This window comes from Athene noctua, chromosome 1 (genome assembly GCF_965140245.1).
Source record: "Athene noctua chromosome 1, bAthNoc1.hap1.1, whole genome shotgun sequence".
NCBI lineage: Eukaryota > Metazoa > Chordata > Aves > Strigiformes > Strigidae > Athene > Athene noctua.
Window position 1 is genome coordinate 52928154 of NC_134037.1, and position 288358 is coordinate 53216511.

The window sequence follows — 288358 nt, forward strand, 5'->3', positions numbered from 1 at the left end:
TCCCGCTCGGCCCGGGGGCCCCGCTCCGCGGCTGCGCCCTGGCCAGGCTCGGGGGGGCACCTCAGGCTTTGGGGTTCACCACCGCCCATAGCCAGCACGGCCTGAAGTGGCTAATGGTTAGCCCTGGGGGCAGCCAGCCCAATGATAAAGCAAAGCCGCGCACACCGTCTCCAGGCTCCAGCGGCACAGAAATTATATATATTCTGCATTCTGCTCATTTGTGGCTGTTGATCAAATGTTATCTGATGCGGGGTGTGCGTGAAGCGACAGGGGCAGGCAGGAGGAAGCAGCCTTCCCACAGCAACCGACCAAAAGGAAAGCAACTCTGTTTCGTTATGATTACATTTTAATTATTATTCTTGCACTGATGGAAGGCAAAGAAATAAGGTGGTAAACGTGGGGATAAATAGCTCTTACTGGTCAGTGTCAAGTGGGGTATATTGTTCTTCTAAAGTTTTATGACCAGCAAAGGGAGAAGGAAAAGTTCAAAAATCCGAAGGGTGCCCATCCTGCACAGGCAGATAAAATGCTGGTGGGTCCACCTGCCCACCTTCAGCTCCCCCTGTGCAAAACACAAAGGCTAAAACCTCCCTGTTGACATTATGGCAGGAATGGGGAACACATCTGAAGAGACCATCCCACAAGTGGGGCTGCTCATTGCAGCGAGTGGGGCACAGAGTCAAGGCCGTTTGGCTGCTGGGGCACTTAGGAACAGCTGAAGATGCAGTTTTGCATCCGGGAGGGGGATCTCCACTAGCGAGGGTGATACCGTGGACTGAAGGAACAGCATCACCCTATGGTCAGGCTGGGGAAGCCATCATGGCTGGTACTGACCAAGGGGATGGGGTGCTCCTGGGGGGAGTGCCAGTGGTGCCAATCCTCCATTCCAGAGCCTGGATCTGGCCTGCACCATGTCATGACAGGGACAGTGCTCACATGGGCTGCAAGTGCCACTCCAGGCCATCCTTGATGGGTTCGGTGGGTGCTGCTTGCCCATGCTCCTCTGCACTGCCTTCCCCAGGGGCACAGGCAGGCAGGGCTAGCCCAGAGGACTATCGTTTGTGCTGGTAATTCCAGTGCTTCCCTCCCTCTCCCTTTCATCTCTTAGAGAAAGCGCTGGCAGCTGGAAGATCCCAGCCAGCATGCGCAGGAGTGGCTGCAGACAAGCACACCAAGCGGCTTCAGAGCCTGCTCCAACACTGGGTGATATTTTTGGATGCAAAACCCCAGCGACCCACTTTTCACTTAAGAGGGTGTCGATATGTATTTTAAGAATAAATGCAACATGCAGTCAGCAAGCTGCCCAGGCACAACAGGAATGGCCACACTCCCCAGCCAGGCAGGGAGGCAGACAGGCAGCAGGAGCATGGCCCTGCTTCCTATCTCTCCCTCACAGAGAGAGCAGGGGCTGAAATTTCACTCCAGCTATGCTAAGAATAATATATATATATATGATCAAAAGCTGTGTTTCCTCTCTAGGGATTGTGAGTCTGCTGAAGGTTTGCTGCAGGAAATAAGAGAAGAGCTGTTTTGGAAAGGCTGGAGTGGCTGAGAAACAGTGGTGATGTGCCGCTCTATTTTTGGATAGCTTCCTGTCAAAGGCAGGCTGCTAACCAGCTTCTGACGTTTTAAAGCATGGTGCTAGTTAAAACTGAAGGTTTGCAAAGGCCTTTTGGTGTGCTAAACTGGAAAAAGAGTTTTTAGGGGCATTTTGAGTGCAAATTAATTGATACATCCTCTACCTGATGAATGGGGGCGAAAGCAGAAAAGGGATGGACTGGGGGGCTGTGAGCTGTAGAAGCAAGGAGCCACCTCCATACAGCCCTGCCCGTGCTTGTGGGTGTTTTATCAGGGCCAGGCCCTGTCATGGCCCCAGTAAAACCAGCTACATGCACAGGTGAGGGCTGCAATCTTGGGGATGTGAACCGGGTGCTCAAAGCCAGCACAGAAGTGACTGCAGCCAGCGACGGCTGCAGGCGCAGCTCACTGCTGGCTCCTTCCCGCTGCCGTCCCAGTCTGTGCAGAGCTCAGCTTCCTTTCATGTAATCAGCAAATTAGGTTCTGTAATTTACCTTACAAACAAGATGCTCATATGCTTGCTCCACCCCCCTCTTTTTTTTTTTAGAGGTTTAGCAAGCAAACAGTGGGAGACCAAAGGATTAAAGCCATAAAGTAATCTGCATATAATCAGTAATTACCATGAATCAAACCCTCCTTCATTTCAGCTGGTTATTATTTCCCTGTTAATGTAATTCTCTGCGTTGACAAAACTAGGAAATGCTCATTTTCACTAGAATAGCAAATAATTTCCCACTGTGAATATAATATCACTGTATCAAGTAGTTTAGTGACCACATAAATCCAGCTAATGAAATTTATGGGGAATATAAGGAGAAAAAACCCACAAAAGTAATTACATGTTCGGAGGAAACACCTTCAGCTGAACACCCCCTTACAGGTGTCACTGACAGTGCCAGCACCAGCAGTTGATGGGGATGATAGCAAGGTGCTCCAGCAGGATCTTTGTTTAGCCTGAACATGGGGTGACAGCCACTTGAGGGTGCAGCCACATGAGCCCCGTTGGTTTGCCCCTGTGGGACCTGCTCAGGCCTCATGGCAGAGGGCACCATGGCCACTGCTGAGGCAGGGCCTCGACCCTGATGCTCCCCAAAATGCCTCCTGTTGCAGGGGGTGTGAAGTCAGCATTGCTGTGGCTGTGGGGACCAGGCTGGCTGTACCCCGTGTTTGCAGGGTCCTCTGGAGACTCTCACATCCCAGGATTTTGCAAGCTACATAGATGTGGCAAGTCAGCAGAAGGTTTCAAAAACCAAACAGGCATCCTAAACTGAAACTGAAATCCTAAACAGGCATCCTGTCCTGAAAATCCCTGGGATTTAGGGTGATAACTTTTCCATGTGACCTTAGAGATCTCCATCAGAGAGATCTACAGAGCGTGACCTGCCAGAGCCGCCTGTGAAGCCCGGGTATGTTCAGTTGCTTCCAGAGCTGGGCTCTCCCTTGCAGGGGACACACACAAGGGCTGAGTCACTGCTTTCTGCTTCTGATTCATTCCAAGACGAATCATTGGCAACAAAACTCTTCCTGGCAGGCACTGGGACACAATGGCCTTGCAGAAAAGAAAGTATACAAAAGCAAAGGAATTATCCTAATATTTTCTTCTGATTAATCACTGCTGAATTACTACCAGGAATCCCGCTGGCCAGCAAACAGTGCTGGCCCACGAGCAACACCTGTCCCGTTTGGGAGCATTGCTAGCTTCTTTGTGCTTTTGAAACCCAGAAGACATATCCCTCTCAGGGGTGCAATGAGTGAGGGCAGAGCCCACACTGGGTTGCTTGATGGCCCCCACAACCCTGCATGGGGCCATGTTGGCCGCGAGTCCTGCTGGCGATGCTTACAAACTGCTTTGCCAAAATGCAGTTGGGAAAATTCAGCCTACGCTGTTTGCTTGGCACGAAGGGACAGCAGTAAAGTAACACTGGCATGCCGACACCCGGGCTGCACGCTGCTTTCTCATGAGGTTAGAAGTCTTGAGCAGTTTGCTGGAGTTATTACTGGCTGGTACTAAAGTGCAAAATTAAGCTGTGATAATACGACATTGAGGGTGGATGCTTGCTCCGTGGCAGAGATTGAGGGGCCCCAAGGCCTGTTCTAAGATTTTGAAAATGTGAAGAAAATGCCTCACAGAAGAGTGGAAGTGGCTAAAACACAGTATAAAATTGCGCAGAAGGGAGATAATTTTTGAAGCTTTTCTTGGAGTGATACTGCCATGAAGCTGTGTTAAAATTTCAATTTTTGCAATAACAAACACTGTCATTAAAGGCATTAAAGTCGGGGGGCGGGAGGGGGGGGGGGGGGGTGGAAAATGCCAACAACCTGCCTGTAGGGGGCCCTCAGCTATCTTGTGTCTGAAAGTGAAGCTATTGACTCATCAGAGAAGGAAACGTAAAGGAGGAGGGATATTCGGCCCTGTTTGGTGAGAAATGCTTGATATCTGCTCCAGTCCGTACCCAGATGATTCCAGCTGCCAAAAGGAAGGTAGTTGGAGCAACTTCCCAGAGCCTGCAAATACTCTAAAGATAAGAATTTTGAAGAAATGGGATAGATACAATTTTCTTTAGAGGCTTGTAGTGATACTGCTGTCAGGGGCTGCTGTCAGTTGGGGAATGCAAGCAGTGACTAAGGTGGCAGAACCCATTCTCCAGGCAAATGGGGTAGAAGGGGGGAAAGAACATCTGCTTGCAGCATGACAGGCATTGAAGAAAAAGCACAGGCTGCACAGTATTGAGTCTGTTGCTCCAACAGGAATGGGATGGGGTGTGCAGCTCCAGCCTCCTGAGGTCTGCTTCAGCCTCATGAGTCTGCTCCAGGACCCAGCACCCATTTCCCGGGGCTTGCCCATGTGTCCTCTTTTAGCAGGAGCTGGGATGTGGGTGAGGTTCCCATCCCCTGCCTGTTCCTCACAGCTGCCTGGTGGTATGCTGCCAGATGTTCATTAAAACCTTGGAGCTGACAGCCAACGAGCTCACAGGAGCAATGCCTTCACGTGTGCCATCAAAAAGCAGGTCCCTGAGTTGCCAGGAACCTGCTTTTTAAGCACTTAAACCTACCCCAGCTTATTATGGCTGGATCGGGTGAGGAAGAGTAGTCCCAAGCAGCTCAAGGGGCAGGTGGGGAGCACTAACATCTACCAAGGACTGGTGATATACCCAAGAAGCAGTTTGGGAATCAGTAAGGTCTGTCCCAGCTGTGGCCACAAAGGCTGTGTGAAAAGTCTCCCACTTTTCCTTCCCTGCCACTCGGGGCAGGCTACCTCCCCCACGAATTGTTCGAGTGGGAAAAGGAGTGGAAAGCAGAGGGAAGAAGCAGCTGAGTGACCTCAAAAAGGGAGACCACTATTGCTGCCTCTGGCCTCTGGTTGTGAGTCCTCTCCTGGTGTTTAATGTTGCCACCTGCAAAAGAGAATGAGAGGGAGTAAAACTCTTTCTAGCCTGTAGCTGAGGAGGCAGAGCAGACACCTGATGGAGCTCAAGTCAAATTTCTGTCAGATCTTTTGCTGATGCCAACCTCGACTGCAGAGGTTGTGCTGAGGCTTTGCCTCTGTGTCTCCTCTTGGAACTGCTCTGGTTTATACAAAGGCTGGGTTTCAGAGCTCTGACTGCTGCCATAATCCTGCACTGCTGTGGGTACGCTGCTTTGAGCTGGCAGTTTTGCAGAGAGCTGTACCTGGCTGTCGGGCAGGGGTTTCAGCACCATGCTCCGAAGATGGTGTTGGCACCCGCTCCCAGTGGTGGTCCACAGGCTGCGGAGACTGAGAGGTGGCAGCCCACTACAGCCCACTACAGAGTCTGTATCTCTGCATCCTCAGAGCAGGCCGAGGGCTTACGGCCACCACGTAAAGCAAGTGGGGATGAGCTTCAGCGGTGGCAGCTGCATCCAAGCCGAGATGGTCCCAGCATTGTGGAGAATGCCCATTGCGACAGATCTGGGGCCGTCGGTACCTGTTTGCACGGTCAGGTCCCACAGCACCTTTTGAAGCTGACTCTGAATTAGTCTGTGCATTCATCAGACTGGCAACCGTGTGTCAGTGTCCACCTGAATGCTGAGGAGTGCACCCCTGTGCCACATGAAAGGAAGGATGATTTTATCAACCAGAAGTCTTTTTAAAATGCTTCCTGCTTTTTAAATCCAATTTAACAGGAGATAACATAATCTCTTAATGTTAACTAGTATTTAATGGTTGCTGTTCACAGCACACCACTAAAAAACCCCCAGAATTATGTCTCTTCGCAATTTTTGCTTCTTCAGTACATGTTCTCTTCCATTTACCTATTTCTTTTTTGTCTTTCCATGATGGCTGAGTCATTATTACTACTTTATCTTCTGATAATAACCCCGAGTGACCAATTTTGCACCTCTCTAGTCATCTGCTCTGATTCTGCCACCAAGTGCCTTTTGTTTCTCCTTTCTACACTTATTTTGTTCTTTTTTTTCCCCATCTTGCAGTAGGAGAGGTAGATAATTTTTAACTGTCCCAGATTACAGTTTAAGAAAGGTGTGAAGTTGAATAAAGGTGTCTCTTCACTTATATTGAACATTACTGACGTGCTATTTTTGTGGCAGCCTTTGAGCCTTTGATTTTAACCAGCTGCTGTAAATGTACAGAAGTAAACAACAGACTCTGTAAACAGTTCAATACAGAAGACTTGATTTAGTACCTTACAAGACAAAGCAATCAATAATCTATTACACATCTAATCACAGGCATGAATAGCCCAGCAGCCCTCTGTGCAGCGTTCCACAAAATGAGAAGGGCAGTTGGAGACCACAGTAAGAGGGACACAAATCACTGAGATTGCAAATGCATTGCCTGGAGTAGATCTATAAATGCAAATATTCAAATTCAACAACCACCTCTCGCCACTATTGAATCACACTATTGCTATCTGGAGACTAGTTGCTATGGCAGAGAGCTGTAGCAGTGGCAGAAGGCCAAGAATCCGCCTTTGAAACGTTAACTGAATTTAACTCTTGACTTTTCTCAAGCAAGGTTCATTACTTCGCGTGACTGTGTCATATTAAATGAGTGCTTTGTCTGCCCTGGGTACTGGTTTGGAAAGGATATTATTAATCACCAGGACAGCGAAGTAGGTCAATAACAATCATTTGTCAATAAGGATTTTTTATACCTTTAAGTCCAATATGTGATAGCTACAGTCACATATGAGCCTTTGTGCTCTCATTTATTTTTTAATTGTTTTTTTATTTTCTTCTTTTTTTTTGTTTTGCTAACTTGTCTCCTTCCTTTAGGCAAGTTATACCCAGTTCACAGCGCCTGTACACACTCAGAACCTACACACAGTGCAGGCACGGTGCTGCAGTGAGGAGATCCTCTACTTGGAACAGTTACAGCCTGGGCACAGACATGCTGTTGCTCTGTTTAAGTAACAACCACAGAATGGTTTGGGTTGGAAGGGACCTTAAAGATCATCTAGTTCAACCCCGCTGCCATGGGCAGGGACATCTGCCACTAGACCAAGTTGCTCAAGGCCCCGTCTAACCTGGCCTTGAACACTGCCAGGAAGGGGACAGCCACCAATTCTTTGGGCAACTGTTCCACAGTCTCACCACCCTCACACTAAAGAATTTCTTCCTTACATCTAACCTACATCTACCCTCTTTCAGTTTAAAACTGTTGCCCCTCATCCTATCCCTACACTCCCTGATAAAGAGTCCCTCCCCAGCTTGCCTGTAGGCCCCCTTGAAGTATTGGAAGGCCGCTATAAGGGTCTCCATGGAGTCTTCTCTTCTCCAGGCTGAACAACCCCAAATCTCTCAGCCTGTCTTCATAAGGGAGATACTCCAGCCCCCTGATCATCTTTATGGCCTCCTCTGGACCAGCTTCAACAGGTTCATGGCCTTCTTATACTGAGGGCCCCAGAGCTGGACAAAGGACTCCAGGTGGGGTCTCACAAGGGTGCAATAGAGGAGAAGAATCACCTCCCTTGACCTGCTTCTCTTGATGCAGCCCAGGACACAGTTGGCTTCCTGGGCTGCGAGCGTACATTACTGGCTCATAGTCAGTTTTCCATCCACCCATTCCAAGTCCTTCTCCCCAGGGCTGCTCTCAATCCACTCATTGCCCAGCCTGTATTTGTGCTTGGGATTGCCCCGACCCATGTGCGGGACCTTGCACTTGACCTTGTTGAACTTCATGAGGTTTGCACAGGCCCACCTCTCCAGACTGTCCAGGTCCCTCTGGATGGCATCTCCCTTCCCTCCAGTGTGTTGACTACATGAGGCAGCTTGGTGGTGTTGGCAAAGTTGCTGAGGGTGCACCCAATCCCACTGTCCGTGTCTCCAACAAAGATGTTAAATAGCTCCGGTCCCAACAGCAACCCCTGAAGAACGGCACTTGTCACTGGTCTCCACTTGGACGTCAAGCCATTGACCACAACTCTTCAAGCCTATTCCTTAACCACCAAGTGGTACATCCATTAAATCCATGTGTCTCCAATTTAGAGACAAGGATGTCACGCAGGACAGTGTCAAGTGCTTTGCACAAGTCCAGGTAGATGACATCAGTTGCTCTTCCCTTATCCACTAATGCTGTAACCCTGTCATTGAAGGCCACCAAATTTGTCAGGCACGATTTCCCCTTTTCCAGTCAACGGAAACTTCACCAGCCTTCCATGGCTTCTCAGATATGATGGATAGTGGCTTGGCTACTTCATCTGCCAGTTCCCTCAGAACCCACGAATGCGTCTCATCAGGTCCCATGGACTTGTGCACCTTCAGGTTCCTTAGATGGTCTTGAACCTGACCTTCTCCTACAGTGGGTGGTTCTTCACTCTCCCAGTCCCCACCTTTACCTTCTGCGACTTGCCCGATACAAAAATGTCATTGAGTACCTCAGCCTTCTCAATACCCCAGGTGACCAGGTCTCCTTCTTCTTTCTGGAGAGGGGCCACATTTTCCCTAGTCTTCCTTTTATCACTAACGTACCTGTAAAAGGTACATAGGCTGCTGTCTAGAATAAACACCAGGAAAATCAGGAGTTTAGAGACTTCAGCAAGGAACAGGTATAAACATCAGTTGAAAAGTGATTTTGTGAATGGCAGAACTACCTACCCACAAACTTTATACACAAGCCCTTCACTCAGCTGCCTAAAGTGTAGATCTGTCTCCCTGCTTAAAGAGCACCTGCAGGTGCATGCACTTAGGCTTGAAGATCTTGATCCTTTTACAGCTGTGTAAATGAGATCTCTAAGATTGTTACCGGGCCAGATTTGGCAATTTAGGATTCAAAATCCAAGGAAACACCAGATTAAACACCATCAGATATTTATGCAGTGGTGCCTCTGACATCTCTTCTTCAATATTATGAACTATTAAGAAGGACACGCACTTTGAAAGTTAACTGAGAATGGCAGAATAAACCAGATGGCATTACTGTGAAGACAACTATCAAAGAGAATAATGTATAGAGAAGAATCACATCCACAGTTACAAAGATGCAGATTCACAAATTGCACCAACGATTCTTCTCCCACAAACACAACAAAGGCATTGCTGTTGTGGTGGAAAAAGTCTTGAATATAGTAGGTTATGTGCAAAATTACAGTGGAGGCCAAGATGGTGACAGTAAAGTTGGAAGGGCTGCTGTACAGTATTCCTACTCCAGTCTGTACACCTCCAGAGATTTGCCCTTTTCCAAGAGGTTAATGACCACATGCCCCTGTAAATTGTTCTGTAGCCTGTAAAAAATTGCAGGCTCCACCTTCAGAAATCTTGTTATGACTTTCAACACTTGTTTTCCTCCATTATACAATTCCATTTTTCAGGGACGAGCTCACAAGGTGAGAGTGCTCTTGCACTCTCTCATGCTTCCCTTCTCAATAGGCTTTTGACTATGCACTCAGACTTGAGGGAGTTATTCCAGAGAAGGGAAACACAGAAGTCCTGCGCAACACGCAACACTGCTAGACAGCACAAAAAACGGCTTTGCAATATCACCCCTGTTCTCTGTCATCTTTCATTAACCATGATTTTGACTGCTGCATCTCCCCTTCTCAAGATACATTGATGGTAAAGGTTTTTTTTAAAAAAACCCTAAATCATATAAACCACAAGCTCCCTTTTTCTTTTTCTTTTTTTTTAAAAAAAAACCCCAAAACTAATAGATCACAGTAAGATTCCAGCTTTTTTTTTTGGGTAGATATGCATATAGCTATCTTTTGATGATACATGTTTACTTGTTTAATATGTGTCCTTAGATTAAGTGCAGAATGTTTACTGTAACTTTGCAGACCAAAGATTAAATCTTTGAAATCCATGGATCCCTCAGGTATATAATGAAAAGGAGGCTTCACTGAAAAAGCAACAACCAGGAACACTTAAAATGAACCATTTATTAAATCAAACTGTTATTTTAACAGTTACATAAGTTACACAGCATGTTTAAGTCAAAAGATTTCACAAGGAAAAAAAAAATTAAACTTTTATTATGCAGGCAAAAATAGTACCACACAATATGTACCTGGGAGGGAAGAAGGGAAAGGGGAATCTCTAAACATTCAAATAAGGCCATAATTATTTAAAAACAACAATAAAACAATAATAAAACCCCCCAAAGATCCATTTTCCTTTCAGTGTGTTCAGTGCTGCTAACTATATGTACTTTTAGTGTACAGATGTAATCGAGGCAGTGATATCTTGATAGCTAGGTTTAATGTTTTAAAACACTATCAGAAGTGGAATAAGGCTCATTAGTACATACAGCTGCCCTTGGAATGTCAATTTCAGTTGCCTTCATTAACTTAAAATTCACAAAGTGCACAGTTAAGATATGCCAAAAAATTGAAACTGCTACTCTACCAACAGCTGCCCATGCTTAATACTTAGTGGTCTATTGGAACAAAGTATGTTCTTTCAAAAAAGATGTGTAAGAAAAGCCACTGTAAAACATTTAGTTTCAAAGATGCACTAGGAGCTTTTTGTAAACTGAAAAGTAGAAAAACATGGATTAATCATGTAAAGAAAAGAATACAAAAACACTAGAAATGACCATCAAACTTTCAAAGAACAAGCACCACAATGGACATTAGCATTCGATTTTGCAGTGTACAGCAATGTAATTTTACTCTAACCAATCCACTTCATCGAATTCTGAATCATCTTCTGAATCACTGTATTCCACAGCAATGCGACGAGAAAGTATAGTAGCAACATCATTCTCAATGCGCTCATGTTTAGCTTCTTGTTCACGTTGCTCTTCAACCTTGCGTAGCTGAATACCTGAAGAACATCAAAACACAAGCATGTTACTCTCCTCCTTTATCATTACACAAAGTATTTAGCTCATAATTCACAAAATGCTTTGCAAGCAAAAATGAAAGCTGAGGTCACTGTCCTCCTCAGACAGAAGTTTTCTGTCAAGTTTCTGAAGAGAGGACTGTCAGAATTACACTGGCAGATCATTAGTCCTTCTATTATAATATCCTGCTTCTGATTTCCCATTAAAAAAACACCCACATTTTTAGTACCACTGTAAGTGGTTAAGCCATTTTACTATTTGCATTTCCAGATACTTTCTATACCCTCTCTTCATGATTTCAATTAAAAGTTATAGCTATTTGGATTATCCTAATAAGACAGGACTTCTTGTAACCCAGTTTTAATCATGTAATGATCCGTTCTGGGATAAAGTACTACTTAAAGATCAAACACAAAGGAGAAATAAGACATACCAACAGTATGAGAAAGTTAAAAATCCAGTAACTTAAGTTAAAAACATGACAGAGATCATGTATTTTGGCTTTATACTCACGACACCAGAGACCAACACAGTCTAAATATGACCTACATGTTGTACATAATACTCTCTATAGTCAACTGACAGGCAACACAAGCACATGTCCTTAGGTGGAATTTTAGCTGTGGTAACAAGCCTTTGTTTCTTGTGCAAGAGTTCATCAAAAGCGTTTTTGAGAATCACCAAAATTAGACCAGCAGGTTCTCCTTTATCAGTATTTTTGCTGACATTCTCTACTAATGTTGATGCACCACTGTTGCACTCAACTGTTCTTGATACTTCTTTAGATTCAATTATGTTATCAATTCATGTGCATATACATGCATTAAAAATACTCTGAATTAGTATTATAGCCTATCTACTGATATTACAGTACTGTACAGACCCTGTACTGTGCTGTAGGTGCGGGGGAAAAATAGAAGAATGCAGTCCTCAAAACACTTGAGAAAGATTAACTATTCAAAGATACCACATAGTCAAGCAGCAGCGGTCACAGTGCAGTGGGGATTTTTCTGGCCGCAGGCACGTAAGCTGAAACCTGCAGCTTGTACATGCAGCTCCTTGCTAGATCATCAGGAAAACACTGCCCTGCACTGCACCTCTGCCATTCACCTGCACTCTGCCAGCAGGGCACCTTGCAGCATAAAGACTGCTCCACTATGGCGTTGAGACATCTCACGATTAGACACTTAACAGCTTAAGTCTTAAGCAATGATTTCTGAATGCCATTTTTATCTTGTTGTACTACACCGATGATCAAAATTCCAGTGCCAATTGATCTGTTCTGCTTTTACCCAACAGTCTGTGAAAAACAATGCTTTTGTCTTCTACAGAATCTGTAGGTTATCAGAAATACCTACTTTTTCAGGTATGCAGAAATGAAGAGATAAATCTCCACAGACCATCTATAAACACATGTACTTTTTTTTAAAAAAATCTAACTTCCACAGAGAACCAGTTTCGCCATCCAAACTAAACATCTGATAAATGCAATTACAAATTGAAAAAAAATCCACTTGGCTATGCATACACTGTAGAAAACAGAAAGCAGTAACAGACTGAAGATGCATTCCTCTGAAATAACTTACACATGTGAAATATTCCGTATTGCAAAGCTAACATGTATTTAGCAAGTTTTTGAGACCATTCTTTTTACACATTAATAGCCAAACATTACCTTTTCGTATTGCTTCAAGCAGAACGCTTCTAGCATCGCTGATGACAGGAAGAGTTGAAGGATGGCGTTTGGGTTCAGGAGCAGGGATCACTTGGGATGGTGGAGATGGAGGCATTAGGGGGGCATGAGGCCCAGGAACAATGGTTGTGGGAGGAGGGTGCAGAACAGGAGGAGGGTGAGAAAGGGCTGCAACTGTGACAGGAGAGGAGGGTCGAATGCCAGGAGGAGGCAAGGGAGGAGGCGGGGGTGGTGGAGGAAGTCCCTGTACTTCAGCTTGTGGAGGAACTGGGTGCACTGGTACAGCTTCGCACACCTGGGCAGCTCTAGTGACGGGAGGAGAGGGTTGTGCTAGGGGAGGAGCGATGGGAGGTGGAGCTGGATGTAGGACTCCAGGAGCTATCTGGAGAGGAGCTGGTGGTGGTGGCACAGCCGGGGCCTGCAGAGCAGCTGTGGGAGGGGGCGGGGGAGGTGGGACTGGGGGTGGAGGGGTGGAAGTCATTGCAGCTCTTAATGATGAAGTTGACAAAGCAGATGGAAGAGGTGGTGGCGGTGGTGGAGGAGGAGTCGGGCTCACAAACACTGGTGTTCTGCCTGTTGCTGGTGACTGAGGACGATTTTCTACCAAGCCAGTAGTAGAACTGAAACATCCAATAACAAGACAAAGTTATTAGAGCTGGAGAGTGGAAAAAATAGCAATAGATTCACTTCTGCAACTTAAGAATATTGAACACTGGGCATTAAAGAGCATTATGTACTGTGATGATTTCAAGGTATTCATACCTCATATACAAGGAAATCTAATACTCAGTATGGAGTATGCGTCAGTCTTCTCTGCTCAAATTCAGCCATTAACTGAGTTTGTGTTCTTAGACAAACCTGCATCTTTATCAAAGGTTTCCTATACAAGTATAATTCTCTCCTCCCATCCCTAAGTAAATCCAAAATAGTTTTCTGAAGTAAGGGAACTAGTGGTTGATTAACTGCTTCAATTCACAGAACTTAAAACCAAACCAAAACAGTACAAGCACTGAGGATGAGTTACATTTGAAATACGTATTTAAGGTTTGATGACAAGATGAGTGAGGCTAGTATCCAAGGTCATCAATTCTATGTACAGAGTGGTATATTTATATGCTAGATACTCTTTATAGCGCAATGAATAGGTGAATTGAAGAAAACAAAAGGGAATAGTAAAATTGTTTTCCTGAAAGATCACTAGAGGATTTCTTTCAGCTGTTGTAATCTAAAGAGTTATGCATTTCTGTGTATAATCTCCTGAACAGTAAAAAGACATTCTTTTCAAGAGACTAATGATGTAACAACTGTGTTTGACTTGACTGTCCTCTATTCCAAGTTGTATGTACCTGACCATAAAGTAAGATCTTGGGTATAAAACAACAGGGGATTGCCAACTGAAGCCTCACTTTAGAAAATATTCTAAGTATGTATCCAGTTCTGGAAAGGCATAGAGAAATAGAAAATAAAAACACTTGGGGAAGAAAAAAACCCCCAGCACTTGCAATTTAGCCCATGTGATGAATATATAGTTCTGACTGATGTCTTATTGTGATATATTCTTCCTTTCATGGAGGCTGAGACACAGCTCAGTTGTGCAAATTTCAGATTTCCAGATTTCAAAAAAATCCAAAGCTAAATCCTGAGATTCCAACATCTTTCACAGAAACATCTTCCATACAGCTATCTGCCTTGCCATTTAACTCGGAAGGTGACATAGTCGCAATACGAAAGGCAAAGTGAGGCCTGTCTCCACAATGGTCTCATAAACCCTACAGGGTTTAGATGCCGGCCTTTCTCTCCAACTCCCGTGTGGCCCTGCAGCTGCAGACGCCTCAGGGCTGTGGACTGACGCAGCCCCTAGGATGTGTGCAGTGCCTGGGCTGCATGGAAATAATACCAATGACTATTAGTGGGGTTGTGAAAAACCAAAACTCCCCAATAAATCTTCGTACCTAACACATGGAGGCACAGGTTTCACATCTCCTGCTCCATGCATTGGAGGTGGCGGTGGTGGTTCGTGTGGCCTGACCAACACTCGCTCTTCAGCTCTGTTCAGAAGTTCAGACATCTGGCTATAGGGTAATGCAGAAAGCGAGTATGATCCATCCATATGGTCCACATATGCTTGAGATCTGTCGGAAAACAGTAAAAAACGATCCAACGTAACCTTTAGCAAAAGCAAGTATTAGTGCCCTCAGCTACTGTTCTATACTTCAGTTTGACTTCTGAATTCAAGTTTCTTCTCTGCACCAATGTTGGCTTTTTAACATTTTATTCCACTTTCCATGCCATTTCTTCTAGCAGCAGAAGGGTTTAATGATTTTGACAGGTATATCAGACAATTTCTACAGTATGTGTGTAATCTTAGTGTTTATTAGTCACATTATTTTGAGATAAGTAAACAGAGCAATACAATCAGAAATACACATATACCAGAGTGTATTATGAAACAGACATTATACTCAATAATCATTCTGCTCCTCAATCCCTACAAACATGCAACCATATTCTTTCATAACATTCATGAACCATCCATCGATGTTAGAATGGTGGAACTTAACAACTGAATAATTTAGCTGAACTTCTGTCAGAGGATCTATATTCCAATAAATACAGAAAACTCACTATTTTAGAACTAATACTTTGTAGCTATACAATGGATATCAGGAAGATAATCTAAATATCTATTATTAAGTAATAGCAGTAAATAAAGATGATTCAACTTACTTGTTAATGACATCTTTAGACACACCTCAAGGACCTGATTGGTTAGGAAATTTTAATTAACTGCTCAAAGATTTTTAAAAAGATTCTCTATTAAATTCAGGGGAAATGTGTTTGCATAACACTTTCCAACAAGTAAAGCGCTACTCTACATTTCCACATACTGCCACCACTGTAGTATCTAAGCCTATTAGGTTCTTCAGGAGTGAAATTCTTGTGAAGTTCTTACTCTGTTATTCAAAAGCACGGTGCTGATCTGCATCTGAACAACATGCTCTGCACATGTAGTGCTCCCAAGCACTACAGCATTATTCATAATTGCATTAGTGGTACTGAGATACAGAGTCCTGGATGTAAAAGGAGTCCTGCAACAAGTGTGTCTAATGTGGAATCTGATGTACAACACAACGGAAGGACAGCAGGAAAGCAGATGTTTCTGCCAACAACTTGACACAGCAGTTTACAAAGATAAGATACTATAAAGTTGTTCCCAGAAAATGCTAATCACCATAACTTGAGTTGTACCTTACTGAGTGAAATGCACTGAGACCATTTTTACCTTCTGAATTGAGCTAAGTTTACTACAAGCAGGTTTCTCCATTTTTCAGACAGTAAACACTATCTCCTAAAGTTGTCATAATTACCCACTGTCACTATTAAGTTTGTTTGAAGGCCTTACAAAGCTAAACAGAATAGTCTTTTATGGTGCGCTTTAGCCAGCAAAGGATAGGGGAAAAATGTAACTTGTTTTTGGAGGACAATGAGTATGTTTTTTTAATTTAATTTAAAAATTTAATTTAATTTAAAAAACCCCAAGCCTCAGAAAACATACCACTAAAACTCCTAATATTACTTGTCAGCCCTCTTTCCTATCAGATGTTTCTTGGCTGGTAAAATGGACTTGGTTTTGCACAAACACCAGAAGTGTAAACACAGCAGGTGTTTACCATGTGAAATGCTCCTTTTAGCCACCAGCAAATACATGCTGTGAAATGAGAATCCAACCGGTTGGATTTTGTAATAGACTATAACCAGAAATGTCAATCAAATCTTGTATTTGCTCAAGAATAAAGAGAAGCTCATCTTTCTCATTCGAGTTCCAAGGGGACGTTTGTTCACATCACACCCACCATACAGTCTTGGCAGTGTCTGCTTAAGAAAAAAATCAAGAGACTAGAATAGGGATTTTTTAGGTCAAGACTGGAATGTAATAAAACACCTGGGTGCAAGCTTTCAACAGTGACACTACACCTTTTTCAAGTTGCAGACACCAACACATCCTCAAGGATAAAATAAATTCCAAGGATACACGCTGCTCTTAAAAATAACAAGCTAGTAACTACTCCTTTAAGGACACACTGACTTAAGTATTTCAAAACAGTTTTGATTGAGCTAAATCAATGTCTTCCAGTGCATTTCAAGAATAGCAGTAGCATCTCATCATTTACCATTTCTCAAGTGTGTTCACTATGTAGTATCAACATCTGTACTTATTAAAGGATAGAAAAAATAAAAAGAAACCTTGATTCAAAATGTGAAGCTGGGCCATTAGCAACTTCAATGTGCTTATGTAAGAGGTTAGCATCATCTTCTGCGAGCTCTGGACCTTGGGCTAACTTCTGCCATTCTCTCCGTCTGTCATGAGGTGCCCTTGGCACTTTTTCTGGTTCATGAGGGCGATCTAGATTTTTCTGCTGTAGGAGAGTTGTGCAAACAAAACTGACAACTAAGTGTTTTTTAATTAGTTGCATATAAACATCAGCCACAAAAGAATGGAAACCAACCCCAATTCAAGTGCAAGAAAAATTCACTTTCAGTCTAAATATGGTACATAAGCCAAAAAGGCTTGTAAGAGGCAGAAACTTTAGTCTAGTGGATAATTAGCTGAATAATACAGAGAAAAATAACCATGTAAGTAGCTTTTTATTCTACATCTGAATTTAAATTATAAATCTGACACTTGTATTTACTGTCTTTATGTATGAAATATACAGAATAATGGTGAAACAAAAAAGTAGCCTTGCCTTTGCAAAAGTGTTTAATTTTAAGAAAGTATTAACACAGTGCTATGTTCCTACTAATTTCTTTCTAATTTACATTAAACATACCCATTAGAACATCACACAAGCTTTTTTACCTGTAAGACTGTCAGAATTTCATATTATAAAAAAGTGTTCCAGTGAAATTCTTTACTCTTGCTGTACTCCTTTTTTTCTCCTTTTCAAGTCATTGCTACAAGACTTAGAAGTTCTGGCAAACCTGCTGTTAGTTATATTAAGACAGCATGAAAGCTCTAGGCCTTTCTATATTATTTTATTACTATTAAATATTTATTGTTAAAGTTGATGGAATTGAATGAATGCAAGTAGTTTTAGTTGACTGAAGATGCCTTTGTAAACTTTGGATTGTTATTAATTGCATAACCAGAAATAACCAGAAAAGTACCATATCTGCAGGTAAAGTCTTTTCAGGAAAAACCAACCAGAAGCTATATAAGGCTAACGTATATACCTTCTGCTTCCTCTTTTCTTTTCTTTTGTCCTCAGTGTCCTGCAACATTTTTTCCTTCCACAGATCAAAGAAGTATGAAGGATTGGTATAAAACTTCAAACCCTCTTTTCCATCGTCCCTGAAATACAATGACAAAAGGGCACGCTATTTATTTGACAATACATGAATCCAAACATTAATGCAAAGGAAAGGCATATTTAGGAATATCTAGTATCTCAGACCCTGAAATATTTTACTGAAGAACATCAGAAAGATGAACATTGACCTCCTGTGCCATCATTATTTACTGTCTTTCCTTGTATTCAAGGTCCTGAATTTAGAAAAGTAACTTTAACACAAGCTGTAGATAAAAAAAGAGTATCACAAATCAGAGAACTCCTATTCCAGTGACTCAAATCTTGCTCTTAAAATAAAGAGTGAATTTGTGTGGCTGCTCCTGCTCTACTACTGTTTCAAATTGACTTTGGAGCAGCAAACATTAATTTCCCATAAAGACCTTTCTTTCTACATACTTAACTGCTTATTTTCTTCACTTCACATCCAAGTGTGTCACACAGTTTAGTAAATGCAGATAATAAAAATGGCTTTTTCTTACCATTGTTACACTGGAGTAAAATTTGAGTAAAGAGGAGTGAAGTTTTAATGCTTATAATGTCTTCTGCTGCCTGTATTCCTCCAGCAGCTTCACAGTTTCTAGTGTGGCTCCTTAAATATTCAAGGGCTACTCAATATGAGCAAGGTGTCTGTATATAGCATCTCTGTTACATGAAATAAGCGAGAAATCGGTTTTGATTAATTTTATTTTACTAACCTGTAAGGGGTGAGAATGTTAAGTGGAGGAGGCTGTTCACAAATGTCATAAGTTTCTTGCAAAGGAATAGGCAGAGTTTTGCGGTCAAACAGCTGTTGATCTTGAATTGTAGAACTCCGGAAAGCTTTCCTCATTGTGATGTCCTGCAGTGACACTGAAAGGGGACATTGCCATTTAAAAACCCATCAAAGACAGTTTATCTGGATTAATACAGAATTGCTTAATACTGGTTAGAATAGATATATATTAAGCATTACTACTAGTATATGATGCATTTCACAGCAAATAGAAATTCATCTAGCACTAATGCTACAGCAAGATATTGTCAGATGATGTGATAAACATGCCTGTAATGTTCTAGCACATTACCCTCCACTTAGTTTCACAGGAAATTTTTGCTCACCTGGAGATATCAGAACTCCAAAGTAGTTCAACAAATTGCTTACTGTAGCTATAAAATATCATTCTGGAGTTCGGAAGTACCTAATGACATTTACCAACTCCATTTCACAATCTTTTTGGTACTAAAAAATTACTCTCTATCTTGAGGTATAGATTTTACCCTTATACTATGAGCTAGACAAACTTTGCATTCCTTGCATGTCAGTAGCAGTTCCACTGAAGGCCCACTGAGATGCCAAACCAGAGAATCACTTAAGCTTATGCTACTGATATCAGTGAGTTAATGGGAGGTGATACTATGTTCCAACACACCAAACTAGTCAAATGCTGTTTTTTAATCAGACTGTTTAATCAAGATGAGACTTCTCTGTTTAGTTCAGGTGAGAGACCTTGAGATTTTAAGTACAGGAATAATCAATTATCTTTACATTAAGATTCAAAAGAAAACAACACTAGGTGAACACAATAGATGAACCAGTGATTTGAAATATATTGACTTACTGCTGTTAAAGACTATATATCATTTTCTATTTCATAATCATTAAAAGTTAGGAAAAAAAAACATGGAAAAGTGACCGCAACTGATGAAGCTTGCACTTTTTATTCTGGAAACAGTCCACCTGTTCAGTCTTGTATTTCTCCCCTGATCTTCAGTTACTACATCTGTGAAGTCCAGTTGTGTCTCAAGATTAACTCTGCAGACAGTGTTAGACTAGGTAAAGAAGCAGCATCCATTTGCATTGGTTTGGACTTGATTTTTGTTTGTTTGTTTTTAAAATCACAATACTGAAAACAGTTTTAAGACATACTAGCAAAGATAAATAATCATGCTTATTTTACAAAACCAGGTTGATAGTAGTGCCCCTTTACTCAAGATGAGAGGACACCCCCCATATCACCAGGGCCTTCAGCAACAATTTTTTAAAAGACTTGCATCTGTTTAAGCTGAAAGGTGCATTTTACTCTGGTTCCTGTAACACATAAAAAGTGTACACACACATACACAGAGTGGGATTTCTATGGTATGAAAACAAAGGGGCAGAAGACAAGATTTCTTCCAGAGGGCTTGCAGTTCCTGGAACGTCCTATCTTCTTATCTAAGTCTATTGACAGCATCCTTTGTGAAGCTAAAGATGTGAGGCTAAAGATGGGATTTATTTGATTTTCAGTTTGGCTTTTGAGGTTTATTACAGATGGCAAGACTGTGAAACTTCCTGGAGAAGTTTCCTCCTTTTTACCCTTAGGTTCTATTTCATTACAGTGTCTTTTATTCTTTTTAATACCTTTAATTAGCTGCTCAGAAGCCTTTTTAAGTGTGTGAAAGAAGTACTATAACGTATAAATGTCAGCTAGAATTCTCAATTTCTGCAGATATTTTTGCACTCATAAATAACCATATATATTTTGTATCCATCATGAAGTACGGGTTAAAAGTTCACAATCAGAAGAACTGATGTTTACCTCATCTGAAAACCTAGTCTTAGATCCTTTTATACTTCTGCTGTTTTTCCTTCAGGTTGTTGGTTTTACAAATCCCACCAAATGTACTTGTTCAGAGTTCCTTGGCAATCCTGCAAGTCCTTAAACTCTCTGTCACTTATTGGAGACTATGCCAATAAAAATAAAAGTTAGTACTCTTCTCTTTGAGCCTGTGTACATTCTGAAGGCAATGAAGTAAATTAATTTATTCCAATAAATAAATACAGTTCTTTGTTTTAATATTAAAATGCTCGCAGAGTATGTGATACCATATTACTGAGACATACACTGTTCTGTAAACTCTTTATTAGCATTCCTTAATCTCTTCAGTGAGCAAATACAGCCAGTCTAATTCATAAGCTCTATTTTCTTGTTTAAATCTCCACTTTTTGTAAACATGTACAAGGGGATAACACACCTGAGGACAATCAATCAACCCCCAACAACAAGTGTATAGATTACTTTCTCTCTAAAATTAAGCTACATCAGAAAAGTCTTCGTAGAAAACATACACTGTGGGATTTTGAACAGCTAACAGGACTTACTGCGCTGATACCCGATGACCTGCATTCACTGAAAAGCATGCCATTATTCAAAACAACTGACTACATTAAGACAACATTATAAAGGAAATTAAAGGACGTGGCACACAAAATACCAAGACTCATGACACTGATATAACTCACCTACAGACAGGGACCAGGTAAACCCCATGTTGCAAGCACAGGGTAATCCTGGGCTGTGCACAGTTTGGCTTACAAAGCCATTTGTTTAGCTTGCCACCTGGCTAAGAAACAGAAGCTATGTGTGGCTTGCCACCTCAGGGGGAGAGAATAGGTGAAAACCTGGCTGGTCATCCAGCCACTTAGCTTTGGCTGATTGACAAAGTGGCACAGCAAGAGGACAGGTCAAACAAATTGGATGTATGAAATCAGGTGTGAGAAGAGATGAGACACAAGGAGAAGGTGGAAATGCTGCAGACATTTGATTTGATGCTGATAAATTTCAGCTTCCAGTTGCCTAATTCCTAACTTGCACCAGAACCTTCATGTAGCCCAGGAGCATAAATTTCATACAGATACATTTTCCTGAAAGTCTGCTACACCACTTCTGTTTACTGCACTGAACAAAATACGGGGTCTTAAATAATTTCCTTAAGTGTTGAGATGTTCACAATTTAAGTTAAACATTCATTAAACAAGCTGAACAAATGCCAGTTTATCTTTACTGTGTCTGTTGTTTGGACTGTACAAAAAGACCTATTATATCAACGAGTCTAACTTTTTGTACACAATATTTGCCACATAATTAAAATTTATCTCTGTCAGAAAGCTAAGCTACCAACCTTTTGTACATTTGATTTTGAAAAAGAGACGTAGGTCCATTTTTATTTGCAATCAACAACAAACTGGGGAAGAAAAGGTATTTAAATTGCACTCTACTAAGATACAGTAACTATGTTTCTTTTGGGCTGAACTACAAATTAAAGAACACATCAGTAATATATATACATAAGAACCTTTTACCTTCTGTTAAGCCTTTTAAACTGCAACACCCAATTTGTATTAAAAGTCAGGTATGAAGCACATCAGCGTACTGATAGAAAGTAGCTACTTTTACATTTCAAAGATATTAAATATTACAAAGGTATTAAATACCACCAGAAGAAAAAACTCTGTAACTAGATTTTTTAATTCTTTTAAATTGACTCCAATGTACAATTTATGATGAGGTTCTAGGTCAAAAAATACTGTTCTCCTAAAGGTGGTAAATTAATAAGTTATATATATTCCATTTTTAGTTTGCTCTCTCTCAACACTTCCTGCAGAATTTCATCATGACAACATTCATGACCGTGAACTCTTGAATGCCACAGCTATGACTCCTTGCAGAACTGAATGACTATGGAAAATTATAATCAAATCAATGAACTCTATTTCCCAGATTTCCATTTCTCTGTTCAAAATCCTACCCAGCAATTTGAAAAGTGCAGGGAAGAAAGAAAGACAGTATTGAATGAATTAAAGGTAATTAATTGGGGCTGTGTGTGTTTGAAAAACATCTTCAGATAAAGATTTGTGTGATTCAGTTCTTAAAGATGCTGCAATCTTGAAGTCTGATTTCTACTTTATATATTTTATTTTTTAAATTATTATCCACTTTAACAATGCCTAGAACTGCACACACATTCTGCCATCAGAATGATTCTGACTGGTCACTGCAGGTTTAATAGTTGCTAAGCAGAGAGACTACTTCTGCAGAACAGAAACTACCCTCCTTTGGGCTTGTCCCCAACATAAGAAATTCAAATTTTCTGAAATATTTTAAAAAATCAGTAACAGCTCAAGCACCCTTTGGATAGAGAAGGTATGTAGCTTAACTGCTACAGGTAAACGAAGAGAAGATGTAAATGTTAGAGCAATCATTTTAAGTGGACTCAAAAGCTGCTTTAAATGCAAGGTGTAGAACTAGGGAGCCCCGAGCAGCCCGTTAGGGAAGATGTAAATCACCCAGCTTCATCAAGAAGTGAACCTGCTGGTGAGTCTCAACAAAACCACCACGTTATTTAGCAAATGACATTTTGTCCAGATCCCTCTTTTTAGATACAAATTATGCAATATCATGGCTTTACCACTGAACATATTAAGCCTTGGACACACTAATTTAAAACTGATTTACTTACTAAATAACCTATAAACTGAATCAAGGGCTAAGAAATTTGGAGAAAAGCACAGACAGCAGTTGGAGCTCAGCCCATCCACACAGCTCTTTGAGAGAGAAATCCAACTTTCATTAAGTGGAGATGAGCCAGGAAAAGTGACCTGCTCTAAAATTCAATTTAACAGTCTTTTTCTTTATTTGACTTTGGGTGTAAAAATGATTATGTATGAATTGACAACAGTGTTATTCTCCACATTAGCATATTACACGTGGAGGTTATGACCCAATTTTCATGTGCTCCCTGTTCTTAACTTTGATTACGTTTATATTCAAGTCACCAAATGCCTCTTCAGAGGCTAGAGATGATAAGTGAGCTGCTCCTTAAAATGGGATTTACTACCCTTTCCTTCCAAGTCTCACAATGGGCTGAGTATCCTGATTTGAAAGTTGACTGAGTCTCCCATTTAATTTTCAGAAAGTATACAGACCACAATTAGCTGTCAAGCTTTTTAGGTTTCTCCCCACCAGATGACACCTTTTTTGATATAGCAAAACGTCAATCTCTCTTTAGCATTAATCCAGGAAAACTTCTGAACTGCTATCCTTTTTATGACAGTATTTCTACAATGCTTAGAAGAAAAAACAAGCACAGGAATTCAAAGCCAGAAATCTACTGAAGTACAACTCACAACACTGGTTCCTTTCCTGAAGTATGCCAGGCTGCTCACCCACAGCACTTCTGCATTAAAGTTTTTTAAGTTGCCTGCAACAGTTGTAACTGATATACTGTAAAAATAAAGAATTTGATACACTGCCTTTGAGACTAAAATCCTCTCCAGCTTGAGATTTAAATAAAATTAGGTAGTTCATATTAAAGAACCACTAAAACAATAACAAAATATGAAGATAAACTCTTAGTTTCTGAATTCTCCTTCTGCCATACCATTTATTTCTGAGTGATATATATCTATTTTCTAATACTTCATTGCACTGTACATCACAGTAGTACTGTGCATCAGCATTTCAAAAAAGAACAACATAAAAGCTAAAATGAATACTTTTAAAAACTGTCAGATTTCTACAGATATGAAATTATTTACTTGTAGTACTTCAAGTTTAGTGGCACAAATTCACAAAAACATGGTAAAGTAACAAAAATCTATTATGATACTCATAAAATATGCATATATATGGAGAGAGTAATGTTATTTATAAAGTAAATACTGAAATTACAAATAGTTACAAAGAAACTATACTCTTAGGGTTTATTTTCTGATCTATGAGGATCTTATATTGCAGGGCCACTCAAACCGTCAACCTTAGTTCACCTTCATAGCAAGAAAGTGTTTTCCCAGTCCTAAAAAGACCTCAGATATGGTTAAGTCTTGAACACATGTAGGCTAGTTTTGCATACAATTAAAATAAAGTTCAGTTTACCAAAGGAAAGCAGATTTCTTGTAGTCAGTATGCAAGTTTAGTATCTCCTCTGAGAGGAAAAAACCCACAAGTATGTTAAAACAAAAAGATTACAGTATGAAATTAATAATTCCGAGAGATCAATAATTTGAAAACTGTAATAATTCAAACCAAACCAAAGTTCATAGAGGTTCTTCTGTGACAGAAAGATTGTGCACCAGGAGTTAGTTCCTTCAGGATACAATCCTAACCTTCGTTTCATTTGGTTTTATTCTTTCACATGGATATTGTAATAATTGAAAATAAGACAACATACAGACTATTCAGAAAATTCAGAGCTTTTCATTACTTTGACTCTACCTGAAACATCTTGTCAAGTACCTGCACCTTATTCAATTAATCTGACTTGGGCTGGTTTTGTTCATGCTGCTTAGCTTTAAATGAATCTTAACTTCTTCCTCTTGTGTAATAGCATGGGCCCAAAGGAACACATTAAACCTTCCATTACTGCCTGCTGGCAAAGAACTAGCAAATGCGACGCATTTTACAAGTATAGCCTGTTTTACACATGCTGTTAGCTGTGCAGAAGTATGGAAATTTGCTTAATTCTTGCATAGAGGGTTAAGAAAGGAAATCCAAATGTTTTCCCCACACCTTCATGTATTAACATCCTCCAGCTATTTAGTCCTGATCTGGAAGATCAAAACTATTTGTGATTAATTTATAAATTTCAATCCCAAACGGGATGCTGAAGGAGAAACAGTTTTCTGGTCACAAATTGTAAAGGAAATACAACATCCAGTTTCCTCTCATCTCCTTTGTCCTCATCTGGTGATTCATTCTGGGCAGACATTTGTGAATAAGAAACACTGGGTATGGCTCAAGGACTGGATATTCTTAGGTTAAAAAAAATAGTCATTTAATAGTTCCTGACATTGAGGACTGCATGTGTTCCTCTGAAGTACTAGCAGTCACCACTATTCTACGGTATGAGAGACAAATCCAGGGTATTAGATTCAAGTCACACATAGCTGCTTTGGACTCGATTAAGTAGACCTCTTTTCAGCCCCATTTTCTTTAATTGCAGTGTCTGTCCCTTTCTTTAGCTATACAGTATAGCAAATGCTGCAGCATACGCAGTACTGTGAAAAGTTATTGATCTGGTGCATTTGGGACTATATACTATTTAAAAACATTTCTTGCAATTCTCTAACATCGAATAGTTATCATTATTTAGTACTGAGACCTACAGTCAAACTTGTCAAAGGCCATTTACACAGGGAAGTATAATCTTCCATCTTGCTATCCTGTAGCATCCTTAGATGTTTTAACTCAATTACTTAAAACGGTCTCTCCATTTTCCTGAAATGTGAATGTTTGCCATACTAGGTATGCCATATCAACATATAACCCACTCTGATTTAAACCAAAAACTAGGCTGTCAAGGGTGAAAGTAGAAATGACATTAACACTTTGGGGTATTACAGCTCTTACATGATTATAACTGTTGACAATTTATTACTGTACACAGAAAGGAGTTTTGTCATTATCCAATCACAATAAACACAGAATTTTATTGAAAAAATGAGGTGTATGTGCATGATTTATGCTCAGTTGTCAAGAGACTTGGAAAATCCTGTTAACGTAAAAATTCCCCTAGGCAAGTCACGATTTCATGGAAAATCTGCTAGCTGTGAACAGCTGTCTTTTGAAACCTGCTCTAAAATTAATGTCACACAAAAATACAGAATCAAAAATTCCTTAGTGTAATTTTGCTATAAGTGAAATTTCTACATCAGTAGCTAAAGGCAGCCTGAAGACCATGCTCCTGGTTTGACACTTCATTTTTCCTGAATGACACACAACTATTATACCTAGTCATTCAAAATGGAAGCAGCTTTCTATACCTTAAAATTCCATCCCACAAACAATCTGAAGTTATTTTTCATTATAGGATGTTGCTCTACTTTCTAGGTCTTAGCCGTATAGTCTAGAACACCCTAAACCTGTCTGGGGTTACAAGCCCTTTCACAGCTTCACCTGTAACCAAGAGGTATCCAGGAAGTTGAAAAAGCTTCATGGCATTTACATATTAGGTGGTCAATGTGTCTGTAGTCATCACAAAGCCTATGAGTCGTTTAAATCCCATACAAATTCTATCTTATAGGCATGAGCCATACTCTATTGACTTTTGGAAGTACTTTTTTTCTCTGATAACCAATATTTATAGTACTTAAAGCTATTTAGGAATAATCCAAGGGGATATATAGCATCAATAAATGGAGCTATACAACTACAACTTCGAACAAATGGCTACGTCCCATGGGAATTAGTAGGAAGGTTAAAATAAAGAGTAAAGACTTATCTCCAAGTATTCACATAGTATTACATAATATTATTAACACTAATACATAACATACTGAAGTGACACATAATCCTGCAGCAGTTTTAACATACTATCATTGGTAACAGTACTGTTTAGTAACCATGAAAATGCTGAACTCAGAAAGCTGTTTAAGACTACAAAAGAAACCTGTAACAGAAGTAGAAATGGACTTCGTTTTCATTATGCTTTGCTCTGTGTTCTTATAAATACATTTTAACCTATTATTATTTCTAGTTCACTTATCAGTGGTGTCTGGGCGACAAAATAAGAAATCTTCGATGCAGGAGTTAACTTACATTCCTCTTCCTTTGGATCAAGTTGTGTAACACTGACAGATAAGCGATCTACACGTTCTTGTAAGGAGTTGACTCTAAATGAGAAACTGTGTGCTTCGTTGAAAAGTTCACCAAATATATCTTCAGCATATTTACCTGAAAGACAAAAAAAGTAGTAACTCAACAAGACAGTCACATGAGTTTGCCTTGAAAAAGATTCATAACTATTATAAGTAAACCTAAGATAGAATATCACTTGAACAACCTGTACTTACTGAGTCCATTAAGAATTCCTCAGAAAAATAAATAAAAGTTTAATATTTAATTTGCAATTTATCAGAAAATATATTATTGAATACATTACAGGACAGATATTCAGCTGGTATAAACTGATTTAACTAAGCTGATATGCAGGGAACTACACTGATTAGTTTCTTGGATATGTATAAAAGGATGATTTCTAGCATCTGAAGCTGCTCCTGGTATGAGCAGTAACTAATCTTTCCAAGCAAAATTTATCTCAGCATTTCTCAAAATGAAACACGCCTTCCACTCCTACTGTACGGAGGATCTTTCAAAAACAGAAGGTCTGATACTTACATCTAGGTTAATTAGAACCAGCCTATTCAAAAATACACACTAAAATAATAAATCTGACCCTGAAGGATCAAAATTCTAGTAACTGACCAATTTATACTGAAGTAAAAGAAGAATCTCCTTTGTTCACTTCAATGGACATCACACATCTAGTGCAAAAGAGCAGGAGATTCAAGTATCATGAGAAAAGGATTGGTAACGAGTTTCTCTTCTACAGAGTATTACATATAGTGCTCCTAATGCTCCCTGGATTCAACTTGAGTAGTCTGCCAATGCCACTGAAAAAAGCCACCAGACTACCTAGCAAAATTTGTAGCCACATTTCTGAAACACCACATGACAGCTTTTAAAACTTTCTACCATACGCTGCATATGTTATTTGTGTACTGTTTGTGCACTTATGTTGGTTTTGGAAGTATAAATCACACAAATTTCTAAGTATCTGCTTTGTGCACAAATTCTGACAGGTATAGTAGGAAAGGATAGTCATAAAAAATTTGTGTTTGGTGAAAAATACATACGAAGTATACATAAAATGAGGACATTTTAAAATAAACACGTCAAAAGGACAAAAATGAAATCCCTACAGGTACTGTGGAAACTACTTAAAGATACTATGTAGTAAGCACAAGGCCAGTGCATACCTTTTATTAAGACTGAGGTAATAACAATAGAAAACCAGCATGACTATAAACAACAGAATATAAAAGGGGATATCAGAAGAAATGTACAGATGAAGAAAATAGAAAGGATCATAATTTCTGGCACATTAAACACAAAACCTAAATACTAGCCTGAGGAACAACTCGCAAACTAATAATAAATACTTCTTCAAAGACGTGAGGAGCAAGAAAGCCTGCCAGCAAATCTGTAGAGCCAACCGGGAATGAAGATACAAAGGAGTACTGAGAGAAGACAAGACCCCTGCAGACAAGCTAATTTAACACTTTCCACTGTGTTCATTGAAAGCAACTGCAAAGACCCTCATGCCAGAACTCTCTGTAGGAGGCTCAAAGAAACTGAAGGGACTATGTAAAAATTACAAAATTAAATCAACAAAATGACCAGTAAAATATTAGTAACCATTTGTAAATCTCCCTAAACCACACTAAAAGGTGGCAAGTACTACAATAAGGTTGTTAAAAATTTTTCATGGAACATCTTGAGAGCTATAGGCCTGTAAGCCTCACATCCAGACAAATTAGTACAGATCATTATGAAGAACACAATTAGCAGACACCTAGATGATTTGTTAGAGAAGTGACAACATGGGTCTTGTGAAGTCTCCGAAGAATTTATAAGCACTTGGATGGAGAGTTATGATTTAATTAGATTTCTAAGAGTTCTGAAAGTCCTTTGTCAAAGCTCTTTAGGAAAACTTAACAGACAGGCCATAAACCAAACAACACAGCACAGATAAATAATTTCTCAAAAGGTATAAAACAGAGGATAAGAGTAAATCACCCATCTTCACAGATGAGAAAGGTGAGTTTTCACAGGTTTCTGTATTGGCACCTATGCTATTCAAGATATCTTTAAATGACCTGAAAAAACATGAGATTAAAGTTCGCCAGTGATACTAAGTCATGGAAAAGAAACACACTGAGCATTAGTAAATACACAGAAACCGCATTAGTAAATACACAGAAACCCCGGCTGGTTGAGGAAGCTTCCATGCTGGAAAGAGTTGGAGGCTGGGAGATTAGCAGGAGGATCATACATGCTTGCCCTGCTCTCGCCGGAGCATCTGCTATCAGCCACAGTGAGCAGCAGATCAAAGGTGCAGCCATTTTTAGAACCTTTGTCTTTAATTACCAGTTGACAGTAAAATGGAGATGGAAAGTTAGTAAAGTCTACTTAGCTGGCAACTCACCTAACATAAGACTTTCTAATATATGTCTTGAAACTGTGAGAAGTTTATGTTCTTTAACCTATATCTGAAGCAAGAGAAATTACTTAAAAATGTGATCCACTAAGAGAAAGATTACTATACTTTTAATATATATTTACTACAAATTTAATGTATTTCAGATATATTACTAATTTTAATTAGACAACTCATATAATATTGACATGTAAATGAAAATTGAGTGTAAAATGTCATGTATAGAATAAAAAGTAAATTGCAGGGCTCTAAAATCCAATAACTTCCCTTTTATACGTGTATTTTAAGGCTACAGTTTATTTTATCTATCTCACTTCATCAGGCTTACAATTCATTGACCTCATTAATGGGCTCCAATTGCAAATGATCTGTCTCAAAAATCTTTTCATTACGTTGCATACGGCCACAAACATATCGCAAGGAATAATTTGCTTATGCTTATGAACACTAATCCTCAAATGGAAAATACATTAAAAACAACCTGTCATGTTTGAAGTGGTATGACAACCATGTCTCTACCTACATGCCTGTTGGCAGTCTCTTTATTTAGCCTGAAGTATATTTAACTAAATGCTTTTGCAAGCAAAACAAAATGTTTGCTTTTAGTGAAACGTACAACTTCCATTCAAAAGAATACTACACATGAATGTATATATGTATACAACATTTATAATCCAGTATTTGTTTATGTTGCCAACTCTGTGTGTATTCTAGATGGATATGTCTTTGATTTTGAATCATTACAAAAGATATGAATACAGGTGATAATACTTGAACAAACTGTCACAAATAAGTAAAAAAAATATGAGAAAAACATACATTAGTAAACAAAGCAGATCCCATTCCACTTAATTTATGGGTAATATGTTAGAAGAGTAAGGAATCAAAATGAATCCCATTATATAGAATGAATATTCCAAAGTATTATTAACACTTCAGAAGAGTCCCATCATTATGGGATTGCTTGATGAAAAACCCTACTTGTTTCATGCAATCCAATAAAGAGAATGACATCTGACGATGACAATTAAAACAGTAATGCCTTAGGATCTTGGTCACAGCTGGATATATAATACTGGATTAGAAAGACCAGTGATCTTGTTTGCCTATTAAATTAAATGACAATATAGACTTCTGCAAATAAATTATTTTAACATCTGTGAAAAGCTTACTTTACTGTATTTGCAAAAGTTGCTTAATTGACCAGAAGTACACAAAAAATCTGTCATTTTCAAAAGGCAAGTCATATTCCTTCCAGTATTACAGCTGTTCTGCTCAGTCTATCATACTGGCAATTATTTTTATTAACAGAGCACAAGCTTTTTTCATTTAAATAAGATTATTTATTTTTAATTAAGGAATGCATCATTCATCTTATTATTCTTCTCACAACTTTTTTCTTGTCTCAAAGGGCTCTACTCACAATTAACCCTTCAGTAAGAAAGGGATACAGGAATGCAGCTCCCTCTGGTGTCAGTCAGTATCCTTTGTTGTGACAGCCAAATAAAATGTCTTGGAAGCAATGTGTTCTTCCTAAGAACGTGCGTGTGTTTTGCTAGCCTTTTTTTAACAGTTATTTTCCTGACATTTGAAACAGACCTATGAGCTGAAAACAGAACACTAGCTAGCAGCTACTAGCTAAAACCAGAATAAAAATAGTATCGCTCACTGCCTTCCTCATGTTTTTAAAATTAAAACAACCAAAACATGTATCATCCACTCCTGTTCATTACCATGACAGTAAGTGTACAATGGCTTTTAAAATCTGAAAAAAAGACTGATCAGTTTTACCGTTCTCCTCTTTCACCATTTGTTTCCCTTAACTTGGTTTAGCGCCTAATTTTCCCTTCATAATTTCTTAAATGTTTGTCCAGCATTGGCTTCTGTGCACACATGAATAATTTCTAACTATCCAGTACACTAATATGAAAGGATACTAAGGTAAAGGCAATGTTTTCGTCTTGTTCTGGGAGACTGGGTATGTATCAAACCAACTGAAGTCAACTACAATCATCACATAAGGTTCTAAACCTTATTTCAGGCTAATTAAAGTGTGACAAATTGATGTCTTGTCAGTTGTATATATTGTGTTGCACGAATTTCCAGAACCACACTAACATGCTGCAAGATCAGGGCATAAATTAGCAGTCCCCTCTAAACACTAGTCCTTAAATTCACCTGAACTACGGCATTCTCTATGCTGTATCTGTTAGCAAACCCTAAGGAAACGGCATTTAAATTAATCATTTTACAACACTAGATCAGTTACCATCAGATTTAGTTACAGGCTCTCAGACAAGGCGCGGGACATGAGTCCTGAAGCAGGACTTGTGGAAGAAGCCACTTCTTTACTGTCCTTTTGCATTTTTAAAGAAAAAGAGTTCCAAATCCTTCAACTGCATCTAAACCTGAAACAGCATCCTGCAGATCAGTTGTGGCATCAGCAGCGTCTAGGAACCATGGTCTAAATTTTAAGTAGCTATCTGGATAAATACATTGAGCATGTGCTCAATGTCATAAAACAGCATCATTTTTGGAAATTCACGAGGATGACTGGTAAATCTCAGCCCAGTGCAAGATGCATCAAGCAGAACAATCAAAATGAGACAATTGTTTAATGCTGCTGGAAGTATTAATTAATTTAGCCTTAACTAATCTGTCAAACTTCTGGAGCTCAGCAGGTGTGTGTGTGGTGTGTTAACATGTACACAAACAAAATCTAATCCAATGTGTTTACCACTGGAATGAAATTAAATTATAAAAACATTTAATATATTAAATGTCATTAAATTATCAAATGCTATTTATAATGAGGTGTTATATAAATTACATTTAATGTTATTAAATGTTATTTTAATATGAAAATAGTAAATATGTTAATATATTGAAATATACAAAGCCCAAAATATTATTACAGTTTAAAAATACAGGTTTGGCAATTTTATTTTTTAAAAAGATGTAGAAATTGACAAACTATCAGAAAGACTAAGCTAAGAATTCAGTTTGTTACCCACATATATGCTATCATTCCTTGATTTCTATTATTTCAATCCCATTCACACACTAAACAATATTTTTGCCCAGTACATTTTCTAAAAAATAAAAAAGCATAGAACAAGAGCAGCTGTAAAACCTGTCTCATGTCCTTCCCAATATACTTACCCATGCAAAATTACATTATTCACTAGTGAATAGTTCCTTCCTACACAATATAGTGTATATACTAGAAAATATTCTTTCAGGATAATTAGTTACCATTATAATGAGCCGTTAACAATATATAACCACGGTACCTTCAGAAAGCAAAACAAGTAAGCTATTCTAAGTCTCTTAATATATTTTTCCTCCTCTGTTAATTCTGACACATAATTTAACACACCCATTGCCTGTTGATTCAGTTTCAGATCTTCACTACATTAGTTTTATTTACTTGAATGTTTTAGCAAAAATCAAGGTATATCTGAGTTTCACTTGAAACATTAGCGTGTTTCTCATCAGGATCATTTCAATCTCACAGTTCAGTGGCTAGGAGATGGACTAAAAACTAGGAGACTGAACTGTCTCTCAGGCTTGGAGATAAGAACCTTGGCAGATCCTTGAGAACTTCAGTGGCTAAGGCTGAGCGAGCTCTGAAAAATGATGTACTAAATATAGTTCAGCAGTGCTAATTAGGAACCTACCACTCTGAAGGTAGAAGGGCAGCCCACAAGGACTGGACTTAAGGATTGTAACAGGAATATCAGAGTGCTGAAGAGACAGCTTGGTTCCTTTAGCCAGCAAAATTGAACCAGGCATTTATAAGACAACCTGACCAGGGTATCAGAAGTACCAAATAAACTCTGTTAAAGGCCATCTCTCGAGCAGGTCTGTTGACATCCAAGAAGAAAAAGTCAGCCTTCAAAAATTTCCAGTCACAGATATCTGAGAAATCATTTCTTATCTCCCACTGAGGACACTACCAAGTAAACTGGCTGAGATTATCCATTACATATTCAGAAATCTGTGAAAGAGATTGCTGAGAGCTGAACCTGATGTTGAAGGCACCAGGCCTAAAGATCATTTCACAGGGAAGTCTTGCTCTTCCTTTCCTTTTTTAAGATCATCTGAATTCACTGCTCTATGTAGGCAAGGAATTAGCGACAGGTAGGATCATTTTCTGCTAACACACAGTTGTTTTCAATGAGAAATTACATTCCCTCATTGTCATTCAAGGTGGACACAAAACAGCATCACATTGCCAATACTGCTGGGGAGACATCGAGAAACTACACACAAGCCTTCAAGAGAATGGGGGTCTCTGAAAAGTTGAGTAAGCCTTTGGTTTTCAAGTTCATCAGTTCCCTTACCCCATGTGCATAAGCACATTTTCTCTAGTGTTCCCTGGCAATCACAGTAATAATGAAGAAAGAAGGGTGACTAATGAAGAAAATTCACAGAGAATATTGAATATGCTTCTAAGCACAGTGAGAATGAAGATTCCCAGGGCAAGACCTGACACAGAGATTCTGCTGGTTCTGGAATACTGACTGAAGCTCTAGCTGCAGATCTGTAGAGACCCTCACCTTGTGCAACATGCAGGGGCCTCACCATGAGCTGAAGAGGTTGTCCAGACAGGATGAAGAGAGCGATGCTTGTCTTTGAGCTGAAGAAGCCTCGTTCTAAAGATTAGTTGCAGTCCAGACACCTTGCTGCTAAGGTTTTCTGGAGAAACATTTCCTACTTACTGAACGTTAACACCTTAAGCCATGCCAAACTGGTTTTCCTGAGGTGAGAAAATGTCTCTCACAAGATAAGCAGTGTTTAAAACCCTCTTGGGGATGGCATGGTAAGCAAAAAACAAGGAAGAGAAGTTAAAAATGTCTGAGAAGGAAAAAAAAAAAGGGGGGGGGGGGGAAGAAATAATATGCTCGAAAGTCAGGGTTTTACTCCTAAAAATTAACAAGTAAGGGATGAAGAAAAGAATAAACTGGGAGAACATGGTAAAAATAGGAAATAGTACAAAGAAAAGATAGAAAGAGGCGAAAGGCTACTGAAGGTTCAATGTTAATTGAAAATTGGTTTTGCTAACATAAAAGGCACTCCAGCTTAGCAAAGAGAGTTATGCAGCATTTTGTTTCTTTATACAGAGGTAGAAGAAAAAAAGGGAAATGACATCTTACTATGATTGAATAAAGGTTCTGGTCTGAATGCCTGCTATATAAATATTCACTAAAGAAACATACTTAGAAGGAGAAATGTTCTCTCCTCCCCAGATGAAGGTGTCAGATATCAGGGCCAAGAACAAACCTCATCAGTTAGGTTTCTTACATGGTACTGAGATTCTGTGTACAGGGAACAGCTAAATAAAAGGAAAAACAAGATTGGTCAATAGCTGTGAACAAAATGAGGATGTTATATGCACACAAGAGAACTATTTATCCATCTTCTAACAATGGCACAGCTGCACAGTGCTATCAGTTGTGTTTCACGTACGCTGGAATGCTATAGCCTGACATACACCAACACATACTAAGTCAGGCAGTACTGGAGTACTAATGTATCTGCAATATTGCTGAAAATAATAGGTAAGCACTTTTCCGAAGCAGACACAACCAGAAAGCAAGAAATACAGGGAAGAATGGCTAGGAAACAAAACCAGCTGTTGCTGTTGTCCAGAGAGTTTCTGTCGCCACAATGCTAAGAAAAGCTGTCAGAAGACAGATCCTTTTATGAAGTTAGAGAAGACTGGGAATAGACAGAGGAAAAAAAAAATTACTTACTGGCATTTTTCTATGTTGTATCAAGACAGACTGATGTGTTTTCATGCTCCAGGGAGAAAGGCAAGGACTATCAGTCAAAGCAGAAATAAATATTTCATCCTTTCATCTCTACTTCTTTTAAAGGTCAAAAAATTTCTCAAACTGAACAATTAAAAGCAACACATCAAATAAACTATGAAAGAACTGAGGATTTGTATGGAGATACATAGCAGCTATTGCTGACATATTGATGTAAAGCTCTTTTCATTTTATACTAAACCACAGTAAAACTGAATTCCTGTCATTTAATAGATATTGTTTCTGCACGCATGTCCCACTTACAAATAGTATCCAAGACCATAGAAACACAGTCCTGTTCAGGTCGAAAAGACCTCCAGAAGTCATCTAGTCCAACATCCTGCTCAAAGCAGATCCAATTAGATCCAGTTGCTTGACTAATCCAGTCGAGTTATTAATATCTCCAAGAATGGAGATCTAACGACATACATAACAGACCTCTACACTTAGCTTTTCTAAATAATGTTTTTGGTATCACTTAAACTACTGGAGACTCTAATTCCATCACAGCTCTCTTTGTCCATATCATATCTGAAGAAAGGTTGGTCTTAAAAGTCATAATGGCAGGAGATTAATCCTCTATTTCAGGGCCAGTAACTGAAAAATCTTATAGGCAGAAATGACTAAGTGCTAATCAGGTCAAAGACCATTAATTTAAATTTGCGTAACTTTACCATCAAAAGCAAAAGCAGGTCTAAAGGAAATGCAACCCTACCAGAACTCTCAGTTTCCGCTCTCAGAGTGAAGACTCATTTCATCTACAACTTAAAGGCTGATTCTCAAACATACACATTATCCACAGAAAACAAAAAGGGAAGGACTGCGGAGAAGCTGGTTGCCAGGGCACTGCTGTGAAACCATGCCTGCCGGCTGTGACTCACAGGCAACTACTAAAATTTATCTGCATGTCAGCAGGCCTTGCTGTACACCAGTAACAGTCACACACCAAGTGAAGGCCGATTATTCGAGTTTAATCACATGAGAGAAAAAATTCCTACGCTAGAACCCCAAATCTTTTTGAATTTGTATTGCTACTAGCACAAACAGGCAGAAAAGCTAAAAGAATTCTGGAACAAAATACTTCCATGTGTACTCATACCTTTGTAACACTATTTCCATTTTTATAGAGCAATCCTTAATGTTGCTGAGAAATAAGGATTCTTTTGCAAAACATGTTCTATTTAATTGTAGGAAAAAATGTTTTTTTGTTGAAAACATACACAGTATAAACCAAAAACTTACTTCAGTCGGTATAAAACCTGTCTGCAGAAAATCTACAAACACCATGACGCCATTTGGAGGGAAGAACAAAAGACTGAAGTAACAGGTTCTGCTCATCAGTGTTTAACTTTCAAAAATTCTGCATGACCTATTCTGGGGTTGCTGTTGCAGAGTAAACAAGTGCATTTTCCCCTCCTCTTTTACCTTCCTTGTAATTTCCACCACTGCATGTCTTTTTGACCACTAGTGAGTCACAAGTTCATGACAGAAACTCCTCTCAAGTGAAAATAACTAATTTAGGGCTCATCCCTATGTATGAACACTTCATGTAGAACCACATTCCTTTTACAGAAAAGGAGTTTACATAATTGTGGTTACGTTCCATTGAAAGTGTCTCTCTAACTATGCTACACACTAGGCGAGCCATATAACAAATGTGGAAGCATTCAATTAATACTTTTCTTCTCCCTTAACTGAGGTCTCTCTGTTCTGGAATTGCTTCATCCTGAGCAGTTGTACTGCTTCATCCTGACCCCTCCTGAGCAGTTGTACACACAACGTCAGGTGTAAGCTCTGTATACCAAGAAAACATAGCAAAAGCAGCTATTCAGTAAGTACTGAGACCATGATGTTGAGTTAGAAGTTGGTGTTCTTTAAAATTGAGAAACCAAGTGATTTGTGGGGTTTTTTTAAGGTCAAATGAAACTTCCAAATGAAAATATCAAATGTAAATTTGGTATGCCACCTATGAAAGGAAATTCCCCTAGATGGAGTATAAAATCAAATGAGAATTTTTAAAACAAGAAAACTAAAATAAACGAATACACTATTAATAAGAGTGACTCTGAACGGGAGGCTAGTACATGAGCAGCTAGTTTGAGAAGGGCTTTTAGCAGAACGAAGCAAAACCACGGATGGTGATCATATACTGCATACTAATCTGATACACTCTTTGTTCGCTGGAAAGAATAGTTAAGTTACTTTCCTTGCTGTTGCAGCAGCTATACTAGTAATGTTCATATTTATATGCTGTAAGTATTCCTGTCTCAATTGCATAATTCAGTGTCCTCAATTAGACTTCAACCTAAGAGCACCCTAACAGCTTTGAAAGGCTGCCAAAACAGGGCCACTATACAGTATACCATCAAACCAATAACTAAATCAATCTAACAAATTAGGCTACATCACCTATGACCCTAAGATAATGATGAAGTTGAAAGGCTTTTCACATTGAAGATGTATATAACATGCACATTTTAATATTTAATGTGTTGGTAACTTTACTAATGTCCTAGTAGTTAAAAAGCTGTACTACTGGAAATTCAAAATGCTGTCATGCTGGTTCATCTGACAACTTTTTAAAGTTGCTGTAAGTTAGAGAAAAAACCAACCCAGAAACCATCCATTTCAGAAAAACTCCCGTCAGAGCTCTAGAGCTTGTAAAATATTCATTCCTCTCAAATACACCAAGGGAAAAATTGTTGACAGAGGGAGAAGGAAGAAATATCTTTAGCTGTTTAAAATACTATGTAATAATTACATTTCTAGGTTTTTATTTTAAAAGGCAACTAGGTTGTTTGGGTTTTTTTCTGAATGAGCAAATTAAGAGAATTAAGCAACCAGTGGTATATTCCTCATTATGTCATATTCCCTATGCAAGATCTGCTCCAAATTAGCAATTACTGACTTCATTAACTACCAGATACCATTTTCTGTCATGTTCCACTGGTAACAGAAACATATGGCTGAACAGTTTTAAGACATGTTGATGGAAAGATTTCTAGGTTGCTTTCACAGAATTCCATACTAGTCACTAGCCACAAAAGGAGTACAGTCAAGGCTCAGCCACAATTTTCTACTGAGAATTTGAAAAAGTGTTTCTACTTCAACAACAAAAACCGTGACGGTAAAATATATTAGTTCTAAATACAGCTATATCAGGACAATGTACTTACTTAGGCTACTGAGTTGTCTGATTATATTTGCCAAGGAGATATTGGTGACACATTCCAATTCATTCTTGATACCTCGGGGCAGAGCTGTGTGGCACAGGTGCCTGGGGTCTATGTTTCTTTTTACCAGGGGCATTCTGAAATGTATCAGAGGACCAGCAAACCTGTAAAGAAAGAAGACAAAATACTGTTATAAATTTAACTATATTTTAAATTCAGATTATGTCTAAAGTTAAATTGACTAATCCTAACAAGATAAAAATACCTCCATAGTACTGATGGAATTCATTGCTCTTTGAGTACATAAATCTTTTCTTCTTTGCCCAATGAAAGATTATTTCATTCTCTTTCTTTAAACCTTTACCTGACTCAGATGCCAGTGAAGTGACAAATAATTATTTACAGTTCATGCTTTTTTCTTTTTCCCCCTGAAAAAAAAGACAGTAAAATCTTTGTGGTACAAAAACATTAAAGAATTATTTCCTTCTTGAACTACTTCCTTATTCAGGCGAGGCAAAGTCCAACAACAAATTCCCTTTATTATGAGGTCAAAGTCAAACTAGTTGCTTATTCCACCTGAAAGGTAGACATGATCCATCCATTATGTAATGTCATGTTACTAGCAGGAGTCACCCTTCTAGTCTAAACATCACTTCTAAATCATATCTAATCTAGGTAAGAAAAGAGAAGATGTTTCCCTTCTACCTACACCGCTACTGACTATATATTCAGCTAAGAACGCATCTTCCAAATGCAAAAGTGTCCTCAGTAAACTTGCAGTGTGAAGTCCTCCACAATTTCAAAATCCTACCCCTCCACATCTTTTCATATCCACATATGTTAAATTAATTAAGAGTACAAGTTCTGCAGACAGCTTATGAATCTGTGAATCCCAGGCTGTAATTTTCTGTACCCATGACACTGATTGGAAGGAGTGTCCCAGGGGGCAAGTTATGCCTCTCATCTTATTAGTGCTGCTTATTAAGATCTGTCTACTAAAAATCTTCTTCATGAAAAATGGATTCCCTAAAATTCTGTAATTTTTCCATCACCTGCCATGTAAAACTCTGAATGACCAATGCAAAACTCTTATTTGATATACAGAGAATGGACACACTCGGTATTGGCATAACAGTCTCCTTTCCCACTGCAGAAGAGATCACACTTTCTAGAGACAGCAAGGCAGACAAGTTTTCCACAACACAACCTGCAGTCCTAATCCCTCAATAGACAGTCTGCCACACCTTCATCTGTCCTCTGCTTAGAAGCTTTATCCCAAAATGTTTCCAGGATGCAGCTAGGGCTTCATGTTGCACCACAGAATGCATCTTCCCTACAGTATATATTCTACCACTGTTATCCTTACTTGGTCGGAACAGAGAGACTTTTTGGGTAAGAATAATATAAGGTCATGGTGGTTGAGCTGAAATTTTGCTGACCTAGAATGGCATAGGGAATTAAAAGTCAAAGACAACTGTAATGGAGTATTTTCCTCTCGCAGACTGCTTAGATTTCTCCTTGCCACTTTTCCTGGGAGTATATTCTTTCACTGAAGCCAGGGCTCATAGCTGATGAACGCAGGCAGGATCCTTAAGTCTACCTGAGAAAAACCTGTTTCCAGGATCTGATTAGACTTCATTGTATTTTAACACCATGTCTACTGCCCTTATTTTCTTGAGAGAAGTATCAAAAATATTTTATGCTTTTGAGGGAGAAAAGCCAATGAAAATAAATCTTCTAGTCACTGGCTTAAGGGAAAGATTATACAATTCTTAAAATATTGCCATTTAGTTTCTCAGTATTAACAGTAAAAATTATGTAAGTGTGCATGGGGCAGGGGTAAATTACAAGAACAGTTTTTTATTTTCTAGGAATATCCCAAATCTTTCTAGTCCCTAAATACCTAAGGACTAAAAAGCTAGCTGCTACATACGAGCTAAATTAAATAAAAAGTGCATATCTGAACAATGTCTCAGATAGAAGCAATGACAAATGTTTATAACTAAAGTGAGACTTTATACCTGCTGGTGCAAGACACAAGTGTAGCATGAAGCAAGGGAGATCAAATAGACCCCACCAGCAGAGCTTCTGTCTTAGGAGTGCACAACCCCTATCCCCCCAGTGACAAGACCCTGAAGAAACCCTTAACTACAGGTTCGTTATCACGGTTCCCCAACAGAAAATAAAGGAACCATTCTGTCACTGTCAAAGAAACACAACGAATGATACATGAGCAGTGTTCTACTGAAGCAATTAAATATTAATTCCAGAGTTAAGTCCTTTCTTGATTACTGTTTTAATGATACTGTTGTATAAACAGCACAGTAGGCAAGTCTTTTAAAAAGAGATCCAAACAAGTTATGTAAAGAAACATTTTCACAGAAAAAGTACACATCTACATATAAAAGAAATGGAAATAGTCCTTATTTCTATCTAATATATATCTGAGTTATAAAGGTTAAAAAAAATTTCTGTGAATAAGAAACAAAAACTGTTGATGGCTAGTGCACTTTTTCTGTTGTTTTATGTAATCAAGATGTTAGGAAGTAAGGATATTGCTCTCCCTCTTTGAGTTTATATCATTCATGAAAAAACGCCCAATTTATAGCATGTACAGATCATAAAGCTTCAGATGCTCAAGTGACAGATTCTTTACAAAATTGTGTAATAGCAATAAGTGAAAAAAAAATCTTAAAAGTAATTCCAGCCAACTGTTAGCTAGATTTTAAGTAACAGCATTTGAGTGTGTACTGCCCTTTACTGGTCTAATTTGTTTCTATGATAAAATAGCTGAAAAGACGCAGTATTAGCCCAAACATTTTCTCCAACAGGCCTAAAAAGGTGCTGCACAAGTAGAGATTAAGCCAGAACTCCCTGGATGTCAAAATATAAAACTCTAAACCTGAAAAAAGTCCATTTAAGAAAGTGGAAATTTTCTCACTTTGACCTCTCTAGAATTTGCAGAAAATCTACTCTTTGACCTATTTTTCTCCCCAAACCCCCACAAATACCATTTTCTAATATCTGAATAATGCAGTTGTGGCTGTCCTACCCAAAGATACAGTATAACAAGAAAAGAGAACAGAGAAAGAAACCTAAGTATGATTAAAGGAAGAGTTTTAAAACAAGAATACCTTGAAGGGAAACAACGAAAGATATAACCAACACCTTCCAAATTACGCATCATGTTTCAAAACTATGCAAGCTTGAACAGAGGATATTTCCCCACTTCTCACAGAAAAAATAACAAGGAGGCAACAAGAAAAATATCACTCAAGCACTCTTAAAACAAAGGAAAAGGCATTTCATACAATGTTTATTAAATTGTGGAACTCAATGGCACTGGATGCTGTATAGAACAAAAGTACCTGCTGGTAATTTGTCCACTACGAACCACATATTCTTTGCAGTTTGTTGCAACCACTAGAAGGTCTTGATGATTTCTCCCCCATCGTATTTAGCCATCCTAGCACGGGGAGCAATAGCTGTGCAACAGCAAACAGAACTTTACTGTACCCAAACAATTTCTTCACTCCTATAAAAGATGTCTTTCCTAATGCAGTTCTTATCAAGAAAGATGAAAAATTTTGAAATCACTGTATTTATTATGCAGCTTTAGAGCTGTGAAAGAAGAAAAAAGGCATTGTTACAATCTAGTATATCCTTTAGGTGAAAAGCAAAAAAATACACACACCCCCAGCTCTGGCTCCCAAACCATACATTACCCAAGCTCCACTCAGGCAGCAAAGGAAAAATTCATTCCTAGATTGTAAAATCCTGTTACCACGTTGCTCCCGAGTAAGCCCTAGAAACTGTTCATAATCCAAACAGGCAGAAGAGAGAAGAGGCTTGTCAGTGCGTAAGAGGTTCCCTCGGCTGGCAGGTTACATGACACCTCCTCGGAGACTTACATTTCCTCCTCCCTTTGCACAGGTCTTGGAGCTCTCCCTCCCCTCAGCCCCACTGCTCCCCAGCTCCAAACTCAGGGAAGAGAAGGCAATCCTCAAACACAAGTACCTCCTCTTCCCTACTGTCCCATATAAATCTTTGAGGCAATTCTTAAGAAGCAGCACTAGTTTACACTTGAGTTAAATGGAAGTGCTTTACTTTACAGTGATCTTAAACTGAAACTCTTTACAAAGATATGCCGATCGCTCTTGCAGAGCCGCTATTGAAAACTCTCTCCCTCAGTTCCTATGCATCCTTTGAAGCGCCTGAATCCACTTGAGAAGCCAATTCTAATCTTCTTTACAAACCCCTCTGCTACTTCAGTTGCACAAAGGCTGGCACAACCTCATCCCCCACACATATGCTGAGGCTATGAGTACAGAATACAAGTATGTGTACATAATGACTGTCTAATGTTTTTATTAATCTATCATGCTTTGATATATCATTTTTTTTGGGAATTAGGTAAAATGCTCCAGTTAATTTTCAATTAATTCCTATTACTTAAAAGACTGCAGAACAACGGCACTAATGAAAGTTAATTAATATCTTTTCAGAAGAACAGCCTTAATGAGATCCGACCACACTTCTTTTCAGAAGACAAGTTGTTTAGTGTGTTGCACAGCCCTCCTCAGCTATTAGGGACTTTACCGGTGACAGTCTTCTATCTCTGTCTCATACTTCTCAAACGGTGCTGGCAGAAGCCGAGACACCTGTTCCCAGGGTGCCTGTCCCCAAGCCCAAGCACAGCCTTGGCGGGAGCCGCGCTGCTCTGCCCAGGATGGTTTCACCCTGCTGCTGCCACTGCCAAGCGAAGGCCCCGGGGAGCACCGGTGTAGGAAACAACTATCATTTTCCCTTCGACACGCTCCTGTAGAAATATTTCAGAATTGCAAGATGTGTGGAGAAATGTTACATTACTGGAAGCTTGTGAAAAATTTGAAATGTCAGTTGTCACAGTAATGATTCGGGTTTTCTAGCAAGTACAGTAATACAAGTACGAATGAAAGCACAACACTAAGGTGGGGAAAACTAGCTAACTTGCCCAACAGTTTAACTGGTAATTAAACTATACTTCAGTTTTACTTTCAGAAGACAAATGAAATTCCACAATCACGTCTTTTTTAATGAAAGTTTACGTCTGATTAGGTTACATTTCATCCTACTAAACGTGACATTATGTTTTTAGCATTAATGAAAGACATTCATCTGTAATTTTTATATAATATAGCAATAATGCAACACTAAATACCCTTGCTTTCACAGAGCTAAAATTCATTTCAAACACTTCTATAGCATATCTCTATGCCTTAATATTATCACACTTCTTGTAATTTTCCTTTAAGTATGTGCAACAGCAATGACTTTCATATGCCTCATTTAATTGATCACGTTCTAGCTGCTGGCAGAACAAACCACTATTTGAAACACAACAATCAATTTAACAGTTCCCCCACCCACCCTTAGAAGCAGAAATAGAATGTACAATAGTTTTTATATTTGCTTACGTAATAATGTACTAACTGCATCTACAATATACAGATTTTGGGACAGAATGAAAGTAGCTAATAAAAATCTTCAAATGTGTTAATCTGGAAAAATCAGAGTTGTATCAGTTAACAAAACAAGCTACTTCTCTTGTCAAATTTTCTCTTAATTATACTGTGAGACAACATGTTATACCAGTTGCAGAAAATTCAAAGATTATGATCTTATAATATAGACCTCTACTATGAAAAGGCAAATGTGCAGACTTCATGCAGCTTGTTTCTCTGCAGCTCTCACTGTAAGATCAAGATCCAGGTAAAAGCTTGTGAAGAAACAGACACCAACAGTATGGTGCCCTTCAAGAAAGTAGGCCACTACCACCTACTGCTGAGTCAACATAAGAATTTTAAAACTCTAAATGCAATTAACATCCCTTAGAGGATACATCTTGGAACTGACAAGATGACAACTGACATCTTAAATTGACAATTCAACAGAAATGTGTTAAAATTACAGTTTTGCAATCCGTTCTGTTATGAACCATGTTACAGAATGAAAGATCGTCTTGGAGCACTTCCCTCAAATCTCAGTCTTATGCAATTAAGAAACAAGTAACTTTCTAAGTGCAAGTGAGTAGGAAAAGATGATCTTATTGTAACTAAAAAGCAGTGTGAAAGAAAATAAATGCAAAATATATTACTAGAAAGCGATGCTGACATCACTGTTGTTTCAGAAAGAGTGTAAAATGAATTGTTTACATCTTAAGACCTCCTAGACTAGACTGTCTATTCAAAAAGTTGTTACACATTTGGTCAACATCAAGGATCAATGTCTATATAAGGTATATAAATGAAGTTAATAAATTAGTTTTTTATTAAACCACAGGCATTAATAAAATATTAATTTTGTTTGTAGTCACAAATATAAAAAATACAATTCCTCAAGTAATACCAATAACAGTATCTCAAACATTCTCTAAATATTCTGTTGCTGAACTGAAGATAAGATTATGCAGGGATGGATTAATATGTCAATGGGCCACTGAAGTCTCTATCTCAGTAACACTGTATAGGAAAATATCTGATTTGCAAGGTAATAATGAACAGATTGTAAAAAACAATCTAACTTATAAAATGTATTTAGAATGCATTTGCAATTTTTATTCTGTATATAATAATGACTGACTTCCATATTGTTTTAATTGTCTGTGACAATTACTATTTTCTTTCTGCAGAACAATCTGTAACCATCTTAGTACATCTGTCACATCAGATAAGCAGAAAACAGACAGCGCAGTCACAAAAATGGGTAGGACTTGAGTTCTACTCAATCTCTAAGGCATAATTACAGACAGTGCTACAAAATTACTTTTCAACCGCTACCATCCAGCCAATTTTCTCCCAGATGTGCATCCTAAGACTACAATATCTCCCCCACACAGGCATGCACACCTGCACACACACAGGCACACTCATCTTTAAAGAGCATGGAAGAAACAGTTGAAAACTATGTGGTTGATTATAGACACAAACTGCAGCTACATCTACCTCCTTGCCAAAATTTCAAAGTTTCATCTTCATTCAGCTAAAAAAATGAAAAAAGGGCAATAATTTTTACATTCAAAAAAATTTTTATATTCTCAGCCCTAAATTGGTTCTGACTATCATGAATTAATAGAGCAAAAATGAAGTAAATTTTGGCAAGTTGTGGGTGGGAAGAAATGGGGTGATTAATTATATGTATGCTAACTTTTAAGAGCTTTATCTGTGATATAATAGCTTTTCCAAAAAATCTTTAATAGTTCCTGACACTGAGTTGACTCTCGTGATGGCAGCAACAGCAGAATTTTCAGTATGGGTAACTCTGCAAAATATGCCCCCCTAGTATCAATGCAGCAAGTACAGCTTTATTAATAGAAAGAGCAGCAATATATCAGGGGAATAAGCTGACATGTCAATTCACAGCTACCTCAAGTTTTAGAGGAGCCAACAGCGTATTTTCAGTGAGTGAAACACTGCAATCTGGATTGAGTCAAGCAGCTACGTGTAACAAAATACAGCATCATAACCACTTCCTTCTGAGTGAGTCCAGCCCTCAGGGCTTCCATACCACTTCCAAATCTGTTGGGGAAGATCATTTGAAGTTTGACTCTGGCTACAACTCGCTGTATAGCTTTGGGCTTCCTCAGGGTCCTTACACACGTGCTGAAATTCCTCCCACCTCTGTTTTGTTTGTGTAGTCACTAGCCCCTCTTGTCCCAGTATGCAGATGACAGATGCTGTCACCATCATTTATACAGTCCTCTCTGCTCAAGCTTTAATGAAAGATTTCACTTCCATTATTCGTACAGAGCAAAAAACTAAGCTTTCTTAAATACAAGGAGAGAATATTCAGCTCCATATTGGTTTCTTTTTTCCAATACCGATGCGGTTAAATAAACAGTATGTGGGTTTTGCAAATCTCATCCTTTTTGTTACGTAGAATTCCTGTTAGTGAAGCGGAATTCAAATACAAATCATTCAGAGCACAGCTGCTTACAAACTGTGGCTTTTTTAGATAGTTTCTTTCTACAAGGCTAAGCTCTGCTTGATTTCACATAACTGAAGGTTTTTCCTTTGTTTTCACCTCTGATTTTCTGGAACATAAACAAGTACGTACTGATCTGTCAATTTGTTAGGCACTGATACTTTTAACTGTTTCAACCATTGCTTCCTTTATTTTTTCCCCACTACCAACAGCTTCTTAGTATCTTACTACAGCAAAAGAAAAAAACCAAAATCCAGCCACTATCACTGCAGTTATTTGATGTATCTTGCTAATAACTGTAAAAACATTTCTGTTTGTCTTAATAAAGAACTATTTAAATCAAATTGCTCTTGTGAAAAAAAAAAAAAAACAACACAAAAACAAAAAAACCACCAAAAAACCAAAAAACAGGTTCAACACTACCTACGCTGAACAGTAGGACTGCTGGAGGCTATAAGGTACCAAGCCACTTGCATTTCCGGCTCACAGACAAAATTCAGTGAACAAAGTTAGACATGACACTGTTTAGCATGTCCTCAGCAAGAAACATTTAGACTTACAAATTTCCTTCACATTAAATATTTTAAGCAAAAATGGAAATTAAAGATAGTGAATTTTATTTAGCATAACAACTTACTTCCAAAATATATAACATAAAAAAACACGGAACACAAGAAGAATAAATTTCTGATTTTAAAAAAAATCCCTAGGTATATTAAAACCAAACTAATAAATTAAGATTTCGAGATGTTAGATTAGAATTAATTGCTATTTGGTTTTTTTTTTCCTTACAACTCTACTTCTCAGTATCTTTAAACTAAAACTTTTGTTATATAAGTGATGATCCAATCCCTTCATGACCTGTGATAGTTTAAATTTACAAAACAGTAAACAGTGAGAAACTGAATAGCATATAATTGCATTCCTCAAATCCAAATGCAGATCTTAAAGACACACAATACTAATCATCAATTCTTTACCTTCTAACATTGAAACTACAGTATTAAACTACAGCTTTGTAAGTAAACTTACAAAACTAATCCTGTGAATAGTTCACAGAAAAATGAGAAACATTGTCCCCAAACAGGCACAATCTCTAATGATACCTTACTACAAAAAAAAAAATTAATGAAATGCATCGTATATGTCCATATATTAATGGAGAAATACATCATGTGGAACCACACTGCACTTTATTGTTAGGATATTAATCAAGAAAAAAAATAGTGACTCCTTCCACTTGTGTTTCTATTAATCTTTCTGAATAAATTAATTTTAAAAATATAAAACGTATGCACAATGCATTTGTATTATATACATGCACACACACTGCTACCTCTAAATATTTTAAATTATTACCCGTAAGACTTGAAAAAAAGAGATGCAAAATTTCTTATCAGAATTACTAAATATTATTCATATTACCCAGTACTCATTAGTTTTCTCCTAGTGAGCTCCTGTCAGGTCATTTGATTAAAAACAATTTTGGAAGTATCCTGGGTTCTAATTTAGGTACAGCTAAGAATGCTTAAATTAATTTTTGATTACAAGTTTTCCTCTGTTCCCCAAAGGCTAAAAATGTATCAATGCATAACATACTATGTGATTTGAAATTGCTGTTTGAGACCTATGTTTTATCTGATGACATTTTTTCTCTCAGCATTAATCTGGTCTTCCTATTAACAGTTTCTACGTACAGTGTATAACACAAAAGCCCTATGATGGATTGTAACAAAAGCTCTTTATTATAGTCTTGACAGAGACAGATAACTAATCCAGTGCTAATTTAAAATCAAAACCTTAGTACCAGAACTGAGGGTACAGGTTCCATGGTTTTAGCATATCTATCATAACATACTACCTTTGAAAATTTTCTACAATTTTTCTTGAAAACATGTATTCTATATATTGTTACCTTTGTTACATAGTCCTCCACCAGTCCAGGAAAAAACCTATTAAATGCACATGCCAATTTTATAACTTAATTTTATAAAATTTACCAAATTCATGCAAAACGAGTGCAAATATACTTCTATTGCACTGATAGAACAACCTGCTTTTGCATGGACAGTATATTGTGGCAGTACATTATAAATATTTAAAGAAAAGGTACCTGAACTTCCCAGCTGCTAAGAAAAGTAACGTGGCAGGTACTGGGAAGGTAAGGTGTTCCACCCTGGCTACGGCACTGAACTGCTACATTCTCCATCAGTGATGCACTGCCAACTTCCACATCTCCCCACGCCAAGGGAGCCCCTGGGGCTGTGGCACGATCAATCGCAGCCAACACCTCCCATGCTGGCCGGCTTCGAAGCAGGCTGGCCCTCGCACAAAGGCATTAGAATTCAACACACAGTGCCCTGCCTTAACAACAGAGCTGTCCTTACAAAGGAAACCAAGAAGCGCTCACCCCCAGTGACCGAAGCCTGCCCTTTTTTCCCCAGACACAACTGGAGAACCCCCTGAAGGCTGAGCGATTAAGAAATAATTATTCCTTTGGTTCCAAGCTACAACTGGTAAATATTAAATTACCATGTGCTAAAAATGAAAGAAATGGGTGGCTGCACATGGGCGAGGAAAGGAAGGAAGGGGGCCTTTCACTGTGTTGACCTTACTGCTGAATCCAAGAAGGAAATTGGATGCTAATGAAATAATAAATAATGTCAGGAATCTACAGTACCAATGTACAGAGGGCTGTTGACTAAGAAACCGTATACAATGCAGGGGCTACTTACGCAGTTCCCGTATATTAATCCACCAGTGATAAACACTATACTAACTAGTACTCACTTACTAAACTAAATAATAGGTGTCAACAATGATTACCAGAAGCTTTTTGTGCCTCAAAACATGTCTAGAGATTTTAAGTTATGTTCACACTGCAAGAGCCAGAGATAAGCCATGTATTTGAAAATGAAATTTTCACTGCACTTTATGCTACGATACTAAATTCTGAAATGCATTTTATGCTACGATACCAAAACCACAAATGACAGATTATTGGTTTTGATTTTCTTTTTCACAGTTTTAAAAGAAGAATTAAGATACACCAACTATCAAGTGGGATGTACAGATGTTTAATAATCACCGTATTATTACTAGCTAAGCTCCTCTGTAGATTAATTTTTCCGCCCTGTGAACAGTAAAATTCCACAGAAGAGGATTTGTTGCAAAAAATGTGAATGCTCATAAACAACATTTTGCCCTGTCTACTGCCATTTATGCTACTTAACATGTTTGAACAGACATGCTGCAGGAAAAAGGTATTAACATGCACAGAGAAGTTGTTTACTTTTGAACAGAATTATTATTAAATATTCAACAGTCCAAAACCACTTATGATTTACACGGTTGAAGGCTAGAAACTGGTTGTTTCATCCTTCACTCAGTCAAAACTCCCCACTGAAGTGAGTAACAGGTTTATTAAGTAAAGACAGAAGGACTCAGATGTGCCTGTTTCTTACCCAGTGCACTGTCATTTGGGACAATAATTTTTCAATTTTCATCATTTTAGGTAGAGGGTTTCCCATAATTTCTTGGGTAAACTCTTCTACAACCACCTACATCTCATACACAGGAAAACATGTCAATTCTCCCTCTTTCCCTCACAGTTTTGTTACCCTGTACTTTCAGATAACACATATTAGTTCTTCTTGTTGACTGTAACATTCAGCCATTTATAGGTATTGTACCCTTTCTTTGTTAGCAATTCTATGAAGTGATAAATTTCTGTTCTTATTTAGCTGGAAAAAAATTAAAGCATCACTAATTCCAATAATGTTTATTACTCTTACCCAAGTACCATCTAAATTATTGGTATTATTCTAGCAATGCAGTATCCAAAGTTGAGAAGAGCATTCTGGATGCATTTATATTACATGAACATACCTAAACAAGTCTAAACATCAGGATGGTGTTTAGCCAGTGATGTGTGCTCACAGCCCAGAAAGCAACCATATCCTGGTCTGCATCAAGAGAAGTGTGGTCAGCAGGTCGAGGGAGGTGATTCTCCCCTCTACATCGCTCTCATGAGACCCCCACTGGAGTCCTGTGTCCAGCTCTGGGGCCCCCAACACAAGACAGACACCAACCTGTTGGACCAGGTCCAGATGAGGGCCACAAAAATGGTCAGGGTGCTGGAGCACCTCTTCTATGAGGAAAGGCTGAGAGAGTTGGAGTTGTTCAGCCTGGAGAAAATGCGGCTCTGGGAAGACCTTACTGTGTCCTCTCAGTATGTAAAGAGGGCTTATAAGAAAGATGGAGAGAGACTTTTTACAAGGCCCTGTAGTGACAGGACAAGGGACAATGTTTTTAAACTGAAAGAGAGGACATTTAGATTGGACATACAGAAGAAATTCTTTCCTGTGAGGGTGGTGAGGCACTGGAACAGATTGCCCAGAGAACCTGTGGCTGCCCCCTCCCTGGAGTGTTCAAGGCCAGGTTGGACAGGGCTTTGAACAACCTGGTCTAGTGCAAGGTGTCCCTGCCACAAGGTTGGACTAGGTGATCTTTAGAAATCCCCTCCAACCCAAATAATTCTGTTTCTATGAATTCTTTCAGTTATACCATTATTTGTTGCTATCACCAACTCTAAATTCGCACCTGCATAAATTCAATTTTGCAAGTTAGGATTTTTTTTTCCCCAATAAGATTTCTAGTTTGGATGTCCTTTGAAGGTTGAGTTCCACAGTCCAGACTCTCAAACTCTTCATCCTTTAAGTAGTTATTCTGAAGTCAAATGAGATTCTTTGCACGACCACATTTACGACTTGCAATAAGAAGTTTTTTTCTATTAGCATAATTTATAGGACTTCCAAACAATAAATAAACTTCTACAGAAAACTGAAGAAACTACTCATGCCAATATTCATTAAGAAGAAATGTGACGCTATTTGCACTTCTGTTACAATACTCTGATGGAAGAGAAATAAGGCTCCATCCTTTGGCCTGTAAAGCAGTTTTCATTTAGCAAATTCATGTAGCAAGTAAGGATTACCTGCATGAAATTTTAAAAAATGGTTATATTTTAATAAATTAGTTCTAATATCTGATAATTTCTGCAAGCCATAATTTAAACACCTTAAAATATACCACGAAAAAAAAAATATTTTCCAGAAAAAAATTAGATTTCTTTGTAATTTCTTAAGCAGCGTTTAAAGAGCTCATATTTACCTAAGTATTTTAACCTAAATTTAAATACTAAAATTAATTCTAGCCAGCATTTACTTTCATTATCCATGTCTGAGTTTGAGAAATATTCTTGCCAGGAAAGGAATAAATATTGCAGAGAAAACTAATTTTTTTCATGAACACTGGAACTAATTAAAGCTAATCCTCTCAGGGCTTTTGTGTCATGGTTGATTGTGAGCTTTAACTAAAGCTATTCCCATAATTGAGATATCTGTAAGATGCCTTTCCTCTCTGGTTTCCTGTATCTATTTACATGTAAACTAACACGGTCACCTTTCCACTGCCCAAAACATTTGCAAAGACATACATTTTCATAATATGTGCAGGAGTTTAACAATGTTTCAAATATATGTTCCCCTATGAAATTTGTCTCAAATCAGGGAGCACTTTAGAAATGATTGGCATGAAACAGGAATCATAGACAGACAGACAAAGAATGACTGCATTCACCTTCTTTTCTTGACCCCAGGTTTGGAAACTAGATTTTTAAAATAACTAGGTTTTGTGCTATCCTTTGAATAATTATTTAAAGTTACTAGCTTAAATAACTGGAGGCACAAATATGAAATAAAAACATCTTTAAATTCACACATTCTTGTACTTTCTGATTTGGGCTTGGAAATACAAAATCTATGGGAATGAAAACTGAACTGGAGATATCACCTCAGTTTCAAGCCGAGACAAACAAGTCACATTTGGAAGCTCTGCGAGAGAACTTATCATCATGGGATCAGAAGACTGTTTTCAGTTGTGTGTTCCTCTTACATCAGACTTCTTCAGTAAGAGACAGTAAAGGTACGCATACAAGGCTTATGGCAGCAACTGTATTAAATCAGTATGACCAAAAAACATATGTATGTATGTACATATTTATGAGGGAAAAGAAGGTGTTCTCAGTCTGCAGGAAAAAACATCCATTGCCCTCAGGACTATTACATGTGACAATCATAGTATCTTCTGTGATAAGGGAAACACTGAGTAAACACAGATCTCTGCTGGCTCCTTTGAGGAAGTGGAGGGACCACACACATGAAAAGAAAAAGAAAAGATGGTGAATGTGTTTATTCTCTACAATACAGCAAAACGATTAGCCTAGCCAGCCAAGAGGAAGAGCAAACCTAGTAAGGGTGTTAATAAAGTTGACTCCTTCTCTCTTAACAAGTATTTAGACAAAGAGTAGATAGTGATTGAATAGGAATGGAGAAAATGAGATTATCTTTACCTGTCTCTACAGGGTGCTTTGAAAAGATAGCTTGGAATTGTTAGACTTTGAACTAGTACATATAATTATCAAGTAATAAAGATACCTGTTTGCCTCAGAGGTAGATAACATTAAGAACCAAGGAACACAATGATTTCAGTAATTTCTTCTGCATTTAAGATATGTTAACTGTAGATATTCAGAGAATTTAGGACACAGTATTGGAATAAAACTGTATAAAATTCTAATTATCAAACATTCGTGCTTTCATCAAAATGCTGGTTTCAAGCACAGAAAAAAGAAGGAAAAGGGCATGACTGGGAATACAGCAACATAGTCACTTCAGCGGTCTCTGTGGACAGCAGGGGGAGATCACCAGACCTAGGTAAACATCTGCATTTCCAGAGAATGCACAGAAATCAAAAGTGCGTATAAAGAGCAATCCAGTCCATTTACATTACTTTTTTTTTTTTTCTACCAAGGATGTATGGAACCAAGAAGAAACCTAAAAGGCCTCTGTGTACTTCATTTTAACTCTATCTGCCCTCTCTGAAGTACCAAGGAAGGATGGTTCTTGCCTTCTGAACACTAACTAGCCTGCTGTTTGGAGAACTCACTAGAGAAATGAAAAGACTGATTAAAGGATGGAAACCAGATTAAGAGGAATGAATACATGCCTCCCTTATTGCAGTAATCAAATGCATTAAGCCACAGAACATTTTGTGTGAAAGCACTTGAAACTGAGCAAGCAAATAAGGAAGCCAAATCTTATCCAGAAATTGGGATATTAGCTGCAAGCGGTAGAACTAAGTTTCCAGATCTTAATCCTGGAAAATAATTATGCATTTAAAAACCATACATTGTCATTGGATAAAACCATCTCCAGATTTATTGATTAGAAAATTAGATACGCATCCTTCCAATTTAATGTCCTGGTTACTCAAAAGGCATTTTTCTTCTACTGCCTTGTCCTTTCTCCCCTAGAAATTGGAAGATCTAAGTTTAAATCACTTAGCTTGAGAGTTGCACTCATATTTCTCAGTGCCCTAACATGGCATGACTAACTGAATGCTCTATCAGTCAGGGACAGTAATGACCACTCTTACATGAATCACAGAATCATCCAGGTTGGAAAAGACCTTGAAGATAACCTAGTCCAACCATTAACCTCACACTGACAGTTCTCAACTACACAATATCCCTATACTCATATATATATCAGTCACAGATCTAATCCCCAGCTCACCTTTTCAAGCTTCTCCTGTGACTGATAAGAGAATTTAGAAGGCTGTCCAGAGATCTACACAAATTAAGCACCTCTAGGTTTGTGTGGATGACTCGAGTTAAATGTCTCAGCTATGCAGGGAAGAGCCTAATGTATTTGTACATATAATGTTAAGCAGTCTTTGAAAATAAATAGATTTGACTATCGGAAATGCATATATTCTGAGTAGCTAAATTACAATTTGGGTAGGATATATCATCCTTAAACCACAAATCTAATCCTATGCAATGCAGCAGACACCACTGTATAATACCTTCCATGAACTAAACTAATCAAGATCCATCTTAAATCTAGTTAAATCCTTGCCTCTGATATTAACTTGAAGCACAATTCACTCCTGAGATGACTGGACACAATATCATATCATATCATATCATAGAATGGTTTGGGTTGCAAGGGACCTTAAAGATCATCTAGTTCCAACCCCACTGCCATGGGCAGGGACATCTGCCACTAGACCAAGTTGCTCAAAGCCCCGTCCAACCTGGCCTTGAACACTCCAGGGAGGGGGCATCCACCACTTCTCTGGGCAACCTGTTCAGTGTCTCACCACCCTCATAGTGAAGAATTTCTTCCTTACACCTAATCTAAATCTACCATCTTTCAGTTTAAAACCGTTGCCTCTCATCCTATCCCTTCACTCCCTGATGAAGAGTCCCTCCCCATCTTGCCTGTAGCCCCCCTTGAAGTACTGGAAGGCCATTAAAAGGTCTCCCTGGAACCTTCTCTTCTGCAAGCTGAACAACCCCAACTCTCTCAGCCTGTCTTCCTATGAGAGGTGCTCCAGACCCTTGATCATCTTTGTGGCCTCCTCTGGACTCACGAAAGCAGGTCCATGTCCTTCTTAATCTGTGGGCCCCAGAACACAGGACTCCAGGTGGGCTCTCATGAGAGTGGAGGGGGAGAATATGACAATTCCATTCTAGATTTATAATTAATAGTAGTATTTTCTGATTCTAAAAGTGTTCTTCATCGTCCACTTTCCTTAGAAAATTATCTCTCCAACTGTACTTCTGTCCTTTACTATATTCCCAGTTTTGCATTAAAAATATATAAAGCATATTATATATACATTTAAGATAATTAAAACCAGGCAACAACATGCCTTTCTGATGGAAGGGCAAGTTGAATTGTCAAGGGAGTTCAGAATACCTTATCACATGGACTTTGGTTCAAGTCAAGAGGTGTTATTCAGATTCTGATTCAGGTTACTTTATTAACTTACAGATGAGAAGACTGTCCAGGAGACTGTAACTAGTATGTTGATGAAACACCAGTCAGGAACCCACATAACCTGGAGACATGCCTGAAAAGGAGTGGATGTGTATTTAATAGCATGGGATTCAGCATAGGGGCAGGCTGTTACATGGCCCAGAATACCTAAGGAGCTCATCAGTGTATGGAAAGAAGATGTAGGGAGACACTAGGAAAAATCCATTGCACAGATCACAACTTGGAAAAGGTAAGCATAGGTGGAAACCGAGTCTGGAGTCGTTCTGCTGTTCTCCAGGGGTCTCCGTAGGGGTTAGTAGAACTTTTTATATATAATAATATCCCCAAAGCAGGGAACCTTTAACTAATAAAGAGAAAGGAGCTATTATTTTTACATCACAAAAGGGCTACTTTATGCATAAGAACGTTATCAGATCCAGTGGCACACAAGGTCAGATCACTACAGACTACAAGGTATTTTCTGCCAGACAGAGGATATGTAAGTGTCCTGAAAACCAAGAGATGTGGGCCAATATCTCTACTGAAGAGACAGTAGCATCATCATGTCTTGCACATTGTCTTGAACCAGCAAATACAGGCATCCAGACTTCACTGACGCAAAATCTCTTTCTCTTTGGCAAGAAGTTGGAGCTAAGGGGAAGCCTCTCCTAAGCAAAGATACAAGGTGATGCCTGAGGTGCAATGAACACCAAACAAAAATTGTCTGCTGTAGTGGAATTGTTATCTTCTCCACTGAGGGTTACAAAGTCTTAATATGCCTTTGAAACTCTGCAGGTTGAAGGAAAACATGGAAAAAATAATCTTAGAATCACAGAAAAGACTCCAAAAGGAATACCAAGGTAGCCATTGAATTCTTAAAAAAAAAAAGTTTAAACAGTACCCAACTAAATACCCTCTGGAGCGGGGGGGAAGACAACATCTTTTAGCAGCATATTTCTAGATGAACAGCCATGCCAGCATGTGCTCTGTGTTCATCACACTTTTGGTGACACAGAAAGGTGAAAGACAACAAGCAGACAAAAAACAGCAATTGAGAAGGAATCCCCTGAACTCCCAACTCAAGTATTGCTGAGAACTGAATGACTCTGAGTTATATGCAAAGCCAAATAATTTTAAGAAGGGTTAGTCTTTGCTTACAGCAGTTGTCATATCCCTGAAATAAGACAGTCCAATACCCATGCAAGAACAGAGGAAGAGCTGGCATTTGAGCTCACTCACTGGGTGGAATCACTCCTATGGTGCTGTAGTCTTACACTGTAAGATTTCCTTCACACTGTGGCAACTGTTTAGGCCAAAGCTTTCAAGAAGGTTGAGAACAAAAAACATCTGAGGAGCAGACTAGGGATTTGGGTAGCTACACAAGTTCTTCTAGTGTCCTTGCTTTAGTACCAGCAGGGAATGAAACATATGTCTCTGATTTACAGACATCTGAGACAACCAACCTGCAGCATTCTTCACAGTATGTCACTGGAGGCTTTGAAGTCCCAGCAGAAAAGCAACTCTCAACTCTGGGTAACTACTGAACTGGAAAAGTATGAGCGACCAAGAAAGTGACTCTAAATATGGCAAGTATATTACAGCACCAAGGTCTGTAAAGCACTGAGATGTAATACTAAGAACTGTAGAGCAAGTAACAGGGCTACCAAATCCATCACCTATATCCGTTGAGCAAGAGTAACCCAAAGTTTTTTCTTCTTTGGCTTGTTTATGAGAGTGTCCATCAAAATTTCTGGAAGTGAAGAAATTCCCTGCCATGCCTCTTTGACTCTCTGCAAGCTAACACATCTTAGAGCAGTTTTAAATGGAATGAGGAAAGCAAAGCCATCATACTTAGTAGAAAATAGCTAAAGTATTAACAGAAAGAGCTTGGTTGAGAAGTTGTCCCTAAAAGACACAGTGAGTGGTCTCACAATCAGAAGCAGTCTTATTTGTCCTTGATGAAAAGTCTGGCTGAAGTGAGAAAACTGAACAGTTAGGTCTAGGATCTAAGCCCAAAACAATCAATTCTGTCAGACGATTATATCTAGAGCTTCTCCTTAAACCCTTCTCTTGCATCTGGCTCAAAGCATCTGCAAATGCATTTGCCAAAGATGTGGTACAGACATGGAAATGTCTGTTCCAATAATGAAATGTAGCAGTCACTCAATGTCCAAACTTTAAAGCTCCCAGGCTTAGCTGAAGATTACTTCACAGCAATAAGAATAGAACTTCTTAAAGGAAGAGGGTGAACCCTGAAGAAAATCATACCCTGAATAGAAGGTCCAGAATCACATAGACTGGGGAGAGGAGCAGGAACCAACAAACAATAACAATTACATTACAAAGGAGAATGCAATAAGCAAAAGATAAAAAAGTAAGCAGGAACTCCAAAAAGCTAGAGTTCAGTGCCTACAAATTACTTTGGCATTGTAGATAAGCATGTGAAACTCTGACCTGGTCAGATAGTTGAAAGGAGTGAAGAGAAGCAGAGTAGTCTCTGCATGGTGTGTGCAAGGGCTGATACTACTCTCAAAAGTGCTACTGAAGATAAACACATCTTCAGTTTTGAGAACTTGGGCTTATCCGCAGCCTATTTTTGAAAGGGAAAGGTAAATGTCTATGCAAATATTACTTCATGTATTGGATCAGAGGTGGGAGAATTCTACTGATCAATGCTAGGAAACTAATAAAAACAAAAGTTTTCTTCCTCTTTAAAACAGAAATCCTACCTAAACAGTCTCTTGGAGACGCTGGAAGATGAGAGTATAAAGGCATCATCACTGTGACTAGCATCTCCAGGAAAGTTTCACAAACATTCACACATATTTGTAAACATTCATTGAGGTGCTGGAGCACATCCAAAGAAGGGCAACGAAGCTGGTGAAGGATCTAGAGCACAAGTCTAATTAATGAGACGCAGCTGAGGGAACTGGGGGTGTTTAGTCTGGAGAAGAGGAGGCTGAGGGGAGACCTCATCATCCTCAACAGCTACCTGAAAGGAGGCTGTAGTGAGGTGGGTGTTGGTCTCTTCTCCCAGGTAGCAAGTGATAAATGAGAGGAAACGGCCTCAAGATGTGCCAGGGGAGGTTTAGACTGGATATCAAGAAAAATTTCTTCACTGAAAGGGTTATCAAGCACTGGAACAGACTGCCCCGAGAAGTGATTGAGTCACCATCCCTGGAGGTATTTAAAAGACTGGTAGATGTGGGACATAGTCCAGTGGAGGACTTGGCAGTGTCAGGTTTACTGTTGGACTCGACGATCTTAAAGGTCTTTTCCAACCTAAATGATTCTATGATTCATACAAAGCTTAGTGGGAATATTCATACAGCTAATTTGGATAGTTGTCTTTTTATCAGTAAAAACTAACAAAACAAAATTAATTAAAATAATATTCCTCTGTAATAAATTCTTGATTACAATGAGATAGCACAGAATTTTATACCACTAAAATTCTTAGCAATAATCTAAAAAGAAGCTAAAGATAAACTTCTATCTTTCCCAGTAAATATAAGAAATACAAGCTGTAAATAAAAACCTTGTCTTACCCTGTATACCACAGTGACAGATGCAACTAAAAAACAACTGCTTGGCTCTTCTGCAAGAAGTTCAATCAAAACCTTTATCAAAAGGCCAGAAAATAACCAAGAATCAAAGTAAAAAGCTTGCTCAAAAAAATACTACCTTTAGTGCTATCTGAAATAAAATAATGCTGCTGACGACAAGTAAGAGCTAAAGCAGCCACCAAAGGCCATTTGTATTACTTCCAGATCAATACTACAAAAGGAAATAGACATGGTTATACACATAATAGAGTAGATAACAAGTTCCTACTAATAGTCTGGGGATACTTTGCAACCGTAAGCAGGAGAGAATAACACATTGGTGACAAAACTGATGCTGCTGTTTATTCACTAAACAAACACATATTTGTATATAGATACAATGAAAGGTCCCAGAGATGAGATCTGAAAGCACAGATTTAAAAATGAAAACTTAACTTGGTTTGGCATAATATGATTTATGCACATTCCTCAAAATGCATGCCAACTTTATCTATGTTTTTATAATCCATAACCTCAATTTAGTCATGTTCCCAAATGGCTATACTTTAACGTAAGGAAAAATACTATCAGAACTCATACATGAAGCAATGACTAGAAAGACTAACGGAATTACCTACTCTGAGCCAGTGCTGCTCACAGGTTGTAGAAATGCTCCTAAATTTTTTGCACCAACACCAGAACTTCTGCTTTGAACTATATGCATGCAAGAAGTCGAACAAGCAATGGAACACCTCAAATTACAGAATATATGCACATGCTAATTTTCCAGGGAAAAAAGCCATATGCAAACAATTATAAATAAACCTCTTGTGGTTATGTCACATCTACATTTGCTTTTCCAATTTAAGTTCCTGGCTATCACTGAAGACTAATACTCGCTTAGATAATTAATACTTAACTCACATGGCAACTCCTATGCGCTTGGAGTTACTCTATTAATGTTGAGACGATCCATTCCAATGTACATGAGTCAGGGGGAGGGAGGGACACAGTAATCTTAGTATTAAAGCAACAAGAGAAATTTCAAAATTTATATCCCAATCATACACTGAACACTAACTAAAAGGAAAACATTAGGAAGAAGAAAATCTTTCTGTTTTGCTATTAAGCTACATCACAAGTTCAATGCATCTTCTTCCAATACTCAGTTTATATCAGGCACCACTACAGGGAGAATATTTTGCTAATATAAGAGGAAAGGAAGAAAAAAATAACAAAAAGCAACTTTTTGTAATATCATTAGTTTATTATTGTGTAAATATTTAGACAATCTTATCCATAAATAAAAAAGGCTGAAAGTGATTGTCCAGCACTTGTAGTCATACAGTTATTCAGAATGAAGGCTACAAGTTTACCAAGCCATTAATTATTCCTCATAAAGAAATAATTCCCTACTTTTTTTGTAACTCAAAAATACTGCTACTTATTGAAGAAAAAGAAGCATCTTATCACATTATTAAAGAAAATAACCAAATTATTACACAACACTTAAAGCAAAACCGTTAACTTTGAGACCAAGAATAAGAATAGGAGGTTCTTGTTCTTTGCAGACCCAGTCAACATAACAACAGAGTAAAAATTAAACTGAAACAAAAAAGCTTTAGGGACTGGCTTTTCTCACAACGAAAGTAGTTAATTTCACTTTGAAGGTACTTGCTGAAAATGTTTCATTGAAATCTAAGTTTTCAATCACTAACATATTTTTTTAGTAATTTCTAATAGCCAATATTGACTGAGCAGAATGTGGAGAAAATAAGTTTCCACAGTTCTCAGAAGTTTTCATGAGACTGATATATTTTATCTCTTCAAGAGGTCCCAGTTCCCTACTGGCAACTTGCAACTTGCTTAAAGGTCACCTGTCCCTTCTAAACATAACTGTAGATGAGAACACTAAATTTCCCTTTCAGCCTCTACTCAGGATTGCTGAAACAGTACTGAAAATATCTATCAGGCACCCCTGGAAACAAGGCAGGTACAGAGAGCATGAACCCTGATGAAATGGTTCCACAGGTTAAATTCCCTGGCAAGAAAGTGCTCTTATGCAGAGACTCCATCTCCACTTCAGGAAGCCCTGACATCTCCTGTAAGATAAAGACACACCACTGAAGAAAGCAAGAGAAACTCTGCCAGGGCTTCCCAAATGAGACTTCCTTAGGGACAGCTGGCAGACTTTCCTGCTGCTTTGAGTCACTTTGGATAGACCCCCAACTCAGCAGCTGGACTCTAACCAGCCATGTTCAGCAGAGCACCTTTCATGTCTCTGCTTGCTTTCCTAACCCCTCCACACTTTCCAAGGGAGGGGGAAGCAGCAAAGGCACCTTCTGCCAAAGCACTCCTCTCCAGCCTACCACTCTGCTGAAGTGCTAAGGCTTGGACAACAGGCCCAAGCCAGAGTTGACTTATAGATGAATCCTGTATATTTTATAACTGATAACCATTGTACTAGTAGGTATTGTACTGAGTTATAATAACCCACTTATGCTGATGTAAAAAGTGCTAAAACATTGAAATACTGAAGCCTGAACAACAGGCCCCAAGCCGAAGCTGCTAACTTAGTCTGGAATCATTAACAAAGTAGGTGGGCTCACTAGCGAAAGATGTGGCTTAGAATATAATCAGTAGTGAGGACAAAATGCTGAGAGAATGTATCCAAGTTCCCTTGTTTAGCCTTGTTCAAGGCTGAGAACCCACGTATTTGGCCTTGTTAGAAACTCCCTTGGTTTCCCCCCCCAGAGCCCTGGCCAGACTTTGGGTGGAATCCAACAGGAGAATGAAAGCAGAAATTTTCTGCTGAAAACAAAAGTGCCAGCTATTCTGCCTTGCTGATCTCTAGTATATAAGGCTGGACCCGCTCACAGGGACTTTGGATGCCTCACCTACGGGTGGACGCACTGCGTAGGATTTCCCACTTGCTGGCACAGGCTCTCCAAACCCTTGCTGTAATCAGGGCTTCCTGGCATCTGCGGATCTGGATGATGGTAACATATGCAAGTGGTGATGGATCTTTCTTAATCACTATTCTCTCTCTCATGTAGTAATGATTTGATGCATTACCCTGTAGTTTCCTATTTGTTGCTCTGGGTGCATTATTCTGCCTTTTCTTACTGCATGTTTTCTGTATTACACTGTTACATTATTTGGTTATCACTAGTAAAATACGACTACTTTTTCACTCTGGTGTCTGAGTTTAATTGGTATCCTTAATCAGCAAAACACTTGCCGAGGTCACTCAGGAAGATCTGTGTTGAGCCCATCCAGGTGCTCAAGAGACTTTAGACTGCAGGAATACACAGAATTAATCCCAAGAGTGATCCTGGGGGAGTTTTAAAAGACTAAGAATCATCAAGCTGAGTATAAGAGCAGGGAAAGTTTTAGGTCATCTACAGTCCATTTTTCCATTCTAAGGAAATATCAATTTTATGCACGTTATTGCTAGCTAATAATTGGTTAACTTGTCCTTAAAAACATCCAGAGATACCTCAAAGTCTGGCAAGTTCCCAAAGAAAGTTGTTGCAATGTTTCACACAAACCACAGGTCACCTGCATACTCGAGAAAATTATCTTTCATTATACCTGGGAATAAATCTTATTTGTCCCAAATAAAAATACTGAGCAATACAGAAGATAAGAAAATAGCTCATCTAGGGGAACAATCTAACCCCCAGAAAAGTGTACCTCAGTTTTCTGCCTGTCTCTGAAGCTTCAACCACACAAGCTCTGGTAAATTTAGCTTAAGCTGCCAGTGGCATGTGCTGATTACTGAACCAAGAACAAGTGAAAGGCAGACAAATCTTCTCCCACCCTTGCAAAGGGGCATTAGATAGGTGGGACAGGCAGCAGAGAACAGCATCTTTAACCTCCATAGCACACTAACAGAATTCATTTGCCAAGAGTCTTAGTCATCCATGTCAGGAGCATAAATGTCAGTCATTCCAGGATTTGTACTGACTCCAGGTAACTGCCAAAATGACAGCAAATCTACAGTCCTTTATCCCTTTCTTACATAAGGAAGATAGCTTATATCAAAATATTATGGTTTTATTCAATAGCTTAACACCCCACACCCCCACCCCATCTCAGATATACCTAAATCCAAGCTAAATATGACAGAATTTGTGTAATTCTGCTGTTAACCAAAACCAAACTCATTTGTCAGTTAGATGGCTGGACAGCTCATGGAATGGATAAACCATTCCTGAGTCTTCTACCTCTCAGCTGAAATGCAGGCTAGACTGGGAGTGGCTTGCAATAACTACTGTGTAATTCTTTCCAGTGACCTGTGCAGAAACAGACAATTAACCAAGTGCATAGATGATAAAAGTTCATTGCTCCAACAATTTTACCCACAACTGCCTGTATCAGAGCAGCTACACAGGTGAAAAAGCCCAATGAAAACAACAGAATTATGTTTTCAGTCAGACTAAGGACATAATTTGAAACTCAGTTATGCTATGTTGGTGCAACAACCTTAGGGCTGCAAGGATGACTACTTATAAAAAATGTTTGCTTTCACCAACTCCTATACCTCTTAAGCATCTTTTACAAGGAAATACCAACCTTAGCCCAGAAAAGAAAACCTGCCTGAAAAGAAAGGCAACCAGAAGAATAAACTGAGCCTGCGTTTTTATGATGAGGATTTCTGAACTTTTAACAAAAGCTCTGGTTTTGAGACGGCCTTCTACATTCAAGGTTCCAGTGTTAGGATCAGTTTCTAGTTGTGTGCTGCCCTCAATTACCAGCATTCAGAGTATGAGCAGATGCTCTCTGATTTATCACTGAAGGGGAATGTTTTTACAGCAGCACTATAAAGAACTGCATATAATCGTCATACTCCATTACCAAGATGCATGTTATTTACCTATGTAAACTGAAACAGGGAGAGAAAGAGACTATTGTCAAGCATAATTATGAGCTGTGCAGTATCCTGTGAAGTTGGAACATGCTTGTTTCTGACTGAACACACTAACACTGTCTGGCACTGCTGTCCTGGCAGCAAGGTCCACAGTTCTCCTCCTGACATTGCAAGGAACAACCCTATCACTCAGCCGCTCTTCTGTCATTACTACAACAGCATCTTCAACTGTGGAAATGGGACTAGTCTGTAATAACCCTTGAAATGCACACAGAGAAAAAATATTCTTAATAATTTCCAAATAAAGAACCTCATGACAGAGGGCAGGAAGTAAGCAGAAGTGTATTATACTGCTAATCCACCTCTAGATTCTCCCTCCTAGAGAAGGCCCTGAGAGTTCCTGTATAACTGTGATGGGGCCAATTCAAAGTAATAAGAAATGGAGGTAAAAATATTGCAAGTATTTTTCAGGGATTAATTAAAATAATTCAAAGCAGAGAAATCAGCACATCATCAAAAAAATAAATTTTACATCTACTAAATGATTTCAAAAATAAACATATGCACTAACTGGGAGGCAAATTTCAATAGTTACAAATATTGTACACACACAAACTTCAACTGGTAGTATTACTGGATTCTTCACTTACATTTTCCTGCTGAAAAGAGCAAAGAATGGGCAAATTTCACAGTAAAACTCAGAGCAAGTGTTAAAGCCACATAACTGTTCTGAGAAATTCAAGTTACCAGAAAGTATATAAACACTGTATTCAGTAGTTAATACATTTTAAATTATCATATTTGGCTGGGCACATACTACATTTGCCTTATTTCTGTGTTAAAGAAAGCATTTAATTTTTTTAGTATTAAAATACTCTTTCAAGATGCTATATAAATTAAACATGCAGTAACTGCTTGTTTGTATGTGCTACAGGAGATTTCCTCATGCATTAATGAACATATATATAAAATAAGACAATTAGAAAGTCTTGAAACAGTTTAATACATCTTTCAGCAGCTTATTGCTGCATTCATAATTCTATATTTAACTCCTGACAATACAGAATATAAAGAAAATTGAAGGACTTCACTGCACAGCTCTGAAGGGTTGCTGAATTTCAAACAAAGAATTCGGGGGGTGGAAGGAGGAAACTCAGACAGTACTTACTTATGTTATTCACATTATTTAAACTGCAAGCTTCCTGGAGCTTGTTCACTGAAATGAGGATGGTTAATCTTAAGTATTCAGTAAATTCCACAGATCAGCTGAAAAGTCTTCTGAGACTTGGATTAAAGAACTTTCAACAGGCACCTCTAGTTCATGCATGGGCTAACTGCCTCAAACACCATGTACTAAATCTGTATAGGTAGAGAACACTTTCTACAAATCCTGCTAGGATAATGCTAAATTGTTCAGGGTGCTAAATTTAGGTAAAATTAATAAAAACAAAACAAAACAAAGGCCCAAATTATTTGTGTGGGTTCTCATAGTAAAACACATAAAGGATAAAGAAGTGATCATAAAAACTGAAAAGGTTTTATTTTCTGTGCTTATTATTTTTACTGCAGTATCATGCTGAGACTTTACTTAGTGTTAGATGCTGAATAAAGACATTACTCCTGCCCTGAAGATCTTAGTTTTAGGGGTCAAATCCCAAATAATTGTGGAATCCTGACCTACTGGTACCAGACTCACCTAATACTAGAGATCAGAAGGAGAAAATGCTGATCGTGTGATTTGGTTGGTTTGGGTTTAATTAAGAGAAAATGCAATTTTCTTTTTTTGAACAAAACAAATCATTTTCCCCTTAAAATGAGAGGGATACACATTTAACATAAAAATGTTCTGTCAAGTATATAATTCCATTGTTACTATTCTGGCTGATCTGTTCAGCTCTTTGTTCGATTTTATTATTCTGGGGTTTCAACAGAAGAACTGAAAAAAGTACGTATTTGCATATTTCTACATCACCAGCATTTCTACATTAACAGCATGTACTATTACAGCTCATACTTTTAGTGCACAGCACTTAAGACATTCCATTCTGAACTTTTCCATGCCATTTTTTCTTTTCTTTCATTTTATATACAATTACATTTTAAACTGTTTTAAATGTCGAATTTTATCAAATTATTAATGCTTCTGTCTCAATATTTATGGATGCATTAATAATGCAGAATACTTTATTTATACTTTCAGCAGTAGAACAGGAACTGAAAATTCAAAGGACCATTTTAGATCAATTTCTTGTCCTAAATAAACTCGTTAATATACAAGACATATTGGAAACTGTGAAAGGAAGACTGGAGACACAAAATACACAGATAAAGGTAAACTGTGCTAGGTGTACAACAGAACTATATATTAAAAAGAGTTTAAAGTCAAATCTAAGTGACAAACTACCATTTCAGTGACTAGCAGACAGGCTGCATGGATTGAAATTTCAGCTAGAAATAAAAAGTTTTGCTGCATCTTGCTACCTGCTACCATGATAGTGACACCAATCAAAACAGAGGCACCACCTCCTAACAGACATCAGCGATGTAGCACAGGCAGAGCACTCAATTGTATTAGACATAGTGTAGATGGAACAAACATTATAAATATGACATTTTTAGATCCCACTGTATTTTTTAGATCAGAGGTTGTTTCATGATTAGCATCATAAAACAGGAAATACAACCCATGACATCCTTGCACCAAGGAATGCATAGAGCCAGTCCAAGACCTCACAAGGCAAAGTGCCACTGACTGTAATGTACTTAAAATCAGTATCACTGCATGGGCACAAATGCCAAGAAAAATTACCACAGTTGTGCTAATCTTCAGAAGGTGGAAGTATGTAAAAATTAGCATAACTTAAGCCAGAAGGGGCTCCTAAAACAAATGAATCCTTATGGCAGAAGTAAAGATTACTGAAGGGTATGGTACCAAGGGCACAATGCCAGAGCACACAACTCACTAAAGCAAATGCTGGCCCACCTAAAGCGTAATCAGCTGGCTAAACAACTAAGTCATTAAGTCACAAAGCAGAGGTTCCGTTTAAAGTGAAAGTAACTATGGAAGCAGCTATGGTACAAACACACAAATTAACATATCACCTAGGCTCCCTGGTATTCACTCAAGGGTTCTAATGAAATACAGGATGAAGTAGCCAAATGACTACAATTCCTTTGGTACCTAAACACTGGAGCTGACAAATGCAATGCCAAGCTTGAGAAACAAAAATATTCTGAGGAATAGATTTGAGTAAGCCTGAGATTTGACAATAGAAAGTATAATAAGGGACAGAATTAGTGGATATCTCACTAAACGCAAACCGTCAATGAAGAGTCAATATAGTTTCTGTAAAGGCAAGATCTGCCTTACAAACCTCCTGAATTCTCTGCAGGGGTTACAACCTCATGCACAAGGGTAACCCAGCTCACACAGCCCAGTCACTTTTTAAAAAAGCCTTTAAACAAAATTCCTCCACTAAAGGATTTTCAGGAAACAGCTGCCAACACATAAAAAGCAAAGGTTTGTGGTATGGAAAAATAACTACTTAAAATAGAGGAACCAGAAGACAGGAGTTCAGATTCAGCTTTCACAACGGAGGGAAGACACTTGCACAGAGGGCTGTACTGGGAATTGTCCTGTTTAACACATCCATAAGCAACATGGCAAGGGAGAAGGAGAAAGGGATGGCAGGACATCAGTGACGTGAGAAGAATCTACTGTGGTACACAGTTATTCAAGGTAGTAAGGGTAAGTGCCTTAAAGAACAGCAAAAACACCTTATCAGTCTGAGTGATCAGGTAATAAAATGGCTGGTGAAATTCAATTTAGATTCATGTAAAATGATACGTGTATGGAAAACCAATCCTAGCTTCATATATAAAACAAGAGGTTCTGTGTAGACCAGTAACACTAAGGAGCAGAACAGTGGGGTTATGCTAGATAATTCCATGAAAGCATCAGCTCAGTGCTTGGCCATACTAAAAATGCAAATTAAGAAATTCAAGAAGTATTATGAAAATTAGGAAATATTAGGAAAGGAAAAGAGTATAAAACAGGAAAAGGTCATTCTATAGAATTCTATAAACTTATGTTTGTTCCATATTTTAAATATTGCATGAAGCTTTTGCCTGTTCCTCTCAATAGAGGACACAGCAGAAGTGTAAAGGGTTCTGAGAGGGCAAGAACAACCTCTGTTATGAATTGCCCCCATACAAGGAATGCTCAAATAGATTGGGACTCTTCTGTTTGCAGAAAATGTGAGTTTGGGAGCTGCTATGACAGAGATCTACAAATTCTTTAGGGGCAACACCTTAGACAGACATTAAGTATTTATGTCTTCTTCCAATAAAACAAATGAATGGATATCACATAAAGGTAGGAGGACCAGGTTCAAAAGCAAACACGTGGTAGGACTTCAAACAACGAGCAGCAGCCCCCTGGACTCTGTGCCTGGGACATCGAATGCAAGAAGTTCACATAATGAGGTCAGGAAGGAAAAAACAGACAATCACTTGTGAGAGAGATTCACTGCAGGAACCTGAACAGACTAACCCCCAAAAGCTTACAAAACCTTCAAGCTGAAAATGCTCAGAAGCTGCAAGAGTATTAGGAAGTATCATATGGGTTAATCCTATTCTTACTCTTCTCTAGGCATCTGCTGGTGGCTACTGTTGAAGTAAGAATACTGAGCAAGGCAATTTGGTGCAGAAATCACCATTTGATTAGCTATTTAGGCACAACATTTCTTGCAAACTACTAACAAACAATTCACGTTACAAAGGCTGAGACAAGGGGGGCACAGATGTATCTAATAACCTTACATAAACTTAAATATTTAAAAGATAAGCACTCAAATTGCATTCCACTGTCCTTGAACTCATGCGGAGGTTCCTATCTTTAGAAGCACAAACCCTTCTTACAACTTAGTTGTTGAACCTATGAAAGCTAGGTAAGATTACTAGTATAGTAAATAGTTTATCTATAATAAATTTGAAATAATATTTCCTCTGAATTTTAGGTATTTACATTTCGTTACTTCCTTTTTAAAAAACATGTACATTTATTCTGATCTTTTATTAACAGAATCATAATTGCTAAATACTTTCTGTACATTACTGTAGAACATTCATTTGTTATGTCATGGCTGTATTTTTCTCCTCTTTATTTTTTTCATTGGATTGCACCATTAAGTACAACTTTACATAAAATTTTTCTTATATGCTATGAAAGCCCAGTCCACTTGAGACATGTTCCTTGGATGTTTGTATTTTCCAAGTTAATGTCCAGTGGTCAACAAAGGAGAAAAAGTTGTTTTTAAAAATAAAACGAAGTCCTGAAGCCTAAATCGTTTCACTGGCACTGAAAACCTTGACATACCATTCTGCAGAAGGGAACATTTTAACCAGAACTTGAACTTCCTTCAGGTTATACACAGAAAGACAGCTTACTTTAAAGTAAACCTCTCGAATGGAAGAGTTTATAGAATATGAGTGATGTTAATCAGTCCTTCTGTTACTACAGTGCTTCAGAGCCACAGCTGTAGACCAAGGCTCTATTGTGCTTCTCTCTGTAGCTCAAAGAGAAGCATACGGACAGACTTACGTAAGAAAGTCCAACGTGGCCAATCCTGTCATAGGATTTTTCTTTAACCAAGTTCTGTTTGGTATCTACTGCAGGGCTATAAAAGATAAAACTTTAACTGAAAGCTCTTTCAGAATCACACAACTCTGGATGGTTAAACACTCCTTCCAATTTCCAACCTAAAGGTATTCATGCCCAACCTTATAGATACTTATTCTTTTGCCAGAACCATTGTCTAAGTAGCCCTTCTTCCTTCAGTGTTTACCCTCTCATGGGGGCACGAGCACAAGTCCTTTAAACTTTAACTGTGTACATCAAATAAATCACTCTCCTAGTCCTTAGCTGCATGTATTAAAATCATAATATATTATTCCTGAATACAAAATCAGTGCTTTGTAAAATGGCACTATTTTATTTCTATCTATTTCAGAAATACTTAATCTAACACAGCCTATTATCAAATGTGCCTTTTACAGAATTCAGATTCATTTTTGCTTGGCAAATTATCACTTGGGTCAGCTAGCGCTTCTCAGGTTTTCTCATGCACTCTTCTATTGATAAATGTAAAAATGCTTTTTTTGACATTTGCACTTTCTATTACATTTCACTCTAATCAATTCAGCATTCAGAATTATTCAGTCTTTCCTCTATATCATCATGATCTTTCACTATTTAATGATGCTTTTCACAGTCTCATCTACAGATTTCATCAACATCTTTCTACTTTCTGTTTACTGATTAAGACTGGTACCTCCAAGAGCCTTGCAACAGGACACAAGAAAATAAGAGACAGATGCAAATACTGTCATTAGTATTGCCTATGCCTGTTTAGGTATGTATTTGACAACAAATTAGGAGAAGGGTTTTGATGGACTATAAAGAAGTATTTTTACATATATTAAATAGCGAATACCATTAACATGAGCATGACAAGCCGCACAGTTCTGTATGACCTGGAAAGTTTTCTTTACATACTCACTGTCCATTTTGCAATATACTGTGCACTGAAAAGCTTTTAATTTTTTTTTTTTTCATTGCTTGTGTTTCTTTTCCATAAAAGACATACTCATCAGGAATCAAAGATAAGGCTGCTTTCAGACTGTTTAAAAGGAATTTTTTGTATAGCTGAAAAATGGAATCTTTCATTCTCTGTGTACAGAACTATTAAAAATAACAAATGTGCCTTATGTGATCTCACTGTACCAGTTTTAACTGCTCTCGTTAAAGTGTATCCAAGGGTCAGATCCAAAATAAGACTCAACACTAAAGACCAGAGCATAAGAAATGAGGTGGCTGGCTCTAGGGATGGAATTCACAGGCTTCATTAAGCCCCTTCATTGTCTACACAATGTATGTACAGCGTTGGGTACAGAAAAATAGTATTCACAATAGTCAGTATCCTGAGTAAAAGAAATACCTACCATCACCAAAACTAAATGTGCAAGAAAAACGTTTCTGAAATTTTACCTCTTTTATGGATTTAGATACCTAGACTACACTTGAAGTAAGCACCTCAAATTACATTAAACATTTCCCACATTTAGTTTTCTCAACCATATTATCTGTATCCAGACAACTGGATTAATTGATGTTACTGCCCATTTCCCACATAACAGCCTAGGCACTAAAGCAATAAGGGGAAACACTGATTCACTAAGCAGAAACTCCCCATCTATTCAGATCCATCCTTCTCACTTTCCAGGAGAGTGCCTTAAGCACCCAGATACAGGCACTGGTACCCAGTATATTTCTGAAATCTGGCAAAGAAAAAAGAGCTGTGGTTTGGGCTTAACTCCTTACTGTCTATGTGCATCAAATGCGCTCAGCTCATTCCTCCTGGTTTGCATTTCTGTAAGAATGCAGTAGTATCAATGTCCACCCATGGTTTCTAAACAGCCTTTGCTGGAAGTTCAACACCTAAACATGCTGATGACGGCTGCACCTCCAGGCCTGGGCTCAGCACAGTCTTCAAGGTTTATAAAAGTTTTTACTAGAAACTTTGAACAATGGTGATAATTAGATTTTTCAGTTGTTCAGATCACTCTCAACCTTGGAAATCTAAATCCCACACAAACTCAATGCTGGGTAAAACTCAATTTTAGAGGTGAATAGCTGTATACACGCCTTCCCTGTTGTTATTCTTTGCCAGTGCCATAGACAGCGTGTAAGATTTGTTTCCTCCATTTTGCCTTGGCTCTGCATAGCTCTTCAGCTCTTAAGGAGCACTTCACACATCTGTGTGTTTCTGGAAATTCACCCTTTGGTTCTGTGAATTTAATTAAGCTGGATATTTTACATGTATTTTTCCTAACATTAGTGGTTTTCTTTTTCCTAACATTACTGTTACTCTGCGTTAACTCAGAAATAATGTTTTATCTGGAAAGATGGTATTTTCTAGTTCAGGAAACATTTCAAGTAGAAGAGACAAATCTATTTATCACCTCAAAAAGCTGTCATTTGCCATGATAATTAAATTTATGTGTAATGCAGTGATGATAGGAAATGTCAATAATAATTTCTTCAGCACCATGCTTTCTTTAATACTCTTTTAACATATGCTGAACATAGACATTTTTATACACCTGTGCTCAATCAGAGTCTCCAAAATTTTAAAGCGCCATTTATTTTTAACGTACTTATTCTCTACTCCTCCCTGCCATAGTGGATTATCCACTGTAAGGCACATCTCAATGAAATCATATGCTTTTCAAGGCTTTTGACAGTTTCTGTGGCTACTTCTGTCTTAAGTCAAGAGTGTACACATATTGTATGTTCAGCTGCATATAAAAAAAATTATTCCATCCCTCTTCTTCCTCATGAAAAGAAATATATGTAGTTTACTATCAACAGGCAAAAGCAACTTTATACCAGAAAGGAATTTTTAAGGCTTATGAAAATAAATTACTGCAGGATAATAAAAGCTGTTCCATTACAAATGTAGGACATTCTGCAGTTCTGCAACACAGAATATATAAAAGCATACAGATGCAAGTATATACACAACACAAGCAAAACCAGCTGAGGGGCAGATTTCTTGTCACAACATGGTAATATGTTTATAAATTGAACTCCTTAATACACAAGATAGTTTTGTCAATCTTGTTGGTCAATTTTTTGCCACATATACTTATCCAAACTTCTGGAGTTTTATATCTATATCTGAATTATAAAAAGAACAAAACCACCCCCCCAACAAGCAAACCTCTAATTGTTCTTCACTTTACTTCCCAAAGTGCAGCTCTATTAGTGGTTATAATGTTTTCTACTGGTGAGTGCCAATGCACTTTATTTACTGTTAGCAAGTAAAACCGGTTTCTATCATTCATTTTTATCACTCCATCTTTTAACACCATTTCTTGGTGGTAGTAGTAGGTTTGAAACAAACAAACAAACAAAACACCAAGCAAGTGTAGATCAAGGCATAAAGAAAATATTTTTGATTTGTTGATTTATGCAGGCATACCCTGTGAAAATAAATTTGTCTTAATCCTCTTGCCTGAAAAAAAATCTGAAAGTTCTTTTCAAGCATTTTAATAATGCAGTTTCTCTTTAATATGCATTGGCAGTGGAAGCAGCACTACAGAATGAACATTTCAACCAATCTGTCTTAAAAATTCACTGTATATCTACTAGATTAATGAAAAAGGAATAAATATTCACATCTGATGAACTGTTTCCATGGATAAAGTTAACATTTATTTAGGAAGGGGTGCTGCTCCTTCTACAAACATCCCGAGAGCCTTTTCTGGGGCAACCTTCCCAATAGTTCTGGCAAAGAAACACCAGCTGACTCTGAGGAGGAAAGAAAGGCAAATTATGAAGCTCTTCTTCCCTAGAAGAGAGATCCAAGGGACAGTTTGCAAAAGAATGGATAGTTAATTTAAGACTAGGAAAGCAGCATTTGTTCAGATCTGTGAACAACTAAGAAAACAGGATGATCTCATGGCTAACACAAAAAGTGAATTTATCTTCACTTCAGACAAACTGAGAATCCTAAATCAAACCATTCCACCAACCCTGGGAAACAGATGTATTTGGAAACAGTTTTAGAGACATTCTGACTCGGGCATATACCTTATATACCTTGTATTATATACCTTATATATACCTATATTATCAACTAATACCAAAAATAGAATACATAGTAAAATAGTGATGATAATGTTTTTTTTTCAGCACAAACAATGTATCTCACTCTTGAGTTGCAGGGTGCTCTTCAACCTGTCTCCAGTGGAAGGAATCTCTTCAAAACAGGGACTCCCAATTAATGGTACATGTACCTCTTACAGTACCTTCAGTTCTTTAGAGCTGTACACAGTCTAACACAGAGCTGAAGTTTTAGATTGTGCTTTCCATTGTCAGTTATACACTCAACATAAAAAAAAAAACCCCACACCACAAAAAAAAAAACCCAAACCAGCTTGGGAAAATGTAAGATACTTGGGGAAGTATCTTAAAATGTGGATTCTGAAAACTGGTATAGAAAGATCACAGTCAACCTACCTTAACAGACAGATGAACCAACAGAAAAAGATATGTTTAATTTTCTTCTTCCAGGTAGTTCATAATATTTATAAAAGGCCATTTCATCCTTTCCTTGTGTAATGTTACCAAGATAAAATACCATTACAAACCAGCCCTAAAGAATTTAGTTGTAGTTAAGTAATCTTAAAAGCAAACAAAGATAGGAATTTGTGAAGAAAAGGAAATACTACTGTTTCTAAAACTTCCTGAAATGAAAAGGCTTGGGAAAACTAATGTTTCCTTCTGTCTGAAAGCTACTCCCTCCACAACGCACCAGCATCAATGTCACACCCCAATTACTCTTTTGTTACTGATACACATGCTTAGTTAAAATTTTTGTAAGACACTAGTATTTACTGGCATAACTTCAAGAGTAAGCTCAACAGAATGTTTCATAGCCTAGATGACAATTCTGCTAAACAAAACTAAATGGCATACACACCAGAATTGCAGTCATAAATACCTACATAGTCTTTAGTGTTATGACTGTAATCCTGCCAAGCAGACAGATTAAAAGCATGTAAAATGATTAGATCATATTTTTTAAAAAGCCAAAGAGATATACAGGTTTTCCTAAAAAAGTTTAAAATGTCATAGTTAAATTAGCAGATATACAACTGCTTTTAAAATTACTACTTATAAAAAAATTCAGTTAGAATAATAAGCTTGCCATAGGACATTCCATGCAGAGAATAAAAGATATGAAGGCTGTATGTGTGTTCTTTGAAGTCACTATGTAAATGCAGCTATTCATTGTTGCAATACAGACCCCAAACTGGTCTAGGACAATGTTACCAGCTCAATTCTGTTAAGATAAAGTCATGATAAAAATCATCATGAAACGAAATTGTATAATGTACAATTTTTTACAACCCACTCTATGAAATAAGATACATATACCATGTTATATAAAAATATGAGATATGTATTCCAGAGAATAAATGCTAAAGTTTGCTTCTGGCATATGAGATATGCATTCCAGAGAATAAATGCTAAAGTTTGCTTCTGGCACCTTTGTAGATGTTTACCTACTTTTTTCTTCCTGCTATCCTTTTAGCAATGGAGAGCCAAAGACATCAGATAGCTAACTCAGGTATTATTTAAATATAAAAGAATGCATGAGATCCCAACTGTTGTATTAAAATAAAACCTCATACTCTACTACAATGTCTGAAAGGAAGCCTCTCAATTACAAGTGAGAGATCACGGATTCCTTATCCCAAAAGCCTGTGGAAATCACAATAACTACAAACTGATCTAAAAAGAATGCTTTTGTAGTTCTACTCACTCAGAATAATTTGTAGAAATAAGACCAAAAGATATAAACTGGTTAAAGGCAGAAGGAATTAAAAAAGAATTAATACTGTGGTCAAGACAGACACAGTTCCTATTTTGAACATACAAGGCATTAGTTACAATGCTTTTGTTTTGGTTTTTAAAAAAGGGGGGGTGAGGAATATTATATTCAGGGGTCCACAGTTCCTAGGTAGCACTAATTCTCCCTCTGTATCTAATTTTTACCTCTAGCTGCAGGATGAGTAGTTTGCATTTTTGCTGTATTTTATCACAATTATGATAAGCCACCACAGGCAGGTTGGTTGCTTTCCTTTTATTTAAAAGAAATTTTGTTTGGTTGTGGTTTTATTTGCTTGGTTTGTTTTGGGTTTTTTTCAAGCTTTTTAATATCACTATTTTGCAGAATATTTCTTTCCGTTATTTTAAGGCCTTTTACAGAAAAACAGTCATACACTCTCAAAACACCCAACTCAGGATCCTAAATATCGTATTTCTGAGTGGCTACTTACGAATACCTAAGGAAACCACCTAAGAACAGTGCAAAACCACACTTCCATTACACAGTTTAGCAACTTTTCACCACTGGCAATTTAGGTACTCCCTAAATCATAAACTGCATCCACATTAGTGATTCCTACCTGCATTATCTATCTAATAATTTTCCTAAGGCTTAGGACAAACCATACTGTCAGCATACACATCCAGAAACAATTAATGGCAAAACTTAAGCATTATGAAAAAAATCTACTCCCTTGTTTTAAAACATCTGCATCATAATTTCATTACATTGTACACTAGCCTACCTCAGAAAGCAGCTTCCTATTCACATTCTTCAAGCATCTGAATGTCTTTTTCCAAGCTGAAAAATCCCAGCCTATTCAAACTTTTCTGTAGAAACTAAGGGAAAGGCTCTTCAGTTATAACAGAATTAACTTAACAAAAGTTAAAAAGTCAAAAGATACAATACTGCAACTGTGAATTGTATCAGTACTGGGGTCATCTTAATGATCACAAGAATACACAGTGATAGGCCGTAGTCAAAATCACAGAATAGCCAGAACATATAATTAGATCACATGTTCAGTCTGAAATCTGGGTTTGGTTTTGGTTGGGGTTTTTTTTTGTTTGTTTGTTTGTTTTTTGGGGGGGGCCCTTGGTTTGTTGTTTGGTGGTGGGTTTTTTTTTCACTAGAATATTGTATGGGTGGGGGCTGGGGAGCTGCTTAATGGACCATCCTCACTTCTCTACTCTATTATACCTCAGTGAGTCTGTACATTTCTATACATAATTTTATTAAAGCTCCAGAAGCAAGATCAAACGGAAACATGCTGTCTTTTCCACAAGTGGTCCAAACAAAATCATGGGTATTTCTTACAGGGAACAATGTCATCTTCTTCCTACTACACATAGCTCCCAGCTGCTCATCTCTCCCTTCTTTTTCCAGTTTTTGAGCACATTGTAAATCAGAACTTAAAGATAAACAAAACCAACCTACAAATAAAACACCTCTCTGTAAATAAAAATCCATGTACTTCAAATCATTATGCTTCTCTAAGGATTTTCAATCAAAGAAAAATCCAGCCATTCAACTAGGATTAAATAACTAATTCAGGCTGAATAGCATGGTCTTTCATTAATTGTTTCTACTATTTTTTGAGCATAAAAATCAGAAACACAACTATCATCTTTGGACTATGCAGTTAAGCTTTCTCATAGCAGGTTACCCCCCCTTAAAAACCTTAAACCTTGTCAGTACAGGGGCACTACAAAAATTCTTAGTTTCCATATTTGTGTCTGTCTTGAAAAACTGCTAAAAAACACGTATCTGCATGTAAATTACATACAACTATTCACATTTTGTTGTGCTAAAGTATGTAAGTCCTACTCTTCCTCTGCCTTCCAATTCTACTGTTGTATATAAATGCAACTGAAGTGCTTTGTGCAACTCAAAACAATAGTTTCCTTGTACATGCAATTTTGCCAACTTCAGGTCCTCAACTATGCAACTAATTTGCTGATTTTCAAAATAACTCAGACAACACTGATGTAAAAGTTAGTTTCCTGGCTACTCCGTTACTTTATTTAATGAACATGAAAGTGAAACCACTTTTACTAGACAATAAACTATGTTTTCAAGCACAGTTCTTATGTTTCCTCTCTTTATAGCCCCAGATGATGTCAAACCAGAATCTAACGTTTTTATTTGATATTATCAAAAGTGAGAGAATGTATTTACAATCTTTTTAAACAACAGTTCAGGGTGTTTTCTTTTGTTTTTTATTTTCATTCTTAAAGAGTCATATAACCCATGGTCAGAATGAGAAGTAGCAGAAACACCTTTCATGGGGACAGACGACAAGGAGGAAAGAGGGGTGTTATTTGTTGGTGATTGTTTTAAGTCCAACAGTTTGTGTTCATTTGTCTTGAGAATGACAAATCTGATCTGAGATAAAATTGTTTCATTTTCCTTTGTCTGTATCCTTATACCCATTCCTCTCTTCATCTTGTTTCTTCATGTATTATTCTCTCCTTTATTTTTCTTTTTTTTCAGTTGAGTTACTGTCTCCCCTCTGCATTTCAATTCTGTTTTGGCAGCTTGGATGTCTGACTGTTCCTTCTTCCAGTCACCAAAAAGCTACACGTTGCTGGGTGAAGAGAATGCATTACCTCACCAGAGTGCCAAAGGAACAGAAAAGAGGCTTAGGTCTGTGATCGGGTGTCAGAGCTTCTGCAGCCAACATTAAGACTAATACATAAAGTGGAGAGGAAAACGGTATCCCTTTTTTAAAGATACCTGTTGCTTTCCTACTGGCAACATTTTCTGTGTATATACACATAAATCTTAACTTTCTAAACCACTCAGTTTTTTCCCACGTCCTGTATCTGTTTAAACTAGCCTGACAACCTTAACACTCTGCACAATGTAAACTGCCTAATGTTGCATTTACTAAAGTACTTTTCATATTTAAATATTCATCTTTATTGTACTGAATATACTTTATGATGCCTTATTTGTTTGTGGAAATAAAAAGATGAATACCTACTAAATGATTTGCAAAGAAATTAAAGGGGGGGGGGGGGGGAGTAAGTCTTGAATTGACATAACCTGACAGAATTCCACAAAACCTATGGTATTTCAAAGCTATCTTAACTGTTACTGCAATTGCATAAAATACAGAAAGTGGTCAAATAGAAGTATTTACTATATTTAGAGGAATACCTGCAAACACATACAAACCCTGCTTTTCAAATTTTTGATCAAGCCACTGAGAATAACGGTCTGAAACTAAAGTGCACTTAGCTATAATTAGCTGTAAATGTGAAAAACATTTTTTAAGTCTTTTACTTCAAAACCATATACACGGATACGACACTTATTACAGAAGAACAAACAAATTCAGACCTATGTGCAAGCATGTGCACAACTACACAACTAGATCAGTCAGTGAAGTAGAACCATGCAGTTGATGAAGTTATGCTTATGTCAACTTCCGAAAACGTCTCAAAGATGCACATAACCTCAAACCACCTACCATTCCAGAAGATGATGTGCTGCAACACAATTTGCAGCGTTACCTTACTCCTCCTTCCTTTCCCCCACCTCCTGCCCATTTCCTAAGGGAGGAGAAGGAGGAAATACACAACAGAAGACTGAGGACAGTTTTTCATTTGATAATCAGCATTAAAAACAATCAAAACAAGCCCACATGCTTTAACTAACATAGGTATGAAAAGCCATGAAAATAGTGTAGCCAATGTAACATCAGCTTTCACTTTAGTTGAAATCTAGTTAGCGGCTAGGATGAAGGGATTTGATTATTCAGTACAGTTCATATATTGTGGAGAGTCATCAAAATGGATGAGCACAGAGGCAAACTATCCTTACCCCAATGACAATCTCTCCATGTTATTGCCATTAAAAAGAGAGAGCAGTGGAACTTAGGTCCTTTTGTTGCGTAATCTTACACCTGTTTTATAAACAGAAAGCAGTTACTGATGTAGAAGCAAACAGTTACTTCAGATATGTTGACCACAGAGCTTTCATTGTTGGCACCCTGGTGAACTTGGGCTTCTTGTTAATCAGACACTTTGTTTTGTTGCACTGTTTCTATGTTATGACACCTGCAGGTACAACAGGTGAAGTTGTTCTTTGTGCATGTGAAGTGGCAGGAACCCCTAGCTGCAGAAATTCCAAACAACAGGGACAGAATATAGGTCATGTTTGCATAATGATGTCAGCCCCTCAAAGAACCGCAGCTACAGGAGGTTAAGTTGCTTGGATAAATTCATCATACTGACCCCATTCAAGGTGATTAGCAAGAATCCTTACTCACTTTTTAAATCAAGTCTGAGGAACACATGGATCTAAAATTCACAGTGAGACACAATCACAGACATTTGGTTGAAAGTCACCAACCAGGTAGGTCACCAAAGTCACCAAAGCCAGGTAGGCCAACCTCCCACTCAAATAAGGATTATTGCCAGTGCTGAACAAGGGCAGCCTTGGCTTTGATTCGACATGGTCTAGAGGCCTGAAAGAATTAAGACTATAATCTCTCTGAGCAACCTGTTCCAGTGCTGCGCTATCCTCCTAGAATGTTTCCAGAAAGTTTAAAAAAGTCGAGGTTTGAAGTCGTAAAAGCAAGTCAGAAGAACTTTGGCCGATAAACCACAGAATCAGTGCAGTTCAAAAGGACCTCTGAAGACCATCTAGGCAAACCCCCTTCTCAAAGTGGAGTCAGCTAGAGCAGTTGTTCCAGGCCTTATCCAGACATGTTTTTCTATCTCCATAGATAGAAAGTCCACGTCTGGACAACCTGTTTCAGTGTTTGACCAGACCCACAGAAAGTGGGTCCATTTGTGCCCATTTCATCTTGTCATGTCACTGGGCACCACTGAGAAGAGCCTGGCTCAATCTTCTTTACTTCCTTCTGTCAGGCATTTATACACATTGATGAGATTCTCCCAAACCTTCTCTCCTCTAGGCCAAACAACCCCAGCTTGCTAAGACTCTCCCTGTGTTACAGATGCTCCAGTCCCTTAATCATTTGTGTAGCCTTTCACTCCAGTATGTCCATGCCTCTTCCGTAACGGGCAACCCACTAGACCAAGCACTCCAGATGCAGTCTTGATACCTTTGAGAAGGGTTTGATGACGTGCCTTGACTCAGTGGTGACCCTCAGCCTAATGCAGCTCCCGACACTGCTGTTCTTTGCTGCAACAGCACCTTGCTGGCTCACATTCATGTTCAGTCAGCACCCCCAGGACCTCTTCTGACAAGCTGTTTTCCAGCCCATCTGCCCCCAACATGTACTGGTGCCTAGGGTTGTTCCTCAGGTGCAGGACTTTGCACTTCTCTTTGTGGAACTTCATGAGGTTCCTGTCAGCTTGTCCAGGTCCCTCTGAACAGAAGCACAACCACTTGGTATATCAGCAGCTCCTCCTAGTTTTATATATTCTTGTTAAGACCATCAGACATTTTTTCATGATCTTTAGAATTAGACATATTTAAGTGTGTATTAATCACAGTGGAGAAACAAAAATAAAATATTAAGAACTAACACTGAGGCATTTGACTGAGCTTTATGATTGTGATTTCTTTCCATCCATTAAATAAAATGCTAATGATAACCATCATTAGAAGTCACAGGTACTTTACCATATGCTTGAGTACAAAACAGAAATAATTTTTTATATTGTATTAAAGAAATCACATGATCTCTGAATTTTTTTCCTAGTGTTTATTCTTTAATAAATTGTTACAGCCTGCTGGACAGATGTGTAAACATACTCTGGTGGTTTCTCTGTTTACATGTACAGCTGGCGCTAGCCCAAAAGACAGGAACTAACAGAACTGCATCTATCTCTACATAAATTTTATTGTGAGGGAATCATAATATAGCTTTTGTTCTCTTTACAAATCCACCAATTATTTCCCTGGTCCAGTTAAAGATAGTGACTTTAATCTTTAAAGTCTCTAGCACTATTGACTCTAAACACCTCAACGGTCTTGTTAGTAGGAAAAGGCAAAGTTCTTAAATTAAAATTTCCTCAGTTGGAAGGAGTTGAAAGAGCAGAGACTTCTGGGAAGCTACTTGGTTTTAGAGCACAGTTTGTATTTCTCTGTTCCTCCCTATTCTCCTCACTGCCTGGGGAAAAAAAAAAAAAAAAAAATCAGAAAAACCAACTCAGACATCAGACACACATATACCTTTATTTTATGTATTTTTAGAAGAAACAAAGACTTTATTTTGGTGCTATTTTCTTTCTGAAGATAAAACATTCAGGCATCAAGTGCTTTGTTAAATTAAAGTATACTTGATTCTTATATTTGTCTTTGCAAAGCTCAGTACGCCTACAGTAATGCATACACCCAACAGAAACACAGCAACTGGTTAAATGTTATTAAGAATGCTTTTTAAAAGTTTCAGATTTTAGTATATGAACATCTGGCAGTATTATTAAATTCAGTATTTTCCCTGTAACTATACTACAGCATTTTAGTCATTACAATATATTTAGAGACTATATTACAGCTTTTACTAGTTCTCACTCCAAATGGTTAAAAACTCTTTATCTGCATTTTTGTGGAAAAAAAAAAAAAAAAAAAAGTGGAATTGTTTCTTTAAAACAATATATTTGTTTTAATTGTTCATATTTTTTCCCTTTCAGGAATCATCCCTTTCTAGTAAGTACCCTTTTCAGTAAGTGTTCTTTATACACACACCAATAATTCATTAAAATTTAAAAGGACATATAACAATAAAAAGCATTAAATGGTCTGCTCTGTAAAAAGGGAAACCATTACTGCCAATTTTTTAAGACTGCCATTTAAAAAAAAAAAAAAAGGATGTAAAATAAATATAAAATTATTCACTTAACTCGTAATAACTTTCAATAAAATGATACATTAAGATGCCGGGCTCTTTTTAGGCTTGATTTCTCTCTTTTCATTTACTTAAAAGTTCAAAATCTGTATCCATGTTATAACTGTAACTTTCAAACTTCTACTTAAGTTTTCTGAGTCACTTGTAATGCATCTACATTAGCTTTTTTCACAACTGTAACGGAAATACAGCCACAATGCAGAAAGAACAATTTTTTCCTCCTTCAATTTTGAGAATGCTCAATTAAAGAGCATAAATTCATTCAGAAAGTCATCTCCATTTACATACTGAAAATCTGGATGCAAAAAAGATAGGAATACACAAGACTCTGTAGACAAAGATATTAAATATACAAGATTAAAGAACAGATAATGGAATGTCTCGAATTTCAACAAATAAGAAATTCAGAGCACCCCACATATGAGGAAAAGAGAAGGCTAAGGGGGATCTTAGCAATGTATATGGATACCCAAAGGGAGGGTGCAAAGAGGAGGGAGCTGGGCTCTGCTCAGTGGTGCCCAGTGACAGGCCCAGAGCCAGTGGGCACAAACTGAAACACAGGAGGTTCTCTCTGAACATCAGGAAACACTTTTTCACTTTGAGGGTGACCGAGCACTGTTGCCCAGAGAGGTGGTGGAGTCTCCATCCTTGGAAATATTCAAAATGCTCATGGTCGTGGGCAACCATCTGTAGGTGCCCCTGCTTGAGCAGGGGGGTTGAACCAGATGATTTCTAGAGGTCCCTTCCAACCTCAACTATTCTGTGATATAATATGATCTATCATATCATAATATGATGCTCTTCCTAATCTCAATGTACGCAGGAATTTCCCAGAGCAGAGTACCAAAAATGCTGTAAAACTGTTCATGTTTGAAGACACATGAATGTGATTGTGGCATTCTTATTTATATCCAAGTGTTAAAATAAATTTTAAAAAAATTTAAAAGCATCTAAATAATTACACAAGAAAAAACAAATCTGCCAAAATTTGACACCAAATTTCCAGAAACTTTTATTGACATTAGAATGAAATTTAAAATCTTCATTTACCACAATACTCAAGAGTCTTCTAATGGCATCATAATGTTAACCTAATGCTCACTGAATGACTACTGTTAATAGTGCATACTCCCAAGCAAGTGTAGTGCATTCTTTGTAATTCCACAGAAAGTCTTCGATAAATTTTTTACATTCCTGAACAGCAGTTACAATGAATTTACACAGAGAAGTAGCAAGAAAGAGACCTATCTTTGGTAATTTCAAGTAACTTCAGTTACGCAATAGGGGGGGAAAAAAAAGCTCACAAAACATACAAAATGTGTGCAGTTTTTTGTCCTATTGCACAAAAGCTCTCTGTACAAACTATACGATTTTGCATATTTGCTATAACCACAGCTTTGCAGCTCTAAATAACATCAACTATCATGGTATCTTCTGCTTGCTTAGAATTTATTACTCTAAGAATCTAAATGCAGACAGGCAGACAAATTCACTCTATCTGCATCAGGGATATAGATGCTATTCAAGCTCATAAACAAAGAAACTTAGCAATAAAGATTAATGATCCAATCCTGCAAAGTGATGTAATCTTCAAATGCATTTCAGTGCAAATCAAGATAAAACGATTCCTCACAAGTTTATATTCCAAATATCAGCACATGCACACAAAAATGTCACAAATCACAAGTCTCTGCCCTGACCACAAGATCACAGGCTAGAAAACAAGATTCAACATTGTTTTTGTCAATCATTTTCAACTCAACAAATCTAGGATGTGGTTGGTTAGATCCAAACTCTGAGAGAAAACGATGATCACCAGAATACTTTCAGCCTCCTTTAAACACCACCATTTTCTGAATGACATAATTCAAGATACACATGGAACCTACCATCCCAGTTCACCTGACATGAAGTCCACACTCTTTATTTAGGACCTTTCAAACATAGTAGAGGGAAAGGGACTGCAGATGAACCAAAATATCTCTGTAGCTGCAGTTTGCTCCTTACTGACACCTGTCTTTCACTCCCTCCATGTAAGAGATGCACGTTCAGTCCTATGACAGAGACTCCAGAAGAGACATGACAGAAACAGACTGTAGCTGCCTAACTTGCCATCAGCATATTTTTGATGGTCCTCGGGAAAGAATATGGTTGGGAGCATACTACATAAATTGTTGTGGTGCCACTTCTGGATGCTGTTTTTTCCAATAGACACAAGCAGGGGTCTATGTTGGTGTTTTTGCTGTATTGCACGTGTGCTAAACACTGTCCTGTCAGAAATCTACAGATCAAGTGTGTCCTAAAAGTGAGCATGTAACAAGATGCTGCCTGTGAGAAACACCCCCTATAGCTGAAGCTATATGGCTCATACAGAAGACATGGAGAAAAGCGTTCTGTGGTCAGTTTTGAGAAAAACAGAGGTCCTGTACTGCTAAAGGAATTTGTCTTAACAATTCAAACTAAAAGCTGCATTACCTTACAGAAGGAGATCACTTCTGGCAATTTCATTGTTAATTTGTAGACTTATCTCCCTTACGGCTTCTGTCAGTAAGCAAAGTGTCCATTAGATGTCCACTGTTGACTGATAACACCATCTTCGAATTTCATTGGTGAAACACCAAAGTCATGCTCCCTGAATGCTTTTCAATCTTTTTTTGCCATTGAAACTGTAGATTATGATAATAGAGCCTGTTTCTATCAGGAAAAAAACCAAAACAAAACAAAACACAAGACAGTAACAGCCCTCTCCCTCAATTACAACTAAACTAGGTTGTCAAATTGCAGCTTCATATCTAAGCGTCTTTTGAGAAATAAGATGTTTATGTCAGCACTGTTCTGTAACTGGGAATTTTGCAACTGTCTAAAACTAAAATTTGAAATGAAATTCTAAATGCACAAAAAAGAAAAATAATTTTGAGATTAGGCCTTAAGTAGTCTGGGGAGTTGGCTCTTCTTCCAAATTTCTCACACTGTGTTAATTTTAAGCAGTCCACAAAGATTCTCCATCCCTTTAGCTTTTAGGTATGAAACAAAACAGATAGTTCCCATGTTTCTCACGTGTTTTACTAAATCAAGCCTTCACGTATGTAAATACCTTTAAACAAAAGATGCTGCATAAACAGAATTCTTGAAAGACTATACAAACTGCAGAAATATTTTACAGTAAAGAAGAAATTCAACATTCAGGTTGTACTGTGCACTCTTTTTTTGCAAAATAAGTATTTCTGATATAAAAGTTGACATTTTTCTATATCTTACTTTGAAAAGTATGTATTTCCTTCTCTATGTTAGGATAAGAAATATTCTACTCATTTAAAAAAACAAAACAAAACAACAAACCTTCCATAAATATCTAGTATCTCTCTGCAGCAGTTGCTTATGCATCAAAAGCTACCCTCAAATAGATGCTGCCCACATATAATGATTACGCATTCAAACCAGAAAGAGAAACTCTAAAAGAAGGTTGAACGCTATCTTTATATCAAAAGAAATTTATAGAAAAAAGACCCAAGAGTTAGAGGAGGTAAAAGTCAAAATTCACACATGCTGTCATAGCCTGAGAACTTCAGCTTCAATTTCCTTACCAACAATCAAAGAAAACAAGACTGTGACCTGCATGGTGGGTAAAAACAGGTAAGTGACATCAAGCTTCCAACCAAAAGGATCTTTCCAAAGGGTTTATAAGTTTCTATGAAGACTAATTCATGACAGCAATGGGTTTACGATCACAAAACACTGACTCAAAATTAGTCCATCTTCATGCTTTAAGCTTAGGAATTTTCTCAATTCATACATGCACGCACACCTCCCATCACAGTGCCCAGCCCTCACACACTGCAGCAACTGCTTCCTTCATGCTCCAATACCCCACATTCTGATGCCACGGGCTGGCCCAATTAGCCCTACCAGCACTGCCAGCTGCTTGGGATCATGGAGCACAGGAGAGGCTATCAGACTGCATTGCGAACAAACAAACAAGTATTTCCCAATCTCTGCCCTTCTCCACTGCATGTGCTTTGGTATTATAGCTATACCAGCCCCTCACAGGATCTTGCACTAGTCACATATGAACATCTTCTGCTCAGCTCAGTCTGCTCCTGCATCACCACAGAGCAGTTTGGCTCTCTTTGCATATACCTTAATGCTTACTTGTATATTAAATATTTTTTTTTTGTTCTGTGTGTATTTATATCTGTATCCTAAATCAATCTGGAGGCTACTTTTATCTTTAAATAGATTTTATGTTCCACATCCCCAACCCCCAAATGTCAATTCATAGCAATTCCTCCCTGCGCAAAATATCAGAGACAGAAAATCACTGAAAGAATTGTATGTGCTCAAAGCTTTTGTTTGCTTTTGCTGTGGTAACTACTGTCCTTTGTATCCAATAACACACAGTAAAACTAAATTAAGACCAAATTATTAAGATTTCACATATAACACAGCTCTCCCTATGCACAATGCGAAACTGAACAACCTGTACCTTCAAAATAGCAGACTAGTGTATTTCCCATATGCTTGAACTTAAATGGTGAAAAAAACCTGTAAATTAAATTTGCATCCAGGGAATTCCCTAAACATCCAGACTAGGAATATGTTACATTTTCTCATCTATGTAGCTGACTAAAGTGCTCATCTGCTGAGATTTCAAAAGGCAGAGATGTTTTTCTTTTCTTGCCTCTCTTCTTTCCCCCATTCTCTTTTTTGTTTTGGTACTCACTTTTGGTTTTCTCCTAATGCCCTTTCAGGTTTCATCAAAATGATTTTGGCTAACAAGAACATCAGTAACAGGGAAAAGACACCTCCCTCTCCCAAACTCCGAACTTTGGTGTAATATTAAGTAAGAACAAAAATGGACAAGCTGATCTGAAATCTCTTTACTACAGCAATATTTGATCCGTCTCAGAGATTTCCATAATTTGCTTTGGCTGCTAAGCAACACATTAAATATGATTTGGTATATTTAAATGCATTATTCCTCCTACTGCTCTTCTGACTGAAAAAATAGTTATAATAATGCTCACAGAGCAGTAGTATTGAGGAAGGGTCCTACACTTCAGCAGGTGTACTAATTGTGAGCAAAAGAATATGCATTTGTTTGCCCTGCAGTAAAAATTAGAAAATGCAGAGAATGCAATGTCCTACAATCTATTTCGAGATTCAGTACAGTCTAAATTGTCATGATACCTACAGGGATTATGATTTTGCCCAAATCAGCCAGCTTGTGGCAAATTGATTGTGGCAAGACAAACATAAAATGGGTAAGTAACTCCACCTGCGGCCCTCTTGAGATCTGCTAGCATACTGGGAATTCAGCATGCTGTTCCAAGACTTTTACACACTTGGACACTACATTTCTAGCTGAGAAAAACAACCGAACAAAACCAACCTTTAGTATCAATCAAAAATGGCCCCTGCCCAGAAACAGCACACTTACAAGTCTTTCAGTCACAATGTGCTACTACTGTACCAAAGCACACAGAGACCTAAAATTGAATGTGGATTTCAAGTAGAAGTGCAGAGAAATCACAACAGGCCTCTGCCTTCCATTATACATGCACTACAAATTCAGAAAGATAGTTTTTCAGAATGCAAGAGACCAACCCATATCTGTCCACCTCCAATTTAAAACGCAAAATAAAGTGCTGTCAAGGGTGGAAAATAACCTTTGATTTTGAAGAAGGAACATTCAGCTTCCTTTTATATCCTAAAAACAACTATGTTAACTATGAACTGAAAGCAAGGAATAGCATTTGGTGTGTGGGCAGGAGGGCTGCATTGCTACTACCAGTGTTTGTTGCGTGTCTACTGAATATGAGCATTTTAGCTCTTAATCTTGCAGTCTTGGTTGGTAAAACTAACAAAATCATCAGAAACCCAGGAAAGTTATATTTGTGTACATCTTAGTATCTATTTTCCAGATAGAAATACTCTTGCATTCTTCATTTTGGTCTGATTAACTTTCTGTGCACTCACTATTCAAATTATTTGCTATTAACTATGTTACTACTAGATGAACATTAGCATGTAATAACAACTCAGCAAGGAACATCTTCTTTATTCATCCACATCACCATGACAGATGCTTTTAATTTCAGCTGCAATATTAAAATAATAAACTATTAGATTAGGTTGTCAGAAAAACTTTCAAGTTTTTTCTTTGAAAATTTTAATGAACAGGTTAACAAAAATTAATTCCTTCACACACAAATATATCAAACCTCATTCTTCCACTTCCTGTTCAAATTATATCTTCAAAAGAAATAAAATATAAAAGTGGCAAGAGGCTTAGTTTGACTTCATTATTTATATAAGAAGAATCCCAATATTAACTGTATTAATCAAAACCAAGTACGTCAATAACTGTATTTCAAATATGTGTGTATAAAGCACATTTTACTGCAGATACTCATGTGATAGTACCGTTGTTTTTAAGTACCTGTCCATTCTTCCTCCTTCAAAAGCTGCTGGTACTTACATCCTGAAAAAGGAGGTATTTCTTCATCTATAAGACAGATTCAACACATGTAGTATGTGAATGGACATCCTCCTGATATGACAGCCAACACAGACTAGTACTGTGCTAGAGTGACTGTGTAAACACTAATAGTGCTACTACTAAGAAATTTCAGGCACACCACTATACAGCTCTTCAGCAGCAATAACTTCTCATCACTGCAAAGATGAAAATTAAAAAACAAATGTTCCTCTTTAATCTACAAGTTTGGAAATTTGGTCTTTTTTTCTAAGATAAAAATCTAAAAAGGCCCTTCTTTGGGGACTGGGCCTTCAAGATGTTTAGGGCCATTTTTCACTTTGATGAGTCCTTGGCTTCCAAGTTGTCTTTAGATTACCACACATTGTAAACAGAGTGGTACAGAACATCTAGCTCTGATCCTGTTTTGACATGGTAAAAAAACAAACCAAAGCAAAACTCATAACCAAACTCACTGTGTAACAGTAAAGATAAGGACATGGACAAACTTGAGCGAGTAACCTGAAACTGAATTTCACAAAGTAGTACTAGGAGATAGTTGCTCCACACACGAGTACAGGCTGAGTGGCAGCTCTGCTGAGAAGGGCCTGAGGGTTTTAATGGACGTTAAGTTGAAGACAAGTCACAATGCTTTTTCATCATAAATAAGGCAAACGGCACACTGAACTATATTAGGAAGAAAAAGAACAAGACAGAAACAAGAACAAACAGAACTGGAAAAGTTACCGTTCTGCTCTAACTCAGTACTAGTAAGGCAATACGTAAAATACTTTTGGTTTGGGGGTTCCCATTTCATAAAGACTATTAGGAAACTGGAGAGGGTCCCCCTGGCTGGTAAGGGGCTGAAAACTCACATCCTCCAAGAAGACTCAGTGAGCTAGACCATTTCAGCCCAAAGGACTCAGGAACAATTTAATACAGCAAATGACAACTACTGGATGGGAGTTACAAAGACAAGGGAGTCAAACTCTCCTCAGTAGTTGCAGACAGTTAACCACAACTCAGAAGATTCAGACCAGACTTCTGGGCTGGAACTGGCCACAGATGAGCCTGTGGAAGCTCCAATCTCACAAGCGTTCAAGACTCATCCAAAAGTACTTAGCCTGGTTTAGTGCTGGCCATAGCTCTGAGTTGAGCAGGGGTCTGGACTAGATAAAGCAAGGTCCCTAGTCATCATGTCTATGGTTTTATTTTATGAAAAGATTTTAAAACTGCTAAGGGATTAAAAGAATAGCTGGAGGCAAATACAGAAAACACAAACCTAATCTTCCTAGTGTCATGATAATTATCTGTAGCACTATCTCCCCTTAAAGTGGGTGTATTCAATACAAAATGAAAGAGGAAGTTTGGAATTACCAGTAAAATAAAAATGCATCCTTTCACCTGAAGCATGTAACATACAAAGGAATGGTCTGAATTAAACCAATCCTGATGCCATATTAAAGGATTATTTTGTGAGAAGAATGTCATGCAAAACAAACTCCCCCACCCTGCATTAACTTTTTAATATAAACTATGTATTGCACTCTTCTGGAAAAATAAACAATTACAGAAGTCTGTTTGACATGACAATCAGATTACTGATAACTAACTTATGCATGCAAACTGCTTATTTGATTTTAGAACAATCTCCTTCTACTGTCTTACAGAACTGACTTAATTTTAACTGTCACCCTTATTGCCTATTTTATTCCAAACTTCCTCATCCCCAAGTTCATTAATAAAGCTTCCCCATCCATAACGTCTCACAATTAAGAAGTTAATTTAAGAGATTCACAGAATAGGGTGTCTCCAGCTTGGAGTAACATAGTTGCCAGAATTATCTTCTTCTGAAAAACAGTCTAGGAAGAATAAAAACTGTTTACAGCTATGATTTCAGAAAGAATGTTAAACTGTGTATAATAGTCCTCGTAATTATTTCTGACAAAAGCCCAAACAATATGTAAAGTCCAACTCCAAACCTACACAGATGCCTTATTTTCTTGCTCTGCTAGTTTAAAACTAAACATACTGTGATGAAAATAGAAAAGATGACTTGTGTCTTGAAAGAGACACCTCAGGAATTCCCTCCAGCCACCTAACTTTCCCAGACTAATTTTTATAAGGAGCCTGATTCTACCGAAATCAAACTGCAAAGCCCCCTTGATTTCACAAGTGCAGAAGTAGATTTGAAAAGACTTCTTGGAAGAGTTTTGCATAAATCTGCAATGGATACTTAGGTAATAATTTGATGATAATTTTTTTAAGCAGTAGACAGAAATCCTGAAATGTCTTCCCCTATCTTTCTACCCCCAGCATGCAAGTAGAATTGGATTAATTTTTTGTTCTTGGACAAGTAAAACGTAATCCAGCAAACAAAATAAAAAAGACCTTGTATGAGCACCCAATCTCACTTACAATAAAACCATACGACTGCAGGTTGACATGAATGCAATGACCATCAGCAGGGGCTGCCTAACAAAATTAGTACCCCAAGAATTTCTTGACAATCTACATTCTTATAAGCACACTTCTGAAACTCACTGAACCTACTTAAAATATTCTATCTCTATAAAATCCACACATTTTCAAAATACAGACATAGAAGAGACAGAGACAGGGTTCCTGCTTCAAGGTCAGTGTCAACAGCACAAGAACATGATTTTAGCCTAAGTTAGCCATGAAGTTTCAGATTGTATAATGTTCCTAAAACCAGACACTGCTGAGGCCTTGGGCAGACTGTTAACCTAAGGCACTCAAGCCTCATATCCCCACTTAAATAACTGGCTCCACAAAATCTTGTGCTGCTATCTTTAAAGAAAAAAGCTTCTGCCAGAAGACAGAATGAAAACCTAACTGATGCTCTAAGATTATAGGATAAATGACAATGGTTAACAAGATACTAGTCTGTCTAGATCATCTGTCTAGATGTTCCTTTGAATAAAACAAATATGGCCCATAAAGAAGCTCTACTAATACCTACAGGCCTTTCAGATATGCATAGGGTTTCTAACCTGAAGTTGTAGGTTAACCTAGTTTTATACCCCATATCCCTCCTCCTCCCTCACATTTTCTTAAAGACTGTAAATTCAGGTTTTTTTCTTTTCTTAAATGAGCCCCTGATTTAGGATGGATATGCACTTTGATCCTCTGAATGCTTAGTATTTTTGTTTTCTTTCTCTGCTTGCTTTTCTCCCTCCACTTTGTTTTCAGTCATATTTTCCACCAATTATATTTGTATATAGGATTTTGTTTCCCAGGTTATTTTGCTTTCCCTTACTGCTGTTCACCATTTCTTCTCAAACGTACATATCAGCATGTTAGATCTTTCTTCCAAAACTCCTTCACCTTTCACTAAATTATCTGCACGAAAATTTTTTTTCCTTTTTCCAGCTCTCAGATTCATTTCTTCCTCCTAGTATGTCTTCTATCCTTTAATCCCCCCTCCATTCTCCCATTAACTTCAACTCTTCCCAGTGTATACAATGTGTGTGTATATATATACACACATATAAAGGTCTCTATCAACATTTACATCATTAAAGAAAACTGTGAGAATATTACTACCAATTTCAAAAGGGTCAGGGCTTTAAATAATATAAGAGAAAAATGGGCAGGTTTTAAAGTGAATTTTCCTAAAGGAAAAAATAACACAGAAGCCTCCAGTGCCCCTCAAACTCAGTAGGTATTTGAAAAAATCACAAACGCTTCTTTTTTTTCAATTCCATCCAACTCCTTACAGTTTCTTGTTGCACTGCTTCACCCATCTTATCTTGGTGATTAGTTCTGTGCTTTCACAGATAATGCCATCTATTGATCCCACTCATGCATATGTCTTGCAACTCCATCACATCAGGTTGTAATCACACACAACTATGAATATAATCACTCTCATTTCATGCTGAAAAGAACCAAAAATCTTTGTTTTGCACACATGAAAGACTGACCACAACAGGATTTTCCTTTTTCAAAACTACTGTCTTCTTGATGTAAGAAAGACAAATTGGTAAGTATGACAATGGTCATATTCCCCTTCTCATCATTTGTCAGGTTTAGCACTTCTCCAAGGAGAGACTGAAATTAAGTTGATAAAACACTATTTGAAAATAAAACCGTCAAATAAATGGATTCAAAGCATGACTGGCTCGTCTGTGTTCTTTTTTCAACCTTTCAGGTGGAAGGGGGGGTGGGTTGTCAGGTTTTTTAGCTGCAAGTTTTCACGCCTCTTACTTTCGGTTTTCTCTCCTGTAGTAGTCGTCAATTTTCTTCCCAAAGACCTATTGCAGCAGACTTGGGAAAAGAACTCTGAAATCTCCCCATCCCATCCCCACCCACAGCCCATCTATGCTAGAAAGCTAAATGGTTGTGATACCATAAGAGGCCCTTAAACCCAACTTTTTCATCTTGTGACAAAACTGCTGTATCCATCATTTGTAATTGTAAAAAAGTATGACAAAGTTTAGAGTCTGACTTTCCACTTTGAAATTTTCTAATAACTACCAAGGGAAAAGAGCCAACTACACTTGCAAACAAGCAAATATTAAGCTTCATTTTACTGGAAGAATTATGTATTCTTTGTAAAAAACACGTTTATTGAAAGAAAGACAAGATTTCATTTGAACATGCCAACTGACATATAAGGGTAGAACAAACTGTGATTAAAGAACTTTTGTACATCATCTTCATAGATTTCAAGAGCACATTTTATTTTGCTAAATCTGATTCATTCCAAAAAGCTTTAATACCTTAAAAATTGTTTCCTGAGATGCCCACATAAATTATGTGTTATAATGGCAACTTAGTAATATCCAGAAATATGACTATTATTGCAGACAACAGCACTCAAGGTTTTATTTAACTTGGTGGTAGAATTTTTAAGACTCAGTTGCAAGCCTAAGCAAACTTCTTTTGGAACATAACTGCCACACCTGATTCTGGAACTGCCTACTGTTTATGCTAGTAATTTCCTCTACTTTTCCACATCCTCTTTTTCACCCATTAAAAATAATTTCTAGTTATTGGTTTCTTCCAGTTTTGAGACAATAATAGAATGAAACTGAGTATTGTCTTTCTTAGTAACACTGCTTTCCCAGGCTTTGAAGAGAGCAGATAAACTCTAAAAAGTCTGTTTGGCTTTTGTAACAACTATAAATGCTATAAACTGCTACACGATATTTATATTTATCATAGTTTTGAACGGTCACACAGAAATCCTTTAGGATTTCACACCCACATTGCCTACCACTGAAGATGACTTGTTTCTCTGAACTTGAGCGTGTTTATTTTAATAAACAGTTACAATAAAAAACCCCAAACACTCAGGATTACGGCTTTATTTTGTTCTCCCTAAATACAGTTCTGCCTAGAATTACAATGAAAGCACAAGCAAAAATTGTTAACAGTAACTGCAAAGTTTTGTTTAGAAAGGTATTTTCTCAAGTCCTAGGTATATACAAATTCATCCAGTTAGTAAAAAATTTCTCTCATGAGCAAGCTTGACATAGCATGATGTAACACCCCCCCCACAAAAAAAAAAAAACACAACAAAAATCACGAGTTGTTGTTAATTTCAAACAAAGCAAAAATTTTTAATGTGCGACATAAGGAGTTTAAAATTCTGACAGTAAATTTTACCTCCTTTTCACATTCCTACCTCTTTATTATCTAATTTGTAATAACTAGTATAATTTAATGTTTTGATCAGTAAATTCTAGAAGGTAAAGACAATAAACATTTTTTTTGCTATCCTTGATCTTACTATAAATTTCTAGCTTTCAGTTTAAAATTCAACCACTATTCAATGCAGTTTTTTGCTTAGGTACATAACGATGAACTCATGCTTATGAAAATAAGCAGCGTGTAACACATCTTGTTAACGCTCGTACCTTTAAAATATCTGAAAAAGTGATAAGCCTTACAACTAGAATAACAATGGAAAGAAAATTATGTATTACAATTTATAGTAATTAGAAAAAAAATTTCAAGCAATACCTTTAATTTACATCTCATTATTTAGGCTGCTAAAATGATTAAACCTTCCACATACTCACATTAGATTGACCCACCAATGTAAATAAACATAGCTTGACACCTGCTGTAAGAGTTTGCAATACATTTATTTGCCTTGTATATGATATCTACATATTAAAACAAGTCCTGCATGTCATCATTCTGCTCTGCCACACAGAGAAGACTTACCTCCACCACAAGAAGAGAACAAAGTGGTTTAGTTAAAAGTTCACTCAGCAAGGAACAAAAAGGCAAGAACTGTCAACAGTAACTTACTCCAGAACTGAGGCTGTTGTCTCTTACTCAAACTAGATACTACCCTCAGCAAGTAAAACATTGCAATTTTGTAGAAAAGAGCAGAAGGGAATGGCGAGATGAGGAAAAAACTGGAGGACAGAATGCTTATTTGTAGTGTGCATCTGCCAAAAAACAGGAGGACAGTGTAATATAGCAATGACATCTTTAAGAAGAATTTAAATTATTGTTTGCTTACAGTTTTATGTAAAAACTCAAAAAGAAGAAATCAACATTTTGTCAACGTCTGCTAAAACATGCTGTCAACATGTCAATTATTATTGTTTGGAGAAGAGTTCTTTTTAGAAGAATCCAGAATTATATCTAGGAGTTAAACCACCCTGTTCACATTGCACACTATCTCTTAATACTTCGGACAGTAGCTGTTGTCTTTCTTTCATGGCCATCTTCAAAAAAATCCCATTAAGAAAACTACACTCTTGAGGTCAATAAGTAGAGCTTCAGAAGTTGTTTAACAGCCAAGTGAATGCAACTACTACCCCAAGCAGTAATGTGGACTGCAGAGGTCAGCAAGGGCTGAAGTGAAATGTTCACTTCAATTCAGTTTCTAATACCTGAAGTTCAAAGTGTTCTGACAAAGAGTCACTTATAAATTTCATTAAAACCATTATATACATGTCACAACAGAACATTAAAGTAACTGAAGGTTCTTCTGCTTTTAAAAAGCAGTAGTCACACAACATCTGCAGAGATCTCTTTCTCCATGACAGCAGCTGTCAGTCTGAGGGGGTTTTAAAGTTGGACTGAAGTATACTGTAAGGGGTGACCCCTTACAGATAAGGCTCTCTGGGGTCATTTTGGGTAGGTGTGACAGACCATGCATGGCAAAGCTCTAAGGTGAGAAGAAAGGCATTAGCCAGCATACTCTACAGCAAGCTCATCACTGCCCTTTAGAAAAGCAACAGTTTCAGGAACTTTCCTTTCCCCACAGAGAGCAGACAGTGAACCTACTGCTTCTCTGCATTCCTCATTCTCAGCTGGGTTCTATGGGTATACACAGAGGTACAACAGAGCAAGGATAGACAAATGAAGCTGGCGTTTCTCAAACTGCAGTAAACAAAAGCCCAGGAGCTTCAAGGAAAAAGGTCTGAAAACTGCTAATTTAAGAAAAAGTTCTATTTACATTCTTACTAGCTGCCTTACAGCAGTGGAGGTTTGCAGCACACCATCAGATTCGGGGAGAAGAGATTAAGGATACTGGGCACTGAAAATGGTGGAACAACAACAGGTGTTGATTTTTCTGCTGAAAGTTTTTCTGTTGCCTATAGAAATAGATCACCTTCATAAATTCATGTTCCATTGCAATAAAAAAATCTAACAGTAAATCAGCACTTATGGAGGTGCCATATTTAGAAGATAGAGAGGAAAATGGTATGACTTTAAACTTTACATGTCCAGGAAGGAACATGATCTTTCTGAGACTAGAGTTTGGGTGAGGGAGAGAAGTTTGTAATCACAGATGAAACATGTCTATGCATTCTAACAATTCTTATTTCCCTATCAAAACTGTAATATGACAGTTATTGCTTAGCTTCATTGTTATTGTCTGTCCCCAAACAGCATTTTATGCTATAAAATAAACTTAAATTACCCAAAATGCATTTAACAACTTTGCTTCTCTCAATACTGCAATATCACAGCATGGCCAGCAGGGACAGGGAAGGGATCTTACCCCTGTACTCCGCACTGGGGAGGCCGCACCTCGATTCCTGTGTTCAGTTTTGGGCCCCTCACTACAAAAAGGACATTGAATGACTCGAGCGTGTCCAGAGAAGGGCAACAAAGCTGGTGCAGGGTCTGGAGCACAGGTCGTACGAGGAGCGGCTGAGGGAACTGGGGGTGTTTAGTCTGGAGAAGAGGAGGCTGAGGGGAGACCTCATCACCCTCTACAGCTCCCTGAAAGAAGCTGCAGAGAGCTGGGTTTGAGCCTCTTTAGCCTAGTAGAAAGCGACAGGACAAGAGGGAATGGCCTCAAGTTGCACCAGGGAAATTTAGACTAGATGTCAGGAAGCATTTCTTTACAGAAGGGGTGGTTAGGTGTTGGAATGGGCTGCCCAGGGAGATGGTGGAGTCCCCATCCCTGGACATGTTCAAGAGTAGGGTCCATTTAGAGCTTAAGGATCTGCTGTAGTTGGGAACTGTGCTAGGTGAACTGATGGACTAGATGATCTCCAAGGTCCTTTCCAACCTAGATGATTCTGTGATCAGGAGGAGGGGAGGTATAAAAAAACCCGACCAATCAAAAAAAACCCACCAGTGTTTACTTACAGCCATATTTAATTTTTCTAAGAAAAACACTAAGAAAGAGACACTGTGACTCCATTTCCACAGATGTGTATCAACTTTCACTTAAAAGATACATTTTCCAGTACTGCATAGACAGCATTATTCTCACACACACACACACACAAAAAAAAACCCAACTTGCTTTTATTTACATGCTGTGTCAAGCAACTCTGCATTATATACCATTCAGTCAAATCTGATCATACCATTAAAGCCTAGATTTACTAAAACATTTATAAATGTCTACCTGGACAGCTCAAGACAGCTATCCCTTAAGGTGTCTGGAAATGAGCCAGCACTGCCTCAGCCCCATCCTACGCCCTCGACAGCATGGACTGCCTTTCAGAGAAGGATCCTCATTAAGCTTCTAGACTACCCACATACAGTATGATGTGGAGAGGGCATAATCTAAAAATCTACAGATAACAATAAAGGTGAATTTTATATTCCACCCCTTTTCTAGATTTCCTCTGTCAGATATAAACCTATATGCAAACTTCTTTATCCACTAAAGGTGAATGTAGCCATTTACATTCATTCCTTCAAATAATGCAGCAGATGTCCTTATTTTCTCTTACGAAATGTGGCCATGAGAGAGGGTGCCCATCTTTGATATTAGGTCTGTCCCCTACAAAGCAGAAATATCTTCCTTGGCTTTCACAGCGTTCCAAAGCTTACCTCCTACCTTCCATGGGGGAGAATACATATATTGAAATACACTGTAGACAAACACAAATTTGAAAGCTATTCACCTTCCCTTTGCAATTGTTTCACTAACCACAGAACAATTCAATATTCACAACAGCAGAAAAAGAGCACAAATTACTGTATGACTCAGCGGTTAGGACACACATCTTCCAGAGATCCTTCCTGCATTTCATTTAGTAACTTTCTAAAATTCTCTGTTATTACAACAAAAAATATGTTACACACTCAGAACACAGACAACATCCTTAAAAACTGATCATCTAGTCCCAATCCTTCCATTAGACCAGGTTGCTCAAAGCCCCATCCAATCTGGCCTTGAACACTGCCAGGGAGGTGGCATCCACCACTTCTCTGGGAAAGCCATTCCAGTGTTTCACCACCCTCACAGTGAAGAATTTCTTCCTAACATCTAATATAAATCCACCCTTTTTCAATTTAAAGCCATTACTCCTTGTCCTATCCCTACACTCCTTGATATAGAGTCCCTCCCCATCTTTCCTGTAGCCCCCCTGAAGTACTGGAAGGCCACTATAGGGTCTCCCTGGAGCCTTCTCCTCTCCAGGCTGAACAACCCCAACTCTCTCAGCCTGTCTTCATAAGGGAGGTGCTCCAGCCCCCTGATCATCTTTGTGGCCTCCTCTGGACTCGCTCAAGCAAGTCCATGTCCTTCTCATGTTGGAGGCCCCAGAACTGGACACAGGACTCCAGGTAGGATCTCACAAGAGCAGAGTAGAAGGGGAGAATCAACTCCCTTGACTTGCTGGCGACACTTCTGATGCAGCCCAGGACACGGTTGGCTTTCTGCGCTGCAAGTGTGCACATTGCTGGCTCATATTCAGTCTTCCATCCACTACTACCCCAAGTCCTTCTCTTCAGGGCTGCTCTCAATCCACTCATTGCCCAGCCTGTATTTGTGCTTGGGGTTGCCTCGACCCATGTGCAGGACTTTGCCACTTGACACTGTTGAACTTCATGAGGTTTCCACAGACCCACCTCTCCAGCCTGCCAAGGTCCATCTGGATGGCATTCCCTTCCCTCCAGCCCACTGACCACACCACACAGCTTGGGTCACTGGCAAACTTGCTGAGGGTGCACTCAATCCCACTCTCCATATCACCAAAGATGTTAAACAGCACCAGTCCCAAGACCAACCCCTGAGGAATATCACTTGCCACTGGTCTCCACTTGGACATCAAACAGTTGACTGGTTAAGTCAACTGGTATGAGTACAACATACTGGTATGAGTACAACCATCCACCAATTCTTTATCCACACAGTGGTCCATCTGTCAAATCCATGTTTCTCCAATTTAGAGACAATGATGTCACGCAAGACAGTGTCAAGTGCTTTGCACAAGTCCAGGTAGATGACATCAGTTGCTCTTTCCTTATCCACGAATGCTGTAACCCCATTGTAGAAAGCCACCAAATTTGTCAGGCACAATTAGTCTTCAGTGAAGCCATGTTGGCTGTCAGCAATCACCTCTTCATTTTCCATGTTTCCAGGAAGATCCACTCCATGATCTTGCCAGGCACAGAGGTAAGACTGACTCGCCTGTAGATCCTGAAATCTTCTTTTTTTCCCTTTTTAGAAATGGGGATTATGGTTCCCCTTTTCCAATCAACAGGAACTTCACCAGATTGCCTCAGCTTCTCACATACAATGGATAGTGGCTTGGCCACTTCATCCACCAGTTCCCTCAGAACCCACGAATGCATCTCATCAGGTCCCATGGACTTGTGCACCTTCAGGTTCCTTAGATGGTCTTGAACCTGACCTTCTCCTACAGCGGGTGGTTCTTCACTCTCCCAGTCCCCACCTTTACCTTCTACAACTTGGGCAGTGTGGCTGGAGCCCTTGCTGGTGAAAACTGAGGCAAGAAAGTCACCAAGTACCGCAGCCTTCTCCATGTCCTGTGTAACCAGGTGTCCTGTTCCCTTCCAGAGAGGGCCCACATTTCCCTAATCTTCCTTTTATCACTGATGTACCTATAGAAGCTTTTCTTGTTGCTCTTGACACCCCTGGCCAGATTTAATTCTATCAGGGCTTTAACTTTCCTAACCTGATCTCAGGCCACTCCAACAGTTTCTCTGTATTCATCCCAGGCTACCCGTCTTTGCTTCCACTCTCTGGAGGCTTCCTTTTTGTATCTGATGTTGTACAGGAGCTCTTTGTTCATCCATGCAGGACTCCTGGCATTTTTACCTGACTTCCTCTTTGTTGCGATGCGTTGCTTCTGAGCTTAGAGGAGGTGATCCTTGAATATTAACCAGCATTCTTGGGTCCCTCTTCCTTTCAGGGCTTTATCCCATGCCAAACAGATCCCTGAAGAGACCGAAGTCTGTTCTCCTGAAGTCCAGGGTATGTAAGTTCTCAGGAAATTTGACACTTATTTTCATTTGTTAAAAAAAGTAGGTAGATACTAAACAGGGCAAAACACAAAGGACTGATGATTTGCCTGACAATTTTTAACAACAGTCCAAAGCTGCAAGCAGCTGACACCTTTTTAAATGGTAAGATCTACCACCAGCAACATTCAGTTGCTGCTCCCTGATCAAAGCCTAGTGATTCACCACTTCCTTCTTGAAAAACAAGAGCCCTGAAGTTTGCATTTTCTGTCCCAATGTCTCTGTACTGGACACACTGTATCTCAATTAGCATTAAAACAAGGCCAAACCACTTTCTCTCTACTTTCATTCTCAGGGATATTGCACAGAAGAGATGAGAACATACCTAAGTCTCAACCAAGCTGACAGGCATTAATTTCATTGTGCAACTTTCCGACAAAAATCCAAGCTGCAGCAGAGGGAATAAAACACACTGTGTATTAAACAGGACACAAATTATTATTATTTTATATTAATGCTTGATAAATTATAGCTATTTAACTGAAAGTATAAATTCTAAACTTACCGAGCTTTAGGTTGTTTTTCATACTCAATAAATGAAAATTCCGAACTGTTTACTGACAAGTAAGGTATTTTCTTAATATTGCTGGTTGTACTAAACATTAATTTCTCCAACTCTAATCAAAGTTACCAAAAATTCTTTTTCCCATATAATACATTCCAGTTATTCTAGAGATTTTGGAGCACTCATTTTTGAATCTTTAAGAAAGCCTGAAAATGGCATCCCAGCAGAAGCACACTAGAATTATTAAACAGGAGTCCTGTATCACAATCTAATTCTGATTTCATCAACAAAACAGGCTTTCATGTTGATATTCTTCAAAATACACTTCCATGATAAGCTTGATACGCTAGAAATAAATGCAGTTTCAAGAACTGAAAACTCAAGACTTTGCAAGAGTATGACTCAAATTTGTACCTCTGACATAGAAAGTTTTGAACACAAGTGGTTGGTTTATAGAAGAGTTAAACAATGTAATAGAAGAAACTAATACACCTTTAGAACCATTTACTCCTTTTTATCTATGGTAGTATTAACGCTAGAATTCGTTCTGACGATGTGCAAGCATGTCCACTGAAAGTATTAAGTTCTGGCTCATATTAGCCTCAGACCAGAGTCAAACTGGATGCCATTCACTCATCTGCTCAATTCATGCACTAGCTAACTATATTTAATAAACAAATTTCTTTCTCTAGAATATCCACTAATTACGAAATATATTTTTAAAATCATTAACAGTTGCACAATAACAAACAGCATTAGCGATACTTTCACTTTTTAAATATGTAATAATCACAGTATATTTCATTTTTACTATAAGCTTTCATTAACTTGGATAACAAGTGATTTTGAAGCACCTGATTGTAATTACAACTATATAACAAAATCCACAGCATTTGTAACCAAAAAAAAATTACATATCAATAATTAGCATTGGTTTGTCCAATTAAATCTACAAATTAAGTTACAATTTTATAGTTTTTTAATAATCTGCATGTCCCTTATTGAATTGTAACTCCAAAGCCTGCATGATCCTACGCAAAATGAATACATGCACTACAGTAAGACCATCATGTACCAGTTATAAATTTTCATTTAAAAAGTTAGAAAAAAAACCAATCTGAATAACTTTATTATTACTATATTCAAATGTTTCACTATCTGTTTTAATCATCCTAAGATGTCTACACTTTTTAAAGGGCTATAACTCTGTGCACTGAACATGCATTTTCTTTCTATAAGACTCCAGATATTTCAACATTCCTACAGTCTTACTAAAATAAGGTGCTGACACAATATATATTTTTCTGAAGTTTATCTTTTGAATCAAAGTACTGTTCCCAAGTACAGGTGAATCAGGCTTCTCCAGAATCCTTTCAACAACAATGTCCAAAGGGTTGCTTATGTTCCAACATGAAATCAAAACCATCTATCATTTTGTCTGCAACTCAAGCTTAGAGATAGCCAAGTACTCTAAAAGGCTAACAGATGTGTCTTAGGATCTAAATGGATATTAATGTCTTGAAAATTAATGTAAACTACTAACCTATAAAAACACCATCTAGGCAAGTTGCAAGTTAGAAAAAATAACCAGGAAAAGCCTCATGTTGCAAGTCAGACTTTTGAGGAAGGTGAGAAACTAAGATTAAAAACTCTTACAGTGCATGTTTGGAAGTGCTGCAATGCAAGCATACGAATTCCTGGAAAAGGAAGCATAAAACAGGTAGAGAAGAATCTGTCCTTCAAACTCCTTCTCAGCCTTCTGGAAAGTTACCATCAAGCAGGGTCCCTACCTGTCTCTAGCTAACATGCTTCAAAACAAAAACTGACCAACAACCAGAACTGTAAATCAATGTCCAACATGTTTTATGACATCATACAGTTCTTATGCTTTTCTTTGCTAGCTGTCTTCATTTTAAAATCATATTCTTATCTCTTTGCTTAATAAAGTTAATCCTTTTTCTAAAAAGATTCTTTCTCTAATGATACAGAAGGTTTCAAAGGAAAAATTACTAACTATCAGTAAAGGCGCTCATTATAATCAAGGATGGACTAGAATATCTACAACAAGCATATGGTTTGGGATTCTGAAAAGCTGAAACATTTGCTTCTTACCACATAAAAAGGATCGGATGCTACATTAATGCTCAAAAATCAGCTTTGGTAGCCAGTACCCCATATGCAAGCACTGAGCTAAAGAAAAGTACTTACGTACTTACGCTTCTGAAAAACACTCACACGTAAGATGACCCATTTAGATTTTTTCTATACACAAATTGCTTTGCTTTTCAGTGTATTCCCTGGAACAGTGAAAGACAGAATTAGGGGACTATCTTATGTGACATGGCAAGAGTCTGAAAATATTCAAAGTAATGAGAATTTTTCTCTATCAATAGGTTACTCTACATGAGACCTCTTACCAACTTTAGGACAACACTAATCATAAAGTGCCTATTTCCCATGGAAACTCTCTAATGTCCAGGCAGAGAGCACATTCAGTTGCTGTCAGAAGTTCCGAGTTCAGAAAAATTTTAGGCCACAGAAGTATATACATTCATGAAGATGCCCCATCATCAGGCCACACTGATCCACCACAAGAAGGTCATTCCAAGTATAACATGCTATGCTGTATTAAACAAATTAAGAGACACTCAAAGAGATGGCCCACAGGTTTCAAGAGAATAATGTTTTGGCAACACTAATCAGATCTCTACGCAGATAGGAAACTTGTGAAGAACCTAGAGTTCACTAGAAGACAGCCTATAAATAATATATTAGTGCTTCAAGAATCTATCAAATATGGCAGATCTTAAGAACCAATCCCATCTACCTCAACTTTAATAGAGTTTGGTATATAAGGCACCAGGTAAGGACTGAGGAGCCTTAAGAGTTCCTTCTCACATTCAATGTAGTATCACTACTATCAAATCTTTTCATGAACACTGACAGTACTTGTAAAGATTTGAGTAAGGCCCACTCTGAACCTTCCTGCAGGACAGACAGATGACTGTACAGAAGGAATACAAACCTGTCCAGAGCTAAAAGACATGTATATTCGTCATCCTGGAAGAAAATAATGTGTTTATCAGCAGAGTCCAGCCACAGGTATGGAATAGAGGTCCAATTCTCCTCCAGCGAGAAAAAACATACTATAAACAAAAATCTTACTCTTGTTAATAAAAGTTTTTCTCCTTCCCTAGACAAATAAAATCTTTTTTACAGTTATAAGTAGAATGAATAAAAATCCATCTAGATAAACTAGCCACAGATAATCCCCAATATCTGACTTCCATTACTGGAAACAACATAGCTGGTAGAAAGTATATTCTTTTTGGACTGAATTGTACAGAACCTCCCTGTACCACAGAACTTGCTAAAGGCTGATTTGCTTTGAAGTTCATTCCCATGGGAAATGAACATTGTTAACTCTTTTGTAACGCAGATTTATTTTTTTTTTTAATAGACCACTCATGCTAGCTAGAGCCACAGAATGCATTCCATTGTCTTGCCTGGGGATGCAGACAGTATTGTTTCAAGTGGGTAGCCACATCTGAAGTTTCCAGAGTGCAATAGCCTTGAATGTTCAAGACTATGGAATAATGTCAGTTCATTCTGTATATGAATGATACACCTATGTATCCTGACATATAATGCCATTCTTCAGCTGCAGCATAGATCCCTGCAGCACTGAAGACTTGAATCATTTTTGATGTATTTTCACAGGAGCAAATTCAGATCAGGCTGCAATGCCAGAAACTTTCATTACCACCTCTGCGGCAGTCTAAGCCACCTATCACTTCTCCTGAATTATTTGTAAGATTTTTTTTCCTCCTCATATGAAGATCATATAATCATAGAACATTTGGGGTTGCTCAAGGCAGTATTAACTAGAGCAGGTTGCTCAGAGTATTAAGATGTAATAAATATCACTGTCTTGTATTCCCAGCAGAGACTGACATTTGCCACACTGGGTAGCTGGGAGGCACAGAAGTGAAATTTCCCTCCCCACAAAGTACACAATTTTTGTAAAGTCCTTGTTCCTGAGGAGAGGCTTCTAAAGCAAGAGAACCTATGACAAACTTGACTTAAATTTTTGGTTGTGTTCTCAAGCCCAGTAAATTTGTGGACTCACAATTGGAAAAGTTTGTCAGTCACAGACTTCTCCTTTAATATCAACAGAAAGGCAGAACCAGCTGAGCATAAAAGACCTCTCTTAAGCATTTCTGCACACACATCCACTGGCTAGTGGCTGAACAAGATTTAACAAGTTAAGCATTTCCTTTTTTTTACTGAAAAGCTGACTGCACGCCATTTTTACAAGAGCTGGTTGAACTACTTAAGTTCACGCATATTACCAAGTTATAAATTACTTGTTATTTTTCTAATTTTATTTTATTGCTTGAAAGTCTGTGCCAAAATCACTGTGGAGGGTGCTGCTTCGTCTTATGATAATGAGAATCTTTAGTGGAAAACTGCTCTCAAATACCAAAAATGGCTCCTCCATAAAGACCCTGCTTATCTGGTGTAGCTGACCTGGCAGCAGATCTGTCTGAACCCACATCACCATCCTGAATGTGCCCGAAGGTAAAATATTCTGGACCCTGAAACTGAATAACATCATGCTGTAGAAATACAGCTGACAATTTTGATCTTGGTTGCTTCGTAGCCATTACTCCATTACTTTAGAGGCGACAACTGGATGTTGCTGGACAAGCCACTGTAATACAGTATTTAGCCTAAGTACTACCAGTAAAGTACCTCAGTGTCAATCACTCTTCCAATTTTCCATAACCTATGCATCTATGATGCAGAGCTGATACTAAATAAAAGGATTCATCTGAAAGATGACTCCACCCCCAAAATGGACCCTCATGCTCCTTTGGCATACACCTTCACTGTAAACTTGCTGGATTAGACTAAAACGGCTTCTCTTCAAACATCAATTTTCATCCATTGTTTCTCTTCAAACTGGCCATCCCCATGCTACAAGCTATTTCCATATTCAACATATTGATGTAGGAGTTTCTCTCATTATCCCCTTGATTTGGACTGTTTTCATTTTGTGTAAAACAATTCATTACATCAAACAGCCAGAAAATTACTCCAGAGCCCAGAAATTACAAAATTCATTTCAGCTATAGAAGACTCAGAATACCTCACTCCAATAAATATTAATTTATTTGAGCAGTCATCTCTGATGAGAAAGAGCAAAGTTCAAATTAATTGGTTTGAAACAAATAAAGCAAGGATTTTAAGCTGGTTCTGTGTATTCAAGAGAAATAGTCTAACACTGCATGACAGATAGATACATACATATATGGAGAGAAATACAGGTACATCGAGTGAAAGAAGGGAAAAATTCTTAATTCCCCTCTCCTTGCAAAAAACTATGACTTCAGTTAAGTTGTCTTTTACTGAATGTAGCTTTTTCCTTTTACATCTGCTATTGGAGAGCGCAAATTCACATCTACTTTATAACTTCCCACTCCTCACTTGTTTGATCTGCATTTCTGTTTCCTTTGGTAAATAATTCCAAAGTTTTCAACCCCATGAAAAACTCTACCAAATCCTTTGTATCAAACTTTCCACAATACTGTGATATATCTTTTTAAACTAATTGACAGTTAATAACACTCTGAATAGCAGATAAGGAATTTGTATAGAATGGCACTTTCTTCTCTATGCTTTTTTTCCCCCACTTCTGGTTACAGCTATAAATCAGGTAACAATACCCAGCAAACTGCAATAATGACCAAATTTTTTTGTTATATTAATATTGATAATTTCAGGAACTTAAAATATGTAAATGGTATCTTATTTTCTGCCTCCAAAACACAGTATTTTACATATACCAACAATCAGCTTTACCTGTCATCCTGCTGTGCTTGCACACAGCTTGCTTAGACTTCACAGGTGACCTTTCTAGTATTTCTGAATTTGATTAAACAGTTTTGAATCCTCAGTAAATACTGCTACTTTATAAATCAAATTCTACACATGATTAATAGAAAATATTAAAGAGCTCTTGATTTAAGACAAAACATTAAGCCTCCTCTAACTTAACATGTATTTCCGTTATTTCCTCTCAAACATTTTTGTGACCCATGAAAATATTTAAATAGCCTGGTGTGAAGAACCTTCAATTACACTTTAAAAAGTATGTGTAAATTAGAACTATATTAAAATTTAATCTGCTGTGCTATTACTGCAGTCAAAAGCCATAGCTGATTAGTGAGGCACAACTGCCTTAGCAGAAGCAGTACTAACTACAATAGTAATACTAGTCAGTACTACTAAGTCTACAACCAGTCTTTGTTGTCATTGTATACTTCTACCTACAGGCAGTTGCAACCGTAAGAGATGAGAACTACACATGCATGTTTTTCTTTAAGAGTGCCCAACAATTTTCAGACCTGTTTCTTATGCAAACAAAGTTTATGAGATCATTTGCAGAGTATTTGCTGAAAGCTCTCCTTCAGTAACTTAGAATCTATTGACCGATTTCTACCAAATTGGACTCAAGTCCATTGATGTTCTCTAAATTTCTGGAAACAAGAGCCAGATAGAGAACAGAGTCTCTATTAATACTCCCAGTAAATGAATGCAGCTTCACCGCAGAGCAGGAGAAAAGGGGGAAAAACAGGACAAATGCCGCAGCTATAAGAAATGCTTCAACAGAATTTAATGCCTTTTATTAGATGCCAAAAAAACCCACCTGGGTTTAGAATAGATACCTGTTTCCTAATAAGTTTTAAGTGTCGGACACTTAGGGCATTCAAAATAATCTACTTCTATATGGAGCCTACTGTCAGAAGACTAAATTCATGTCACAACCATAACATCTAACTAAAAAGTCAATCAACAGCAAGGTATAAACTCACTGAAAACCATCCATTATTTCTGCTCTTGATTAAGTGTTTTGTTAAAATTTAACTACCTTTGTTATTCTGTAGTTCTTTGTGTGCCCAAGGTAGTTTATTAAACCAACACACTAGCATAAAGAGGCTAGTGTTCATTTCAGCCTCCCACCCCCCAAAAAATATAGGCATCCAAATTAATAAATGTATTTTTAGAAAGTAGATGCTTTTGATGACATTTTCTGTCCTTTAAATGATTTAAAAAAAACATTTTTCAAAGAATTAAGAAATCCAATATTAAAGATATAAGAATTTCTCATTATGCTAATTTTTCTGGAAGTCTATAAATAATGTTTTGCTGCCTCTGCTACACATTCTTTGTTCAACTTGTGCTATGAGATGCAGGTCACAGCACTGTATAAGCACTTGAGTAGTTCCAAGAGACTACATGGATTCTGACCTCTAGGTAGGAGGTGGCTCTGCAAAAAACACCCCTATTTTGTTTGCAATGTCATTTGAAATAAGTATTACAGTCTAAGTTGTTCCAGTCTTATCCCATATCTCTTTCTTTGAAACCATGCCTTGTAAACATGAAATATATAGCCTGTAATCTGTGTCAGACGACCTCAAGATCCCTCCCAAAAAACTTAAGAGACTGATTCACAGATGTACTGGAACACAGAACTCCTATTGCAATCTGGCGCCTTGATATATTTGAGAATCCGGGACATAGTCCAAAAAAACAAAAACTGGAAAAGAGGTATTATCACCCTTGCAGCAGTCAAAGGCTCCAATGTGGTAGAAAAAGCAGAGCATGAGTTATAAAAGGTGCTTCACTCTCCAAGCAGTTAAATTAAACAGAATACATTAAGATGCATCAGACACACAAGCAGAAGGTTATAAAAAGGCCCAATCTGAATGCAGTAATAGTAACCTGATAAGACTTCCATCATGATACCTTTTCTCAGCAACCAAAAGCATAGGAACAGAGGAAAAAAACCTCATTTTCTTTCAAACTCTTATTTCCCACAGACAACAGAGCCTCATATTTTAGTTCAATCCTCTGTCTGATAAGTATCTGGCTTTTTTTTTTTCCCCCTTCCGTCCAAACTGCAGACTTACAGATCTTGGTGGATGAGAAGTGAGTGTATATGCAAGTGGGTTGATAGCAGTTTAAGAGTGTTAAAAAAAATATAGGAAAAATAGAACACGCAGGATTATATGCATCATCTTCCGTGAGGAAGAAAAACCAACAGAAAACACAGGGTATGAGATAAAGCACCACCCATCATGGAAAGCAATAAAAAGAGAACTATGAAAGAGCAAGTAAAGGGAAAAGAAACTAGAATAAAATACATTAAAAGCACTGAGAAACAGATTTTAGTACCTACTATAGGGAAAAAGACTGTTGTGAAGGAAAAATTGTGAAACTTAATATATTTTACCCCAGCTTTTTAAGGAAATTAGTCTCATGAAGGAAATGGGGGGGGGGGGGGAAGCTGTCCCCCACTTGGAAACTGGCTGGCTGAAATCAATCAAATTTGACAGAAGAGTACTCAAAGATAATTGTCTAATAAAATGCTACATTCATGAAATCAAGATGGTATGAGTGTCCTGACTGAGGGAAAAGCTGCAGTATGCATTAAGACCTTATTAGACATTAGACATCAGATGATCCACAAAAGGATGAGACGATAAATGTTTCAAACAGGAAAAAAAAAAAAAAATGCTATTAGACCTTACAATCATCCATGAGATTAAGAAAAAAAAAAAAGGGTAAGAAGCCAGGCTTCTACTGCTCAAGGAATTACTCTTTTGAAGTACTTCCTCTTTCACCTGGGGAATAAAGGAAGACATGGTAATACCTGGTATTGTATTCTCCAGCAGGAGCAGTAACAAACAGGTGCCAAAAGACCCTTTTTATATGCAAAAGTTCTGTACAAAGTAGAATATTTTTATCTTTCTTTGGAGAAATCAAAACAAGAGAGGCAAAGTGACTGCAAGGAAAAACAGCAGTGGAAAAGCTGGATGGAAAGAAAAGCCAAGTAACCCAAATCGCCTTCCACCCACTACTCCAGTCTGCCTTGGGAACCGGCAGCATCCAACGCATAACATAATGCATTTTCTGGAACCCGATTAAAACAGAACATACTTACAGCATACAATAATCAACGAGAAGACTTTTTTTTTTAAAAGCTGTATCACACTTTTGGTTTGTTTTGTAGCGATCAACCCCTTCTTAAATTCACAAATACGCAGTTAATAGTCACTATGTGTTAACATATTATCTCGACACAAATGACAAGCAGCAATTCCTCAGCTTTGCCAATAAAACCAGATTTTAGATAACCACATATATTATGCAGCTACACTTCTAAAGCCTAGTCAGGTCAGTATGTCATATTTAAAAATGGCATCTGCATGCTTGCTAAAAATTAATCTTTGCTACAATTTAAGAGAAACTTCAGACAGTGTTCCACTGAATGCCTTCTTGTGTGCTTGCTTATATACTAGCTTGATGGTACCAGAAAGGCAGCTAATTTAAACCAGTAGGTGATTTTCATCGGTGCTACAGAAAAAACACCTAGAATCCCAGATGATTAAGATTTCACTGGCAAACAATCTAGGATGCTTGGACACAACGTAGCTGAACAAACGCAAGCAAACTACCAAAGCTTTGTCAATTAAACATTTCAGATTCAAGGATAACAAAGCAGAATTAGTTTAGTAATTTTCAACACAATTTTCCAGATAAAGCATCACAGACTAGCTGCACAAATAGATCTTGAAATCTTTCAGTTTTGGGGAAGCGCACCTTTCAACTTCAAGCAACACCCAGCATCTGCATGCCAAGAGAAAAAGGAATGCAGTCATATGGAATCAGTTAACAATTACAGCCAATAAACAAATCGACTGCAGAAGATCCACTTTTGATATTAATAAGCTGTGATTCATGCCAAGCGTCATATAGCTTTCTTTACTTATAGATTCATCATGCATAGATTTAAGAAAAAGTCAACTCATTTCCATATGAAACGCTAGTTAAACGTAGCGTATTTCAGCTGTTGGAGATGCAAACAAAAGAAAGGTCTCAGTGTTTAAAATGTAGGACTTTTACCTAAAATCCTGATTCCAGCATACAAAGAGGCACATCAGTGTTTAATAAACCAGATCTAACTGCAGCCCCTTGCACACCTCCATGCTACGAACACTTTCTATTTGCCCTTATGTTCATTCTACCATTTTTTTCAAAAAGAATACAAGTTGTATCTTCTCAAGCTAAGGTTTTTAAACCCGTGACTGCTGCAAAGGGCGGAAAATCAAACGAGAGCATTTAATGTGATTAAATGCCACTGTGTCACAATTAGATGTCACTCTATGTTCACTTTAATTCTGCGAGCACATGCAGCATGAAAGGAGTCATGGCAATGAGCTGCTCCAGGTGCAAGCGTATGCAGTGTATATACCTGACATTAAAGCCAGCCCGTCGGCGCTCTCTACTTTATTCTGTCCCCGGGTGCAGCGGGCGCACAGAAAGCCGTTTTTGCTGGCTGGAGAAGTTGGAACCTGCGTGCTCCTCCTGCTCCCAGCCAGCCGCGATCTCCCAGCCAGCCTAACAATGGTAGCAGCCTTCCAGCGGGCAGAGCCGCCGGGAATCGCACCGCATCCCCTCGCCTCCGAGCGGCAAACCCGCCGCCCAGTCCCCACCTCTGCCCTCCCGAGCCCCGGCCACCCCAACCCCGGGGCGGCGGGGGGGGCACCTCACCTCACCCCGGCGCCAGCCGCTCGCACCTGGCCGCGGCTGACGTCACCCCCGCCCGCCGACCCCGGCCCCGCACGGCCCCACCTTCCCCGCCGGGCGATCCCGCCGCCGCTACGGGCACACGGGGCCAGCGGGCTGTGCGGCGAGAAGGGGGAAGAGGAAAGCGCGGCGCTTCGGCACAAGTGCGGCCCCCTCCCCTCCCTCCCCTCTCCCTCGCCTCCCAACACGCCCCCTCCCGTCCCTGCTAGCGGGGGCGGCGGGGGAAAGGGGCTCCGCGACGGGCTGCCCCCCCACCCTCCCCGCCTTCCCTGCCGCCGCCCGCACGGGGGCGGACAAAGGGGAGGGGGCCAACACCTGGCGGCGGCCGGTCCCTTTGCGGGGCGGGCACGTCGGGCAGCACCGGGGAAGGGGAGCGGGGGCCGGTCCCGCCCGGCCTGGGAGCCGCGAGGGAAGGGTGCGGGGCACTTACTGGCCGGCCCGGCGCGGCTCCCGCGCGCTGCCGCCGCTCGCCTCGCACCTCCACGCCGCTCCGCCTCAGCAGCCTCCCTCCGCCGTCGCCTCGCGTTGCCCCCGCGGCCGTTGGGGCGCTGGAACTTCAAACGGCGCCCGCCATTCCGCGCGCGCGCCGCGGCCGGCCGGTGGCGGCGGCGACTCCGGGGGTGGGTGTGTGGCGGGGGGGAGAAGGCGGCGGGGGCGCGTGCGGCCCCGGCGGCGGCGCGGAGCTCCCCCGAAGGCTTCACAATAGACACAGGACAGCGCGTGTGTGTGCGGGAGGAGGGGCCTCTCCCGGCGCGCCGAGGCGGGAGGGAGCAGGGAGGGAGGCTGGGCTGTTTACCCGGCGGCCAGAGCCGGCCCCCCCCGCCCGATGCTCGGGCTGGTCCATGCGGCGCCGCCACCGGGCGCACCCCCCGCGCCCCAACCCCGCGCCGTGCGGCAGGCGAGGCGAGGCCGGCCCGGGCCACCCCGCGGGCGGCAGGTGGTACAGTCCGGCCCGCCGGCTCCCTCTCCCCAGCACGGGCGGGGCGGGGCCCGCCGCGGTGACGTACCCAAAGCCGGGTGCTGACCGCCAATCAGCGGGAGGGGGCGGGGCGTCCCTGGGCTGAGGCGGTGGAAGCTCGGGGCTGCGCGTGCCGTTCCGCTGCCGCCTCTGCGCCCGAGAGATGGCGAAGAGCCTTTGTGTGCGGGGCGGGCGGGAGCCATCGCCCCCACCCTCTGTTGAGTGTTTCCCCTGCCGCCACGCAAGGTGCAGGCGAGCGCGGGGGGAAGCCCCGACCGCCCGTGACAGACCGTAACCGGGGCGCGGACGAGCGGTCGGGCTCACGCTCCTGTCATGGGCCGGCGCGCGTTCCCCCGGAACGGGCAGCGGGGAATTCCCCCTCGCGCTCGTCTCCCCGGCAAGAGCGGCGCCATAAAATTCCCCCGCCCGGGCGGCAGGACGGCAGCAACCGCTCCATGGCACCCGGACCGCCCCCCCCACGGAGCCCGCTGCGCCCGGACGGCCGTGGCCGCGTTGCATGCCGGAGCTTGTAGTCCCGCCAGCGAGTCCTGAAAGGTTAAGCACCAGCAAGAACAAAGGGAGACAATCCCCGCCTCAAGCGCCTGTATATCCCACAGCAGGCCATACTTTATCCTTTAGAAAATATTTCCCTGTTTAGTGAGCTACATTTCAAGGTGCAGCCTCACCCCGCTCGTTCTGCGTGGGAAGGGCGACGGCGAGTTTCGCGGAGCTGCCAGGACCTGCCCGTCCCGTCATCACTCGCGCCAAGATGTCGGCGGCTATCGCCGCGCTCGCCTCCTACGGCGGTTCCGATTCTGAACCCGACTCGGAGCCCGAGGCTGAGGGCGGCTCCCAGCGCGCCGCTGTGCTCGCCAGCCGCGACGCCGTGCTGCACCTCCGGGCACCGCCCGCCGCCCCCCCGGCCCTGGCGGCCGTTGACGCGGCCCCGGAAGTAGCCGTGAAGGTAGGCGTCCCTCCGCCGCCTGGGGCACCGGGCCCGCGGCGCCCGCCCGCCGCTGTGGCCGCACCGTCGGCCTCTAGGACTGGGGACAGCCTTGGGGCAACCCCAGGCCAGGGAAGCGAGGCGGGAAGGACCGGTGCGGGGCCACGTTCCCGCCGCCTGGCCTGGCTCTGCCCCGCCGTGTGGGGGCCGGAGCTGGGGAGGGTGGGCGTGTGTCGGGGAACCTGGCCGATGGATCCCGCTGTGGCCGTTAAGCTTATTAAAGCGTATTCTCTCAAAACCGTGCTTTGCTCGGAGTTCCTCAGATACTCTTGTTTAGTCTACTCCCGAGTTGAAGATGTTTTTCTGTGGTTTGTCCGGGTGGTGTGGTGAAATCGATACTGGGTAGGCTGAGTGCAGCTGAATCCTGTTCTAAAGAGCATCCTGAAAGCTGATCACTGTATTTTCATTGTAGTTTTGCTGGGGAAACTTTAATTTTCCACGTTCAGCATCATATTGGTTCACTTTTGTGATTCAAGAAAGTAGGCGGGGAGGGTGTTGGTTTGCCTTTGGGATTTTAGTATAGACAACTCCTTTCTAATCAAAAGCAGGCATCTTGCCGTGATGACTGTCACTGTAGTGTCATGTTCCTTGCAATTGTGCTGAAAAGTTTCCTAGTGATAGGCGAATGGAACCTTCCACTTTGTTGTCATTAGTTAATTCATATGCTATTACACTTGATCACATTTGCATGTGCACGTTATTTTGTATGTACTGACTAGATGTGCATTTTCTCATCCCTTAGAGTCTTAGAAATATCTAACTTCTTGAATTGCAACATCTGGCAGACTGTTGTATAAGCTTTGAAAGGAATGCTAATTAACATCTCTAATATCTTTTTTGAGTGTGAATGATGATAAGTGGCAAATAGCATTGACTGCACTCTTTACCACTCTTAATGCTGTAGCAACAGGTTTTCCCATTGCCATGCCAGCACAAAGGTTTATGCAGTTGCTTGGTGGCTGACATCAGGGAACTGGTCTGAATTTTTTTAAAAAAATAATTCCGATGGAATTATTTGTACTTGGATCCATTCCTTGATCTGGTTTGCAATGAAGTTGCACGAATAGTGTGCTGACACAGTTCAGTGCCCAGTGCCAGAGTAGGAAGAAGTGGCTGGAGGAAAGGGTTGGGTGTCAGTAGCATGTTCTGTTCAAAGCTGTTTGCCAAGCTAGGCCCTCAAAGGGGTATCCACGAGTACATCTAGGACTGTCTTTGCTGCAGGTGTTCCGCTAACTAAGATAAAAACCAAGTGAGGCTTCTGAGTATCAAAATGTTTCTTTAAAATGTTGTCTGTCGTTTTTATTTGACATGACAGATGAGATGCATATAAGGCGCTTCCCAGGGCAGTGGTGGAGTCCCCATCCCTGGAGGTGTTTAAAGAGTTGGATTGACATAGCACTTAGGGATATAGTGTAGTTGAGAATGGTCAGTGTTAGGTTAATGGTTGGACTGGATGATCTTCAAGGTGTTTTTCAACCTAGATGATTCTGTGGTTCTGTGAAGTGCAGCCCTCGGCATTTGGCCTTATTGAAACTCCTCCAGTTGGCCTCAGCCCATGGCTCCAGCCTGTCCAGGTCTCTCTGCAGAGCCTCCCTGCCCTCAAGCAGATCAACACTCCCACCCAACTTGGTGTCATCTGCAAACTTACTGAGAGTGCACTCGATCCCCTTTTAGATCAATGACTTCCAGCTAAGGTTTTCTGACATGTCATACTGGAGCTTCTTATAGCACCACAACCTTCTTTGAGGAGTAACAGATCATTTCCTTGTAGAGTGATAATCAGGCTATCTCTTCAGACTTTTGTAGTTCAAGAAAGAAGTAATGATCTTGTAGACAACATGCTCTCAACACCTTCCATGTCTACAAATGATAGCATCCCACCGATCAGCAGTGAAAGCTTGCCAGTCACCCACTCAGGAACTTAATTCTTTAGGATTAGGAAGCCGTTATTGCACAAATGTAAAAGACATGATGTTTGTGTGTAGATCACAAGAATCCCTTAAGTACAGGGTTGGAAAAACAGCAAGTGAGTGAGGACGAAAGCAGAGTTACTGTTCATTAGTATCACTTCACCTGTGGAAATGTTTGGACATGAATAAGGATCAGGTACTCTTAAGTGCGTGGATGTGTATTACACAAGGGACCATGAATGGGTAAGAAACGATGGTGGTAAGAAGGGAGACTAGAAGGGTTAGTCATACAATAAATATAAACAAACAGCTAACACACAAGTGTGTTTTTGGCAGTTGAGTATGTAAATCTTAAGTGGTTGGTATTCTGCATCCTGTTTCTAATCATTGTACCTGTTTCTGGTTCAGAATTTTGTCCTGTTAACTTGCACGGGCACTTGACTTGCATGTACTTTAAAGAGGAATAGATTCCTCCCTCCCTTTATTAGTAAGGCATAATTGTTAGCACAGGCAGCTACAGCTTTTGGGTTTTTTTGTTGTTACTTAAATGTGCATATCAAATATAGCCCTAAGATGTTACTCAAAAATTTATTTCTTTATTCTACAGAAATCTGCTGAGCCCTTGCCTCAAAGTACATCATAGATGCATAAAATCCTAATTCTGTGAAAATTTTTCTGTAATTGAAAACTGTACAAATTATTTATAACTTTTTTTAAAGTTTGAGGAGATGGCTTTTGTTACACCCTTTTTTTTTTTTTTTACAGTCTGCATGTTAAAATAAGCCTATTGCTGATCTTGATATTAAATTACTCAAATAACATTGAGTTATAATTATTGCTGACTTTAATCCAGTAATACTTCTACTTTAATTTTAAATTGGAAAGCCGACTAGATGAAAGTGCATGTTTCTACTATTTTTAGCTCCACTAAAGTGCTGAAAATGTTATGGTACCTGAGGGAAGACCACAGAGGAAGAAAGTATGTGCTTCTGGTCTCTTCATCCAGAAAAGGATATGTTATAACTGTAAAAAGTTCAGAGAACTTCAGCTGGGCTGAAGAAGGGTCCTGCTTCTGCACGAGGCCACGGAGGAGGCCAAAACTGAAGAAGAGATGACAGACCCACAAAATCATTAAACAGCATGGAGATGGGGTTAAATACTCATCATCTCTTCCAGTACAGCAATATAAGCTAACTAGTAGGAGATGAATTCAAAACAAACAAAAGGATGCAGTTCTTCATGCAACATGTAATAGGGCTGTTCCCATGCCAGGCAATACTGTGTATGCAAGAAGTTTACACTGTTACAAGGAGAGTCTGAACAAGTACTTGGAAGAGATTTGTTGAAGGAAGAGGCGTCAGTAAATACACAAATTTCTTCAAGCTCACGAAGTGTTCTGACCTGAAAATATTTGGCTGTTGGAAAGGTGCAGAAGTAGTATCATGCACACTTGCCCCATTCTTACTCTCCCCTAAGCATCAGGTTACTGTGAGATTGATGTTTTCTTTTGTGGGGAGAGTGGATGGCTTAATCAAGGTATTTTCTTACTCCAAATACATCATCAGGTAGCAGTCAAGCATGACAGTGTTGTTGATAGAGACTATTCCGCAAAGGGAAGGGAGCCCACTTACCAGCAGCCAGGCATAGGAAATGTTTTCCCTCCAGCAGTGATCATCACAAGGGGCAGGATGTATGGAAATCAGCGCTTGCACCGTGAGAGTGGAGGTTCAGTATTTCTACTAGTCCATTGAATTATGAGTGGACTTTCATTCAAAGAAAAGTCAGGTCTTGTGGCTTCTGCAAGGATTTGTGTTGATGCATGGACTTGTCGACACAGATGCATTCTTCTCAGCTTCCTGCTGGTAGTTGTGTTTTCTGTATGGAAAAAAGAAAGCCCCGTTCTCTTTTTTGTCTCTAAGATACGGCAGGTTCTTCCATTCATGGCAGAAACAGGCTCCCATCTGACTGCAGTAACTGCACTGGCTAAGCACACACCATCCCAGTGCTTTGGTGCTGGTTTTCTATGGAAGTTTTTCTGTCTTAATCAGCTTTATGGTGATTTAAGGCAGTTAAAATCAACAGCAGGTACAACCTTTTTGCCTCTGATGTCTCCTATGAGCCACACATGGCTCCCTCCTGCACAGTAACGCCAGTGCTTTCTGCTACTAGTCAGGCCTCACACAGTCAGTGGCTCTTCGTGTCTGTTGCTCCAGCCTATTTTAAGGAGCAATAGAGCCCACCTGAAGGAGGACCTTAGCTCTTTCTGTTCTGTAAGAGCATCTTGCTGCAGGATGGGTAGCTCCAGCACAGCTGTGATGACTCTGGTTATTGTGGGGTATGAAGCTAATTGAGAACTTAAGGCACTAGGTATAAATTGGCCATAGACATCTCCTCAGACTTCATCTCTTTATGCTTTAAAGCAATCAGTTTTGTGGACTGGTTAACTACAGTTAACACAGTGAGAAGAAACGCAGTATATATTTAATGGAAGTCTGATGATCTGGAGCTCCTTTGCTGTTAGCTACCCAGAAACTGGCTAAGTAAGGTGTGTTTGTTAGTGGTGGCTTTTACGTGTGGAGTGAATTAGGCTAATTGAGAACATAAACTGAAAAAGTCAAATACAGACACTCATTTACTTGGTCCTTAACACCAGTGCATTATGAATGTTTGTTCAATATGTTAATGCTGGCTTTGATTTGAAAGTAGAGACTAGCTTGTGTTTTGAGTTCTGTAACATAGCGCTTTTTTCATTCTAAACTTCTTATTGTAGGATTCTTTCTAATTATATTTTGCTAGACATTACCAAAACTAATTATAATTAATTATCCTACAGCTTCTACTAATATAAAAAAATGACCATAGCATTACTCACAATTTACCTTCGCTATTGAATTAAAAATTCTTAAGGAAATTCAGGAAACTGCATGTTCTGTGAAGAAACCACTTTCACAGGAAATGTTGCAGCTGTAAGCTTTGCTTTTGGAGACAACATTTACTCTTTGATCTCCACCAGTTCAGGGTGAGACTTGAATGGAAACACATTTTACAGTGCTTATCTACAGCGTCTCCTTCACTGGTTTTGAGGAGAGGATATTCAAACTGGGTTGAAATCACCTAGGCTGGCCTTGCCTGGCCCAGTTCAAAGGTGGAGGGTTTGTGTTGTCTTTAATGTGGGAAGGGGTTGGAAGTCTGAGTCTCTCTGTTGAATCTAGTTCACCTTTGGCGCTATGCAATTGTCCAGAAAAATACTTCTCCAGGGGAAGAAACAGACTTCAGTCACATTTCTTAATGTTTTTTAAAACCTAACCCCCACCCAGCAAAGAAGAGAGGAAAGATTCAAAGCCAGTGTGTGAGGGTGCTGTAGCAGTGATACATTAGTGACTTGGGAGGTGTTACTTGTTAGGAATGTTTTGGTTCCTTTTAATATGGTGGATTTTCCTGCTTTCTTTGACACAAAGTATCTTGTAGAGAATAGATGTTTAGAACTTGTCATCCTGCAAGATGCTGGGGATCTAGCCTAGTATTTAGCATTTAACATACGCTTTTCTTGCTGATTTATTTTTATTCTATCAAAGCTAGTGGGATGGACTGTTAAGAGTGAATGGTTAAAATGACTAAAAGCTGATAACAACCAAATCTTAATGACGGGACTTCACTGTAAATGGCATTCATTTCTTGGTAATAATTCTGAAAAATCTTTAGAATGAGATAATACTGTGTATTTGACAGCCCAAGTGGTTTATGCAAGAATTGAATTGCTTAAGCCTCTGTGGCTCATGGGATGAGGTCTTAATTTACCACATTTTAATTTAATGGATAATTAAATCTTATGCAAAGCAGCCTGCCCTTTTTAGCTATTTAGCTAATTAGTAATGAATTTACCTGGGGAGAAGGGAACATTGTAGGTTTATTATCTAAAATGTCCAGAAAAAAACTCATATAGACATCACAACTCTTTGCTTGCATGATATGAAACTGGAAAACTCTGACCTTTGCTTTGTTCCAACAAACTTTGTGTTTAGAGGAGCACTTTTGAGATTTAAGTGTCAAATTCTGCTTTGAAAACAATAAACGACTCTCATTAAACTTACAGGTAGCCACATATTAGTACAGTAGGGATTACAGAATTTGGTTGAAATTTTAAAATATTGTGGATTAAAAGCATTGTGAGTTGCTTTAACATTAATGACATGCTTTCTAAAGAACAGAAATAGCATCCAGTGTTGCAGCCCATGCTGCAACTTGTTTCTTTTATTTAAGGTTATGCTTTGATGCCTATTACATGGATTTGGGCTGTGTTTAATTCAAAAATGTTTTTCTCTCGCTTATATGTAAAAGAAAACTTTAGCAAGCTTTTTTCAGATTTTTTTTTTAAATTATCGAACTATTTTGCATTCTATAGTTCAAGTACTTTTCATAGCTGATAACAGTTTTGTTTTATGGCATTCAGGTAGGGTTTTTCTGAAGAAAAACAGGACTGTGGCATGCTTAAGGAATCCATAAGAATGAAAGCTAATCTGATTTACTGTAATTACAGTCTAAAATCCCTTCTATTTCTGGTGTTCTTTCCTATGCTGACTTTTAACTGACCAAAGAGCCTGTATGGTAGGACTAAAGGAACACACCTTGGTAGGAGCTAGACATTTCGTGATCTCTGGGGAGTTACAATGAAGCACCTGCTTCTCTGCATCGAAGCTTCTTTCTGTCTCAAGGTCAATTCCTTAGGAAATGCTAATACTCCAGAGTACAGCCGAGTCCCATTCCCCTATGATAGTGTGATGCTGTGATGTACGATAAAAGAGGCAGAACGAGACCATTTAAGTATCAAATAATTTTTTTACCTAATCAAATCATATCTGAAGTGAAAATCGACCTGATTACTGCAAATAAGCAGACATCACATCTATTTAAAAAACAAACAAAAAACTCCAGCCAGCTCACCAAGTAGTTTGGTGATAAGACATCATCTGCTTCTTTTTTGCCTTGCATCAGGAGTGTTACCTGCGTCTGTCTGGACAGGCAGTCATTTAACCTGTCTGCCAAGCTTCAGTAGATCTCTAGACTCCGCAATTTCAGTGTTTGACTGTCCTTGTTTCTGCTAAGTTGTACAGGCTAAATTGAGTTGTTCAATTTTTCTATACATGCCATATTTTCTTAAACCTCTGATGATACTTATTTTTTTGTTTTGGAGCCTTTTTAGTAGCGTGTCTTACCTGATATGCAGTGCCCAATGTGGACACTGTATTTCAATTGGGCGCATGTTACCAGCACTAAGAAAAGCTTAGAGGTGACATGTCAGGCTAAAGTTGTCAGCCCCATTGTATTATGTCTTCCAGGAAAGTCATATTCAGTAATACATAACTTCCTAAAACCTTAATTCTTCTGTTTCAGGTTATATGGAGTGTACCACCTTTAATGATATTACGGCATGCCATAAAGCTCACATTTACACAGTTTTCGAGTTGCAGCAAACACAAGCTGCTTCTCTGCCAGACTACAGCTGAACTTCTAGCTTTCTCTGGAAGAACGCTCTATCTGTTTAAACTGACAGCTTCTTGACCCCTGCTTTTTATGATTCCTGTGTCTTTGTGAGTGGGAAGTGACCTAGGGTAATACTTTGCCCATTATGAATTCACAGATGCCCTCCTCTTTCAGCCTAGCTACCGATAGTCTTCCATCCCACAGATCCACTTGTGTCACACTTGGAGCATAAGCTACATGAAGAATTGCTCACCTTAGGCTTTTAGATAAATCAGGACGTGTCGTGTGTGACCACAGAAAAAACTACAGCACAGCAGAGGGACGTGATCCCTTAGATTACCCCATTTCAGTCACAGCTCTGCCAGGCTGCTGCTCCTATGATCCCTCCGCTGTTCCTTGTAGCTATGGCAAATGCATTTAGAGTGCATGCAGGTTAAGTTCTGTTGACTGTTGCCAGCATAAAGGAACAGAGTTGAAAAAAGCAAACATATAGGTATTACGCTTTCTGGGTCTTAGATGAGTTCTGCTGAAATGGTCTTCTGGTGATGCATGCAGTTGTACCCAGTGATCTTTCACCATGTGCACAGGTTGCTGATGAGTTATTTCCTCTCATTAAAAAAACCCCAACAAAACAAAACTCCCCAATGCAGATATCTTGCCAATTTGTGAAATTAATGGACTAGCTTAATATTTTTAATGTTTCTGCTACCTACCAGTCTCAGAACGCTGTACAAAATGGCATTTATCGGATGTTGACCAAAGCGTAACTTGTCTGCTGCAATTTGAACTCTTGCTGTAGACTAACATTTCAGAATATGTTGCATCAATACTTTGTTTTCTTATCAAGATTTAAATTCTTTAAAATACTGAAAAGGTAAAGTGATGAGCTGGGACATACTGAAATTATATAGTTTAAAGCAAAATGGCACAGTGAAAAGATAAACATTATGTGCTTCAGCAACATATTAACAGATCATCATTTGATGCCCAAATATATGAAAGCACGAATATGGCTGGCAGTTTTGGGGAGCGTAGCTCTGATAAATATAACATGTGCTTCAGTTTCAAGGCTCAGTGGGTTTCACACAGAAAGACTATGCCTGTGGTGGTCTAGGAGTGAACATATTGTGTGGCTTCCAAGTGATTCAGCACTGGTCTACCAGCAGTGAAGTAGAACCAGAATTGCTATAATCGTCCACCAGAGGATCTAGCTTTCATGGCACAAGCTGTTTCTTTTCTTAACTACCAAGTGGCATGTAATAGGACTTAACAGGGAGAAAAGAGGAGGAAAATAGCAGAACTGAAAAATTCTTGATACTTCTGCAAAGCTGTTTTTTTCTCACTTTTTCAGTTTAAAGAGCAGGAAAAAACCTGTGGCTTAATTTCAAGTAAACTGATAATTGTTTAAATGTCACTGACAGTTGATCAGATAAATGTTGCCATTTTAACAATTACATTAGTTTTTATTTTCTCATAAGGTTGGTTAATGTGAAGTCTAGCTGGCAGAGCAAGCTGTATGATGTGACTTGAAAAAGTTGTCTGTGGAAAATGTCTTCAGGTCATGGCGCTGTGAAAGGCAATATAAGTGTGTAGGTAATACAGGTTAGGAAACAGTTTTGATATGCTTCTGTTCTAACTGTTATTGAATGACTGGATTAGGTCTGCTGTAGTGTTCCCAGGCAAGTTCACGGTGTATGACAGTCAGGGTTGTGAATGTACTGGTAGCCATTGTCATCCAAGCCCAGTGAATTGGAAAGGTCGTGTGATGAGAGAAATTAGGTCAGGCTGAGAATTGGCAGTGCTAAGGGCTCAAGCAAGAGCAGTGAGAGGCTGGACCTGCCTGCTAAAATAATTGATACACAGTGAGAGTAAAGCTTTCTAGTTGGCCGTAACAATTCTGCTAAGACGGTGATCTTAGTACAAAAACAATTGATGGGATTGCTGATGTCACACTTTTTTTAAAAAAAAAAAAAAAAAAACCAAAACCCAACAACCAACCACATTTTTGTTTTATTGAGAAATTTTAACCAAATATGATCAGGTAACAAGCCAAAATCTTTAGGTACTATTTTTCTTTTCTGTGTTCTAGAAAACCAGGTTTTAAAACCTTTTTAAGTCTTGCATGCCTAAGCAAATTTGTAATTGACCTGCTGTTGAATTGGGGAGAAAAAAAGCTTCTGGGCACAGCATGTCATAGCTAGCAATATTAAATAAGTAAAGAACATGTCATTTTCCTCTTTCAAGGTACTATGATACAAAACAAGACTGAGTTTATTCAAGGTTATTTTCTATTAATGAAGTGACTGCTAAAATTTGATTCTATATATTCCTTCTGTGAGTTGCAAATGCTTTGGATCCTGTTGGTAGGTGAGCACTGATGGCTAAGATAGCTTTGTCAGTGTATTACTAGGGATATTCTCAATATACTAGCCCATTGTAAATCCCTCTCAAATGCACTTATTCTAGAATAAAGATGCAGGAAGCAATACCAGTAATAATAACCAGTGTAAATGAGCCTTTGTAGAGCTCTGTGAAACCAGGTCTTTTTGAGCACTGCCACTTTATCAGCCTTTTTCTTTTCATTCTTCTCTGTCTTCTACTTCAGCTGTGTGCGCCTGTCTGACGTTTTTCCCTTTGAGTTGTTTGAGAAGTTATTCTTTTCTTTAGCCCTTCTTTCTTGTCCCTTCATCTAGCGAGTTAAATTTTTGTCACAACAGGTTTATAAAGGTATTTAAATACTGAAGCTGAGTTAAGTTTATACTTTTGGTAAAAACTTGGAGATAAGGGATTGTTGGATTCTCTGGAATTCATTGTTATAAGTATCTTTGCTGATGTCTAATATTTTTTCCCAGCTATCTTTCAAAACAGTTACTTGTGACTTTTGCCATCTACCTTTTGTAGAACTCTGGTTTTCATGATTTTGTATTAAATTGGTGACCATTTTAATTGGGTCTTCTTTACAAGGTCTGGTTTTCAAACATCCTAAAAAAAAAAAAAAGCTTGCCTCTAGTCTTGCTACTGTTTTTGAAATGTGTACATGAAGTCTTTAAAAAAAAAAAAGTAATAATAAACATGCAAAATTCGGCATGTATCTCACACAAACTTCTCAGTGAGGGCCCGACACTGGCTATACAATCAGTATTTTGGCCAAGCTACTCTCCTTTCACAGTGCCCAAAGAGTCAGTTTGAACTATAGCCCTAATTAGGTGTGAAATGGAGTAATGTCATATATTTAAAAGTCTGTATGTGAAAAATTATTTATTAATATGTCTCTTATTTCAGGAAGATGTGGAAACAGGAGTCCACCTTGATCCTGCTATCAAGGAAGTTCAATACAATCCCACTTATGATACCATGTTTGCACCCGAGGTAAGAAGCAGTATCTTTAGAGCATAAATGCCTTTTACTTAAAGGGCAGAAGTTCTATAGATCTTGTGTGAAATTCATATAAGACATCTCTTCTTTGGGTGATTGCTGTATTTTGGGATCTAGTTTGGGCAAATTGAAAAAAGATTCTACACAGGTATGTTGGTATTTTTAATGCTTGAATTTTAATGTCCTGCATAAAGCTGTTCTAAGAAGAATCTTAAAGTGTTTATCAGAATTATAGCTACAGAAATTAAAAATCAAGCTAAGAAATAGCATTATACAGATGAGTAAAACATGAACTGCATTAAAATAGTCTCTTACTGTTTTCATTTTTGCTACTTATTGTGCTACTTAGAGCACGATGACTGGTTTTAAGTCTTGCGGATATGTGGCTTTTAAGAAGATTTAAAATTAAAATCCAAGTACTTTCAGTATAACTATTCACATCAGTGTTAAGTGTTATAGTAACTTAGCTATGCTAAATGTGTACAGTGAAAAATCATTTTAGACTGAATTTGGACTGCCTGGTGCTATGTGACCCACCTTCTATTTTATTATAACTGACAGGCTATCTGAAAGATAAAAATAGCTGTTCAAGCATTTAACTTTTTTTAGTATTTAACTTTGTACAGTTTGCCTTCTGTTAGACCAGGGGTTAGCATTCTAGAAAGGCTGCATCAGTCTGAAACTTCTACATTATTTATGCTTTATGTTTAGAATACCTTTTGTGGAACCACATAAGTTGGGCTTTTCATAACAAGGTTGCATTTTGCAACATACCAAAGCCATGAGGCACGTGAGAAAAAATACTGATTTAAACTTACTACTTACCTTGCATAAGTGTTTTAGTTAGGGAAGCCTAACGTGGGACAGTTTCAGGTGTCTGCAAATATGGCTGACAGGCATAGGCGTCACAGTTAAATTTAGTTTGATGTTAGTCTCAGTGTATTGCATTTGTTTGTATTCAGTGTTCTTTTCCCTAACCATGGTATGATCAGGAAGACTGGCATTTGTCATCTCGCCAGAAGAAAAGTGAGGCAGGGTTATATAAGTGTATTTCCTGGAATGATACAGGAGGTCCACAGTTGCTTTTTAAATGCAGTATTGTTGGCAGTGTAATTTCTGTATTAAGTATGTGAGTTTAGTAGGACCTGGTATCTCTTTCTTAATAACTCCCTCTTACAGGGCACAGTATGTTGGTACTGATCACATACTGAATGGCAACGTTTTGTGTCAAGTAGTTGCTATTCATGTGTCCTCTGTACCAGTCATACAGGCTAGAAAGTTCAATCGTGAAACAAGCTGTTCAAAGCAATTGTGTGAGCAATTACTGTGTAAAATGATAGGCTAAGAAGCTTACTCAGTAGTCATAAAGAAGTGATTTTTTTCATTAGTTTTTGAAAGACAAGGGGTTTTTTCCTGTTTTTTTTCCTGAAAAATTACACACACATAAATAAGACATTAGTAATTCTGATATACTTTTTTAAATTATTGATGTAGTTTGGACCAGAAAACCCATTTAGGACTCAACAAATGGCTGCACCTAGAAATATGCTTTCTGGATATGCAGAACCAGCTCACATCAATGATTTCATGTTTGAACAACAAAGAAGAACATTTGCAACTTATGGTAAGTCCTTAACCGTGGAATTCACCTCCAACTTTATTGTGCCCAGGTTGGACAAAATAAGTTGTTCTCCATAGAAGTTAATAGGGCTGCAAGTTCTGTAAATTGCTTTTTAACAGACTTACTGAAATGGGGAAAGATCTTTGAATGAGAATCCATATGGCGGGAGATCATAGTATTTATTTGGGAAATTTCATTTTGAATTCCTTTTGAAACTGTAATCAAGTGTATGACCTCCTACTAAAGCCCTCTTAATCCTTCCATTAATTGCATTGGTGTAAAGAAAACAAGTTAAAATTTCACATTTTTAATATGACAGATAACAGTAGATCTGTCATGCAAATAGATTCTTTCATGGGATTCCAACTAAAGGTAGCTCTCAAAACCAAAAGGAAGCCTGACTGAGTTGTCAGGTTCTTCATAGTAGTTGCCTCCAGACACAAGTTGAATGAACAGGAATTGAAGAGTGGGAATACATTACTAAAATAATCTTTGCAAAGACAGACCCAAAGAACTGTTTGGTGGTGGTCATTATAGTTGCTGATGTCTTCTCTCAAAAGAACTGTTTCACTTGTAAATAGTTGCATTTGAAAAATAAAACATTTGAGTTTTGGAGAGGCTTGGGTTTCAAATAGACTTTTTATGGATTGTAAGAAAAATTTATTTTTTTTAATGGGGAAAATGTGGAAAGGCTATAGATTCTAAGCATCCTTTTTGACACATTTGAAAGAACAAAACTGCCATGTATTTACACATAACAATGGCTAATTTTTCGTCTGTGTTTCATTGTAAGATTTCATTTCTGTTTTAAACTCGGTTGCAAGTGCTTGTCTTGCCAATATGAATCTTTGTTTTCATATGAAGTATGATTGATATTCTTCAAATTCAGTCTGTTAGGCAAGGTCTGATACTTTCGATGTAAACTTCGTGTCACAACACTCAACTTTTTGCACAACAGACTTGCGTCTTTCTTTATTTGTATTTACATTCAAAATACTACTCCCTCCAAACTGTCATGCATCATAATCACCTCCCTACACACGAGTCCCCTTAAATTCATTAGGGCTTTATCTATGTATGAATTCACTTACTGCATTCTGTGATGGATGAGATTGGGCCTTTATTGCTAACATCTGTGGGAGCCATGTATTACAGTGAAACCTGGAAGAAAGAATTATCTAAAATCAGACTATAACATCCTCAGTTTCATTTTGTATTTGCGTTTTATTAGAGGTTTTCCTGTAAATGTTAAAAATGTGAATATATTTAAGACTTTTTTTTTCTTTTACACGGTTTTAGCTAATAGGTACTTTTCAATGAGTTGTTCGGGTGTGGAATATAAGCCAAATGCCAATATTAAGAAATGGATGTCTGGCTGCATAGCATAACTCTTAACTAGCTTAGCTGCAATTTTGATGTTAGAACTTAAGAGACAATGCAGGTAGGAGCCTATTCACAGGATCTGAAGAGACAGGGTTTTTTTCTGTGAAATCAGGTGTTGCATTGTGTGGATTGTGCATTTTTGTGTGGGTAAAACAGATATTGGAAAAGGGGTCTGTAAGCATACAGTGTGTGGTTTGGGGCTTTTTTTGTTTGTAAAGTTTAGTTTGGGGGAAGATAGAACTATTAAGTCTACTCAAAGCTCCTGCTATTTGTTTATATCATCAGTGTACAGCAACTGCCTTGAAAGCTGTATTACAAGAGGGTATAAAAATGTTTTTTTAAGACTGACAAATGGCAACTGTGCAACTATCATTCAGCTTTCTAGAAATGTTTAATAGATAATGATCTGGGTACGGTGAAAATGGAGCTATGAAAAGGCTGCGATATAGGCAGTTTAAGCTGTAAGAACAAGCACTGTGAGAAGCTAAAGTTCAAGCTAGAAGATGCAGTAAATGAGCATGATATACCTGGCTCAGTAGAAGGTCTATTAAAAACTGCACTCCTTTAAGTTGTCAAAAAGTTGTCTATTAAAAAATTCAATAATAGGTAATAAATATCTTCTTGGAAAAGACCAAGTATAAAAACACAAGTATAATTGCTAGGCATAAACCTGAGTCTTACATGTTTTTAATGACTAAGTCATAACATACTGGAAGAACAGAGAGTAAATTTCTCAAAAGCTGCAGATCTTGAGACCTCTGGCCTCTGTTAGGCTGTTTAAGGCAGGAGGTCTCAAACAAATCTGCAGCGGCTAGCATGTAGATGAGTAGTGGCTGTAAATGAATGATGAATGTGGTACAAGACAGGGCATGGTAAATGAGATCTTGCATACAAAACAGCTCAACTGCTGCAGATTATTTTTTTTTTAAAGAAGAAAAAAAGCATTATATATCATCTTGAAAGTTAATACATGTTTAGTGAGAAACCTATATATTAATCACAAACAAAACCCAAGAATCCAAGTATTTTTTGGCAAACAGTCTTTCTCATCTACTTCTCTTGCAGTAAATACTTACTGTTGAAAGTACTTTTTTCCTTGTGATGCTTGGATAGCTCAGAACATCCATGCTGCCATTGAGTGAGGGACCTTCCAACCCTTTATCCTATTAGACAGGTGGGCAGCAGTGGGTGCCTAGTGATAAGCAGAAGAAAAAAGAAAGAGAATAGTGATACATATTAATACTTCTTTTCAATATACAGACTCAGCCAAGGGCAATGTCTCTCTATTTATTAATTTTCAGTGAATTTGTTGGGTTTGTTTCATTTGTTGTTGACAAATTTGTCCAGCTGCTTCTTGAACCCATATAATTTTTCTGTGTATGTAGTAACTTACTGCAGGTAGTTCTGCAGCTTGCCAGCACCTCGTGTGAGGAAGTACATCTGTTTTAAACTTGTGGAACTTAACAGCCTTCTAGTTTGACTTGATATCCCTTAGTCTCTAGTTGGAAGACACAATGAGCTGTCATTTCTTATTCACCATTTCTGTGTCATTCCTTATTTTATAGATCTTTCCATGCCTTTCCATGCCTATGGCTGCGCTTGTTTCTTTTCTGTGCCTCCACTAGTTTCACTGTATTGGTCTCGAGATGAACAGCAAAGCTGTGCACAGCATCTAACATGCATTCTCACTGTGAATTTGTCCTATGGACACTGAAGTGAGAGGCTTTTCCCTCTCAGTTTTTAAGAATTCTTAACATTGCCTTTTTCTCTATGACTTTGAGTAACTTTGTAAAAGCTACTTGCTCTCATTTTCCAGACTGTCAATACGTTCGTTGAACAGTGCCGGCCTGAGCATGGATCTGCCTTCAACTTTCCTGTGCTGTGGAAACTGACCATTTATTCTTGCCAGTGTTTTAATAAATGTTAATCAATTAACCATGTAAAGACCTGTGGATTTTTTTATATCATTTTTGACGCACCCTGTAATCAGTCAGTTTCGTAAAGGTATCCAACATCAGCCAAGCTTTGCTCATTCACATGATTGTCACTTCAGAAATATTCTGGAGGTTTTGTCATTGTAATTTACCGGTACAGAAAGCTGTGTTGTCTGCTCTGCTGCAATATATAATGCTCATCCAAGTGCCTACTTGTTTTCTTTATTACAGTTTCTACTACTTGAAACCTCTAACCATACAAATGTCTGTCTGGTTGACCTGTAGTTCCCCATACCTCCTCTGAAGCATCTTTTGAAAGTTGGCATCGTATTTGATATGTTACATTTCTGTCATATTGAGGTGATACTAGGCAAGATGTTTAGCACTGTGGTTCAGCTTTAGATCTCTTGGATGACTACCATCTGGTCCCGGTGTTTTGTTACCACTTATTTGACTATTTAGCCTTATGACATTTCACTTTGAGGTAGATATTTTGTCATGTTATGCATAAAGAAAAGTTCTGGCACAGGAGCCTACCCAAGCTTCTCCATAATGAACATGAGTTTAAAAAAACCTCACTGATGTTCTCTTTTCATTCCTTGATCATCTGTTGGCCTACATGCTCTCTGGTATGCTTTCTGTCCCTGCAGTTTTTGACAAAGGGCAAGTGGTTTTATACCTTACGTGATTTCCTCCTTGCTTTTGGCGGGGGAGCGGGAGTTGCCTTACTGTAGTGTTTACTTTGTCAGCTGGACTTTGGTTCTTCGTATTCTTCATATTTGGATGCAACTTCAGCTCTCTGAAGAATAGTTCCTTATTTCTAATAGTTTCTCTTTACACATTGTTCAGCTGTGCTCACTTCCTTCTGGTCTCTTTAAAGTCTTCTTTTAATAGCCCACAGGCATGAGTTCTTGTTCTCCTACATGGTGTCTTTGAAGTGTCCCTGCATTTGGAATTGTCTTTACCCTTTGGTGCTCACTTTCTGTTCCTTTTTAAATTTTCTTTACTTAATATAGCCCTCCTGTTTTGAGACTTGAGATCAGTGTAGTAAATGTTTTTATGGCTTTCTCTGCATCCTCAACAGTATTGATTTGTACTGCATTATGGTCATTGTTAAAATGTGTACCCTTAGAAGAAATGTCTTAAAGTCGAGTTTCCTGCACTGCTCAGTTGGCTTTTTTTCATGTGAATCTCTAACATGACTGCTTCATGGTACAAGTACATTGTGTAAAAATACTGGTTTCATCACATCTTGGTGTGAAATTGGCACAGTGTACCACAAGGAGGTGACTGAAATATGTCATCATGACTGTGCTTCTTTCCCTAGTACCTGTTTAGTCTCTGTTACCATTTCATAGTTATTGCATCTTCTGGCTGAACAGTCAGTAAGGGAGTCCTGGGAACTGTACTCTCCACTATTTAAACATGGCATTTGAATCCAAGGGATCCTTTAACGCTTGTTAACACTCTTAACTTGTTAGTCTGATTTGTCTTTAAGCTTTCTGTAGCATAGAGCATGTTTTTGCCCACTGGTATGACCGTCTTATTTCTGTATTCTTTCTACTTGGTAGAGAGTGTATTCTATCCAATTATGTCAGTATTATTCTACCAATTATGTTAGTTTATGAATGTAAACCAAGATATTCCAATTTCACTATGTATTATTTTTAGCCTCTGCCATTTTGTATGCATGCTTGGGTGTTCCATTTCTCTGCCCTCAGTTCAAATAGGATTCTGTGCTTATTGCTATCCCTGTTATCTGAGGTTTCCGATTTCTGTGCTACCTTTTACTTAAGGATATGGCTTTTTTAAGATTGTATGTCATTCCAAATTGCTTATTTTTCTTTAACTATTGGCTATCCCCAACTGTTTCATCAAAAAGCACTCTTTGAACCTTCTCAGCACCAGCAGTTTTTAAATCTAGATGAGAATTACTCATTTCAGTAAGGCTCCCTTTGTTCCAGGAGCTTGGAGAGGTGAAGTTGATACAGTCAGTAGGGATGTTTTCCACATTAGGGTTAAGATCTGCAGCTTCTCTTTGCAGTAGACAACCTCTTGAGAATGAGTTGCCCTTCCAGGATGTATTTTTTTACAAATTTAAAAATACCATAGCTTAATTGAGTCACTTTTTGTACTGTCCCTCAGTTTATAGAAAACTGAGGAAGAGCGTACCGAATACAAACCTCAGATCTCTGACTGATGAACCAGACCTCAGCTTCTTTATCAAGAATGTCCCTGTGACACCAGCATGTGGAAGTAGTCAGGTACCTGCTGCTGTCTTTATTCTTTAGAATACGAAACATTGTACTTCAGCCATATAAAAGACAAACAAAAAAGCCAAATCTGACTGCTCTAGTTGATCTTTTTTTTTTTTTTTTCCCTTAAACATTGGATTCTTAAGCTGTCATTTCATCCCTGACACTGAAGAGGTTGCGAACTCTTGTTACTGTGAATGCAAACCTGCTTGTCCTCTCTTTCAGACTCCCCAGAAGGAGTCAGGGGATATTCAGGTCTTGTATCCATAGACAACAGCTTGAAACCAGTGATCTGTTCAGATCTCGAGTCAGAATTGCTTCAAGGTCATTCCTATTTTTATACTATTTTGCATGGTTTTTAAATCTACATAAATATTGTTGTTTTTTCCATGAGCGTAATAGTTATGATTTTATTGATACTGCCCTGAAACTTCTGTGCTACAAATTTAAACCATTTCTCATATACTCTTCAGCAGCCCTATCAAGCCATGGGTCATAGTTGTCTCTAATGTTTTGCATATTGAAACTACCTTTGAGATTAACAGTTTTTCACCTACTGTCCATCACCTCTTTTTAGACTGACAAGCACATTTCTTTAGTCTTTTCTAGGCCTTCTCCTCACCCCCAACATTTTATCATTCATGTTACTCTCAACTTTTATCTAAATTTTTCTTTAAAATACATTGCTTAAAATTGGACACACCAATCTAGACTAGGCCTTGCCAGTGCTGTTCCATGTTTTATAAACACTACCCTTTCAGCCTGCATGTTTTTCCCTGTACCTAATCAGTTATTTTCTGGGGTTTGAGGGGGGGTTTTTTGTATTTGTCACTTAGCATGTTTTTGCTGAAGTGAAATATTTCACACTTGTCTTTGGTGTCAGCTGCAGGTTTTACAGGTAGGTGATCCTTTACTGATGGCATAATCCATAAAAATATTCACAGCATCACAGCATCATCTAGGTTGGAAAGGACCTTGAAGATCACGTAGTCCAACCATTAACCTAACACTGACAGTTCCCAACTACATCATATCCCTCAGCGCTATGTCGACCCAACTCTTAAACACTTCCAGGGATGGGGACTCCACCACCTCCCTGGGCAGCCCATTCCAACGCCTAACAACCCGTTCTGTAAAGAAATGCTTCCTAATATCCCGTCTAAACCTTCCCTGGCGCAACTTCAGGCCATTACCTCTTGTCCTATCGCTTGTTACTTGGTTAAAAAGGTTCTGCAACCTCCTTTCAGGTAGTTGTAGAGGGTGATGAGGTCTCCCCTCAGCCTCCTCTTCTCCAGACTAAACACCCCCAGTTCCCTCAGCCGCTCCTCGTACGACCTGTGCTCCAGACCCTGCACCAGCTTCGTTGCCCTTCTCTGGGCACGCTCGAGTCATTCAATGTCCTTTTTGTAGTGAGGGGCCCAAAACTGAACACAGGAATCGAGGGGCGGCCTCACCAGTGCCGAGTACAGGGCTCAGATCCCTTCCCTGTCCCTGCTGGCCACGCTATTGCTGACACAAGCCAGGATGCCATTGGCCTTCTTGGCCCCCTGGGCACACTGCTGGCTCCTGTTCAGCTGGCTGTCAATCAGCACCCCCAGGTCCCTCTCTGACTGGCAGCTCTCCAGCCACTCCTCCCCAAGCCTGTAGCGCTGCTGGGGGTTGTTGTGGCCCAAGGGCAGCCCCCGGCATTTGGCCTTATGGAAACTCCTCCAGTTGGCCTCAGCCCATGGCTCCAGCCTGTCCAGGTCTCTCTGCAGAGCCTCCCTGCCCTCGAGCAGATCAACACTCCCACCCAACTTGGTGTCATCTGCAAACTGACTGAGGGTGCACTCGATCCCCTCATCTAGATCATCAATAAAGATGTTAAGCAGGAGTGGCCCTAAAACCAAGCCCTGGACCCCTATACCCTTCAGGATTATCTCCCAAGGGATCCTTTCAAGCAGGTGACTAAACAAGACAAAGTCAGCCCTTTGGAAGTCCAGGATGTCAGTTCTGTGGCCCCATTCTTGGCCTCTCTAAGGATAGAGAACTCTATTATTTCATGATCGCTGTGCCCTAGTCGGCCCCCAACCACCACATCATCCACCAGTCCTTCTCTGTTCACAAAGAGGAGATCCAGAGGGCACCTTCTCTAGTTGGTTCTCTCACCAGCTGCGTCAGGAAGTTGTCTCCCACACATTCCTGGAATCTCTGGGACTGGTCCCACTCTGCCGTGTTGTATTTCCAGCAGATGTATGGGAAGTTAAAGTCTCCCACAAGAACAAGGGCAAGTGATCGTGAGATTTCTCCTAAGTGCCTATAGAATATTTCATCCACCTCTTTGTCCTGGTTGAGTGGCCTGTAGAAGACTCTTACTACAACTTCTGCCCTGTTGGCCTTTCCCCTGATTCTAACGCAAAGACACTCCACCCTGTATTCACTACTCGTACTCAAAGCAATCATAACGGTCCCTAACATACAGTGCCACCCCACCACCTCTCCTTCCCTGTCTGTCCCTCCTAAAGAGCTCATAGCCATCAGTTGCCACACTCCAGTCATGGGAGACATTCCACCATGTTTCTGTAATAGCCATGACATCATAATTTTCCTGTTTCATCACGGCTTCAAGTTCCTCCTGCTTATTACCCATCCTGTGTGCATTGGTATACATGCACTTCAGATAGGCTGATGTTCTGCCCCCTTCCCCTTTCAAATCTAGTTTAAAGCTCTGTCAATGAGCCCAGCTAACTCCTGCCCCAAGATCCTTTTCCACCTCTGCGACAGGTGCATTCCATCTAATGCCAAAAGGTCTGGCATCCTGTATACTAACCCATGACTGAAAAATCCAAAGCCCTGACGGTAACACCAGTCTCAGAGCCAAAAGTTCATCTGTTGAGTTCTTCTGTATTCTTCTTCATCTATCTCTACAACTGAAGGGATGGAGGAGAACACAATTTGTGCCCCTGACCCCTTAACCAGTTTCCCCAAGGACTTGAAATCTCTCTGCATTACTTTAGGACCTCTCCTGATAATGTTGTTGCTACCTACCTGAAAAACCAGGAGAGGGTAGTAGTCCTTGGGTCTCACTAGAGCAGGGAGTTTAGCTGTGAGGTCCTTGACACAGGCCCTAGGGAGAATAAAATAGTCCAGGCAGGCCATTTTATAATCTTCTATAAGATCCTCTCCCAGTTTGATGGAAAGCCATTTATAATTACTATGTGAGAGTCTGAACTTTTTTTAATTGGTAACCAGTTTTGCATCTGCAGTCGTAGGTAATCTACCCTATTTTGAATCCACTGATGTAATTCTTACAGAATTTCAGCTACTAAAGTAAGCTTTCTCTCTAGAAAAAAACAAATTTATTTTTATAAGCCATTATGACATAAATGGCCAAAAGCGTAACTAGCATTATTTTTCCAATGTTGTTGTTCTTGGAGCATGGCTAAAAAGACTAGGAGGTCCTAAAATATAAGCATTTGTTCTTATGTATCTGTACCTTTAGCCAAAGCAGTCTCTTTTCTTGAAAATTCCCTTTTGAGCACTGTTTTTTTAAAAAAAAGGTAATATACTTTCCTTACTTATGTAGGCATATATAAATTTCCAGTGTGAAGCAGAATTATGGATTATTTTTTACATGCTGCACACAAACTATTTATGAATATGGTAGTGAAATAATTTCATAGCTCTTTCAGCATCAGTACTCCTTCTAGAACTGGACTGCCACATTCATGCAGCATTCAGTATTTTAAAATCTTTCCTTCACAAGATATTAATGTCCTTTTTAATAAGAAACAGTCTTCTGTCCATGAATCTCAAAGCTCTTTATGAGTATTCAGTAACTTGGTTATAACAGGATTACTTCATCAGTAAGGCTGATATTTTAAGAGCTTAAAATTACTCTGACTTGGAAATAACGCTTCTGATTTTTTTCATCTACTCATGTTGCATGCAACATCTACAGACACTCTTACCTCTAACGGTTGTAGGTGCTTTATTCTCTGATTCTGCGGAGAGGCCAGTGCAGTCAGAATGGATTAGTCCAGCTCTATTTTTCCGCATACCTGGGCTACCTTGGGTGTCTCTATGCTGCATTGCACAGTACAGTGTAAACATACTTTAATTAGCTGTCTTTCTGGAGTGCACATTCAAGTCTAATTGTTTAGCCAACCATTTTCAGGTGTACTGAAATTATGTAGATGTTAGGTGGAATTGTACCTTTCCTTGCTAAAAGATGGTGTGAAATGTCTAACTCCTAAACAAAACTGAAGGAGACGTAGAAGTCAGGGCACATTATATGGCATACCAGCTGAGTAGGATAAAAGCAAGCTGTCTTTTGCAGCTGCATTTAGAATTCACAGCCAGAAAGAAAAGATTCTCTTTCACATATCTACTAGAAAGTAGAAATTGTTCGTAGCTTTTCAATGAGACTGATGCTGGACCAAGTTCAACCCAGCTATAAGAAGTCTCCACTTCCCCGGAAGCTGTGCTTGGCCCAGGGGCCCTATTCATTAGAATACTGTCCCTCTTTTACAAGTACCAAGCAAATAGAGTCCCAGAGACTGTGTCAATACAGTTGGAGGACAAGTAAACCACTGTATTGATTTTGACAGAAATCCAAAGTAATATCTCTCTGCTGTTCACAGAAACCTTACAGCTTGGAAGAGAACTCACTGAAATAGTGGCTTAGTAAAAGCAGGCAGTTAAATTAGTAAGTGTCTAATTGCAGTGTCTGATCAATTTGGTTATCCATGGAAGTAAAACCTAATAATAGCCTAGAATAATTTTTTGTTCTTTGTTTTAGGTGTAGCAGGAATTTATATTTCATAAGAGGTCGTTGGTATATTTTTCTTTCCCTGTCATATTCATGGAGCATCTGCGTGTATGTTGTTCCATGACTGGGTCTTGCCAGGTTTGCGGCTCCAGGGGTGGTCTGCAGGTGGATTGTTCCATTTGTATGGAAACCCTTGATGTGTTCTTGGAATGGCTTTTCTACTAATTTCAAAAATATTTGTCTTCCAGCGTCTTTTTATGAACTGAACAGTCTTCTAGGACAGTAGTCTTTCTGAGAAATGCTTGAGAAAATGATCTTTGGCTATTAGAGTAGTGTTGATAGGTTCTCAACTTGTATGCACTCAAGTGCTTTTATAGGCCACTGGTCTCTGGAGTGGACAGGGTAATCTCTCACTGTTCATGGTTGCCTCTGGATCAAGAAAAATATAAGAATTAGATTATATGCTGTAGGATTTCTTTGATTTTGTGTGTGTGATCAGTTTTACCGGAGGTTTAATATCTTGATTGCTTTTTTTCTTTATTTTTCATCCTTGATATGGAGAAATTCTCATTAAGTCCTCAAGGGACATTTTGTCACTTGAATAATATTTAACAAAAATTGGTGATATGTCCACCAGGGTGCAGTCTTTCCCAAAAAAACCCCATGGTGGTCAGTAACTGTTCAGTGCACCTGTTCCTTGGAAACTAAATTAATTTATTTGTCTAGCTTATTCTGTAAAATCATGCTATCCACTTCAGGAGAAATGGAGAAAACCTGTAAGATATGCCTATTAAAACGAGAACCTCAGTATCAGAAATCGTAAATATTCTGAATATAAAATGCTGGTACATTTAGTAAATTATTTATAAGAGTAAATGCAGCAGATGTGGGTTTTTTTTTTGATGAGGCTCAATAGCTGTAATCAGCAAATGAAGATGCGAATACCTAATTCTTAAAAAAACTAGAGGCCATTGCTGTTGCCTCTGATAACATCCATGTTGGTCAAAACAACTGCTTTCAAGTTGAAGGAACAAGCTTTCACAACTCTGTCAGGAGGAGGATGAAATAATTTCTGCTGGGGGGACAGAATACGCATAAAGCCCTGTAAAACTTCATTTGTTTTCTTTTTCTCCCCATCTCTGTCCTCTTCCTTCCAGCTGCCGCCACTCCCAGGACTGCCAGAGCTGAGTAGCACGCTCTGACCCAGCGGAGGTGGTGGGCAGGGCAGGGGGCTGCTGGGCCAGAGGTTGCTGCTGAAGCTGGAGGGCTCTCTGTGTGCAGCACCAAAGGGCTGGTTTCAGTGTGACGTACTGGCTTCACAAACCAAGGAACAGTGCCCTGAACTAAAGGAGCATGTGTTTAAAATCACATGTCACTGCCGTAAGATTTTGAGCTGGTCTTTTCCTTATGCCGTGTTACAACAAGAAGAGGTTGCTGTGGTGTTTCAGAATCCAGTGTTTGCAGTACAGCAAACTGGTCTGAATTCAGTGTTGACCTCACTTGGAGCAGGGTGTTGGGCCGGGGGCCTCCTGAGGTTCCTTCCCACTAGAAAGATTCTGTGATTTTACTTCCTGTGACTATCCTCCTGTTGTATCTTATGTTAACTGTTGCCTATTTTATTTATTTCCTTCTCTGTCTTGTGCGAATCTAAGCATTCTGTCAGCAGTGTATACTCAAGGGCCTCATGGTAATACTTTGTGATAATCTTAATACTCAGACCAAGTGAAAAGTGGATGGGATTTCAAAGTATCAGACCTTCCTCATCCCTAGATCTTTGAGAGCCAACAGGAAAAAATTTTATCAGGGCCAGGGGGGCGGGCAAAGTAATAAGTTGTACAAAACTAAAAAGCTTGACTTAACAGTATTTCATTTCTCATCTTGTTCTAGGTTATGCATTAGATCCTTCTATAGATAACCCTGAAGTTGCTACCAAATATATTGGTTCTGTCGAAGAAGCTGAAAAAAATCAAGGTAATTAATTCAAAATCTTGCAACTGATGACTGTTTCCATTTCTTCTTTACCAAGAAATGGAATAGGTATGGGCAAAGGAAGGAATTATGAGAGGCTTACCCCTGTCCAAAGACACAATAAAGAAAGGTGTGTTGCAATTTTAATGTGAAGAGAGAAGAGAGATTAGAGTTCTTTGTTCTCTTGAAGTAGCAAATATTTCAGGCTATCATGTCAAATTTCAAATTAGGATTTGCAGTTGGAACCTAGCATGTGCCATTGCATGAACAGAATTGATCTGTAGATTTGAAACAGCTTTTCGGTCCTCTTAAATTCTGTCTTACCTAAAATGGTCATAAGTCTGCATTAGGATACCTATATGTTGGGCTAATGACCTTAACTGTGATACTCAGTAGCAAACTGATCACCCTGTATACAACCTCTGGCACTCCTGTTGGGAATTTCATGTTATCTCTGCTTAGCAGAGTTAAGCTGTTTGCATTATTTGGAAAAGAAAAACCATTGGAAAGTTGCCAAATGGTGAAGGCATAGTGTGCCGCTGGGAGAATTGACTACTGGAGACATGGGGTTTGCAATTAATACTTTGATACAAGATATTTAATACTCAGACTGACTTGTTTGCATTGAAAAATTGTACCTGTGTAAACTTTACAGATACGCTTTCCCTTGAGTGTCTTTTTCTAGTATCTTATTCGCATGTGTATGCAAAGGTTCTTTATTTCTGTGTCCTCTTCCACAGAATATATCTAAAGTTATTTCACTCTTTCCCTCTGAAGTAAGATAAAGAAAATAGACTTATTTTGGTAAAGCAGCTACAGACATTAGACAGAAATAGCTAAGATTAAATAATTTAAAAAATGTAAAAAAATACCATTTTCATAATGGATTTATTTTAGGAAAACTCTTGATTAATGTACAATTCCTTCATATGATCATTACTTCAATTTTTACATTGCCTATTTCCCCTTGTTTGTACAAAGCTCTTTGGCTCCTTTGCACTAGATGAGTCTTACTGATCTGTAGGGAAACTTTGTTTGAAAATTGCTCATAACTGTATATACAACCTTTGGAAAAACTTTCTCAAGTCATTACTTTAACATCTTTTCATTTATTCTTTTTTTCCTCATATCTATATTGTTTAATGGTTTTGAGAAATTAAATTCTGAAGGCATAGCATTTGTGAAAAGCTAGCATTTATATGGAAGAACAAGATAGTGGTTGGAAGTAAATAACCATGTCAATGAGGACAGTGTTTTTAATAGTGCCTGTAGCAATAGAGCAAGGTGTAACGGTTTTAAGCTAAAAGGCAGTAGATTCAAACTAGATACAAGGAAGAAATTTTTCACTGTGAGGGTGGTGAAACACTGGAACAGGTTGCCCAGAGAGGTTGTAGATGCCCCATACCTGGAAACATTCAAGGTCAGGTTGGACAGGGCTCTGAGCAGCCTGATCTAGTTGAAGATGTCCCTGCTCATTAAAAGAAGGTTGGACTGGATGACCTTTAAAGGTCCCTTTCAACCCAAACCATTCTATGTTTGTATACATTTTTACTGAACTAAAATATACAGTTGTGGTTGGGGTTTTGGAAGACTTGTCTTATTTTGGAGGGGTTTTTTGAAACTGAGAGGGGCGAGGGGGATCAGAAGCCAATTCTTAGGGCTCTACTCTCAAACATTGCCCTATTTAAAATTTGAAAATTGATGTATTCGTACAATCTGCAGACATTGTTAAAAATGCGTGGTTAAATACTCTTAACAAATCATGACATACAGTTTAAGTGGTTCTTCTGTTACTGTACATAGTTAGCAATGTTCATAGTTAGAAAAGTTAGAAATGCTTTTACCAGTTTTGCTCAAATAATTTTTTCCATTTTGCTGTGTGTATTGAAAGGAGGGGTGGTGGTGGTTTTTTTTCTTTTAAACTGGCTATGATGTGATCTGTGATGTTGTATTCTGTGTTAGCAGCTAGGCAGTGTATTGTTTCCTTCTTCAGGTTTAACAGTGTTTGAAACAGGACAAAGAAAAATTGAAAAAAGGAAGAAATTCAAGGAAAATGATGCATCTAATATTGACGGTTTTCTGGGACCATGGGCAAAGTATGTTGATGAAAAAGAAGTAGCCAAACCATCAGAAGTAAGTACTACTTTAACACAATAGATCCAAATTGTTAGCACATTGTAGTGGTTTTAACAGAGATCGAGCTGCACTAGTAGCTTGTCCAAGCACAAGATCCATGCTGTGCTTTAGGGTGATAGAAACATTTCAGGTGATATGTCCGAATCCAGTGTTCCAAATATTCTGCATTCATTTATTTGCAAGACTGTTGGGAAAAAAAATTCATTGTGTCTGTGTGTAGCATGTAGAGTCTGATTAAAAGTTATTTATAAATGGAAGCAGCTTGAAAAGAACTGAAAGTAAAACTTGCTTAAAGAAAAAAACAGCCAAACGTAAAACCCAACAACAACACACGTGTACCCCCAACCAACAAACATCCTCATTCTTCAGTCAGTGATGTAGTCTATGATTTAAAAGATAATATTTAATACTTTTCAGTGTATACAGCTTTTCAAACTATTCAGGTTTTGATAAAGATATTCTCTTTATTGATGTGTAGAAATATTTCTAATCTCATTTAGCAAATGTGTTCTTAATAGTAAGTAAACAGTAGTACAGTTCTGAATTTTATGTGATTCTGAATGCTGAATTTTTAAAAGATCATGTTTTATTTTTCCAGGAAGAACAGAAAGAGTTGGATGAAATAACAGCTAAGAGGCAGAAGAGAGGAAAACTAGAAGATGATAAACCTGGCGAGGAGAAGACTATATTACATGGTAATGGCATCTTCCTGCCTGTTCTCATTTTCTTGCTCACTGTGTTTTCTTGCCTGCTGTGTTAATTAGTAAGGATGGCAGACAGCCTCAGCAGTTTTGCTGAGGCACCTTGATGTTTCTGTATTGGAGGTAATAGCACTCACAGGCATAAGCATAAAGGACAGGGAAAGAGATAATCTTGGACTAATTCCACTTCTTACTGTGAAGAGCAGTGTGGAAATGTCATCTTTCAGGGTACAGGTTTTATTTATTTATTTTTAATGTTACTAGATGCACATATCCCTTTCCTGTTTTACAGAGCAAACATTTTAAAGTTATGAGTTTGGCTTAGTTTCAGCTTCAGGATTATTGCAGTTTTATGTGTCAGTACTTTCATCAGCAAGTAGTGCTTTGACTTATGTCTTACATACAATTTAGAAAATCACTTTATACTTCTTCATTTCCTAATGTAAATGTTCTTGCTGTCATACTGTGAATAATTGTGTATCAAATAATCACCCTATGGAAGCATAGTATGTGGTACCTTCAAAGAAAATGGTTTGGTAAGTAAGTAAAATTAAATTATTTTTGGAAACTGTTACTTCAACTCTCTGAATGCAAAGCCATCCTGCCTTATATTGCTTGGCACAAATAGGTAAACGGAGTCTCTCTTTGTTTACCACTTTCTACATCCAGGTTCACACGCACAAGGTGGTACATCCTTTCTTACATGCATTACAGAAAAAGTGGCTATGAGATATGCATTGCTGACATTAGTACGTCATTCTCTTTATATATAGTAGGTCGTGACAATGTTTATTGAATAGTGATGAACATTACAAATCTGAAATTTTAGCCATTGAGCCTCCTGTAGAATAATTATTTTGTATCTAACTTTTCATGGTCTCTACCTGAAGTTACACAGTGAAAGACCTTACAAGATAAACTTTAATCTTCGCAAACACAGGCGTTCCAGAAATACAACATTTTGTATACATGTGTAAACACTGATAAACTTTCATACAGTGCAGGAAGTCACTTGTACAACCAAAGCTGCTGTAATGATATCCCAGAAACTGAGGAATTAATTTAATCAGTACACAGCTTAATGTCATGGCTATCCAACGCAAGTCTACTCTGAAATGCCCATTCCCGAGCACAATGCATGCCTGCATGTCTGGCCAGTGATTTTTTAACTCTAGTTAAAGAGCAGCTGTTGGCTACTGCTGACCAGTATTGGTTCACACCAGCCAAATGGATCTTTTTTACTCTGATTTGCAATTCTGTTGATGTGACTGACACAGCACAGAGCTGGCTGAATTGCAAGCTAATGCCAGGGTTAGTGTTGCACATTATAATCTGTGTAGAGTTGGTATAAGTAAACCCTTGTTGGCTGGAGGAACCCTGGCTGTTTGATGATGAGTAAGCTGTGTAGGGGGGAGATTGTCTTAATGTTGAGATTATCAGATTCCAAGCAGACTTTGCTGAAGTGATTTAATTTTGAGTTAGCTGTTGTCAAATAAGGTTCCACATCTGTATCCTATGAAGTGGGTTTTCCTTTTTTTTGTTCTCCCCCCACTTCACAGAAGAGCAGCTGTTTTGAGAAAAACCTTAATTTTGTGTGGCTGTTGAGCCTTTCAAAGATTATAACCTCTTAAAATACATGCTCTTGAATTCTCAGAATTCTGTGTTTACCTTTTCAGTTAAGGAAATGTATGACTATCAGGGGAGATCTTATCTTCATGTCCCTCAAGATGTTGGAGTTAATCTCCGTTCTACAGTGCCACCTGAGAAGTGCTATCTTCCAAAGAAACAAATCCATGTGTGGTCTGGACATACAAAGGTAGGAAGGCATGTTTGTGAGCATGCATCATAAAAACCCACTTCACTTTGTGTCTGAAGCTAGTAACTGAAACTGAAGTATCAGTAGAAGGAAGGAGTATTTTTGTCTTTACTGCATTATGCCTGTAACTGGTTGCATTACATGCTCATACAAGGTGTTTGCCAGCTCAGATGCAGTTGTTTACCTGCATATACTTTTCCATTAATATAGTGACTTCTGGACATCCCTTAGTGGGACAAATATTATTCAGTGACTTCTGTGAGATGTGGAGTTATTTACTAAACTACCACGTGAATATGAGTAAGGCTAATTCTAGAGATCTCTGAAAATGCATTTCTTTTTTAATAGTAAAAGTACTTTAATGGCTATTGCATATCAAACTTACATAGGTTTTGTGATTATGATGCATCAGCATTACAGGTTTCCCTATTACAGCTATTGCCTTTGAGGGGTGTGCTTTAAGAGTTTTCTTTGATGATGCTAAACATCTACAGTTTCTCCTTGTGCCAGAGCCCATAACTATATACATACTTTTGGTATTTAAAAAGTATTTCACTGATCAAGTTTGTAAAACTTATACTCAATTTGCTGCTTCTTTTGTCTCTAGATTTCAGTATTGCTTGAGAGAATATGCTGTGCTGCAATGGACAGCACCTTAATGATATCTGAAATATGAAGAAAGGAAGACACAGGGAACACTTTTAGTTTTTACCCTTTTTTAGTTGTTTAATGATTGCTGCATCAAAGAGCTTGTAGCTGCAACTATCAGTGTTTTCCAGAATAACATCTCCCCAAAGCTCTAGTCACTCCTCTGCCTGTTACCCTATTAGAACAGACCAATGCATAAAATAGCTTTTTCTTTCAAATGAGATGAATAATGATATTGATGAGAGAAGCAAAAGAAAGATGGGCTGACAAATCTGGAAAAGCTCGGGGATATAAGTCGACAATAATAGGGAGGATAAAGCACCCAACTCCAACCAGGGGTGGGAGCAACTGGATGGAATATAAATAGAGTAAATGACACGAAATGGAAAGAAGGGTCATCAAACCATGGGTACTTGGTGGTTCTTTGGACTTCCTCTGGAAGGAGTACCTGAAATACAGATAGATGGGAAGATCGTGTACCCAAGGAATCTTGAGTTCAGTGGGTAGAAGCCACTGGTAGCGTATGTCAGAAATGGAGCTGGCCAGAAACATTTTTTGTGGAAAAATTATTCACCTGCCCCACCTGAAAATGCTTGTTATACAGAAACAGTCATCCAAACCCACAGTTTGTATTTCTTTGCTGTGTTTACCGCAGTAATCGGTGAGTGTTGAAGGAGGGTATACATACAGCTGTTGAATTGAATCAAGTAATGATTGTTAAAAACACATCGTTTTTTCTGAAATGGAATGTGGATAGATTATTTGTTTTGAAGATACAGTATCTGTATATTTTATGAAGATAAGCTTTAGCTTTTTCATGGGAAAAGAGGGCAAGTGAACTGAGGAAACATCTAGCAGCTCCACTTACTGTTTAATTATGTCCTTATTTACAGGGTGTCAGTGCAGTTAGATTGTTTCCTCTCTCTGGGCATATACTGTTGTCTTGCTCAATGGATTGCAAAATTAAGGTAATTTTTCTGTTTTCATGTATGTATTTTATACCATCACTGAATACAGACAATGTATTTTAGCATACCTAAACATTTGGTATTTAGCATATTTAAACATTCTACCAAATACCTTTTGTCTATTTTTCTCACTTGATTTTTAAATTACAAATTTGTTGGAACAAAGATGGAAATAATACACCAGACTGCGGGTGTTAGAACAGTGTTAATCATTTATTAATAGCATTTAGAAGATCACAAGTTCCTCAGGTTATTGCCTTTGTTATTATAATCATTTTCTGTGAAACCCAGTTTTACAACTAGCAGTAGGTTTCTGCTGAAGTGTTTTACTGAAGCATTTGTGGTCTTGAACTAATCTCATTTTAGTCCAACATATATCATATTAGAAAGCTAATGATATTTTTTTTTTTTTACTAGCAAAACCTTCAGACTTTAAAGTTGAAATATGATATGGGGGTTTTAGTTATCTTAAGGGGGTTTTGCTAATAAGAAGGTGACAGAGCATTCTTGTGAATTTCTGGGTAATATGTTTATAATTAATTTCTTAAAAGATGTTGCCATAGATGTTTGCACTTAATTTCAGCATCATTATTGTTTAACAATTGACATCTTTTTTCCCCATCCTTTTTTTTTTCCTCAAGCTATGGGAAGTATATGGTGATCGAAGATGTCTACGAACATTTATCGGTAATAGGTTTGGGGTTTTATTAAACTGATACATCTTTAAAACTGATACATATTTAAAACTTCATGGAAGGATATGGTTTAGGTTAACTTACTAGTTTATTGTAGAGAGGACCTGCAGGCATTCAAGCCAAATGGTATTCAGTGTGATCTTGGCAATAAGAATTGAAAAATGTGCAAGTTTTTAGTGAACCTTTGTCATTATTCCAAGCAACTTAATGTTGATGTATAACACCTTACAACCCTTGAAACAAAATGTTAGTATACTGCAGTCATCAATGCTTTATGCAAGACTCCTTTCTAAAGGCAAAACTGTGGAATTAATTTGCCCAGTATTCATGTTGAGAACAGCAGCCCTCCTGTGTTTGTGCAGTGAAAGCATCTTGTGATCTGATGATCCCACCTTAAATAGGTGGTCTCTTCTGTGCTGAGTTTCTAGTGCAAAAGCATGGGAAATTTTTTTTTAGGTTCAGGTGCCATCTTTGTTCATGTAACATGCTTTTTAAAGCAGATAGCTGAAAGAGAAATACAAACTTCTTAGCAGCCTTGAATGCAGAACAAAAGCAGCTGTCTCTCCTTTTGAAATGTGAATGTTTCTAGAACACTGAGTGAATATATGTTGAGTAACAACAAAGAAGCCTTTTTTCACCTAATATTTCTGATGACAGCAGTATGGCAAAGATGATGGCTTAAAAAAGGTTCTCTCTCAATAGACTGCTCTTTCTGAACAGTTTGACTGTTTTTCTCAAAAGGTTCTTATTATCAACCAGATTCACCTGCTGTTCTGCTATATTTAAGTTACTGTGCCAATATTTTAACTAAAGAGATCTACAAGTCTGATGTAGTGGTCAGATGAAAGTATTGGGGTTGAGGGGTAGCAAGTTTAACATCAGATGAAAGCATTTTTAATTTTCTATTTAATATTTCTCATATTTTATACCTGTTTTCTAATTATAAATGTTTCTCCTTTAAATGTATCTCTTGTAGTTTGTCTCTCCTCTTTTTCATTAGATGTTGATATTTATTACAGTGTTTTAAACTTCTCATGCAGCTCTTAAATGTGACCAGCACAATCTTTGAAGCCAACAGTACTTGAAGTTCTGATTGTGTATCAATTTCTGAACAATGCATAGTGGTTGGTTCTGTGCAATGCTATTGTTTCTCTCTCTAGTGCTTTAGAGGTGTGTGGATTTTGGGGGTTTATTCTCATCATGCTTTAGGAGTTACTTTTTCACTTGAATCATTCTTTATTAGTGCTCAATGGAGAACTTCAGTAAGTGATTTCTCTTTGCATTCTTAAAGACTAGAGCATTTCACATGAATAATGTTTTTTAAAAAAAATTAATTCTAAGCATGAATGGGTAAAAGTTTATCATCACATTTTTTCTATCATGTAGGACATAGTAAAGCTGTTCGAGACATCTGTTTTAATAATGCTGGCACTCGGTTTCTTAGTGCTGCATATGACCGCTATCTTAAACTCTGGGACACTGAAACAGGTAGGCTTGTATTTGTAGATGCTGTTATTTGGCACTATGTTTAATTAATAGTAAATAGCAAGATATATTATCAGTCAGTCAGATTGTTTCCGATTATTCTTAATATCGTAGTTCGGTGTTTAGGCTTTCATTACAGGATGAAGTCTTTTTTTCCTAAATATTTTGTTATCTGTAATGGTGCAATTGACACTACCTATATACCCGTATTTCATATACCTTTTTATTTGAGGGGTTTGATAGTTACTTGTAATGCTAGAACAATTTTAAGCAAAAAGACAGAATTTTACCAAATCAGTTAATTGCGTGTTTACGTTTACAGGCATAAGGTAATGAAATCACAATTTAGACCTAAATATGCTTAATTCAGAAGAATCATTTAATTTGATCTTTCCATTAACCTGAACTTGAAGAGCACTCCAAATAAGAAAAGGTGGTAGAAAAGGAGCTGCTGGCAGAGGGAGTTGGAGGGCAGGTCTGATGCTCTCACAGAACTGCCTGGGAGATGTAACCTTCTGCTCAAAATAGTTTCTTAAGATGAAAAGATATAGGATGGATTTTGTCAATATTCTTTTAAACTTAAGTCTGTTCTAAGACAGGAAGTTTCCATATTTGAAAAAGACGCTAGATTTCTTGGTTTATTAGTCATGGAGGTGACAGCCAGAAAGGTCTAAGCCAAATTCTCCAGCCTTGAGTCCAAACGCAGTTATTTAGACCCTTGAATAATTTATGGAGCTTCTGGATTAAAACAGCCTCCTGTAAGTTACAGATAACATGTAATCAGGGTATTTATGGCTGAGGCTATGAGAGGAGGTCAGTAGTTTGTTTTGCTGTTGGATTACTGTTATCCTTTCCTAGGTTTAGGATTGAGGAGTTCTTGCCTGAGTTTAAGTCTCCTTGTTGAGAAGACCTCTGATCCTAAGGAGGTGATGCTTTGCAAAGACAGTGGTCAGCTTGTGATATCTTGACCAGCCCTGATGTCCTTGATATATCCTGATGACATCCTGAGCAGTTAATATTGTTTGAAAAGCTGTAGTAAAGCTAGGAGCAGTTTGTATGTGTATGTTTTTATACAGGTGCATGCCTACAAACATGTGAAATATCTAATCAAAGAGCAGGGCAAATTCTACTCTGTAATCCTCTCAAGGGATTTAGAAGAAGTATTTTCTGCTGTTAGTAAAGTAAAAGTAAAATTAATGGTTTTTATCAATCAGCAAAGATCTCTCAGTCCATAGAACTTCCAACCTGATGTACCATGAATGGCTTTTCTGTTGCAGGGCAATGTATTTCAAGATTTACAAACAGGAAGGTTCCTTATTGTGTCAAGTTCAATCCTGACGAAGATAAACAAAATCTCTTTGTTGCAGGAATGTCAGATAAGAAGATTGTGCAGGTATGTCTATTTAATATCTCTTCCTCTAAAAATTCTGATATTTCGTAAAAAATCAAGGTCTTATTCTGACTTCTTTATTTGTAGTGGGATATTCGAAGTGGTGAGATTGTGCAGGAATACGATAGGCATTTGGGAGCTGTCAACACCATTGTGTTTGTGGATGAAAATAGAAGATTTGTGAGTACATCTGATGACAAGAGCTTAAGAGTCTGGGAATGGTAAGTTTAAAATTTTGAATTTTAACATATTATGAGCAAACTGAGAAGTGAGTTTATTTTTAAAAGTATACATAGCACATAGGACACTGGAGTGCACTGAGTTCTACCTAGCTGAGGAAGAACTAGCTTTTAAACCCTATTCTGACTTAATGCTTGAAACACCTCATAGATTTCCTCTTCCCCCATAGAAGGCATAAGACAGCCCTGTCAACCTGAAGCACACCACACTCTATTAGTGATCTCTGTTCTTTCTCCTTTCCCCAGTGGTGTATTAGCCCTTAAATTAACTTCTTAAAGAAATGTAGGCTCTGTTACATTAGTGTTTGTTGGTTTTGAATGCTTCAGCCCATGTATGAAATAACTAGTTTAGTGTAGATCAGTTTCTGGTTTTCTGGTAGTCTGGTTTTTTTGGCAGTCATTGATACCCCACAGTGTGGGTACAATAGATGATAGAAAAATGAAAGTCTATCCAAGAAAAATTCGTAAGACACATCATTTTAAATGGCATCCAATTTTTAACATATCTGGGGAGAAAACAAATCTCTCTGAAGTGCTTTTCACAAAGTTCTAGGTACTAAGATTTTCAGCTTAGGACTTTTAAGATTTCTCTAGAATTTCAAATTTCTTTTTGAAATAATCACTCCCATATCTTTAGGTATCCATTTCCTTTTGCTGTTCACACATGCAAAGCTGTTGCACAATACAGATGCGAGTTCGACAGTTCTGTGACTAATCAGTTCCTTCCTAGCTTTTTTTTAAAAAAAAAAAAAAATAGACAAGAGACTCCAATCTGTGGTATTTGAATGTTACCCAAGCAGCCAGCAAAACCCTCAGCATGTCTGTGATCAGCTGCTATGATTGCCAGTAGCAGTGGTGGTAATGACCAAAGTCTGGGAACCCAGGCTTAGGCTAGACATGCAGTGCTGTCATCGTATGTCACTCCAAGAGAGCCTCTGTTCAGTACTTCATAATTAGACCTATGCATTTACTGAACTCCATAAAGAAAAATCTTTACAATATCATATCTGCTAAGGAATGGCTCCTCTCTGGCGAGTGGGAGGATGATCTCACTTGCATAAATCTGTTATTTCCTTGAGATTGGATTGCCCTTGTTTTGTGAGCTTTGTGTTGATGGCTGAAATAAATAGTGAAGTGGGTGGGTTTAGTCACTCTGTAGGGAAGAGCAGGAAAGGCAGAAAGGTTCTGGCATGGGAACATCGCAACCTGATTGTTCAGTAGCAGAAGTTTTTTCCTCTTGAAGAAAATACTATGTACTGAGCTTGCTGTAACGCTGAAGAAAGAGCAACCTTGTTCAGATCATAGGGAACTCAACTGTAGGCAATATTTTGTAATACAGTTGTTAGGGATTTTTTTTGGTTTTATAAAAAGCAAATGTAATGCTGTCTTCTTAGGCATGATTTGAATACCTTTCTCAACAACCTGCCATCATATATGTTAATTGGTCTGTAGGCATATTTCTATCATTTTGAGTTCCAAATTTTTACAATGCATTAAAACTAAGTTAATATGTTCACTACAGAAGCTTTCGGAGCTTGAAGACTTCCGTGACAAATTATTTCATGCTGCACCTCAAATCTTTTTTTCCTGAGTTCATAAGAATTATTTGCAGCTTAGGGTGATTTGGTTACGGCATGTTTCTTCATATGTTCTTCAGCACAGTATTTCTTCAGTATTCTACAGAATCAAAGCGGAATTAATTAGGGCCTGAATATGGCCTTAAAAGACAGTAATTAAAGCTGGTCTAATTGCTTAGTTTCAGTTGCCTAGAGGAATCTTGCAGTATGTTTTGTAAACACTATGTCTTGGCCAGAGCTGGTAATGGGGTGCCATGTCAGACTTCATCACAGTGAAGAACTTCTCCCCTGAGAATCTAAATCTCCTTTCCCCAAGAGTTCATCCCATATGCATAGACTTCACTGTGCTGTACACTGAATTGCAGTTGGTTGGTTGTTAAAAGTTCAGACTCCAGGTATAGCACAGACCCTTGCAGATTAAATGGTTTCTTTAGGAATCTTAACGGAAAATTTGTCTGCTTTCACATTTCATGTGATTGTATCATTACAGCGGGGATATTAAAGTTGACATGGGTATCATACTCTGTGTTCTTTCTTCTAGAAATGCAAAATGTTATTTTGTCTTTTCCTTCATATGCATCTGATCTTATTTAAATAAACAGTGAAATGATTTGAGGCTTTTATTTCCTTTTACCTGATTCAAGTCAGCTAGCAATGCAAGAACTGTACAGCGGTAGCTTTAGCTGTTATCCTGACAGACTTAAGAGGCTTGTCATGTCTGTAAAGCTATACCCCTCAGCAGGCCTTTTCTTTCCATCGTTCCTGGTAAAGACACTGTAGTCTCCTGAGGGAGCTCTTCATGATGGGTAGATCCCAAAATTGGATTGGGTTGGGTCTGGAATTTGTTTGGGTTCCTTTCCTTCCTTTCCTTCCTTTCCTTCCTTTCCTTCCTTTCCTTCCTTTCCTTCCTTTCCTTCCTTTCCTTCCTTTCCTTCCTTTCCTTCCTTTCCTTCCTTTCCTTCCTTTCCTTCCTTTCCTTCCTTTCCTTCCTTTCCTTCCTTTCCTTCCTTTCCTTCCTTTCCTTCCTTTCCTTCCTTTCCTTCCTTTCCTTCCTTTCCTTCCTTTCCTTCCTTTCCTTCCTTTCCTTCCTTTCCTTCCTTTCCTTCCTTTCCTTCCTTTCCTTCCTTTCCTTCCTTTCCTTCCTGTATTACAACCCTGGAGTATCACACTCCTAAGTCTTGGCTAGCATATACTATTTATATTTAAAACTTTTAAGCCTTCGAAATGCTATGAAGTGGGGAAAAGACTTGAAGATCTTTAAAAATTTGAACAAACTACATCATATGAGTTTTGAGGTCAGACAATCATGACAGCATCTTTATTCATATTTTCTTTTAAAGTTTTTTGGTAAGGGAGCAGGATGATATTACTTATTTATCAAACAAATGTGAAACATAAATGTATCTCGTTATTCTGCCTAATAGTTTAATGCAGTGTGTCCTGCAGCTGTCCTAAGTGTGTCTGGTAGGTTTCAACATAAAGCAGAGCTGTCTTGAATAAATTCCAGTAGATGAGCCTATCTTCATTTGTAAAGGGAGAGAAGGCAGGACATCCTGTGCTGCATTTAAATTTCTCTCTGCTGTACGATTCAGCATTGGAGATGCATCTTCTGTGATGAGATTTTTTTTTTTAATGGGGCTTCCAGTGGGATGGCTTTTACCTGGCACTGAGGACTCAGATGACCGGTGGGCTGTGAGGGAGTGTTAGATGCTGGGAGCTGATCAGGATCTGGCCTTACTACAGCAATTACCTTGTGTCCTGTTGCAGGTGGGGTTTGAAGCTGTTTGGGTAGTGATGCAAAAGGGTAGGATGGGGCACAGGGCACTGCACTTCCTGTTGTGTCAGCCTCAGAGATTATGTGGACTTTTTGTTACTCTTTTATAGATTTACTGTCCAACAGTAGCCTTAGGTCTGCTTGTTTGGAAGCAGTTATCCCAGCTCATGCTCTTACCCACAGAGTGTATTAAGGGGATTGCCCTTCATATTCTGAGGGGTAAATGATTTTAATATTTAACTCGCAGGAGCATTTGTTGCTTCCTGACAACAGAGAAGCTTCTTGCCTTGCTGCCCATGTGCATGTTGCTTAACGCAAGATGACGGGAAATAACTTACTCCACAATTAAATAGAATTGTAATTACCTTGCTAATGTTGACTGTACTGCCATCCAGCAAGGCTCAGTCAGCTAGTACAAGGCAGCCACCCACGCTCTCTGCTCGAATAGTGTCCCAGCATCCCTTCTACAGTTTGAATTAGACAATGAAGTCATAACCATCCCCTTTGTATTAATTAATGTTGCTACAGAGCATTTTGCATGTGTTTTCTGCTGAATATATTAACCACATCTATTTTCTGCTGGAGATTTCTTTTGCTTAATGAGAAAGACATGTGAATGCCTTCCCTTTTTACCAGTCTTCTAGTGTAGGGTATGAGGAATACTGTGAATATGCATAGACCGTTAGTAATTTAATTTATATAGTCGAAATCAAATGACACTTCTGCAGAATAAGGATTAGACTGTACTTGTTTTTTCCCTAGGCCTTTGTAAGGGACAGTGTACGTTCTTAACATACACTGGCACAGTCCTGTACGCAATCAAGACTGGGGAGTTCACGGTTCAGTTCAGCTGTGAACATTTGAAATTGGTTAACATCCCATTTGAGGAGATCAGGAGGAAAAAGACATTGTTGGAGAGATGAGAGAAAGAGACTTCTGACTGTTTTTTGTTTTGGTTTGGTTTGGTTTTTTTTAATCTAGTTAAAACTCAATAAGATACATGCATATATCAGTTTATTCTTGCTACCTATATAGGAATTTTGTGAAAGCTGCATTTAAACTGGAGGCAGTAGAGTATCTTTGTGTTACAGTTTTACTTTTAACAATTGGAACTATGATTCTGCTTTAGACTCTGGGTCATTTCATTGGGGTAAATTCACTCTATCAGAGGTTATCCTGTAGATGGCTCTGCAGCTGGAGATCTCTAGGTGGTCATGCATAATATTTTTGAGCTTTGACACATTCTTCCTTTGGACACCACCATATGCTCTCCATGGTTCAGTGGCTGAGTAAACCAGCTGACTGGAGGCAGCCCTCTGGAATATCTCCATGTCTTCATAAAACACATACTTCTTCCTTTTGCAGGGACATTCCTGTAGACTTCAAGTACATAGCTGAGCCAAGTATGCATTCGATGCCAGCTGTGACTTTGTCTCCAAATGGTAGGTTAATGCTCTTTACTGCCTTCTTAAGCCTAGTTTACATAGGCATGTCTTACTGATTATATCTCTGTAACATTGCTGTGTTGCATCCCCCTATCACCTCACACTATCCCCACCCCTCGAAATCACTGTGTGCACTTATTCCAAGATTGGACTGGATCTTGTTTTGATTTACAAGTCTTAAGAAGAACAAGTATGTCAAAATGAGGGGTTATATCAGGATAACTCTATCAGTTTAAATTTAGACCTTCATCCAGACAGGGCAAAATGACTCTTTCTTTTCATAGAGCTAAGATGTGTTCTTTGCTGTATTTAAAATACTAAGAGAAACAATGTTTGGAACCGACAATAGCTGCAAAGTACTAAGCAAGTTCAGCAGTACTTCTGGTGCCCCTGTTAAAGCAGAAACTGATGTCATACACGATTCTGTTAGTGCTGTTGCTTTGCGTTCTGAATATAGCTCAAATAACTCTGGCATAAGAGAAATCCCAGATTATCTCAGTGTTTCTGTATGTTAATGTTTCACTGGTGTTTATGTTCTTCAATTAGAATCAAACTGAAGGAGGATGAAGGTTTAGTACCTTGAGTAATCAGTAATAATCCTTCTAACAGAACAAAAATCTCTGTTATCTCTTTGGCCAAAATTAAATAGCTTTAATGTCAACATTATTGAAGTGTTGACAGATTTACACTTAACAGTCCCATTATGTTAAGTAGTTGCTGATCAACTTGTTGCACAACTAGTTGTGCCAGCTATCAGCATCAAATTGTATTTGTTTTGCAGTGTAAACATTTTATTCTTAACAATAGAAGTGGGTTTCTAACATAAAAAGGAAGATTCTGGAGAAAGAGATAGCCGCATTTAAAAATGGTAGCTTCCCAAGCTGGTCTTTTTCAACCCCTATTTCTGAAATTGCACAACTTGCTGTATTCTGATCCAGTTTTTCAGTTTGTCTCATCCTTTCGCATTGTAATACTGGATTTCTCATTCTTTTTCCAGTTCTGGCTGGCCACCATTAGAGTATTTGATTTCTGAGATGAGACAGTAAATGATGGTAGGAATGAAGTAGCCATCTTTTTAGCTCAAGACATTATCTGTCCCATTAACTAACATTATCTTGACCTACAGTAGTTCAGTTTCACCAAAAAAAAGTTCTTTTGGAATAATTATGCTACAGATTGTTCGAGACACATCATGCATTATTTTGGAGTTAAATGATTCCTTTAAAGAAAAGTAAATAGAAAATTTTACAGGTATGGAACTTTTCTGCTTAGGGGCAGTGTTTTATGAATCTCATCTATTAGATTTTTCCTCCAATGCAGGAAACCAACCTTTTAAAAAGTAGAAGAGGTGAATAACATGCTTGGGGTACACACTTGACATGCTTTTTTGGGAGGCTGAAGAAAATCCTCATATTCCAAGCTAGTAGCTCAAAGTGTGATCAGATTTACAGTCAAGTCAGCACATTTTATGTTATCAATGTTTGCATAAAACATGGTAAAGGCAGTGACGATATGCAGCATTCAGGACAGAAGTCTCTATTCAGTGGTGTTCTGTAGCACATCATTTTCATTGGATTCTCAGGCAGGAGTTAATGCACTGCCAAGATGCAGGATGAGATAGAGTTAAGATTAGAAAAGCCCTGGGTTTTTTCTTTGACTACAGTATCTTTATTAAATTACATTCCATTAAGGCAGAAAAAAAAGTAAGGATTTCCAGACTCCCGAAAGTCTACCTTAGACCTGTTTTTCCAGTAAAGAAAATAAGAGGTGACCATCCTACAGTACCCACAAAACAGATATCAAATAGATTGCAGCTAGATGGGGTTTTTTCCCCTCATCTGAATTACTTATGTGCACCAGCAAGCTTACTCAGTAGCTTAAAAATTTACCAGTAAGTCAGTGGGGTTGATGCAGCACATTATTGTAACAGCCAGAACTTTTCTAGAGTCCTGAGTGCATTTTGTAGGAATAGGCGTCCCCAATCCTGTCAGACATAAGGTCTTGCCTCTTAGCAGTTGTATCAGGCAGAAACAATATCAGCTGCTACCTAGAACCCTGGTACATAATGAAAATCTGGATTAAGATAGTGCAAGAAGAGTTATAAAAATCTCTTAAAACATTCCAGTTAAGTCTGTTCCTTCAGATGTGACACTCTGATACCACCTTTGTTTATTGTATTTATAGGGAAATGGTTGGCTTGCCAGTCGATGGATAACCAAATTCTGATTTTTGGAGCTCAGAATAGATTCAGATTAAACAAAAAGAAAATTTTCAAAGGTCACATGGTAGCTGGCTACGCTTGTCAAGTGGATTTTTCACCTGACATGAGGTAAGTTTTTGTGGGAATGAGCTTCATCTTAAAACTTTCTAGCACAGACAGTTTCTTTTTGAACACCCTGCAACATTAATGGATGCACAGCCACCCTGTTAACTCAGCATCAGAGTTCTCTAGCCAAGCAGCAGAACGGAAAGTTTACCCTTGTCATTTGGTAGGACTAAGTTATACTCAGTGGTTGCTGTGAGCAGCATTAAGAAAACAGTCCATGTAGTCCCATTTTCCCATTCTGCAAAGATGATTTACACTCCTGTTCAACCATGCAGAGCCTCCCCTTGGTCTGCCTAGCCTTGGTGCCGCACAGGAGGCTGCCTTTTCTGACTCGCGTCTGGCTCTCCTTGCTCGTGGTCTGCAGCACAGGGTTTATTCTGGCAACACGCACTTGCCTAGAATACCTGGGATTCAGACTTGGCCAGTTTTCCCAGTTTGCAGGTCTGACATGGGTATCCTCATTTATTATTCAGAGAACCATCTTTCTCGTCCTGTTTGCTTAGTAATACGCCCATACGTTTACCACTGTATGTACATATTTACTGCTATAAAAACTGGAGAATAACCTCAGCAAAACTGGAGGAAAGAGTGGAAAGAAGTGTCTATAAATTTTAGAGAAACTTCTGGCACTTTCTCTTTTGCTGATGTATTCCCTTTAGTTCCGGTAACACAGTGTATGGTATAATCGCATTGCTTAGCACATTTACCTCGCAGTTGATGAATCACCTTCTGCAGGACTTGTATGCTTTAGAGCACAGCATGAATGCTAATTCTTTGGTAGGTGTGTTTGCAGACTGTCAGACAGGAAGCTCACTGGGTGAAGCTCTTTTCCACTGCTCAGTGTAAAGGTATTATAATACAAGCAGTCTTCACACATGATACAGCTTTTATTTTAATCCTGTTTATACAGTTATGTGATATCTGGAGATGCAGATGGAAAACTTAACATCTGGGACTGGAAGACCACAAAACTCTACAGCAGATTAAAAGCACATGATAAAGTCTGTATCGGTGCAGTGTGGCATCCGCATGAAACATCAAAAGTCATTACATGTGGCTGGGATGGTCTTATTAAGCTATGGGACTAAAGAGGATGCTACGAAGATCTAGAGACAGAAGTCCTGCATACATCTGAGAGTAGAGTGAATTCTGCTGTAAGGATGGGTACACATTTGTAATACTGCAGTTCTCAGCTGGCTGTATATATGCACTAAAAAAATGGGAAGTCTTCAGAAGACACAACTGAAAGGATATAGTTCTAAATATGACCTCTGGGTATGAGAAGCTGAGGTCATCTGAAGCATGCAGAATCAAGTGTTAGTTTGTCAAGTCACTGTTTGTGCAAAACACTCTTGTAAAATAAAATCGTTTTAAGAAAAACTATTTTTGTGGTTCTGGCTGTCAGAGATGTGGGCAGTTAAAGGAGAAAACCAGCGATTGTGTGACTCTCTTCCTAAGAAGAAATCTTTGATATTTACTGCAATAGAGCTGAAAAAGATGCATTTATATACCTGGTTTGGGGCAGTATTTTGTTGTCCTCAAAATACTTTTACCTTTACAGAACAGAAACCCACTTGCTAAGATCTGTTAATTGACAGGAGGAATGAAGAACTAATCAGAAGCTGGCAGTTGTCAGATAAACTGTATCAACTGAAGATTGTATTCATAAACTTTTGGCTTCTGTGTGTATTTAACAATAGCATCATGCCGATCACTGAGTTTCATCTTTGCAAGTAGTCCTCAGTTTCAAAGTTTTGCTTGTAATGGTTGTGTATTGTGTTGGTTTTTTCTCTTCCCATATGCTGTTACTTTCCAATAAGCACAACATACTAAAAAAAAGTTATTGTCTCTTGTTTGGATCGGAATACATTGTATTATAAGCCCCATGAAGATTCTGACAACTTAATGTATATACATGTCACACTTTTTCCTCTTTAAAGAACTTATTTTTAATAAATCTTTTTATAAAAAGTCTGTTTGTCTTCATTCAGTTCTTCTGTCTAGCAGTGTCCATATAAAATATTTCTTACTATTTGGTATTTTAACTTGCAGTTGTACCAGCATTCGCATAAACTCATTTTCTCACACTGCTCATACAAAACTAATGTAAGTTGGACACAGGAGAAAAAAATCCTTTCAACTCCCTTTTGAGCACATAATGGAAACAAAAATGTTTAATGAATTTATCCAATTGATTAGTCCTTAATTACAGTTTTGAATCACGCTATAGTGTTTGCCATAAATCCAATCACTGCTCATCAATTATAAACAATAGCAAAGGCATAATTGTCTTAATTGACAGCAGGATAGTACATAAGGCACTTCTGTAGATGAGATGCAAAGAATCTCAAATTGTGTAGATGGAAGGAAATGGGTTGGTTGGTTTGTAGGGTTTTTGTTGGTTTTGGTCTTGTTAATAAAAAACCCACTTCTGTTCTTTCAAAGAGTACTCACTAAAGTTAGGCCCTTGTGAGTGAACACAGAGCATGCGTATTTTTAGACCAACTCTAAAGCTGAGCTTGAGCATCTTTCCACTGCCCATTCATGCCATTGTGTAACTGCACCAACTTCACATGTTTGTTTACTTTCCCATCTCAGTGGCCTTGTGTACCTGAAAAACTCCACACACTGTTCTCACAAGCGGTGCACTGGTGGTAACTGGGAATTGCCTAGCCACACACCCATGCAAGTACTGAGATAGGAAATGGTAGAACCTGGAGAGAGGGGAAAGAGCTGGTCTGCTGTGTCCTGGAGGACTCTCCTCTGCAGGGAAAGGAGAGGCTGTTCCTGTGTCTCAGCTCTTCAGGGTGTGGGTGGGAGTAAACCGCTGCCCTGTCACAGAGGGTGATTTTCTGACGTGGTTCTTCTCACAGGGAAGACTTGACTCCTGAGCTGGGAGTTGAGCTCTCGTGTGCACTGTGCCCCAGGTGCCGCTTCAGGTGAAGGTGGGCTGAAATAATTCCGAACAGTTTTCTTCCTTCAAATACATTTCCTAAATGGATACATGGCAGTGTGCCCTGACCATTAGCGGCTTATAAGTACAGTGAAGCGGGGAGAAGAAGAGGAATAGAGCAGATAGAAAAAAATCTCACAGGAATGTTTATTAGCTTCCATGTCAGAAACATCTTTTCCCAAATGCTTAAAAGCCTTTAAATCATAAGGCTCAAAATAGTTTGCTCTGTAGTTGGTACCGTGTTTTCTCATGTGTCACCCATCAGGCAGAAATATATATGTACACACACACACAAGTGTGTATAGTAAGTATAAAAATAAGTTTATAAACTTTAATGGTAATATATTGAGTGTTGCCTTTGGGGAACAAAAATAAGAAATGTTGACTCAAATTCTGCTGGAGTTGATGAACTGGGATTAAATGTTTGCAACAAGCCCAGAATCAAAATACCTCTAGAAACTGTCAGATAAAATCCTTTGTCCCTCACACGGTTGGTCAGCACGTTAATCTTTTGTGGAATTTCTCACATCTGCATTGAAGCCCGCAGGGGGGATTTTTATGAGGATAATTCTCTCTTGTCGGCTTGAGAGTTTGCAGACTCCAAAGCTCACGTTGTCAGCTAGTTTGCTGTGCACAAAGATAGACAGCATGTGTCTGTGGTGCGAGTCTAGACTTGTCTTTTCAGCAGCCACCTGGGAAAAGATTTCTTGCTGGGCTAATTAACTCAAATCATGTCCTTCTCTTATCTTCCCAATTTCCTGTTTCACCAGAAATTGGTCTGTTACAGATGTTGTTCAGAACAAGTCTAGACTGAGACCCCTAGGCTGAACTTGGTGTGTGAGCAGACAGAACCAGGGAAAAGGCAGCATTGGGAGAAAAGGGAAGAGTGTGTTTTGAGTTCCCCCAATTTATTCTCCCCTAACATTCGGAGGCGAATGCAACAAAGTGATTCAAGCCAAAAGGAGCTTCTTGGGAGGCCTGGAGGGAAGCATGTCACACTGCCAGGAAGGAATATACACAAGCTCGACTACTGGGCTGCTGTCACAGCATCATAGTTTTGTTCCCCTTGATCATGCATCTGTAACTTTCAGAAATGATGTGCCAGTTTGCTGCCACTTTTATTAATTCCAATTACTTTTTACAGCGGAAGTTTTACAGATAAGTGAACTATCTCCATCACCATTCTTGGAGTTCTGCCTGGGAAACTTGATGGTTCCTTTGGCCTTGTGCCATCTTTTTCTTGGAATTTTTTCATATGCGAGAGAGGGGAAATAGCCCACATATCCTCATGCAACTTGCTGGTAAGAAGGCTGTCTTTCTTGAAGCAGATGGTCTTGGCATCTGTCTTGCTCAGAGTTTATAATTGTCACCAGTAAGATGGAGCTGCTCAGTCTTTGCCCTCATTACAAGGAACAAATATCTAAATTACTGTACATCCAGAGAAGTCCAAGATTGTCTTGTAAAAAGCCAATTTTTAGCAATGGGCAGATGTTCAATATACAGTTTAACACTGTGGTCTTTAAAGGCTGATTTAAACAGTGAGCCTTGCAGCTCTGACAGCCCAGTAACACAACGTACTTTCCTCCTTTCTACCAGCTGGTCATGACAAAATTCTGCTCCTGTTTGCTAGGAAGACTCCATATGACAAGCAGCCTGCACGAGGGGGAACACGCAGAGAGCGGAAGAGGGAGGGGAGTTTTACTTGGAAGACTTTAAACAGTTGAACCTATACACCAGAAAAATTAGTTGCCAGGGAGGTTGTTCCTCTGGAGACTACTTAAAGACTTGCTACCGTAGGTTGACTTCACTACCATACACTCAGTCTCATATCTTGCAGTAAAACATGTCTTTTCTGTCAGGCTTGCTGATAAAAAAAAAATTAAATCAACAGATACACCACGGCTGTCTTGCAGCACTCAAGAGAAAGCTGCTTGTGGCAGGGTTATGTTTACAGAATCTCCTTGCAGCGTTTAAAGCTTTTAGAAACAAGCTGTAGTGACTTTTCAACAGAGCATGGACCTCAAGTTTGACCGCAGGGCTGTTTGTTATCTTGTTGTATGATAGAACATTTAAAATGTGTTAAATGCTAAAGCACTGAGCCTTTCTGACTCTCCTTTTAACCTGCTGTGTGTCATGCCACTGGGAGACTCGCTGAAATCAAACATTGCAGATGCATTAAGCTTCTCAATTCAGAGTAAGATATTCTCATTAGGCCTTGGGTTTTTCTGGTTAGTATGAAAGATGTCAAGTCTAACTAAGCCTGCTTCTCCTCTGATTTGGGAAAGGAAGGCAACAACACAAATCCTATAGGGAGCCATTTCAGTGATAGGAACTTTATGGAGCCTCAAGACCACTGACAGCTACCTGGATGAGGTTCTGGGGACTGAAAATCTTTCCAGTTCTTCCAGCGTAATTGCCCCACAGTTGGTCTTCTGCTCTTAACTCACCAGTTAAAAGTCGTCAGTCATGGAATAAATGGGGGTTTTTGGTGGAGTTTAAACTCTTGCAAAGCCAACAATTTAAAAAAAATACAAAAATGCCTTGTCCTAGAAGATCTGTAACAACTTCCTACCTTAGATTGTACCAGGCTAATATCCCCACAAAGCTGTGACTTTGCTTGACTAGGCTAGTTTTTTTATATTGTGCTTCCATACCCTTATACAATCTTGCTCCTTCATCTCCTCAGTATATACTATGTAAAACATAATCCCTTCCAATATTTCTTGCTTGACAAAGCAAGAGCAGGAGACGAAGAGAGAAGCTGGACTCCAAATGAAGTCATTTGTCAGGCCAGGTATCTACCCGAAAAAGAAGTAAGGCCCATTCCCAAGGGTTTTCAAAACCGTGTTTTGTCAGAACAGCTTCTCTGCAGCAGGCTCCTCTCTTTCTCTGCCTGGTTATTGACCCTTTGGAGTACCTTGGGCCAGGGGGGCAAGTCGGTTTTGTTTGCTTTTTGTCATTATTCCTCCAATATTAGAAAAGTGGAATAACATTACAGAATAACATTCAGATGCTGAGTTCTCCTATTTCTTGAAGTAATTTTCCTTCTCTTCATAAAGAAGAAGTTAGAAGCTATTTTAGGGCCTCTCCTGCCTGGTAGGTCAGTCTGAGAGATCAGCATGGAGTTGTCTGGTGAAGTCCCAGCCCCTGTGTTGCGGTGGTTCCTGGCTGGTGTTGGTGGAGAGACACAGGTACTCCTGGGGCATGGCGGCTGCTGCTGCGTTAGAGGTCTGACACCAGTCAAGTGGCCTTCCCCACCTCCCTGTGAGGGGTGGTGGCACCCAGGGTGGTGGCTCCACTCTTGACATCTGAAGATGGATGCCAGAGTGGGATTCACATTGTTTGGGTTTGATTCAGAAATGGAATTTCAAATACCGGGGCGGGGGGGGGGGGGGGGGCAATACTAGCTGAGGCACAGGAGCATTTTAATTACTTGCAGAAGTTTTGTACTGTGTACATCACTGCACTTTCTTTCACTTTCTTTCAGGAAACTGCTGAAAACCAAACACATATGGTGGTAATCCACCAAAAAGAGCAGGGACATTGCATTGGTATTCACGTTTGCGGTGGCATTTCTAGGCAGCACAAAGCAGGGTCCTCTTCTCCCCTTGTATAAGGTCCTGCCCATCGGGATAAGGGACATTGCACAAGCTCTCTCTGCAGAGGTCACTTTCTGAACCAGCTGAAACTCTGCGACAGGCAGGTCAAACTACACTGTGAACGGGGACTTCTGTTTAGGGGAAAACATCCATTCATTATCAAAGGTGGTTCCCTTCTAGTGCTGGACTTACCCTGCAGATGCTGCCCCTGAAAGCCAGTGGAGAGAGGCAAATATAAATATGTCTCTGCATGTAGGTCAGCTCTGAACTTCAACCGGCACTAAACCAGGTCTCTACTGACTGCAATTAAATGTCACATTGTGTTATAATAACAAGCAGGAAGAAATCAAGAGTGATTTCCTACTGAATAACCCTGAGGATCCTTTCAAGGGCACGGCAGCCACTAATGAAGCTCATGAAATCAAAGTTTTTGAATGAACCAGATGGCCTCAGCTGTTGAATAATTCACCAGAGAGAATGAGTGCTATTTCTTCAGGTGTACTACCAAGTGATACATCTTCCTGACATCTGCCAAGAAAGGCCAGACATATTTCCTTTATGCTTTCTTTGATCTTTCACAGCTGAGAGGTGCTCATGAAGAATAATTCTTCGTAAGTCACCAGTGGAATCAAAGCCTGCGGCCAGAAGTGCATGTGATAAACACCAGGTTTTGGAGTGCAGCAGGCCTTTCTTTGGTCAAATTTTGGAACCAAGGAAGCCAGTGTGGCATTTAGAAAGAGATCGGTTTCCCTGGAGAAGTGCGTTAGTGTCCTAACACATCCTCCTCTGTGCTGCTGTGGGCTCTCTATAGAAAGCCCAGGTTGCAGAACTGGCTGTGATAGTTTGGGGGATTCACATCTGTTGCTGCTCTTCATCTTTATCAGGTCATGGGCAGCACCTGTAAATTCTGATTCACAAATGTGTGTTATTTATAAATCACTGTGGGCCTCTCTGAAAGGGAAATGCCCTCATTCCCACAGAAGGATCTGTGCAAATAAAACTGCCACTACACACAGCTCATCTCTGCAAAGATCGGTTTTAGACTGAGCTGAAACATCTCCTGGTGGAGATGTCCAACTCATGCAGTAGTGACTCAACTTCAGGAATGAGACCCGGTCATTATGTCCTTGTTAGCTGGGGTTGGTACTGGCTGTAGCCACCATGAATGACCCGAGGTGTGGGCAGTAAGGAGGGTCCTGGGCTGGGTTTCACTTGGTGCCAGACTGGAGGCAATGGGCTGGCTGCTCCGGAGAGCCGATGCAGACATCTGCAGGGAGTGCGGGGAGATGTTCAATGCACCTGGGGACTGAGGGCCAGAAGTCTGTGGGGAAATAACAGTGATGCTGAGCAGATCTGGGGCAGCTGAAAGTGCCAGGAGCACCTGGTAGACGGCATAGTATGGATATACAGCTTAAGAAAGGGGGTACATCACATCGCTCCTCTGCAATGAACTCCGGTGCAAACATTGCTGAGCGTATCACTGGAAGGTCAGTCCAGAGACACACATTTGCTAGTTGCCATCTGATGACTTGGGATGATTTGGCTCCTGTGCTCCTGCCCTGCCCCAATTTGATCCAGGCACCTTCCTGTGCTGCTCCTGGCAGGAAGAGTATGAAGACTGAGTCTGAGTTCTTCTTTTGCTGCTGCCAAGGGCAGGGCCCCACAGCACGTTTCTGAAGAGCCACCTCTGTCTCTCATATCAGCCAGAGGGAAAAATAGGCTTTACTGCATTCTCTTCAAGAGATGCTGGATGCTGCCCAGACCACGCACTCAGGCATATTTTAGCAATGCCAGGACAGACCAGTGGCCCTTTCTTCCTGCCTGGGCATAGCCACGCAGTTACCAGTCTCCAGGCTGCAGCTGTAATGGAAGAATGCCCTGCCCACACTGGTTTTAATGGTGCACTCTGTACTTAGCCCTCAAAGAAGGGGGCAGCTACAGCAGTTTCTGTGCAGGTCTGATCTGGGAAGAGATGTGGAGTACAATGCTAGCATGCAGTTACTGCAGGGCTCCCTGCAGGGAGACCATCTCAGCAAGTTCCTCACCTGTTTCACGGTCTCTCCCAACAGCCCGCTCTGCTCCTGAGCAGTGCAATGCTCCCTTGCAGGGAGCCATCCTACAGCAGTAAGGCAGGCTCAAACATGGGTGCCAAACGTGAGGATATCCCTGAGGTAGCTGGTACGGTTCAGAGCCAGCATGTAGCAGTAAAGCTAGGTAGGGGGTTGGCTGGTGGATCTTCAGCTCTGGCTGAAGCAGCATGAGCCCGTGGCTGCCAGCAGTCCTGGATCCCTACCTTTCTGTCTCAGCAGTCCCTAGCGGGCTGGAGATACTGCCTGAGCAGGGTGAACAGCTGGGACCCTGCAGCAGGTAGGGGCCCATCGTGCCCAGGTATGGCAGCAGGTGGACATGGACTTACCCCAGCTTACCTGTCCGCTGGGGCAGAGTCAGCCAGAGCTGGCTTGTGCCCCTGTGCACATACCTGGCAGCTCAGTCATTAGGAGATGGGAACAGAGTGTATTTAAGAGTCTCTTGTTTAGGTAGAAGAGATCAGTAAAAGAGAATGGGTAAGGGCACAAAAGCAAGACCTCAGAAAGGAAGGCTGTAACTCTGCTTTAAGAGATGTGAAGTAGAAAGGCACAGATAGTGCATAAAATAAGAGCTGTTCATTTTCTCCCATAATATCACATAACTGCCTCCAGAATGATAAATGGCTTTTACCTATCCTGTATCTGAGATAAGGTTTCCTTAAAAATTACCATAGTTATTGGAATCTTTTCTTGCAGAAGATGTATTTGCCACAGCCTGAATTGTTACTGACACTACCTGGCAATCCTGAGCAAGAGATTAACCAAATAAGAACTAGGGTGGACCTCTACTCCATTTCTATAATTTACATATACCATCTCTATAATTTACATATACATCACTATTTTTACTTCAGGGCAATAAATGATGGAAGATGTGTGTACCTTTGGAATTCTAACATCTGAGAGAGATCATGTCATTTGTTTTTTAACCTCTATCAGTTTCTTAAATAAATAATAAGCTACTAGGCTACTTTAAGACAATTCAGAAGGAAAAACCTGAGTAGTGCTAGAGCCCATAGTTTTATGCTTTATTAATAAATTAGGACTCACAGCTAGGCTTTTACCACCCCATTATTTGAAAATTGGGAGCTAAGCCACTCTGTAGTGCAGCAAGTGTGATCATTCCAACAAGTCAGATACTCGTTTAGGAGATCCTGGTACCCTTTCACATTTTAATCAATCTTCTTATGACCCTGCACTGCTGAACAACCTCAGTATTTAATGTACAAGGGTTGCAGCAAGCATGGCTGTCACAGAGTCATTTCCTACTAATTTTCAGAGGCTGTGATCTCTTGGGTTCTGTATTACCTGGCTCAGATACAGCAATATATAGCTTGGCCCTGAAGAAAGTGCTTTGCCCAACGTCTTGGGCACAGGGCATCAAACACATCTGCAACAGGTCATTTTGATTTTGAGCACTGCAGAGCTGAGAAGATGGTGGGCCCCCACAGCATCCTGCTCTGTGTGACTGCAAAGCCCCTTGCTCCCTGGGCCAGGTGGGATGTGCAGGAGCAGAAACAGAAGCTACATTTATAGAATCATAAAATCACAGAATATCTCAAGTTGGAAGCACCCAATAAGAATCGAGTCCAAGTCCCTGCTCCTCGCAGGACTACCTAACACTAAACCATGTGACTAAGAGCATCATCTCAATGATCCTTGAACTCTGAGAGGCTTGGTGTCGTGACCAACTCCCTGAGGAGCCTGTTCCAGTGACTGACCACCCTTCTTATATCCAGTCTGAACTTTCCTTGATGTAGCATCATTCCCCTTCTTCATGTTCTGTCACTGCTCATTAGAGAGAGGAGATCAGCATCTTTGCCTCTGCTGCCCCCCTTGAGGAAGCTGTAGACTGAGATGAGGTCACCCCTCAGCCTTCTCTTCTCCAAGCTGAACAAGCCAAGCGACCTCAGCCGCTCCTCGTAAGTCCTGCCCCGGGGGCCTTGCACCCTCCTGGTCACTCTCCTCTGGACACGCTCGAATAGTCTGATGTCCTTCTTATACACAGGTGCCCAAAACTGCACACAGTACTTGAGGTGGTGCTGCACCAGTGCAGTGCAGAGTGGGACAATCAGCTCCCTTGACTGGATAGCTGTGCTGTTTGATGCACCCCAGGACACAGTTGGCCCTTTTGGCTGCCAGGGCACTGCTGACTCATATTCAGCTTGCCATCAACCCAAACCCTCAGATCTCTTTCCACGGGACTGCTCTCCTGCCTCTCCTCCCCGAGTTTGTACACATAACCAGGATTACCCTGTCCCAGATGGAGAACCTGGCACTTGCCTTTGTTAAATTATACCAGAAAACAAAACGGTACCAGGAGGTATTCCCCAGCCTTGAGATGAACTGGCAAAGATGGCTTGGCTGTGTCCATTTACTAAGCTCTTTCAGCTTTCCAAACAAGGTGGCTGCATTCAAGCTGTCCTTGGCTTAGGCTAACTCCATGGCTGTGCCATGAAATCATCTGGGAGAGACCTAGATGGCCTGAGCCAAAATCATGCCAGGGATCTCATTAATTAACCAGATAGATAGATATCCATCCCTGCGCACGCCGCCTGCCACTGCTGAATTTACAATCACAGGCATAGCTGGGATCATCACCTGGACAGTAGTCCTGGTCCAGCTGCACTGTTCTCCTTCTTCCCTAAATGAGACATTTGGTGTGCAGAAGACAATATCAAGTCCCCTTAGAATTAAACTCCACTTAAGCAAATCCTAGTGTAACTGAAGAATTAGATGGATTTCTTTTTAAACGGAAAATAAAAACGAGGAGACTGTAAATTAGAGACTCCATACAGGGCACTGCCTGTCAGCATGACTGAAAGGTAGTAGATTGAAAACCAGCACGCATTTGTTATAAAAGAAAGGGTTTGACATTTAGCCACAAGTTAAAATTTCAAATGTGATTAGGAAGACTGATACAAACCTGAGCACACAAGGGCACCGAGATGGCTTTCAGCTGAAGAGACTCCTCCATTTCCACTAGCCCCTCACCACCGAAGTCCTTCTCCACTGAAGTAGGGAGGGTTTTTTTCTGCATCTTCCAAAGCAGCCCGAGGTCTGTGATCTCTGTGGCAAGCACAGATGCTCCAAGTCAGACTCGCTGCAGCAGTTTCAAGCCCCATGATGGGCTCTGCAGGACCAGGTGGGAGGCAGGTGCTGGGGCCAGGGCAGGCTGCTCCCCGCAGTCCCAGAGCAAGGGCAGTGGGAGGAAGGCTGTCACCCTAGCAGGGTCACCTGCCCGCTGGCCTCTTCTCAGCTGAGCTGAAGGGCTGAAGCAGTTTCTGCTGGGGAGAGAGGTCTCTGCCCACCCTGGGGCAGCTGGAGCCCTCAGAGAGGTGGGAGAGGAGGAAAGCAGATGCCTGGCTTGGGGAAAAGCCTGGGAAAGGTGAGGGGAACGGTTTGATCCACTGGTGAGGCAAAGCAATGGCTCTGGGAGAAAGCTGACTCCACCTGTGGGAAGGAAGAGCTCCTACACTTAATTTTCCCCACCTCTGGCTGTTTGCTGAGATCCTGTGGGCATACTGGGTCCAGCGCAGGGCCCTGCTCTGGGAAGAAGGGGATGACGGAGCTTAGACAGCAGAGAGGGTGAAAAAGGAAAGGAGGGTATGAAAGAAAATGCCAGGATTACAAGAGAAGGAACAACATGAGGACAGAGAAAGAGACTTGTTAAAAACACAATGCTGGGCTGAGGCATGCCAAGGGGAGGAACACTGAGCCCTGCAGAAGTCCAAAACCAAAGGCAGTTACCAAGGTTGTATATCAAAGACATTGAAGTGGTGTCACCTTGTATTTTAATGCAAAGTTTAATGTAAAAATTCTTTTAAAAAGAAGAAAAAACTCAACCTGCTATATATTTTTTAGTTCCCCCCATTCCCTAGCTCCCCAGGGCATGGCCAAGGCTGGCTCCTAAGATTCACCCAGCACAGGCCCCAGCATGGCCACAGCCCCCGGCACCTGCCTGCCCCACCACCTCTGCCAGCATCAGCGCAGGCCCAGGGCCCGGCCTCCTCGTGTCGGCAAGAGGTGGCCGGGCCAGGGATGTGCTGAGGAGGCAGCAGGCGCCCAGGTGCAGCGCACAGCAAAAGGTTCAACTAGACCCCAAAACAAACAGATTTAAAAGACCAGGTTTTACTTTCAGCTCTTTTAAATAAGTATCTCTCTAGATGAACAACCATTTGCTACAGGCATTGCAAGAGTAATTTAAAACAAGACATTCTCTGAGAAAGTGAACTAGGGAAGCCGTCTTTTCTGGCTGAAGCCTCCGGAAGGTGAGGAGGGGGAGTGCTGGTGGCAGCTTTTCCATCAGCTGAGTCTCTCTGTCCCACCATCTCCTGTGCCAGAAGTGCTGAATTTGCTTCCCGTAGCCAGACTGCCTTAAAGAGCTAAAGTCAGAGCACTCAGAAGCTGCTCAACAAAACAGGTAGAAATTTAGTCTGGGGGTGATTTCTAACTCTGCCAAATTCAGCTGAAATTTGCCAGTGGGTTCTTGCCTAAAATGTGTTCCGTAGGAAACAAGGCCACAGTAAAGAAGGTGCGAATCGAAGATGATCGCTTTACAAAGAAGTAACACTTGACCCTTCCCGGGAAAGACACCTCCTCATGAGCACTCTTCTGCCTGAAAGCTGATGCAGCTCAGGGAGCAGAGTTTCCCAGAGCAGCCCCAGAGGGATGCCCTCTGTGCCAGCATGCTCAGGCACAGGTCAGCCTGGGTAAATCATGCTGTTAGCCCCCCGGACAAACATTTACAGAAACCTCTGTCCTCTGAGACAGTGTACCTGCTGGCAAATATATTGCTGTACAAATTTGCACTGTGTATCTTGTTCTAGTGCCAGTTCTTTTGACAACATATAAAAATAAAAGCCAGTCCATTTTGTTAGCAGTCACTGTGTGCATATTTAGCAACTTTAGCCAGTGACGCTAAAGTCCTCTTCAATAACGCTACAGGGCCAGATGGCTCACAGTCACACATCATAAATTCCTTTCTGCTATTTCCATCTTGTATTTACCCAGCTCAGTGTGTAACAGCTACTGGCATTGAAGGCTTCCTTTTTCAGAAACATCTGTGGTTTTGATAAGTCTTTGTGGGTATGGAAAAGCCTAAAGTCCTTCAGCTCCAGTTCTCGGAGCAGACTGTACCAGTACCGCACCACAGTGCTGTCATTGCCGCTGACTTCAAACCCAGGCCAGTGGATGTGCACCTCAAACACCAGCTGTCCTATCTGCTCAACAACATCTTCCAGGATGAGGTTCTCCAAAATTTTCCACTCGGCGCTCTCCACATCTGCCTTGAGGACATCAATCTGCAAGAAGAACAGTATTACTATGTGAAAACGAGAGGCTTTACAACTGCTGTCAGCAACATCTGAGGCCAGGCTTGTCCATCTGATAACATACATAATTGCTTTTATGTACAATTCCTTTTGTATTAAAAAAAAAAAAAAAAAAATCTCAGAGCATCCTAGGGCTACCATGGACAGTACGTGAAGTTTCATGCTTGGCAGTTCACAGCCCTTCTCCTCCTGCCTTTGACTCCTGGTCTGAAAAGCTTTATATGCCAAGGTGTCCAATGCAGCTCATCCTAGAACCAAAGTATGTTACTGTTCCTTCACAAGTCTTGTGGTGACGTCAAAGCTATGGGAAAAAGAAACCCACCTAACTAAACAAAGACAGTAAGGCATAGCTGTACCTTATTCCTCCATCACAAAATCCTGTGACAGAGCAAAACACACTAACAGTGATTACTTGCACCAAGTAGAACGGGGTCTTCGTGTGCCAGATACTACATGCACTGCACAAGTACAGGAGAAGGCCAAAGTGAAATTAATACTATGAGCAGCTCAGACCACCAGCTACCCACAGTAAAGCTGCTGTCTGAAGCTTTTGCAGGCATCACTATGGATGCTGAGTGAGGAGGACCAAATCAAAAGAGAATTATGCAAAGATTCTGCAGGGTTTTAAGGGCAGCTCCAAGGGATAGCAGGAAAGAAGCTGTGAATCTGTTTGAAGGAAAAAATACATCTAACAGAAAAGCACCCTATTCCAGATTTAGATCATCACTTAATTTTGTAGTAAGATATTCAGCAATGCAACTTCTCACAGCCCAATACAAACATGAGTTGACTTTGCTTGGAGATTAGCTAGGGGAAGGGAGTTATATGCTTTAATAAAAAAAGAGCATTTCATCACAATTTCACACCTGGTAGAAAATGATGACTGCAGTAGTGGTCACAAGCTGCAGAGCTCAAGGGCCTGCGTTTCCCAGAGCCAAACAGGGGACACTCCTCGCTGTGAGAGCGGGGTTTGCCTGTGCCAGTTCCACCTGAGCTGCTGCTTCTGCCCATCTGCTCACACTCAATATGAGTTTGAAGTGAAAAATACTTCATTAAGAGTCAAGAACAGTAAAAAAACCCAACCAAAAGTCCCCGATTCTCTCTGGCAGCCTACCCTAACAGTCACAGCAGTGTCAGAAAAGGCAGGTGAAGGTACAGGAGAGAAACTTGGGCAGGTGATGTAAAAGCCTTGCCAAGGCGACCACTTTCCTAAGCTGTGTCAGCCCAGGACACCTTGCTGGTGTCAGGCCACGCACCATCCACACAGACTGGGGCGCTGGCTTGCAGACCCCTCTGCCCAGGGGCACAGGGCAGCGACTGCGCTGTGAGCACCTCTCCTGTACAACCAGAGCTCTGCTTCAAACAGGCCACTGCCAGAAACCAAAGGGCCATGGCAAGGGGTGGCCACATCTACCTTCCTTTGCTCTCTGAATGGCTGACTGGAGGCACCAGGCTCTGATCTGCTGAGCTGCAGAGCACTCACAACCACATCAGCCCTCCTCAGGGGCTGTGCTCCAGCACTATGGATGGTCATGGGATGGCAAGAAGTGGTAGGTGTTAAAATGTTTGCTGTTTCTGGTCTCCATCTGTAAAATGAGGGTACTAACCACTGAACACCCTCTGTAGGGTACAAGGGTTGTGCCCATGAAGGGCTGTGAGACTTTTGTGGGACAGCTGTATAAAAACTGAAAACAAAGCACTGTGTTTTCAGAGCAGGACTTGGAGAGCGGGACTTGAATGAGGTCCACAGTCACAGACCGAATAATGACAAGCCAAGCCACTGCTTGTCTGCTCATTAAGGCTGCATTGTGCCTCCTCCACACTGAGAGAAGCAGGGGGCCAGTGGAAAATGACCAAGGGATTATGAAATTAAAGCCCGTATTGTGGCCTGTCCACACAGGAAGCAGAGAGGAAGGTTGCACAGACAACCTTAGCTCTGGAATTTCCCAACTTGACTCTGCAACAAAGAGCCTGTCAGTCTGTCCATCTGTGGGTTAGGGCAACAGTTTAACATGGTGCTCCTTTGGGTTCAAGGGGAGGCTGAATGTAAATGATGCTGCTCGTGACATTTCAGCTAAGAACTACTTCATGGTTGAGCTCACTTGTTTTCCTTCATACATTTAAATAGATTACTCATTTTTCAGATACCAACTCGCAGCTCTACCTGTAATGCAATTTCGTAGGTGGTTGATTCCACATGGGTGCAATTGCCACAGGACCGAGCGGCTGCACTTCAGAAACCACAGGTTTTTATCTTTGGGAGACTACTGTAACTTTGAAAGCAGACAAATTATTCAGAAATATTTGGGGGAGGGGTGTAGGGGGAAGAAATGTTTCTATGTGTTTGCTTTTGTTCTCCCATGATCTTGCTTTATGGCAACCTTAGGACATCTTTTTCCCATGGTAATGTTTCCAGTCATTATCCAGGTTTGTTTAACTGCTGCCGAGGCTGCTCAGCAGGCACTCTGCACACTCTGTGCTGTATCTGCAAAATTGATCCGAAAAGTGGCTGCTAACCAATGTTTCGGTAGGATAATGAGTTACCACAATAACCGCTTAAGTACATACTGAAATGACCAGGAAATAAACAAAAGGCTTGTGGGGATGTGCTGCATACACAAACCAGAAGCTCTTTGTTGCCTTTAGTGTGCTGCACTGCTCAGAGACCTGGAAGGAGGAAGGTGCCTGTCTCTACTCACCAATTTTTGTGACTGCCTTCCAGGCCAGGCATCCATCTCAGCCCAGAGTCTCCATTTTATGCCATGGATAGGGTAAAATAAATGGTAGAACAGCTTTGCTGTCGGAATATCTAAGCGAATAACAAACGTCCTGCTAACACCAAACACAAGTTTTAAGATTATTAGACCGCTGGGGAGATATTTACCATCAGTGATAAGCAGCGCACCACTGATAAGAAATGCACTACCACCTTCCAGACGCCTGATTCAAAGTGCCAGTGAAAGGATTAGTGGACAAATCTATAAATTCATAGCTCTAATTCACCTGAGAGGACAGCTGGGAGTCTGCTGCTGGGAGTAAGTCCTGGTGGGCAAAGATCTAAAGTGCCTGAAGGTAAAGGATGGCAGACGATTGCCTGCCAGTTTCAAGCAGTCGTAAACTAAGGCTGGTTCCTCCTATCTTCCACAAATCCTCTTATCTTCCACAAACTAACTAGGTTATCACAGAAAAGTAGAAAATGTGAATTTTTCAATGTTTTCTCAGTTTAGTTCCCTTGAAAAAGCACTGCAGCATTGTACCAGTTACACTTGGGGAAAAAAGCAAGCTTTCCTCATGCACAACCAAGCATATAAAGCAGCTGAAAATGAATGTGTTTTAGTTAGTGAAGGTTAACACATACTTTATGAAGGCTCATTTCTTCTTTTTAGGGTAATGACTTGTTACAACCGGGCATCGTTTCCTAAAGCAGAGATCAGCGGCTCTGTTTGCCTTGATCGTTTTTGAAATACCAGGGTTAACGGGGATTTCAGGCTCTGCGTTGCCCCATGGGCACCATTTAAAGCTCCCTGCGGAGAAAAGTCAATTGAGAGTGAGTAGCTGGAGGAAGCAATTTAGCTGTATTACTTCCAGCACGAACTCAGCATGTAGAAAGCAGCAGCCAGGAAAGGCAAAAACAGCAGACGTGGTACAGGTCAGGGAAGGTGGATCCCTCCCTTTCTGTCGGAGCAGCTCCGTGGCGTAAACTGGGAGCAGGGAGAGGAGAGCTGGTTATGGCTTTCAAGCAGAGGGGCTGAGCTCAGAATCACCCTGTCCTCCTGAACCACAGTCCTGCACTCAGGATTTGAGGCTGTGAGAAATAATCCTCTGCTCCAGCTCCCTGATCCCGGGTTACCATTCTGACATACAGCAAGATGAACTCTGCTTGCTTATGCATGAGTTTTTCCCCTCTCTACCTAATTCTCTATTTTCAGCAGACAAAACTCTAGAAAAAGCTGTTTAATTCCTATTTTGATAGCACATGATTTTGCAGGTAAAAAACAGGTTCTTGAGTGTGGCTTATTTAAACATAGCTTCACTCTTTTCCCATCGGCAACCTTTCAGCATGATACTTCCCTCACTTTCCTTTCAAAATGCATCCACAGCTCCTCCTCACCAGCAGGCGATGACTCGACCGTTAAATCTCTTTCATTCCCTTTTATTCCAAGCCGAGGCTGTAACTGATGGCAGACGGGATACCACATAGCCTAATAGCAAATCACGCTCCCAGCAGCGTGAGACTGCTTCTGCCTACGTTCCCTGTGATGGGTGGGACGGACATGGAACCATTCCGGCTCTCTCTGAGCCATCCAGCAGGGAGACTGGGACTGCTGTGGGCATGGTCTGAGCAACTAGATACAGAAACCAGGAGAAAGGTCCATCATTACAGGTCAGTGGTGTAGAGCTCCAAACAGCAGCACTTCTGCAAATTACCTCCCTTCCTGCTCACACACCCGCCTCTGTGATGGTCCCTACAGCCAACTTCAAAACGACTCTGGGACAAATGTGTTATTTGAGATTATTTGCCCCCAAAGTGACAGATTGGGCACAACTTCAATTATCTGCTGAAGGCATCAAAGCCACAAAGCTGCTTTGTGCAGCTGGGTGATTACATGGTCTTTGGTCTTTTTTTACAGTAAAGGGCAACTGTCCAGCTGAAGTCACTCATACAATATACACACCACCGAAACTGAAAGCCAGCAGTGAGTGCAGATGAACTTTGTTCCTCTGCTCTCACCGCTGATCCTCCACAGCCTTGCAAGTGACAGAGAAATCTTTTTTCCTCCTGGTTTCAGTGATGTGCTTCCATGAAAGCATTACACAGCAGGGGCACAATACTAAGTCATTTTATGTTTACCATTTAAGCTGCAGAAAATGTTTCAAAATAACATTAAGAAAACTTATTTAACTTTCTCTGATGGCCAACCGTCAGTATAGCAACAGCCTGCCAGAAGCAGTAATAACCCCAGACAGACAAACGTACCCATCTGGAAAGCCCACCCAGTGCATGCAGGAGGCATCAATCTCAGCTGAGTGCTCAGGAGCCCTAAGAGCACTTCACCCATGCTGTCCCTTGGGGCACTGCTCCCAGCAAGGACCCACACGGGCACCCCAAATTACTCCCTCCCACAGCTACAGAGCCCAGGCGTGGGGGTGACCAGGCGCTTTTATTCCCCACTTCTTCCTTTGGTCTGTGATGCCGAGATGTTTCCCACATACTCTCTCCATCTGGAAGCAATTTTTCTCCTAAGACTTATTACAGAAAGACACACACTCCCTTCTCCAGTCCAGCCCAGTTAAGCGATGCCACTTACTCCAATGGACAGGCAGAGAAGAGGTCTTTTAGCTGACAGTAGTTTTTTTTTCAATGCCACCTTATCAGAGGACAAAATAATTTCTGGACAAACAACCGCCACCTGGCTTAGAAGATCAGCATGACCTGAAATCCTTTCTCCTTGGCTGCATTAGGTCAGGAGGCCGCAGGGTTTCACCTGTGGCCTTCCTGTCATCACAGACATCTTTCTTTGCCATGGGATTAGTTTTTGGCATCTTCCCATCTTAACTCATGCTGGGCACTGGACCAGCCAGAGACAGCAGCTCACTCATTCATCACCTTCTGGTCATAAAGTAATACATGTCCCCAGCCTGAATTGATTTTCAGACAGGTTTGATGGGTTCAGCTAGCATTACATTATAATGACCTTAAAGCTAGAGGTATTGTGCTTAACATCTTGTCTAGCTTGCTACCCAGCAAGACCAAGGTTCCTGTACAGTCACAGGCATGCATCCCTGCTCAGAAACACTGTCCCCCTGCTCCCATTTGTACCATGTTACCTTTTTCAGTTTGCACAGCTCTTCTGTTGTACAGAAAAAAATGAAAACAACACGAGGTACCTCAATCTGAGGTCTAGACTGTCCAAGTGGGAAAAATCCCACAAGGGAGCTTCAGAACCCCTGATCTTAAATTATTTATCAGCCTGGTCATCAGCAAGAGCTCTACTCATCAAAGCCTGTGCTGCAAACAGACATTTTAACTACTGCATTTATTCCACCAGCAGCCAACAGCTCAGGCTGGAAGCGCAGCCACTCTGTGCACAGCTCTGACTGAGCGCACGAGTTGCTTTGCAAAGAGCACATTCAGCCATCTAATCTCACAGGAGATGTCCCGCTGCCCACTCCCCCCGAAAAGGGGGGAAAATCCTTTCATTTCTGTTCTTTTGATCTTCTCTGCCAGACACTGCTGGATGCCTGTGGGAACGGATGTTTACTCAAAAGAATAAATGCTGTACACTGGACCCTCAAGTCTCGTCATTAAAGGGGAACAAACATTTGCAGCCTGTTTGTGTTGCCCCAGCACCAAGCAAGGACAGTGGGACCCGGCTCTGCACTCACATAAAGACACATTATCCTGGCCTTGCTAGTGGTGAAAGCCAGCAGCAATATGACAAACACATTGCAAGGGGATGAGGGGGCAGTCGGCGCAGGAGGTTTGCATTAGAAGGCAAACAGTTAAGCTGTAAAATGGGCCCTGAAGGCCTGAGGAGCAAGAGCTGCGAGTGCAAGGGACAGAGGGCCTAGGCTACCGTAAAATGGTTGTATATAGCAAACAGCATTTTGGCTGCCAGACCTGCTACTGTTTATTAATACAGTGCCCATGGGAGCCTTAAAAATTTAAGTAATTGAAGAAAGGGCTCAGAGTCCCATCTTCAAAAATGTTCACCACACCTTACAGAACATCTCTTGTAGGATGTCCAGTATAACCAAGTAGGTCCAGTTACATCTGGTGGAGGACCTGGTTCCCATCTGCACTAGCCAGTGCAATAAAATGCTTTAAGACTACACCTCTTCATGGGGATCTATTTGCTTCACTCCATTTCTGGTCCAAGGTGCCAAACTGCCTTTCCGCTTCACTGTTTGCCTGCCCGCCACTGTTTGCCTGCAAGCATGGCAGGAAGCAAGCTGCACGTTCCTGGAAACATGAGTTAACACCCTGAACTGCATGACTAGCAGACTTCATCTGGGACTGGCAGTGAGGAGGGGAAAGGAGAATTGCTGTGGCTTTGACCTCTGAATTTCAAATTTTTGAGACTGGAGGGTTACCTTAAACTGCTATCAGATTAAAAAAAGAGACCAGAAAGGATCCAGACACTAAGGTGAAAGTATTCAAACAAGAGATGGCCAATTCCAATGACAAGAATTTGTAAACAGTGACGGGAGGAGGGATGAGCTACTAGGGACAAACAAGGGGGAAAAAAAATCACTTTTTTTTTTAGAAAGCTCCTAAGTGCTCTAGATAGGGCATTTATCTAAACAACTTGTTAATGTCAATTACTCCTTGGAAATTATGAGAAGGATGGGTAGCAGAGAAATACCAGGATGCTTATGGAAGAGGTAGCTCACTTATAAAACCAGTGTCACGTCACAGACCACCACCCTGAGAAGATATTCAGCACCTTGGCTGAATTAAAACCGTACAGATTCACATCACTATGCTTAAGCCAGTGTTAACGGCTTAAGCAGGAGCCAGAAAGGATGAATACAGGTCTGAGCTCATCAGGTGCCCTGCATGTGGTAACACTGTGTGAAGCTGGGCAGGTTCCCCAGGCTCCTGCTGAACTCCCACTATCGGTGAGAGGAGGGATCCAGGAGTGACTGGTTTCTTACAGCAGCAGCATACCAATGATGACTCCATGGTGCCTGCAGCAAGTGCCGTGCTCTTCTGAATGCAACTGCTTGACACTGAAATAGTGGTACACTGCTGCTGCTGTCGAAAATAAGGTGGGGAATGGCATATTAGTGCACTGAACTGTGCTGGGAATTGAACACAGCTTGTGCAGCCCCCTAGTAAAGCTGGGGGAAAGCAGATTTTTAATACCTGATTTTTTCTGAAGGGTCTGAACAACCACAACAAAGGCAACAAAAAAAGAAAATAAAACCCTAAAAAAATTCCTCCTTCCTTTCTAATTTTTAGCAGACAATAATATGCTGTGAAAGTGCTTTTTTTCTTTAAAGATGACCTGCATAAATTCCATTTCAATTTTAATTACAATTCAGGCATTGCACTAGCCCTTTTCCTAGGGGAAGAAAAGGCTATAGATCCCACCACATTCAGCCAATGGTATCATTAAAGAGATCTTCGCTCCATGCCTGACAATTGCATACTAAACAGCACCTTCAGGTTGCTCCCTAGAAACCACTGTTCTTAACAGCATCCCAAGAACTGCTCCTGGTGGAGAGAATTTAAATGAGGCAAAAGAAGATGTAAGGGACCAAGAGAAAATCCTGTAAAGGAATGTGTGTGAGGCATTCCTTGCATACAACACAGGAAGTGGGAGAGGTGGTGAGCAGTAAATCACTGTCTAAAGATCTTCGCTTCCAGAAACATGAAGTTGTCAAGCCCATTTCTCCTTGCAGCAAAACTCTTCAATCTAATTACAATTAAAATACTTTATGCAGCAGCAGACTCAGCTAACTAAGCAAATGCAAAACAATTACCACCTTGATTTCATTATTGCTAAAATTAAAAAATATATACATAAAGAAACACTGTGTGATGGAAGCCTGTAGATAACTCGGGGACAACCATGTCAAGGTTACAGAAGGCGCATTTCCAATTACAGCTGGGAACATCTGTACCAGTTTGCCCCTTTTTAGCAAAGAAAGTAAAATTCGCCAACTCACTGACACACCCCCAAACAAAAGGTTTTACACACACAACAACGGTTACTGCTCAAACTGCAGCTCTGCTGTAAGTCCAAGGAAATCGGTCACATTACACAGAGAATGAATTTGGCCAGCATGTACAAACATAATCTCAAAGGGACTGAATGCATGTGTTACAGGCAGTAAGTCTTGCAAGAACTCATAAATCAAATTAGAGAGCTAGAGGCAGATGCTTATTGTAGAGTAACATCTCTCCAGCACTCTGAGCTTTTGCTCTAATGGGATGACTTTAAAAAAAAAATTACATTTTCTGGCTAGCTTGTCCAATGTTATTATCTCCAGCACTCTCCCTTTCAGCACAACTAGCACGGAAATCAGGCGTGTGAGACAGATTTACAGAACTTTTAAGTCCTGATCTCAGGACTTGTCAGACAGATGCTGAGCACACACAGCATCTTGGACAGACTGATGCTGAGCACAGCCGAGTTTGTGGGCAAGTCACTCAAGATGGGACGCACGTCACCCAGCCTTAGACATCTAAACCCAACCAGCTATAAAACTCCCTTTATAGACCACAGAGAATCGGAATTTCTGAGGAGCAATTTGAGATTTGCAGGTCACATCATCCAGTCTGTTTTAAACATCTGCCCTGGAATGAGATGAACTGCACCTTAATGGTGTCCCTTGAGTTTATGAGGACCTCAACCAGCTACCTCAGTTAATGGAGGCGAGTTCTATGATCCTCTTGGAGCGTGACCCTGGCAGGTCATTTATTTAAACTTTAAGTTCTTACAGCTATGATATTACATCTGCCTTGGTGCCAAAGGGTCCAAGTGCTAACATAGGACTTTGCTGTGCAGAGTTACCCCTACTACAAAAAGGGCAGGACCAGCCTATTTGAATTATTTACACTTTAAAAAATTCAGTGCTCTGGGACAAAACTCTTTCTACTGTGCCATGCACAAACTAATGTAACAAAGAGACAGTCTGCTGTGTCCACATAAAAGCAAACAAGATGACAAGCTGTAGCAGTGCAGACATTTCCAGGGGAGGAAGGGGAATGAGGTGGTCACAGCTCAAGCCTTAGCTGAGACCTCAGTGAGACTTCTGAATAGTACTGATCGCTGATGCTCCAGCTGCATGAAGGGCAGTGAAACCCTAGTAAGATGTTATGGGAAATACAGGATCTCTCATGTCGGAGGAGACTTAGAGAAGCCAGTATGATAACCCTACCAAAGCAAAGGCTGTTCTTCACAAATATATCTGGATGGTAAATAACAGCTGCAGAAAAGGGGCCACTTTAGCCTAAAGAGCACTGATTGCACAAGAAAAAGCTTGGATGTGGAAATAATGAGGCTAAAAATCAGATGAAGGGTGGTTTTTTTCCTTCTAGAATTGAGATTTTGGAAAAGCTCCAAATAAGCATAATAAAGCAAAGAAAATTTAAGCCTTTTCAAGACAGAACTCCAAACATTTACTTAAGGATTTGTATGATGCAATGATTCAAAAGATCTGGTCTCATTTGGTGTTTCTGATGCTAAGACAAACATAGTAAAGTGCAGATCTAAACCCGTCCCTTTTGCTCCAGCAAGGTGAAGGGGGCAGCTCCCCAGCTGCACCAGCAACAAGGACTCACTGCTTTGCAAGAGCTCCCAGGCTTCTGAGCTCCTGGCTTCTTATCCCAAGCTCAGGCTTCCACATCAGGACATAGATCAGTCTGCAGGCACTCACCAACCAGTACTGAGGGCCTTCTGTCAGTTAAGATGGCAGCTGAGCTAAGTTTATAAACGTGGGTGGCATCCACTTGTTAAACGTGGGCACAGCAGCCCCTTAGTGAATGTAACTCACACTAACTAACCCACAAGTTCCCTGTGTAATACCTAAATCTACCCTTGCAAGTGATAATCAAAGATAAATGATTTTGTCTAGGCAGGGTCAAAAATTAAGACTATTCTGTCCCCTGCAGTCCTGAGGCATGGGTAGTAAAGAGTAATTGCATGGATTGGGTTGCTCCAAAACTCGAACATGGACTTTTCCCAACCTGGAAAGTTTATTTTTTGGTTTGCTAATCAAATGTCCATGCACAACTAAGCTGCTATACAGTTTTTCCAGGGCTTTTATTTTATATTTATTTGTGTACTGACAACAGAGCCGATTTTAAACCAAACTGGTAAATTGATTTTCTTTAATCTTTGCTCTTTCGCACTAATCTTCACAAAACTGAAAGTGCAGCACAAAATAAGACTCTATAGTGTCTGCTTTAGGAGAGGAGCAAGTGATAAATTACTTGCCTAGGAGGACATGAGGTTATTAATCAAAATGGCTTCAGGGTGTAGTGTTTTGAAGTCATGTCAAGTATTAAAAAACAGATGAAAGGGAGGAGGTTTTTCCTACTGAAACTCTAAATCTAAGCCTGTGCAATAAAATGAAGCAGACAGCTGTTAGCCGGGTTGTCACAGAAGAAAAAATCTTCATGAAGAGCCAGTGTAAATTAAAGCCTTCATATCAAAACCAGGACTTAGATTGCTTTGCATTTCTTTTCATAATAAACAATGACACAGTTTGGTCTCTTACACAATTTATTGAAGATGACTTGAATGACAAAAGTTGAATCTAACTCTGCTGTCCCCTGAGAATTACACCTAAGAGTACTTCCTGATTAAATGGAAGGTCTTAATTTGCATCCCCCGGTTCTCCTTTTCAGCTTATTTCATTTTCCAATAAACCATCTCATCTACTGCTGAGCTATACTGCCAAGGAATGCAAATTCATAGCGCTTACTGATGACATCACATGAGATTTGTCCTACGGAACTCCAGCAAGAGGAAAACTACTACTGAAGTAAGAGTTTGCATGTGTGAACGTGCATGGTTTACTCATGCATGCCCATTCAGGACAGAATGAACTTTTGCTTGCTTCTGCTGCACAGGGCCTTTCTCTCAAGTGTTATAAATTTTGCTTTATAGCATACATGATACATGTGGTAGCTTGAATTTCTAGTTAAGGGTTAGGACTTTTTGTCAAGGGGATAATGTTGTAGTGGTGGGAGGGAGCTTGCATTTCAACATGGTCTTCCCCTTATAGTTTTATTGCATACTAAAATCTGGGCTACATGGAACATAGCAACCTTCTGAAGAGGACACTGTTATCATACACAACACAAATCTAGGTGAATTTAGGCAGCTGAATTGGCCCCCTTGTAACAAATTCAGACTGATCCCCTTGCAAGACCATGAAATCAGCTGTGACTAGTCTAGAAGAACCCTGGGATATATATTTGACACGGCCTCCCGCAGTAGTCTTGTATCCAAGTCAGGATGTTACAGTCTGGATGAACAGACAACCTCATAATTAAGAAACCAGTTGGATGGTTGGGCTCAGAGGGCAGTGGTTAACAGGTTGTATTCTCCCTGAAGGTCAGTTACAAGTAGAGTGCCACAGGGTCTATACTAGGATTTGTCCTATTTAACATCTTTGGAAGTTACCTAGAGGAGGTGTTAGATGACACTCTTGCCATGTTTGTGGATGACACCAAACTGGTGGGACCAGTCAATACTCACACACAAGGGCAAAGTCGCCATCCAGAGGGACCCAGGCAGGCTGGAGGGATGGGCCAATGGGAACCTCATGAAATTCAACAAGGATAAATGCCAAGCCCTGCACCTGAGGAGGATGGACCCCCTGCAATGATAAAAGCTGGGGAATTCCTGTCTGGCTGCTAAGCATTTCTGCAGAAAGGCCCTGGGGATCATGGTGCAAAGAAAGTCAACAGCATCCCAGGATGCATTAGCAGGAGCATGGCCTGTAGACCAAGGGATGTGATTATCTCCCTGTACTCACCACTTGTGAGAGTGCATCTAGATACTACACCCAGTTTTAGTCCCCACAACACAAGACAGACAATGATAAACTGATGTGAGTTCAGCTGGGAGCCACCAAGATCGTTGGGGACTGGAACACCTGCCCTGCAAGGAGAGGCTAGGGAAACGGGGCTTGTTCAAACTAGGCAGGAGATGGCTTTGTGGGGGGGACTACTATCAGTCTTTAGAGCCTATGAAGAGGTCTTCAAGACAGTGGAGACAAGCTTTTCAGCAGTGCACAGCAGTAGGACAAGAGACAACTGGCATAAATTGAAATCGTGGGGTTTCAGACTGGATATAAGGAGACTTTTTCACAAGCAGGACAACAGCTGGCCCAGAGAAATGCAGTCTCCATTTCGGAGAAAACTCAGTGGTTTTCAAGACCCTAGTGGATAAAGCCTTGAACAACCTGGTCTGGCTTCACAGCTGGCTTTGCACTGAGCAGGAGATTGAACTATAGGCCTCTCAATATCCCTTCTGACTTGAATTATCCAGCAACTCTGTATGAAGGAAGTTCCCCACCCAGCTATCACTAATCCATGGGAAACACCAGCACTGTCGCATCCTTACCCCCATAGGTAGTTAGAGAATATGAAGTGAGAGCTTTCACAAAGCTGAACTCCACTGCAATAAGACCTTGTACATTCAGTGGCTTTCTCACTTTTTTCCACTGTTCATCAGTCGTGCACTAGAGCTTGCACGTTCAGCAAAAAACATGGGGGGGGGGGGGAGATGAGCAAGAACAATTTTTACATCTTTATCCTTTCCTGTGGCTGATAAAATACTGCTCTTCTCAGAAGATAGACCAGTAAATTTTCAGTTTAGATTTGTGTACCAGAAAATATGACTCTCATGACATCCTTTGGAGATTATTCCAGGGCTTAAAAGATTTCACACTCTAACAGTTCCCCAAAATACTCAGACGATATGTTTCCTTTGTCAGTCTCATCCTAATGCAGTACTCGATAAGACCCTTAACTCCAAGCTATTTATACTCCCCAGAGAACTGAGGACTGTTATGCCACATAGCCAACTAGAAAGATCAAGTTCTTTTAATCTTTTCTCAAATCCACTCTAACACCAAAACCATTTTTGCATTTCTTGCCATAACATCAGGATGGGTTTCCCCTTCTGTGGATGAGGTCCCAGTACTGACTGCAGAATAGTAGGTGTGCTCTCATCCAAGCCAGAGTGTAAACGAGCCCATCCAAGTTCTTTGACTCCCTTGCACACAAAACTCCCAAACTGCATGTTTTCTTTTCAAGGCTACAACAGCAAGAACTCCAGGATGCCTTGTCTACGCTCTTCATCAGCCCAATCCAAAGTCTCTGACGTCAGTGGAAATAGTCTCAATCACTTGGAGGGTCTTGGATCAAGTCCCACATCTTAAAAGAATAAAAGCAAGGAGAAAACGAGGCATTAACTTCAAATGCAGCTGCCTGGAATTCCTGCCTTGAAGTGGGAACAGAATGACTTTGAGGGTAGGCAGAAGGATTTTTAAAATTAAAAAGATTGGGACAAAGAGTGTGTTTTAACTTTCTAAGTGAAAAAAAGTGCTTTGGAAAATATTATGTGAAACTGTTTTGAATTAACTTATTTATCCAGTCAAGGAAACATTCCACTCATTCACCAGAAGAATGAAAACCTGAATGTCACAGTATTTACTTTGAAGTTCTCTTCATAAATTGGAGCTTATCGGTGTCTTTATGCAACATACTTCTCAGGCTGCCTTCTAAATCAAAGAAAAACTAAACAGAACAATGTGAGGAGAGTCAGCCCATTCAGGTATTTCAAAAATAGGAAGTAACAAAAGATTGCAGAGTAACAGCTTTATCCTCACTGATAACGCCACAGTTTTGCACAGGGAAGCTACCCAAACACTAATAGAGCAAGAGGCTATTTACACCATTCATAATGCACCAGCACACTTAACCAAATCCTATGCCATGTGTACACAGCTAAAGGAAAGCCTGACTGCATGTGCTACATGTGTATTATGTTCCTTGGCTGCCCTCCAGAAGCTGCTTTCATGTCAGATAACTTTTCACCCAGAAAGTTATACACTCAGAATTCATAGCTATACCTTTCTCATTCACAGAAGTTCTTACAATCACTCTGTATTATCACGATAACCTGAGAACTAACTGTTCTCAGCAGGTCTGGTATATCACAAGATTCATATGCTCTTCCAGATCAGGTCATTAATCATTTGCTCTGTGACTAATTCTTCTAAAATCAATGTAAGGCACATGTCAAAGGAAAGCCATCTCTCCTCTCCCCAGATGTTTCACTAATGCACAGCCTTGTATAGTTACACTATGACTAAGAAGTAGGAAAAAGCTTCTTATCTTCAGAATGGTCCAATCAGTAAGGCTGAACCAGAAGAAAATACTGAAGAAAAGCAAGTGAACTGAAAAGGACATCTTGCATTTTATAAGAACAAACCAAACAAACACTGCACTGCTTGCTTTGTAAATTTTACAGAAAAGCTCCTCCTTAGCTCAAGCTGCCTATTTCTTAAAAAACAAAGACAAGCAGAACTAGTTGCAGGCAATGAAGTATATTAGCATTTGAATTCATGCTTCTATATCCTCTGAAGGAAAAACTCTCTTAAAAGTTACCTAAGGAACTTTCTCAAATGTATTCTGTCAGCAGTTATTTGAGACCTGAAGATTTTTTTTGTCTTTACAGTTCCTTAAAAACAAACTGGGAAATGTTTAAAAAAGCATACAGATTGCTGCCAATTTCAAAACAGGATGTTTTTCTTGTTGATGACTGTAATTAGGACCAGTGACCTTGAAAATGTAAACAACCCATCCATTACCTCTTCTCTTCCAATTATTCTTGCAAATATTTTCCTTTTCTTTATAAACTTGGCTGTATGAGTAGTTCAGCACTCATATTCAGACATAGACCAGAACTTCCACAGGACTGAAAGTACTACCACCCAATGTCACCAGCTAGCTGAAAGGAGAAAGAGGGGAGGAGGAGGTAAGTATTCAGTATATGGCCAGTGATTTAAAAATCAAGGTGACTTATCAGCACACAGAAAAAGCAAGAAAGAAGAGGCACCTCTACAAGAAATGTGTTACAAGTATTGCTGAAGAAAGACCCATTGTCAAGAGATAACCTTGGAAAATGCCTGAACTCCTGAGATAGCAAGGAGGAAATTCTGCAGCTTTCCCAACACCTAATCCTGCAGTCAGAAACCTGACTCTCACGTCCTTACCTTCTGATGTCCAAATTCATTCAGTATTGTGCCCAGCTTCTTCGTGTTGCTGTGAAGTTTATGAGCAGCAATGGCTGGATTGGGATCCCTCCAGTCAATGGACAGGCGATGATACCAGAGGTGCCGACCCTCCTGGATGTGTGCTGACTTGATGCTGGGATCAAAGCGATGCACCTCACATCCACTGTTGGCCATGCTGATCTCAAACTGGTTGTCATCGTTGCCTAGCCTACAAAACAAAAAAGATGTAAGTATTAGTGCTGCAAAAAGAACTGGACGTTCTGAGGATTCATAGTAAAAGAAGGTAGAATCCAACCTATTTGGAGGAGCTGCTGTGCTCCTTCTTGGGATATATCTACAGTGTTGAGCACAATCTAATCCTAATTCTGACGAGTTAACCAGAAATAAAGCTAAGGGTCCACAATAATACCTGCTGAGTATTTGGAACAGTAACTAGATATGTCACATTCATAATTGATCTTAAGAAACTTTTCATGAGATTTTTCATTTGTAGATTGAAACTACTAGAGTGAATTGGATTAACTAACCTCACCAGAAAATTCAAGCTCAATGCAATATACCGCATACGATTAGAATGAAGGGCTCCTTTCAAGGTGAGAACTAAACAACTTTCAGACAAGCTGATAACCTTTACAAAGAGCTTTTTCTTAATTCAGAAGTTGACATAATTAATTTCCTTTCTTATAAAATGCTAGAACCTTTGCGCTGTCATTATTCCTCTATTCATATTTTATGTATGTATTCCTCTATTTTCCATTTGCTTTTTCTTGACAAGATCACAATACTTTCCTTAGCCTCCACAGCACAAAATTCCAGTAACCAAGCCGTAAGCAGAAGAGCAAATACACTTAAAATTTATACAATACTGTTTTGTAAAAATCAGGCACATTTCCCACCATATCTACAATCTGGTGTTACAAAAACGAGCCACAATGCCCACCAATATGGACAAGATAGAAGAACCAAATGACTCTCTTTCTCTGTGCCCAGGAAGGCACAAAAGCAAATTTAAAAATAACCCCTTCACAACAATAGCCAGAGTTTTTACACAGACTTAAGAGAAAGATTGCTGATTTGGCAAAGACCCCAAAGAAGAAGAAAAATTAATAGGCCCACTGTACAACAGTGTTGTCTCGGTCCCTGTTTCTGCAAGAAGATTTATTTTACAAGGCTGTGCCATATTCCGACATCCTACAGCACACTGGTCCACACAGGGTGCACTGAAACTAAAAAATTCTGGTATTTACCATTGCAATCACACGTCTGGACCACAGGTTTTCCCTACTGCCTAAAATAGGATGTCCTCTTCATTCCTACTCCTCCAAGCCTGTTCCAAACGTGGCTCAACTCATGCACTAAGCCTTGAACTTAATCAAAATTATGCTGTTGGACATACGCACATGTAGCACTGGGAAAAGAATCAAGATTTTTAAATCAGTGCTTCAACCAGTTGTACTAATTGAGACTATCCACTGTGTACTAACAGCACGGCATTTATCTACCATACACAAACCATTACAGGGCAGTACTCTCAGATGTACTGTCACAGCATCTGCTACACTACACCACAATTATCCTTAGAAATGGCATGAGTCTGAAATAATTCTGGCTATTTGCATCAAGATGTAAAACATTTAAAATCATGCTATACTATGCTACAACATTAAGTCAGCACTAAGTGTTTTACATAGATGACATACTGGTAAATTAAAATGAATCCAACTTGGGAAACGTTTGGAAGAGCGTATGTTTTGGAAGTTACCAATGGGGTATGATGCTTGTTGTAATAGTGGCTAAGCACAGGGTAATGATAGGTCTCCTCAACCATCTTCCCCTTCCAGCATCCTGGGAAAGTAGGAGGAGACAGGGCTTGCAAAGACAGCCCAGCATGCTTTTAAGAACAAGTCTTTTTCACAAGATTCCAGCCCATACAGCCATGTAGGAGGAAAAGAGAGTAGTTTTCATTTAATATGTTCAACATACATTAGGAAAAAAGTTCAGAAGTTAACCAAGTGAATTGACATATTTGTTTGCATGTGGCTTTCTACAGAAGGGACACTGATGAACAAAGACCAGTGTAATCCCTTAGGAATGAGAAGTTGGCTAAAAATGAACAACATGTGAATTGTTGGGGATGGTTACAGCATTAGAGTGATGAGCCTACCAGCGCCTGACAGACACATGTGTCCATGACACACTTCTAACAGTACCAGCTGGTACAATTCAGAGGGCCAGATGCTTTTGATGTAGACAAACCTCAGGCTGCCTTCAAACAGACTGCTACTCATGTGTACTGCAAAGGGAGGTTCACAGTGGTGCAAAACAAAAAAAACCCATACAGATGAGGGTGAAGAAGGTGCTGATGTATTTTCTGGCACTCTAGCTAACAGCTCAGATTTATGCCTGAAGAGAAATCTAACCAACAGCAAATATTGAGGAAAGAAAATAAGGTCATCTCCAAAAGAAGTGGTTTGAAAAATTCCTGGCTCACATGTGATCATGGTAAGGGAAAGTGCAGCATGAAAAAAGATAAACAAATGAGGCCTCCTAAGAAAGATTTTGTGTTACTTAGAAAGGGACCATGTGTGGAGGTCACAGAAGACTAGAGAGGCCTTTCCCCACCATCAGGAGAGAGCAACTGCTGCTTCCAGCAGCAAAATAAAAAATGCTAAAGACACTGACCTATTTTTACTGTAAAGAAGAGAGCTTGGTTACAGAGTGGGCAGTTGCACGCTGTCCCCTGCAGCGGAGGTGGTGGTGGGCTTTCAAAGCAGCCGAAGCAGCACCTGTGGGACCAGCTCCCCTAGCCTGTGTGTGAGTGGGAAGGAAGGGCTCGCTGGCACTGCGTCCCGCCAGCGGCAGGGCAGGGACGCTGACCCAGGGCAGAGCACAGTACAGCAGGGAGCAGTGTCCCTTGGCTGTCCCCAGCTCCCAGGGTTCACAGAGGGTCACAGTACAGAGAGCCTCGCACTCAGAATAAACACTGGGCTGCAGCTTGTACCGAAGAGAGCATCGCACCGCCGCCCCCCCACCCCCCAGCATCCTGGAGCACTGTGAGCACGCAGGTGGCACAAAAGCTGCTTTGTCTCCTCCAGCACAGCCCTATTGGACACCCGTATCTGATCCAGCCTGATAGCTGGAGGTACTCCAGCTCCCACAGGGACCACAGGACAGAGCTGTAAAAGCAGACACGTTAAGATGCAACTTTTCCTTTCTGCATTCCCCCTCCTCCCCTTCTTTCTCAAAGGAAGACAACTGAGCTGTGCAGCTCAGGAAGAAAGAACCATCCCCTGCCTGGATCCGAAAGCCCCTACACTTTAAGATCCACCTGAAAGGACTTTTATACAGTACTGCAGAGAGACTCCTTAAACCTCAACTGGTAAGTTTCTGGAATTCTGTTCATGTATATTATCCCAGCTTGAGTGCCTGCCTGTGGTGTTTGTAACAGATTTAGCTTAATCTAAGCAGATTTAGTGCTAATAACTAGAGCTCACTAATGTATATTGCAATTATGTATCATACTGGGAAATCCTGTCCCCCAAGCAAAAACACTGCTGTCTCCCAGTAGTGGAAGAAACTAATACTAACCTAAAAAGATCTCCAGATGTTTCAGACACTGCCCCTTCCCATTCACAAGCAACCTCTTCTACAGCATTCAAGAAGGCAGTGCCTAAGCAGCATGTTTTGTTCCATTCTTAAGGATATATGGATTTAATTCAGGATTCCCAGTAACATTTGCACTGAACTTTCACATTTGTCCTCCATCCATCCTCTCCACAGAGTATGTTCTTCATTGGAAGCAGCTGCTCCCCCTGTGCTCTTTATGAAGTGTATGAGATAACAAAAATGTTTAAAGGGGATTTTTGCCTTAATCAGAACAAAATTACTTTTCTGTCTGTCATAAACTAAAGGAAGTGAGTCTGAGAGAAGAATTAAGCAGTAACGAGCTCCAAAGGCTGCAGAAGTAAACTGGAGGATTGAAGACTGCTCCTCCTTAATCTCAAATATTTCCCTTTTATTTTTTAGCTGTTTCATGTGATGCATCATGGTTGGCTATTTACTGCACATGTGGATCTGATGACTGATGGGAGAGTCAACATCAATTTCAATCTCTGATAAGCCCTACTGTTCCATCAGGACAGAAAATCTGGCATTCAGGCTCCCTGTACCATACCCAAAACAGCACTACATATAAAGCACTGGTATACATGCACTAGCTCAGATTTGTTCAAAACCATTTGCAGGCTATCTTTGTGCTGGTTGGCTTTGTGCCAAATCTGCATTTCCTAGCACAGATTAAATCAATTCTGTGTTGTGCCTACTGGCCAATTCAACAAAAAACCACAATTCTCAACTTGGTCCATAGCAAAAGGGAAGTGGGACATTAATACAGGAGAGCTCAGGTCTAATATTAATGACCATGTAACTTGAAGGGCAACATCTAGATTAATTCCACGGAACCTTGAGTACTTTGCCAAGACATCTAAAGTCAGCAGCCACGTTAACCCAGACTTCCTCTATAATCAAAGGAAAGCTATACCAGAATGTTATTTAGCTTAGCTGATTTTCCACCTGAATGTGCCTGCCTCTCCCTACTGACTACTAGAATGAGCCTGAGGCAATGAGCCAGTACTACAGTCAGGCAGGTAAAGACTGGACCTGAGCATGAGATAACACAGCATCTCTCCTGATTTTCATAGGAACATGAAAAACTGAGAAAAAAACCCATGTAAACCTGTATTTTGCATTAAAACCAGGTAAGTATAATTTGAAATAGATTGCAAAGAACGTTTAGAAAATAAGAAGCAACAGTAGTCAAGAGGAGTTTGCTCTCCATATAGGTGATTTGTCTCTAAGGGGCACATTATTGTTGCTCTGCCACAGAGCAATGCAGCTGACCAAACCCTGAGAGCCCCTCACCTTCTGAGGAGTTCAGTCTTTACAGTTCAATTTAAGCTCCACCCAAATGTAAAACCACCCAAATTAACAGAATACACTCCCTTTGTCTGCAGCATACTCTGCATCCACATTACATTAATTGTTGGTGTTAACTGCCATGTGCTAATCACTGAGAAATGCCACCCAGACACAGCTCCTTGCTATGCACCATTTATAAACACACAGCAGCAAGATCACAGAACTAAGCTGCGCTGGAGTTGAAGAAGAACGAAACCTTTCCATACAACTCTAACATAAAACTGGCTCTCAGGACAGCAAAGACAGTTTTATTAGGCTGCAGCCATGTGATGATCTGTGTGAAACAAGCTCCAGATCCCAGCCATCACTCTCCTAATGCACCTGTGCGCTGATGGGTAATGCAAAAGGCCAGTGGCCTGAACAACTCAGGACTGACCTCCCTCATCCTCCCAGGAAGCAGAGTGTTTTATTAGCAGGGAAACAGACTGCATTTGTGGTTTTACTACCTGTGAAAGCACTTGTTCTGTGAAGAGTGAAAACTTCAATCTCAAGTGCTGTAAACATCATAAACACTACAAACATTTTAAAATAAAGCCACAACCACCTTTATTATTATCACTTCGGCACATGTCACCCCTGAAGTGCTTAGCAAACACACTCTCATATGGAAATGAACTATTTTGTCCCAGGAGTACTTAATGAAGTTTTATAAGTAATGCAGTTGAAGTACCTGGCAATTATGCAAGTCATTTCCACTCAGGGAAGATGCTGTAGGCTTCTCAGTTTATCTCATTAATTTCCATCTTCCTCTGTACGAACTACCACTCACCATTAAGCAATTTGTTTTCATGTCGATATTAGAAAAGCAAAGGAAAACAAAGACCCTCATCATGGAGAAAGGTTTTTTCCCTAAAAACAGAATTTACAGAAGCACATCAACACGTAACAAACACACCCAAACAAAGTCTATATTTTAGAAGACAACCTTGTTGCAGCCTGTGTTGCATTTATAGGGCTAGATGTCATGAAACAATTTGCTGTCTTTTAAAAAGAGCACTTACCCAAGGGAATAGAGACGGCATTGCTTGCTTCTGATTCGATGTATGAGGCTAAACCTTTCATCAAGACAGACCGACCAGGGCTTCTTTGCGGTTTCAGAGTACCCTCTCAGGCTGTTCAGGTTCATGTGTTCACATGCAATCTGTTGAAATCAAAGGATGTTTCATTTTAAGACATGACTTTTAATTTGGTTTTAATTTGCCTTCTGGGGAAAGAATGGAAAGAAGAAAAATGTTAATTGGTTTCATTTAAATCTGACTGTCAATCTGATACACAGCTATGGAGATCTGTTGATTTTTTTTTTTCCTTGTTCATCTGTTCTGCTTGGTGAAATTTAAGGCTTACATAATCCCCCAGAGAGCAATGCAGTTTGAAAAGCAAATAATTAAGCATTAGTACTGTACCCATAAATCAATTTTCCCAAGAACAAGTTATTTCTGGATTAAAATGTTTCATTTTTTTTTCTTTTCAAACCTTGGAGTGGATTCTACATCCTGAATAATGTTAAGATCATGTCATGACTCGAGACTGTAATCAGAAGTTGCAGTGTCAATGCAATGTACACTGTATACCCCACCTAGAGTGTCTTGGATCTCAGTTCTAGAAGGGATTTAATCATTACCCTCTCCAACAACAAAGGGATTTAAGCAAGTGCTTAACTAAACAGAGGAATCATAGCACGTGTGCCTATGCTGTGCTGGCTTAGACATCTAGAGTCCAAAGCCAGGATAAAAACACTGCAGAAGATGACGACACAGAGACCCTGCAGAGGGGAACACTGTAGGTCAAAGTCCTTGTAAAGACCAAGAAAGCAAGAACTAAAATGTGCTGGATTCATCACAAACCTGGAAATGTCAAAAAAACACTTACCTTAGAGGTGAAGTCAGCTTTGCCAGCAGCTGAGCAGCAGCCTGCAACAGCCAAAACACAGAGGTGACAGAGCCAACAAAGCTATGGCTCTGTGGGTGACACCCTACAGAGGAGCCCCTGCCTGCAGCACCAGCTCCGCCTGTATACCCAGCAGCTCGGGCCACTGCTTCAGCCCCACGCTCTACCACACCATTCTGCACCATCCTCTTCCTCCAGACCCACTCTGGAAACAGCAGGCATGGATCTGGAGGGTGCTGCAGCCTTCTCAGCATTGGGGAGCCAGGGCAATTTGTACAGCTGTCATGGCAGCAGTTATAAGGAGTTAATGGGAAGAGAAGCAAGCACCAGAGCCGTGACTACTGCCCCAGAGGCTGCATTGCTCTGCACCAGCATCAGCATACATGTGGTTGTGGAACAGCTTTTCAAACCACATGCAGCCCAGCCATCAAATTCAGGGGATGCGGGGCACAGGCTGCTAACATGCAGACAGGAAAGCAAAGACTTGAGAAGAGTTGCAGGAACCCAGCTAAGCCATTATGATGAAAATATAATTGGGCCCAGGTTCTCTGGGCCCTATACCAAACCTGGCTGCAGGGATGGGAGCTGGCGCTGCCAGAAAACCAACAATAAAAAAAGTGGAAAGAACTGTAGTAGAGACAAACCAAGTTAAACATCAGTCCTGAACTGACTATTCTCATCTTGCTCCTTCTCTCCTCCGCATGAGACTGCCCAGGCTCAGCCCTTGGTTTTAGCCTAACTAAAAAGCACAGGTTCATTCCCACCTAGACCCACAGAAATGGAATGATTTTACACAGGGGTGAGAGTGAGAACTGGAACCCAGTTTGCTGTAGTAGGCACTCTCCACTATGTGCCTTACAATAAGTAAATAAAACTCTCATTGTTTAAGAAGCTTAAGCTCTGAAAGGTCATTATCTGGAGCATTACAACCAAATAGCTGCATGCTGCATCACCACCTCCCTGCCCCTGTTCAGCTCATAATTCCCATGGAAAAATTCATAAAAGCTAATATAGCATCTCTTCATGCTGCTCTCAGGATTCACTAAGTTTTAAGCAATGATTTGCACTGCACCCCACCACCCACTTCCCTTCAGGCACATAACAATCAAGGAATAAATGGCATTGCAATAACAAGCCCTAATTTTAAGACACAGAAGAATAATGTGCTCTCTACAGAAAAGTAAGATTCTGCAATGCTGCCATTTAATTGACTCATGGTATTATGAGCAATTACAACATTCAGAATTTGGAGGGATTTAATAGTTCTTACTACTTAATAGCTGTTGCTATCAAGAATAAAAAAAACCACCCTGAACTCTGCTTTTTGCATCATCACCAGTCTGTTGCATGATTTACAGACCCTGAAGCACTGAGCTCACATCCTGTTCTGGGCTTTTACTCACTACTATCATACAATCAACAGCACATGCAAGATGGTTCTTCTGATCATTAGATACCAGCATTGAAAAAGCTTTATCTGTCCATATCTCAACTCTGCTGACATGGCATCTTCCCCCTCCAGCAGTTCGAGACATTCTACACTAATGGCAGGGAGTTGAACTCAGGCACAGCAATTAGTAGACACTTGCTCAGCAAACAAAGGAAAATGAAATCCCATGTTCATCTACGTAAGCAGGATCCCATTTCCAGAAGCGCTCATATCAGTCATGGTGTTATCCTGTAAGTTATTAATCCTATAACATCTGCCAGGTCAGGAACAAGGATTTATCTCATTTTTTGTTTTCACTTATGTTTGTCCCCCCAACCAGGGTCAGTTACTCTGGGAACGAAACTTCTCGATTAGTGTGTCAGAAGCAATAAACTCTCTGCTAATTGATGTCCTTGTAGGCTTTGACCCAACTAGTGGAGTTCAGCAGCATCTGCCACTGTTTATTAAGTCACCAAAATGAAGGAAGTTTTCAGCTTAATATGCCTGCTGCAGCCTAAACTTCTGTACAACAAAACAAGCAGTCTACACTCATCTCTTGCTGTCTCCACATGCATCGTCTTGCCTGCCCTCTCCATGCTGGCATGAGTGGAGGCAGATGTCATTTTCCTGATCATTTAGCCAGGGGTACCCACAAGCTGGAGGATAAGTGAATACTCTGCTACCCTTCCAGTTACCACACCATCAGCAAAGCAGCATATTTTTAAACGTTTCAAATGAATCTCATCTCAGTCTTGAAAGCACCGCATTAACAAAAAATTTCAGATGTGAATGACATTTCAGTGACATTAGCACCTGAGGCTTTTTGCTGTTCTCTCGTGTTAAGCGATGGCACAGTTAAATCTGTATTCAAGGGTCAGTTACTGATAGACCTGGGTACTGAAAGCAGATGCCCTGTCAGAACTGTAGGCATCCAGCACCTTTTCCATTTTTTATTACAGGAAATGCATGTGTAAATGCTGTTGTGCAGAAGTGATGCCTCCATTAAGACATGATGGACCAATTTCCATATATGCTGAACCCTGGAAGTATCTGTCAAAGCAATCTGGATTTGGAAAAGTCACCTTTGAAAAAGCACATAAAACCATTAATTGTCTACATCATCATTTTTGTCATAAAAAATATCAGGGTTCTGTTGGCACCATTGGGACAAGTTAGGGACTGATGCTTTGTTCCCATTTTACTGAGAACCTCAAATGCATCCTTTTTAGTTAAAATGAGCCTGGTTATCGCATTATTATTGAGAGGTGGAGTGACTGAATACAGATCTCTCTCACTAGAGTGGTCTGTATTTTTCTGTGTCTGAGAGAGTGAGAAAGAGAGAGCAGGAGAGGAACTGCTTCTGGAATTTCAGCCATAATGTACTCCTGTCAGGATGAACCCATCTGGAAATAGAAAGCAAGGAAACAATGCATTCTTGCTACCCTGTGGTTTGATCTTTACATCCATGTTCACCATCACTGCTAGGTTAAGCCACTTTAGAAATAAAGCAGTTGTTAAAACAGTTTGGTGTGAGGTTAATTACTTATCTGAGAGGGAACAGCTTGTGCTAGGCAAACTGATTTCTAAACAGTGACTGATATGAAAAACCTACCTGAGAAGTGCTAATGTACTTCAGGAATCTCAAGGCCTCATAGTTGAGGGAAGGAGTTGGACTGGCCCATGGTTGCAGTTCAATGTGCCATCTTACAGTCTGCAAAGCAAAACAAAACAAAACAAACCTTAAAAGAACAGCATTAATTTCTCAGCACAAGTGTACAATGCAAGGGCTAATAAATTAAGGAGATTTAATTTCAAACACAAAGCATTTCCTAAGGGCTTGTCTACACACAAAAGTAATTTCGGAATAAAGTAGTGTTTGAACTACAGTGAAAGAGCATCTAACTATGATTTATCATGATCAGCTTTGAAAGCAGATATAGCTATTTCAGAAAGAAAGGGCTCTTCATCCAGTATATAAGTGTCAACACAGTTATTCTAGGACACCCAACTAAGCCCTGGCTTGTAGAAATGCATGAAGAAAACCAAGATCTGAATAACTAAATCCTCTAGCAAAACATCTGAAAACAGTGAAATAATTTTAATTTTATATCTATCTCATATCTACCTGAAGGTCCACTGAAACAGGAACTTGGATTGCAAACACTATCATGAAAGGAAACCTCTGGAAACAATCTATTTCCTTTTTTTAAATCTAGATTCAGTAGAAAAGCATTGAGAAATGTCCTCTTCCTCTCCCATGCCAGCCTGAGATATACCAGAATCCTTTGTTTTCCTGAAAAAGAACTTCAGTGTGGCTGCCCTGAGCCCCTACACCTTCTCATTTTCATAGCCCCAAGGAAGTAGCTTTGGTGAATGCTTTCTGCACTCCCTTTGAGGCCCCTCAGCTCTGAACCTCAGGGATCCTGTCAGCTTTTCCAACAACACTTCCCACACAGATAGTGGGACAGAAGAGCTCTTGCAGACACGTGCTTGCAGAGCAACGGGGCCCTGCGCTCCCATCTGCACACCTCCAAATTCTGCCTGCTTTTGTCATGCCAGGAAGTTTAGACGTGTTATCTCTTGCCCCCAAGTTGATATAAATATAAGCATGGTCTTAAACTGTACTAAATTAAGATTGATTCCTCATGACTCATCTTGAGGCTTCCATAACTCACTTCTGTGGCTGGACAGGTAGTATCAAGCTTCCCTTTAATCATCTCTGATCAACTGAGCTTCCATAATGAATAGGATGGTGGGGTTTTTTCCATAGATTTCATGCTGACATTCAGTAAAATACCAAACAAATGAGAATCTCATTCAGGATTCCCACAGAACCTTATTTCAAATGAATCCCTAGAAAACCTGGAAATAGCCATTAACTGGAAAGGATGGAAGCAGATCAGAGAGGTGAGGTGCTGAGCCCCCAGACAGGACTGGTCTGAGGCACCAGAAGAAGAGCCAGTGCGGTGACAGTGGCGATCCTCTGACGCCAGAGGAGAATGCAGGAAAGAAAAAGAGAAGGCAAAGCTGCAAGATAAAGATGATTAAAGATGGACCACCAGACCAGATGGCGTTTGCCTTGAGCTGATATCATGAACTGGTATTTTTGCAGCCTAAGTAAACATAGTCTGGAGTGAACGTGAGCCAGGAGGTCTGTATGAGGTTTATTGTTCCTTTAGGGTTTGCCATTTGTTTTTTTTTTTTTTTTACTGTAAAGAGATGTTGAAAAGGACATTTGAGATTATTTTTTTTTTTCCCCCGGAAGCAAGCAAAAGTAACATTTCCCACCCTGAAACTTGCTGCCTGCAGCAGACACAAGCTCCTATACCCTGCCCAGTACAAGGCTGGAAGCAAGCTAGCAAGGAAACTCTGCAGCAGCACCTACCCCTGACCTGCCGATTGCAGAAGGCAGCCTGCAAGCAGCTAACACAGCTGGAGGATAGGTGCAGGCCGGGGAGGGAAATGCCTGTAATCTTTCAGAATGAGTCACGGTTCACAAGGCTGAATAACGTTTGCAATGACAGGAATGCTGCCGTTTCAACAGGCTTGAAAGCTGAAATGAAAATGAAGACTGACAATCATTTTCAGGAAAAAAAAAAACAATCCAGACACCTAAACATCTGTGCCCAGTTATTCTGAAATCTATTCGTGTGAAGAGTAGCTCATTAAGTAGGGGAATTGCAGGGTGGCCATTGTGGCACCATTCAGCAAGAATTCCCTCTGCAAAGAGTTGACAGGGAAGAAGGAAAAAAAAAAAAATCCCTATAATTAACCACGTGAATGAGGTTCTTTTCCAGCAGAGTGCAATATCAAAGAGCCACTGTGGCTTCCTCTCAGGTTGTTAAAATCTTAAAGATATCAGACTGCCTTTCCACTGTCTCCAAAATGTATCAATAAACATGACTATGAAGATAAAAACCCCAGTGACTCAAAAATGCAATTTCACTTAAAAAAAAAAAAAAGAAAAAAGAAAAAAAAAAAAGACAGATATCAACCTTTTGTATAGTTCTTTAAATTGAGGAATGCTACACAAATGCTACTTTTGTGACAGAGATCAGACCTGAGCTCCTGTTTGACAGCAATGCTTTTGAACAGCTTCTCAAACTTCACACTTGGTCCCTGGCTCCTTACTAAGCAGCAGCCCATTCCCATTCACTAACGAATACATTAGAGAGGTCTGTTCCTAACACCTACTGAACACCCCTACGGGGCACTTCAATAGCTCTAGTATTACAGTAAGATTCACAGAGGATGAATGGGAGTGAAAATCCGGTACCTCTCAAGGACCAGATACACCCTCCCAGCGAGTAAGACACTGGCATCAGTGCAGTATGGGTATGTTCAGGACTCAAAATATCCTCCTGAAGAAACCATTCCTTATGCACATCGGTAGCCTTTGTTTTCAGTTTTTAAAGTAATTTTCAACCTATTCCATAGTGTTTCCATGTCAGCCCTCTCAAATAAACTCTGCAGATAAAATGCACCCGATCCCTGTGAACCAACTGCTTTGTGAAAATCAGGTTTATTCCTGATAAACACATATTCCTTATGTTGAGAAGTTTTTCACCTCTAGACTTGACAATTTTATTCCCTCAAAGCAAACCCATCTAGATTTTCTTACCTGTCTCTCAGAAACTTCTAGAGCAAATAACTGGGAGCAGGTCCCTGTGCTGACATGTAAAACAGGCTGAGGAGCATCTCCTTTCACAGGGAGCAAGTATGCAAGGAGAGCAGAAGAGGTATTATGGTCGGTATTACGCAGCTTTGGGTATGAAATTCAGACAGACCTCCCCAGGGTCTCCCAGAAGGAGCCAGAAAACCAGTTCAGACATCCTGCATCTCTGGTTATCGCCATCTGTGTGCTATCTCCCTACAGTAAGGATGCATCTAACGAGACACCCATGACTGTTTCCCTAACACCAGTGTATCCTGATACCATAATATGAAGAGATGAAAGTACCAGGAAAATTACAATGACATGTAAAAAATACCTTACTGAGTATCTTGAAGTACCCCTGTATTTACATAGTTTCATTTACAAACAGTTTACCTGAAATTAGCATTGTAAGAACAATCAGTTTTCAGCAAAACGACTGGCACTGGTCACACTGACTTAGCTACCCCAGAAGTGTAATGGGTATCTAGAAAGTGCTATCCAGAGCGATGTCTAAATTTTCACCAGATGAGATAACCATAGAGCAAAAAAAATCCTGAGGCAATGCCACTGCTTTGTTAGGAAATCTAGGACACCTTTGAAGGTCTGATTTTTATCCAGGTGCTTCAATTTAAGGCTAAGGACTGATGTTACTATCTCTGACAGTAATCCACAGTGACTTCTCTCTGGACACCACGTCCTCCTCGATTTTTCTCCCTTATCAGCCATCTGTGATAGCCATCTGATAATCCTGTAATAATCTGTAGTATACATATGGTATCTTTTGTCCTAAAAATCTGAGATCACAATATAAAGTTTAAACCAATGTACGCACAGGGCTAGCAGGTATAAAATTGCAGGTTTGCAAAACTTCTGGCTTTCCTAGCATAAACACGGAAGTATAAATCATTAAATTCCACATTAATTGTACAAGTTTCAGTGCACTCATTCAAACAGCCCAAGCCCTTCCTTTCCTTCTGTTTACATCTGAAAGGGAATTAATAAGATTTCCATATTTCCATCTTTAACTCAGTAACTGTTTTTTCCCTTCCTTTAAATTTCCTTCCTTTATAGCAGCCTATTAAAATACAGAAATATATTAGCCATGTTTATAAACAAAAATTTGGGAATCCCACTGCTCTGCTAAGCAGTCTGTTGCTTCCAATGAAGAAACAAGACTTGTCAATACATACACAGATGTCTTAAGGGAAAAACACAAAATCCTCTGACTAAACTGTGTAACAGTATTTTTTTACATTTCAGGTGGGTTCAAATGTGAGCAGAAAGCACTTGTGGCAATAAATTCCATCAATCAACACAAATATTTGCTAGCCATAGAAACAAGTGACATACACATAATCTCCAACCATTCTGGCTGTACTCTGTGTATCACCATGCTCACCCCTTTTGGAAGTGTACAGCAGAACAGAGCCTGCTTGTGGCTGGCTGAAATTTTGCAGGGGTTTTAACAGTTTAAAATGCAATGGGTGGGATTCAAATTGCAAAATTTCAGACATCTACAAGGCAAATGTATATGTGCTGGATTGCATTCCTGAAGGCTAGCCTTTCTGAGTAGACTGATCCCAGATATGATTTACAGGGCTTGGCCATCATTTTCTTTGGGCTTCCTCTGGAGTTCCAGTAGCCCTAAGCATATTATTTTGTGGTTTGAGATTTTTTTTTTTCCCCCCAATTCAGAAGTACCTTAAATAGTGAAATCAGTGTGTTGCAGCCCACCCGAGTATTGGCTTTGCCTCATGAGGAACATGCAACAAGTGCAAAGCCTACTGAGATGAGTGGGAGGGCTGCTGAGGGTGGCGGCGGCCAAACCAAGCATGTCGCTCCTCTTGCTGACTACACGGAGCAGCTCCAGCAGTGAGTGATCCCTCATGAACACCCACGTTTAGTTTCAGAGGCAATTAGCTGTTTGACTCCAAGGGAGAGCCGGGAATGAAGAAACATTCCTGCAGTGAGAACAACCAGGGACCAAGCTCCCACAGTGGGCTGAGGAGTTATTTCACAGGACAGACAAGGCGCACAGGCTCTTTAAGGGAATGATTCATCTTGCTATAGAGAAGACAACTCAAATAAGTAAGATGAGTCATGCACTGGAAACATCCATTTTTCTCCATGACCTGCAAAGGAGGGCAGGTTCAGATGAACCTACACTGTAGACATTCAACATTACAGAAGAGGAACCCCAGACCAAAATATCACACATGCCACGCTGCAGAAAAACTAGAGGGCTGAGACAACTCTTTAGTTGCGAGACTGAAGCAACACTTAATTGCACGTTATTCTTCAGCAAGGTCGAGTAACTCCAAATGTTTTATGTCTGGAGCAGCAAAATGTGGCACAAGTAAAACAAACTCCACCTAAAGCGGAGGTGTTAATAGGAAAGAACAACTCTGGCTCAGCCTTGGCAAAGACCTCCTTGAGAAAGGTCAATTCATACAGTTCCCTTTAGCTAAATGTAATCAGCATTATACAGAGGGCTCACAAGAGGTACACTCATAAAAATATACTACACGACATCATTAATTTAGAGTAGTAGGGACAGGCACAGGCTCAGTAAACTGTAATTTAAAATACAGGCTTACAAAGTGACTATGACTCATACTTAAAGCTCTGAGTGAATTAATTTCTAATGTGGCTGGCTATATAGGTATTCCATCCCTTCATGTCTGAACTACTTTCTATTTTTTTTCTTTTATATTACTACCCTTTTCTATTTTTTTTTTTTGCAGTTTGGGTTTCTTATACAAGAATTTTGCTTAAGAAACTCTACTGCAGAGATTGTTACATACACTCCTGCTCTATATGGATGCACGTATTGAGAGAAAAGCAGTGGGTTCCCTCTGAGGCATCAGGCATTGGGAGTATCACAGGGAAATGCAGCTGACATCCAGTCCTGCAGCCACCTGAACTGAGAATTTCCACTCCAACAGTGAAATTTTCACATTCTGCTCAAAGTCCATAATGAACTGAAAAAAAAATAATACAGGAAATCTTTCTATTTCCCCATTTTTCACTTTTCCAAGTTTATCTAAAGCAGAGTCATCTCTGACAACACTGCACACAAGCACAGAGCCTTCTTTGTACCCAGCCACCACAGGATTGCTCCATCCTCCATACGCATCGGGTCGGTGCAGTGGGACAAGCAGGCCACATAGGAAGTCCTTCCCACAGACAAACTCCAGTGCTGTAAAACTCTAGTGTGTTTGTTATAGAATCACAGAACGGCTTGAATTAGAAGGGACCTTTAAAGATCACCCAGTCCAACCCCCCTGCCATGGGCAGGGATACTTTCCACTGGATCAGGTTGCTTAAACAGTACTGTCCCAGTACGGACCCCTGAGGGACACCACTCGTTACAGGTTTCCACTTAGACATGGAGCCATTGACTATAACTCTTTCGATGCAGTCATCCAGCCAATTCCTTATCCATCTAACAGTCCATCCACCAAACCCGGATCTCTCCAATTCAGCGGTAAGAATGTTGTGGGGAGTCATATCAATGGCCTTATAGAAGCTGAGGTAGATGACATCTGTAGCTCTTCCTTTGTCCATTCCATTGTACAAGGCCACTAGATTAGGCAGACACAACTTACCCTTGGTGAAGCCATGATGACTGTCCCTATCTACCTTACCATCTTCAATATGTTTTGACATATCTTTCAGGAGGATCTGCTCCATGACCTTATCTGAAGATCTGATGGCAGAACACTAAGCTGAGGAGCAACAGATTCGTGCCACGATGAGCAAGCAACATAATATATACAGTCAGGCTCTCCCGTGCAACAAGGCTACTTAGTAGACTAAACCCTGCCTATGGAAACCAGTCCTGTGATAAGAGCATTTTCTGCATTAATGTGTGTGTCTTGAATTTAAATTAATTTTCAGCACAACGTGTATGAAGAATTTTAATAACTAGAGGTGTTTCTATGTTTGGACGTGTGTGGTTTATTTTATTGAAGAGGGAGCTTTTAGGATGCACTTAACTCTCCCCTAGCTCCTCACTCTGCCTATCACCTCCTCCAAGCCTCGGTAGTGCAGCACACATTTGTCTGCCTGGGAGAAGGATGCGATTGCTGTGAGAGCCAACTTACGCAGCTGTGAGCATCACCCAGAGGGCTTTGCTTGAGAGCAGTTTATCAGCACTTGCTTCCCAAGGCTGCAGTTTGCATCATAAGTAAAACTCTTACACTTTGCAGGGAAAAGGAAAAAAGAAATACGTCTCGAATGCAAAGTTCTACACTGAAATGAAGAAAACAATTTTCTGACTTCAATTCCCATTAAAAAAGCTCTGAGCCACTGCATGGTAATTGAAACCAAGAGAGTCCTTACCCTTGTAGAGCAAATCAGTCTGAACATGCATACATAACAACCCCTGGAAAGGCAGCAATCACCAAGCGTTTCACCTCTGCTCTCCTTTTGTTAATATTCATGTTTATTTTCTGCTCCTTTTGCTTCTGATTTCCCATCTGACAGTACGAAATGGTGCCACACACATACAAACTGCAGCTCTCACCCTCCTGAGGGAACTGCTGGCCTAACCTGCAAGCACACCACACCAACAACCTGATGCAAAACACCAACAACTTCAATGCCTTGGGAGATTCAGTTCAGTGTTTCACACACAAAGCCCATGCTCAAGCTCTCTCTAACTCTACTTTTAGATATTTCCCCCAAACGAGTGTCTCTAAGAAAAGCACATGCAATAAAAAAACATGCTCAGCGCTGACTTTAAGTGACAGAATTTATATCACTTTAAGAATTAAGAAATGGCTTTGGAAAAATTAAAGAGTGCCTTCCAAAACTAACATGACACGGCTAGATCTGTAGAGGAATTTAGGTGACTAATGCTCCGCTGAATTCAAATCGAAACCCTGACTTTCATAGGAAATGAGTACTGGGAACCAGCTTACCAGGTTTAAATTAGCTGCTGTGGACACCTCCCCAGAAATTCACCCACAGACCTGGGCTTCAGTGCCCAATGTACATCACCTTGGGTGCAGGTTTGTGAATTACTGGAAGCATGTTTCAGAACACTAGCCAAAAATATTAATTTGTAGGTACTTAAGAATTCACAAAGCATTGCATCTTCATAATTTATTATTTACATAGCATACCTACCACCCCTCGCTATCTCTGAGGAATAAATCCACTGTAATCAAAGGAGTTAGGAGCTGCAGAGGTAGGAACGGGCAGCGTTGCACTGGGGAACCCCTCCTCAGACCTTCAAACGTCATCAAAGACTGACACCTCTGCCATTGAAAATCCCAGGAACATCAGAGAGAAATATATATTTATGAAAAGAGAGACTGATTTTACTCTGCTAAGAGACACAAAGCTTTAAAAACAGTCAAATGGGATTTCTTTGCTATGGTAATAAAATAAAATAAATAACTCGGGCATCAGCATTCCAGTGCTATCCAGAGGCTGCCAGCATGATAATTTATATCTGATGGAGATAAAACCAGGAACCAGAACAGATTTAAATTTATGGAAGCAAATTCTCGCAACTGCTTAAGCAGCGTAATACTCAATCAGCTGAATTATTTCCAGTGCCTGCATGCCTTTGCCAGCATTAAGGATAACAGCAAGAAACAGATGCAGCAACTACTGGTCATCGCTTGTCAAGTTCAGACTTTAGCTAGGTAGAGGCAAGACCATGGTTTCAATCTGTATTCATAACTGCTTTAAATGAAGTACTTTGAGAAAATACGTGAGGTGTCATAATCCACAGAACAGGAGAAAAAAAAGCTATTTTTCTCTAGGTTGACTTCATTGCAATATTCAAACCACAGTATACAACAAACAGAATTCATCAGTAAATACTCAGCTAGCCAGATAAGCCGAGCTTATTTTGTGCAAATTCCAGCACTGTAACTATGATTTACAGATAGGGATGCCTCCGGCAGCCTATCCAGTGACTTCAGCAAGCTCTGCCTGAGGCTGAGAACTGGGGAAAAAAGAAGGTGCTTTAAAGTAAAACTTAATATTTTTCACAAATAAGAGCATTTCATGCCTGTGAAATCCATCTCATCCAAATGGAGTGCAAATGTCTAAACAGAAATGGGCCATCACACCTTCCAGCCTAAAAGGAGATTTGAAGCATCAGAAAACCCCTTCATCTGCCCCTCCTGGGCAAGGATCAAGATGACCTTCTGTGCCCAGGCAGCAGGAGAGGGCAGTATCTGTCACTAGGTATCTATAGTATCATAAAGCAAGTAAACATTAATTCTTATTCATGAGTAAACCAAAAGGCTGAGTGACTTCTACAGGTATTTAGGTTTCACTGCGTAAAACCTAAGGTAAGACAGAAAATACTCACAATAGGTACACAGGGGCTTCCGTCTCTCCAACCCACCCACCATCAGTTCACTTCATCATACTGAGGTTTACTGGATAGCCAGGGAGGACTTAAAAAGCCAAACATCATTTTCTTCTTTTTCAACTCATTTCATAGAAGAGTTACTTAACAAAACAAGGTAATGGAGCTCCACAGAGCAGTAGTCTTCTAAGCAAAATAAAAGTGTGTTGGGCAATTAGTTCCCCATGTCTAGAAAGGGCATGAGAGCTGGCTTACAAGCTGTTATGATTTTCAGTACAAGATGATAAATGGAAAAATAAATGTATAAAGAAGAAAATCAAGCCTGTTTCAAAGTACACAATTCTGAAGTATTTTTTGTTCAAGGCCCAAGTATTATAAGCCCATAGAGGACGGGCTTGGGCAAACATGCACCATTCTCTTCAGTTAAGGACATTTTCCAGTGTTTTATTACTAATTCTAAGCATTATACAGAATATAGCACTGAACAGCTACATGGTTTGACCCTGAACTCCTGATGTACCAGAGTTCCCACAGATTTCATAATGAATAATAATTGCAAGATCAAACCATTAATCAAGACATCTAACTAAGAAGAAACACATCAGCTCAGCAGCAGCAGCCAATTGACACATAATTGCTTCTTGTTTAATTTTCTCAAAGGAGAGAGGGAAAAAGAACAAGATGCCATTGCTTTGCTCTATTCAGGATGAAACAAAGTTCACTTCTATGAAAGTTTCAGTGACGCAGAGCAACCATGAGGAAAGCCCAAAGAGACACGGCATTAGTATTAACAAATTTTATTTTCCGTTGGGTTTTTTTCAGACAGCTCCTACCCTGCAGCATTCATTTCTGGGACAAATCTTGATCCTCCACTAGTGCCATCAACTCTGCAGGAAGCAGGAAGGATTTCAAACATTCTCAGAACTTTTAGGCTTCTAAGTGGCAAGTATTATTTAACATTACATGCTGTATCAATAGACATTAGCATCTCTTCCCCCTAGCATTTCAAACACTGCCTTTTTGTAAAATAGCATGCTAAATAAAGGGCACTGACTTTTAAGCTCCCAGTTAATTATTTGACTTACCTGCTAGGAGAAGAATGAGGCAGAGGGCTGGGGATGGATGGGACAAAACAGGGGCAAGTTAAAGCAGCAACTGCAACTCTACAAATGCTAATGTTCACTGCTTCTAACACCATTTTCAACTGCATGCATTTCCTAACCAGGTCCAGCTCCCGGTGCATCATCGATATTTGCTATTTTGTTTACTTTTCAACTAGGTTAGTTCTCCCCAGCAGACCACTGTCACACACACAAAAAATAAAATAGTGACTTATTACCTCATCAAAACCTGATAGCAACACAGAGTATCCACTATTTTAACAATACCCTTAAGAGAGACAAGATGTCTAACTGGCTCTTTGCAGGCCTTTCCCTGCTAAGCTCTCAAGGCCCCTGAAGTTTATCTTCCACTCCAAGAAAGGCAGAGGGTTCAATTCCTTCTCTCTGCGAGAGCCACAAGGTCAGTCCTGGAAACCACCCAGAATTTTGTTACTTCCAGAAAAACCTATAGCAATGCACCTGAAATCTATCAGAAAGTGGAACCTGAAGTAAATTTCAGTGGGTCACTTGTTAAATAAGCTGTTGGTCAGCTCTTTCTGTAGCAAGCATGTAAAGCCAGAGGTTCTCCATGTAAAATCTGAAGCAGTTGGCTTGACTTGAAAATCTTAGGAGACTTCAGAAGCCAACAGCTCATTGACAAGTCCTCCTGGTCCTTTATTCCCAGAGACAAGAGAAGCCCGCATTGTGTGATGGGGGGAGGTGGCAGCAGGAAGGATGTTCCTCACAAGGGTCCCCCAGATTTGGGATGTGCAAACCCAAAACAGTTCTGCTGTACTGACTTTTGAAGAACAATGCAAAGCTATTTTGTCTCCGTCTGCAAAGCATATGGAGAATACTTCAGTAGGAAGCAAGATTTCTGTGTATGTGGTAGTAGCTGCTGGAACTATTACATTTATCCTTACACAAATACATAAGGAAAGGTTCATTTATCATATTTATACATGTGTCAAGGAGGACATAAATTACAGCACTATTTTTTAACTGTTGCAAAAAATGAAATGAAAATAACCACCAAGGGGTTCCCTCAGAGTCAGATTCAGGATTTAAGCTCTTCAAGGGGTCAGCAGTCACCCAAGGACATCCCGTCCACCCATTCCCTGACAGTCCATGAGCACCTCACAGCCAGCCCCCACCTTAATGGCACCTGACCCTGATGGCACATTTAAAAGCAAGACTACTAAAGACAGGACAGAAGATCAGGAGGAAGAAAACAAGTGTCACTGAAGATCCAAACTCTTCCACTTAGTACTGCATAAACAGCTGGGAATGTTTCCACTCCTGCTTAAGTTGACCCAGTTGTTGCCATGAGATTGAGTTCAAAATCATGGCTTTCATCTATGTGTTACCCAAGGCTTCAGACCATTTGTGCACATGGTCTCTACTACCCTTAAGAGATTTGCTAACTCAAAATAGGAGCTTGTCACCCTGTCACTTTTATATACAGAAACACTAACATAAACATGGGGTGAGTAATGTATGTTACAGATTCCAGGATGTACATGCAGTACCATAATTAAAAGGAAAAAAAAACCCAAACCTCTTCCCCCCCCCCCCCCCCCCCTTGTTCCACTGAACTGAATGCTGTTTGATCTTAGACTTGTACAGCACAGAAGAGCTCCGGACAACATTTCGTCATACACAAAACTATCTTGGTGCGGATCTGCTAGCTACAAAACCACTCGAGTTGATTAAACAACTCACATCCATCACACACAGCTCTGGAACGCTGAATGGCTGTCCAAGACAAATAAAGCTCCAAGTTAATATTAGAACAAGCGATAAGAGGCGGCTGCTGTGGATGCCATCAAAGATCAGTGGTGGCTCACACAGACTTTCTCACCTATGTGTTAAGTCTTTTATCTAAGCTGTGCCAAGAGTGACAGCCATCACTGCCAGGCTACAGGAGGAGGACGGTGTCGTCTACCACAACCAAACCAAACTGCTTGTGTGAAGACTGGAGGTCCCTCACTAACGCTATCTAAACCTCCAAATTCTACATCTGCTTCGCAAGAGAGACTGTATGAGCCTGCAAGGCAGCCGTTAGAGGGTTTTGTTATTTGCCACTGGATTTCCGTACTGCATCCCTTGTCATGGACCACTGGAGTTTTGCTCTAGGTTCACCCCAAAGATCCACCAGCTGCACCTTAGTCTGAACCATGCCCGCAGTTCAGTAAAAGTGGCATGAGAGAGATGTCTGGCATGCTGGCATTGACCATGCAGCCTTGAAGAACACATCTCTGTTAACTGCCTGGCTGGGCCGGTAAACTTTGGTGTGAATTGACGGAACAAACTGGGATGAAAACCTTACTAGCAACAAAATTAAATATTTGTCTCATACAACAGAAAGGTCAGAGATGTAAATGAAAAGTCCTAAGGCTCTCTGGGATAATTTTACTTGTCCCAGATCTCTCTTTCCAGACTCTTCTCTCTCCAAAGAAGGAAGTTTTAGAAAAGAATGACACAAGCTTGGGCACCTTGAGGACTGCTTGAGCAAGGGAAGCTCGTGTTCAAAATTGTCCTTGCTTCTATTATTTCTAGTATAAAACATGAAATGTGACAGAAGATCATTTTTGGTACTAACTGTGCTTATTGTCTTCAAGGCTGTCAAAATTTCCAACTTTCAGGGACTCTTGCTCTCTTCCCATGACAAGACTGTGACTTGCCATACAACTGACTTTTATACCAGTGCTCACCTCCTCCCACCTCCTGCTCAACAGCTGCTTTTGTGCAGAAGAAGTTCATGCTTCCTCCTCCAAGCACATACACAGCACATGAAGGCGAGTCCTGCTTGTCGGTTGCTAGTGAGGTCTGATAGCCAGTGGTACACCAGACAACACAATCCAGTATCCCAAACACAGTGAACTGTGGAGGGGTGAAGCAAGAGGTGAGAGCAAAGGACATATTTACTGAATTGCCACCCTTCAGCGGGACACAGAGGCAATGACCAGAACTGCTCATCCACTCTCTGAGCATCACTGCACAGGCAGGAGGGTAGCATGGGTCGCTTCCCCCCACAACAGTCCCATTCAACAGTTTGAGCTGAAGACAGCTAACAGGACTGGATCAGTATGGCTTTTTTCTGCAGCTGCCACCACAGCCATAAAGGATTCACATTTTGTACAAGGCCAGTGAAACATCTCACCTGGTTCAAGAAAAAGACGGCACAACTGTAATGGCAATCATGGAGCGAGGCATTTGCAGAAGAAATTACCACCTTGGTCCCTGGGTTATGTCCTTAAATAGGGAAGCTTATATACCCTGAAACATTTTTTCTATGTCACAGTCATCTAGAAAAAAATATTCCCCTGTCTTTACATGCTGAAAGAAAGCCTTGAGTAGGTATTTGAAAGAAATCTATATTATTGGACATAATTAAGTCTCATAAAGCTGTAATGACTTTCTTAAGGATAATATTCCCCAGCTGCTTCTCAAAAATTCATGAAGGAAGAACCTATTTTAGGTTATAAAAAGTGTGTAAGAATCAAGGTTATTCTGAGTGATCATTTACCTCACAAGCTCACAAGTGACATCATTGCCAGAAAAAACCAACATTACCATCTCCTCTTTACGGTCCACCATAAACACATTTCATCTGCAGTTAAAATACAGTGAAAGCTCAATATTGCTCTTGCTTGGCAACTTGGAGAAGGATTCCCATGCTTGGGTACCTTCCAGTGCCTCAGCTGCCCCCATTTACAGGAAGAGCTGGTGCTTCTCAGATTCTGTCTGCTGTTGAAAACTGCCATCAATAAATGTTTATTCTTCTCTTCCAAACACAATAACCTCTCTCCTTCTGTGCTATTATTCTGAATATTTGAACAAAAACCAACCAAGGTTCTCACAGCTGTTCCCCAGGTACTAACGGCCTGAAGCTGTAAACTCCTACTCTGTGCTAATCTTACAAACTCAGCAACTTTGGGTTGGTTTATATTTGATAAGAGACCTCCAAGTCTGGAGGGAAAAAAGTTGTCAAACAGCGTTCCTTCCTCTGGGGTCCACTAACTCATCACAGGACAATTATGGTGGGCTCTGGTCTCTCTAGAGAGGTATCATGCCAGGGCAAGAATCACTTATAAAGACCCCTTTACCTCTTTTTATTACATTAACATTAGATCATTGTTCAGGTTAAATTCCAGTTTGGCTAATCACACTGTACCTGCCAGACTGCTTCGTCAACTGCAGAGCAGGTGAATGACCTTGGGAGGTTGTCCTGAAGCACATCTAAGGATACTTAGACCTTCCCTGTGTGGATACCCGAAGTTCACATTTTTTTAGGGAGACTTTCCACTGCTTAGCCAATCAGAGTTACAAGATTTTCCAAGTATCTTGCCTGAAAATTAAGCCAGCTACTTCTTGTCCTACTTGCAGTGGACCTAGGGAACAATAGGTCATTATGCCCTTCAAAAAAATTTTTTTTTTTAGTTTGAAGAGTCTTGGCACATTTCTCTCAAAACCTACTTTTCCCTATTCAAAACAAGTACCAATTCTGCCAGGCTTTCCCTGCAGGCCTGCCCTTCTGAACCTTTTAATGCCTTTTTCCTCCCATTGAGACCCTCTCCAGTTTGTCTACCTGTTGTTAAAGGAGGTGCCCAGAAGTAGGACGCTCAAAAGAATAACCAATATCCAGCTCTTCAGCGCTGCACTCCTCTGCAACAGCAACACAGCTGCAAGTCAATGTTCATCAAAGCTAGGATGCTATTCACTCCTCGTCGCAGCATTTAGTGCTGCACGCTGTAGAGCTTGTCATCTCTGGTACACAGGTGGGGTGACTGGAGTAAGTTCTGGATTTAAATTCAATAGGAGATCCAAAAGGCTGCCTTCACCCATGCTGCTGCCCCAGCAGCTTCCTTATTTTGGCTCAGCCTGGGCAAATCTGCTCCTTTAAATGCAGCCTGATGTGACTCGCTGCAGTTTCCAAAGCCCTGTCGTGTCAGACTTCGCTGTAATGTTAAAACATTGCTCCAGGCATACATAATGAATAAATTGTTATAAAAGTTAAGTCCCAATCCAAAACAGACCAGCTATTACACCATGGGATATGGAAAGACAGACGGATACATTTGACTTCAGAATAACCAAGTTTTCTCCAAGAATTTTGGCTCCTGCTCATCAAGAGGCAGAGTAACTTCCCATTTAAGTAGTCCTCAGAGTTTAACAGATTTTTAAAGCTGTGAAGTCAGCTTGAAAACACTATACGTACAAATAGGCAATGAAAACATCTAATCCATTTTTATCAGATTTGTAGAATTAAAAAGGACTCTTTGCATAAGCAGACATAGAGCTGACACAAGCGCAAGTGGCATTGTAATTTTTAAAATAAAAATCAAATGTAAAGTTTAAGTAAAATCTTAGCAATAATGTAATGCTAAATTGCATGAGGTTATTTTGAACCTGCCATATTAATTAACTGCCAAACCACTATTTCACATAACTTCAACGCTATTACTACAAAACAGTTTGGATATTTCAATTACACTGAAGATGAAACTGTTATCAGTCATTATTGCAGTGAAGCAGTAACCTCTCAGATATTGTTCCTATTTAAAAAAAAAATAAATCCAAAACCTGCAATGCAACAAGCAACAGCAAAATATTCTATTTATAAAGAACCAAAATACAACTGTATACAAGTGTAAATAATGCCTATAAAAATACAATCTCACAAGATTTTTCTGTTTTAGGCAATGATACTTCATATTTCAAAATATATTACAATCCCACACAAAACACAAATGGCCCCCGGCAGCAAAACCTAACTCTTCATTTTTAAGCACCAAAGGCAAACATTTTTATATCCCTAGATATGAAAGAGCATCCAAAATAACATCAGGTTAACTTTGGCAGCGTATCACACTCCCCACCTTGCGACAGCCACAAAACGGACAGTGACTTCCAGCTGATACTACAATTTTCAAACTAAATTTAGTAATTTGTTTGTCTTCCAGCAAGCACGCTTTCAGAAGACAAACCTGTGGCTGCAGCCTTGCAGCCCCAAACATTTCTCCAAGCCTGCCTTCCAGGAGTCCCCCACTGCACAGCACAGCTACACCCATGCGGAAAGCAAGACCCTGAGCCTTATTTTTTTAGGACAGACACAGTCGCAGCATTTGCTGCATCAGCAAGCAAAACTGCAGGAATTTAAAACACCTGCCCGGATTAACATAGGCCTTTTTTCTTTCACGCATAACCATATAAAACTTGGGGTTTTTTTTCCTCCCCCTCCGTGGAAGTAAACCTACCCAAAGGCAAAGGACTGCAGCTTTCCTCAACCAGACTCTCGAGTGGGCTCCTCCCTATTTCAGAGCCTGAGAGCCAACATAACTTTGTTATTGCAATCACTGTGATAAGAATTTGCTGTTATTTCAAATTCCAAGTGCAACAATTTATTTTTTTTTTACCATCACATCCTGCAATAACATTTTAAAACTCGCCTCGTGTCTGCAGCACTATGTGGGTGCAGAACTCACTAATACCCATTGAAAGAGCAACTACACATGACAAAATTTGTGTGTTTCCAGGTAGATGGAGTTTTTATCCACTGCATGTGTTACCAGACCAGTGCTTAACACAACCAGAGCTTAGAATTGCAGTTTACAAACACAGTTGGGCATTTTATGAGCACCAACACAGCTTTAAGTGCTCCCACCAAAATACAAATGGGACTACAAACATTTGCTTTACATTTGCAGCACAACATATAACTCTTCCCATCCTTCAGATGACCATCATAGCCTCTCAGTGCTGAATTTTGTTTATTATTTGTCAGCAAGAAGAGCAGCATCTGCTCTTTGGTAGGCTCCACCAGGAGCAAAACAGCTGGGAGAAACACAGATCCCAAAAGCACCAGAACAGGCAGCTCCAGCGGCTCCCAGAGCTGTCACATCACTAAATTACTTTATTCCCTGCTGCTTTCAGTTAGCATTTTTTATGCATGCATCTTAAGGCACAAACAGACACTTGGAACCTTGGTGGCCAAACCCTCCCACGTGCCACACAGTCACACTCTCCACTGACAGAGATTTACCAGCAGTCAGGAAAAGCGCACGACTGCACAGGCAGTTTCCTTCAGACGCAAGAGCCATTTATGGACGAGTCTCTGTCTTTCCCGTCCTGTCTGGGTCTTTTTTTTTTTTTTTTTTTTTTCCCCTTTTGGTTGTTTGGCTGCAGTTGTGCTGAGGAAATAAATAACACAACTCTGCTTCAGGAAACTTTAGTGATTCAACACAGGCACCCAATAACTTCCTTGTGTGTTTTTATGATTTTTTTTTTTTTTTTTATATAGCCACAAATTAGGACTCGATCTACGGAAACACTCTGTTAATCAGCCTCCTGCATTAACTCAGTGATGTAAGTGCGAGCAAGCTTATAACCAAGTGGCACTAGGAAAACAGAGCAAAGTTTGGCCTCGCTGATTTTCCATTATTGCCATCCTGCTGGCTCACATATTGCAACATACTCCAAGACAGCCACCATAATCAGGCAAAAGAAAAAACCAACATACCCGAAACCCTCTGCAGGCTTCAGAAATGGACTGACAATGGTTTACAGACAGACAGAAGACACAAAAACTTATAAAACCCACAGCAAAAAGCAATCCCAACCTGGTACAGCACGGAAGATCTGCACAAGGAGCCTGTCCCTCTCCCCAGGCAGCATTTACACACACCAGCATGCTGTCGCCTTTCTCCAGAGCTGCTGGTAGAAGCCACAGACCACCAATTTAAACAGCCTTTCCTGGCAAGAGCCCCCATCTTTTCTTAAAACAGTCTGAAGTGCAATACAATGTTTCCTGATTAAAAGATTAAATCACTTTTTCTTTTTTTAGCTATCATGCACGGTCACCACTTCCACAAGAAAAAATGGCAGTACTCTGACCACTTCTGCTTTATTTTCCCATCGCTTTTTTTTCCCCTACATTTAACAACTCTATTTCAAAATCATTAACTCCCAGAATTTCAGTCCCACTATCCTCACAGCCATATCTTCACTTTAGGTAGATGTTTCTTAGCCTGCAGCAACATGCTCAAGTCAAAAAGCTGAATACGGAAGACACCTGACAGTCTTAACCTGGCAACTCCACCCTGTATTATATTTACTAATATTTTTCACTTGACTTAGTGGGATTCAAATGTGACCTCAGCAGCAATACGCCCGACACCACAAACCACAGCAGTGCTGTTTCACACCCTTCACCTGGAGACAGGCCAAAATGTACTGTGGGCCTTCCACAGCCTAGAGCTCCCCAACACCGCAAGGCGCTGCCAGTTCTCCGGTATGACAAGCAGCCTCTCCTGATGCTACTCCTCCACTAGGATTTCCTCAAAAATCTTGAAATAAATTAGGATATGTTTGACTTTTGCCTCCTCTTTTTTGATGCCATGCTTAGCACATGCTTTCAAGAAACTATCTAAATCCACGATTACAACTTTTTCCCCTCATGAATGCCAAAATCCTTCCATAATTACAATCACTTAAAAGTTGGGCTTTAGGAGAAGCAACATGGCATTGACAACGAAATTCACAAAAACTGACACTGCAAGATGCCTCAACATGTTATCGATACCACAGCACATCAGGATGTTACACAGTCATTATGCTGACGAAATATGTGACAATGTTGTCCTCATCATTGCCTCAGTGGTGAAGGAAGTAAGATTATGTCATTTTCTCCTTCTAAACCTTTCAGGACACCAGGGGCAGAAAGTAGCAGTTTTATTTTACCATCACAGCTCCCCACAGAAGGTAGGCAAATCTAAAATTCAAACTGTCCACAAGCTCATTGTCCATTTCCTCTTTAAATAAAAAAATAAATTACTGAGAGTGCACAGGGAAAGAAAAGCAAGCAGATTTGCAGATGAGGCCCCGTGATCACAGGACATCTGCTCCAGTGGTGGTGTGGATGTTATCAAGAGGTCTCTTGTCAAGGAAGTCTGAGCAAACCCAGATAAAACTTCAGTTTAAGGACAGGAGAAGGTTTAGCCATTCCACAGATAACTGGTTTTATTCTTACCGAGGCAAACATCAGAAATAGTTATTTACTTTGTCCAGGAAGGTGGTCTCATCTCTAGCAAAATCCCATTTGCTCCTTTTCATGGTCATTCCAGCTTCTTTAGCTATCTACAATCTCTGCACAGACGATTACTACTGCACCCTGACAGCAGGACCTCAAAACAGGTGACACGCTCCTCTTTCCCAGCCTGCAGAAGCTGGCTTTTCTCCCCCTTGAAGACTGCAAAGAAAACTCCACAAAATAAACATCTGAATCTGTTACTGATTCCTTCGAGACTGGCATCTGCCAAAACCAAAGGCAGCACAGAACTTGCTGGAGAAGACATCATCCCACTACTGGTCACACCTGCAGCTAACTGGGGGGAGAAGTTAGTACTGACACTCCTCGCTCTTGTTGAGCTCCAGATGCTAATGACGGCCCTCACATCTCCAACGGGCTTTTCAATCAATACCTCTGAACCTAATTACAGGTCCATTTACCAACTCATTAACTAACTCATTAATTCTCGTGCAGACTGTGTCTGAGAAACACTTCTTGACTTCAGCAAATGAAATGGCATTCGGATGCCAAGAATGCCAAGGGCCAAGTCTGTTGCTGCTGCTGGGGTGTTCAGCCTGGTGAGCAAGCCTGGGACTCTGGGTCAAGGTTACGCTCCCAGGCCGAGCTCTGACCCGGTTCAGCCCCCCGCCAGCACGCCCCACCCTTCCTGCAGCTAAGCAGCGTCGCTCAAAATTCTTGGCCACAAGACCCCTTCCCAGGAAGCCGCCATCACCCCACCAACACTCTCCGGTCACCTCTTCTCAGGTGCAGCAACGGGAAGACGCTGCACCTGCGAAGCGGGGCTCCGACGGACGGACAGAAGCAGCCGCAGAGCCCAGCCCCGACCTCGGGAGCCCGGTCGCCTGGCGGGGAGAGGGGGCGCCGTGGGGCCACGCCTGTGTCGCGACGCAACGGCGCTCCTGTCGCGACACGGCGGGCGCTTCCCCCCCTCAGCCTGTCCTCCCTCCCTACCTTCCTGCGGCGGCCGCCCGGGGGCTGCAGAGGGCAGCAGCCGGGCGCGGCGCTCCCCCGCCGGCCGCTCCGCACGTAGGTGACCCGCCGCCTGCCCGCCGCCGGGCCCGGGAGCGGCTCCGTGCCGCGGGCCGGGGGGGGCGGCCGCCCCGCCGCTGTCGCCACCCGGGGCTTCTCCTCCGGGCACCAGGATCGCCTCATGCCCAGCTGGAGGCAGAGGAAGAGCGCGGCCGAGAGCAGGCAGAGGCGGAAGGCCGGGCCCCGCCACAGCGGCCGCTCCTTGGGCATGGCGGCGGGGGCTCGCGCTGCCCGGCGCTGCCGCCCCCCCGCCCCGCCGCAGGGCTCATGCCGCCGGCGGGCCGGGCCCCGCGGCCGCCGCCGAAACTTGGGAGACCCCGCCCCGAGCGGGGCCGGCCGGGGAGGAGCGGCCGCCGTGCCCCTGCCCCCGTCGCGGCCCGGCGGGGGCTGCGGGGTGCCGGGGGTGCCCGCGGGGTGCCGGGGGTGCCGCCTGCGGCCGGCCCGCGGGGCGCTCCCAGCGCCCCCCCCCCATCCCGAGCGTGAGCGTGGGGCTGGCGCCGGCGGGTTCACGGCCGCGGTCCTCGCCGTGTAGCGCTCCCTGGTGCGCGCCCTCAGACCCACGCTGCCTTCAAAGGCCGGGCCGAACGGATGGCAGCTCTGACCAAAACTCCCGAACTATCCTATCCACCCCGCTTGGTAGCAGGGGAGTGTATTGGCTTGTTAATATAGACAGTTATTAGATCATGTTATACACTGTAATGCCATGAGGTACTGGAATTTTACTGGAGATTTGAGCACTGTTCATGCTTAAGTAAAGCAAACTAAAGGCAGCCCAGCCCTTGAAGTAAAGACTCCACTTCTTGGGAGGTTTGAGCTGCCCGTGAAGGATAAAGGATACCCCCGTGTCTTTGAAACCCTCCCAGTATCGCCTGGCATTACAGATAAGTAACTCGAGCAAGGCTGACTGACTCCAGGGGCACCTGGATCAATAGCCAACGAGAATGAGCAAAAATAGTCACTTTGCAGAGTCTTACTGTGATTAGTAATAGGTAGTGTGGGTGTTAGCAATCTGTCAAATCGTGATGGACCTGAATGCTCCAAGGGTGTGAGAACCCTGTGTGAAACCACAGTTGGGGTGCCCCAATTTGGCTGGGAAGCCTCACACACATGAATAATGCTTCGAAGTCTATACTTTGCATCCTAATCTCTCTCCTGGGTCGGCACAGGCCAGCTGTGAATTTCCATGACACATCCTTGTTTTCACCCGTGACAGAAAGGCTCTGGGTGAGCTGAGCAGGGCAGCAGAGAGGGCAGGTGTCCCGCTCACCTCTGTGGGAGCACATGGGGCCTTTTGTCTCACAACAGGGATACACTACACAGAAATGCAAAGTGCACAGACTGGCTTTGGTTTTAAGCCACAACACTAAACCATCGCTGAGAGATGAGCAGGTAGTGGTGGGATTTTCTGAAGCAGGAATCGTAGGTGGAGAGACATGTCAGTGGCAGGAGGCAAGCTCTGCAGGAACAGGGAGGAGGGCAGTGGCCACCGGTTTGCAGCACATGCAGCTCAGTAATAAATATGTTCCCAGGTGGGATGTGTGGCACATGGATGCACAACTGCTCCCTGTTTCTTTGCTGAGTAGGGGAGAAAAGTTGTGACTCTTGTCCCCTGTGTGCAGGGTGCTTCCAGTACCCCTGCCTCATCTGCTGGCAAGGGAGAAGCTTTCTGCGCTGAGGTCCTTCTCGCTCCTTTCCACCGTCCTCTCCCCGGCAGCAGCCTGCTGCACTCCGCTCCTCTCTGACCTCTCCTGTCTGTTCACAGCCTGGGGCAGAGCCGGAGTTGGCTGCTGCTGGGGGAGCAGGTCAGAGAGGAGCACTGGGAGAAGCGGAGCCCACCAGCAGCCGAATAACCAGACCTGCTGGCAGTGGGACGGCAAGGCTGCGCACAGGAAGATAAGGGAGGGAGAGGTGATCTGACTGCAGAAGTGGGATTTCAAGCCTGGCTCCAAGCACAGATGCATTAGCAGGCCAGGTGCATGCTCCTTGCCATTTAAACATTGCTGTCCTCTTTTTTTGAGGTAAACTATTCTTCTAAATTAGGTTAAAGCAATTCCATGGCTGTTTTAAACTGCCCTAAATGCACATTTCTCTTGGAAGGGTGTAGGTGGCAGTCCTGCCAGCCATTCCTGTAGCAGGAGGGGGGCTCCTTTGTCCTGAACTAAGCCAAACCAGGGCAATGACCCAGGTGAAAACTAACAGAAGAAAATTCCTAGCTGGAGAAGCTTCCTAACAGACCTGGACACCCTTTTCAGTACTATCCTGTCTTTTGGTCAGCTTACAGCCATCGTGGGACAGCCTCTGGGTGGTTTATGCCTCCAGGGAAATGCAGTGCAGATTAGAGCACTTCTCCCCCTGCCATTGCTCAGGGGTCCCCGTCCCAAAGTCAGGCTTTGTTGCTTGCCACAGGGAAGTGAGTTGGCTCTGACAGCTTGCCTGCCTGACAACCACATGCTTTTCCTCATTTCCACCCCGCTTAGGTGGCTCATGAGTGGATCAGACAAGCCCTAATGCTAGCGCAAGGGAGGAACACATTTGTGAGGGCAGAGTGTGACTGCAACAACCACGACTGACATCAGCTTAAGAGGTGGACACCCAGCTCCATCTATGAACATCTCCTGGAGTTCATCAGCAGAAGGGTGCTCGGGCAGGCATGGGGCTGCCTGTGCATCACTTTGCTCCTCCATGTGAAATAGCATAATTCTTCTAGAGGACAGAAGTAATGCTGCTGCTCAGGAAAGAGAGGTTTAGACATAAGTCAGGTACACTAAATGTAGCGATAAACGTGACAAGGCACTAGGCTTGCAATAGTGCTAGCCAGAATCACTATATCACATAAACTATCAGCATCTGGTTGATAAATAATGGTGTCTGAAGGTCCTATGAAAATAAAAGTTTGTTTGTGCAGCTATGGAGAAAATCTTAAGGCAGGAATATAAAGGTCAAGACTCAAAAAGTATAAAGTGCTCAAATACATTTTAAAACTCCCTCTTGAAGTTTAATCCTTGAGAAATCAATGCTTTCCTAAAAGCTTGAACAATGCATATGCAAATAAAAGAGGTCTAACAGCAGGATAAAAACCACAAGGTCTTTCTTGGCTTCAGCATCACAGGTTCCTTTGTTGTTCTTCTCTCATTGTATAGCTACAATAGAAAGCTCAAATACTTGACTCCAGCCACTCTTCTTGTCATTGCTGAGCTGTAACTGTAAATGCTGACCTTGTAGGAGACATTCCCTTCCTTAGAAAGCTCATCAGCCCCAATTTGTGAGCATGCTAGGAGTGGTCCTGATAAAGAACAGTTCACAAATTTAACTCAGTGTTCTCATTTTGCTTTTGTGTTTTAACAAACGATTGAATTACTCCTGCTTCCCCCCTACCCCAGCTCTTCTGAATGTAAATCTGGCTGTTTAAAACACAACAGAGGGTTTCTAAAGATAGAGAAAAAGAGAACAGTGGTAGAGAAGGATCTCAGGAACAATGAGAAATCTTACCTGGATTAGCAGGAAAATCAATGGGAATTAAGGTACTACCTTAAACAGTCTCACCTCTCCATTTTAACAAGTGAATTATAAAATAATTTATTCCCACAGGAATCGTCTGCAAAGACACCTGTATGCGAGCAATGCCTGTTCAGAAGAAAAGCAAACTGAAATTGCAGCACAATGCGTGCAACTCCAGTTCAGCTGGAGGATGGGCCTTTTTGAGGTGATTGCTGGGAAATACAGCTTCTGCAAAACATGCTCCCTCTTTGAGTCAGGTGGCAAATAGCCTCGCCTCCCTGCTGTCCCCAAAGCAAGATGTTGGAGAAACTTATATCATGCCAGATCCAATAGAGCACAAAGTACTGCCATGTAATGCAAGGAGTAACTGAAACATTGACGCTAAATGTGAGCATGCAGTTTCTAGTGAGAGCAGCGAGTGTTATGCCCTCTCATAAGCAAAATCAGACATCGATCCTACTGTATCTACTTTTTATGTAGCTGCCACAGATTTCTACAGCTCCCTTTGTTTCTCTGGGAAAAGTCTTTAAAAATGTAAAATTCCGTCTGCATTTACAAATTTGTCGATGGTGAGAGCACAGTACTAAACCTCTGGAAGGAAAAAGTTTAATATCAGTGAAAGTTCATTGCTTCAGAGCTGTCGTTGCTGCTCATAAATTACATCTTGCCTGGGATGTTGTTGGTAGCAAAATCTCTCCTTTGCCACAGTTATTTAATATTGATCTCTCTTATGGCCATTTTCAGTTCAAACATCTTGCCTACCACCATCCATCTTCCGCCTCCATCCACTGTCAAGGCTTCTGTTTATCTTCTGGCTAGTCAAAATGTCTGCCCAGATCTCTGTGCAAAATTAAACCCCAGGCAGGAAAAACACCACTGGGAATTCCATGGATTCTCCAAGGGCTGTTAATGGAATTCAAACATTCCTCCTGTAAAATGAGTAAATGAATAAAAATGCTCTTTTCAACTCTGCTTAACAACCCCACTGGATTTGGTATGAGCCACTTGCCAAAATCTACAGGACAGAGCAAAGGAAGACTTTTCCCTCTTCTCCCTCCTACACTTCTTGCTAATGCTTTGAAAACCAGAGTGATGTTGGTCTGTTCACATGAAAACAGAGTGGTTTTGTGTAGAAAGTTTCACAAGGTCATTTTAAAAGTGGCTGCCTGAAGAGAAGCACGGTGTGTCCCTCCCTGCAGAAGATGTGTGTGCCTCTGATCATGAGTCTGCAGGAGGTAGAGATTTGGTCCAGGCCTATTTTATTGCCTTGCACATTTACATGCCAAAGCTCTGCCTCTGAGGAATGTGGGATGAAATGTTTATAGCTCCCTGGGTGACTTCTCAGCGATGGCTTCGGTGCAAGCCTGGTCTCACTTCTGTTCCTTAAAACTGCAGCTGGAAATCCTGGAAGTATTTCTCTATACACCAAGTGACAGACCTCCCTGGAGCCTGCACGCAGCCAGCAGCTCTGCAAAGGGAGGTACAGCCCTTACTCCTTCCCATGCCTTAAATCGCACTGAAAGCCCAGAGAAAGAATCTCTTTCTGTTATCTTTTAGATGTTCACAACAGAGAAGTAAATTGGCCGCACTGGTCTATTACCCACTTGCTACTGCTGAGAAATACGTGTCTGAACAGCTGTCAAGGCTAAAGCTCAGCTGTGTGAATCATTAAACCACTTCTCAGCTCACCACTGGTAGGTTTGAAGAAAACAGCTAAAAAAAAAAAAAAAAAAATGTTCATGCAGTCTCCCATTAGCTCTCGTCAAGCTCGTGGGCTATCTCGGCAGCTTAACACAAGATTGATCTTGCTGTTTGGCAGCTCAGCGCCAGGCTCAGGCAGAAACTCTTTTCCCTCCAGCTACGGAGAGATTCAAACACCACAGCCTAGACATGTGCTCTGAATTTGATTAAAGAGATAGTTGATAATTAATGGCCTGGAGAGGGGATTATAGATCAAGACTTACCTCCGAGTCATGCTCTTGTGCATTTGCACACATACGTACCTGTACCTGTGCACATACATTCACTGCAGGAATGAGAAGAGGAATGAGACAGCCCTGCAGTAGAAGATGCTCTTTAGCTCTGTGCTATCCCTGGGCCTTTCCTTTATTTATTTAACCCTAATCTTTGTGGTATCTACAAATGCTACTATAGCCTCCAGCAGCTGTATTTCACTCCCGGAGAAGAACAACAGTGATTTTACGGTCTGCCTTTTATGAAATTGTCTAATCGTTCTGAACTGGCAAAACTCTGCCTGCTTTTTAAAGCAAGAGCTGGCAATTTTATTGAACAGATACTGGCATAAAAATTGAAAACATGTATAGTCATTTTTTGAAAAAGGCATTCCACTTTATAGGAGTTAGGCAGTGATAGCTCATATGCAGTTCATGTGCTATTGCACAAAGTTTTTTGTGATATTAGTTTGTTTTCTGTATTTCCCCTGTATCTATACTGTAATCCCAGACAGATGTCCAGCTTTGCTGAAAAATTGCCCTGAGTTTCTACTACAAAATCCTATTTTCTGAATGTTTTAAAGATTACCTTGGTGTTACTCTGGGTTCAGCTTTCTCCCGGTTTTTTTGGATGCAATCAATTTTACTGGCATTTTTACACTTCTAAGCTTGAGGATGAATATCTTTCATTAAAAAAATGTAATTTGGCAAAGAGATTAATCTATAATGCTCAGAATTCCACAAAGCACTACAGCTGGAGTAGTAATTATAACTTTAAGAAGTTATATAAACCTTTTCATTACATATTTTTAATGGGTTTACATAGTACAGTACAAATGCCAAAGTATTTATACAGGGGATGGCAACGGCCCTGGAGTAATCAAACAGATGTCACAATTTGATCACTGAGAGAGACTTTCATCTGCAAGTGCTTGGGGAAGAGGTCTCTCCAAGGGGAAAAGCGATGAAAACCAGAGCGCAGGGGCTGCTAAGGAGAAGAACAGTAGCAACCTGTTCCAGGTAGCAGTTCACAAACAAATTAAGAACCTTAATTAATGCACTGTGCATTTTTTCTACAGTCTGTCTCACAGTGTTGTCTGATCTACTGACATGTGTCTGTACAGTTTATGCCTTATGAAAGGCAATAGGAGAAAATAAAAGTTGGGAGTGTCTGGCAGCATCCTTGATGGACCTGATGGGTGAAAAGCAGCTTTCATAGGATAAGAGGCATGCAAAAATGTCCTGGAACAGTATACAGGCCAATTTAATAATATGCATCCACCTTTAATAAAGGTCTCACCCACGTGTCTGAAAAGTGTCCCATTTTTGCAGGACACTAAATTCAGTATCACTGCCTTTACCTGTAACACAAAGTTTGCTCTTCTGAACTATTACCATGTGGTCAGCCAATCCTCCCCTCCAACTGGTTGCATTTTAGATGTCTTAAACAAAATCCTGATGAGGGAGAGAGAAATGGCCTTGCCCTCAGCAGAAAAGTTGCCACAAGTCCCCCACAGCCAAGCAGCCTGGCCAGGACCAGACAGTGAGGAACTCTGTGCTCTTCCCGCAGGCTCCCCTCGAGGCATTTTGCTCCCAGTGGCCATGTAGACCAGCATCAGTGACGCAGAGAAATTGGTACCGATTCCAAGTGGAATAACCTCCGTAGCCAAGAGTTTGTATATAGAGTAGGTGTTACCACAGGAGTCATCCTTTTGGCTTGTGTCTTCCACAGCACGTCTGCCTCCATCCTCAGCCATGGAGAGGCCAGACAGACGCTTCCAAGATGTGCTGAGAAGGACAGAGTGTGTTTGTGAAGATGAAGGCACCTCTACAGGCATCACTCCAGGTGATGAACACTTGGCCAGGCTGATGCTTGTGCTTGTGCCCCAGCTCCTATCTCAGTTGAGGGCTCCTTGTTAGCAGGAGATCCCTTTGCCAGAATACACTGAATTTTTCCAGGATCAAGGTCATTTCTCTGTACTCTGTCAGGAGGTAAAGTACACGTTCCCAAAAACGTAAAGGGTCTTGCGTGGTGCCTGCTACTGTCCTGATGGCAAGGCTGGAAGCAAAGCCAGAGGCTACAGAGGAAAGCCTGCCGTGCCATCTCCCCACAGTCCAGTCAGTTTTGCAGAGGTGACACAGAGCAGGGAGGACTGTCACAAAGGGCACTTACCTCACCCGCAAGGCAAAGGAGAAGCAACATGCTGAGCCATAGCTGGGTCAGTGCCTGAAGCCAGGCGAGCACAGGGCACCAGCGCAGACAGGGAGAGACCCCAGCGCTGGGACCTGCAAAGCAGTGGCTGGAAGAGGCACATTTTCCCGCTAATTTCTCAGTTCTCCCAGGCTTAATGTGAGGTACAGTGACGGGAGCGTTTAGGAATCAAGGGCTTTTTGCTCAGTCTTTGTGCTGAAGGGCTCAGCCTTACACCACGAAGACAAACAGCAGCAAGATTGCTCTCAGCAGCCCAGACAAGAACATTTTAGTGCGTAATTATGGATGAGATGCAAGAGGACGAAAAAGAGGGAAAACATCTGTTCGCATAGAGTTTATTGCTGTTCACTTAAGAGGCCCATTAAATGCCAGAAAAAGCTATTTATCCTTCTGTTTGAGGCAATTATCTTGCTGCAAATCTCTGTGGCAATTTGCCCCGTGATTATTTCTGGAGTGCTGACACTATGCAGATACGCTCACTGCACAGGAAAAAGGTGTGGACCTTGTCCACCAAGGCTTATGGAGGGATTTCAGAAGTGGGGTAGCCAGTGCTTCTCAACGCCCTTAACTTACGCTTTACTGCTGTGGAGAAGCGAGTTGTTTCTTGGAATCTTTGCCTAGACTTCTGGTGCCTTAGCCCCTGTCTTTCAAAAATCGAAAGGAGCTTTTTCATTCAAAGCACACCTAAAAGTGGGATTGCTCTTCTTGCAGCCACTGTCTCAGTGATGTGGGATGTGAGAAGCCCAAATCCAGTTCCTTGAATGGAGACCAGCTGTCTCACCAACCAGGAGACTGCTTGGCTCACCAGGCTGCAAGGCATGTGGGGAGGAGAGGCTTCATCTCCTTGAAGCCCAACCCTGCACTCATTTGAATAGGAGGAAAGCGAGTGCAAGGCTCCCTCATGGCTCTACTGCATTCCCTGATGGAAGGGTTGTTTTCCAGACCTTCACTTCAGCCAAAATGACAACTGGAGGTGCATATTCAGGTGCTTCAGAAACATTTGCAACTGGCTCGGTTGCTTATTTCTCTGGTGATATAAAAATAAACAAGCCTCACCTCCCCTGTTTGGCTCATAAATATAAGTAAAGGCTAATGTAAGGCTTGGGTATCAGATGGTCAACTGAGACTTTGCAGAAGTTAAATAAAGAGGCAGCAGAGGTGGCAGTGTCAGGAGCACAGTGTGTGAGGCACTGGTGCACACTTCTTACAATGTGAGAAATATATTGTCCTCACAGTAGGTAGCAGACATGAACAGGAACAGAGGAAAGCAGTGTGGGACAGTGCTCTCCTAGTGCTGGCTGCTGTCAGTAGTGTGAGACAGTCTCAAAAAGGGAAAACCAAAACACAAGAAAAAGATGCCCTCTCTACTTCTTTTACATTTGGAAATGACATTTTTATCAAGTCGTTCACTTTCAGAAAAGTTTATTTCAGCTTTCTTTTCTCCCCAGCTGCTCCCTTTCCTCATAAGGCTGAGATTTGACTCATGTCCACTTTTCCTTCTCCTGAATGTGTAATTTTGATTTCTTCATTGGGAAAAACAGACACGTGGGGGGGAAATTCCCCGAAAGAAAACAGATCATTTCAGATCAGCCTTCAACCAGTGATAGTTTCTAATACTTGAGTGCCCAGAGTGGTGTGTGGGCTTGCCGGGAGCCAGCCCAGGCAGTGGGCTCATGGGCCAGGTTGCAGCCCCACAGAGACCTCCCCAGGAATGTCTAGCTCAGGCACAGCTAAAAGGACTTGGTGTCCCTGCAACACCAGGAACTGAGGACACTTGGCTACACAAGACAGTGGTTTCCCCTCAAGCCTTTTGGCTGGGGAAAAGCTCTGGGACATGTTGCTATAGCAACAGCTTTATCTAGGATTATAATCCCTTATTTTTATTAACAACAGCTTCTGGTGTGCTGCTACCTTCACATTTTTTCTTCCTCAATGTACCTTTTTTTTTTTTTTAAGTATTCCCTGTGACATTTTACGGCCCAAACTGATTCACAACCATGTCTTAAGTCCTCCAAGCCTTACAGGTATGTGGGACCCCGACAGGCACCCACCTTTCCACTGAGTTCAGCATCACTGCACTTGCTCTTTGAGATGGGGTGTGTGGGTTTCTTTCAGTAACTTCTTGATCCAACATCTCCCTCTGGTGGAAAACAGGGAATAACGCAGGATAAAATAAAGCCTCGTACAACATACACAATGATTTAAGATAGTTGTGAAAACAATACAAATCTCGGTCCAGCCCATGATTTTCTCTCTAATTACTACATTTATTCCAAATTAATTTGAATGTATCACACTGAAGTTTACCTCAAATAGTATTCGACAGGAAAAGAATTATAATGAATGGTGAATGCCAATTTTCCAGTATTTTTTCAGAAATTTGGCAAATTTGTTTTAAATACAGGCAAAAGCCTACACTGAGACAATATGTCTTTATGTCTTTGTTTCTGTGAAGAAAATTAACAAAATTCCCCGTTGCAGAAAACTATTATTTTGCACTCAAGCTCTAAAATCCATCATACAGCCCATCTGCTGTCTGCAGTCGCAAGGATTGATATAAATGTCTCAAAATATAATCGTTCCCTTTCTATGCCATAATTACGCCTTTGAAGTTCCCTGTGAGTGTGGCAGATCAGTTGCCATCTGCCAGGAGTGCCTATTCAATGTAGATCAGAAAGTGCAGATAAGAAGGAAATACTCAAGTACGGTCCAGTTAACTTTTGTCTGGACACACATGGGCTTAATGAATAGCACAAGGATAAAATGCTTTGCACAGGTGACAACTAAGTCTTTCTTTAGCGGCACCTTTCATCAGCATGGAAAGTCGTGGATGTTTAATGACCTTCCACTGTTGACCTTCTTCCATGTGTGTTTCCCTTGCTCTGTGTTTCCAGAGGGAGACTATGGAGCCAATGCAACAGCATGGATGGATTTAGGATCAAAATGGAGTTTTGCAAATTCCTCAGCTGCCAGCTCAGTTTCAGCTCCTGGCAAGGCTCTTGGGTGAGGAGCAGAAACTCAGGGACAGCTGATGAGATATTGCCAGAGACTGACACCCGAGGCGGGCCAGCTGAAGCATGAAAGGGACTTGTCAACAGACTTCAGCTGCCTAGAAGCCCAGTGGTCAGTGTCAGTGAGCCGGCTTGAAACTTTGTGACTCCCCTTTGTGGGTAGGTGTATAGTTGGCACAGGGCAGCGTCACCGTGTATCTATGGATATATTTTAAAATATTTAAATTTCCCATGCCTAGGAAGGAAAATGAAGGAGACATGTGCAATTATTCCCAAAATATTAGCGAATATTCTTGGCAAATTGAAGGTTTCTGGAACAAAAAGCTGAGGCTCCTGGGTAGGGTGCTCAGCTTTTGTGTGGCCCGACCATAGCGGGGAAGAAAGCCTCTGTGTTAAAGAGTAAGATTTAAAAAGGAATTTCAAGCTAGAGAAAGGAGCTGGGGTTCAAGATGGCATGTTCTTATAGGTGCCATTCTGACCTCTTTATAACCACAAGTAAGCAGGAAATGTCAAGCCACAATCTGGACAAAAAAAGCCCATTTTAACAGGGCAGAGGAGATGAAGCAATCAGGCTGAATGTATGCTTGTTTCTATTTGCTATAAGTCTGAAAATAAGATAAGAGTCTAAAAGGCTTGATTTTCATATAAGGGTATTGAAATATCAGAGATATTCCAGAAGAAAGGTAATTACTGGCTCATTGTAATAGCATGATAAAAATTAAATGGGGAAGAACCAAAAGAGGTCCAAATGAGGAAAAGGACATGAACTCTGTCAAATTAAAAGCAGACACAGAAAGGCTGACTAAAAAAGATTTTGAGGAAATGACTTGCTAATAGACAAAAAGCTTCCTCTTTTCCTTCCCCAGCAGGAGCATGAAGCCTGCGGGAGCGTTCTGCAGGTGACCAGGGTATGCAGTCAGCAGACGATCAGGGCGACAAAGGAGTCCAAGAGAAAACAAGCCCTAACACAACAGCTAAACAGATTACTTGCGTCTGCATTCGGCACAGAAAAGCTTAGTGAAATTCCCACAGCAGAGCCATTTGTTAAGGGGACAATGCAGAGAAGCTGCCTCAGATTGAAGGGCCATTAGATGAGGTTTTAGAACAAATAGATGCAAGGGATAGTAACAAATTCAGGAGAAGCAGATGTTACTTACTTGTGGGTTTTTAAGGAACGCTAATGGGAAATTGTTGCACTGTTAGGGCTGGTGTATAGCCTTTTACTTAAAACAGCTGAAGGAAAAAAGGAGGATGGCACGTGACACTTTTCTTTTGAGGGATCTAGATAAATGCAAGCCACTAAATCTGACAACCCGTAGCAGGCAAATAGTAAAAGCCATGGTAATAGAATAGTTGCAAGGACAGATACAGACTGAAAGGGAAGAATCGGCAGAGCTTTGCAGTGAGGAGCTAGGAAGCTGTGCTTCACCACTCTCTTACGGCTTCAGAGGAGACAGTGAAGCTGCAGACTAGAGCAATCCGCTCGTGATGATCTCAGCTTCTGGAAAGCCTTTAATAACATCTGTCGCCAAGAACTCACAAAGAAGCTAATCTGGCATGGGGTAAGAGGGAAGATCCTCTCGTGTCAGCAACTGGATATAGGCTAGAGAGACAAGGTAAGGATAAACTATCTGATTTTTTCACAGTGAAGAGAAGTCACCAGTGACATCTTAGAGGGATCTGTGGTAGGGCCGGTGCTAATCCACATACCCATCAGTCAGGCAGTAAATGGTGAAGTGGCTGGGTCTGCTGGTGGTACCAGCTTATTCAAGGTAGTAAAATGCAAACTGCCTGCAAAGAGCTGCAAAGACCATCTCATGAACCTGGGCAAAGTAATGGTAGGTGAAATTCAGTGTGGGTAACATCAGAGACAAACACATGGCTGAGCTGGGAGGAAGAGCTCCTCACCACCCAGCCTCAGTAATGGCCTCTGAACCAGCTAGTACTACTCAGGACAGATACCTTGTAATTAGGTAGGTAGTCCTATTCAAGTGTCAATCAAAAGCTTGTTAGTGACTATAAAGCAATTTAGTATAAGAAATTACTAAGAAGGGAAGAGAGATATCATCAATATCAAAATACAAGGTTCGTCCCCTGTCATGAGTACTGTGTGCATTTCTGGTCCCTCCATCTTGAAAAGGGTATGGTAGAGCCAGAAAAGGTATAAAGATGGGCAACAAGGAAGACCAAAGATAAGGGATGACTTTATGTGGGTAGCAGCTACATAAAGCAGGATTCTTCAAGGTGGGAAAGAAGAGTCTGAGAGGGAATATGGTGCAGCTTTATAAATTCAAGAAGAATCGTGGAGAATAACTAGTCACCACTTCTCATGAGATGCAAGAAAGGGACATCAAATTATGTTACCAGGTTCAAGACAAAGATGAAGGCAAGGAGCTCTGCTCCTAGGCAAAGAAGTGTGTCCTGTCACAAGATGTTGGGGACTACAAAAGCACCACACGTCGTTTCAGAAGCAAGTCGACAAATGTGTGGAAGATAAATCATCTAAGGGACATGAAACACTAAGCTACCCCTCAGCTGAGAAAGCCTCTAGGCCAGCAATGGGTAGAAGTGGCCCTCTCCACTGCTGGCTGTGGGCAGAGCTAGGACTCCAGACTCATGGGCCTTGCAGCTGAGCCTATTTTGACATTTTTATCAACCAGACAACTTTTAGAAGTAAATTAGAAGAAACCCTGACACCCTGCAGAACAAGAGTGCACAACCAGAGCTCTGGTTTCTCATGGGACTATGAACACCCCATTAGCATTAGTAGAGTTTCTTTCTTCAGGATAAGCTACACCATTTGTTACTTTTTAAGACTGAAATCAAGGTTAAGAAAAACTAGCCCGTTCTCATGTTCTTTTTCCATGTGTTTTTATGTCCTGTGTTAGCTGAGAACAAAGCTGCAGTTTGACAAGCTCTACGCCAACGCTGCTGTCAAAAGCAGCAGCTCTGCCTCCTCTCATACCTCTGGAAAGGACAAATGATTGGGGGGTGTGGGTGTGCAAAATTAACCTTCAGAGTTGAGGAGAAGAGGGCAAGACTGCTGAAGGCAGGGCTGGCTTAGGCTGATCCTAGGTGCTTATTGACCTATAATTTAATTTTGTGCTGTTTCTTCGGACATCTGTCCCTTGCAAAGGATGACTGTCCTCATCCCCCATGAGAACATCAGGAGTTGGCAGTCCTGTTTGAATGTGGCCTTTTGTCATCCCATCAGGACAGCCTAAATGAAAGAACCCCCCTTGTTTATGAAATGAAACACTAGTGACCTTCGCTCCATTATTAGAACTTTATTTATCAGTTCATTTTAATAATGTGAATTCTTGAAGGATTTTGATTTGTTTTGTAGCTGTAAGGACAAAAATAACCTAGGCAAAAGTGGATGCTAATGCTCTTGAATGAGCCATTTAAGATCAATGAGTGGTTTAATCACTGTCAGACCTCTACTTGGATGGTAAGCTCCAGTTTTTGGGAGTGACTATCTTCAGCCACATGAAAGGGCTTGAATTGCCCAGCTCAGCCTCTGCCATGGAGTGAGGGCCTGGGCTCTGGTGGCTCAGCTTCCTTATGGCAGAGGAGCTCATTCACATTCAGTTACAGACAAATTTGTCTTTAGAGTGTTTATCTAGTCTTAAATGGCTCTTCTCTCTTTTATGAAACTGAAGCTGGTGTTAAGATCCTTGTTGGTTTGTCACCGATTTATTCATAGCAGCTGTTGCAAGGAAAGCAGCCAGTGCTGATGCAAAGTAGAAAAGAGTTACTTGTGTTCCCAAACCCACCCTGAAAAATCCTTTTCTGTAGAACATGGGCCATGTCAATGCTGCTGTTGGGGGGAAGAATCATTCTGTGTCTGAGAGCAAAATCTAAGGGGTTTGGAGAAAAAAAAAAAAAAAGATTTGCAAACAAGTGTGAGAAAAAAATGGACAAAACTGTACCTCATAGGGGCAACTTCCTCCCGCAGAAACTGAGTTAAGTTCTCTAAGGTGTAATATGAGCAAATGCAGTGATCAGTGTCACAGACCTGCTCTTAAAATCACACTTGCCTAATCACTGTGCATGACAGTGACCTAACATTGCTTTCTGTAAGAGCTGACCTGGAGCACTCCAATGCAGCACTGCATGGGGATTTCTTTTCCTTGTAAGTAATATGAAAAATGGTAAAGTTTGTTAGCAACATGGCAGGGGCGAGGGCAATACTAGATTAAATCTGGTACAAGAGGAGAGAGCTAGTTTTTGCTGAATCTGAACCTAGTGCGTCCAATACCCTTTAGATGCAGATGAAAAAATGCTAAATTGATATTTATATTATACTGCAGCATTCTGATCTCTGTTCTCTGAAGAATATTTACATATCTTGCCTTCTCCTCAACATGAGGCTAGGAGAAATGCCCAGGGAAGAAACAATGCCAGATGGAGGAGAAGGACAGCTGGACTAATATTTGGATCAACCCATCATATCTTTCCAAGGTGGCAGCTGGAAGCCACACAAGACACCATCAAGCATCTGCAACGGCACAAGCTATTGTCTTAGGTTCCTTCTATCTGATAGTGGAATAAATGTCCAAAGTTGCTACTAGGAGATTCAACACTAGCCTGTTGTAAATGGAAAAGGAGCCTCTGGAGTTCAAAGCTTGGCCTTTGATGAGGCGCCTTGCAGGGCAGCAATGCACTCTTGCACCAGGCGAGCAGCCTCTTTGGCTGTGCCCCTGTGCACTGAAAAGCCACCTGCCCCATGCCCATAGTTGTGGACCACCAGGAGCTTAACTCCTCCTTGGCTCAAGACCTCTCTCTGCAGTCTCACACACTGTCTGGATGGCCTCAGGCCCACCTTCACCCTGATATCCTGAGCTCCCTGCAGTGAGGGCTCAAGGGAGCAGCATCTGTCAAAGATGTCTTTGGTAGTGCCAGGGTCAGGGGAGAGATTCCAGTTCTCCTTTTCCCTGGTTCCCCCTATGGTTACCCTGAGTATCCCTGGGTAGATGTAAGTCATGCCATCCCCCTCCCGGATGAAGTTTTTTACCCAGGGAGCATGAACCTTGAGTACTTGTCCCCTGACAGGGAAGAGCTTCTTGTCCCCCACCAGGTGGTGGGCTCCAATGCCTGTGCAGTTGACGACGATGTTATATTCACTGTGCAGCTCCCACAAGTCTGCAACTTTTCTGGTGTACATCTGGACGCCAGTTGCTTTCAACCTGCACAAAGACTCCAGAAGTGAGGCAGAAGAGAAAGCCCTAAACTCTCATGTAATTATTATGCACATTAAGTAAAGGGGATGGGTTGCCTTTAACATACCAATCAAAACCAAACAACAGATGGGACGAAAAGCAAAGAAAATGTCACGGGGTTTCTGTTTGTGATTTGTCTGATTTGATTTCATCAAAACTATTTTTTACCTTGTTTGGTCTAGAAAAGATACAGCAAGTTGATTAATATTAGAGAAGGGTCTGGCATAAGACCCTAGGCAGACAGTCGGGTTCTCACGGTCTCACTGATGCATTTCTATAACAGTACCAAGCTTTAACAGCTCAAGCAAGCTGAAAAACATAAGATGTATTCACCAGCTCACTTCTGCTAGTGACAGCGCTGCTGTACTACACCCCTTTTAATGTGCCTGTTACATTCTGTTGCATTAATTGCCAACTCACCTGCCTGACACCAAAAGACACTTAGCCATCTTCTGCCATGTGCAAAGCCCTGGGGTACCCAAGACATCCCCACAGGCTGGTCAAATGTGGCATGGGACCTCCTGGACACTCATAACCTTCTAGAGCAGCAGCCAGGAGTCACCTGGGACAGCTCAGAGCTCTATACATCTGTGTCTGCTCTTCAGCAAAATTCACCCTTTCTTGAGGTTCATCTTTGAGCTCAATTTCAAGCCAAATTCCACCCTGAACCTGCCTGAGGCTTGAAGCCCTTCCCTGTGGAAAGACACTGGCATGAGATGGAGTCAGTGCACGCTGTCAGGCAGATCCAGTTGCTGGGGATCTTTAGTGGGGCTTTTAGTATTAGCAGGTCAGGAGACAGGGCTGTGATGATGATGCACTAAGTGGGAAATCCTCTCCTTTGCAATATTCTGGCATCTGGCAAAGTGATCAGCCCCACTGTAAAGGCCGTGGTTTCCCACAGAGCAGTGAATGAGCTGAGGATCCAGGGCTCAGCTGATGCTCCAGGGTTTGGTGCAGCAGGATGCTGAGGGTGGCTGGGAAGAACAGCAGCAGCTCTGCCTGGGCAGCTTGCTGGGAGAGCTTGTAAGTGTTGTAATTTGGACTCTGCCATCATGCCATAAAAAATATACCATTAAAAAAACTGCTGAAAACTCCTGAATTCAGGCAACCAATCAGGAAAAAATTCCTGAAGTCCATTTTTGGACCAGCAGGGTGGGCACAAAAACAATTTTCCTTGTGGATTGCCAAGAGAATGGTCTATAAATACTGCTCAGGTCACTAGGGATTTGAGTATTAGTTACATGTTTAATATGCTCTCACTTCTCATCACCAGAGAGAAGAGAAAGAAAAGCAGCTTGATCATCTTATTAGACTACATCCTTTGAGAAATGAGAAGGCTACAGCAGGAATAAGAAGAGAGCAGAAATCACATGGCAGATACTAAATGGGTTGTACAACTTAGTTGTGCTTCAGCAGAAATTTCGGATTTGGTTAGGCAATGAAATGTAACAGAGCATGTGCACTGAGGAGACAGCATAGACCTCACGTGGCACTGGTGCCACTGGAATACTCCCAGCCTGGCTGGCTGCTAGAACAAGAAACGTTTTTTCACATTTTGCAGTGAGATGAAAGGCATCCAAGCAACCGGCTGAGCTGGCAATTTGTACCACAGTGTCGGTACATGTCCCTTTACTTAACCCCAAATCATCTTGCTCTCAAGCAGAAACAGCTATTTGCTCACTTCAGGGGTACTTAAATGGATTAAATACACATCCCAGTGTCAGAACCTTTTTAGATCTGCATCCTGACTCTCCTACAGTTCTCAAAAATCCATGTCTTTTGGGGAAACTTGGAAATCTGGAAATTGGCAAATTTTCTAACTTTCATGTCAATTCAGGCATGAACTGTGAAGCCACGACTCCTCAGAGTGAGTGCATCACCCATCTTACACAGGCAAACATTTCCAAAAGGTTTGTTACAAGGTGATGCTATTTGACCTTTTTTCACCTGACTGGATTAAGAAACGATTGCAATAGTTGACCAAATTTGAGATTAATTGGTCCAGCTACTTCTGATGTGCAAAGTCTTCACAGATAAGACATCTTCCCTGACATGTCTATTCTCCCAGGGGTTGGATGTATCTTCAAGAACAGAGGGATATTATTTGGGAAGTCTGACAAATGAGGAGAACCTACTTGTTTTCTTAGGACAATGTTCCCGATGGGTGGGTTCCTGATGTACCTTCAAGGTCTGGCTGGCCAAGCACGGCCCCTGTGGCTATGTCAGACCTATGCCCAGAGGTGCTCCCACTCTAAGTCCAACTGTACAGCCACAGTGGTAGGAAGTGGACATTCATAAATGGGGACTTTCACATTTTGAAAAAATTGGATATTTATTTCTTGTGCTTCTCCCCAAGGAAGAGCTTGCTGGATTTTCCCCAGTGAGAAATGGCCCTTTTTCAATTTTGTTCAAACCTAAGGCTCTCAAGGAATCCCCAGTGTGCCCTTAGTCCCTCTGCCTGGGTTTCTCTCTCTGTACCCAGCCTGCAGAAAGACCAACCTTTTCTCCAGCCACAGCAGGTAGGGTGGACAGTCACATTTCAGTGTCGTAAAGGCCTGACCAAATTGGTGCTGTGGAAACTTCTGGAGTTCTGCTTCGGACATTGGTCGAAATCCCAGGACGACATCTGACCAGAAAGGTAACTCTTCCTTGGGAGTGTTTTTAAAGACCTGCCACCTAAAAGGACACAGAGAAAAAGCTGCAAAATTTACCCACTATTGCTCTGCCATGTTATCTGTCATGGCAATCGTAGCACAAACTCAAGAACTCAGGAACCTGTTCCTGCTCATCAGTGCAGCTCTGCAAGATTAACAGCAGTGGGGAAACGTTGCTGCCTGCTGCTGCAATATCCACCTTGGCAAACAGGCAAGAGGGCTTCCACAGCCGAGCTTGAGGGTGACACACCAGGATAAACAAACTGCAGAGAGATCTTCCAGCTATACCACTACTTCCAGCTGTAGAAGTACAAAGTCCCCTCACACAGTGTCCCCACCACAGCTGCAGCCACCCTGGCTGGACCACGTAGGGCCGTTTCCACACCTGGTCACATTTTTTCGTGTACCCATAAAGCTACAGAGTGCCCAGCCTCAACACTCCCAAGAGATGAATTTCTGTGTACATAATAGGCAGCATGAAACACTCCTAACACCGCACACACAGACACCCCCCACACCCCCCCCAGTTGCATGCCTATACTGAGTTGCTGAAGCTGGAAGATCCTGCAGTCCCATCTCTATGAAGGCCACCCCTACTGCAAGCAACTGGTGGATGACAGTATGGAAAACATCAGTTATTAAAAGACATTTGGTGCTGACCAGTCTTGAGTGGTTTCTCTTTCCACGCCTATGGATGGATTTTGCTTGAAAATACATTGTATGTGAGCAGCTGCAATGCAATTTCTTGGGAATATGGTCATAAGAGCTACTCCATGAAGGGAATACGCCTGAACTCTAGAAAGGAAAACCTCTCTGCCTGCTCCAGGACACATCACAAACGTACCAAAATCTGCTCGGGCAGGGGGGCCATCCTTACCCAGAGACCAGGTGAATGCCAGCCTCTGATGCCTCGGCTGAATTGCTGATGGCAAAAAGGTAAGTGAAAGTGTCTTTGAACCACTGCTTCTGCACGTGGATTGGTGTGCCTGCGTATAAACAAAACCAAACATACAGAGAAGAATAATGCAGAGAAGCATACAAGTCAGTGTCGAGGAGACAGGACAGATGGGGAACACAGGTCATGGCACTTTTCTTCCTGAACCTCTGTGCCTCGCTGTGCACCCAGGCGCACCGCCACATGAGGTGCCCATGGGCAGCACCAGGCCAGGTTGCACGCACCTGGGTAGGTGTGAGGGATGAGCATCCCAGCTGCAACGTCGCTCGTTGTGTTGGGGCTGAACTGCTCTGAAAGGACTGTCACAGAACAGCTGGGATAAGTCTCCACAATGCACAGTGCTGTGGACAGGCCGATGACTCCTGCACCAACCACTGCAACCTTGGGCGCTGCCATCTCCAGGATGCAAAGCCAGAGCCTACCTGCATTTGGAAATAAAATATCCCATGTCACCAGTATCCCTGTCAGACACCCTTGTCAGGCTATCAAATACCCCCACGAAAAGTAACACTACTACCCTGGGGCAACTAATTGAAGACTAACTGCTGCACACAACCAAGACTAAGGCGAAGATTTAGAAAATCATCAGCCCTCATTATGACAACAGATTTTTGAAAAGTATTTCAACAGCCACTACCCCATTCTCAGCACAAGAGCAAAGGGCAAGAGCGATCTGTACGTACAGCACTGGTGGTTGCGCTGTAGCAATCTGGGACAAGGTTTTTTCAATGAAACCTGAAGGAGTGAGGCAACTGTCTAGTCTTCCATCGTGTCACAGGCAAAAGTTGGAGCTTTGGGGCAACTGGCTTTTAGGCACCACGACCAAAAAGGTTGTTTGAACATCAGGATATTCAGCAATGAGGTCTGTCACTGTCTGGGCAGTGGAAGCAAATCGCACAGGAAGCAAACTGGTGACGCAGAACAGAGGGTCCAGCACATTGGGGAAGATGTTTTTCTTAACAAACATCTTAGTTCCCCTGCAGGGTTCCCCCTCTGACCCTGAGGACTGGGTTACCTGCTTAGCTCTGTCCTAGAAAACGGGAATTTTAGATATTGAACACAATGCATAGTTTCACAGGGTACAGCCTGGCAGTTTACACTCTTACATCCAAAAATTGTTTGGGTCATGATGCTTTGGTGGGAAAAGTGTGGGAAGAGAAGCTAGATGTACCCTGGGAGATTGTGTGTCCCTAGTGACCTGAGGTCTCCAAATCATCCTTAGCCCCTGTACCTGCCAGCATGACCCACTGCTCTGGGCAGGTTCATAGGCACCTGAGGCTGCCATGCTTTCCCAGCAGCACACGGTGGCCCCCAGGAGCCAGTCAGCCTCGCTGCCCCAGGAGCCTCTATATCTGCCTCTCTTTGCCTTGCTTTATAACCTGCTTTATGTGTCCTGGGAGCAGCCCCACTCCACTCCTCAGCATCATCAACTGCTGATTGCTACTACAGGAGGTGCAATGTCTCTATTTTCCCTTATCCTGGCCAAGTTTCAGAGCTTGGCACCTGCCCTGCTGAGTGGTGCACAGCTCCTGGTTGATAATCCCCTGGCTGCCCATCCCAGCGAGTTGCCAGCCTCTTTGCCTGGCTACATCCAGGTAACAGGTTTCACACCAGCAGAGCCATGAAGCATAACTGAACCATGCAATGCATTGCACCCTGCAAACTCCCCAAAGCCAGGAAATAAATGGGCCCAAAAGACACTGGGTAATCCCAAATGTGATAAATCCTTCAGCAGCTTTGAAACAGGTGAGTTGGGGCGCACCTGCTGGCTCAGGCACTCCTTCAGGGGGTTACTGCCAAAAGCTGGGCAGGGATGTAGGGGGAGAATCTCCTTTGGAAATTTGGAGAAATCTCCTATGGCTCTTACATTTTCCTGGAATATCTACCAATATTTGCTTTTGGAGAGGATGCTGAGTGATAGGGACCTTTGGTCTTGCTCCCTTACAGTCTTGCTTTCTTCTGCAGGACTCGCTTTTCCTTCACTGTAGAAATCCAGCCTCGCTAATGTCTTTCCGAGAACCTTTTCTGGAAAGCAGTGCCTGCAGTTATAAGGACGGGCTGATTTCCCACCTTACTGTGGCTTTTGGCATCTTTGATGTAAGTGTAGGCAAGACAGACTGTGTGGGATACGATAGGTCAGGTTTATTTATGAGATCGTTGCTTATAACTCTTCACACTGCTTCTCACTTACCCCTGAGGTTTTACTACTTAAAATTTGATGTCCCTGTTATGTAGGAAGGGAGAGAGGAGCAGGCATTCCTTCTTTATTGCAGCCGAGGGTTGTTACAACTCTTCTTCCTCCTCTCAGGGAGATGCTTATGTTTCTTCCTGTTAATTATTACATCTTTCACAAGCTGACTATTAAACTGCCCACACAGCAGGGAAAGAGGACACAGTGCAGGGGTAAAGATGCACACTGAACCAGAACTGCTGGCCTCCACTGCTGCCACCCACAGACCCAGTCTGAAAAAATGCCAATTTGAATGGGACCTCCACCCCCCAGCTCTACCATCGCCCCCAGCTGCCTCAGACACCTGCACCGGGAATGTCTGTGGAGGGTCAGAGCACAGACGACATATGTTTCCTTACCATAGTCTCCAGAATATTTTGTACTGGCAATTTTTATTAAAAAAAACCCCAACAACACAGAAAACGTAAAAAAGAGTAACAAGAAATTAGGGGAGCTTTAATAATGCTGAAGTTACTTCTGTTAGGAAAATTAGTTCTGAGAAAGGTCTCTAAATACATTTTTGTTAACAAACCTTCTCGCTCAGCACTGGCAGCTGTGGAAATAACGTGTGGCTGCCAGAACACTCAGTGAGCCTCCCGACAGTCCGGGATGACCACAGTCCTGCTGGAACATATGTGCCGGGTACATTACGCATCTGCCAGCGATGTGCTCTCTCGGTTGCCGCTCACTGCTCTTGTTCGCTGAAGCTCTTGGACTCTGATGGAGATTGAATTTCCTGACTGACCTCCCTGCTGCTGGGGAAGAAAGGGGAGCTGCAGCTCGGCAGAGGTTCAGGTTTCACAAGTCTTCCCAATTCGGATGGGATCTTCGCAGATGAGCCAGTTCACTATCAGCTGATCCCAATGTTGCAAAAGCCAGTGAGGGTGGGAGGGGGCTGCTGGCAGTGCTGGAGCCTGCAGGAAGGGCTCAGGCAGCCATGATGGACACCCATCAAACACACTGTTTTTCTAGCACTTACTGCTTCAGTCCAGGAGCACATCAAGCCTGAATGTGCTAATGTGCCAAAAATTAACCAGGTGCAAAGCAGAGGCTACCCATGCTTGTATGAGCAAGCACAGCTCGGGCTTCGCAGAGCCACTGAGCCCGCTGCGAACACAAGGCTCACCTGCGGCTCTGCCCTGGCAGCGCAGCCCGCCCCAGCAGGCAGCCCTGCACCTTGCTGGGAGGGCACACGAGGAGAAAGTATTTTTAGCTGATGTGGCAGCCAGCTTAATGGCAGCTGGGGTGACACTTCGCACCTCCTCAGACTGGCCTGTGCTGCGGGTTTTCCAAAAATCAGCATTTAAAAGGCAAATCAGTTGCAGCATCTGTTGGGGGAGGGAGGGGAAGGGTGTTAGGGACCCTTTAGTTCTCTGTCCTTTCTTAGTGTCAGAAGAATGGGACATAAGCCAGACAGAGCCACCTGGAGCTGTAATTCTCCAGCAAAGAGGAGACACTGGCTGCCTGATGTGGGCTTTGTGCCCCTGCCATCCTCCTGCTCCTCCCAGGCCAGAATAAATTATTTTTTTAAAATAATGTTTTGTGATGTGACTCAATCTTCCAACTCCCACAGCTGAGGAAACAACGTCAGCCTCGTGTAGTGCATGGGGATCTATTACCTCTGAGTGCCACTAACCTTCAGCCTTAACATCATTCTAGCAGTGGATAGCATGATCAATATGGATAAGTACACTGGTCCCCAGCACACTCATGTGCACACACACACACACACACACACACACGAACATGCACACCCAGTGCCAGCTGCAGCTGTAGCTTCTCGGCCTGTGATCCCTCCAGGCTGCCCCTCAGTCTGTGATGGGCCCTGGGAAACCAGCATCCCTCAGCTGGAAGAGCTGCACGAACGAACATAATTGCTTTGGCACCTCTGTGTAACAGGCATGGCCCCTCGCCATACCCTTTTCCCCTATGGCTCAACTCCATGTACGTGCTTCCCCGGCAGATTGGCCGCTCTTAGCTTCTGTCGCAACCCAGCTGACCTACCAAACTGGGCATATTTGCACACCCAAATGAACAGTTAAAGCCCAGCTGAACTGTTGACCAGAAAATGGATCAACAAGAAGTAACTAAAGAAAACCAATACCTGTTACATTTTAAGTCCTGTGAGGTTTTTTTAAAACTAACTCGCACCATACTAACTGCTGAAACATTGTTTTGGATTGCCTGAAGCCTGCAGTACCAGGGAGCAAAGGCTCCAGCCTTTCCGAACTGCTGGAGGTGCTCCACATCCACCATACCTGTCTGTGCCTGACACAGAGCACTTTCTCCTTTCCTTTTTTTTGCAGATCATTCTTGTTTATTCACTTCCCCAGTTTACAAACACCCTTGGTGTTGCTTCCCTTCATCTGACACCAGAGAGGGGTTTTGCCAGGCTCTTTGCTAACAGTAGTTACAGACACTTCATGAAGCTCTCAATCCATTCCTGGGGGTTGGCTGACTTTGGCCTTTTAACTCTGGCCTGGTCTCTTTTATGTGATTTGGGCTGCTCTGTGAGATGGATGCTTGGGACCTGCCACAGGAGGAAGGTGAGAATGCTCTTCACTAAACAAAGGACTCTGGAGGCTCCTTGAGATCCCCTCAGCCTTTCTGCACATATGGCAACACTGCCAGAAAGCAGATGTCTCTGAGCCACCCTCACAGGAGACCCTGAGGCTACCCAGGAGGCCTTAGCTCCTCTTTCAGATAGCTGTTCACGTATGCATGCCCAGGAAATACCTCCTAAAGGATGGTTATACTCACCCTGTGAGCTACCAACAATAGTAACCTCCACCAGCAGCACCTACAAATCAAGCAATGCTCTCACTTTTCTCCAAAACTGGAGAGGTCAGTGATCCTTGTTCCCCTCAGAGTGAGGGTTGTTGAGCCCGTTGCCTCTCTGTGTGGGGAGAGGGGGGAAGCAGGGAGAACCTGAGCACTAGCTGGCCCTGTGGTCCCCCCCGGGGCAGCAGGGATCTCACACCTCCAGCCAAACCCTGAAGCTCACACCACTTACACCACAACCAGCTGTGACAGCCACCATGCTTATACTGCATGGCCGCCTCTACATGCAGCCTAAACCCCTCCCTGCCTGAGCTTAAGAAGCCAGTTTGTGCCTCATGGAAAGTCCCCAGGGCCAGCGCTAGGCCCCCGCACGGCCCCCATGGGCACCTTCCCTGACCCTCAGCAGCAAAAAGGGCTCTATCATCTAACATTTCTCTCTTTGACTGGAAGTACGGTCCAAAAAAAACAACAAGCAGAGAGAGAAGGCAATACCTGCTGAGGAGGAGGCCCCTGGTCCTGCCTGGAAGAGTTGCCGTCCTGGGAAGGGCGGGGAAGTGGAGCAGGAGAGGACAGGGCACGTTGGCGGGGAGGGGGGGGGCACAGGGGCTGCCGGCAGCTCCCCTTCCCCAAGGCGGCTTCCCGAGTGCCCGGCTCTGCGTCCCTCTGCTAATGAAGGAGCTGTTTGTGCCTGGGAAAAGTCCACTGCCAGCGCTGGCACCTCTCCCAGGAGAGCCCAGCAGCCGTGCGTTGACGCTGCTGGAGCCATGCCCTTCGCCGCCTGACAGTAACTTTTTCCCTTGATGATTTCCCCAGTGCACTCCAGAGGAGGCTCAAGAGACCCCGCTGTCCTGAGCAGAATATATTGTCTTTTTTCCTCTCCTACAAGCAATTAATTATGTTCTGAATGTTTCTGAAACTGCCTTAAGATTGCCACAGTGCTTAAGCAATCATGCTAGCAGTCAGGATGGCAGTAACACAGCATGTCCGTGGGCCTGGTCATTTCAGTCATCACAGGTCAATGAAGAACGAGTCCTTGCTAAACCACAAACGCCTTATGAGCACAGCCAGGCAGGACTGTTTGGATTAACCTTTTTCAGCAGAGAAAAACAAGCTTGTCAAAACCAAACTGTCTGCAGAATCACTAGGATGAAATTGTATCCCAGGGCTTCTTGGCTCCAGGGCATTTGCCATTGGCAAGACATTTTGGCTAATATTTGACAGTCTGAGCATTTGTCCCTGAACAGGCTCAGCAGGACAGCGTTTACAGACTGTTCCCCTCCAGCCCTGTTGAACAGCATTTGCCATGGATCTTCCAAGCAGGTGCCTTTTCTTCGTAGCCATTTAAATACAGACCAGCAGACATCTGAAGGGCATCTCTACATACCGCAACAGCATGAACAACACGCAACTAGCTGTTCTTGCCTCCCAAACTAGCTGTGTTCTTAAAGAGTAAAACTAAAGCCATGATATATTACACACATGTAATCACTGATTTTTTTTAGATGCATCATTTTTAGGGTGGTTTTTTTTCCTTTAACGGTGAAAGGAACAAGGAATAATTCTGCCAAAATTATAGTATAGCTTGATTTTTCTGAGTGCTCTGAAAATAGGCTGTTGAGTATGACAGGGAAGGAGGCGGAGGAATGGAGGTTTGCTCGTTTATGAAATTGTGGATGGGCTTGGTGTATTGACCATAAAATGGACACTATTCTAAGTCATTGCAGGATATCTGCAATAGCTTTGGAGAAGATCCTTTCACATATGGAAATTTCCTACAAATATAAAGAGGCTGCAGTGGCAGCTAGGATTAAAATTGCTTGCTATTTCTCCTGCTGAGATTCTACTTCTCATTGCTTGTAACTTCACCAAATTTGAATGATTTGGATTGAAGTTTTCTGTGTTGGACGTTTGTGCAGGGGTGAATGTTTCAGGGAATTCCCAGTGTGTCTTCTCCTGAGAATGACACTCAGGAAGTCGAGCTGGTTTGCAATACCAACTCTTACAGTAATTTCATTGAGAAACTCTTACTTTTACATGGGCTAAAGTATTTTGGAAGGGTGAACACACCATGTTTTTCTGAAGTGCCCATAACTAAGGTACACCATATTTTATGATGAAGAAAAAGTTTTGTTTGTCCTTTCTATGTAATCTAGATGTGTGACTTCCCACCACAAATGTTTATCCATGCAGGCATCTATAAGGGGAAACAATTTCAACTCTTTACTGCTGCCATCATTTTTCTTACCTCTGCTCTTCCCTAAAATGAACAGCACAATATAGAGCCTCTTTGGTCTAACTCTCAGAGCCCTGATTAACTGAAGATCAGCCATTCTGTATTGAGGACTTCAAGATATGAGAAGTTTTTTGCTACAGATGTTGGTGCCCTCTTTGTGAAAGATGGGAAAAAGCACAGGGACAGACAAGTAGCTCTGTGTAACAGTCCAACTGCTAAAGACCCCCTGGATGTTTGTGTATATTTTCTTATGTGTATTGTGCAAAGTATGTCATTTTGAACTAACAAATAATTGGCTAAATAGTATTCCACGTGCAACATGCACCTATTTGTATTTCGAGGACACTCCTGACGTACTCTGCGATAGTGGCTATTGCATCCTTTGACGGAGTGCAAGTCATGATTTGGTCACTCAGGAAGGGAGCACCCACCTCCTGGCATAGAATAAACACAGCCCTGATGGTACTTGGAGCTGTTCCTGAGCAATGACCAGCAGTGGCATCCCAGCACAGCTTGAGCAGTGCTTAAGAAGTGTTTCCCTTTACCTTAGCATTCCCTTTGCTTTGTGTACTCTCCTGAATAGAGCAGTAAAGATAAGCAGAAATTACCTCTGTCAACACAGTAGTGCTGACCTATTTCTGATCTGATGAATGAATGATATGGATCCCTTCTCTGCCACTTCTTTAGACAGTTCAAAGATCAAGTAAAACATCAGTGTCCATGGCAAGTTACTATTTCAGCAAAGAGGTTAAGGTGCTCCTCATTTTGCTGTTTTCCCATGTTATTTACTTCTGGGGGAATTCTCTCAATATGAGGAAGATACCAGCAGTACTGACATTCCTATGAAAAGCTCTGTGAAAACATTTACTGAGAGATTGCCCATTTGTCGCTGGGTCTTTTGCTATGTTCATGATCACCCTCAGTCAAAACTGCTTTTCATTCTCATCGCTGGTAATGAGACTGTGGGCAGAATCTTCACAAGGATCACCCCTTGGTGCTCGTTTTTTTCTTATTGCTGTGCAAGGCAGTTCATCTCCACATGGCACATTATAAGGCAGTGTCAATAACCAGATACTTGTGAGCACTCCAGGGCTGTATCTTACTCCTCTGCAACAAACACCCAAGCAGTATCCAAGCCTGTGTGTTAGACAGGAATGCAGAGAGAGAAGAGCTGGTTTGTCACTAAATGAGATATTCTCCATCACTTCTGATTATTCATAAACATAGGTTAGTAATTTCTTTAAAAGAGCTGGTTTTGTGTACAAACCTCTCTGCAGTCATTTCTATGTATCAGTCATATGAAAAAAGGATACTTCCCCATTTCAGGTATACTTTTCAGACTTGATTTTTCTCTGCTTGATTGAACTCAGTGCTCTTGAAATCAGTATCTCAGGGATGACTCAAGTTTCGCAACTTTGCTAGCAAACAAATATTTGAACCATTCACTATGGTTACTTTCAGGGAAGAACCTAAATCACCTGGCAAGGACATATAGAGCCATTAAAACACAAATGATGAAGCCAAGTGATGGATGTAACTTAATCAGAAAACATAAGATTAATAAAATATGCATGGAAAAATGAGTAATTTGCACTAATTAGAGATTTAAGGGAAGTGAAAAATAAATAAGTGACTGAGAAGGGCTAAGGGGAAAAATCACAAAGAGTAGGGCTATAAATTGCTGCAATTCTCATTTTCCTTGCACTGTCTATCTACTCCAGTTCCTGCATGAGGGAGTTACAGTTAGTTTTCACATCCACTGAACACCAAGTGATTACAAGTTAAATTGCTTTGTCATTCCTATAGTCACCTACTCTCTTTTCTGATCAACTTATACCCATTCTACAATATCTGCAGCTATTTTTGTCACTACTGAATGTGTCCAAGGGACTACTGCTCCAGCCAGCTTACACAAATAAAGGCAAAAAAGAATCACATTCTTCCTGCAATTGAAATGCAAAACATGTCAAATTTTTAATGCACATTTTGTCATAGTTACCACCTAACACATTACCCAAACCTGGATTTACACCTGCCAACACAAACAGGGAAAAGACACACACATGTTACTTGCCAGACTAAACCATGGCATCTCTGTGAAATGCCAGAGCACGAGCCCAGCTCCCATAAGGGAGCATGTGCCAAACCGAGTTGGTGATAAAGTTCATTAAATTTTGTAAAGGTGTAAAGATTAAATAACATGTGTTTGACTTTATTTCTGCATATAATTGCAAATAAATAAACATTTAAAAAAATTAACATATATTGTATTAAATCCACATATTCCAGGCAAACAAACTCCTTTCTATGAGTACACACTCCCCCACATTACCAAAATGCACACGCCACCTGATACAGAATCTTGTACAATATTAGGTTTCCAGTACTTAAATGTGCTGTAATCTTTCTTCATGAGAGATATAACAACACAGATACTGCTTGGCTGCATTTAGTAGAGTTTTTCCTGATAGAATAAACTTGTCCCTTTGCCAACACTCATCTTTTTTTCTTTTAATACTTGAGTTTGATTTCTGCCCTATGAATCTGTTCTGAGACTCAGACAAGCATTTTTAAGACGTTTGTAAACAGCACAGGATGAATTCAAACCCTCCTTTTTGCAGCCACAAATGCCTTTCTGGCATCATGCCTTCATGGTGCAAGTGACCTCACCTTTTTATAAGTCCTTGCAAAAGACACTCACAGGCCTTGCATGTTGCTGAACCCAATGCAGTGGAGGCTTTCAAAGTGACTGCAGCTAACAAGTTGGTAAAAATAAGCTGTGAAAGCTACAGGAGAATGCCAATGAGTTGTCCACTCCATCCCAGAGCTGGGATGTCAGACCATCTTCTGTTTCCACAGAGCCATTAACACAAAAGCCTTCAGCTTTCTGGCAGGATTCACCCCCTTGTTCAGACATTCAGGGTACCACCCAAAGCATTTGACAGACTGCACATAGTTTGCATAGTGGTTTTTTTTCTACATCATTGTTTAAACTATAGAAATTTGCACAAAGAAAGTGAGCCGTTGAAGTAGAAAATAATACATCATTTCACATAGTTTTAAAATACAGATTCAAAATATCAAACACATTTACTATTTTTCCTTAGTTATCATTAAACTAATGATAATTGCTCTTAATCCTAGATTTAACCCAGAAATTATGTCTTTAACAAACTGCAAGACTGTCTAATGAAACATGATATCAAACTTAGGACAAAAACATTTGTCCTTGTGCAATAGTGACCAGCAATTAAGACAGACAAGCATTCTAATCCAGTATCTCATAAAACCATTATGTAACCCCGAAGACATTGATCAGCAAGTAAATTTGCACTGAGATAGAGAAGACAAACACAAGCATAAAAGAACTTAAAGACTCAGATAAGAAACTATGAAAAGGGATTCTTTTTATGAGCAACAAGAGGGAAATATGCCCCACAGGAACAGAAACATTTGTTCCCAAACTCAGTGCTCTCTTGTGAGAGGATTTAGATAACCTATGAATATTTAAGAGAAAGAAATCAACTCACCCTGTTTATGCTACATTTATAATGTATGACTAGTGTTAAATGTATTTTTGTCCATATGGAAAAAACAAGCAAATGGAAATACTAGAGACGTATAGACACATGCTATTTCCTTTTTTACAGTAATATGCTTCCTCAGGTTAAAGAATAGGATACGCCAAGGCATCCTCTAAATTATTTATGCATAAAATCACAAAAGTAGATCAATAAACTTTATATTTCTAGGGAAAAAAGGTAACATCATTAGTTCAGGGAAATTCAGGTCTCATTTGAATCAGACCAAATACCAACCGACTTCAGTAACAAGAGGAACTGGCTTTCAGGTTTAAAAGCCGTTCAAGCTACGCAGTGTTTTAGAGTCATCATTAAATTTTGGCCTGTAAGTATTGCTCGGTATAATTTTTGGTTTTATCTTTTTTTCTTTACCTTAAATATACTGATTACAGATGACCAAGTCCTGAATCACTCAAGGCAAAGAAACACAGAACATGCATTGACTGTTCTTAGCAGGGTAACTCCCAAATCAGTTATTCCGCAGGTAAGGAAGTAGAAAAAATAATTTCAATTGTTCTTTAGTGCCTTGTTAGAAACATACTGTACTGTCCCCAGCACCTAAGACTAAGGAGTTAAAGATAGGACCTTGTACTAATAAAAGAGGGAGGATCAGTGTGAAAGAATCTCAAAATAATGGAATTATTTGGGGCTTGGGGGAGGGAATGAGGGTGGTTGTAATGTCAAACAGTACCAGTTTAATTCCTTGTTAGGTGTACTGCATGATGTTTTCTTTTTTAGAATGATTAAACCCTTGTTTAAGGCAGGGCATGCAGGGTTTGGCAACAGATCTTGCAGATAAGGGGAACTGTCCTGCCCTGGGAAGCGGAGAGGGATCTGAAAGCAGTGGAAGAATACTAGGTCTGCTCTTCAGCAAAATAAAAAGCCACAACATGTGAGTAATCCTATCTTTAGTCATCAAAGTATGTATTCAAGTTGTTCTCTGAATAATGATGCGATTACTCACACGGGTAAGGTTAAGCACATGCTTTTGCTGAACTAATATATCTGGACAGAAGCCATAGCATTCTATGCCGTTCTCTTTGAAGGTTTTCTCTGCAAATACCACAACACCCACAGAACTGAAGGGAACACAGAGATTCCTTTCTGCTTTCCATGTAATTATCACACAGAAACTCCCCAAACTTAAACTTACTGATTTTTGCTTGCTTTGAAGCATGTTAGTCCTTATATAGGATATGATCCTAATACCAGGCAAAATGCTACTTGACACTATAGGACAGCACAGTAAAGAGAAAAATCTTTTCTAAAGGGATATAAACCATTATTCTGGTTTCAGAAGTCATTGAAACTAATATGACTGTGCAGATATAATTGAACAGTGTGACCATTAAGCTCTAGAGCATATAGAATATTTATCTACAGTAATATGGATGCCTTATTTTGGGGTACATGGCATAGAAGTAAACAAGGAAGACTTGTTTTGATGAGATTGTACTAGCTAGCATGAGAGTAGGTGCCTAAGATAAGAAAAACTCTGATTTCAAACCAGGGATGACAAGGTTCACACAGCCCAGGCAAGAGAGGGCTGTCTGAACCTAGACACGCAGGAGGTTCCTGTGCTGCTCCCCTCAAACCAAGAGTGGCCAAGTGAAGAGGATACAGATCCTCTGGCAAGGAAGAAACCCCCAGGTCTGGAGGTAGACTGAAAAAGGGGATGTGGGTCAGAACGCCATAAAAGTAAAAGCCAGAATGATGCATTCCAATCTACCAGTTTTCTGTGGTCCACAGTCATAAGGCAGAATCACTGCACCAGCAAGTGTGTTGATGCATGCATAAGGTGTAGTAACAGTGGGACATTTACAGACACTTTGACTAGAGTAACGGGTAACTCTTCTACTGATCAGTGTCCTCCAGCTACCATTTTTAACATTATATTTTTCTAACTGATTTTGTGGCATAAAGGAAAAATGAGCTACACATAGCTGATCTATGAGAAAAATGGTGCGTAGACACTGTGTCTACTAAACATTCATTAATGACTAAGTCCAACTCTGTGAAGGGAGTAAGTCTCATACATCTTTTATTCTTTTCTGCTGACGACTGAGAAGGCCTTGATGGAGGCATTTGGCAAAGTTGCTGGTGCAGCTCTTAAAAGTTATGAAGAATCTGATTCTAGATCTGATCTGAAATAAGTGAGAAGGGGAGCACTGAAATAACAGTCTGGAATGAATAAGACTTTCAAAGGCATCAGGCATTTTAGTTTTACCTAAACTGAAAAGAACTTACTAAGACAGCAGTAGATCCAGTGAACATTTTTTTCTAAACCATTAATAAAAAAACATTTGCCATTCAACAGAATGAATATAGAAACTATTTGCACATTTTGCAAACTTAGTATTATTTTTTCAGTCAGAAGCTATTCCACAGAATACTTTCGTTTATTAGCAATGGCACCTTTTCTAGTAGGAAACTTGAAAAAAAAAAGAACAAATTAGTTTAAAATTATTGATATAACTGGATGCAATATTAAGGCTTCTCTCCTGAATTATAACTGTCTGAGTTTACCATGTTCTGAAGTCTCAAGCCTGTAACTGTCAGCTGCAACAGGACAAGAGCTGACAGGGCACTTTGTGGTGGGTTTACAAATCCAACTGCAGAAAATGTGAAGCAAAGATTTGGCATATTTTTTACATATGTGTAATCAAGTAGGTTCCAACATTTAGAGTAATCATTCCAACTAGTCACAGCAAGTCAAATAGGTTTTCTAAGTCTGGGTAAGTTTGACAAAGGATCTAGAAATCCTTTCAAATTTTCTGCAGTACTTCAGTCACATGGAAAAGGTTTTATATACTTGCTCTATTGAAAAGGCAAGACTGGATACAAAGTAAAAGGCACAGATATTATAAAACAGTCACATTTTTTGAATAAAAAAATCTTATAAATTAGATAATGATTAAAATTGAGAACAGCCATTTTGCTGTTGCTTTATTTCTCAGTGCTGACTATTTCTTGACCAAACATCTCTATCTTTTCTAATGCTGCACCACTGTGTGCTGGAGGAGTCTTTTCTGAACAGCTCTTCTTGTTTCTTCCCAGTTCTGTAGCTTCCACCAAAGTATTAGTCAATGGTTTTCCCAGTGTTTCTGGAAGCATTATTGTTAATATTCCACTCAGAAGAGCCATGATTCCAACAAGCAACTAGAAGAAATAAACAGTAGCTGTAAAGGTAGAAATGTCTTTCAAGTTATGCATATCTTTGATCTTGCTTGAGAGTTCATTTAAAATAAAGCACAAGGAAATGTAATGTAAAGCAAAGATTCGAAGTCTTAAATGTTGACTGTATAAAAGATCTGCCTTTTTTGTTGCATAAATGAAAGACTATGCAGCAGAATTAATGAAGAGCAAATGAAGCATTTTGTTCACAAGGGGGATCAATACAGTGCAAGCAGGAGTAATTCTATTTGAGAAAATACCTCTATCTTCATTTGGTATTTCTACTATCAGGTATGTATTTAAGAACTGACTCTAGGATTGCACACATTTATTTTTACATGCATGTTCATAGGGGTACAATTTCCCTGCCTCCTTCAGTCTCAATTCACACTCCAGCTCCTGAACATATTCCCCTGTATCTGTGTGCCTGTCCCTCCTGCACATAGCGCAGTCAGAATTTCTCTGTATTGCTTGTTGGCCTGGAGCCACGAAAGTGCACATCCCTGCTCTGGAGAGCTCTTCAGCAGATAACAAGCTCGCTCTCAACAGGAATACTTGCTAAACTCAGTTTCAAAGAGCTGTTAGGGGTGCAGGCATCTAGTGACATTTGCACTGGGATCACATCTTGGATTTGTCTATGGTGTACACAGTTCTGTAATGACAGCAAGGATCAGGATCAGGATCAATTGGGGTAGATACAAAAGCACACACGTGCTCCAGGAGTATCTTTTCTTTCCTTGCATTTCTATGTCTTGTTCAATGAGAACAATTCACCCTTTCCTCCTCTGCAGTACAGAACAGCATTAAAAACCTGACATTCTTCCACCACTCAAATCTCTCTTGATAGAAAAGCTTCCACACAGTACATCATGCCTGGCCTCAGTGTTTTTCCATTTCATGACTGTGCACTTTGATACTGTATTATCCTTATCTTGCCCTATGCTGATTCTCAGGTCTGTCCTGTTTGTTTAAGATTTTCTTGCCAAGTGGGAGAAAGAACATTTGGAATTACTATGCCTATGTCTCTCACACAGAGCTTGAGACAAGAACTGGCCAGCTACCATCTGCAGCCATGCCAGACTTTCTCTTTGAGTCAGAAAGGTGCTTTAAAATTGGAACCCTCCACTGTAACCTTGAACAGTGCTATTTTCATGCATATGCACCATGCTGCTTTTGCCTTCCCTCCCCTCCAAAAGAAGAGAACAGCTTGTCTCAAGCACTCCTTCGAGAAGCGGAATTAACACTGTTGTACACACTCTTTTTGCATTTGTATTAAATATAGAGGCTGATAAAATAAGAAATAAAGCAAAATACTGTTGAATACTACTAACTACAGGAAAATAAAGTAGTCATGCTCTTGCCATGAAAAAAAACCAAACCTCTTAGCAGTAATAGGACCAGAGAAAATGGCACAAAGTGACAAACTGAGGGAAATCCTTGTAGACATATATATGTGGCAGGAGTGATATTTTAAAATATATTCCCAAATATTAAAGTCTCACCTCTGAGGGTCAAAACTCTTCTTCACTATTAAAACATGATTTTCTGCCATGGCGACAGGATGAATTGACACATGGCAGCTATTCCACTGTAACCTCTCTTATGCACATCCTTTAGGCTGTCTTAAGTTTATATTTGAGGATATTGAGGGCTGTAAAGGATATTAAAGCTTATGGACACCCATACATTGGAGTTTATGAGAACAGGGTCACTACTAATGCCCAAAGGAACATGGTTAAAGCAAGACTGTGTGCTTTGAGTATGTGTCTCTTCTCTGTTTTGGTTAATCTTTTAGGTTTTGCATTCTTCCCATGTTTTCCTTCCTCATGAATTACTATTCCCCTGCAAACTCTCACTATTCTGTAAGTGTACACACCACCATCTTTCCTGCCTTTTCATCTCAGCTCTCTTAACCCTATTTCATCATGTGTTAGTTTTCTTTTTTTTTAAGTGTGAAAGCTGCTGCATGCTAACTAATTGTTTCCCTTCTCCCTGACCCTACAAGGCATCTTCCAATACTTCCTACAAAAACCAGAATATAAAAAATTATGTCACAGTATATTAATGAAAAGACTTCTCAAAAATCATCTACCTTTTCAGGGGAAGTGACCAGACTTATCAATGATGTTACTGATATTTAGTCAAAGCAAGTCTTTTGCAGTCTTATCTTGATATAGTTCTTCATGAGGCACCTGACATAATTTAGCCCTTTGCTTGCTCTTAACAAATGTGTAGGTATTTTGTAGGTATATACAATTTTACATATATAATTCAGCATCAGAATACGTTCTTCTGGTATAGTCAACTAGTTAAATTCTTATGGATTAAAGTTTACTATAGTACAAAGTATTTTAAGTATATTTAAGCTTCACTGAAGTTAATTTGACAGGAGTACCCACTTAAATTTATTGTTTTTTTCAGGGTCTTAATTTGAAATCTGTCTTTCTGCTTAGTCAGAATCTCAAAGTATTCCCAACACAGTGGTACAGCCAGCAGCTTCTAACAGCTACCATAAAGAAGTTAAAAAAAAGATTTACCATGATTTTTCTATGTCTTCCTCCCTGCCTGGAGCAACAATTTTAATTTCACAGTGACCTAGGACCAGGACTTAATAGATTTAGTCTGGAACAGAGGATAATTTGAATTAAATACCCTTATAAAATAATACTTTTGCTTCTGAGAACAAATGATTATACTCGTCTGCTATTTATATTTATATCCATATCTGATGGCTCTGAATCGACCTAAAATGTGACCTTACTTATAAAATTCCTACTTCAACAAAAAAAGGTTAAATTTTGTCCTGAAAATTCACTAGTATTAGACACAGGATTTGCATTCATTTAACTTTACTGACCTCTGTGGAGTTTTTTTTCATTTATAATTCATGGTTTATCTGAGAGAAAAATGAAGTCTGTTAAAGGGCTACTGTAACATAATTCTTAACAGCTGAGAAACAGAAATAGGTTATACGTGGAGCAGGTGCTTTATTGTAAGTTTTCTAGAAGTTGTCACAAGAAAAGCATCGTTATTCAATTTATAGGCATTCAAATGAGATGCTTGCATTACTCACAGGTGGCATAACTGTGCATGAAGCAGACTGTCAAACAAATAGCAGCAGTAACTGCTTGACAATGTGTGGTGTATACAATAGATCAACATGATGTCTATCAGTTTACTTACAAATGTAATCCATTTCATTTCATTTCCATTTCAAAACACTTAGGTGACCTGAGACCTGGCACGCTATGCTCCAACTCAAGACAAGCCTATGTAATAAACTGACAAATGTTTTATAATAGGAGCTAATAATGAAAACATTCGCTGTGAACAACTACACAACTCTACAAATACTCTGGATACTTTTTGTACACTGAGGGTTGTTCATAGCTGAAATAATTCCTCTGTTTATACTGCCATTTGCACTGCTCTCCAGCATGTTTGAGCACTCCCCATCTGTGGTTTAACTGCAGCACTTTTGTACAGATAAAGCTTATCTCAGCCAGTAAAGGCTAACAAGAGAAAAAGAATGTTCTACTATGACTACTCTGATGTGCAAATGTTTCTTCAGCTCTTCTGGAATGATATCCTGGTTTGTATGGGGCTATTATTAAGAAATGAAACATTTTTTAAGAGCTTGAGGGAATAAATTAATTTGTGGTCTCCTTCATCCTCTTAGTTTTCATCCAAAATGACTGAAAGTCATTAATTTAAATAATTAAATGAGTTCCCAAGAATTCTCTGAAACCAATCTCTAGCATCTATAATTGAAGATTTTATAGTTGCAAAATCAAAAAGACACAATGCCACTTTTTCAGGAAATTCCAATGTGGTGGACAGAATTAAGAGTAAGAATCCAGGTTAAAGACACATCCAATTACATTTTCACCTTCTGACATGAGTAATCTATGTATAACATTGGTGTGCTAGTCACAGTGAATACTAAGGGGTTTTGAAAGAACTCAAACTATTTTAAAATTATTAATAAACTCTTCTCCACTTAAAGTTTTAATGTAAACTTTGGAATACCTTCCATTTTTACATATATGGGCATAAATTATCCTTCAGGAGAAAAAAAAAAGATTGAATACCTGTGGGATTTCTAAGCAGCAAATGCCTCATAACAGAAATGTAATGAAGAAATGTCATTAATCTGTGAGCAGGAAATACTTAAAATGTTTTGTCCAAAATGGATCTGATGCTAGATAATGCAGACAAAATGTCCAAAGTCCATGAAGGAATGGTCCCACCTCTGTTTTTCTGAGGCAACTGTTGGTAGAAGACAAAACCTAGTGGTAGCATGACCTGGAGTTACCTACAAGTAGGATATGCTTGATGAATCCAAGGTTCTGTTGCTTGTCAAAGTCACTGTGAACCTCATTGATATACCATTTGCTTCTCTTTTCCTATTTCATTAATTGTTTTGTTCAGTTCATGTAAATGAAAAACACAAAAAGGGAGCTTTGGGACAGCTGTGAACACCAAATATAGTAAGCATAAGACATTGTTGATCTCTTGGAAGGCTATACCAAAGATGCAATGTCCCAGGGAAGCCATGGAAAAGATTAAGGAATAATATAAGAAAAACCAACCACTCATGGCGAATTTCAAGAATGAAAGAACTATGCCTTTGAAAAAGGGCAAGAATAAATCAGAAGCATAGTCAAGAACTGCTATGCCTGAAGAGTAAAAAAGCATGGACTAAGACACTTCCTAAATGTTACATGGTAGATTAAGTATATTTTAATGGGAAATATTTTTATCAATTTTATACTAGGATTCAGTGCATAAGTATTATTATCTCTTCTATCATAAAAACATTTCAGAAGATTTCAGTGACTCGAAAGTCCCCCTTTTGCTTCATGTGCACATTTTTAATAATATGAAGTTATTAATCTTTGAGATTTAAAATTTAGAACAATGGTTCACTCAATTTTCTTTTCAAAACAGAAGTTCAGCTTTTGGTTCCTAAGAAAACAAGTGACACACATGCCTTTTCCAAACCAGAAACATTCCCCATTAAAAGAAATACTTACAAGTGGCATGAAAATCCAAACACTTCTCAGATACACACAGAAAGGAGCAACCACACTTCCTACACGGCACATCATGCTTCCACTTCCAACAGCAAGTGATCTACACATAAATCAAAGACTTTGATAAGAATTCTGGCAGATAAAGGAAACAATTACAAATGCATAGACACTTAAAACATCAGTAGGGTATGTGTCTTTAAGCAATTATACTAAGAAGTTACTGCTATGCCAATGTAAATTTATATTGTAGTGAAATTCAGCTGCTTTTATAATTAAGATTAAAAAGATAATCATCATTCAGCATAGACCACAGAATGAACAACCAGGACTTTTAACAAAGGCATAGATAATGTTTAAGAAAGTACTGAGTATTCTTCTAGTTCCCCAATGAAACCAATCATTGCACACGGAATTAAAAATAAATAAAAAATTATGGTACAGCCAAACACTAGACAATTTTGAAGCAGCTGAGGAATTCATCCCCACCCAAGTCTTTCAGATCACTGCCACAGATGCCAAGAGCTGCTGAATCTTGTGCAGAAACACAATAAAGGAAAGGATATACAACAAGGTAACGAAAAATACCTGACTGGTGAAAGTTCTTACCTTACAATTGTTGGGTACAATTCTGCTGTGTAGAGATATATAAGGCCAAATGCCACACCTATTGAAAATTTCCCAGCCATATTTGCTAAGATAATTAATATATTGAAATCCTATTGAAAGAGAGCACAAATAAATAAATCACTAGAAAATAACACTGTTCCAAAATGAATTTAAATCCTTGAAAAGTTGTGACCCTTCTTTAAACAATAAGCAATACTTATTGCTTGCTTTTTTAAAAATTGGTCTCAATAAGTAACTAGTGGCCACATCACTTTTTACCAGTTCTGTTTCACTGAAGCCCTGGGAACATTTTGTATGTGACTCCAACAATGATAGTGCAACCTGCACTGAAAATACCCGATTTAAAAACAGCCTTTAATCAACTATATGATTGAGAAAGAGCAGCTGCATCTACACACTTAGAAGCCTTTAAAATTAATTTCTACTATAGGAAATACTTTCAACAATACATGACTAACCTGAGGTATGAACATAATTAAAACACAGATCAGTGCACTTAAAATAAGGAACGGAATGAGTGTGTTTCTCCTTCCCAGTTTGTCCATCCCAATGCAAGCAATGATATAGCAAGGCAACTCCACAGCACCTGTGAGTATGAAATGATTTAATTTTAAATCATGATTACACATATTCATGTTATAACTAACTTCCTCTTTATGAGCATTAATTCAATCTATGGGGTAATAAATAAGTGAAATCTAGAGATAAGCAGTGTGTTGGGCTAGTTCCTTTGGTAACAGAAATGGCAACAGAAAGCAGAAAACATGGTCTAAAATACGGTAGTGGGGGATGGAAAAGGAAAAGGGAAAAGGGCAGAGCAGTCCTAATTCTCTTTGGGGTGGAAAATTACAGAAAACAGCAAGGCCACGGTCCTGCTTTTATGACACTGGCACTTGTGACTGAAAGCTCTCCATTTGCTGCTCTTCTGCTTCAGGTATTTTCACATCAACAGCTTAAGCATGCCCTCAAGGAATATTACTAGCGTCACACTGACACACCTCAGGATTTTCTCGGTTTCCACGTGGACACAGAACTGAAGACACAGGCGCTTCCCCGAGCTTCAGCCTCAAATCACCCCAATGTAAAAGGCAAGCAAGGTCTCTCCAGGTCTGGTTTCTTGAGTCAGCTTCACAAATACAGAGAATGGAGTTCCTGCTTTCCCTCTTCTCCATTAAAAAGAGTGCAGCTTCTTACAAAATCCCACTCTTACTCAGATTGTCTCTTCCCAGAGAAAAACTTCTACAGCTCTAAAGGAACTGGCGTTTGGCCAGGACTGTTCATAAACCCTGTGTAAGCATGATTTGCCCCTAGACAAATTATACTGAGCCTAAACCAGTTTGGACATGTTTTAAACGAACTTGCTTATGAAGAATGCTACAATGTCCAACGCAAATTCAAGGAAGAACGTAAGATACAGCCCTGAACAAACAGGCTGCATTCCTTTACTAAGCACATACAGTATGTCAATAAATCTATATCAGGAAACAACCTTTTGGGCTTGTGTTGGTCAAAGCAGGTTGCAATTAATCAGTGTTTGTTAGTCTGCTAAAGTATTTTTGGAAGAGGTGGATATGGTGATTTACGCATGGTGTTACTCCACCGTAACAGCTGAGTTATCTGTGCAAGACTAGCATCCACTCTTCAACACGTCAGTCTACCAACACACTGTAACACAAACTGAATTCATGGGACCCCCAGCCCTTCTGTGTGCTTATGTACATGAACAGTCACATTCACTTTACTGAGAGTACTCAGCTGCATAAAGCAAAGTGCGTGATTTAATTCTTTGCTGGCTCAGAGCTGCATGCCTGATTTAGAGTCTTCTGAAGTCAATGGAATATTTCCACTGATCTCAACAAACTTTGGATCAGGCCTTGAATGCACTGAGCTGCCTTTATAAACAACTTACATACCAGAGGAAGATTACAGTTAGACTGACAAAATTAAAAGAATACTACAACTAAGTTGAAAATATACTTTTGAGAAAACTAGAATTACTCTTGCTTCTGAGAATTATGAATCTATTTTCTACACAGTTTGTGCCTTTAACAAAGCTGTGTGAATTTTTGTGGCTGGTCTGCTACCCTTGGTGTTTGTGTGGATCTGCTATGTGCATAGAAGGCAAAGAGGAGACAAGCAGAATATGGTTTTACAATCACAGAGACAGATGGAGAAGAATTTTGTACACCAATGAATTTTAAATTATCTTATTTTTTCAGAAACAGTAAGATTTGGGGTAAATTATCCTTCTCCTGTGTTAGTCAACTTTATGAAGAGGTAGCAAACTTTTTGAACAAGGTTCATAATTGAATGAACAAAGTTGAAAAATTGGCTGTCAGATCTGTAGACATTTCTAAATGTTATATAGTTCTAGTTCTGTCATAAACAGAATATGGTACAAAAATATTTACCTATGAGAAAGAGATTTAAATATTCATTGCCTCCTAGATTGACAGAACTGAGGGAGAAGACATAGTACCCCAAGCTCCCAGTGAACCAGATCAGCCAGACTGTGATGGTTCTTCTTGCAATGTGCCAGTTACAAAACAGGTCTAAGATGTTGTGCTTCTTTGTTGAGGACGTGTCATTGTCACCCGTTGTACCACTGACTAGGTCATCTTGTTGGACTGAGCACAGTTCAGAAACTTTGCAGGGAGTGCTTACTTTATTCCATCTTGCCATTATATTGATTACTTTTTGTGCATCTTCATATCTTTCCTCTGACAGAAGCCAAAAAGGTGTTTCTGGGAGCATCCAGCAGCACAAGACAAAGGGAAGAGTCGCTATAGAGAGAAATATCTGATAGACCCACCAGGTCCGAACCAAAAATCCCACGAGTGCCACAATCATAATTCCCACAGCAAAAAAAGCATGGACATGCATAGAAGCCCAGGTTCGTGCTTTAATGCCAACAAATTCAGTCACATAAACAAAAGCGACAACCAGATAGCCACTTGAAACCTGGGGGGGTGGGAGAAAGAAAGAAAACAAAAAAAAGTGAGGTTTGTATCTACTCTCCTTGTGCAACAACAGCAAAAACAAACAGCTAAGAGTGTTCCACATCTGTGTAGCTTAATTGCCACCGCACTGGCATGTCCCACACTAACAGAAAAAGACAACCCTGAAAACAAATCAGCTGGGGAAAAAGTTCACTCAAACCTTCAGTGCCCAGACACTGTATTTAAAACTGTGAAGTGATTTTGAATGTTTCTCTGCAGTGGGGGAGAGCAAGCAAGAGACATCTCAAAAAGAGCCTAATTTGCTGATGTCACTAAACCCTTCACCTCCCAAAATCAGGTCCCTTAATGACATTGCAAACAGGACACTGGGAAAAATAAGGTCCCCTGAAGTAATTGCCACTTCTGAAAATCTTGACTTTGGCTTTTAAATAGATTATTAATAATCTGTATGTCAGGGAACTGCAATTTTACTGAGAATTTCCTTCCACACCCTTGTAAATTGTCTCATTAAATCAAATTTTTACAATGTTGGAAGAGAAGCTCATATACATGGTTATAGGTTCTCATATATTATCTAGTGAATGCAATTACTGGCATATTCTGCGTTATAGTATTTCTTCACTGAATATATATATTTTATTGAATGTACATATATTTCAATTTCTCTAGCAACAGCAAACTCTTGGTATCTCAAAACTTTTCAAAACACAGACAGAAAATCTAGACTAGAAAATATTCCAGTATATTGTTTTGATTAATCAATTTTCTGGTTAAAGATATCCCAGTTAATAATACCTGATTCTGAACCCACTGAACTTGACAGGAGAGCTGCGATGATCTCAGTGGCACAGGGCTAGAGGTTTAGACCTCCGTCTCACAAATCAGTCCCAGTGGGCAGTTAAAACCTACAATACTGGTCTGGTCTGAGCTTTTTGCTTTTCTAAGGTACCAGAGCCCCTAGCATCAACAGCCAAGGGAGTCAGTAGAGGGACTCCTGTTGATCTCACTGTTCAAGGCTGAAATGCCCAAGCAGTTTTTCCTGCTAGGAAATCCTTCTGAGTTCTAATCAGACAAAGGGAGCTCCAGGTGCAAGTTCCTGTCTTGACTAATGCACTGTCAACAGGAATAAAATTAATTATGTGATTATTTTCAAATTTCTAACCTACTTTAAATAAGTTACGTAACTTTTCTTGGGATAGCATTCTCTTTATGCATGTATTTGATGTACTGAAAGACTACAAATATTATACTTTTAGATGTAAAATAGTAATTTAAAATTGGTTATTACCAATTAATAAATAGTGGATATATATCATAAATATATATAAAAGTACGTGTATAGATATGCATAAACATATATACTGGAATACCCTTAAGTACTGTATAAATATCTAGGTGTTAAACATGTCTACCTATGGATTTAATATTCCAGATGTACCTTAAAATACAGAGATGCATGGAAGAGAAAATGCGCATCTCTCCTCCATCACTTAAAATGGCAGAGATAAAGATCATCCTTATTACAGATTTGTTATTTTAAGAAAAATATACTCCATTTCTAGCAATAAGGAGAAACACAATGGCAGCTGCAATGCAGAATCCAGTTTGCTGCTCACACTTGGTATTTAATTACCAGTCCAGCAGAGGTTGGGATGGAGGAAGTACCAAACACTGCTTCATACAGACGCTTTCTATTAATTCAAAGAGGAAAAGTGCTGTGGTCCAAGAACATTCAGACTCTCCCTGCTCTGCTGAAATAAGTGCAACAGAGGGGGCTTTAGAATAATGAAGTAGGGGAGGAAATAATAACAAAAGGGAGGTTTTCCTGAGAAGGGGTAGGAAATGACACATAAAAAGAGCAAGGGTGAAAGTCCTCTCTTACCATAGCAAGAAGAAAGCGCACAATCACAAAACTGTAGTAGTCAAATGTGAAGGCCACTGCGATGCCAAATACAAACTGACCAGCACTTGTGAACCATATAACACGCTGTCTTCCCAGTCTGCAAATCACAGCAGTAACAAAATTATCAATAACCACAAACATTCTACTAAAATACACTTGCAACTCCAAAGAGCTTATCTGGAAGTGAGTCTGAAAATACTGTAGTTAATACTTTCACTCACCACAGAAACTCTAGTTTAGTTACCTGTATTAATTTTTCAGTAATTCCAATTTCCAAGAAAAAGGAAGCTTCTGTGGTTGGAATTTCCATTCCACAATTCTTGGCTGGAAGCAACATGCAGAAGTGGGCATTATATATGCTACCTCTAGCTTCAAGTTTAACGTCTACATAAGTAATCTGCAAATCTGCTGTCTTATTTATGAGAACAGCAGGTAAGACTTACTTTTCCACATATTTTATATTAAGTCTCATCCAGTTAATAATTTCTACCAAAAGTTAGCTGTGATAACACATGCCATCTCTTGCCAAAGTAATAGCCAATTTGGATAGTAATGAAAGGCTTCTGTAACCTATCTTTGTCCAGTTATTTAAAGTTGAATTCTCTAATAAATGACAATTACATGGGAACTGTGATTGCATCACAGCACACATGCATGCATGTACAAACACAGAAATCCAGGAAGCTAGTATACTAACAATAAAAAAAGTCAAATACTAGCTTCCCATCAACAACATAGTAATTTCCAGAGTAAAAGAAGGGCATTTAGTAAAAAGGGACTTCCATTTGCTTATCTTCTTCCTGTATCTCAAAGTAGAGCCAGTTGACCCTAAACAAGTGAGCACATGCTACCACTAAGAAGCTCATCTGAGGAGAAAACCTAGAAATCTGCAGTAGATATACAAGACTCTACTGAGGATTCATTATATTCTATCCACAAATGCTTTGTAATACAAAATGTGTGGAATAATTTTTCTTTCCTGATAATATTCTCTTGGACTCTTATCATCGACTCCAATGTGAACAGATTTTCAAAGATGTGGATATTACATTTAGACAGGGAGTTTGAGGACATTCAGGGGTGTGGGCTCATTTGTTGTTTTTTTTTTCTCCACGGGTATCTGGTAATACATTACAACCACTATTTTTCTCCAACCTTGACCTGGAGTCATGCACATTTGGTCTCTGATCCCTGCCAGAAGAGATCCCAATGAGTCCTAGCTGTCAGAGCTCTTCTGTTGGGAAATCTGTTAATTGGGAATGGGAGGAACCCACAAACTTATTTCCCACCAGCCAGGATGTGTCAGAAAGTTGTAAATCTGCAACTCAGAATAGTGTATTATCTTAACTTGCTGTCCATGGCTTGAATTAATGGAAATGAGAACTGTATGATCATAACCTTATAAATCATGTCCAAGTATTAATTAATAAAGCTATGAATGATTTAAAGGGAAGCAGAATAAATGCATTATATTCTGGTTTTGCATTAAATATGGTTTTACAAAACCTTAGGTCAGGAGGTAGGATTGATTCTAAAAGCCAAATTAAAAAAAGATCATCTTTGCTTTTTGCATTCCCATGCTGTAACTGTCACACTGTAGAGCACTGTGGTAATGAAGGAAAATCAGAAAAAACAATGCCTGGTCTCCTTTTTCTGCTTATACTGTTAGCTGTGGGATAAAATGCCACTCTTCACCTAACAGAGCTGTTAGTCAACAAGCACCTTTATAGAAAGAGATAAGTAACACTAAACCAGCCCTCAAAGCAAAACACAGGTACATAAAGTGCCTGAGACAAAACCAACCACAACATAGCTTAGGTGTGTGACTTTCATATGGATAGACAGGCATGGCTGGGTGTTCTTCTGAGGTAGGAATACACATGTTTATGTTGAGAGAGAAAACCACGAGAAGCAGAAGGATACAGATGTACATCCTCCATCTCACTATTGCTTCTGAGTCCAGCTCTGATGGCGGATCTCAGCGCATGCTCTGAGATAACATCCAGGGAGGAAGGACTGGAGGGGAGGCAGGCTGAAGGACAGCCTTGGCACCATGAGCAAGGGACTGCTCGGGTTGAGTCCCTTCACGGACTGACTCTCCTCATGCTCAAACAGAACTTCATACATGATGGTAAACAAGTGAAACTACAGCACAGCTCACTGACAACTATTTATTCTCTTATCTGGACTAACCTTCAAAGACTGAAGTTTAAGCTAATCATTCAGGGAAAAACTACAATTGGACAGCAAGGAAAAATAGTGTATGGGTGTTTATTTTAAGAACATGGGGACTGATGAAACCCTCAAAGCCTCCACATCAGCCCCACAAAGCTGTACTCATGACAGAGGGTAGGAAATTTGTGATTTTAAACCACAGGAGTTTTAACCTTCCAGTAGCCCTTCAGCTGTTTATCACATCCAGAAATAAAAATCTGTGTTTTCATGAGGAACCTCTCCTCATGGAAAATGAGGTGAAAATCTACTCCCAGGTTTTACTGTTGCTATTACTACTAACCTTTGTTATTTCTGTTAAAAAAGAAAAAAAATTATCTAAGGGCAAATACTAGCTGCAGGAAGCAATTTGAGGGATCAAGGCCTAGAACAACGGATGATATAAAGTAGGAAAAAAGTTCTAAAAGCAAATGATTTGCACATAAATTTTAAATTTAGTTCTTGCTGTTGGAAAAAAGTTGAGTTAAACACATCTGTGAATAAAACAATATCAAAATCTCCTGTACTGTGAATACATAATTTTGAATACACAATTAATAAAAACAACAAAATGGATAGATAGATGTGGAGTTACTGCAGTCTGAAACTACAATTTTCAGAGGATGGCACTTTACCTGTCAGCAATGTCACCAAAAATCACTGCTCCAATCAAGACTCCAAGCATGAATGTAGGCTGGATTAATTTTGCAAGCCATTCTCGGTCACAGACCAGATCCCACTGCGTAACAACAGTGCTCCTCCACTTTGTATCATCATAGAGAAATCCATCAGAACAAGAAAATACGGACTTGTTGCCTTTGTATTCATATTCCAGACCCAAACTGACTTCTCGTTTGGACCTGCTGCATTGATTAAGTTCCCAAATTTCTCCATTTTCCAGCTGGACTACAATGTAATTTTCTGTTGATGTCCATAGTGTCCAGACGTCCTCTATACTTGATTCAGAGGAGTTGTAGAAAAGAACACTACTCACATTTCCAGGTATCCCACATACAAAGTTAGGAGTAACAGCCATGAACACAGATGCTAAGTAATGGATACCACATGACATAGCTTGAAAGACAGATGCAAAATAAACACATGCTTGAAATCTGTAAAGGGAAAGAAAAAGGTTTACTGAAGAAAAGTCCTTTACACATGAAAAAACCCCCACCATAATTATGTTGCTAGGGTCGTAAATGGAGATATCATTAAAGTGTCCAGTGTTTTGTTATATAGTGCTGCTTCAGTATTAGCTAAGCCCTGCAAGGGACAAAGATGAGAAAAGGTCTATAGCAGAAGTAATCTATAGTCAGGAAATAAATGCTGCTCATAGTCACGTGTTTAGCCATACACAGAGAAGACCATTTAAAAAGAAACAATTCTGAACTTAAGCACTTAGTTCCACCCTCCAGTTCTGTGTAGTATATCCCCTCAAAATAAGGCCTTAGATTACTGGAATGTTTAGAAAACCCAGAATGTTGCAATCTCAGGTTCTGAGGGATAGAGATATGTACATCAAAGAAAACAAACCAAACACATTAAACCATTTCACTTAATTCCATCTATCTTCCACCTCTCTTTATTGCCTCCAACAAACAAAGAGAGAATACACGTAGACACATGTAGAGGAAGACAGAATCTGAACAGAGTGAAATGTTTTGTACCAAAACACAGCTGTAAATTGGGTTGGGTTTTGGCTTGAACAGGGTGTGCAGTTATCCATTAAAGATTGTATCATAAAGCAAACATGGTAAAAGAATGTTTTACGCATAGCCTCAATTTTGGCATTTCAACAGCTTTTAAAACATGCTCGAGATGCAAGTAAATCTTAGTATTTAAATTGCACATGTATTCTGAATTTTGAAAGACTTCCAACGAACTCTAGTACCACTGACTGCAAATTCTAGACAGTTTCTGATAATCTAAGCATAAGGAGTCTTTTTCTCAATTAAATGTTAAAATTATGCACATAATTAGTACAACATCTGTTCAGAAAAAACAACAAAGCTTTGGTTTTGCCTCCACTTTTTATTTCCTGAAGGACAATCAACTGCACTAATTTGAAGAAGCATTCAATGAGCTTCTATATATATAACCTTACTGCAGGATGTGGTAAGCCTTGGTTAGTATGAAACAAAGAGCAGCATTTTAAAAAAATGGTCAGAGGCTATCTCTGCTGAAATTATAGGAAATGATGCCTAAAAACCAATTGCCTTGAAATGTTAGAAAAGTCAGACCAATTCCAATCCCTGTAACAAATGTGACCTCTAGATCACTCCTCTCCAAAACATATCTAGAACTCCCTATTGAATGTATCTAAAATTCCCTATTGAATTCCCTAATAAAGATTGCAACAGTATCTAGCCTAGGACGTTTAAATCATCTACCATAACACGTTCTAATTAATTTCTATAACTAAAGTATTTAAATAGAATTTGCTGGATACATTGTCTTAATGTCCAATTAACCTTTCCGATTAAACAGTTGTCTTGTATAACCTAACTTCATCCACCATCCTCATTCTCTTGCGACGCTTTCTTTCCTTGGTAAATGTAAACCCAGTTGCCTATCCTGTATTTCCAATGGTGTTGCTGCTGTTCACATGCAGAGCTTTTTAACCCCCTTTCTCTTGACAACAGCTCTACTAACTTTTCCATAGCAGTCTGAGGAGAGGGTTGAATTGTTAAATCCACCATGGCAACTCAAAAGCTGGCTCCCTCTTGAAGACACTGCAAGGCAATCCTCACACATGTGCCGTGCTGCTCCTTCCCAAAAATTCTTGTGAGAGATATAGTCAAGAGAAATTGAACATAACCACAGCATCCCCTAAGCCTGTCAATCCCCTCTTAAGAAAATAGCTTCTTGAGGACTAAGTAGTCTATGCTAAGAAGGACTAGCCATAAATCAAAGCAAGGCTAAAACAGCTCTGAAAGGCTATCTTAGACCACAAAAAAGCAAAGGTTATTCTGAAACATAACTTTTGCCACCCTATTAATGCAGACAAATAGGGTCAACATTTTTTAGTTCATCTTCTCTAGTTTTAACTGTTCCCATCAAAAGACACAAACTCATTTTAAAAAAAGCAGAGCAAGACCAAACTGAACAACTTTATTGTTACAGTATGCAGAATGACTGAAATCAAGACTAGAAGACCTCTAGCAAAATAGCAAATTAAATCCCTAGAAGCTGTGAGGTTCCATCTTCTACTAGCTAATAGAAAGTATCATACCTGGAACAAAGATCCCCAGTATTTGCAATATCTGTCATTACGCATCATGAAACTACAGTGTCTGATAGCCCAGCTGCTATTTCCCAGACCGAGAAAGAATGAAATAATTTCAAACTCTCATACATTCTTCTTCAGTTTCACAATTAGCTCTCGCACTACAAGAAATATCAGGTTCATCATTTCTCTTCTACCCAGAGTAGAGTGAGCAGGAAAGATATATTTATGCCCTTTCTTTTTGGAGAGGCTTGAAAGAAGGTAACTTGTAAGGACTGAGAAGATGGCATGAACCAATGCACTACATCATTTTTTAAAAACCCAGATCCCAAGAGCATCACCAGGGCTATGATTCGGATCAGGTCTAGCTAATCTCTGCACTAACTGTTCCCTTGAGAGTTTTATCTTACCTCTTCCTGAACACTTCCTGTGATTATACTTCAATAACCACTTTGACAGACTGCTCCACTGTCAAATCTTTCTGTTGGAAAGTTTCTCATTAAATCTAATCTTGATGTCCCCTTTCCCAGTGTAAGACTATTAACAGCTTATAAAACATCCTTGTGCAACCTTGAATAAATCTTCCTTGTCTTTTATCACTTTGCTGTACAGAATTATCAGTTATCCCCCTTCAGTTACTTTCTAAAACTGTATTAATTACAGTCCCTATCCTTGCCTCATTTTTTATTTGTGTCCTGTAGAACAGTTTCCACATCTATACAGGATTTATTTTAAAGAAATATCTGTGTCATGCCATATTTCACCCACCTTTCAAGGGTTTAACTTAGAACTAGATATAACTGATTCTTGTTAAAATGTTCTTCCATTCTCAATGTTACAAAAATCACGAAGAAACCCAGTCTGTAGTATCATTATTTTTCTTACCTAATTTGAAGCACCTATGCTAAGCAAACGCAAGAAGTCAAACAGAATGGCAGATACACATTAATAGACATAATTTATGCTATTTATTACTTCATTTAAGAACAGGAAACCGTGTTTTTACATCAAAATGGCTGTGTTGTTGCAGAATCCTGCAGAACAGATTGCACTGCAGTTTTTAACCTCTAACTGCTCAATAAAAAAGCCAAGGGGCATGCAGAGGAAGCAGAAATAGGGGAGAATAAGGCCTGATGTGAAGTTAAAAAAGTGTCTGGCAGCACCAGTGGCTGAAGGCATCCCACACCACCCTAACGGGCTGCCACCGCACTAATGGGCTGCTTCCCTGCCTGTAAAAACTGTTCTCTCCAGTAAAATTCCACAACAGGCTGGCTAAGCCTCTCTCTGTGTATATATATATATATAAAAAACACATTAAAAATATCCTGAAAGCCTGCTTTGCTGTGAAGGCAAAATTCTTTGCCAACTACAGTAGTATTGTAACAGCATCCCCACTGGTGCTAGATTGAAAAGTCCAACCTTATGAGCTGCTGAGAATCTCCTGGTAGGAAGAGCTTTCCTTCCAGAAAGACCAGTTGTGTAGAGGACAGGAAATTCATTAACTTGCATATTTAACAAAAATTAATTAATTAGGCTGTGACAACATACTGAAGGCATGAAAAGCATGTAGAGAGGAAGATATATGGGATGGAAGAATACCATAGATATATAGAACTTTGCTTTACAGAATGGCTGAAGATTGAAAACGGACAAAGACACAGGCCCAGCCTCACGGTAGACACAAATTTGCTGGAACAGAGGTTGGGACAGCAGACAGTGTTGAGCAAGGAGGAACATAAAGCTGCTGCCTGCTTTATTGCTAGCCTGGGATCTCTCCCTTTAGATCTTTGGGTGCATGAGTTTTATCCCAGCCCTCTTGCTGTGGCCATGTCAGTGCTCTTCCCCAGCCTTAAAACCCTGGGGCTGCTTCTCAGCCCATGCTCATGCGATGGCTGAGCAGCTTCTCCTCTTTTGCGGGAAGACTTGGTGCTGGGGGAGCACAGCTGCTCCTGCTCGGGGAGCCTGGAGCAGCCCCTGCTGCAGGCTGTGCTGGGGCAGGAGGTCATAGCAGAACGTACACTGGTCATACACTTCACTGACCCTGAGGCACAGGTTAAAGTCTATGTTGTCCTTGCTACCTACTGTAAATTATTAACTTTTTCCCAAAATTCTTAAGAACACTGGACTGATAAGAAAGTCCTTTATTACTGAGCTTAAATCTATTGCAGGCAAACATGTAATATAATCCTTTCAGTAACCTCACCAAACTCCATTTTAAAAGTTAAATTTCCCTGAATAAAGAAATAATGCTGCTCATGCATCAAAACGGTAAGAAAATACCGCAGTATTGCAGTAGCAATAAATACTCTTGATATTCACCAAAAGACAGCAAAGTCTGTGATCTGTTTTCCTGGAATGATTTCAGAACTGGCAGGTTTCGGCAAGGGTATTTTATATGCCAGCTATCTTCACATACACACATCAGATTACATAGCATATATTGTTGCAAACAGTAGTTTCTAATAGCCTGTTTTACAGATTTCTTTTTAAAAGCCACACTTTTTGCATTTTTTAAGATCTGTGAACATGATGACTGTCCTAAAAGGTATGATAATCTCTCTCAGTGTTTTTCCATCTCTTCAGTGATTTGCCATGGGAGATAATTATTTGGCAAGTACATTTTGTCACTCTTGCCAGGACTGTCAAATATAGGAGTCAAGAAGACATTGTAGGTTACTGCTCCAGTATAGAGACACTTAATGAATGCCAGAAGTCAAATGAGCATAAAACTGTCTTCACAAAAGCTTGAGCAAGACACAACATGAATATGTTCCAGCCTTTCTTAAAATATTTCTATGAAATTTCTCCCCAGTTATTCTTTTTTTCAGTTTACAGCTTACAGTAAAAAAGACTTACATTTTCTACCTCCTCTGCACAAATTTTAAGATCTCACCATTAAGAAAAGCAACTGGTAATATCATAATGTCAGTACCTCAATTGAAGAAATATTCTTCCATAAAGATAATGATCTAGATCTCAGACCACTGTTGCTCTGGCTTTAGTCTCATGACACAACATCTCTGTGGCACTGTCACTGTAAAATATTTCCTTCCTTCTCCTTTCCCACTGTTTATTCATCCCCTGAGACAGTGCACTCTACCCTCAGTTGCAGTGGTACTTTTTATGTGGACCGGCTGTGAATTTTATCTGGGAAACTGATCTAACTTGAAAAAAAAAAAGTCAAAACAAAGCAGATGATGATTAAAAAAAAAATAATCCAAGACAGATTAGTTGCTTGATCCAATTTATATTGCAGCCACGCAAATAATCTGAAGGGTGGTACATCTGGCATGCAAAAATACTTTAAGTGGGCATTGTTTATGTCAGAGAAAAAAATCCCCAGCCTCAGAGTACTTTTACCATTGTTAGTCATTGCAGCGTATAGGAGGGATAAAACTTGTTTGTTTCTTTGTCTGTCCATCAAAGAGAGGAGAGGGAGAGTTACTAGATACTCATCAAAAGCTAATAAAGAAATTTAAAAATCCTTTTAGTGTAGGACAGAGTCACAAGGCCGTTCTGTGATTAGCAAAAGATTTGTACTATTCCACAGGTTTTACAAGAACTATTTTTACTACTGTTTGCCTTTTCAACCACCTTGTTAGCAAACTGCTTAGTCAGAAAACACACTATGCTTTTATTGTGCAGTGTACACTCAACAGGATGGCTTCAGTGGAAAGAAATTTCCAGATATTTACTATTTCTGAAAGAATTTATGTTCAGTGACCACTTCCACCTCTGTATTCCATCCTGGGGTTTTTAAAGTGAGAAAAGCCATTCAGCATTCTTTCCACTCTAAACCAGAAAGCTGTGATGCACTTAGACATACAGTTTTTGAGAGGAAAGGAGCTGAATGAGATGCAGGAGCAATATTTTTGCTATGGTGCAGATGCAGATTTCGAAGCAGCCTTAAATATACAACAGACACGGCCTTATTTGATAAGTGAAGAGTAAACTTCCTTCTCTCCTAAGAGCAGTTTAAACCATGCTAAGACTGGGTCTCAGCCCACATCAGCAAGACGGTTATTTCCAGAATTTGCTTTTAGAGGCAGAAGATACTGTGTTGGATACCCAGTTTAAAGATGCCAGCAGCACAGATGCAACAGGAGTAAGAAAGCCTGTAAGGGATCAGAAAGGCCCCAGGAATTATATATCATCACTGGTGACAATGTGTGCATCAACATGCAGTCTCCAAACAGCAGACACTTACCAAATCCTTCTTACAATCATTTAAAATGGATTCTCCAAAGAACTGCAACACTTCTGTCCCATTAAAGCTACGTATGTTTCCCTTTGATTGAGAGAAGCCCAGGATTTGTTCACCAGAGTCAAGAAAAAAAACCATCAGCTGCTCACTACTGCACATTTGGTATAACAGTTTTGATGAAGACAGTCACATCAATGTAAAAATCAAGGATTTAAGGGCCATACTTTTAAAAGACTTTTTTTTCTTTCAATTAATGGAACAGTTCTTTGGTTTTGACTATCTAAATCAGGCTCATTAGGTTTCTGTCATCACTTGGGACAAAATAATCCAGTTGATAAATATTGCTGGGTTTCAACAGTTTAGTAGCATAGCTTTCATCTGCAGACCGCTGCCATTAAAGATGCCCCAATATTTCTTGCTGCCCTTTGCCAAGGTTACTTTCTCCAGGGGAACCCTAGCCAGACAGATGGTGTGATCACAGCTCAGCCACTTCAGCGCAATGCCCAACCTTTTGGTTCAAATGTCAGAGGAACTGGACTAGACACAAAGGCTCTGGATTTGCACTTCAGCCACACACACGTTCCCTCTTGGCTTTACTGTGAAAGTAACTTCTGGCTGAAGGGGAACACATCACTGGGAGTGGCAACCTTTTAATTGCTGGGGCTGTATCCACTAGCTTTCCTGCATAAGTAAACTAGAAGGGATTCCTGAGAAGTCACCAATGGATTTGGAACAGTTTGGCAACATTAGAAGTTAGCACAGCTCTTGGACCATAATCCAGGCTCCTTAGGTGAAAGGAAAATAAATGCTAAGTAACCTGTCATGGAGAGATTCTTCTACAGATAGATTATCTAGTGAAGGGAGAGATCTACAGTAGCTGCCTGTGTAACAGACGCCAACCAAACATCTCACTTGCTGTGAGAAACTGCAGTTTTTCTCCTTCACATATTTATAGTATCTATCTTACAACTAGTAGAAAGGGAGAAAAAAAGTGTATATTTAAAACTATCACTGAAAATAATGGTCAAACATTAAATGGTGCACATTTAATGGCTAACCTTCTTCTGTTCAGCCTTCTTTTTTGATTATCAAAATAAGTATGAAATAAATGTCTGTAATTCTGGTACATGTGCACCCATACAGGTAAGAGTAAAGCAGTCCTCAAACTTGAGGTCATGGCCCCAAGTGGGGCTACAGCAGTTACCAGTGGGGCAGCAATCTCAGTGGGAACAAGGCTGGCAAGCAGGAATGGACTGCAACTGCAACAGCAATTGGACACCTTCCAATGGCAGAACTGGAGTCAATCCATTTCATTCTAGTTATCCACTTGTCCTTTCTGCTTTACGTGTGTCAAGGGTCTATACTAGGTAATTTAACTAAAAAAGAACATGATCATGCAGTTTTTAAGTTATTTAGGTTTGTTTTGGAATTGTTTGGATTGGTGCTAAACAGAGCAAAGTGGTTACACTTGAACTGTAGTAACACTTCAGGCTCTATAATTGGATGTTTCCATTTCAGGAATAGCATTTTTGTAAATATCTACCATTTGGAAAATTAGTGTGCACTCTGTCTGCATGATATATTACTACCATTACTTCTCACAGAGAAAACTCAATTCCAGTATCTTTGGTAACACTGTTCTTTGGGTCAGTCTCTTTCTGGGGACAAATACAAATTAGCTATTTAATTCCCCTCCATGCTGTAGCGTTTCCATCATCTTATGTAAGCAAATAATTTCACATCATAGTCTGTAAAGTTTCTAATAGAATTTAAATGTTATTATTGAGATGCCATCTAATTATAGACATAGTACTTCATGTATAAACTGTTACATTTAAGTCTTTTTTTTTTCATTTAGGAAATCAGATGTTTTCTGCAGTTTACCTCATGACACATTGTACTAATTTCGTTCAAACTCTGGAAGTTTACATTTATATTATCTATTTTTTTTTTCTGTCTATAATCCTGAAATAAAACTAACTGGGTTTCATACAAATTATGTTCTTACTTCTTTGTTATTCTATTTACATATTTTTTCTGCAAAACTGAACCTGGTACAGCTGAAGGTACGAATACATGGATTGAATACCTACTCCACAGTGGTAAAAACTGTCCATTTTGAAGCAACCAAGAATCTATTCTTCAAAGACTATTTTGCAACATAATTAAGCCTTACTATTGTCATAATTAAATTATGCCATTTATGAACTTTTGGGGGCTTGTTTCCTATTCATAGTTACACCTAAGAAGATTAGGATGAAGACAGCTTATTTTCAGTCTGAATTCTACATAAATTCTCTTCAAACCATGCCACACTAATTGTTAAGCATACTTCCCAAGGCTTTAAATTTCTATATTGGAAACTTAATTCCTTCCTGCTTGGAAAATGATTGTAAAATTTCTCATTCTTACAGGTGTTTGAAAGTCCTCATGGGAAAACGTAAAACAAGTAAAAAATCTGCCTAATTTAATAATACTGGACAAGACTTTCCTACCAGATTTTTGTAACTTTTCCTGCACAAACTAGTATCTTCCGAATTTTCAGTTAGAAATAATAAGGCATATTAGCTCTGGATCAAATTATGTTTAAACCATTTCTGTAAATATATGACAGAAAAGTAATGGAATTTTGTGTTGTTCCATCATTTCTTTCTTCCTTAATATAAGCAATAATTTTATCCATAGTATTGCTTTTGCAGCCTAGAATATGATTAAGATGATTTGGTCTATTTCTGTGGGTTACATAAAGTATTGTATCACCTGGATAATGGGTCATTTTACTCTCCCAGGCTCCATTTGCAACTCCTACAATGTTCTTTTGTTAATTCTGATTTTCACCACAGTGACTCTTCATCAAGAGCAAAACAAAAAAGCTAGAGCGGACACCTTTGTTTATTAGATTTTTAGGAGTATTTCACTGAAAAACACCCGAATCAATCACTTAACAAGATGTTACATTTAGGGAATTCAGTCCCGGATAACAATGTCTTCTAAAACGTGGGACAAAGTCAACATGTAAATTAAGGCATCACTTTAGGGAAGGCAACTCAGCTTCAGCCAGAGATTCTTTCCTGCCAAAGAGAACACAGCAAGTTGCAATTCTACCCATATGGAAATCTACACTTGTAATTCTACAGTTCTACAACTTGAAGAAAGGGATTCGATTTAACGCACAGTGTGGTATTGTTGAAGTACTGTCTTCTATTAAACTTGGTTTTGCTTATGTATGAATGGTTTAAGTACATCCTTTTTAGCAGCTATGTTCTACATTCAAAAGGAAAACAGCCTCCACACCAACAGCCTTTCTCTCTTTATGTAACAGAGTAGCTTGTACCTTCTACAGACTTTGTCAAAGCTCAGTTAGGTCACCAAAGAGGAGTAAGACATAGCTCCCTTCTTCCTCTCTTTCCAGGAGTCTACACTGATGATCCACCAATAGTTCATCAGCTCTTGCAAAAGCTGTTCAGAGGTTCTTACAAGGTCAGCCAGTCTGTCCCACCCATGTTCCTGCTTGCCAGGTTAGTACCCCTGACAAGCTATCTTCTCCAAGGCAAGGTAGGTTATCTCTAAACCTATGTAAAAGAAGGTTAACTGAGCGCAAGAGGACTTCCAGCTTCTTTTGCAGGTTTGCAGCTCACCTTCCCTCCAAACTGTTTCTCTTCACAGCAAATGTGTAACCTTCTCTTCACCTATAAATCCTCAACTCCTTCCCCCCCAAATGGTCATGGGAATTTGCCCCATAATAAGACCTTATTAAATGATTCATGCCCACTGGAGAGCTTTTCAGTTTGTTTTGCTTTGATTAGCAGCCTGGTCACGAACTTCTGTCCAATTTTTGTTTACTTACATCTCCTTCCAGTTTCAGTCCTGGATACTGGTTTGGCTAGCCTATGCCTTCACAGGACAAGAAAAGTATTTCTGTTTTCTCTCCTCTGAGAGATTTACACATTGCAGAGTATATAAAATAGTATGAAATGCTGAAAGTTGATTTAATAGATCTTGCGTATTTGACAGACTGCCTTTGATTAGTTTTAACTAGACAAAGAGCTTTTCTACAACCTCTCGAAAAAAGATTAGTCAAAATCTTAACAGCATTATTGATCTTCCCAAAGACTAGATATTTTCATTAGTTTTATTGGTCATTTATCTCTTCCATGATCAATAGACTGAGTTATTCTACATTGTTCTGGACTTCTTAATGGAAAGCAACCTTTTCATTCCCTGTCATTCAAGGAAGATGATTCTATTACCTTTCTCTTTGAACTGTTAAAATTGGAAGTAACTGAAATTAAAAACAAAGAAATGCAGATAACAGATTTGACTGTTTCCAAGGCTAAGAATGCACTTTGACTTCTTATATTCTGTAATGCACTTTTACCTGCTTATACTTCCAAAGCACTATCAGGCTCTTTCCTTGAATCTTTCTCTTATGGTAGCTCATGCAAGGGAATGATCTGGAATAATGCTGTTTTCTAACCTTACATAAATACTTACAAGCAATATACTGGTCCCATTCTCCATAAGAATCCAATAAGGAAGCTGGATTCTGCTCAGACTTACCAGGATTCTTCTACATAAATCTATTTTTGTACTAACTGTCCCCTCTATTCTCAATGGGTGAGACAGAACTCAGCTTGGCTATGCTGATCTACAAAGGATGACAGTTCTCTGAAGAGCCTAAAATACAAATGTAAATGAGATGAGGTCCCAGTTGCTCTGACCCCGGCACAAATTGCCTCTCTTAGAAGGGTGGAGCTGTAAAAAGTTTATGGTATTTCCCAGATCTGCTGACCTAAACTGGTCTCTAAGATGCAGGAAAAAAATCCAGCCAGTAATTTGTTCAGGAATATGAGCCATGAATATAAATTATTTAAATGAAATGTGGTCTCAGTGTAATTTCACCATATATCCAATGGCTTTGTGTGGGAGAATGCTTTTGGATATTGCTTAGCTATTATTACTCATTTTTCACCTTTTGTATCCTTCTTTCTAGCACTAGACAGTCATCCACCAAATGAAATATTACAACATAGATAGGTAATATTTATTTATAGAAGGGCTAAATGAATATTATTAGTAATATTTTCTAATTTTTCATCAAGGGCACAAAGATCTATGCCTGCAATTTAAAGGCTAAAAAAAATGTATTTTTGCCTACTTCCTAATTTCTAAATGATTGCATTAATCTTCCTTTTTCCTTTTCAGAAAGTCAGTTGCAGGTTTTATTCCCTCACTTTCCACAGCTTTGGGATTTCCATGTTTTCAGAACAGGCTTCATCTTTTATTTCTCTGCCCTAAATGCTCTTGATTCAACAGTTCACCTAAATCAATCTTTCCTGGAATTACCTGTATTCAAAGAACTGACAGCAAGGATTGCTGATGGAAAGTCAACAACGTAGCAAGCATTGTAACAGTAGTATTGTTGCATACATGACAGTTTTTCTGATGCCTGACAGCAGAGTGATGAAAGGATCTTGACATCTGCTGCATGTTGTCTTGAGATGCTGGCTAATGCTGTGACACAGAAAGTGTCCTGCCAGAAGCATTTCCCACACCTCAACCTTCTACTTAAGCCTTAGATAGTTAATTCAGGTTGAAGGAATCTGTATGTATACTGTACACTTGGATGCAACATACTGTATATGGTACACAACCCAGATACATCTGTACTAATTCTCTAGACCCCCTTTCATTCAGTGAGGAATCACAGACAAATCTAGGTGCACCATTTATCTTGTCCTAAACCACTCATTGAAAATAAGAGATGGATCATGCCCTTAAAGAGTCTAATTCTCCCCCTTGACAAGGTGACTAATGCAGATGTCTAAAATTTATACTATAGGCCTGTACAGTGAGATGAGTTCACTAGTGCCTTGATTTGGACATCTGATTTCCCCACACAGCTAGCACAGGCTTATAGAGATGTCTCAGGTAAGAACTTAGATCCTTCCAAATCTCTTTCACAACTTAGAGAAGTCTCAATATGGCTGGAAAAGTCCAGGCCATCATGGATACAACACATTTAAATGGCACTGAGCTCCATCCAAAGTGTGGTGCCGACTGCTCTTAACAGAGCAGCAATTTATTCCCAGTTCTTTGAAGCACCTTCTCTGCACTTCTTTTCTACTTCCTGCTGCCCTATCAGCCTTTTCCATCTATTCTCCAGGGCCTGTCCTGTATTCTTGCCTAAGCACCACCGCTGAGGCTGCACCTTTCATGCTGCTACCTAATAGTAATGCCTCCAAATAACAGAAAGGGGAAACCCAACTTCACACATTCTCCTGAGAAAAGTGTTCAGTCTGTGATCCAATGGATGGCGCTTCTAGATTCCTCAAACCACATTTTCGTTGTGTGTGATTTTCAGAGAACATCTGCTCTGAGTGAGTGAGCATTATAGTTTGGCTATCAGTATATGACATTAAGGTATACATTAGCACTCTAGGTAATTTCAGTATTTTTCAAAGACAGCTGAGATTTCTCTCCAAGTATATGGACAACGTGACAGATCAACCATCATTATTAGCACTTGTAAGTCTCTGTCTTGTACAGTCTGTCATCACACTTTTTCCAGTCTTGGCTTTGAAACCGAGACATAGCTACCTCAGTTGAAACTTTCTCTGTCTTGTTATTTTTTCCATATTTCTGAGAAGTCGAGAATCTCACGTCCTTGCTCAGCTGCAATAGCTTCATGTCTCAAACCACGTACCTCAGTTCCATTCTTGTGTATAGCAAAATGGCAGCACAGAAATTTTCATAGCATGTCCTGACGACTTCTAGGGCCTTGGAAAAATTATCTAAATTTAACATTGTTTTCTACTTGTATCGTTTCACTTGCTGCAATAAACTGCTCAAACTTTCCATGAGTAAGACCTTTTAGAAAACATTTCCTTCCAACTTTGAGATATCTTAGTACTGCTGAAAATCATGACTATTATGAGAAAATTATTGACAGGGCTTTTATAGGAGTGATATCCCAGCCCTAGGCATTGTATTACAGGGAACACACTGTGCAGTGCCATATATATTTCATTTTCATTCATACCATAATATTTTGGGATGAAACAGCTGACCACCAGCTCCTTGATGAGTGTGACAATTGCCTCGTGCTGCCATAACCATGTCCACGCTACAACTTCTGTCTAGAAGCCACCCTGGGGGGTTGCCAACATTTCAGAGGTACAGTCTGAATCTCAGCAGCTGGTTTGCAAATTGTCATTGATTTACTAGCTTTCAGTTTGACTGTTTCTTGTATCGCAGGTTTTAGCCTTAGAGGAGTAACGGACAGTACAACTACAATTTCATCCTGCTTTTATTTAGTTATTTTTCTGTTATTGTAATCTACTTTTTCATCTACATTTTTTATTATAATCTACTTTCTCAATCCAGAAACAGGCAGGGTGAGGTTGCCAGCACATTCTGATGCAGTACACTTTTGTCTATGCAGATTCTGCCTCCGATACGAGCTGGATCCCAGTAAATACTGTCAGTACCTCTTGCAGACCACACTGCTAGTGCGTTGTCACCATTATCCAGGAGCACTTGCCAGTATCCAATTTTGAGTCTTGAGAGTATTTCTACTTTTGCCTAGTCAGGCATAGATAATAAGATCTTTGTTTAAGCTGTTAAGAGTCTGCTCTGTGAAAACACATGGCTTGTCTCGCTTCTCCAAGGCTATTATGGTGCCATTCAACCAAAAGGATCAAGTACTCTGCAAAATATCCGGACACACCTCCCCCCCAAAAAAAAGGGAAAAAAATGAAATGCAGCCAAGTCCACTTATTTTATCCAAAGGACATCTGAGATGAGCACAGGCTGATTCAGATGTTATATTATAGCATAGTTATAAAGCTGAAGAACATTTATCAAGCATTTCTGTCAAACACCACCCCTGACTAGGAGCCAAAGGAGGACTTAAGATTCGAGATTCTTATGTCTGGCACATTCCAGTAGACACAAACAGCTGTCCACTGATACATTTTGAAAACTGAATGACAGATATGTTGCGATAAACTTTTCCTCTGTATAAAGCAGCCAGATTTTGGGGGGGAAAAAGTTTTTTTGAAAGCAATCTCCAGACCCCAATATTTTGTTCATCTTCAAGGAACTACTCAAAACTTCAAGAGAAATTCACATTATATCGTTTAAAAACATTAATTTTGTGCAGGATGTACTAAACACTAAATGTATCAGTGTTTCAGAAAAAGCTTATAATGTTTCCATTTTCTAAGTTAAAGCTAATCTTCTGTTCAAATGCTGAATATGATTGCCTGTTTCTCCATACTAACTTGGAAAAGGAAAACCAATTTCTCTGCATGTCCAGCAAGTCCTTCTCCACTTTAAAAATGTATTTTTGCTGGGGAAGAACATTTTCAGACATCTGTAAAATATTTGAATTTGAAAAATCGTTGCTTGAAAGTATTCTTAATTTCTTTTTGTGAAAAGAAGTGGTGATCACCATCTTTAAGATACTTGGGACTCCGTTATTTGATACAAACCCAAGAATTCCTGGAAGTAACATGTACACACCACAATTTGCAGAAGACGTAATCTGATCACAAGAGCTGTGAGCTATGAAACGAGAGGATAAGTGCATCAACATGAAAAGAGGAGCCTGGAAAAGTGCTGAGATGTGAAAAGAAGATAGACCTTTTGGTACAGGGCTTTAGAAGTGAAGCAAGAGCCCTACAAAGTAGGGGGAAGAGAAATGGCGTTAGCACTGTGTTCAAATATTGCTACTATGGCACTGACCAGCAGGGTCTGTATTGTAGAAGTTCATTAAAAGAATCTCTACAAAAGTCAAACCAGGTTTTTTATGAGCTAAGCATAGTCTCTGGTCTATTTAGGAACACTAGAAAAGTTCCAGGGAAATTAACAGAAAATGTTGAAACTGTTGGTAAGTGAATTAATCTCTACTAAACTCCATGTTTGACTGCAATGTGTGAGCATCCTATCCAAAGGCAGCCTGTCCTGCTTCTCTCCTCCTCACGGCAGCCATCACTAATCCTTGTACTGGTTGCTTTTAAAGCCCGAATTGTAGCAACTCCACTGACCAGGCAACAAGTTCATATAAGACAACAATGTAAAGATGTTAAAAACTGGATACACAAACATTTCAGTAAAGAGCAGTCATTGTTAATTTATTAGGTAGTCTGACTGCTAGTAAAATACGTAATTTATAAAACCAGCACTTGAAAATCTGGATAACTTACTCAACTTTGTAAAAGACAGACTACTTTAAAAGTCAATCTTTTAATAGATTCTGGAAATACTTAATCACAAAATCTGTAAACAGTGTCAGTGACACCCAATCCTCCCCTCTCTCCCTGACAATTTTCACCACCTGCTTTTATCTAAAGTATAAGCCAAGATTTGAAAACTGTAAATCACACGGAAAACTCTACGTACCATGTAAGCTGCATCTCATAGCTACGGGACGTTCCAGCTAGGAAATCAAATCCTTACTCCCATCCACACTTAGCAGAAGAGGTACCTTACCAGATTTCTCTGTAGGCAGCTATTCCTGATTAGATCATGTCTCCATTCAGCACTCTGTCATGGTGTAGATCAGAGCTGCAAAATACATAGCCTATTCCTCACCAGCAACCAGATAAGTAAATTCTGTGTCCTGCTGGTAGATTAAAGTCACTAAAATTATTAAAAGACCTTTAGTTTACCTGGAAACTAGATGTGGGGGCAGTGTGAGCCAGCCAGCCAGGTCCTAAGGCACACCTCCCCACCATGCACCCCCTCTGCTACCAACTTCACGCCCATTAGTTGTGTTTCCCCTTTCCCAGGGGCTACAGTCACTTCCAGTGACGGCAAATAGCTGACTATATCCTCTTTACCTGATAGGCCCCTGAGTGGGTTTTTGCAGCTGGACTGGGTGGGCAGAAAGGGGCTGAGGAAGGAGAGCCCATAGGCACAGGGTGGGCAGAAAGGGGCTGAGGAAGGAGAGCCCATAAGCACAGCCTGGCAGCAACTGCTGCATGAGAGAAGAAGGGTGCAGTTCAGCGCAGGTAAATTGGGAGCCTTAAGGTCTGGCCGCTCATCAGAGATGAGGCCATTTGAGGCAGACAGGACTATTTTTGTCATTCACCTCTGCAACAGCGAGCAGTGATGACTGCATGCTCCAGAGACAGACTCAAGAACGATGTTTAAAACAACCTTCTTGAAATTATAGGCCACAGATGCTATCCATGCCCAAATCCAAAGACAGGCATTAAGGTCTTCCTTCAATGGCAAAGGATACAGAAGCCATTACATTTTTATGGTTGTTCATGCATGTCTCAGGACTCCAGTAAGAACTATAGCATCCCTGAGACTTCAGAAGGGGAGTCTGAATGGAAAGCAAAATAGTCAGCATCCATGTGAATGTCAGTTCTGCAAAATTTACAATCTTAATCAAAGTGAAAGGTTTATATATTATCTGTATATGAATAATTTTATACAGTTACATACATGATATATATTACATACCTATATAATGCATACATAGTCTCTCCGTGTATATATTTATATACACATAAACAGCTGGCCATTCTTTACTGCATCTGTCAGATTTTAAGAAAATCAAAACAGTCTCAAAATACTAAGAGTCATGCTTGGATTGCTCAGAATCTGACTGTGGCAAATCTACAGAATCTATATGTAGTGCACAGGTTATATGGGCCTTATAAGTATTGCTTGGACTGAAGAAATGGTCGATTATCTGTCAGTGTCATGACGATGCATAAATACAAACTAATCAGAACTAACTTCATAGCTACAGTTAAGAACTTTTTAAACAAAGTATGATAGATTATCTAGCAGCATCAAGGGATTAAAAAGAGCTTTTTACACTTTTTAAATAGGTATACCCACTGTAAACTACTATTATACTTACTTTTAGCATGTGGTCTTTGAAATCTCAAACAGCCATGAGTCTAACATGACTGCAAATTTCTGTAGCCCGCAGTTCATCTCAAAGGTCTTACACCTAAAGCAAGCCCTGTTGAACTGCATCTCAAATAATATGGCCCCTAGATGTGAGGTTATCATTGTAGAATTGTTCTCCCTTTAACTGCAAGAAGTAGTTGTGAAAACTAAAGTATTAATAAATGTTTTCAAGCAGGAAAACTACTTTGGTAGTTAAGAATAACTACTGTTGTGTTGTTTCAGTGTCATGTGCCTGCTTTCTGCAAAGAGCATGCAAGACAGAAGAGCAACAGCAAAACAGACTCATTGCTAGGATTTCTCTCCTAGTTCACACAGAACAATTCTCTCCTACTTCTCCCTGCACACTGCAGAGGGGCTGGACTAGATGACCTTTAAAGGTTCCTTCCACCCCAAACTGTTCTACGATTCTATAACAAGGTATTTTTGTTGCTGACCCAGAACTGATAAGGAATGAGATACTCTTCACACAGATATGCATGTAAGTCACAATTTAGCCAAAGATGTAATTTAAGCCTAGGTACCAGTTAAGCAAAGAAAAAGTCTTTCCATCCGAACCATCTGCAGAGGCTATTGATACCCACCACTACCGCTTGTACATGGTATTAAGAGCCAATTCTGATGCAGAGTTCAGGTATGCACTTCTACCATTAAAGGGAGCTCCAAGGCTTTGTTCAAAATGCCGCTTCTGCCTGCCTCTGACAGAGAGATCAACACTGTGGGTTAGGCTAGCCCACTGGTGACCGAGCTAGAGAGTGCAATGCTGCAATTCAGCATCTTGAACTTGCAGTCAAATTGTGTGACACATGGCTCTATTCCAGACATCTGCTCTGAGGAGTATGCGCCTGCAAAACCCATGTCGATCGGCGCACTGTGAAAGTACGGGGCAGAACGTATTGTGAGGATGTGCGACTCTTAATCTCACAGTTCATACCCTCTAAAATTTCATTTCCTTGCCGAACGGTTCTTCTCCATTACCTCCTACAAACATACACCAGCCCCGCACCCACAGCACAGAAACAGACACGCACACACTTACCACACCTGTGTGTCCCATCTAACAAACCCTGGCCCGTATACACACACATCATACCCACAAACCACATGGAAGAAAGCTCGCCACGGCGCGTCACCCCATTTACCATACCCGTGCATCACACCCAACCCAGTGAAAACCCGGCGTCTATGGCACACGGCCAGCCTGTGCCCCTGCGCCCAAAGAGCCCGTCTGCGCGTCACGCAACGCTGCCACACGCGCTGCCTGTACCCTCCCATCACCCGCGACGTGCCTCGGCTGTTCCCGGGGCTGGGGCTCTGTGTGCGTGGGTGCCCGTGGGGGTGCGCGCCTACACGACCGCACCGGTGCGCGAGCGGGCCGCCCGCGGGGGCAGGGGGGCGCGCGGCGCCCGCACCTCTGCGCCCGCGCCGTGTGTGCGCGCACACGCCCGCCTCGCGTCACGCACGTGCCCGTTTGCCGCGCGTGGCGCGGGGGTCAGCTCCTCTGCGTGAGGCGCGTGTCTCCGCCTGCGCGCGCGCGCCTGACTCCCCACGCCGCGCCGCCACGCCGTGCCCGCGGATGTCTCCCTGCCTCGCCCCCCCCCCTCCCCGCCCCGTGTGCCTGCGGGTCCCCGCGGGGGCAGCTCTGACTCCCGGCCGCCCGCGTGAGGGCGGCTGTGACGGTCCCTGTGCCTGCCCGCCCGCCGGTGCCAGCGCGCGGGGCGGCGGGCCGCAGCCCCCCGGGGACGGGACGGGGCTGCCACGGTACCTGCCGAAGTGTCCCAGGGAGTCGAAGAGCCGCTCGGAGCTGGGAGCCATGGCGGGGCGGCGGCAAGCCGGGAGCCTCGGTGCCGCTGTCCGGGCGGTGCGGAGAAGACGCCCCGTCCCGTCCCGTCCCGTTCCCCGCCCGGCCCCCGGCCGCAAGGACGGCGCGTGGCCCCCCAGCGGGCGGGCCGGGGGGCGGGGCGGGGCGCCCGCCTAACGGTCACCGCCCCGCCGCCTGCCGCCCCCCGCGCGGGCGCAGGGACGGCCCCGGCGAGGCCGCGGCCCTCCCCGCCGTGGGGCAGCAGATCCCCCCCTCGCCGGGCAGGGCCGGCAGTGGGCAGGCGAGGCGCGGGGCAGAGGGATCCTCGTTCCGTCTGACCGCCTTCGGGCTTTCCTTCCCGGGCCAGCGGCTTCGCCTCTCCCACAGACCGAGTAGATGCTGGGTCTCTGCCTATCCCGTCGGGCAGCGTCCCTTCTTTTTTTTTTTCCCTCCATTAAAATTAAATTAAAGGAGGCAGTTACGTGCTTCAGTCCTCCTGTGACAATCATTAATAATCTGCTGTTCCAGGCTCTAGTGTATTTCATATGGACGGTTTCAATTAAAGGAGGGTATAAACATTTTTTTCCCAGGACATTAGCTGAATGTTAATAAGAATAATTTTTAGTAGCCTCATAATCTACTCTGTTAAGTGGATATATTACATGGTTGGTTTGGGGTTTTTTTCAAAGTTTTAGCACGCAATGTAAAATAGTATTATCGTTTAATAAAGGTAAAATGTGTCCCATACCTGCATGACTGCCATTAGTATTCCAATGTGTAATGAAGCCTCAATTACATTTGGACTTCTTTTTCTGTCTTACCCAAAGTAGGCCAAGATAATAATTTGAGATTGCTCGAGGATTAGCAAAGCCAGTTACAACAGGAGACCTTTGTAATTATCGTAGCAGTGGGTTGCGTTGGAACAGATATGCTCGAGCAGCCCAGTCGCTCTGGGTTCTGACAATTAGGCAAGATACAGAATAAAACTGTTGCAGGTGCGGCTCTTAGGGCTTTTCCTCCCCAGAGCACATGATTTCCTGGGTAGATCCAAATTCAAAGTTGTTCCTGCTCCAATTGAGGAGATGGTCCAGATGCCCTCCAAAGTCTCCTTCCAACCTAAATTATTTTATGAATCTGTGATGAAAGACACATTTCCAGCATATTGCATGAGCTCTTTCTGGGCTGCTCTGTTGAAAAACACGGGAAAAAAAAAACATCAGAAAATCCAAGTTAATTCAATCTTATTATATGCATACTTCATTTTTTAGGAAACACAGAAAAAGCTGAGTGGTAAACACCTGTTAAATCACTGGAAGTCAACAGTCCGTTTCCAAAACCTGACCCAAATACTTCTGCTACCACACGGGCTGTCAGGATGCATCGATTCGCAGGGAAATGTGCCTTTAAGAGGCTCTGGCACCAAGCAAGCGCCACAACTGTTCTCTGCGCAGAGCAGATGTTGGGGCTTCGGGGTGACAATCTGTTCCAGCGTAGACCTGGAAAAAGCAGATGTTTGTCAGGCTCCTTGGCTCGGAGTGACTTCCAACCGGACCAGCAAAATGAGCAAATATCACATTACACAACTAGGAATCTGAATAATAAGCTCATCAGAGGATTGCTCCTCACCTCCCCCAACAGTTTTGAAGGCATTGCTACATTTGACAGAACTCCCCATATGTCTCTGTGCATCTGCAAAGGACATTTTTAACACTGAGTCTAGGGTTTGTTGCAGTTACTTTCTTAAGGACATGTAAACTAGAAAGTCTAAGGACAGATTTGTTTGCTTTTGGTAAGAATTTTTTAATTGCTTGGGTTTTACCTTATAATTATCAGCATTAAATTTAATCTTCCTGGGTTTTTTTTCTGGAGAATGTTTTGCAGGTTTGAAATGGTGTGTGCTTGAATGCAGCACTGGTACTTCAACAAGGCATTCCTTTCTCCAAAGAGCCGCACTAGTTAAATAGTTATTTGCAAAAACAAACACCAACGAATAGTAAACATCCCGGCTAAATATCGCATTGCTGCTCATGTGCCTGGTTTTAGTGTCTTGCCTCGTACAGCAAGTAAATTCATTAATTTTCAACAGCACTATGGTATAGGGAAGATCTATTTTTGATGTAAAAGTCAGCACCATTTTTTAAACCTAAAAAGATCCATAAATAGTTTTCTCTTTGTGGAACCTCTCACAGGTGTTCTTGCACACATTTCTCTCTATGCTTGTCTCTTTGACAATATCATGACTTTACTGCCCGTATCAGAGTAAAGAAAGGATATTTGCACTCACTCCTATTAAAGTTAATAACAAACTCCCGCGTCTGCATTGCCAAAGGTTATTAATGTAACATCTGCAATGTCTGCTCCCTTAAACGTGTGGTGGTCACAGATCTGCCTTGTTTCTTTCAAGTCTGAGAAGATATACAACATGCTTTAAGCCTGCCTTCCTCCTATCCTGTTACACCAATGCTACATGAAATAATAACCTGAAATAATAACCGTGCTTTTACCATTGTTGTTCCTCACTGATTTGTTTTCCACCGGTCACCCAGAAATAGTCATAGTACTGTTCACATACAGTACGCATCTCTCTTTCCAAAGGATTGTGCTGCATGATAAACTCTTGTGCTACAGAAAATACAGGGAACATCTGAAGAAGAAATAAAAAATACCTATAATTAAAATGTGTCAGGATGAGAACGTCCACATCCAAACTCTACTTACTTCAGAACTATTGTAGGGATTTTATTAGAAAAAGAAACTGAAGGGACGTTGTGATTCCTTTCCTATAACGTCTTTGGAAACCACTGGGATGGGAAGACTGAGGGTGTTCACAACAGACAACACTCCAGGGTATTCCAGAGGTTTTAAATGTTGGTCTTTTAATCCTGCAAGGGGAATATACAACGTCTCATCACAAAAAAACTTCAGTTACAGGTTTAACCTCTTTTCTGGCACTCACAAGCAAGCTGTTGTTCCACAGAGACATTCAATATTGCACAATCCTTGAGGAAGAAGTGATCTTAACAACTTGTAATGGGAGAAGAAATGACTTACAAAATAACCTCCTTTAGTTTACCATTCCCACTAGGAAAAATCTGGCATCTACAGGTAAGGGCTGTTCCTGGTCTCCCCTTTTTTAAGTCAAATTATAGTGTCACCAAAATATGAGAGCTATATGAGGAACATGCCTGTGATGTGCTTCTAATACATTCATATATGCATGCTGAGCTTAAATTACAGCTGAACACTGAACACCAAAGCAGTGTGTACCACAGATAACTGGTAGTGTTGCCAACACCTTTCCACAGACACAGGTAATAACTTCTTAAATGCAACCAATTTCTGGCCCATCTGTTTCCCCACTACATTGATAAGGCTTGTAACCCACAGATGAAGAGCAATATTACAGGGCATGCAGGAACTGCAGCTGTGTCAAGCAAGAAACACAGATGATCTAAGTACTGTCACCACCACTGAACATGCAGGTATTGTCCATCCCTGAGAGGTCTCTGATGTCTGTTTTTATCACACGAGTGAAAAAAACCTCACTGAAAGCAACCACAACATAGTTTGAATGTAACCTTCTCTCACCTCCTGTTTTGAAGTTACCAATTCCTGTTCCCTTCCAGGGAAAACCTGCAGGACGATTGCAAGTGCATTTATCAATGAAAACACAGTAGAGACCCAAAATGGGTCTTGCTTGCATAAATGTCTGTCAGCCATTGAATTGCTGGTGTTGAAAAAAGCTTGTGGAAAACTCGTCTTTGCAAAAAGTGAGGAAGTGATGCAGATGTTACTTTTGACTGCTGGAAAGTGAAATAAGGCATTATATGAGTTTTACTTCAGTGGTTTTGAGGTTTTGCAATTGGATTGAAATAGCTTGTGCATCATTATTCACTTAACAGACTTAAAAACATGGTCAGCAGTGTAGCAAGTAGGTTGCTAAGCAGATCAGCACGTGCACCCAGCTATGCAAAAACTTTTGGGATTCCTCTGAACTACAAGGAAGGAACTCTGCAATTCTGTGTTTGTTCATGACAATCTGAGCATTTTCTCATCAACCTTAAAGGACCAGAGCCATAGCAAGGTTGATGGGAAAGTGGTTAGTTGGCAGCTGCTATGAGACAAATATGCTCAATGTATCTTCTTTTCCCCTGTGCTGCTACTCAGACTGCAGGCCGGGCAGGCACGAGGCAGTTGTAGCAGCCCGAAGTTATTCACTATGGCTCTGGCTATATTTTTTCTTCCACTGTCTCCTGGATGGGCCTCTGGAATAATCAAAAGAGGATCCTCCAGAGAACTCACTCAGGATTTATATTCAGCACAATAAAGGCCCAGACAGGTTTTTGGAAGCCTAGGGAGTATCTCCTATTTGTACTATGAACATCTACAATGATGCATCTAACCATGATACTTCAGTGTGGGCTACTTCAGTTTCACGTTTTCAAGAGCTCTTCCTCCACAGTATCCCTTTGTTTGGAGTTATTCCAGCTGTACAGATGATGAATGCATATGAACAGAGTACTTAATCACGGAAACTGTCTATACTTATCCAATATGAATAAACAGCCTTTTTGAATCATGAAAAAATAATTCAGAAATTCAGAAAAGTAAGCTGAATATGCAGGAAAACAATGAGAGCTTTGCAGGTCATTACTTCATCTAAAGTCTTTGGGATAACAGAAGCCCATTAGTCTCTAAGGAATAGGGCAATGAGAATTTGTCTGAATATGGTTTCAGTTTTGAACTACCTCTACAGGGTGTACACATAGGCCTGGCCTCCTAGGGAAAGCAGAAGGCAAACTCCGTGATATCTTTACAATAGAGTTCTTCAGGAATGCCTTATAAAAAGTCAGAGAAACCAGACAGACATCTTAAAAATACCTTTTAGCAAAAGTTTAAACTAAAGAGAAATTCCATAGAGACCTCTAAATGTAACATGGTACATTCAAAGTCCTGTCTTTAATTTTGTTTCAATTATTATTCTTTTAGTATGTGCCCTCCCTTCCTGTAAGATCAGTGATCACATATCAGCCAGGACACAGCATCAGAAAACATGTCAGGGGACACAGGGCTCAGTGGCAAAGTCTGGGCAATACTCTCTCAAACTCTGTCTGCTCCAAGGTTTTCAGCACAACTTCCTCACCATTAATGTGACCAGGAGAGGGACAGCGCAGTCTTAAGGACTCCTAAATCAGCAGCATGTATGATTGCAACAGCAGGGTCAGCAGGGTTGCAGAATTGTTCTTTGTCAGACTGTATTTCACTGCAGAACAAACAAGGCAACTTTAGACTATGCATAATTTAGAATATCCTGCACTATTTATACAGTTATAGTTATATCCTGTACTAGTTATGATTTGCTGGTTTGTACTTTTATGGTGTTTTATATACAGGAGGACAGAAATGACAGATATTGGGAAGAAAAAGCATTGAAGAGGGGGAAGGGATCTCACAGTTTAACTTTTTAATCTTGTTAGAAGTAAAATTAAGAAGTTACTAGAATTTATTCTGCATTAGGACATGAATAAGGAAAAAATACAATTACCAAGTGGCCCTACTGACTAGCAGAGACAGAGGTAAGTCAAAAGAAGTCGAAGCCAGATTTACTGAAATGAGAAACAAGGTCCATGTCCATAGAAAAGTGTACATAATTGTTGAAACCATCAACCAAAGGAACTGATGGATTTTCCACCTCTTGCGATTTTCTAAACATCATCAAATTAGTTTTTCTCTTTTAGAGATAGGTAGATATTCTCTTATGTAGACATTCTCATATATAGAGATATCAAATGACTTAGATAATAAAACAAATTTAAAGTCTATATCCTTCACTATGCAAGTGATCAGGCATACAAATAGTGCCCTCCAGCTTATAAATGTATTCAGGTAGAAAATTTATATTAATTTTGTTGCACTTGGTTAGTTAAACCATGCCGGCAATTACTGAACTCCTTTCACTGCTGCCATGTATGGAGCTCTCTCGGAAAACTGGAGTTTCTTTGGGACCTCACAGACAAGCACTGTGGCTTCTTAACAGTACAGAAAAAACAGCAGCATATCATGTTATCTCAAGCTATTTAGCATGAATAACCAAGGACGCAGTCAAGAGAGATCTGACAGATTTAGATGAAGTGACTGAAGATGATACCAATGCCAGCTGTCTGCTCCATGGGCCTCCGCTAGATGCCTCAGCAAATATATGGTCTGCGAAACAGGCTGGCTGAGGTACAGGTTTCGTGTTACTTGGCCCTGTCTGTGTTGGCAGGAAGGTGGGTTGGACCTGAGTGC

The 288358-nt window shown here is 40.6% G+C and overlaps 5 protein-coding genes across 7 annotated transcripts; 1 reads left to right on the forward strand and 4 right to left on the reverse strand.

The window, feature by feature from the left end:
* Positions 1 to 9912: 9912 nt before the first annotated feature.
* WASF1 (WASP family member 1) lies at positions 9913 to 112531 on the reverse strand. 3 transcript variants are annotated; one of them, XM_074923383.1, is made up of 11 exons: positions 42392 to 42446; positions 42035 to 42287; positions 38932 to 39094; positions 38670 to 38830; positions 27217 to 27351; positions 18577 to 18730; positions 17766 to 17883; positions 16776 to 16948; positions 14483 to 14662; positions 12513 to 13150; positions 9913 to 10818 (listed from the first exon to the last, which is right to left on the reverse strand). In XM_074923383.1, the coding sequence occupies exons 4-11, from the start codon at positions 38800 to 38802 to the stop codon at positions 10661 to 10663; spliced, it is 1689 nt and encodes a 562-aa protein (XP_074779484.1). In that variant the 5' UTR covers positions 38803 to 38830; positions 38932 to 39094; positions 42035 to 42287; positions 42392 to 42446; the 3' UTR covers positions 9913 to 10660. The 3 variants fall into 3 exon arrangements, with proteins under 3 accessions (XP_074779484.1, XP_074779493.1, XP_074779474.1); XM_074923392.1 differs by lacking the exons at positions 38932 to 39094; positions 42035 to 42287; positions 42392 to 42446 and adding an exon at positions 112016 to 112531 and having other exon boundaries at positions 16776 to 16945; XM_074923373.1 differs by lacking the exons at positions 38932 to 39094; positions 42035 to 42287; positions 42392 to 42446 and adding an exon at positions 112016 to 112531.
* Positions 112532 to 113300: 769 nt separating this feature from the next.
* CDC40 (cell division cycle 40) lies at positions 113301 to 157397 on the forward strand. Its single transcript, XM_074896153.1, has 15 exons — positions 113301 to 113507; positions 124220 to 124306; positions 125807 to 125936; positions 138143 to 138226; positions 140217 to 140356; positions 140958 to 141054; positions 142737 to 142876; positions 144418 to 144492; positions 145134 to 145179; positions 146574 to 146675; positions 147950 to 148065; positions 148150 to 148283; positions 153018 to 153094; positions 155282 to 155426; positions 156334 to 157397. The coding sequence occupies exons 1-15, from the start codon at positions 113313 to 113315 to the stop codon at positions 156509 to 156511; spliced, it is 1746 nt and encodes a 581-aa protein (XP_074752254.1). The 5' UTR covers positions 113301 to 113312; the 3' UTR covers positions 156512 to 157397.
* A 9981-nt stretch (positions 157398 to 167378) lies between these two features.
* METTL24 (methyltransferase like 24) lies at positions 167379 to 215979 on the reverse strand. Its single transcript, XM_074923406.1, has 5 exons — positions 215590 to 215979; positions 195069 to 195167; positions 191142 to 191281; positions 185143 to 185371; positions 167379 to 169365 (listed from the first exon to the last, which is right to left on the reverse strand). Exons 1-5 carry the CDS (start codon positions 215875 to 215877, stop codon positions 169051 to 169053), a joined length of 1071 nt encoding a protein of 356 aa, XP_074779507.1. The 5' UTR covers positions 215878 to 215979; the 3' UTR covers positions 167379 to 169050.
* A 13633-nt stretch (positions 215980 to 229612) lies between these two features.
* Positions 229613 to 240830, reverse strand: DDO (D-aspartate oxidase). The gene is made up of 5 exons (XM_074923416.1): positions 240675 to 240830; positions 235396 to 235593; positions 235094 to 235202; positions 234062 to 234238; positions 229613 to 231529 (listed from the first exon to the last, which is right to left on the reverse strand). The coding sequence occupies exons 2-5, from the start codon at positions 235565 to 235567 to the stop codon at positions 230962 to 230964; spliced, it is 1026 nt and encodes a 341-aa protein (XP_074779517.1). The 5' UTR covers positions 235568 to 235593; positions 240675 to 240830; the 3' UTR covers positions 229613 to 230961.
* A 3591-nt stretch (positions 240831 to 244421) lies between these two features.
* On the reverse strand, positions 244422 to 282142 carry SLC22A16 (solute carrier family 22 member 16). The gene is made up of 8 exons (XM_074896154.1): positions 282035 to 282142; positions 262543 to 263019; positions 259676 to 259793; positions 257245 to 257794; positions 255292 to 255419; positions 254813 to 254922; positions 254207 to 254306; positions 244422 to 249155 (listed from the first exon to the last, which is right to left on the reverse strand). The coding sequence occupies exons 1-8, from the start codon at positions 282082 to 282084 to the stop codon at positions 248943 to 248945; spliced, it is 1746 nt and encodes a 581-aa protein (XP_074752255.1). The 5' UTR covers positions 282085 to 282142; the 3' UTR covers positions 244422 to 248942.
* Between the last annotated feature and the right edge of the window lie 6216 nt (positions 282143 to 288358).

Coding starts and splice junctions, on each gene's coding strand:
- WASF1 (XM_074923373.1), bottom strand. CDS start 38,802: ATGCCCCTGGTAAAAAGAAACATAGACCCCAGGCACCTGTGCCACACA. Junction 27,352..38,669: donor CAGACAACTCAGTAGCCTAA/GTAAGTACATTG, acceptor TTTGTCTTTCAG/GTAAATATGCTGAAGATATA. Junction 18,731..27,216: donor TGATCCAAAGGAAGAGGAAT/GTAAGTTAACTC, acceptor GTCCCCTTTCAG/TGTCACTGCAGGACATCACA.
- CDC40 (XM_074896153.1), top strand. CDS start 113,313: ATGTCGGCGGCTATCGCCGCGCTCGCCTCCTACGGCGGTTCCGATTCT. Junction 146,676..147,949: donor ACTCTGGGACACTGAAACAG/GTAGGCTTGTAT, acceptor TTTCTGTTGCAG/GGCAATGTATTTCAAGATTT. Junction 148,066..148,149: donor CAGATAAGAAGATTGTGCAG/GTATGTCTATTT, acceptor CTTTATTTGTAG/TGGGATATTCGAAGTGGTGA.
- METTL24 (XM_074923406.1), bottom strand. CDS start 215,877: ATGCCCAAGGAGCGGCCGCTGTGGCGGGGCCCGGCCTTCCGCCTCTGC. Junction 185,372..191,141: donor TGCCGTCTCTATTCCCTTGG/GTAAGTGCTCTT, acceptor TTTGTTTTGTAG/GCTAGGCAACGATGACAACC. Junction 169,366..185,142: donor ATGAATTTGGACATCAGAAG/GTAAGGACGTGA, acceptor TTCTTCTTGCAG/ATTGATGTCCTCAAGGCAGA.
- DDO (XM_074923416.1), bottom strand. CDS start 235,567: ATGGCAGCGCCCAAGGTTGCAGTGGTTGGTGCAGGAGTCATCGGCCTG. Junction 234,239..235,093: donor GGCATTCACCTGGTCTCTGG/GTAAGGATGGCC, acceptor GTGTCCTTTTAG/GTGGCAGGTCTTTAAAAACA. Junction 231,530..234,061: donor CTGCTGTGGCTGGAGAAAAG/GTTGGTCTTTCT, acceptor GTCTTTGTGCAG/GTTGAAAGCAACTGGCGTCC.
- SLC22A16 (XM_074896154.1), bottom strand. CDS start 282,084: ATGGCTCCCAGCTCCGAGCGGCTCTTCGACTCCCTGGGACACTTCGGC. Junction 263,020..282,034: donor TCCCTGGGACACTTCGGCAG/GTACCGTGGCAG, acceptor TTCCCTTTACAG/ATTTCAAGCATGTGTTTATT. Junction 259,794..262,542: donor TTTGGTGACATTGCTGACAG/GTAAAGTGCCAT, acceptor TGTGATTTGCAG/ACTGGGAAGACAGCGTGTTA.